The 287,751-nt window shown below is 45.3% G+C and overlaps 5 protein-coding genes, 5 long non-coding RNA genes and 1 pseudogene across 24 annotated transcripts in view; 6 read left to right on the top strand and 5 right to left on the bottom strand.

Moving 5' to 3' along the window:
* Positions 1-23,091, top strand: part of TAPT1 (transmembrane anterior posterior transformation 1) — a 55,148-nt gene extending 32,057 nt beyond the window's left edge. For both annotated transcript variants that reach the window (XM_039838135.1, XM_039838136.1), the window contains exons 4-14: positions 2,051-2,213; positions 4,489-4,624; positions 6,012-6,109; positions 6,291-6,360; positions 7,705-7,785; positions 10,067-10,176; positions 11,537-11,596; positions 11,981-12,049; positions 15,374-15,450; positions 18,714-18,874; positions 20,683-23,091. In XM_039838135.1, the coding sequence (XP_039694069.1) occupies positions 2,051-2,213; positions 4,489-4,624; positions 6,012-6,109; positions 6,291-6,360; positions 7,705-7,785; positions 10,067-10,176; positions 11,537-11,596; positions 11,981-12,049; positions 15,374-15,450; positions 18,714-18,874; positions 20,683-20,900 (1,243 nt within the window). In that variant the 3' untranslated portion in view covers positions 20,901-23,091. The remainder of the gene's footprint in view (positions 1-2,050; positions 2,214-4,488; positions 4,625-6,011; positions 6,110-6,290; positions 6,361-7,704; positions 7,786-10,066; positions 10,177-11,536; positions 11,597-11,980; positions 12,050-15,373; positions 15,451-18,713; positions 18,875-20,682) is intronic.
* LOC120583042 (uncharacterized) lies at positions 1,617-1,732 on the bottom strand (annotated as a pseudogene).
* On the top strand, positions 4,633-5,902 carry LOC120582812 (uncharacterized). Its single transcript, XR_005647649.1, has 2 exons — positions 4,633-5,559; positions 5,810-5,902. It is a non-coding gene; the product is annotated as an uncharacterized LOC120582812 (long non-coding RNA).
* Positions 23,092-64,404: 41,313 nt separating the features above from the next.
* PROM1 (prominin 1) lies at positions 64,405-149,790 on the top strand. Of its 12 annotated transcripts, none has more exons than XM_039838137.1 (25): positions 64,479-64,620; positions 72,975-73,394; positions 103,266-103,321; positions 109,046-109,251; positions 116,305-116,425; positions 118,263-118,326; positions 119,589-119,678; positions 123,212-123,429; positions 124,882-124,956; positions 126,903-126,966; positions 129,746-129,905; positions 132,415-132,567; positions 133,593-133,716; positions 135,114-135,217; positions 136,710-136,794; positions 138,397-138,543; positions 139,157-139,228; positions 140,304-140,396; positions 142,128-142,181; positions 143,829-143,909; positions 144,021-144,089; positions 145,117-145,209; positions 148,337-148,452; positions 148,918-148,941; positions 149,374-149,790. In XM_039838137.1, the coding sequence occupies exons 2-25, from the start codon at positions 73,172-73,174 to the stop codon at positions 149,537-149,539; spliced, it is 2,658 nt and encodes an 885-aa protein (XP_039694071.1). In that variant the 5' UTR covers positions 64,479-64,620; positions 72,975-73,171; the 3' UTR covers positions 149,540-149,790. The 12 variants fall into 12 exon arrangements, with proteins under 12 accessions (XP_039694075.1, XP_039694071.1, XP_039694074.1 ...); XM_039838140.1 differs by having other exon boundaries at positions 149,404-149,790; XM_039838143.1 differs by having other exon boundaries at positions 149,420-149,790.
* LOC120582816 (uncharacterized) lies at positions 83,647-90,096 on the bottom strand. 2 transcript variants are annotated; one of them, XR_005647651.1, is made up of 3 exons: positions 89,851-90,096; positions 89,127-89,273; positions 83,647-84,545 (listed from the first exon to the last, which is right to left on the bottom strand). It is a non-coding gene; the product is annotated as an uncharacterized LOC120582816 (long non-coding RNA). The 2 variants fall into 2 exon arrangements; XR_005647650.1 differs by lacking the exon at positions 83,647-84,545 and adding an exon at positions 87,346-87,925.
* An 18,982-nt stretch (positions 149,791-168,772) lies between the features above and the next one.
* LOC120582817 (fibroblast growth factor-binding protein 1-like) lies at positions 168,773-171,634 on the top strand. The gene is made up of 2 exons (XM_039838149.1): positions 168,773-168,905; positions 170,474-171,634. Exon 2 carries the CDS (start codon positions 170,494-170,496, stop codon positions 171,268-171,270), a length of 777 nt encoding a protein of 258 aa, XP_039694083.1. The 5' UTR covers positions 168,773-168,905; positions 170,474-170,493; the 3' UTR covers positions 171,271-171,634.
* Positions 171,635-181,375: 9,741 nt separating this feature from the next.
* LOC120582818 (uncharacterized) lies at positions 181,376-185,177 on the bottom strand. The gene is made up of 3 exons (XR_005647652.1): positions 185,094-185,177; positions 182,382-182,437; positions 181,376-182,271 (listed from the first exon to the last, which is right to left on the bottom strand). It is a non-coding gene; the product is annotated as an uncharacterized LOC120582818 (long non-coding RNA).
* Positions 185,178-185,468: 291 nt separating this feature from the next.
* LOC120582819 (uncharacterized) lies at positions 185,469-188,720 on the top strand. Its single transcript, XR_005647653.1, has 2 exons — positions 185,469-186,349; positions 188,322-188,720. It is a non-coding gene; the product is annotated as an uncharacterized LOC120582819 (long non-coding RNA).
* A 30,322-nt stretch (positions 188,721-219,042) lies between these two features.
* On the bottom strand, positions 219,043-254,485 carry CD38 (CD38 molecule). The gene is made up of 8 exons (XM_039838150.1): positions 254,034-254,485; positions 231,779-231,908; positions 229,929-230,064; positions 228,021-228,106; positions 225,051-225,124; positions 223,281-223,373; positions 222,840-222,926; positions 219,043-222,314 (listed from the first exon to the last, which is right to left on the bottom strand). Exons 1-8 carry the CDS (start codon positions 254,330-254,332, stop codon positions 222,251-222,253), a joined length of 969 nt encoding a protein of 322 aa, XP_039694084.1. The 5' UTR covers positions 254,333-254,485; the 3' UTR covers positions 219,043-222,250.
* On the top strand, positions 253,099-275,298 carry LOC120582821 (uncharacterized). Of its 2 annotated transcripts, none has more exons than XR_005647655.1 (3): positions 253,099-253,410; positions 258,019-258,145; positions 271,695-275,298. It is a non-coding gene; the product is annotated as an uncharacterized LOC120582821 (long non-coding RNA). The 2 variants fall into 2 exon arrangements; XR_005647654.1 differs by having other exon boundaries at positions 258,023-258,145.
* A 1,885-nt stretch (positions 275,299-277,183) lies between these two features.
* The window catches only part of BST1 (bone marrow stromal cell antigen 1), a 24,763-nt gene continuing 14,195 nt past the window's right edge, over positions 277,184-287,751 (bottom strand). Inside the window, exons 8-9 of the mRNA XM_039837988.1 lie at positions 286,243-286,302; positions 277,184-278,354 (exon numbers count right to left, since the gene is read on the bottom strand). Coding sequence (XP_039693922.1) covers positions 278,249-278,354; positions 286,243-286,302 — 166 coding nt within the window. The 3' untranslated portion in view covers positions 277,184-278,248. The remainder of the gene's footprint in view (positions 278,355-286,242; positions 286,303-287,751) is intronic.

A 287,751-nucleotide genomic window follows, 5' to 3' on the forward strand; every position in this document is an offset into this window, starting at 1 on the left:
TTGGCTTTGTCCTTGATGCAATTTTGCCCCAAACTTCAACTGCTAAGAGTAATTTCACTCAACTTATGAGACACATTCTTATGAGACATGTCATCTGAGACAAATTCTGACCCCTCTGCCTCTCTAGGCTCATTGGTTCAGCCCAGTGTCTCCCCATCTACTTCTAGCCCTGCCGGGACAGTCTTCACAGAACTTGCCCCTTTCTAGGACTTGTGCACTATCCCATATTCTCCCTGAACAGATGAAATTCATTCGTGACTGAAAACCACGTGCAGTGTGCCCCGTAGAAAATCAGAAAGAGCTTCTGTTTGAGCTGCTCTCAGAGTCGGTGGTGCCTGCATTGTCGTTACCTCGTGAAACAATCTTCTGCCAGTCCCTGGAAGACGTACAGATTCCTTGTGGAGCTCCACAAGGACATTTGGAGGGAAAGAGCCTCCTGACCTCACAGTGGACGAGGGTTCAGAAGGGGCTCCAGAGAATAGGTAGCTGGAGACACCGGACCCAGCGAGTACATAGCTCCGACGGTCTCCGAGGGCTGAGCTCACCGTCAGGGAGGTGTCAGCATGTTGTCACTGTGAGTAGAAGGGAGATTCTGCAGCTCCTCAGGAAAGTGTTCGGGGCCTTTGGTCCATGGTGCTGAACGTCGAAGCTGCCACGACGGGGCTGAGCATTTTCTGTCTCGAGGCATCAGCCTGCAGCAGACGTAGAGAAAGCTGCTTTCTCATTCTCAGGAGTTTATATCCGGTGAAAGAAACCCTAAGTTTCTTCTTTCCTAATATATTTTTTGCTGTGTCTCAGTAAGATGTTTCCATTCATAATTTAGGTTTAGCTTTTCATACCCTGACCTCAAGTAAGGCACGATTCTGCTCATATTATTAGGAAAAAAACTATTTTCGACTCCTGTCACAGAGGGCTAATTTCTATAATATAAAAGCTATCCTACAAACCAGTAAGAAAAAGATGTAAGGAGAGTTTTCGCAGAAAACATAAATAGCTTAAATACGTTAAGAAGACATCAGTTCTGCTAATGAGAGAAATTAACATTGAAACTATACCAAATACCATTTTCACCACTGGGATTGGCACAGAGCCAGGAGTTGATCAAACACTGAATCGATGCACAGGGGCTGCCCGCTCTCTCGTGTGCTTCTGGCTGGCGTGTAAGCTGGTACAACCCCCGTGGAGGGCAGTTCCGCTGCTTCCACCAAAATGTCAGGTGAACATAGCCATGAATTCCAGTTTTGGAATTTTTCCTACAAATACACTTTCCCATATGAGGCGTGACATATGCACTGCATCGTGGTTTGTAGTTTCAAAAGACTGGGAATCTGTCCGTGATACATGGTAGTTACTATGAGCTTTAGAACCGATATGGAAAAATACGTTATGCCACTAAGTAAACAGGACAAAGTACAAAACAACGTGCATGAGATGCAAACATTGTGTTAAAAAGACTGATCCGGCCGGCCTCTGGGCTTCACGAGGCGGTTACAGGCTTATGTCACAGTCTTGGATGCCCATTGCTTTAAACTTCTCTGTCCGCAGACATCTGCCCTCTGTGCTCACTTGTCAAGGTTGCCCATTTCTTTCTTTATTATTATTATTATTATTATTTATGTCTACAGCACCTGGTCTTCCTAGGTGGTCTCCCATCCAAGTACTAACCAGGCCCGACCCTGCTTAGCTTCCGAGATCAGACATCGGGCTTGTACAGGGTGGCGTGGCCGTAGACCATGGACCATGACTCCACTGGGGCGCGAACCCAGGACCTTCTGCATGTAAAGCAGACGTGCTAACCGCTACACTATGGAACCACGTCCAGGTTGCCCATTTCTAATAGTAATTCTGGTTTAACATCTTTATATTCTGTACTTGGGCAGAAAATTTCACACCGTTGAGTACTCAGTTATATGACATTTTTTTGTTAGTTTGAAGTTCTTAAAAGATTGACCCAATTTTCATTGCCTTTGTATGCCACCATATGTCTAATAAAGATTATTTCAAGAATTTATAAAGTAAAACTCATATTTTTATTACTTATATGTTGCAGAGACAGACGCTTACTTCAGCCTGCCCAGGTGTGTGACATTTTGAAGGGTGTCATTTTGGTCATGTGCTATTTTATGATGCACTATGTCGACTACTCCATGATGTATCACCTGATCAGGGGGCAGTCAGTCATCAAGCTCTACATCATCTACAACATGCTGGAGGTGAGCAGGACCCCCCTGTACCTGCCCGCTCAGTCCAGCCCCCACCCGCACGGGCTTGCTGTACAGAGTGCTTTCCTGCCAGCTCTAGTCAGGGTGCTTCCGGCCTTCTGTGTCTGCCCAGTCACGTGGGGACCTTGTTAATGCAGATTCTGGTATAGTAGGTCTGGGCTTTCTAACGACCTGGTGCCTGTGCTGCTGGTCCTGGACACTCAGGGTAGCAGGTCAGGGCATGGTCTTCAAGTAGGGAAGAAGGGTTCCTGCTACCGAGGCATCAGTGCCCTTGAGAATGCATGTGAATTGTCAACTGGTAGAGAAGTTTGCTTTGCAAACTCATTGGAAACCCATGTCTACTTTTTGTTAGAACGTTAAAAATTATGAAGAAAATGTTAGAATTATATATATGTTTGCTATAATTTATATTTTAAATTGCTTTGACATTTTTATAGAGAGCAAGTAAAAATGTTTCCTAATTTCTCCAAGTATTTACAGTTTTAATATATCTCACTTTAAAAAAGTCAGGATGTGAAAATCTGTATTTATATATATTAGCAAAGCAAAACAATGTTTTGTTTATAAGAAGAATCTTAAGTTTTTCAAATAGTAAGCTACCCTACGTTATATAATAAATTTTTGAGATTCAAATTGCATTTTTTAATACTACTTTAAAGGAGCATAAGTAAGGACCGCCTATCTTAAATTAGCCAAGAAGGAATTTCTCCTAATGAGTACACAGATAGGGCGATGTGGAGGCTGCTGGCCTTTCTGCTGGAGGCTGCACTCTTGTGGTCCACGAGAGCCTCCCATCACGTCTTGGTTATTCCTAAATTCACTGACTGAGGTGATTTCAAACCGTCCCCAGCTTCCCTGTTCTAGGCTCGATGCCGTGCGTTTGCTCTGCCCCCTCAGGTAGGATGCGGACGGTGGCTGTGGGTGAAGTTTGTGAAGCAGCAGGCCATCCTGCTCTCCCCTCCCTGTCTCAGAGAGAGGGGCCTGGCCATCTCCTCTCCTTCTGCTGGTCAGGTGGCTCTTGGTGCCAGTGCCCTGCCTTCGCTCTGGGCTGTTATAGGTGACAAGGGCTTCTCCCTACTCCCAAACTGGACCTGGATGCCTCCTGATTTGCAAAGCAAAGTAGTTTTAAAGTAGTATTAAAAAATGCACAAAGTGGTATTATTACTATTATTAGGAAATAGGTCAAGAAAAAGGGTTATGAACTGATGATCAAAGGATCAAATGGTATTAATACTTACGTTGTGGACTCACTTTGACAATGTGGTTTAAGCATAGCAGCCAAGACGTGCCCAGGCTCTGGTCCAGAGAGGAACCGCCTCCAGTCCTGGTTACCCCGCACATGGCGCTGGTCATCAGATGTCTCTGATCCTCAACTTCTCGTCTGTACAGTGCAGATTCAAGGGGAATTGTGAGGATTGAGTCAGACAGCCCATGGAGAGGGCTTAGCGCAGCGCCAGGCAGGCATGGGGCCGAGCTCCTGTGTGGTAGCCGCCGCCTCCTCTCAGCAGACCTCGAACTCACATTTCTTGTGTGCCACGCACTGTCTGAGACCTGAGCATGCAGAGGTGAACAAAGCCTGGTCTCACGGAGCTTGTATCCTGCAGGTGGGAGATGTTAGGAAACGGTACACGCCGTGATGAGAAAGAGCAGAGACTGTGGGCGCCACGGGAGACACAGCGCCCGGGACGGCCTTCTCCTGCGCGTGTGCCGTTAAGGCTGGACCCACAGTGATATGGCCTCCTCCTCCTTTTTTATGGGCTTCTCTTTATTTATCAAACTCTATTTGCAGAGATCAGTACCTGAAAATGTCTTTAGGAAGTAACTCTGCACATTGTATTCTATATAATAAACCTCAAACAAGTTACAGCTCCTGTTGTTTACAGTGCTATGAATAGAGTGAGTCAAATGATATAGTTGTTTTAAAGAATTTAAGTTTAAATCCTGAATTTGAATTTAGAGAGTTAAAACCAGAGGGACGATGATTTTGATGTGTCTTCTCCCTTTTATTTTCGCCAGCACGTAAGACTCTTCTTGTTACAAATATAGCTAATTAGACAAAGACTCATCAAATAAAATGAGAATTTGAGCGCTCACTATGTCAGGGAATAAAGACACATCAGGGAATAGGTAAACCAAGACCCTGCTTGGAGCTTACTTTCCAGGGATTTAAAAAGTCAGATCTCTAGCATTTGAGTCGCTTCTGAATTTTAGTAACATATTTAAATGGAATATTAAAAAACACCTTTCCAATAATTTTTCTCTTTAGGTAGCAGATCGTCTCTTTTCATCATTTGGTCAAGATATATTAGACGCTCTCTACTGGACAGCAACGGAGCCTAAAGAAAGAAAAAGAGCCCACATCGGGGTGATCCCTCACTTCCTCATGGCCGTCCTCTACGTCTGTATCCTTTCAGTGTTAACGGAAAATCCGGCAGTCAGTGCACGTTCCACAGCATCTCATGCGGTTCGCTGTCTCTCACATTTAAAGATGTGTGTGCGCGTGTGTCCTGGACACAAACGCGAAATGTCTGCTTCCCTTTGGGAAATGAGTTGTAACGGTAATCGCGAAGCAATTTAAGGAGCCTCGTTTATGCATGTTCCTTTGAACTGCTAAGAAAAACCGTTCTGTGCTCAGTGTAACCGACGATGTGGAAGGATTTTTGATTGAAAGGACAGTGTTTATACATACGTCACATTGATATGGATTTATGTAACTGTTTTATACTTACATAGGAATGTTTTTCAAGGTATCTGTAAGCCTATGAATTAGTCTTCTTCTATATACAGTGCATATAGAAGTAAAATTTAAAATTGGAGGAATTTGGGAGGTTTAATTCTCCTCCTGCACCCCCACCTTAAAGCGTTTCTTTTAGAGAGTAAAGACTTTGTTTTTTATATATGTATATATATATATGTGTTAATATACATAAGTATATATTATATGTAATACATGTGTGTGTACCATTCATTTATAGTTACGCACGCATGCATACCTACACTGAAGTTCCACATGGGTCAGAACTCATTCACAGGAATGTGTCATGTGATTTTTTTCATACTGTCTCTGAAACAGTGATATTTGAAAGAATTGGCTTAATACTTGGAAAGTTAAGGGTCTAAGTGGGAAGATTTCTGTGAGAGTAAAAGCTTATTCCAAGTATAATGGAATAAAACAGTTACTGTTCTGATTTAAATAAGCCATTCTGTATGTAATATGAATATAATTCTGTAACTGTGTCATCTTAAAAAATGACGTTTATCAGACATTTCTTATTGTTTCATATTCCCCATCCCCTGAAGAGCTATAGAAGATCACTTCCGGATGAACTTTTACTTGGTATTCATTTTTATTTTAGAAAGCAAATTATATTAATTCCGAATGTATATTGATAAGTGTCTTCTTTCAATATATACCATAACTTATTCAGTTTATTTAACAAAAATTTTAAGGGCCTGTTTCCCAAGTATTGTGCCAAATGCCAGAAATGCCAAAGACCTAGGAAGACCAAATTGGTCGTGTTCCAAGATTCACCGTCTAAGTAGATGGATGCACAGAGGTTTATTTCTGCTTTGTTTGTTTCATACAGGTAGTGTGCATCTTGATCCTGTCAAATTTATATCCACTAAGGCAACAGAGAAATTACAAAGATAATAAAATACGTAAGACTTGATTTAGAAAACAGTTATCTTTTTTCTGTTACTCATTTTGAAAATTGCATAGTATTATCTGTCAATATAATAATATGAAAACAGACTTAAGTTTTTTTCCTTGACATCACTTACTGCTAGTTTTGCATGCAATTCTTATAATGGTTCAAGCAACAACTCTCAATGTAGCTTTTAATTCACACAACAAGTCACTGCTTACTATCATGATGTCTAATAATGTAAGTATGAGATTTTTATTGTACATTTTTGAGATTATACGGGCACTTTAACAGCAGTAATTCTGGATGGGATAAATTATTTTTTCTAAATGTTATTTATTCTTCAGGTAATTTTATATGTACTATGTTCATTTTTAAAAGCAAACGTTTATAAAGATTCTATTTCTGTTTACTATTTCAGTTTGTTGAAATTAAAGGAAGTGTTTTCAAGAAGTTTGAAAAGAACAATCTTTTTCAAATGTCTAATAGCGGTACGTACAGTTAGATTCTACCTGCAGCTTTGTGCAGTATTATTTCGCAATGTATTCTGAAACTCGATTGTCACATTTTCTGTGGGGCTCTGTTTGGCTTAAGCTGTGCTTTCTCTTACTCTCAACATCTTGACTGAGTTTGCATATCATCCTGGTTAATCCTGGTTATATTGCATTCTCAGAATGTTTAACATAATAAAAAATTGCAAACATTTGTATAGTACCTTACTGTACTTTCCAAAACTTCTCATGAATCCAGAAATTTCTGTGTAGCAGATGATATTATTCCATTTTGTAGATGTGGAAACTAAAACACACAGAAAGTAATTTGACTTTGCCAAGGTCACTAAGCTACTGAGAGCAGCGTTGTGACAGCTCAGACCCCTCATGAAGAAGGGCTGCGAGCTGAGCCACCCTGAAAAAGAAAGCACTGCATCTGACTGGAAAGAGTGTAGGGGTTTAGGGAAGACACGTGGAAGACGCCAGCTCACTAACAGACCACGGTTTAGCTGTCCAGTGAAAGCCCAAGTCATTTGCTGTAGAGTAACAGGGAAAGGTGGGAATAAGAAAAGAGAAGCCAAGACAATTTGAGAAGGGCTTAAAGGTGAAATGGAACTTGCAGAGGGCCCTAGGGGTTCCCACAGTGGGAGGGCAAGGTGGGAAACGATAGCAGAGCACACACAGGCTGTGGGATGACTTCCTGTATGTGATGGCTTCTGGCCCCAGCCCCCAGCGCTGCTCACACACACCCCGATGTGCCAGGCTCCCTGCAGGAACACACTTACTCTGTTTCCTTTCTCGATTCATTCAGAGTAGGCTGAGAGTACTTACTAACTTACGATAAAAATATAATTATGAAACCTATTGTGGGGATTGTTTTTTCTCCCATATGCTATTTTACTAACACTCCCTTAACTAAAGGATTCATCAGGTCGGTGCTTACGCACTTACTGTTTACCAGATTGAAAATAGTCTGGAAGACAGGGGTTTTGTATTATTATGTATTTTACTCTCTGCTTCTATTTTTCCTTCTTCTATAAAATGAAGACAGTTGTCATATATCCCTAAAGACCATCGGGAGACTCTGACTCAATCTGAACAGACTGATGTTTTGAATATTTTTTGAAGTTTGTAGAAAACTGTAATTTCCAAACTAGAATTTATGTCAGCAAAAGAAATGTCTTACAAATGTAGCGCCATTCTGTATATGAAATAGTGTATTATTTTACAGACTTTTGTGCATAACGTAATAGTTTTATCATGTTCTGACTAAAAGAAAATTGTTTTATATATGCACTACATTATTTATACGCACTATAGTATTTATATGTTAATTTTTTTCAGATATTAAGGAACGATTCACAAATTATGTGCTTTTGCTAATAGTGTGTCTGAGAAATATGGAACAGTTTTCTTGGAATCCAGGTAAGTAACTTTTAACAAATACAGTGGCCTCTGATTTTACTTTTGAACCAAAAATCATTCTTCTACATGGAATAAAATGAGTATTGCAGGAAACTTTAAAGCCTTCTAGCCATTCCACTCTTCGGGTGTTAGAAAAACCCATGTCCGTAGAACGGATCGAGTGTATTTCCTGTGGTGCGGCAGGATGTCACACGGTGTGCCCATCACATCCCACGAACCACAGCGTCCCTAGAGCTGTGTACTCTAGGCAAGCAGACGCGGCTCAGCGCGGCAGCTTCTGCGCCTCTGTGTCTTTTAACTGTGGAGGGCTGTGCTTCCCGAAATACAGCCTGATTCTTTTTCATTTTAGGGGTTCACCAGAACTTTCGCTCTTTCCCAACATTGCTCTTTTGCTTATTCACTGCCTGTTAATTATCATTCTAAATAAGGGTAAATTCCAGAAATATAATATAAAGCAGTAAGTGGTTACGTGTCTACGTCTCTGCATTAGGGCTGACAGGAAGTTGTCACTGTTCCATGACTTCACCGTTGGGTGGCCGGCCGTCACTGGGCGTGTGTGCCATGTGGCACGGGAGGGAGGTGCTGGGTCACATTAGGAGCCATAGGCTTCTAGAGGGAATTCCCAGGCGAGTGCAGCCCGGTGTGGCAATGCTGAAGGGAGCTTGCAGGGAACCATCGAGCTCAGGCACCTCAAGTCACATTTGTGTACAACTTTGTCCTTAAGAAACGAGATCACGTTTTGCATTTTATTTGTTACCCCCACGCCATGCATGTCATCGGCATTTAATAACTTCTCGTTAATTTATTTTGTTGCTAGTTTTTAAGTACTTGTGAAAAATCAGATGTAGGTATAAAATGAGAGGTACGAAATATTCTTGAGAAATATATTTCCAGAAGTTACTTTCTTGTAGAAACCATAAAATAAATGGTGTACCTTCCAGTGGCTTGAGTTCTGATCTGAATACACCCAATAGCTGCGTGACCTGTGGAGGCAAAGTCCCTGCTCCACACCACCCAGGTGCTCTGTGGTCTTGGGTTCGCGGTGTATAACTCCGTCAGGTAACAGGGTGGCCACGGGAGGCAGAGTCGTGGCTGGTCCCAGAGGAGCCCACATGGGATCAGTAATTCCGAAGCAGGGTTGTTATCCCAAAGGACACTGTTCCCTAAGCCTGCTGACAACTGGGTGTTTGAAGGCTTACTCTCATTGGTACTTACTTGGCTTTAAACAGGTTATCTTAAGTATTTGTTATCATTATCGTGGTGGAGTATGGTAAAAGGAACATTTCTTGTTGGTGAATTTTTTATTCTTTTATTTTTTTAGTTTTTTTATTTTAACCTTTTTTTTTTTTTTTTTTAATTAAAGTACCGTTTATGGATGCTTGTCCTAAATTCCCAAAATTATGAATAACAAAAATAGTACCAGCTCTTTTGTGTGCCAGGCACACTGCTATACATTTTACATCATTATCTTATTTAATTCTCATAATGGTGAAGTATAGATACTTTTGTAGATAAGAAAACTGGAACTTAGATCATTAAGAAACTTGCCCAAGGTCATATAGCCAGTTAGGGGCAGAGCTTATGTTCAAAGTGGTTCCCTTATTCCCAAAACCTCAACCTGATGTCACACTCACAAAAACTGCGTTGTCAGGTGTCCAGCCCCAGCTGCAGTTTCCCACCCCAGGTCCTGAGCTGCCATAGGTCGTCGTCCACATATCCTTCTCCAAGGTCTTAGGAGGTTATCCGTTTGCGTTTTTTATCAGGCATTTGGTACTGCACTGACGTTTTAATAAAATGTATACAGGTGAGCAAATTTGACAGATTACATCTGTATGATGGAAATAAATGTATCTTTACTGTAGTGATCAAAGAGAGAAAAAAATGTTCAGAAGACTTAAGCAGTTTCCCTACTACTATTTACTGTCACACTGAGGCAGCTGTAGAGTTCAAGGATTTTCTAGCAACCCTGCTTCATTAGTCATTCCACCTGGAGTCCCATGTTGGCTCCAGGAAGAGAGGCACTGTCCACCTCTGTGTCTTCCCCTCAAGTAGAGCGTGTCACAGAGAAAATAGAGGATAAATATTTGTAGAATGAATTATCCTTTAACTTGGTAAAATATGTCTCCTTTGATAATTAATTGAATGCTCGTTCTCTATTATCATTTACTGCAAATGTTATAGTCTTGCCTTGTGGATTTCAGAGTTCTGTGGTACCCTGTGGTATTATGAATTCTGTTTCTATTAAGTGATTTAATTGTCTCTCTTTTCCCATACTTTATAGATCATCTCTGGGTGTTATTTCCAGATGTTTGTATGGTGATCGCATCAGAAATTGCTGTGGATATTGTAAAACATGCCTTTATCACCAAGTTCAATGACATTACTGCAGATGTATGTATTAAAAGCAATTCAGTGTTCGATGTTGACTTACGATACTTAATGTTATAAATCTGTAGAGTAACAAGTTTAGGCTTATTGCATTTATGAAGGTAATAAAAGAGTACTACTTCTTTAAAGTTAGAATTATAATTCTAAATTTCTAAAAATTATTACACTACTGGAAGTATAATATTTCATTATTAAACAGTTCTGGGTCCACACTTTTGGGTGGAGGTATAGATTTGACTAGTAGTTGAGGTCAGAGTTGCACTAACTCACAATTCGTATAAATTGTTAATGCTGTCATTATCTGTTTATGTAAACTTTTAAAAATCACATTGTTTCTATTTAAAACAGACTATCAAAACTTTTCTCTCTGGCTAGATGTTTAAGTACTATAAAGTTAAAATTTGATTTTTCTCTGAGATTATGAAGAGGTCTGATAAGTTTTAGAAGACAGGAGCTTTATTTTTTCTGGTGAGAGTTTGATGAAACTGAGAAATTTGTTTTATATTATAAGCACACATTCTGTAGAATTTCCAGAAATAGACACATGACTACAGGCTCGCGTGTGAGATGTAAGCGAGTTTTCTAGTACATTCCTCATTCCTTCATCAGAACAGTAATTTCAGCAGTTTTCTAGATTTTATTTGGGTTTTGCTTTGTCTTGCTCTTCTACTGATTTAAAATCAAAAGCAGGTTCAACTGCTACAATATGATGATTATGAATTTCTGAATGCTTTAATATACTTGAATAAATTATAATTCTACACTTTTTTGTAAAGCACTGATAAACTAATATCACCATTTAGTCTCTTGGCTTCCTCAATGCAGAATGATTCCTTTGTATGGCATAATTTAATCTGCATTTGAAGTCAAAATTCATATGCACGATTCACGTACCTAGTGCTGTTTTTAGTGAAAATGACAGTTTGCCGTTTTTCTCTAACTCAGTTTTATATTCTTACTCAGCATCCAGTTTTTCTAAGGCATCATGATTAGATATACAGTGATAATTTTAAACTGTTCATTTAATGTAAGACTTCAAAATTACTTTATATATATATATATATATTACACTACTTAAAATAGCCACTGTTCCCAAAATTCTAAACTTTCAGGATTATAATCATTGAGTATTTATTTCTCTTTGAAGAGACACCTTTAAAAGTCCTGTGAACATCACATGTGAGGGAATTGAGGCTGTTTTACCCTGTTGCAGGAAAACAGAGAAACACCACCCACATGTCTGCTTGGGTATTCAGACCTTTCTCTGGTTAATTGTTAAACATTTTCATCTACAAAGTATAAGTCTTTCCACATTATTTATTTGCACTATATTACTTAATATTGCATTCTTATTTGTTTTTAGGTCTACAGTGAATACAGAGCCAGCCTTGCTTTTGACCTCGTTAGCAGTCGGCAGAAAAATGTGAGCATTACATCAAAGGCATAATCTGAAATTAACTGACGGTGGTTTAATTTAGGACAGAGTATTATTTAAGGGAAAGCTACATAAACTTCATACTTATCTCTGTTCTTGACACTAAATGTTTAAAAATTAATAAAAATAATACTAATACTTACCTAAATAGGGTATAATTTTTACGTCATTGTAACAGTTGCACAACTTTGTTTAAAACTTCTTATGACTATTTAGGTTTCCACATCATTTTACTGAATGACGTAATAGGGTGCCAGGCTCTATTCTTGCTCCAGACCTCACCTCTTTAGAAGGTATGCTGATGACGAGTGAATAGTACTATTATAAATGCCGTTTAAATCCCATAAATCTTTTTCTGCTTCCCCTGTCTAGGCCTATACCGATTACAGTGACTCTGTGGCACGGAGGATGGGCTTCATCCCTCTCCCACTAGCTGTTTTAGTAAGTCCGTACTTGCTGCTTTTTTTAATGATTCGATAGCCATCGTTATAGAATCTTAATAAATGGATTATCAATAAGTTTGTTTCAGAAGGACTTGACATAAAAATGAAGAGTAAATGACTTGGAAGGAAATTTTGTTTTAAATTATGGCATTATCCTTTTGGAATCTGAGCCATCCAATAGATAAGTGATATTAAGGAACTTTTTATGTTACGGCTTGTCTAATAATGAGGATACTCTTTTGCTTATTCATTTAGCAAAGATTTTTTTTTTAATGGAAATACCTGGCAGTAAACATTGCCGTGAGCACTGTAACAGACATTGGTACAAGTATAAGTTGATCTAGTTCTAACAAGCAGTATGATAGTATTATGGAGCAATTTTAGTTTTAGGAATTTATCCTGAAGAAATAGTTATAAGAGGCACATGAAGATTTATAGGCCAGGTTATACATTACAGTGACATTTATAGTAGTAAAAATTTGGAAACATGAAGTAGGTTAAAAAAATTATCATATGCTCAAATGAAGAAATATTCTGTATTCGTTTTGCAAAGGTTTTACAATGAAAATTTCTCCGCTTCAGGAAACATATACATATATATTTTAAATAATAGCACCGAAATTTACTAAATCAACTAAAAACAAAGTCATCAACTTTTAAATTCTTAGTGAATCGCTCAGAAGAGCCTTGTAAGCAGTTGCTAGCCGTGTCAGGCTGTACTAGTGTTCATTGAGAGGGCTTGCTGGCTGCACTTGCATTCGATTATATTCCGTACCGGCTGCCTGTTCTCACATCAGCACAGACGCAGCCCTCTCTGTGCCAGAGGTCATCCAGAGTGCTGCTCCCTCAAGCCAAGCCTCGTGGAAGTCAACCAAGAGGCGGATAAAGGAGTCATCAGTCGAACCGACTGTATTTCAGACCAGCTTGCCTGACTTTTTTTGAGGGTAGATGATTAATAGATTTAATGTTATTTAAATTTCAGTGTGACTCCCCAGATAACCACATCCTAAATGTTTTCGGTTATATTAGTAGTTTATTATATAATGTAGCTTTCTTTTGCTTGGGAAAAGGAACTCCTAGAATTTTAAATGGAAGATTCTAAAGAGTAAAATAATTGTTTATTTAAGGTTTAAGAGATTGATAAAATAGAACATTGACTTTTTCTTCGTTTGTTTTCTACAACTGGAATCATGATACACATCATACAGTGTGAGGATAAACCTACATAACCTGATTGTTGTTTAAAAGGATCGGTTAGATGATTGGATTTAAATGTGGCCCTGCTTTGCCAAATAATAAATGTCTAGTAACTTATTTGCCAGAAAACTCTATTTATGATTAGTATGAATTTTTTAATTTAACATTTAAAGATTTTCTTTAAATGAATTTTTATGATTATTATACCAAAAGATTTAAGCTTAATTAATTGATTAACAAAACACTTGTGGAAAACCTCCTGTATTTTCTAAAGGAATATATAGTTATGCAGTGATCTAGTGGGTTGTTTTTATTTTTTTTTTTGCTTTTCTCACAGAGCTCCAAAGTGACGCCATAGCTTTGGCAAACACCTAGGAGCTCTGAGGAGTATACTGAGCCTCAGTAATTAATTCTTTAATTAAGGCCCAAGAATGTCATTGCTTACTTCTAAATGTTACCTTACACCTTAAAATGAATTCATGTACAAAAAGAGTAAAAGAAATCGTGTATTAGGGTCTCATGGAAATTAGGCTTTGGATGTGTGTATCTTAAAGTTACCTAATAATATACCAGATAAAAATGAAGTCACTGACGCCTTAAACGTGATCATCGGCTGGCCTTTCACGTTAGCAGATAAAACCCTAGTGCCACGTTGGTTTCCATCAGAACTGTTTGTGCAACGGGAAGGCGTTGTACAGTGGGGAAATGATGAGGACTCCGTGAGCGTTTTCTCACAGTGACACGTTATTTGACACGTGACAGTCCATTATTCCCTCTGTCGCCTCCTAATTGTTCTTCATTAGCAGCATCTAAAGAAATATTGTTTAAAATGTATCTCATGTTTATTTAAGAGACCCTAAAGAACTCTTCCATCTGATAACATTCCTAGATAAGGTCAGTCATTTTCCCTGATTTTCCATTTCCACGTAGCAGATACCGTAGCCCCTAATATAGGTTCCCCCCGCTATCAGAATGGAGAGCGTTTCTGTGAAACCTCATATGCTGTGGTGGTGTAAGTCGAAGAAGCAGTTACTGTTAATTTATCTGTCTTTACTTCATTCACCACAATCAAAATGCTTAATTACACCCAGTTTTACACTAAACGACAACCTTTGAGTTGTCTTAGGCTTTTCCGATACCACAGGACACAGTCTGGCTAACAGATGCACAGAGTAAATCAGGACAAAGCACAAAGGCCCACAGGCACGGTTCACAGCTCAGGCACGGTGGTGGCTTGAGGCCGAGATGCCGAGTGCGGTGCCCAGGCTGGGAGGTCGGCTCGGCCACTCTTGCTGCTTAGGGCGTGAGCTGCCTCTGTAATGCCTGCTGCAAATCAGGCGCTGGACGCTATTTTCGCGTTTCACCTTTTTTAGTAGAAGCGAACTTCCGAAAAGTGGGGGATACCTGTATATGGGCACATTATTAAGCTGAAGCTATAATATATAAATATTTTCTGGTGACAGATCCCACCAGATTTATTTCGCAAACTTCCAAGGATAATGCTTTTACTGCTATATTTCTGTGAGATAGAAAGAAAATAAGTATTTAACCATAACTGTCCAAAAGAGACAAAATTTCCGATCAGTACATAATTGATTTTGTAGTAGTATTTAGTTTTGTTCATATAGTACAAACCTCTTAAGATTTTCTTTTCTCTGTGCTCTCTGAGGGTCCCTGGGGGTTCTTAAAAAGAATCGAGGAACAAAGGACGATAAAAGCAGGAATAAGGGCAATGCCCGCTCAATGGTTCTAGCTCTGGTAGGGACACATGTAGCACGATGAAATAGTTTGTATTTCCAGAATAATTCCTTATTTTCTAAATCAGCTGATTTGCATCTCCATTAGGTACACGTAAACGTGATTCATGAGCTAGGTGTGTAGTGTCTGACCTCAGCTGCCAGCATTAACATCCTAGATTGACCCGAATAATCCACATCTACCACAAAAAGCTTCATAAGCTGCCACAGTTCAGTACGAATCAGCCAATCTAGAACTGCTTACTTGGATCAGACAGAGGCCACAGATGTGTGCCCAAAGTGTTAAAATCAGCATAGAGAACTTGATTTAAATATTAACTAATAACTCTGTGGTTGTGTGTTTTGTTGTTTTGGTTTGTTTCTGGTAGCTCATCAGAGTTGTAACAAGCTCAATTAAAGTACAAGGAATCCTGTCATATGCCTGCGTCATACTCTTCTATTTTGGGTAAGATGAACTATTCTTGACTATGTTTTTGGTTATACGGTAGAGCATAAATGCAAGATGTAATGGGCATTAATAGCAGCCACGTCACACCGCACCACTCAGACCGTCCCTGGGGCCCCCTCGTCAGCTACCTCCAAGCGTGTGCGTGACTCAGCTCAGCTCCGTCCAGTTGAGCACTCCGCTCTTCGGTGCTGTCAATCGCACTTTAGATTTTATTTTAACCTTTAGTGAAATTGTTTACTTCAAGCCCTTTTTTGCTTAGGATTAAAGCTTCACCTATATTTTCTTTTATAAAATAAGATCTGCCATTGCGTTCAGATAATTTCCTGTGTTCAGAAACTTCTGAATTGCTACTGTGTCGGCACATTGACGGTTTAGCATACTGCAGGCCCGTGACATAAACCCTGCAGAAGACGTAGAAATGGAGAGCTCTGCCTGTGGCTGCTGAACTTTTATCTGCACCTTCGTTGGTCTCATGAAGCTTAGTCTCTGGTCGGGGGAGAGAAATGGTCAGAAAATAACTATAAAATGGTGATTTTGCTGTTGTTAGTTTTCTTAAGAAGTGAATTTATGATAAAGTAGCCCAGCCCAGCTTTAGATGTATTTACTTAAAAAGAAAAAAGGGACCCTGTCCCCACCCTGGCTTCGGTCGTGCCTGAGGGGTTAGGCCCGGAGCGAGGTCTGTGCGATGTCAGGACTGAGTATCTCCAGAGCGGGGAAGTGGGGAGAGCGTAAACGCGGCGGTAGTAACTTCGGCTTTGGAGTCACGCGGCACCTCCCCCTCGACATCAGAGACGCCTGTGTTCACCCGCTTTCCCATTTTGAGTATGTTTCCTGCATTGCTCTCTGCCTGTTGCCTGGCATGTGACAGGTTCTCCGGAAGTTTCTGTGGCAGGAACAGTCACTTCCGCTTGTCGGCACCGAGCACCATGAGTCGGGAGTACGCTTCCCACGCCTTCCGTGCCGAGTTCAGGTGCTGCAGCTAATTTCACCCTCCTCAGTGGGCACGGCCCAGAGCCAGGGGCCGCTCCGGTGCCGGTCTAGGGACCAGCTGAAAAGGAGACAAGTACCTGCCTTGTGTCACTCAAATTCTAATGGGAAAACAGACAATAACCAGAAAAACAAATCGCTAGAACGTGACAGTTGGTAGGAAGCGTCAGGTGTAGGGAGACAGAGTGACGGAAGCGGTGGCCTCAGAACGGGTGGCAGGGCCTCTCTGGTGAGCTGACACTTCAGTGGAGACGGCACGGAGCAAGGGAGAAAGCCATGCAGGTGCCTGGGCAGAGAGCGGGCTCGGCAGGGGGCCCCGGGACAGGCCCTATGCGAGGACCAGTGGGGCATCGGGGCGGCTGGAGCACAGAGGTCCAGGTGGAGTGTGTGGGCGGGGACCTGGCTGTGGGGGCTGGGGGGCCAGGCTCCAGCCCAGAGGGAAGGTGAACCCCCGGAAGGTTCCGAGCAGAAGAAAGCTAGATCCTCTGGCTCCCTGCCAGGCCCACCCTGGCTGCTGTGCAGAGAATGGACTGGAGTGTGGCGAGCAGAGAAGCAAAAGCCAGGCCTGGAAGTGTCACGGCCGTTGCAGGCAAGGTGACTGTGGCTGGAATCGGAGGGGCAGCAGCGGGCGGTGAGGATTTGTCAGCCGCGTGTAAGTTTTGAAAGTGGAGCTGGACAGGACGCGCTCGCTGATGCATTGATTGGACGTGAGGTGTGAGGGAACGAGAAGAATCACAGAGTTCGGGGCTCAGCAGTTGGGGTAATGGGGCGCCATGTGCTGAGCCGAGGGAGCCCGTGAGATATACTCATGGGTTTTGTTTTGATTTGTGGACGGTTGCGGTTGGAATCAGGGTTCTGGTTTGGATCTAGGAAGTGTGAAATCCCAGTAGACATCCCCTAGGCCTGCCAGGAAGCGGAAGGTGTGAGTCAGGCGTTTCCGGCATAGGTGGGGCTGGGGGCAGAGTGCGGGGCAGAGTGCGGGGCATAGTAGGGGGCGTGTGTGCCGGTGGCAGGGCCCCAGTTCTGCGCTGCTGGGAGTGAAGAGCCTGGGGCAGTGACCGCGGCCTGCCAGGCCCCTCCTCACCGTGCCCCCTCCGACCTGTAATGTTACTGCCAGGATTTCATCTCAGAGTGAGAGCCAGCACCCCTGCTGCTTCCCTCACTGAAAACCGGCAGGGACGGCAGGGAGGTCCTTGGTACCGTGTCATTTAAGGGCCCCATTGTGAAGAGATTCCAATGTGAAGGTTTGGGTTTTTTTTCCCCCACAGTTTTTGACAGATTTGTGTCAAATACCTAAAAGTGTTATGTACCTTTGGGCCTGGAAATCCCCCTTCTGAAATTGTAACTATCTAGAAATTCTTTTAAGGAAATACAGATTTAATATAAGTTTTCCTAATCAGAAATTTTTAAATTAAAAAAATATTCAAAATAATCTATTCAAAAACTAAGGGCTTTGGGGGGCTTTGTTTTATGATAACCCATACAGTGAAATATTATAGGTTTATTAAAATAACGTCACTGAAGAATGTTAACTGATGGGAAAAAATATTCATGATATATTGTTTTTTAAAACAACAGTGATGATGATAAAATAACAGAATTGGATGACATTTCTGTGCACTGAGCACTGTTCTGAGCACCTTACCAGAATCTTCTCCTGTATTGATTGACAGGTTAAGAAGCTCACTCAGGTCCACACAGCTTCTGAGCAGTGGAGTCAGGGTTTGACCTCACACACTTGGCCCCCCGAGTCTGTGCCCTGGCTCAGAACTCCAGTCCCCTATTGCCTTGTAAAAGGAGACCCCATTCAGAACAGCAGAGCACAGATGGGTGTGTGCTCAGGGCCGGACGGCCGAAGGCAACACGCCGGGTGTGCTCGTGATGAGCAGCCGGCTGTGGAATCACACGTTATTTTATGTCTTTGTTCATCTGCATTTACTAAATATGTTTGTTTTGTCATAAGAGAATAAATGTTAAATAATTTGGAAGGTAAAACTTCTACGTGATAGAAGAAGAGAATAAATGTTAACTAGTTAGAAGATATAACTTTTAAATGGTATAAGTTCTTATAGTGAGAACTAAGGAATTTATCACAGATTTCCCGGCACCATAAAGAAGCCTCAGGAAAGTCAGGCTTTGCATTTGTGTCTGAGGCCCCGGCCCTGGCCCCGGCCCCACCTCCCTTCACCGCGCCCCGGCCCTCCGGGTACAGGTGGCCTCTTCCTGACCGAGATGAGCCCCAGCGGCGGCCGGCTGTCTCCTTCTGGTTTCAGGTTGATATCCCTGAAAGTGCTCAACAGCGTCGTGCTGCTGGGGAAGTCGTGCCAGTACGTGAGGGGGGCCAAGATGGAGGAGAAGCTGTTCGACCCTCCCCCCAGCAGCGCGCCCGGCAAGCCGTCCGGCAAGTCGCAGAGCAAACGCAAACCCTCCCAAGGTAGGTTGGGGTCTTCCCAGCGCTTCTCGGCTTCATTCTCCGAAGAGTCAGTTGACTGACTCCCTAGTGAAAGAAAATCAGTTGCGTCAGTGTTTAGCAGATACTTTCAAGATTTGATTTCACTTTGCTTAGTTGTTATTTCTGATGTTTCTGTTCGGATCTAATGCGGTTTTTACATTCATTCATTGTTCAATAGATGATCAGTGAGCACCTGTCACGTGGGGATAGACAGTGAAAAAAGGCAGAGCTTATTCTAGGTGGTCAGGGAGAGAGGAAGAAAGCCAGTCCCGAACGTGCGTGTGTCGGGTGGCAGCGAGCGAGGGCTGCGGAGGAGACCAGAGCGGGCTGCGGGAAGGGAAGCCAGGGACGAGCAGCCAGCACCTCCCTGGGAGGGGCGTCCCAGGCAGAGTGCTGGGGCGTGGGGGGACAGCAGGGACCGGGGAGGCCCAAACTGAATCTAGGAGGCTGCAAAAAAGTGGGATCAGAAGATGGGTGGAGAGGGCACCTCAGGGAAGGGACCAGCACGAGCCAAGCCCCAGAGGCCTGAGGAAGCGTTCAGAGAACTGGCAGCTCCGTGCTCCAGGAGTGGGGCTGGCTCTGGCGAGGGCCAGGGGAGGAGACCAGCTGGCCGGAGCCGTCTGAAGGGAGGGCGCGCTCAGGGGAAAGGGAAATAAAAACTCGCGTCATCACTGGAAGTGTTTTTGCATTATAAAGAACACGTAGGTGCTGTTGCTGACGGTCCAGCTAACTGGAAGTTGGCACTGGGTCCCTACGTATCCTGAATGCTAGGCTCCTTCAGAGCGTTAAGAAAGTAATAAGCGTCAGACTTGCTCGCAGGGGCCTCCAGGCTAATGGGAGATTAACCTTTAGGACACTGCATCTCACCCGAGCCTCGTCTAAGAAGTGCACTTCAGATGAGCGAGTGTGTATTGGGGTCTTGGGGGTCAGGGGACCACATGCCAGAAGCCATTCAGGAAGGTATGTCAAGTCAGGCAGCTCAGGCCCGATCGGAGGACGAAAAGAGGGACTGACTCTCAAGACAGCGTCATGTCCATTGTGTTTGAAAAGCAGCTGAAGACAGAAGCCGGGTCAGGGCAGCAGGGCGGCAGGAGGGAGGGGTCGCCAAGGACGGCGAGCGTGCCGTCGCCTCCATCGTGGGAACGGTTTCGGCAGCCGTGTACGTGCGTCAGCACGCATCAGATCGCTCATTTTACGCGTGCACGGTCTGCGGTGCGTCCTTTTTCCCTCACTGATGCTGCTCCTCTAAAGACCGAGTGTCTGATTCCGGGTCCGGTGGGTCCAGGCCCCAGCCCAGCTGTCCCCTAGGCCAGGCTTCAGGACCCCAGTGGCCCAGAGTGAACGTTCGGGTTTTGTTTGTTGGTTTGTGTTTACCTTGGTTTTGAGTGCTCAGTCTGGCTGAAGTGACCACACATGACAGCGACTCCACGCGTTAGCGTCCACCAGCCCTGAGCTCTGACGGTGGGCGCTCCCGTCAGTACTTTCGGTCTGGCAGTCGCCATATAGGACTTCGTCGCGTGGGAGGGGGTTTGCCCTTAGGAGTTCTGATCGTTCCAAAATCGGGGAATGGCATTACTTGTGTGATGTGGTCCACGTCATAGCCCTGCTATAAAAGTTTGATTAAACAAATGGCATCGCCTCTGAGTTTCATCATACGTTACGGCTGCTTTCACAGCGTGCTTCACCGCTGTCGTTTACACTTTCTTCCAGTATCATTTTGTTGGTGAGCTCGTATTTATTATAAATTGCGAGGAAATCCTTTTCTAATTAAAGGATCTATTTTTCCACAGAAGAAAACCTGTCTGCCTCAGTCACCAGCCAGCCTGTCCATCAGAAGGAAAACGTCATACCCTTACTCGTGACGAGCAATTCCGATCAGTTTTTGACAACTCCAGATGGTGATGAGAAGGACATAACGCAAGAAAACTCTGAATTAAAACACAGATCCTCAAAGAAAGATTTGTTGGAGATAGACAGGTTCACAATCTGCGGAAACCGGATTGACTGAATTCTGAGGCTCCCTGTGCCGAGCGCCGAGGCCTGGGGCAGCCAGGCTGTGCTACCGGGACAGACAGATGCTAAAAGTGGCACTTAAATATTTATTTAAAAACTTAAATTATTAACGGAAAGCAAATCTTAATATCTTTCTTCCAGTAACGTGGTCTGGCTGAAGGTCAGGTCACGGGACAGCAGCGACCTCCGGCCTTGACTGTCTGGGAACTTCCTTCCGCTCGGAGAAGCAGTGGTCACTTCCGGGCCTGACGGGGGCAACCTCAGAATCACTTTTGCTCTGTCAGTTCGTGCTTCCAGATCATCGATTTCTGCCTCAAGGTCTCTTGGGTATGAGGATACATACCTGGAAAACTGTGAAGCTTCTACCATGACTTTACCTTCCTGTCTCATACTGTTTTCACAAACAGTTTTCATACTCTACTTCATCTGCCAAAGCGTTAAAAAAAATAATTACACTTAAGTCAAGATAAATGTTCTTACCACCGGAATTATCCTTGAAGATGTATCTGAATTAATCAGAATAAAAGGCTACCTTAAATAAACGATGAGTAATAGTAGCATTTTATAGAAAAAGAAACACCCTAAGCCAGTTTGTCTATTTAAAAAATATTAATTAATGAAGGTTATGCATCCTTGAGAAAATGTTTCATAATTTTCCAGTTTACTCTTTTAAAGTAAAATGTAAGCTGTGTATTGTTTAATTGCAGTGGATAAAGTAAAAATTTCCTGGCAAAAAGGTCCTTTTTATACCGAAAAAGCAGAGCAGTGTTAACTTTAATGTATAGTTAACTGGTTTTACTTTAAAACTAATGGCTTCAGAAATTGTTACAGTTAAAAGGATTTGGTATTGAATAGGCTGAAGAATTGTCAGTGTACAAAATTCAAAGATGTCGTCTGTAACTAGGCTTTTAAGTAACGATTTTAAAGTGAAAATTCTGAGTGGCTTGGGCAGCATCATCTTGCTTGGGCTTATAAAACGCATTATCTTTCTGTCTGGAGTGCCAGGGGGTGTGCCCGTGCCCGGGGCAGGGTCTGTGTCCTGTGGGAGAGTGCCTGTGTGGGGAGGTGTGACTGTCAGGTGTACCTGAGCTGGGGGCGCAGAGAGAAAGTAAATGGAGTGTTTGTGGCGTGTCGGTGGCTGTCTGGGCATGGGAAGGCGTTTGTGTATGGATGTTGGGAACAGCCGTTAAAAGGTGCTTTTTGGTTTCGTTTGAGATCAAGATTCTGTTTCGTCTTAATTACTAGTTTGTGGCCTGTATCATAGGACAGGTTATTTTCCATCACATTTTATCTTGAGAAACCTTTCTGCATTTTTATAAAAATTTTACAACATCTAATTTCAGAGTGTCCAGATGTCACTGGTAACTGTTATTTCTTTTGACGTTTTCATTTTAAAGCTCAGCTCCTGTCCTGATATTGCGGGCACGTGACATGCAGAGGTACATTTTAGGGGATTTGTCTATTTCCTGGGTGAAACAAAAGCAAACTATAATGCACTGGCTGTTTATTTGAACTACGAAAGTGAATTTTAATGTTTTGCATTAACTAAAGGAATCTGAAAATTAATGTTCACATAGGATAAAAGATGAAACTGTATTACAAAAATGCGCTTGTGAGACCGTGAAGTATCTTAAGTTAAAAATGAAAAGACTTAATTGCTTCATGTATGTTTCGATGAAGCCCCATTTTAGAATTTTTTTTTTTTTTACATCTTCTCCACCGAAAGAACAGTGTCCACGGTGAATAGGGATAGTTTTGCTTTGCCAAACGGAGCCCTAATCAGAGCAGGAATGTGATGAGGGTGTATCTTTCGATTCAGCTTGAACCACTCTGTCCTTGTGCTGTCAATTTCAGAAGATGTTCATTTCCTTTGCAGAATATTTTGGGAGTTCGGAATAATGTTCATTTCTTCTGTTAAAATGGCATTTAGTACTAATTTTATAAGTGCATCTTGTGTGAAACTCAATAAATTCAATTTTGTAATCTTTTTTAAAAAGGTCACCATTTATTTTGATAATGTTTACTGTTATATTTGATGGAAAATGAATTTCCCACTCTGTAATAAGAATTTATTTCTCATTTACAAGTGACAGGACTATGTGAAATATTCTTTTGGTCTTAACAGCAACAAAATGTTTGATTTTTGTCTTTGGGGGAAAAAAATAAAAGGCTGGGCATTGATCATAGACCATTCAATATCTCTCAGTAAATGAAAGTACTTGCATTTTACAGATGTTCTGAATGTCACCCCATACGCTTTTCACATCTGGGAGTCAAGTTCAAGACATTACTTTGGTTTTAAAATAAGGCACAGCATAGTTCAGACTCCCGTTAGCTTCTCCTTTGGAGTAGAAGCCCAAACACCAGGAGCCTTCGGGCGCCCGTCCAGGTCCTGTCCGTCCTCTTGGCCTCTGGTTGCACCTGGTCTTCATGCTCTTCACGCACAGCCGTGGAAGGAACTCGTTATAATCGGGTCCTCAAATTTTTTCCTTCCTTTCTTGGTAACTAAACAGAGGAGGACATACATTCACGAAATAATTTAAAACCATGACGTTTCGGTATGTTTCCGTCTCATCTCTCTATTCTTTGAGCAGAGATGTATTTTACACCCGCGAGTGAGGTACTATTTTTAGATGCTGGGATCTAGTGAAGAAAGTCCCTGCTCTTCTCGGGGAGACCGATAGCAAACAGTCAGCTAAATAACATCTGTTGGAGACGCGTCTAATGGCAAAATGATCTCTCTGGTTTATTTCAGTTCTAAAATAAATCTAGTTCTTTAACATTTTTTATGTAAGTCTGATTTTTTTCCTGTTGGAGTTGCTGAAAATGAGATCGCTGTACAGCAGTTTCAAATACTTCTATAAAATAGAAATAAGAAAATGCATTTTCACTAAAGACTGCTAGTTGTCCATCAGCCTCTTTTGTTCCATAAGTACAGAGTCGTAGCTGGGCACATTGCTGCCTAGTCGGGGACGACATTCCCAGGTCCGTCTTGCTGTTCCATGTGGCCAAGTGACTAATTTTCAGCAAGGGAAGGAAGTTGAAGAGGTAGATGCCATGAGTCCCCTCCACCTCTCCCTTTCCCAGCAGCCGGAACCCAGAAAAGGTGCTTCCGCACCCCAACCGTGCAGATAAATGTCCAGCACTCCCAGGATGGCAGAGCCACTGGAGGGAAAGGACCTGGGTTCCTCAAGGCCTCTGCGGAGCAGAGTTGGCCATCACTTTGCCCATCAGTTGAGTCTGCATGAAAGAGAAATAAATGCCTTTGTTTCTAAGCCACTGAACTTGGGGGGTCCGTGTGACAGTTCCCATACACTAGGAAGTCTGGTAGGTCCTATTTAGAGATTTCTACACAAATGGAGTAAGGCATTAGACCAATCTCTAAGGCACATGCTTCTGGAAATACTCTGGATTCTCACATTTATTCTGTTGTTTTTAGGGGAAAAAATAAAGATATGCTCCATTTATTCAGCAGTCAGCCTCCCCTCTTGAACTGATCATTAAACTTGCTCGTAAGTGGCAAAGTCCTGTTTGTCCAGTGCGCCACCAGACAGGCCTTGCCCCTTCTCTCAGCAAATTTGTGTACACAGTCGAAGAGCAGATGATGAGGATAGCCTGACAGCACAGAGATGCGGGAGCAAAAGGAGTTAGTATATCAAAAGAGCAGCCAACACGTCATCGGGGCCAGCTGGGGGCCAACAGTGCCATGCAAGTGACTGCTGAAAACACGCCTGTGCTGTGGCTCAGCAGCAGGTGTGGCATTCCTTGGCGCTCAGACACCTAGGATGTTTTGGGTTATGTTTCGTGAAGGAGGAATGTACAATCGAGAGGGCAAGTTGTTTAAAAAATCGGTGTTCTAAGGGAGTCTTAGTGATGTGGAAGTGTGCTCAGCAAACACAGCCTCGCTCTTCCAACTTTCAGAAAGGAAATTTCAATCATATACAGCAAATCAGAGAAGGGTACGTTTGGGCATAGTGTAGTATTGTATCTGAAGTTTGATATTTAACGAAAAAGACTAAGTAGCTGCATGATGTGTTTTGCTTTTATCTTACAACTTTATTTTTGGCAAGTGAGGAGGAAACTCAGGGTCCTTGAGAGTACACTTGGCACCTTCGTAAGGGGATAGATCAAGAATTACAGAACGCATAAGCTCTTGAAGCGTCAATCACCTGCAAAGTGGGTAGTTATTTTTGAAACTAATTATTTTCGATAAACATATTCTCATTTCAATTTAGATATGTCTACATAAGAAAGTAAATATTGGGAATGGTCAGAAGTAGCTATAATACCAGGGTTCACCAGATAAGTGACATACAGCAAAAGCTGCATCAACATCTTGTTGGGCTTGATTTAACAAAAATTAATTGCGCGGTCACTGCGCAAAGCGCAGAAATGAAGATATGCTCTCTGCTCAAAAGCTTGTCTATATTCTAGTAGAGGGACTGTTAGTTACATCGAGCGGGCAGTCACAGTCCATGAGATAAGCACTACATGGACACAGGTCCTGGGCGTAGCAGAGCACCTGACAGGAGACACAGAAAGGTGTGTGCGTGGGCTGCCTGTGAAAGTGAGTAGGAGTCAAGTGGATAAAAAGGGAAACGGAGGTCAAGCGAAACGTGAACGAAGCACCGCGTGGCTCAAACAGCGTGGCCGCAGCGCGGGCCTCCATCCACTCACTGGACCGTAGCTGAGGCCTAGTGAGCGCCGCCCACCGTGCCGATGTTACAGAATCACCTCCCAGAATTCAGGTGCACGTGCCTGATGGCGCTGGTAACCCAAAACGCTGAGGTGCCGGTGCTTGGAGAGAAGGCCTTATTCAACTTGGCCGAAGGAGAGGATGGGAGAGCGAGACCTCGCAAACCTGTCCTCCTCAGAAAGCGAAAATAGAGAGTCTTTAATGTGACTAGAGAGTCACGGGGAGGGCGGACTTGCAGGGAACGAGAGAAGTCTGTTGTTTCAGTCAGAGCTTTTTTTGCATCAGGCTCCTGGGCGTCAGCAGCTGGTCGCAGTGACCTTGGAGATAGTCTTCTGTAAAATGAACTCATAAATTCTCCTCTCGACCCTGAAGTTATCTTCTCCCAAAGAGACACCACCTTAGCAACTTATTTCTACGTTGGTGAGAACAAAAAAGCCTTGAGCAGGAAGAAGAGTGGACAAAGGCTGCTTTCTCCTCCACCCCTGGCTGGTGTCACCTGGCTGTGGCTTGAAGGAAGAGCTGTAGTGTAGTCATAATGACAGTAATTTTTAAAGCAGTACTTACTAGGCATCAACCACAAATCATCATATAAGGCCCTTTTAATTTATACCTCCTCCGACCTACACGGTGTCCCTGCGAAGTCCCCATTTTACAGATGTGGAAACCGAGCCACAGGAGGCTCTTCACAGTCACCCAGCTAGGGAGGAACAGGACCAAGATTGAAGGCTTGGTCTCTGTGATGGCAGAGCACCCGTCCTCAGCCCAGCTCTGCACAGAGCCCCCATCAACACACGCAAGATTTTTTTCTTTTTTTATAATTCTTTTTCAATGACAGTTGCCGTGCAATATTTACTGGTTTCAGGTGTACAACATAGTGACTAGACATTCATGTAAATCAAGTCATTTTCTAACAAAAACATTGGCAGTTAACAAATTTCCCATTCTTTCTGACCTCCTTTCGGTTGACATTTTCCAGACTCCCATGAAAATCTCCAGAGGTCGGCTTGGCTGAATGATATTTTTAGAATTTCAATTATGAATGGATTGTTCTGGTTTTGCTTCTTATTGTCGAATCACCTTCTTTTCTCCATAAGGAATCGTGCCCGTGTGAGGCATAACAGCGTGGATTGATGGGTGATGACCGGCACTTTCCAAAGAGCCTCTCCCTGGCTTGTCATTCCCCCCGTGAGGCGGGTCCTTGTGCCACGCAGAAAACCGAGGCCCGGGTTGTCCACGAGTTTGGGCGCAGTGCCAGGATGAGAGAGGACGGCTCCCACTGTAGTTTGGGCACGTGCCGTCCCCATGCTAAGGGGAGAGGACAGGGCAGGGAGAGCACCCGACTTCCTGCCTCGAGCAGTGGCCAGTACCACACATTTTAAAAGTTCTTATTAGTTTGAAACCTTAAGTAACACACGTTTATTATAGAAAAGTCGAAATACTATTAAGATAAAGGGGGGAGCGGGGAGAAGAATACCTTTAACTGTGCCATCTAATTTGTATGTTCTTTCCAAATTTCTGATAATGTACACACACACACACACACACACACACACACACAGGTTTCTGCATGTAAATGTGTCTCGACAGGACTCTACACACTGGTTTACAACATGCTTCATTTCCTTTACACATGGTGGGAATTTTTCCATGCAAACAGTTTAAAATATCTTCAATGGCTACGTAGAATATCACATATGGCGGTACCGTAAGTTGTTTAATCAGTTCTCTTTTGTCGGGCATTTGATTATTTCTTTAGGATAAATCCCTGGCGCTGGAATTCTTTGGGCCAAAGAGCCAAATGACTTGATATGTGCATTATGAAATGGCCTTCCAGGGGCATGTGGTGTCCGAGAGCTCCTGGAGCTTCACGCTGTCACCAGCCGCAGGTGGATGACTGTGCTAATCCTTGCCAACCTTATAGGTGTTTTAAAAAGGGCACCTGGTTCTAAGAGTGCGACTAACTATTTTTAATATGTTTATTAGATAGTCTTCATTTCAGTGATATGTGCATTCATCCACATCTTTAATTTTTCTTCTTGGTGTCAGCCGCAAGTGGGGCTGGGAGATGGAGACCCGAAAGCCTCCTGATGCGCCTGGACCAGTGCTGTAAGACGTTTTTGATGGAGACCTCTCCTAGGAAGTACATTTCCATTGTGACCCAATGTACACACACATATGTAACTGAAAGGTAAACTCTCACCAAACAGTACTTACCTATACTCTGAAGGCCGGAAGTCCGAGACGAGGGTGCCAGCAGCTCTGGGTTGATGGGGATCCTCTTCCTGGCTTGCTGTCTTCTTGTGTCCTCACATGGCAGAGAGAGGGGAGAGCGAGCAAGCTCTGCTGTCTCTTCTCAGGAGGGCACTGTGATGCTCATTGTACGCGTGAACTTCACTAGGCTCAGGGATGCCCTGAGAGCTCGTGAAACCTTCCTGGGTGTGTCTGAGGCTGTTTCTGGAAAAGGTGAGCGTATAATCGCGTAGACAGAGAGATCGGTCCTCGGCAACGTGCGTGGGCATCACTCGATGCGTGGCCCTCCACGATGACACAAAAAGATGAAGGAAGGGCGAATTCTCTCTGAGCCAGAACGTCCACCTTCTCCTGCCCTCAGGCCTCAGAGCCCCTGGTTCCAACAGGGCCCTCAGACTCCTGGACTTAAACGAGCAGCCGCTCCAGTTCCCAGGCCTTCGGACTCAGACTGAATTATACGCCCGCCTCTCCTGCTTCTTCAGCTGGCAGGCAGCACAGCTTGGCCTCCATGACTGCATGGGCCAACTCCTATAAGAAATCTCCTCGTATATGGCTATGTATCTCCGATCGGCTCTGTTTCTCTGGACCCTCACAGTATAGGCACGAATCCCACTCATGGGGCCTTCAGGACCTCATCACCTCCCAAAAGCCCCATCTTTCAGGACCCTCACATTAGAGGTTAGGATTTCGTGGGGTAGAGACTGTCCCATCACATCTCTGCCGTCTGGCCTGTGAGCTAGAAGAAGGAAAATATTGCTTCCTGCACCCTCCCCGCCCCCGCCCCGAAGACTGTCTGATGGTAACTGATATTCACTCTGACAGAAACCAGTATGGCTCCCCTACCTCCCACCCAGTGCTGGTTCCTGGAACAGGCCTCTGTCCTGACCTGGACAAGCAGGGAAGTGACGTCCTGGACCTGGTGGCATTCACATACCAAGTGACGTCCTGGACCTGGTGGCATTCACGTACCGTACTTGCGGCCATCCCCCACCCCATACACCCTTCTTTGGCTCTCGGCGAGAGGTGCAGGCATTCGCTCCACCTTGCGGTTGCCTGAGGTCTGCCTTGTATGTAAGTTTCTCTTAATAAACCGGTCATTTCCGGACTGGCCGAGTCAGCCTCTTTCTTTGGTCTTCCCCTGCCCTCTGCTTAGAGGGAGGTAGACTTTCGGGCGGGGACCTTGTCCTGGGTCTGTGTGCACTGACAGATGGCAACGCAGCAATTTGTCGGGGCACAGGGAGGAGAAACAAACGTGATTCAGTCCATCAGAGAAAGAGAGAGAGGTCCGTGGGCAGGAGGAGTTCTCGGGTGCCCAGCGCCCGGCAGCCTTTCTCGCCTGAGTCTGTTTCTTTAACGCGGGCCGAGCCCCCTCGGGGCTGCTCGCCAAGCCTGACCTCTTTCTCCAGTTGTGCTCAGGTAGCAACTATGTCTCTGCTCCCCTTTCCTCCCTGGAATAAGTTTTCCTAACGTCTTTTCAAGTACACAGTCATCGCAAAAGCTCCCCCAGATTCTGTTTAAACTCATCGTCCAGAGACGCGCCCCCGGTGGCTTTGCACACTTGTCAGGCAGCACACGGGTCATTCTCAATGGGGCCCATGTCAGCTGGAGCCGCAGTGCGTAGAGCATCCGAGGTCTCGGATCCAGCCCGTGGGACACGTTGCTCGGCATCCTCTTACTTCCTGCCACGGTCGTTGCCCCAATACAGTAGGCTGAGGACACAGCAATCGGCTGGAATGATCCCCATTCTGTCTACACCGGACACAAAATCCGTCCCAAAAGACGGTTGTGCTCAGGCTCCTTCACGTTCAGAAATAAAGCGGTTTCATTTTCACCAGCGTGTTTCTCCCATTCCGTTGGAAGAGGGCGTCACCAAGTCTTCGATCCTGTCGCATCCTGCTACTGTTTTAATGAAAGTCCCGTCTCCTGTCAGGTTGGAGTGTCAGCTTCCCCGTCATAAAAGTCATGGCCGGCGATGATGGACAGAAAAGCAACCCCAGTCCCGTGAAGTCTCTGTGAGTGGACTACGGTTCGAAGGGAGAGATTATTTAACAGGTTATCACGGATGCTGCGAAAGTATGTGCTCCCTGCACAGAAGAATCTTACGTCAAGAGAATCTCAACTCATTATCTTCTGTTCACTTATTCATTCATTCAGCAAACCAAGCAAGATTCTCAAAGAATCACTTTTACTGGACCACAGCGTCTGTAAGAAATCGCTTCTGAAACTCCCAGTGGTATTTACTGGAACGACGCTGTACTCGATGTGTTTCTACATGTTACCTGCCTCAAGTCGTTGTTGGAAAATGGTGGTCAATAAGGAATTAATGAATGGAGAAACAAAATCTTCATTCTCTGGCAAAGTTGGGCTCCCCTGGCCTGACAGCTGAGAGCAATGATCATGACGTGATGATGATAAGACCTTATATCTTGGTAGGACCTGATACCCTCTGGACCGTGTTTTCATTAGTTATTTAATGGAGGAAATCGGTTTAATTACGCTCATTTTTCCAAGTAGGAAAACAAGACCTGGACAGGTTAGATAACCCACCCCAGGTGACACATCTGGCTAGTGGTGGAGCCGAGACTCACTTAAATGCAGGTCTCTGACTCACGATTCTGGGTCTGTCCCACCAAGCCCCCCGAGGAGGGCACCCTACTGCCATTGCAAATTAAATTCCTATGATTTCCTAATTAAAACGGCATTAATTAGCTCCGTCATCTTAACACAGATGACTGCTATCGATGTAGTCTTTCCTCCACTTCGCAGAGGTCCTTTTGCTTCTGACTATTTAATTAGGTCACAGGATCGCCCCCCTAGCAAACTGCTGACCCGATTTGAAAAGCTGAGGCTGCATCTCAGTGCAGAAGTAGGATTTTAACTGGGAACTGGAATCTTCTCTCTCTGCTGTTTTGCTCAAAGGACAATAAGCTTTTATTTTTAACTAGCCCTTTGGAACTCGCCAAGAGCCTGCGTGCCATTGACTCGTTGGATGTCCAGGGTGGCCCCGTGGGGTTACGACAAATACTACTTACTGGCTTGTGTATGTGACGCGCTTCTTACCACATCTGGGCTCTCTGCTCGCAAAGTGCTCCAGGCGCTCCAGGTGCTTCATTCTGCAAATACACGTTTAAGCCAGGTGCTGTGACTATCTGTAATCTATTTTTATAGATAAGACCCCAAGACTCACGGCAAGCTCACAGGAACACAGTAAGTGGCAGAGGCAGGGTTCAAACCGGGCAGTCTGGCTTTAGACTCAACAGGGAATCGCTGTTCCGTCCAGCTCCTTCTGCAGCCTGGGGCCGTGTTTGCCATTGGTCCCAGAGAGCAGGAGGGGCCAGCAGAGCGGTGGAGGGTCATAGCATTGTCCTCTCCTCTGGTTCAGCACAAGGAGCTGAGCGGGCAGAGAGAGGGACCCACTTCTGTCGATGGCATGTTGGGTGCCGACGAGAGGGCTGGGTGCTTGCCACACAGTCTTAGTTCTCACAGCAAGAAGGACAGTCCTATCTCAGGTTCATAAATGAGGATGCTGTGGCGAGGGAGGCCACATGAACTCACTAAGGTCATGCAGCAGGTGTGGCCATGAGAACCGAACCCCATTTGCTGACGCCAAAGTGCCCTTGAGGCCCAGTGAGGAGTGGCATCAGTGAAAACAGCCCCACTGGGGGCTGGTGCCAATTGTGACAGGGCCTATGGCCGCTGACATGGCCGGCAGTGCAAACCAGGCTCAGGCAGTTAGTCAGCGGCTCCCTTGTGAGAACCTGTCATGCCAGGTCATTTGTTTCCTAAGGATCAGGGGCCAAGACACGTAACAGAACATGCTGTCCTCATGGCAGACCCGAGGAGTTGTTTAAAAAAAAAAAAACAAAACAAAACGCACGCTCACATTGACCGTGGTGCTTCCTTCTGGGTAAGAGTGTGTAATCAGCCTGTCTTTTCCCATGGGGACATGGAACCAGAACAGGACCCACTGATGTGGCCTTGGCATCCAGCAAAGCTGGATGACGACACACACAGAGGAGGAGGGACCTGTTTTCTGCATTTAAGGAGGGTGAAGTCTCGAGATGGGGCTGGAGCCCCGTTTGAAGAGGACTTGAGAAGGGAGACTGGGAAGGTGAGGGGCCCTGGAGGACCCCCTTCCTCCAGATGCGCTCCCACGCAAGGCCTCCCACCATTTCGTTAAGGAAATGAAAGTGGCAGATAAGGCCCCCCCTGCTGTCCAGAGCCACTGCACCCCAGGCCCAGCATGGGACCATGACCTTTCAGCCCCCACGCAGCTGGGCAGGAGAGGGGTGGGGTGAGCGCTCCTGCAGGTCCTCAGGGGGGCGTCCACTGCCCCCTAATTGTTGGGGTGGGAGTGGGGTCAGGGGATGGAGAAAATCCCAGCAGCCCCCTCCTATCCTTGCACGAGAGCTGAGCCCTCTGGCCAGAGGACGGTGGGACGGACCAGGAGGCCGGGCTCCCCAATTCTCCCCTCCTGCCTACCATAGGGTAAGAAAGTAGACCTCGAAAGATCAAATTATTCAAGGCCAGGTGCTGGCTACATTCTTTATGCTCTAGCAGGAGGTTTGAAACTCCTGTGTGGAGCTCAGGGTCTCCCGAGGTATTTCGAGGGCTGCTGCAGAAAGTGGGAAGGGATGGGGAGCCACAGGGAGGTCCAGGGACAAGGAGGTTCAAGTATGGGGGTGGGGACAGAGGGGCTCCGGAGCACGGAGAGCGGGGCGCAGCGGGATTCAGGGGGCAGATTCTCCGCTTCCATCAGTTTGCTTCGTGGCTGTTCTCCAGACGCTGTTGCTGGGGTCGCCGTGCCTGGACACCTTGCCACCTTCCCTCAGTCAAGCCCCGCCTGGCACAGCGAAGGTCTGAGCAGTGCCCAGGCCTTTGGACTGTGAAAATTTTCATATTACCCTTGGTGCTAAATCAAAGGTTATCTGGTAAAAGGTTTCTGCTGTTTTAATAAAACGATTGAAAACTCTTCTACTCCACAAGCTACCTCTCTATGTCCTAGGTTCTACATGGGGCCCATAAGTTGACTTTGACACCCAAGTATTTTCAATTGGGGCCATCAATGGGGGCCAGAAAATCAGAACATTTTGCATAAAAATATAATTTCTGGTTTTTAACTCGCTCTAGTCCCATCCCTCACTTTCCAGCTCAGCCGTAACCTTGAAAAATAAGTCCACATTCCTAGTATTGAACGAGCAGGAGGGAGCTGAAATTCTTTCAAAATGGCATTCGCAAAGAATTACCATTATTTGAGCTGTCTAGGGTTCCCTGGCAGACCTGCTCAGAAGCCTCATCTTTATTTAAGCTGACTCAAACTCACCCGGTGTAAATGTCTCTCCCACTAGGGTGGCCATAACGAAAGTAAATAAATAACTTTTAAAAATAACAGCTGTTGTCAGGGATATGGAGGAATTGGAATCCTCACACATTGCCCGTGGGAATAAGAAATGGTGCAGACACTATGGAAGACAGTTTAGCGGTTCCCCCAAAGTCTACACATAGCATTACCATATGACACAGCAGTTCTGCGTATAAGCAAGAGAAAGAAAAACACGTCCGCATAAAAACGTGTACGTGGATTTTCGTAGCAGCATTGTTCAGGATCAGCAACAAGGAGAAACAGCCAAATGCCCATCAACATCAAACGGATGAACAGAATTCCACAGAACGAAATATTATTCAGCCACAAAAACGAACGACACATGCCACAATATGGACGAACCTTGAAAACATTATGCTGAGTGAAAGAGGCCAGATGCAACGACTACATAATGTAGGATTCCATGTCGAAGAAACACCTGGAATGGGCAAATCCACAGCAACAGAAAGGGTGTTAGTGGCTTCTAGGGCCGGAGGTGGAGAAAGACTGCTTAATGGGAGTGGGGTTCCTTTGGGGGTGATAAAAATGTTCTGAAATCAGATAGGGGGGATGGTTGTACAACCTGAGGAGTATATTAAAAACTACTGAATTTTACACTTCTACATAGTGAATAGTATCTTCATGAAAATTTTTAGTCAATTAGCAAATGTAGAAGGAGGACTTTGCTATGACTTTTGCTACGTTGTAGATCCAGTTTCCCCTCCGGATTGCACGTTGGATAGCGGCCTTTTATAGCTGAGGTATTCTGACGTTTTGAGAGAAAAGAATATGGATATTTGCTCTGGATTTGACTGGAGGAAAAATAAAAGCAGAGGCTGGTTTTAAACCATTTCAGGAACTGGCTCTCTGCTGGCGGTGGTTCGTTCGCTGGTTGTGTAAGCTTCTTGCTACTCCACTTGTGCCTAGAGAAATTGATAAGGGGACAATTTTAAAGTCTAAAACTGAAAATCAATAAACAAATCATGGAAATTGTCGAGTTACAATAAAAAAGCATGAAGCGTGAAGAATATTGGGAAATTATACAACGGCTAGGATATCGCTAAACAAACAATAGGGAAAAAAGACCAATAGAAAAGAACATATGCAAAATCGATTCTTGAGAAAATTAATGCGTAAACCCAATAAACGTAAAAATGTACAATCTCTCAGGTAACTTCAAAATTACAAATTGAAACACTAACAAGAGACCATATTATGCCTACCCAATTAGCATAAAGATTACAAAGATAAGGGTTGTGAGAACTTTTCTGCATTTTCAGCGGGGACAATATATTAGAGTGGATTTTCTGGAGGGCTATTTGACAGATGATACTAAAAAGTGGGAAGATACAGAAACTAAGTATGTTTAGGGGTCAGAAATGATTAGCAACTCAAGTTCTAGAATCAGATAAACCTCCGCCATTTACTAGTTGTTTAACCTGAGGGAAATCATTTAGGAACTCCAAACTTCTATACTGTATCAGCAAAATGGGATTAATCATAGTACCCACTTCCTAACACTTTCTGTGCATTCATTAATCCTGGCAACATTTGTAAAGCACTTGACTCAGTCCCTGGCCCTTACGAAGCACGCAACAAATATTCAGTATTTTATTATCATTAAGAATTTATTCTAAGAACATGTGATGTTTATCACAGTGTTCTTTATACTGTAGGGGTTTGAGATGAGCCACCCCAACGTATGTCTCAGCGATATGCAAATTATTTTGAGCTAAAGGGAGCTGACCCCCGCTTCCCTTAACTACTCCTTCCTTTAACTACCTGGAACTTAAATCGAGGGCCTGGCCGGTAATAAGAGATTATCAGAGATCGTCTTCCAACCTATCTATAGGGCGGGGCAAACTATTAATTACTGAACATCTGCCGTTCTTATTTTCTCGAGAAAGCCCTTCCTCCTCTGAAGCCCCGAGGTGCCTCGCCTCATCCCTGGCTCAGAATGTCACATACAGACTCATTTTCCCTTCTGTCTCTGAACCTCTTGTGTGTGGGGGGTCCCCATATGTTCATATGTAATTAAATTTAGTTATTTTCTCTTTTTAATCTGTCTCATGTACATTTCATTATTAGACCAGCTGGAAGAACCTGGAAGGGTGGAGGAAAGTTTCTCCTCCCACCCCCCACATCACTACCACGAGTTCAGATGAGGTCTGGAAATCTGGAGCGTTCACATAAACCAGAGTTCAACTACAGAACAGGTTCCCATGCAGATATTTTAAAATGTCATAAAATCTTTATTGACACAGAAAAATGTTTATGACATATTGCTAAGTGAAGAAAACCAGGCTAAAAACACTGTAACATGAAACTATGTATATAAAAAGTCTTCGCAAAGATTCCGAGCACATGGGTCCAACCGCTGAGTGACGTGTGTGATCAGACTAAGCGATTCTCTTTCCTTACGTAATTTTTAAAAATATAAGCCTTATTTTGTAAGAAGGGTTTTAGTTTCACATCCAATTGAGTGGCAAGTACAGAGAGTTCCCATGTACTTTTTGACCCCACAAAGGCACAGCCTCCCCCGTTACCAACACCCGTTACTGGAGGGTACGTTTGTTACAGTTGATGATCCTACACTATCACCTCCAAAAGTCCATAGTTTACGTGAGAGTTCATTCTCGGCATTGTACATCCTATGAGTTTGGACATGTGTATGAGGACATTTATCCACCTTTATAACACCTTGCAGAATAGCGAAGCTGTGCTCACAATTCTCTGGACTCCGCTTATTCATCCCTCCCTCCTCCCATCCGTTGGCAACTACGGTTCTTTTCTCCCGGTCTTTATAATGTCGCCCTCTCCAGAATGTTATCTAGTTGGATTTGTGCCATTTGTTGTCTTTTTGGACTGGCTTCTTTCACTTAGCAACATGGATTTCAGGTGGCTCCAGGTCTTTTCCTGGCTTCATCGTTCGTTTCTGCTTAGTGCTGAATAATATCCCCATGCCAGGATGAACCACAGTCGGTTCATTCATTCACCTGCTGAAGGACCTCTTGGTTACTTCTCTGTTTTGGTAATTATTTAAAAAGCTGCTACAAACATCCCTGCGCCAGGTTTTGTGTGGACATAAGCATTCATTATTCTTTTTAAATAATGGCTTTATTGAGAGAGAAGTCACATATCCTACAGTTTGTGCTCAGAACTGGGCTCCTGGGAGTATTGTAGTGATGGTCCCAAACTCCAAATGGCTCAGGGAGAATCAAATGACAGGGACTGTGTTTTTCTTTCTCAAGCGCAAACCCGATGATATGATCATTGCCTGCATCGCCCAAGTTACAGAATTCAAAATAATAATGATAATGATGGTAGCGGTCACCAGGACCTGAGGACTTGGTGCTTTCACTCTGCTAGCGGTTTATTTTTGTCATCTTCACCCTGTGACCCTCAGTAACCTCCTTGTGGCCTCTCATTTCATTGTCTTCCAGAATGCCACAGAAGCCGTTCCTCACCCAGCCAGTTGGTTCTGCGGTAATAAGGAGCTCGCTCTTGAATTAATCATGTCTTCTTACTCTGTTTTTGATGCTTGACATCTGGGGACCTTGCTGACCTTGGAGGGACTGTCTTGTCCAGAACTGGCTAATTCCTAGGGACAGCAAGCAAATCGCTGGCCTGTCGATGTGTCTTTCCCATGCGAACCAACCAAGGCAGGGCCCACACTCCCAGCCCTCTCTTCTCTAGGGTCTCGGTCTCTGGGCCACTGTCTCCCTGTCATATTCACCCCAGGGCCAGCCACCAGACAGCTAGGGACAGCCCCTACACCCCAGAGCCCACCGAGAATGTTCACGCTCGCCCATCCCACATGGAAACCATGATGAAGGCTCTGGACCACGTGCCCGCCTCGTTCCCTCTACCTCCTGGTTGATCTTGGGGCCCCGCGTGTGGCCCTGCGTAGCGTCCTGCATCTCCTGTTTCTAGGGCTCTGTGAGGATAATATGCTTCTTCCTACCTGATCGTCATTTCCATGTCGGCATGTCTTACTGTACCTGATGAAAACAAACCCTGGCTGCTCTTTAGACACTTCTGGAATCCCAGTCTAGAGCCCCCTTGCTCTTCGATATCCTGTGGATAATCTTGTAAGTACCTACTTTCCTACACCATCCTCCTTGGGCCCGTTAACCCTAAAGGGGTTCTGTTTCCTGCAGTTAACCCTGATGCAAAGCCACTTTCCCCAGACTACGCAGCTGGCCAGGAAGAAAGCCCCACAGTGTTTGCCTCTGGCACCCGAGCCTCAACCAGGAAGCCCGGCTCAATGGACACAGGCCCTGGTCTCACAGGTGACAGCCTCCAAAGTGTTCCTCTCTCTGAAGTTTTCCAAACACAGAATGTTCCTCCTGGCCATTACGTGACCTTTCCAGGCAAAGCGGCTGCCTAAACAGGTATTTTGAAATTCCTCGAAGTCTGGATCATTCCCCTGCGGTGACCAGGCTCTGGGCTGGGTTTCAGTCATTGGACAAGAGGATTGCAAGACCTCGGTGCCGCCGAACCACGTGTTCCACCTACGGGAAGGCCCAAGGGATGGCGGGATTTGTTCCGGTCATTTTCAGATAAAAATCTTCTACTCCAATCTCGGCCTGAACTTCCTTTTTCCTTCTTCCTCCTCATGTCTCATTGGAAGCGGTGGCCCTTCCCCCGCTCAGGCAGGACCGCGGTGGGAATGGGGACACGATGTGTCCCTCGGCTCATCTTTTCTCTCCCCTCTGCCCTTGTGCCTGGGTGTCTGGCTCCTCCAGAGTCAGGAGAGACGCGTGGGCAGGAGAGAGGAGATGTGAGCAAGGAAGTCCTGTTGGACTCCTGTTGAAATGCCGGGTCACGGGGACCTGCTACATGCTGGACGCCCCCAAAGTTGGTCCTTACGTTAGTTCCCTAGGGCTGCCATAACTAAGTGCTTACACTAGGTGGCTTGAATCAACAGAAACGTATTCTCTCACGATCTGGAAGCTAGAAGGCCCAAATCAAGGTTTTGGCAGGGCCATGATCCCTTGGAAGTCTCTAGAAGGAAATCCTTCTTTGCTGCGTCTGGCTTCTGTCGGCTCCAGGCACTCCTTGCCTTACGTAGCGTCAATCCACTTTGTCTCTCTGTCTTCACGTCGCCTCCTCCTCTGTGTCCAAGTTTCCCTTTTCTGATAAGGACACCAGTCACAGTGGATTAAAGGCCCAGCTGAGTCCAATATGGCCTCGCCTTAGCTAAGGGCATCATGCGTCACCCCCTTCCCAAATATGGTCGCATTTGCAGGTGTTGGGTGTTAAAACTTCAACATAGCTCTCGGGGGGCGGGGACACAATTCACTTGTAAGGGCCCCCTTTCTCCTCTCTCTTTCGCAGGGTGCTTTTGTGGGTTCTTCAGATGTCACCCTGATGTCACCCTTGTCATCAGCTGGGACCCCCTGGAGTGGGAAACACTCTCTTCGTCTGGCCTCTCACAACTCCTTCTCATCTCTCCGTCTCCTACCCTAGGTCCCCTTGTCAATGGGCTGTAAGTCAGCTCACTCTGAGCCATGTCGTCTGAGCCATGTACTCATCTTCCCTCACCTAGGAGACGAGCCGGGGTCACATGGTTTTGCAGATTTAGGCATTCCCACGGGGGTGTCTCCCACCTCCTCCGTCTTCGGTTAGGGACTCAGGAAACCTCAGAGGACAAGCCACGCCTCATTTAGCATCCTGGAGGATGGATGCAACGCCTGGTTCACGGTGAGTACTTGGTAAATGGCAGCCTCGAAAGTCCGAATTCCAGCGCCTGCAGGTCTAACACTTGACCACTTCCTTTCACGCTACATTTACAGCCACAAGACTTCAGGAAATGCTGCACTCCTCCAAGACGTGCTCTGTAAAACACCAGTACCAAGTGTCTACCCTCTCCAAGGTGCTGTGCTGTTGCTCCCGGGGCCCCAAACTGGGGCAGAGAATTTGCGAATGTGTGAGTGACGCGGGCACCTACGACCTTCTCTCATGCAATTGCATCCTCCAAGAGGGCTTCCTCATGAGGGCGTCCCCCACACAGTCCCTGCCCCTCTGCCCTTCCTAAGTGTGCTTTAGAACAGCTTTCACTGCTGAATGAATGAACGAACGGATGGATGGATGGACGCCTTGTCCACTGCAGCCGGATTCAGCCCTTTTCTGTGGGATCTTGGAAAGTGCACTGCATCTAGCGGTCACCCCTAAAGGAGGAGCAGGTATCAGGACCATGGAGTTTGAGCCCCAGCCCCACTGCCAAGCCTCAGTTTCTGCTTCTGGTCCTCAGTCTCTCCAGTTGGAGGAGATGGTCTCCGAGGTCCCTGGGGTCTCCATGACCCACAGGAGCACCGTAGAAACCAAGACTCTCTAAGCAGCTCTCTCCAGGCAGCCCTGTGTGCCCTGGGCCTGAGGCCTCAGCTGGCAGAGGGCCCCAGGCCTCCCGCCAGAGCAGGGCACAGGCTCTGTGCCCAGCAGTGGCAGCTGCCGTGTATCTGTGTCTGTCCACCCTCGGGGCCTGTGGTTACCTTGACGATCACCATTCTCCCAGGACTCCTGAAAGCAGATGGGACCAGTTGGCAGAAGGGCTGGGTAAATTGTCCCCTGGCTAGGAGACAAGCCTTGTGCATTGCAAAGGACTTTACTTGGAGGTCACGGTGGGGGACTGCGGCTTAGGGCAGTCACCTCGGTGCTAAAGGCTTGTTTCCCATTGAGTGGTTGCAGGAAGCCCCTTGGGGTTGCCATGACTCCTAAGGAGTCTGGCGGGCTCCCCAACAGAGAGAAGGGAAGCTATTTTTGGATACTTGTAAAGATCTATAGAAATTTATCCTCAAACTCTGCCTCTGTATTCTCCTGAGAATACTATTGGATGGCCAAGCCTTGGTTACTTTTCAGCAGGCTTGTATGGGTTTTCAAAGAATTCAGAGCCCCAAATATTTGAATTGAAATTCAGCTGACCTCAATCTTCTGATCTTTTCAATCACTAATTCTTTCTGGGCAGCTGCTGCCCTATGGAGTGATAATTGTCCCTGGCAGCTGGATGGAGCCCAAAGGACCCTGGGATGGGTCCAAGGACATGTGAGCACTAGGACAACCTGTGTGACTTCAGGGAAGTTCCTAGATCTCTCTGGGCCTCAGCCGAATCATTTGGGAAATAGAGCTCACAGCGTCCGATGTCGCTACTGCAGGATAATAAGCGCTGTCCATGACTCCCCTGGGAGAGGAAGACAGGAAGCTTACACGTGGGCCTCTCCTGGACCTTCCCTCTGCCCTCTTCCTGTTGCTGATTATAATCTTTGGGGCGCTTTTGCTTAATAAATAACAACTGTGGGTATGACAGCTTTGCGGGGTTCTTCGAATCCCTCTGATGAACTATTGAACCTGAGGGTGGCCTTGGGGACTCCCCCGAACTTACACTTGGAGAATGGGCAACGTGATGGATAATGCAAAAGCACGTTCGGCGGAGAGGTGGGGTGAGACCTTGCCGTCGGCTTCCACTGGACTCGCCGCCGCTCCTCCTGCACCCTCGCCTCCGCCCCGGCCTCTGGATTCTGCCACCAGCACAGGGAAGTGTCTCTAAGGATCCTGCCTCTTTGCAGCCGCGTTCTTCAGCCGCTCCTGGGAGGGAGCGTCTGATTGGCTGAGCCTGGATCACATGCTTACCCCCCTGGTTGCCCGAAGGCTGGGAGTGGGATTTTGTGATGAAGGCTGTCGTGCCTCCCACTTGGACCGATACAGTGGGGGGAATCCTTCCAGATGGGGGCAGTGTTCCGATGCCGAGCAGCCGAGAAAGCTATCCCCTCCCAATGACTTGGATGGTCAGACAATCTCAAAAACTTCTCTCCAAAATTAAAGCATAGAAGGAAACTGCTTGGAAGGAAGCAGGCTGGCTTTGTGGTCATGCGACCTGTGCAGTCACAAAGGGCCCACACTGGTTTCAATGCTCTGCCGTTACCATTTGAATTTCTCCATAATTTTTGAACAAGGGATCCACATTTGGTTTTGCACCACTCCTTTGCAAATGATGCAGTCTGCCCTGCCTGGAAGGCATCAAGCACCATGCAAACACAAGAGCTGGTTATATAGCCTTTGTTTTACTAGCAAATGATCCATCCATCAAAGTTATTTTCACAACTGCCTCTTATTTTTTTAGTATTTATTTTTATTTAGACTGAATGAAACTACCGTCTGTCCCACTCGTCATGCCCCCCTGGGTAACCCCCTCTGCGGGCACCAAATCCTGAACACCACGCCCACTCGTCTGCTCTGCTGTGGGTCCCACTCGACTTCCAGCTCTTGGCGTTTTCCACCCCATTTCTCCTTCACTCCCTGGACCCGGCTGTGTCCCGAATGACCCTGGTTCACTCCTTTCTCCAGCTGCTTCTTTGCCGTCTCTTCCATTGGCTACATCTGCTCTACTTTTCTGCCCTTTGACCCCGGATGTACCCCCAGGGCGAGTTCCCTTTTTGGTCTGCTCGCCTCTCCAGATGCACTTAGCTTTCTCTCAAACCTTCAAACAGAACTCGTCTGTGAAATCTTCCAAGGTGGTTGCTGGGGCTGGCTGCTGGCATCACCACGTGGGGACCACAATAGTCCAAACCTGATATCACAGCTCAGACCATGTCCTCCTCCCCTTTGCGCCCGCTCGAGTCTGCCCACGTGACCGTCAGCCTTCCAGTTCACTGGTCTCAACTTTCCTGCCTCCATATTGTGATCATATCTAACAAATGTCCACCAGTAACACTGTTTCTACAGTTATTTCCAATAGGATGGTGGGTGTATCAGAATCTCTGGGCAGGGGGCTGGGATGGAAAGGTGTGCGAGTTAGCAAAAGCTCTCTAGAGCTTCTGTTAAGAGCCCAAAAGAGGACATCGATTCCCTCCAATTCCAACCTTCATACTTCCAGTTCAGAATTACTGCCCAGGAGTAGGCGGCCATCTGTGTATTAGTTATGATATTTATTCAGCTGCTGTAACAATGTTCAAAATGATAATCGAGATAGACAATTGTGTCTCTCTCACAATATAGTCTGCGTGGATGCAGAATCAGGTCAGGTATAGCCATCCCATAATTGTCAAAGTCCTAAGTTCCTTCCATCTTGTTTCATATCCTCAGTAAATGGCTTTCACCCCGTAATCCAAAATGACTTCTGAGCTCTAGCAATTTTTTCTACCTTCCAGATAGCAGGAGAGGGAAAGAAAGGTATGTCCCCTTTCTTTGAGGTTGGGCATGACATCCCATGTCCTTTCCATTGGCTAGATATCTGAACTGCAAGAGATAGTCTTTATCCCACACAGATATGACCCCAGCTAAAGATGGGGTGTTCTGTTGCTAGTGTTAGTGGACCAGTAGCATCTCTATCATGGTCATACAAACAAAGGTCTTGTGCGAACTTCCGGGGAGGCTCATTGCAGGGAAGGGCATGCACCCTTTGCTTCTTCCATTGTCTCTCCTTCTGGACTCCAGTTCCGATGTCATATGTTGGAGCTCCGACAGCCTTCTTGGATCAGGTGGTGGCCTTGAGGATATATCAGGATGGGGAATCAAAAAGATAGGAAGAGCCAAGGCCACGATGGCCATGGAGTCATTAACCCAGTTAATATGCACTTTGGGACAGGAAATCCTGGAATATAAACAAAAGAGCTATTTGTGAACCATAGGGTTATTGTCAATATGTTCATGCCTATAGCCTAGTGAGGCTTGGAGTCATTGGGATAACAAGGGTGTGTGTGTGTGTGTGTGTGTGTGTGTGTGTGTGTGTGTGTCTGTTCAAGTTCATGTGCATTCTGGAGGTGCATTCAATATGCACTTGGTCAAATTCTAAATTGGCAGATGGTAAAATCAGTCTTTGGTCAAAGGCAAGGCAATGCTGGATATTTCAGTCACAGAATAAGGTTTTGGGAGAGTGTGACGAGCGGTGCTTTCTACCACGGGCTGCCCCTGGCCCACGGAGAAGCCAATTATCTTCTGACTGGAACAGACTCCACATTCTGGGTGACATTCCCGGAGCCAGGCACACACAGCGGGGCCAACAAATAATTGTCGAGGAACTGAATGAATGAAACGTTTCCTGCTCTCGGGGCCCCTATAAATCTCGTGGAGGAGGTAATGATTAACAGTACAAGCTGTAGGATCAAATAAGAGCTACAAGCATGAGAGTCACATTTTCAGGATCAAGCGCTACAAGAAGAATTCTGATAAACTGCTGTTTTTCTGGTTTTTAAATATATTTAAATGAAAATCTTACAAAAACGTTTGAATTTAAACACATCCAACATTGTTTTCACAACTGCCATGCCTTCCGTCCTCAGGCAAGCCGCGGCGTCTCGTGCCTGGCCATTGTGGTCACTTCGTAACTGTCCTCGCTGTTTTCATTCACGCTCTGTTCGGGAGGTTTCACCTGTGGACACTGGGTGAGGGAAATGCTCCTCTAGGGTCCCACACCAGCGTGACGGGACGGGAGCCTTGGGCGTGCTGGTGGTCAGGTTCTCTGCTACTTTGGAGAAAGGCAGGAAGAATAAAAAGCACAAAGCCCGGCAACATAATTTGAGTCCCTGGATTCAGCTCTGCCCGGGGTGGCCCCTACTCTTTCTGAATATCGAAGTCACCAACTTCCTTTCTGTGTCTAAACTCCTTGGGAGCCAGGCTTCTGTCACTTGCAAACAAAAGGGTTCCGAGAAATGTAATTTTCAAAGTCTTTGGCAAAGTAAGCGACCTCCTAGGCCTGTCGTAGGGATCAAGTGAACTAATTCTGCATCACGGCTTTGGAAGTATAAAGTAAAAATATTCATTGTCACGTATGTACCCTCAGCTAGGGTGATTTTAGTTAAAGGATGCAACCAAAATTAATTTAAGTCGTGGCTATGCGAATGGGGGTCTGCGGACCGGCATCAGCATCATCTGGAAGTTTGCTAGAAATGCAGATTGATGGGCCTCGCTGCAGCCCCGCTGAGTCCGAATCTCTGTTTTAACAAGCTTCCTGAGTGATCCTGACACACTAAAGTCTGGAAATCCATGATCTAACCAGTAAAGGATTTATTACCTCGTATAACAAACAGTACAAAGGTAGCTGGGAGCAGGTTATTTAATTCGATCGCTGCTTCTTGGTTTGCTGCTTTCGTCCTCAGGTTCCTCTCATCGTTGCAAGGTGGCTGCCTCGGCCAGTAGCTGAGCGTACGGCACATCTGCATGGAACCAAGCCCAGGAACAGGAGGGGCGACTTCTCCTCACATATTCTTTTCACCAGGGAGAAAATTCTTTTCCCCAAATCCCCAAAAGACCTCTCTCTCTACCTCAGAAGCTAGGCACGTGTCCCATGCCTGTGCCTACACAGCCACGTACGTGGGGATGAAGTGACCACAAGTGGCTTCGGCTAAGCCGCCTTCGTTGTCTGTGGTGGCAGAGGGGCCAGCTTCCCTGAGCGTGTGAGCGAGTGAACACCCAGCCCTGGTCAGAGCTGTGCCAGCAAGGGAGGGGGTCAGGGACAGCTGTGCGATGCAGCCAGGGGGATCTGCCACACGTAGGAGATTGGTAAAGTCCAAGTACCTGGAACCTTCTCTGTGTCTTGGGAACCTCACCCATGGGTCACAGACGACAGAAATTTTCTGAGGTATATCAGATGGGTTTTGGGTTAGCTCATAAGGGCCAAAGAAAGAGGTTGGGTGGGCAGAGGCCACTTTCGGCATCGTGTGCCCCACAGGTCTGTCAGGCGTGGATGTTCCAAGCCTCCCCCAGTGTCAAGGTCGTATCCATAACACCAATGGTTCCCTCGTCCATGCCACACAGCAGAAGAGGCCTACGCATGCTCAGTCATCTCATCACCTAGTGGGCGCCTGACATTCTCAAGGAATAGGTTCTGAAGCGTTTGTCATTTCCAAATTGAGGAGTAAGGTTTCTCCTGCAGATGCTCCGGGAACTCAGAGTCCAGGCCGAGCCCCAAGCTGGAGGACACCTGGGAACTTCCCTGAGTGGAGCAGCACCCCGCTTCCAGACTCAACTCCTATTTGACCAACATGCAGCCTCACCTACAGGCCGAGCAGCCAGCGGCCCCCAGGTGGGGCCCACTCACTGATGGGCGTCCCTGTGTCCCGGGGGCTGGCGGGACCAAAGCCACTGTGGGGGCCCCGCGCCCCAGGTTTCCCAGTGATTATGGAGCAGCTCTGGCGAGAGGTACTGTCATCTGGGAGGTTTCCAGAAAGACTGAGAACAGCGAGAACAAGTGTGCCCAGAGGGATCTGAGCAGCAGCGTGAGCCCTGGGCCCCTGTAGTCTTCCAAGTTGAATTATTTATGATGCTGTACGGGTCGGGCTGTGGTTTTAATTAGCATCCTGGGAAAAGGCTGCAGCCTCACAGTCCTCCTGCGGCATCTCAGGGAAAGCTCTGTAGGCCCGTTGGATTGTTTTGGTAACAGGATCAAATCCGACCACCGGGAGCTGGCGGCACCTTCGGAGGACGAGTGAGAAGCCAGACCTGAGATGTCTTCTCTGTTTTCTCAGGCCTGAGGCGTCCCCTCTTATTTTGGAGGCTTTCCCCTTCCCCAGGGCAGAGCCGAGATGGCACGTGTAAGGGCAGGCCGGGTGTCTGGCACCGAGCTGGCAGCAGACAGGGTATCCTGGCAAAGCATCGCTCAAGGGCTCTGTACAGTCTCCGATCAGGACCTGAGTGACTCGGTGGCAGAAACGCAAGGACCGACGAGCCTGCTTCCACAGCGGTTTCTCCCTGCTCTGGTTTTGGAAGCGCTACATGAGCCTTTCTAGTTCCAGCCAGGATGTGACCAGAGCGACAAGCCAGGGAGGAAGCAAAACGCATCCCCAGGAAACCAGGAAGGCAGAACCAGATGCTTGGACCATGCAGAGGTGAGGAGCCCTGGCCACGTGATTCTAAACCCCGGCCCGGGGGCCTCTGGTTACGTGAGAGGAGGCAGTGAGGCAGGATGGAGGAACTCACCAAGCCTGCCGAGACCACCAGCCCTGCCCCAGCTACCTGTGTGATCTTGGACACACTTAACTTCTCAATGTCTTAGTATCCTTCTCTGTAAAGTAGAACGATGATGACCTAGCACATACAGGCATCTCCCTCCACCCCCAAATTGCTTTCTTTTGCCTTTGGCAAGTAACTCGAGCTCCCTGACCCTCGGTTCCTTCTTCTGCAACTGTGACAATCCCCACATCACTGAGTTGGGGAAAATAACAGCTGACGTGTATGTGCTGATTGAGCATTTATTCTGTGGCTCAGCTCATTTTTGGTGCTTCACATGTATTATTCACGTACTGATTCTCTTAATAAACCCATGAAGTAGGTACTATTATCATGTCCATTTTACAGGTGAGGAAATGAGACACAGAGAAGATGAGAAATCAACCGAGGGCGCACGGCGGGGCCAGCAGCCTAGACGCTCATCCACGTATTTGCATGGAAGGTTTGTCTCCGAACTATTAGTGTTGTTATTCTAAGGAATGAAACGAGGAGCGATTTTAAATCTCCTCTTTGGGCTTTTCTCAGGCTCAGGTTTTCTGCCATGACATGTGTAACTTTCACTATCACACACCAAAAGGTCTCAACGAAGGTTAAAATTTATCCAAACGGAAACTGCAGTTTAGTCTTTCTCAACCTGATGCTCTGTGGGCTGTTAAGAGCGGGGTGGTCCAGTTCCACGGACGCGGAATATCCAGACGACGTAAACCCACAGGGACGGATGCAGATGGGTAGTTGGCAGGGGCTGGGACGGGGGATGGGGAGCAACAGCTTAACAGAGATGGGGCTTGCGTTGGGGGTGATGAAGGTGTTTCGGAACTAGACACAGACCTGTCAGTGTATTAAATGCTAGTGAACTGCTCACTTTAAAATGCTTAGTTTTATGTTATGGGAATCTACTTCTATTTTTAAAAATTAAAAAAGGAAAATAGAGTCGAACCCATAGCTTACTCCTGTCCAACGGCTCGATCTGCTGGAAGGACCCCGGCTCCTCTCCTCCTCAGGCAGGAAGGAGCTCCAGTGGAAAACTCCTCCTGAAGCTTTGTCTGACCCCTCGGGGAGAGGCCAGCTGCCTAGTGTGGGCCTCAGGGCTTCCTAGAGGGGAAAGAGGAGGAGAGTGTTTCAGGCCCGCAGAGCCTTGAGGGACTTTTCTGGATGAGCAGCTTTCCTCACTCCCCCCAACTCCCCATCCATTGCTGTCCAGACGCCTTCTGGCACAGCCCCCCGGGGCCCAGCAGAGTCAGGGAGTGTGACAGGAACGTGGGCGTTCGCCCTTTTCTAGGCTCACGATGTGATGTGGTCATTCAAGGTGAATTCTTTTCCCCTTTAAGCCACCTCCATCCACTCAGTGCCACTCCGGGTAACGTCTACGAGAGACACCAAATCTCAGTTCTGCCGATAACTAGCTGGGGGACTCTGGGCTACTTTCTCTGCTTCCTTGAGCTTGGGCTTCCTTGGCTGGAAAAGGGGGAAATGACAGCGGCCCCTGCCTCCCGGGGAGAGGCTGGCATGGCCGAACTAGCTTAGGCCGGCACGCGGCCACTTACCCCAGAGCCATGATGTGATTGACACCAGCCAGGGAAACGGGACAACCCCCGAGAGCCAAGCACTTTGACCTCCAGAACTTTGATGCGGTCACCGTATTTAATTATTTCTTTAAAGAGCTTGGGCCTCCCAGCAAGTCTTTTGTGGGCTTTCTGAGGTAAATAAGAAAATGAGTTCCTGGTCTTTTCTTCCTCCTGGCTGCCAGGAATGGGATCAAAGAAGAAGGGAAAGGAGGTGTGTTGTCCCATGCGGGCACCCAGAGACATAATTGGCACCTTGTACCAGTTGCTCCCTAATTGCTTAGAAAGGCAGCCAGTGACCATAATTACAGAAAGAACCTTCTCTGCTTACAGCATGAGGGTGCGGCTTTTTCCGGGTACGGGGAAAGCCCAGAGCTCCTGAACCTCCCCCTGCTTTGAGAGAAGCAGCTGGGTGCACCGAGAAACGGCTTGGAAGCCAAAACCTCTCCTCTCAGTGGATCGGTGTGGGGTGAGGGGGTCATGCAAACTCTCTGAGCCTCAGCTCCCTCATCTGTAAAACAGAGACAGTGACCCAGCCCTTTTGGAGGGAGGATTCGTTTGCTAGAGCTGCTGTAATAAAGTGCCACAAACCGTGTGGCTTAGACAACAGAAATGTACCGTCTCGCAGTTCTGGGGGCTGGAAGTCCAAGGTCAAGGTGTTGGCAGCGCTGGTTCCTTCCAAGGACCGTGAGGGGAAAATCTGTCCCAGACCTCTGTCCTTGGCTTGTAGACGGCTGCCTTCTCCCTGTGTCTTTTCACATCATCTTCCCTCTACGTGTCGGCCGCTGTGTCCAAATGTCCCCTTTTTATAAGGACAACAGTCAGACTGGGTGAGGGCTGACCTTAATGGCCTCATCTTATCTTAATACCTCAGTAAAGACCCTATGACCAAATAAGGTACATTACTAGGGGTTAAGCCTTCAAAATAAAAAAAAATTTTGGCACGATTCAATTCATAACGAGGTGGCCGTGACGGTGACAGGAGATCAGGGAGCCTTCCTCTTGGGGACATTTCTATTATCCTCATTTTGCCTGGGCAGTGACAGCAACTCTTGTCGAACTCTTGTTGGTGGTTCCCTAACATGTTCCAGATGATTCCACTGTATGCTCTGTGATGGACAGGGGCGTGGCATGTCATAGGGGCCCAGACGCCTGGTTCGGTGAATTCTTCCACATCTGTTCCTTCTTCCCCAAGAAGCTTTGGCCTCTTCTCTTCCCAAGCAGTCTGATGTGGCAGCCAAAGTCCCAGGCCCAGAGCCAGGACAATCTGCCTCCAACACCTCGGCCCCGTTCCTCAGTGACAGCACTTTGCCAAGCCCCTTCGCCTCTGGAATCAAGAAAATGAATCCCATACTGTGTGTCTGGGATATAGTATGATCTTGACTCAAACCTACCAAGTTCACACGTGTTCAATATCTGTCGTCTGTCCACGGCGTGTCCTCTCGCGGCCTCCGTCCCGCTCCTGGCCGCTCATCTAGGTTCCGTGTCTTTTGTGTCCCTTTCGAGTTTGGAGAACCGCTCTGCACCATCTGCTTTAGCATTTGTTTTGTGACCAGAGAGTTCCTCACTCCAGTCATGCTGGGTGTAAAGAGCCAGGTCCCCAGCCTGAGACTAGTAGGTCTTTGGGGCACCCCCAGTGAGCCCACTGTGCCCCTCGAGCCAAAGACCCAGCTCCAGCCCAGGGGGGCTCAGCAGCACAGGCAGAGTGTGGGGCGGGGGGGCCAGCCTTGCCAGGCTCCCAGCCCCGGTGCTGGGGCTGGTGAGCAGAGATGAGCTTCAGGACCAGGGACCGGGGCTGTCCCTGCCCCCAGCAGCTCAGGGCAGGGACACAACTAGTCCAGAGGTGTCAGCTGAGGCTGAGGAACCTTCCCACAGGAATATCTGTGACCTCCGAATGGCAGTGAGGGAATGGCGATCCTAAGTGACTGAGCTTGGGCTCCGAGATGCCGGCATGCTGGGTAAGGTCTCCCAGGGGAGACTGGACGGTCCCAACGTCAATCAGGCGGGAAAAGGGGGCTGCTGGGACGGGAAGTGATTCGGAAGGCAGGCCCTACACTGGTGAGGAGCTGACGCCTTCTCTGGGGGCCCCTGCATGCGGGCCTGGACCCCGGAGGTTAGGGCAGGGGATGCCAAGTGTCACTGCCCAGGAGGAAGCTAAGCCAGGTGAGGGACAGTCATGGATGGGCAGAACCTTGAGGGTCTGAGACCAGCCATGTTGATAGCAGTTGTCAGTTACTCTGTTTATGTTCCTTTGGTGGTTCCAAGGCCTCCTGTGAAAACTCGCTCACAGTCCAGCCGGTCTCAGCTGGGCTGGGGAGAATGGAGGGAGGGGTCTGCATTCGGGGGTAGGTCAGAGAGCGTAAAGAACAAACAGGGCCTTGTGACACCAAAGGCGTGATGGCACCAGGAAGGCCCTCTGGCCCCCCAGGGAAGGGGAAATCTCAAGGCAAGCCTGCCACAGGCCCGCAAGGCGGAGAAGCCCTTCCCCACTGCCAGCTCTGGAGATTCGAGGTGAGAATTTAATGAGGACCTGGTGGAGGAGGCACAGCCACCAAAGTGACTTAATTCCTTCTCTGTGGTTTTCCTGCCCAACGACCGGTGTCTAGAACATGCCCTGTGGGTGCACCCGTGTCAGGGGTTCCGATCAGGGCAGAGGGAGCCAGTCGGGGGCTGAGAGAAGCTGTCCAGGAAATCCCAAGTTCAAACACCAGGAAGACCCAGCTGGGAGGGTCACAGCGGAACTGGGGCGTCAGTTCCAGAGTGTGGGATTTAGAAACCTTCATCTGTGTCTTCAGCTCTCCCTGACCTCACTTCCCAGCACCGCCCCGAAGCACCCAGGCTCCCCGAGGATCCCCCAGCAGGGCCTCTGCTCCTGCCTCCTCCTCCCCAGAACCCGCCTCCCACAGAGTCACTGCATCCAGGCCTGTGCTCAGGTGTCACCTCAGAGAGGCGTCACGGAGCAGCCGTGGGAAACAGCAACTGCTGACCACCCCTGACGCTTTCGTTTACTTCACAGCGCTGGTTCCCTGAAATGATCTTCCCCAGGACGTGTCTTTGTTTATCTGATTGCCGTCTGTTTGCCCCAGTAGAATGTCAGCCGCATGAAGGCAGAAACTGTTCTGCTGACTCTCGGCTCCCAAGGGCTGCGAGCAGGGTCTGCACACAGCGGAGACTCAGCAAACGTTTGTCGCGCTAATGATTAAAGGCGACAGGTGTCTCCGAGCTTCTGCCGGAGTCCTGAGACTTGGCGTATCAGGTGGCTGAAAGGGGCGGGAACGTGGCGGAGGCCGTACTGACGGGGACAATTCTTGCCACCGGGTTAAGGACTCTGTCACCCGCTTCCCCCGAGGAGACCCAGCCCTCCCCTCGACCCTCGGCCTTGTCGCCTCTCAATGCCCTTCCCTCCTCCTCTGCTTTCCAAAATCTGTTCCCCTTTTCAGGCTAGAACGAGCCACCCTTCGAGGGCTAGCCTGAGCTCTCAAACCTTTTCGTAAAAATCCTTTTGTATTGAACAAAACTAATATTCCTTTCCCTTGGAACCCAGAGAACTTTTTTTTTTTTCCCCATAAGGCAACTAAAAGCAGTTTTCACAATTAAGGCGGTTTTCGCAAACAGGGCTCTGTCCACCTTAGGGGGTGGTGAGGTTCTTACAGGCGTGAATGGAGAGGGCTGGCATCTCCAGGATTTCACATATACTAAGTGCTCAGGGAATGTTTGCGTCAAGGAATAAAGCTGACATTAGTCTCTGAGAATTAGCTGGGAAAAAAGAAATGAATTACCAGCATTGGGCTAGTAATGCTGTCACACGCTTTATCTCTCCAAATACACATTTCTGCCCCTCCTCCCCCCCAAAAAAAACCAACAAAAAAACCAGTCATCTTACAGGGCGTGTATTATCAACCTCGTTTTATAAATGAGAAGTCGGGTGAGCTTCCCAGTCACGCAGCTAGTTAGATACAGAACCAGGGTTTAAAGTCAGACTCACGTATTTAAAAACAAAAGTGGCTTATATTCAGTTAGTGATTTCACCCCTATAAATTCAGTATGGAATTCTAAAGATGACACAGCTAGATTTAAGCAGGCGTGGATTTGTAAAGCTGATTCTGATACGCCAAAGGGTAAACAAGTAAAAACAGTATGTCCCTTTCCCACAGGAGGAGAATAACTTTAATATCGTCTTTTTGTTTGAGGAGTCTCTGAACTATATAGACATCTGCCCCCAGATGAATCAAAACAATTGGCCACAATGAGTTCCCATAAATTGGTGATGGCCGATTAATGTTTTCTGGAGGCCAGGGCAGCTCGCAATCAACTACCCAGAGCTTAAAAAGGCGAGAGAATTATTTATAGCAACAATAACGGCTGATTGCAAGTATTCGTATGCCAATTAAAGTGATTCTAGAAAACCTCAAAATTACTGAGTTCAGTAGCTATACATCAGGCTCGTCAGCTAAAGCTACAGTTTAAAATTTACATGTTTAAAACCTCCACTGAAGCTAAGAATAGAAAAAGTAAGAGGATTGCCCTGGAGTGATATCTTGGCACAAATTTAGCTCACTGAATGTAGCTGGGTCCCTAAAGAAATAAAGCTTTGCAATAGTTTAAATGAAATAAAAAAAGCTACCCATAAAAAAGCATCTTTCAAAATAAGGCACTCTGCCATTTAGTGGTACTTAGGAAACGCAAAAATTGTTCTCTGAAGCATTTCCGTGCACTCCTTAAACTACCCGCTTCCAGAGTGAAAACTAACGCATTCTCAAACTGGCATGCTTCTTTGCAGAAAATCAGGTGAACAAAGTGTATCACTTATAAACCCAAACAATAGAAAACCTTTCAGAACCTAAAAAATATATAAAAGAGGGGTTAGATGTAGATATTTTACACAAGTACAGTGTTTTTACTTCTTTTAATGACAAAAGACAAATGCTTTTTAAATAGAAATTTTGAAAATATAAAAAAATAAAATAAAAAGAACAGAAAAGAAAGACTTTTGCCTCACTGATCCTAGTGATAGTTGTTGCTAACATGCTGGTGTATTTCCTTTTGCTTTGTTTTGTTTCTTTTAAGTTTGGTTTTTATTGTTTCTGTGTTTGCCGTTAGTTATTTGCTCCCTTTTTTTTTTTTGTTCTAAACAGTGCTGGGGACCTGGCAAATGGCGGTCAAGGGATGGGCAGGAGGCTGAGCTGTCACTCACGCTGTGATCATAGGTGGGTAATTTCTCATCTCCAGGCCGAACATTTACCCAGATTGCTTCTGAGAATTTGAAAAAAAGCAACAAACCCTCTGTCTACAAAACTGCACAGAGACCCACACCACCCAGCTTAAAAGTTCAGGAGGGCCCATGTCCAAACCGCTTAGTCAGCCGAGAGCCTCGGGCTCAACACCCTGAACTAGGTAATGCAGAGTATGGATAAGTTTTAGTTCTTTTGTCAACTTATGCCAGAGAGAGCCCTTTCTGCCAGATAGGGTCAATGGGACACCAGACAAATTCCAGAAGTCCAAATATTGAGTCCTCAGTTCTGCATTCTCTGCATGTTAAGCACCTTTTTAATGTAATTTTTTTAAATGAATATCACAAAGTTCCTTAATCTGACAACGCTCCAACGTGCAGTGGCCAAAACCACACTGCCATGACAATCCCTGCATCCCTTTATCTCTCCTTCTTGATTCCTGATTCCTCCCGATCCTCAGGCCACTTTTCACTCCCTCCCGACAGTCACTGTCGGGGTGACGTGCCACAGCCAGCAGGGAGCCTCAGGTTCAGCACTCTGAACTGGGGGATTTTAAAGACCCCCTGGTAGCTTACAGCTCTGCCTGCTCAGGGCGGCTCTCCAATGACCCCATGAACTGTGAGTCACAGGTGGGGAGGACAGAGCCTTCCCAGGACACTGCCTGTGCCCCGCACAGCAGACTGGCTCTGCCCTCGCACACCCTGCAGCTGGGCTGCGGGGAGAGGGAGGTCAGCAGGCTTGGTGCACGTGATCTCGAGTCCACGCCGCTGGGGACACTCAGATTAAAACAATCTATAGCCATGCACCGCATGACGACGTTTTGGTCAACGACAGACCACATATGTGACCGTGGTCCCATAGCGCTATCACGGAGCTGTTTGCGGAGCAGCACTGGCAGCTTCCAGGCTCTGTTTCTGACCCTCCTGGGAAGACGCAGGGGACGGGCTCGTGGGACGGTGTGCATCAGGTCCCCAGTGGGGCACAGTCACAGCCTCGCCCGCTCACCCGCCTGGCGCAGCTTTCTGGTAAATGTACCGCTTTTTACCTTTTATGTTGTATTTTTACTGTACCTTTTCTATGCTTAGATATATTTAGATACACCGAGGCCATGGTGTTACGGCTGCCGATAGTGTCGGTACAGTAACCTATCCTACAGGTGTGTAGCGTAGGAGAGGCGGGCTGCGCCGTACGGCCTAGGTGTGCGGTGGGCTCACCATCTAGGTGTGTTTAGTGCACTCCAGGATGTGTGCACAGCAAAAGCACCTAAAGACAAAATCACCTGTTTCTCGGAACATCTCCCCATTGTTACGCAGCAGATGCCTATATATGATGCCTATATATTTGTGTCGGGTCAGGATAAAAGAAGCCATCAGTCAAGGCTTGAGGAAGGTTTTGTTTTTTCTGCCCGTGCAAAATGGTCCCGATTCATTATATGCCTTGGTGGGCATTCCATGCCACCTGGGTGTGACGGCCACACCCAGGCTCTGACTACACAAGGTCCAGGGACAGCGGGACAATGACTAGATCCAAGAGCTGCCAACCTCCAAACCCCTCAGACACAACGCGTGGTAACCGCATCACACCCCATCTCCTGCACCAGGGCGGTGAGGAGCGGGCAGGCCAGTCAGGGACAGCTGGGTGATGGTAGGCGGGACGGAGGGCCTCGTGGGGCCTTTGGGGACCCCGGGATGAACGGTGCCCCGGGAAGGACTTCCAATTGGGGGTCTAGGAGAATGGGGACTGGGGTAGAAAAGGAGCTTCCACTTACTAAGTACTTACTGTGACCATGACTATGAAAACTGAAGCCTATCATTCGACCTGCTCAGTACACACGTGTAATATTTACGCACCGTGTATTATGGCCTGGTGGCTCTGCACCAGACCCTGGAGAGACAGCAGCGAACAAACCTCCAGCCCCTACTCCCATGGAGCTCACCTTTCAGTCGGGGAGCAGACAAGAAAGAACCGGACGAATGAGTATGAGGTGACAGGTGAAAGAGCCCCCCAAAGGAAAACTGAGCTACTTCATGGGGCAGCGCGGAGTGTGGTCAGGGAAGGCTGCTGGCTGGGGCTGTGTCCCATCTGGGCTGAGGGCCCAGGAACAGCCAGGAACAGCCGAGGGGACATGTGCTTGGCTGTCTGGGGGCCGCAGGGAGGCCCAGGGAGGAGAGCCAGATTATTACAGGCCACTCTGGGTACTTTGGACATTGTTCTGAGTAGGGGTCCACTGGGGACTAGCAAAGCTTTTAAGCAAAAGAGTGACAGTCTCTGGCTTCCATAGCTCTGGCCTCTGGGTAGAAAATCAGACCACAAGTGGGCAAGAGAGAGCAGGGGGCGCATCTGACCCCTTGTTGATAGATGACGATTTGGAGACTCAGGAATGTGCCTTGGAAATCTGAAGTCACCCTGACTGTCCCGAATCTCCGCATCACTTCCCTGGCTGTTCAGGTCGAGCACGTGCTTGTGCATGAGAGCCCGCATTTCTGCCGCGGCCCCCCTCCCCACGTCCCCAGCCCCCCACTGCCTTTGGGCCTCCGTTTTGACTCCTCGAGAGTCCCACACTTAAGACCTCTGATCCCAACGTCCTTGGTGCCTCAGAACTTGAACTCAAGTGTTGGGTCAGTCCCAGCTCGTGGCGGCTCATGAACGAACCATTTTGTTCCGAATTTCAGTTTTCCCAGCTCTAAAAGGGATGGTCGAACACTGAATGTCTATCCAGAGTCACGTGCCCTGCAGGAGCCCCCCAAGTTCATCTGACCACAAGAAACCTGCAGGCCCTGGGCTTCTTAAGGATACTTATTCCTGGCCTCACTCCAACCTGCAGAATCACAGCTCCAGAAAATCGTCTTGGGGGTCCCGATTCTGTTTGTTAGTCTAATCAAGAGCCCCAATTGTCATCACCAAATAAGTGTTGAAAACACATTTCAGTGGGACTTTTTCTCAGAGGAGGGTCTCAAAAGAGAAGGTCAGGCAGGAGGTAAAGATATGATTGCAATACTATTTCGACAACAGCTTCTTCTCAAATGTCTCCTCTCTTTACATGCGCACACACACACACACACACACACACACACACACACACACGACTCTGCAACTGAAACCTGATATTATTTATGGGGCCTAATCGCAGGTTCCTGAATGTCCACCAAGGGTACAATTTCCTGGACAACTCTACAGAGCACTGCCCTGACAGGTGTGAAGTCTGAAGGGAGGAACACTCACAGGGAGCACAGTCAAAGGCAGGGGAGCACTCGACAGCTCTGAAAGGAGACGCAGAAGCCCAGAGAGGTAGAACCAGCTTACCCAAAGGTACGCAGCTGCCGGGCGGTAGAGGCCGAATCGGACCCAGCTTACTGCGTCCCTGGCTGGTCTTTTTCCTTCTGGACCACAAGAATGCGCCAAGGCGACGTGGGCTCTGCCCAGACACTCTGAGGCTCACGCTTCAGAGCAGAAGGTGCCCCAGAAACACCACCTCAGTGAACCGTGCATGGCGCCCAATAGGTAGGGGTTTTCACTGGTTAACAAACCCCACTGCCTTACCAGCCTGACCTGGGATCAGGGCACTTTCCATACTATTTCATTTTCTGTCTTGTTAGAGTAAGTCTGTGGAACGCCTAAAGCAAGTTCCCACTCACTGGTGAAACAGAAGTGTGTTTGATGATTAAAAAAAATAATCAATGCAGGATCAAGGGAGGCAGATGGATTCCCACTCTGCTACTTTCTCACCTGTTAGAACCTCAGCTTCCTCATCTGGAAAATGGGGATGGCGCCTCCACCATCATGCGGCTGGTGAGGATTAGGTGAGAAACCGCATGGTACCGGGCACAGGGTCAGCCGGTGTCGGTTAGAGAAAAAGAACAGGCAGATGAACGACTGGGAGGAAGTGGTTTGTCCTGCCCTGGGTTTGGATCTTGCCCTCCACCCTCCCAGCGTCTGACGCTCTCTTATCAAGTGTGCAGCACCCGTCCCTGTGTCTTTCCTAAATGAAGGGTCTGTGGTTGAGGCGAGAGCGTGAGCCCAGACATACCCTACTAACAACGGCAAAAATGGACGGCAAAGAAGTCCCCACGGAATCCACCGTCTTTTGTTGAATGTGACGTGTTGGCATTTTGTCAGCTGCTCATGAGGCAAGTCGGCTGCGAGTGACAGAAAAACCGGGAGGAAGCGTCTCTGAGCACGAGCCGGGCCCGTTCGTAGAAGCCTCCCCACAGCTGAACCGAGCGCTGTCATTCTCATTCTGTCCCGGGCAGCCGCCGCGGCCAGATCACACGGCGCGCTGCAGGTGTGGGCTCTGAGCCTAGGTCTGCTTGGGCCCCAAGACCACGTTCTTCTTTTCATGCCTGCACCCACATTTTTACCAGGAACCGAGCCTGCACGCACTTGTCATAACAACAACAAAAAAAGGGGGGTGGGTGGCTTCTAGAACCTGCCACTGCAGAGCAATGCCTCCTGGAGTGCACGATTACTGCAAAGTTGTTTGAAACAGCTCGGTCAAGGTCATCTCTTGGGTTGTTCCACGGGGCATCCAGAAAGCCCGAGCAGAATGAGAGCTGACTCAAGAGAGAGAGGAGCTGGGAAGCTTAGCCTAAGCTCTTCTAAAGCTCTTAACCACAGCCAGACATGAACGCTGAGTGACACCGCGGGTCTCCTGCCTTTCATTAAGACTCAGGGTGGCCTGACTAACGAAGCTGCCCAGCAACCGACAGTGTGTCTATTAACAAGTAACTTGATGATTGTTTCCTAAAGTAAAATATTAAGCTCTCTATTAATCACAAACTTGCTTAGACACGATGACGCCTTTGGGGGGAAAAATGAATCACAGACGGTGAGACTGTCAGAAGATGCTCAGAGATTCCACTCGTCAGGGAGGAAGCTGAGGCCGGGGGCGGGGGGAATTAGCTCCCTAAGTCCCTGCATCTCGACAGAGCAGAGACAGGCCTAAAATGGCCAGCTCTTGACCCCCGGTGGCCTTGTAACATCGGCCCACGGGCTGAGAGCAAAAATTGATTTCCACTTAAATTTAATCTGCGCGTGGCCTCGGAAACACTCCCCACTGGTCTTTACTTTCTCCAGTTCGATTTTCCGCATAGATCTTAGTACTACCGAAAGGGATCTGCTTGGCTGGTTTGTTTACAGATTTTTCTGCCTGTCCCCCAAACCAGACAGCAAGTTCTGGACCCCCCCTGCCTTGGTCCCTGCTGTGTCCTGAACACTTGGGGTGATGCCTGGCACATATAGAAGGCGGTCGATAAATATTTGTAGATGAAAAGGTGAGAGAGAGAAAGAGAGAGAAGAAAGAAGGAGAAGAAATGAGCATCTTCTATGTGTTAAGGATTCTGTATATGGTGACATTTAATTTTCTCTGTGCTTTACACTTTATTCCTAAAATACCTGGAGGCAGCTATAAGCACTGTTGTAAGTAAGGCCAGTTTCCAAGGAGGAGACTTAGGTCCAGAGACATAAAGTGATTAGTGTAAAGTGACTCAAACATGCAGCAGAGCAGGATTCGAACCCAGGTGAGGGTGCTTATACCATAGTCATTCATTCCATGTGCACTTACCGAGCTCCCACTCTGTGCCAGGCACAGTTCTAGGCTTACGGGATAGTTTAGGGAACAAAGCAGATCACGACCCCCACCTTTGCGGAACTTACCGTTCGTGGGACTCGGAAATTTCAGTGACGTGTAAGGGACGGAAGGGTGGCGGGCCCTGCCCTGAAACTCGTGGGAGGCACACCTAACAGGGCTGAGCCGCACAGTGTCTCCACTCACGCTTCACCGTATGGGGCAGGGAACGGAGGGCCTGGAGGACAGTGGCACAAAGCCTCTTCCCTGTCCCCTCGCAGGGGAGGTTTGAGGGTTTGAGCCCTTCCGATCAGACCTGGAAGCTGTTCACAAGACTCTTATCAATCTCTAGGAACAGTCATAGCCGTTTTGAGTTTCAGACTGAGGTCCAGATTTGAGAAGGAGGCTGTTCTCCCCAGATCTGAGTGGCACCCCCGGAGCTGCATGTTTTGAGGCGCTGTAAGAATCTGGAGGTGGCGGGGGCAAGGACATTGGAGTCTCGTGGTGGGCTCTGTCAGCCCAGGCACAGAAAGTCTTCCTCAGGTGGTTTTGTCGGCCATGGGTGCCAGAGCAGGGGCTGAAGTACATGCTGGGTTCTGGGGGATGCAGATGACAGACTGTTCAGGAAGCACATCTCTGGGGAAATGCCCCATAGGCACTTTAGGAGGCATCTGACTTCCTGCTTCAGGAAGTGGAGGTGTGACAGGGCCTGGAGTCGTTCTGACTGGGACACAGTGTAAATGAGGCCTTATTTTGTAGACACAGGATGTGACGACCAGCAGACATTTGCTGCATATAATAATTGCACTTTTATTGACAGCAGTTGGGAAGAGAGAGGCCACACAGAGAGAGGTTAGATCTAAGGGACTGTTCCGAAGTCCAGAACCCTTCAACCTATAGGAAAAGGCCAGACTCCTTAATAGGACACCAAGGCCTCACGGACCAGCCCCCGAGCACCCCCCCTGGGTTGTCCCTTGTCCAGGTCCTCTCTCCACACACCTGTCTCCTCCCCAACCCTCCTTCCGAGGCGACCTTCCTAAAACTGGCCTCACACTGTGACTCCTCGTCGCTACAATCTCCGATGGCTCCCACGCTGCCCTCAGACGGTCCAAACGCCTTACGTGGCGTTCGGCCCCCGTCGCATCCGGACCCCTGCCAACCTCCTGCTCTAGGGCCATCCCTCGTTACTCATCTTCTGCGGTGCTATGTTCCAGGCACATTATGACCCAGCCCCACGGTACCGGTGACTGAATCCGAACACCGCGTAGTGTGCCGACTCCTCCCCTCCGAACGTCCTCCTCAGCCCCCGGGAGGCGTTGGCTCACCCGCCCGCCCGTGGCGAACTGAGCATCCCATCCGGTCTTCACGCTCACATTTAACCTCGTCCTCTGCGGACTCTGCCGGTGCACCTAGAATTCAGAGTGGCCTTTGTTTCCCCCACGGGCTGGTGACGTTCTTGAGGGCTGAACTCGGAGTCAGTCATCTCTGCATGCTCAGAGCCGCGTATAGTCGGGTGCAGAGCGACGCCCCCAAGAACTTGTTGAGTGAACGAAGGGAAATGCGTGGATGAGCTCTGGGCTTGGCCAGCATGACACAGAGCCAGGCAAGGGCCAGCACGGCATTTAAGGGGGGTGTCCCAAAAGCTCATTAATTAAAAAGAAATACGATTGTAATGCGATATGTACATAAGTTCATATCTATGCCTCAAAGTACGTGATGAACAAATCTCAGAATGTTAAATAAAGACAGAATCCATGCTACATTGCACGGCTCTCTTCCCCAACCTCCCCCAAGCCCCAGCCCTAAGCAGTTTGCTCAGAGGGTGCAACTCCCAACAGTACATGCAGAGTAGCTGAGTGAACGCTGCTCCCATGAGACCGGAGAGGAGGGCATGGGTTAGAAAGTCAAGTGAAGCTGAGGGGGACGGTGAAGGTGGAGCATTTACACGTCAGGCATCATATGACAGAAAGCAACGCTGGCTCAACCTTAGTCAGAAAAAGAACATACCGGAAGGGCATTTGGATGGCTCTCGGCTTTGACAGGAGCAGTGGGCCTGGTTAGAACGCGGCTGCTGGCACCTGGTCCTGCCCAGGCCGCCATCACTGTTGCCCGCTCTGAAAGTCTGATCGGCCCCATTTACTGCATCACACATTCCAGGGTCAAAGTCATGGGCAGAGCGACCAGCTGGCCAGTGCGGGTGGGTTCATGACAGGTGAGTGGGAGGATCGTCTTTTGCCTTTTGTGGTGGAAGGTGCTGGACTATAAGCCACTGCTTCCCACAAACGGGAGTTTGTCCCAGCTAGAAAAAGGGGTTGCCCGTGGGACGACAAAACACGTGACAGACACATAATATAGACAAGGTTGAATTTCTCTCTCGGGAGACCGCATAGAGCTATTTATTAAGTAAGATGGGGAACCCTGGAGGCGCAACAGTCCTGCATTTTTTTGGAAACTGGCAAGAGGAAAACTGTAAAATTGGTGCCACTTTCCGACACGTGTGCTGGTTCTTTCGGTGCATCTGAAGGCCACGTCGGATGGTGTTCTCTGGTCGTGATAAGTCATGGAGATGACATGGCCCTTACACTTTCCAGCACAGTTTTACTGAGGAGATGTCTTCTTGGGGTGGGAGTGAGGGGTGGGTTAGGGTATCAGAGCCATTCTATAACCTGTAGCTTCGGTGACTTTATGTCACTTGATCCTGCTTATCCAACGGCCACAGACCTGCGGGATGGGAGGGAAAAAAGCAGGAATTTACAGTAGGATCACGGTCCTGCCCTGTTGGCAGGATTGTCCTGCAAACGGTGGAGGAGTGGTCAGGAGGAGAACCAGCTCCTCCTAGAACCCTCCAAAGTGCAGGCACCGTGTTTGCCTCACCTTGCTGAATGCTCTCAACACCCATCGGCACTGCCAGGGTTAATTCCATTTCGCAGATGAGGAAACTGAGGCTCACGGGAGTTAGGTAACTCATCCAAGGTGACACGTGGCGTCAAACGTGCCAGAGTCAGATTCAAATCCAGGTTGGTCTATTTCAGAGTCTCTGTTACTGTCTGGCCCATAACCAAGAGAGATGTAACTTTACATCCGTCACTGGCCCTTATTTACTAAACTTTTGAGGAATTTGACATTTTCCCTCCACGAGAACTACTGTGATAAATGTCGCCAGACAGACTGACCTCAGACAGAATCTCTCTCCTCCCTTGGTGATTTGCTGTTTTGGCCCACGTTCACCTCAGCCCTAGCAGCCACCAAGCCGTCACTGCAGCTCGAGCACAGGCCCAGGGGCACCTCCCATGTCCCAATATTCCAGCCAAATCAAACTCTTGATTGAACATTTTCGGGTGTCGCAGCTTGCACGGGGGCGCCGTTCACATGCGGCGGGTGGAAGTCAGGGGTGCCGTTGAACATCCCCCTGAGAATGCTCCAGCCCCAAATGATGGGAGTGCTAAAGCTAAAAGGCCCTGACCTGGAAGAGTCGTCTCACTTTGTTCGAAAAAGTTTTTTTCCTTCCATAATGAAAACTGTTTCGGAAATCTCCTTCAGGTCCGACCCAGATCATTGGAAGGGATGAGGCCGTCTCGCTCTTCTGTCCTGTCTCCAAGCACCGTTGGTGCATATACCCCACCCTGCCAGTCCTTCCTCGATGTCCCCCGACACTTCCTGCTAAAGTCATTCCCCTAGAATTCTGAAGATGAAGGGGAGAACCGCAGTTTGGAAATATCTAATCCGCATCTCGGCCACTTTCCTTGATCTTTAAAAACCTGTTAACTAAAAAACAACACATTATTGTGTGTTCTCAGCAGTCAAAAGGACTTTATTGTAACCTAACTTTTAAAACGTCTCCCTCTGTGCCTAGCAGTTCCTTGGAGCCTCCAGTCATAGATTGTTCCAAATGGGATTGCCGTTGGAAGAAAAGCTGGCAGGAATCTTTGGCGTGAGGCTTGCAGCTTCTCTGTCCCAGCGAAGGGGCTGTCATTACAATATTAGAGTCTATTCAGAGGTTCAGAGGTAAGTATGTGTTTCTCATTGCCAGCCCTTATTCACATTTTAATTAAACGATTAATGTTTAAAATTTGCTTTTTGCCTCCCTAGAGACCGTAAGCTTCATTAGGGCTTCTACATTATAATTTTCAAGGAATTAAAAACACCATTGCCATGCAAATATATGTGAACACATGTCAAAGATTTCGCTCGACTCATTAATTAATGAGAGAACCAGTAAGATGTTACGACTGGTTCAAAGGATCCTCTGAAGAACAGACATCTATATAGTCAATCAGCGATTGCCGACATGAATGTTTGCTAATAGTCGCAAAACTTGTCACTATCCTATAGGGCAACAAAATGTTATGTTTGGGATCATCTTTTCTACAGAGTAGAAATCAAATGATCTCTACTGGAGAACATTCATTTGCCTCGCCATCGGTTTTCTACAGTTTAACTTGTACCCTTGCGACGTTGTAATATAGCCTCGTCAATAGAAATACAGTGAAAGGAGCCCGCTTCTGTAGAAACCAATAGCTCCTAAAAGGTCCGTTCGGTTTCGCCCCTTGCTCCACCACGAGAATCCCCAGGCTTCCGCTTTGTCTATTTCGAGTCCTGGACAATGTCTTCCGCAGGGCAGAGGTCAGAATACGTCCAGCTCTTTCAGCCTTTCTGGCCTGGAGCCTTGCAAATCCTGGGGATGGATTCTGTCAATGTTTGTGGGATGAAATTAAAAAAGGTGGAGGTAGGGCTGAGAGAGAGTTTGATAGAGAAGTGGAACAGAAATAATAGCTCCATTTAATCTATTGCCTACTGTGTGCCAGGTATGTTGTTTATATCATTTCAAAAAAAAAAAGATGTTTTAATTAGCAGAAAGTTTCCTGGGTTTAAAATAAATATCTGATTACAGCTTAGGTAGCAGATAAAGTATGAAGCAAAAGAGAATTTTGCAGAGAATTCTTTTCAAAATAATCTCCCAGTGAGGGAAATACGAAGGAGAAAATAAGAGGAAAGGTGGTGTTTGACACAAGTTTTGTGTTTTTCATAAGTAAGTTCTGATCAGAGTCCCTGGAGACTAGTAGGTGCTGAGTAAATATTACTGACTGACTGACTAACAGATGCCCGAGAAGTCCTTTCAGATGGTAAGAAGGCAAAGTGCAAACTAGTAGTTCTTCAGAAGAAACTAATACTAGCGATTATTCCCAGAGGGGTAAAACACGGCTTAGCAAAGATGTAAGCTTTGCAGTTCTATCCAGTTCAAGTTTCTAAGTGGACCTTTTATGAAATACGATTTTAAAAAACCCTGAAAACCGTGGAATCATAAATTGTGGAACTTTCCTGTCTACCTCCGTCTACAATCTTTCCACAGCATTTAGATAAGAACCTCACCTTCTTTGAGAACATGAGACGGAGTATCCGAATGCTTTATAATTCTCTCACTTCTGCTGCCCTCGTGTTTTCCACATAGTTTCTAAAGGCAAATTATAAAGTCCCGTTTGAGTTAATGCATGTTAAGAACAATGTCAGCAGGAAAGGCACAGGTGAAAGCCAGCCCCGGGGAGGAGGCATCTATTTGAAACGCTCACCAGAAGACAGATTCAGCACTGAAATGTAAAACTACCCCACAGCGACCCCCACTAAACGGTGACTGAGTTTTCCAACTTCTCCCCAAGTTTCACGTTAGAATGCAAGCTCTGAGGCACTGGCCTTGGGCTGGCCTCTTCTCTCTCTTTCCTTCCTTTTGTCCAAACTGGACTGAAGTACCCTTCCTCTACCTTTGGAGTGTGTGTGTGTGTGTGAATGGGGAGTTGGGTCAGTCCAGGCAGGTCTGAGTTGGAGCCTGAGAGAGGAGAAGGTGTTTGCAGAAGGGCAGCGGCGTTTCAAGCAAAGGGCGCCTCTGGGTGGAGGAGGCGTGGGCGCTGGAGAAGGGCGTGCTCCGGCGAGCGGCACTCGCAGCGCCGCAGGAAATGAATGCAGTCCAAGTCCTGGGGGTGCCCGGGGGGCATCGTAGCGAAATTGCCTTGCTGGTCCATTGGGAGCGCGTCCAGAACCCCAGGCTTAGCTCTCTTTGCAACACCGAGCCAGGTCCCCACCGGGCACCTGGCCGCGCTCGGCTGTCCGGTCGCGGGTGAGTACGTTCAAGGAAGCATCGCCACGCGGGCAGCTCCGTCCGCGGGTCCCGGCCAGCGGGCAGGGGAGGCCCCTGCTGGCTCCACGGGGCCCTGGGCCTCGCTCGCGCCCCTCGAGGGCAGGCGCCGTTCCCGGCCCGCGGCGTCCCGGAGCCCCTCCGGAGGCCTTCCTGGTGGTCCGCAGAGCCGGCTCATAAATCATTCATGAGCCGAGGCCGGCCGAGCGGGGCTGCGAGGGGAGGGGGCGGAGGCGGCGAGGACCCCAGCGGGAGCTGGACCCCGCGCGCGGTGAGTGGCGCCGTCCTTCCCGCCAGCGCGGCCGGCAGCTGCGGACTCTGCGCGGGGCCGAGCGCCCTCCCGGCCAGAACTCGGGGGGCGGGAACGGGGAACAGAGGGGCTCTTTCTGCGCCCCCGCCCCACGGCAGGTGGCGAGCCCCGAGAGGGGCTGGGGAGCCAGAGGGCTGCGGGGCGGGAGAGGAGGTCCGGGCGCGCGGCCAGCGGTAGTTCCCGGCAGGGGAAAACTTTGTGGGCGGCCTGGTGGGTCCTCTTCCCACCCACTGGCGGCGGCGCGCTGGGTCCCCGGCGCGAGCGGCCGGTGGGAAGGCGAGCAGCGACCAGGACCCCCGAGGCCGCGGGCTTGCTCTCGGGAGGGCGGCGGACCGAGGCGACGGTCGTGAGGGCCTTCGGGACAGTCCTGCAGCCACGGAGCGCGCGGTGGCACCAGGCCGCGAGGCAGAGTCCCCGGGGCGGCGTGGAAAGCGGGCACCGTCCTCTGGTTTACCAAATGGAGTGCGCGGCGCCGGCGACCACAGCAGGAGGGGGGTCTGGGGGTGCAGCGGGAGGCCACCTCCCCGCGTCCGTGACGGAGCGCACGCAGCCCTGACCTGAAGCATCCCCCCTGCCCTCTCTGGGTGCCCGGCGCGGGGACCTTCGGCCGCGGCGGGGCTGAGAACTGGGTGTTCAGGGCGGCCCCGGCCGCACGGCGCCAGCCAGGACAACAAAGCGCAGCGAGGACGCAGGAAGGGAAGAGCTTTGCGTGGCCAGAGGGTCTGGGGCCCCAGGTCAGTTTCCCCGAAAGCCGGCGCCGAGCGGGGCCGGGGATCCGATCCCGGGGGCGCTGCAGCGCTCCAGACCCCCTTCTCCCTGGCAACCCCCATCCTTGCCAACCCGGGCCGCGGCAGAGGACCAGCGCCAGGCGACCAGCGCAGGCACCCCCGCCGCGGGCGCCGCGGATTCCGCCAGCCGCCCCTCTCCCCCGCCCCGCCCCGCCGCTCTTTCTTTTGTGTCCCGCAGCCCGGGAGAGGCTCCTGCCGCGGTGGGAGAGAGTGGGGGTGGGGGGACAGCCTGGCCGCCCCTTGGAGCAGAAAGTCGAGGAAGCCGGCGCCCCACGCTTCGCTTCCTGCAGCAACAGGTTGCGCCTGCGGGTTGCAGAGGCTGCTGGCTTTGCAACTGCTCGTCTGGAGCAAGGTTTTCCCGGGGCCCTGTGGGCAGAGGCTGACCTTGTTAAGATAAGGCGTGTGATTGGGGGCCTTGAACGTACCTCTCCCCTCTCCACCCCGCACCCCGCACCCCAACATAGACCCACTGGAGAGGCAAACAACTGCAGTTAATGTTAGGTTGAACCATATGAAACTGCCGTTTTTGTGGCTCAAGACTTGCCTATCGGCAACTTCCTATGATTCATCTTGCGTGAAGGTATTACTTATTTTTCTTTTTTCACTCGCATGTGGGTTTCCTCTTTCAATACTCTCGGAGCTGCCCTGTCCTGTCAGGGTGACAGTATCGGTGTTCTGCATGGGCAGTTCGAACCCTTTATGGACTGCCAGCCGTGTGCTAGGCGCTGCCCCTGTCCCATCTCTAACCGTCCAACGCTATTCCAAACCCCATTTTAGAGATGAGCGAGGGAAAGCGTGGGGAAGGTATGCAGCGGCTCGCTCTCTAATAGGTGGGGCTGGAGAGAACCCGGCCCCGCCGTCTCTTCGGCAATGCCCTTGAGTTTTGTTTTGCTTTCTTAGTGTGTCCCATGTTTTCACGAACTTCCTTAGAAGTCCACGCTGGACTGTTTCTGTGCCTCTAGAACAGTGACGCAAACAACTGCATCGGGGGACGGGTTGAAAATAATAAAACTTTAAACCAAATACTGTTTTGTTAGTGCTGTTTAAAATATGAAAGAAATAGATTTTGCAGGGGGTGGGGGGATGTCAAGAGCTGCCTCTGAGATTTGTTAAAGGTCAGGATGCTTCGTTACAAATGACAGAAGCCAACTCTGGGTAATTTTAGGAGAAAAAGGACCGGGTACTGGTGGCTTAGAGAAGTGACAGGAAGGCTGGCTATCCACGCCCAGAATCCCAGGGGAGGACAACTCAAGACGTGTAACGGGCCCCCTGATTGGTGTGTGGCCATGGATGCGGCTGCTGACACGGCTCCCGTCTCTGCAAGAATGAATTAGAAGCAGCCTCTGCCTGAGCGTGTGTCTCCACGCACAAGCCCAGGAGCAAGCATCTGATTGGCTGAGCTAGAGTCACCCCCCAAGGGCACAGTTTGGGCACCTCAGCTGGCCTCACAATGAGAGGCAGGGCTGTCACCCACAGAGTCACAAAGGCGGGCTCAGAACTTGGGCAGCTCCCATCACGCCCCGCCACAAACCCCGGATGACAAACGTCCAGTACGAAGCTCCTCTTAAAAGAAGTTCCACCAAAAGAAGAGAAGCAGCGAAGCTGGATGGTCACCATGTTTGCTTTTAAGCCAGGATTCGTGGGAGTGCTGAGCTCTGGGCTCCAGGCTCCGAGTCATGCGAGGTATTTGCTTCACATTCACGTTCTCGGGCCCCCTTCCCCAGTTTGAAATCAGTGCCTTTGAAATAGGAACCGGGAATCTACGCCCCCAGAAACCAGAAACATGGTGACATGACTCTACTGATTAGTCTGGCGACTGTGTAAGGAGATAGCCCCTGAGGGAGCAGTTTCCCAAACCTGCAAAGTTGAGGGGCCCGGCAGAAAGCGAGGCCCCCAGACGGGAAGACCAGCCGATCTGCCGTCAGTGCCTCCGGTGAGGAGGCAGTCTGCTGTGGGTGGGCACCTCTCTGCCAGAGACCACAGCACTGCGCCTACACAAACGCTTGATACGATTTCAAAACAGGTAAAAATGACCATTTTGTCAGTCCACCCTCCTCCCTCCATCGTTTGGTTTCAGCAGCCCGTACTGAGTGCCTACTGTGCGCCTGACTCTGGGGGCACAGAGGTAAGTCAGGGGCCCCACACAGCAGGTGGGCTGCTAGGTCCGTCCAGTGCACTATGAGAAGGGCGATTCGGGAGGCTTTGCCTTAGTTCTTGTGTCCTGCGGTCCGGTTTGGGAAGCCTGAGATGTCGTTGGGATGTGTCGTGAATGAGCCAGGTGGCAACTCAGGAACGGTGCTGTTTCTCAAACTTCAGGATGTCTTAAGGATCAGTCACCAGGGGAGTGTGTTAAAAAGGCGTACTGGAGGGGGCGGAAAAATGGCGTAGATGATAGAGGCTCTGTTCATCCCTCTGGCCACCAAATCAAAGCTGTGACGGAAACGAGGAGCAGCAGCAACAAAAAAATCTCCTGGGATCTAGAAGAACAAGCCATACGACTAAGGAGACATCCAAGGAACGGCAGAAGGTAGGACGAGGTGAGGACTCGGGGCTGCCCGGTCTGAGCAGCTGAGTGAGACAGAGGCTGCAGCGGCAGCCTCATCTTCAAGGGGCTGCGTCCACGAGTGGATTTTCAGTGATGGACCTGCTTGCTCTGAGCACCAGTGCCGATTCAGCTGCACACAGGGAGCACCAGGGACTTACAAGGAGACATTGCCAGAGTGAGGGCCGAGGCGAGACTCGCTCTGTACAGAAGTGCGGGTGGTATCCATTGTTCCCTGTTGAGCCCTGCCCCCTCCTAGTGCATGGACACAGTGCCGCCATAGCCATGAGGCCATCAGACTGGATAACAGAGGTCGCTCTGCCCAGAGGATTCCCTGAAACCCCGCCTCCCCCAACTCGCGGCCCCACCCAAGCCACCTCCAGGTGTATCCTCAGCGAATCAGGTGCTCCTTGCTGAGACTCACACTGGTGGCAGCTGGCCTCGGTTTCTGGTGTGGCCCTCTGAGGCAACTCTAAGCACAGCATCTGTGGATTGTTCACTGAATCTTAACAGGTGGCCCCGGAGAGCTAGAGGCTTAGGCTAAGTGTGCCCTGCAGCTGAACCCCTCTCATGACTGTGCCACCAGACACCTACTTCACAAATCCACACTAATAAGACCGGGAGACTTAGGAGCTTTGCTTAGTACATAGAAACAGACGCGGAAAGGCAGCCAAAATGAGAAGACAAAGAAGCAGAAACCATATGAGAGAACAGAACAGAGATCCAGATAGAGCGGAGTCAAGTCATCTAACAGACGCAGAGTTCAAAACCCTGGTTATAAAGATGCTCAATGAACTTTTAGGAGGTGTAGATAAATTCAGTGAGAACTTCATAAAAAACGTAAAAATGGAAATGGAAATTATAAAAGGGAATCAGTCTGAAATGAAGAACACATTATCTGAGATGAGAAGTATATTAAATGGAATAAATAAAGGAATAAACAAAGTAAATAAAGAAGAGGATCAAATGCCCTATCTAGAGGACGGGAAAGCCAAGGACGCACAATCAGAATGGCGAGAGATGAGATGCCAAGATTATAAAAATAATTTAAGGAGCATATGGGACACTATTAAGGGTCCAAATATTCATTTGATTGGCGTAACTGAAGAAAATCAAGATGCTGAACGGCTGTTTGAAGAAATAATGATGGAAAACTTCCCTAACCTGGTGAAGGAAATGGACATAAAACCCCAGGAAGCTCAGAGAATTCCAAAAATCAGGGATCCAAAGAGGCCCACACCAAGACACATCATAATTAAAATGCCAATGGTTAAATACAAAGAAAGAATATTAAAAGCAGCAAGAGAAAAACAGATAGTTCCTTATAAGGGAACACCCATAAGAGTGGCAGCTGATTTCTCAAAAGAAACTATGCAGGACAGAAAGGCTTGGCAAAAAAATTATTCGACAGGATGAAGGCCCAGAATCTACAACCAAGAATAATTTATCCAGCAAAGCTATCATTTGGAGTCGAAGGACAGGTAAAGAGCTTCTCTGACAAAAATAAGCTAAAGGAATGTATCACCACCAAGCCGGTATTATAGGAAACATTGGAGGGACTTAAGAAGAAAAAACATGTATCAGAAACAGGAATAAAGAATGGTAACAGCTATATTCTTATCAATAAGTACCTCAAATAGAAAAGAATTAAGTGCTCCCACTAAAAGACAGAGTGGATGAATGGATAAGAAAACAAGACCCCTACATGTTGCCTATAAGAGACTCGCTTCCGTTTAAGAGACACACACAGACTAAAGGGAGGGGGGTGGAAAAACATATTGCTTTGATGGACCCAGAAGATATTTAAATCAGAGAAAGATAAACACTGTATGATTTCACTTATATGTGGAATCTAAGGAATAAAAAGAACAAACTGATCAAAAACAGACTCACAGACATAGTGGACAATTTGGTGATGGACAGGGGAGAGGTTTGGGGTGGGAAGAATGGGTGAAAAGTTAAAGTACAAATGGTAGCATGAGAGGGACGGGGATGGGAAGCAGCAGAGAGATCAGGGCATGGGAGGGAGATAGGAGAGAGGAGCAGAGGGGGATTTTTGAACATATAGATGTCTAACCAATGAACTGTATACTCGAAACTAATTAAATAAATGTTTTAAAAAGCAGATTAATCGGCCTCACCTCTAGCAATTAGGTTCGATAATCCGCGTGTTAAATAAACGCCTCATGCTAGGCCGATGCAGCTGTTGGCCCATGAGCGTTTTCCTGGGTTCTGTGCTGCCGGTACGTGAGCTGCTCGCTCCCCGTGTGCGGTTTCGTAAGTGGCGCCCAGACCTTCCGTTTTGGCATAGTCAATGAAAAACCGAGATGGAAAACTCTTGCTTTTTGACCTGACTTTTATCAATTGTCTCACTAGTAAAATCAAGTGAGATTTTGATGTTCTCTTAAAATTTACACTGAATTTCAAGAGGGACAACACTGTGGAGCAGGATGTAAAGACATCTGTATGGCCATGTAAAGACATCTGTCTGGCCGTGGGGCTCCAGGTGCTAACTCAGCTGACACTTCTCCCTTCACAGAGGTGAGAAGTAGCATCTCCTCTGGGATTTCCCCTCCCCTGCTGTTTCACGGAGTGAGTTTGAAAGGCTATTTATTCATAGCTCTCCCAAGGGCCCTCTGCCACATCTCTCCTGCTTTCTCTCTGTCCCTGGCTGAGGCGTGGTGGCATTAGCGGGAAGTCGGCCTTTCTTAGTAGCTGAGACTTTAATCCTTCCAGCTGCTGTGCTCCCTGCCTGTCCTTTAGCAGAAAACAGGACAAGATGCTGTGTGGTGTGCATGCGTACGTGTGTGTATACATGCATAATGACGCGTGTGTGCATACCTGCCTCCTGCTCAGAGCAGCCCTGTCCTACCTGCATGCATCTGTCCTTTCATGCTTTCCTCCTACCCTGTGCAGCCCGGAGACCTGCAGAGAGGGCTTCGTAAGAGCTGACAGGCTTTGTTTTCTTCCTATTTGTTTTCTACGGAAATGACCTGCAGACGGAGCAGAGCACTGGTTTCCTGTGAGAACCAGTGAAGAGCTGGAGCACTTCAGAGCCTGAGGCCAGTCGTTCGCAGCAGCTGTGCCTGGCAGGGACATTGAATCTGGGAACAGTTACCAGGGGCCTGGTGTGTCTATGGGTGAGACCTAGAGCCGACACAGAAGCTTGGGCTTAGTGAGGTTGGTACTGGGAGCCACTGGGGAATCTAAAAAAAAAAAACCAAAAAAACAGAAAAACCATGATTTGAAAAAGGGAGAGTTTCGGGTCATTCTCTTGTTAGCTGTGCCCTCTCGTACAGTATGTCACTGAAGTGGAGAGGACTTAGCAGACGAGGCCACATGCAAGGGAATTCAATATGAATTCACATCTTCATTCAAATAGCCCATGAAGTCCTCCCTCCTCCTTTGACTTGGAGGAAAGTAGGCAGTGGGGTCCACTGCCCTCTTGTACAGTGTGTCACTTTTTTGATGGTCCCTCTCCCCCAATCTCACGGTGTGTGTTTCAGGAGCACCCATGTCCTTATTTTGAAAGTTATTGTGTGTCTACCGTATAAATAAAATCCGGTATACCTCGATGCCAGCACAGACGGGACGAGCAGAGCACCTCAGTCCCTCTGGGAGGCTCTGTTTCGGCTCACGTAGCCTCGTGTGCCGGCCTGAGCGAGTCAGCTATTTTGGCTTATTTGCTTTTATATTCAGCAGCACTTACGGAGCCCCGACCGTGTGCCCTGCCTGTGTTCAGTTCTGGAGACAGACACATGGAAGAACAGGGTGCACACTGGGCATTCTCAGTGGACGCTGGACTGGTAGCTCCTTTTAGGATTCCTGTTTCTGCCTCTCCCCAGGGCTAAGTGAGAGCCCCCCTCTGCCCTGCCTTTCATCGCCTGGACCCCTAGTTGTCCAGGTGGTTGGTTACCTGGGGTGAAGGTTTCCATCATGGCTACCTTGTGAGCATGTGAGAAAGACAGATTCCAGTGTGACCTGACCTTAAAGAGTTTGATCCGTGCCCTGGAGGCCATGCTCTTCTAAGTTTGACTTGCAGACGAGTGGAGGGGGCATGTTTGAAATGAGATCAGTAAGCAAATGAGTAGAACAAAGGCAGAGTAAGATACAGCTCCAGAGACAGGGCCAGCCACACAAACGAGGGGAAAAGGAAACCTGCCATCTCTCTGTCGCTGGGCACGTCTGAGTCTCTGCCCAGAGCCTGACGGGGTTCCACACAGAGAGTGGCCTGGTGCCTCCAGCGTGGGCTCTGGAGGCAAATGGCTGGGTGCCGAGTCTGGCCTCATCATTAATCAGCTGTGACCTCGAGCAAGCCTCCGAAATCCTCTCTGCGTCGCTTTTTTCATGGGATAATGCCTCAGACAAGGTCCCGCCTGTAAAACAGGTACAGCGCCGTCTGGACTATAGTAAGTGCTCAATAAATGTTGGTTTCCAAGACCTCGCAGCCGTCTCTGTACCAGCCGGTGTTTCCTGAACCGGTAAGAGTCCGCGTTCTGAGTGTGGCCCCATGTGGAGGGGATCATCTCTCTCTCTCACGTCCCTGTGGCTCCAGGCAGCCTGAGTGCTTGCTTCCCCGCCCCCCATCGGCTTAGGCTGCAGGGCTTGCTCTGACGCTTTGCAGCCTCCCGGGGACAGCTCCTGGTGCAGGCAGCCTGCTGTGTTAGTGACCGCTTGCATCTTCTCTCCCCGCCAGGCATGCTGCCTTGAGCCGCTGACCCCGCTGGAGACCCTGCATGCCAGCCTGGCCTGAAAACGGAGGACTCCACAGACCCGGTCCTCCCCACACCTCTTCTGCACAGAAGCAAACCCTCCTGACTTAGCCACGGCTTCCAGAACCTCTGAGACGGGAGGCCCCCAGGTCTACCTCATGTTTGGGGCATCTTGCTAGCTATGGCCCTGATACTAGGCTTCTTGCTGCTGCTGGGGCTGGGCGGGAATACCATTTCAGAGGAGCCGCTGTCATCCAAAAGGACTACTTCTGATGTTCTGGAGTTTAAACTCCGGGAAGTGAAGTATGAGACCGAAGACTCTTATAAACTTGGACCCATTGGCATTCTCTTTCAAGTAGTGCACGTCTTTCTCCACGTGGTGCAGCCCAATGCTTTCCCCGAGGGTAAGTGCCAACCGCGGGAAAAGATAGAGTTTGCCTCCAGACACCCTCACGGGCACACGCGCAACATTGTCTGTTAATGACAACACGGTCAGTGCAGAGAATACTCAGTATTCTAAGGTATGAGGGTCAAAGCGATTGAATTGCACCAGAGCAGAACGTCTTTAGATAGAAGTTAAGAAAACTCGTACCGGATTAAACAGGTTGTCAGAAATGTGATTGTAAGAAATGAAATCAAACTATGTTGCGATGTCGGTTTTCTAATTCTTTATCCTCCTCTCCCTCCCTTCTTCTTTTTTTTTTTTTTTTTTTTAGCTAGAGCCATACATTTATTCTCAAGTGCATACCAAAGATAAAAATTAGGATAAAAATGCAAATTCTCTCCATCGTCCAAATAAGAAGTTAATCATTGCCTCCTGGCTTCAGAATTTAACTCTCCTCCACCCACCGCAAAGTGCAGTTTTCACATTGCTTAGGGCAAGGACAAGCCTGACCAAACCGACTTGCCTGAGTAACTGGTCGTTTCAGTCCCCAGTGTCTGTGAGGAAAGGGGAGATGGCCGTTTGTCAGAACCTCCGTGCTGTTATTCTTCCTGCGTTCGACTCCTGACTTGGCTTTTATGCCATTGTTTACCCCCTCTTCTGTACTTGGATCCCTCGGGGTGTGTGTTTCCAGGAACAAGAGTATGTAAGTGAACATGGTTTGTGAGAAGTGTCTGCTACTAGGGTTTGGCGGTCTAAATTTGTACTGGTTTAATGTTAGAGCTATCCTAAGCTTGTTCTTTAAACTACAAAGACTGAGCGCTATGACGATTACTAACGATTATAAAATTTGTGACCATCTGTATTATCTTCCATAGCTGCTCAGCTACTGTTAATAAGAGGTGTGTGTGTGTGTGTGTGTGTGTGTGAGAGAGAGAGAGAGAGGAGAGAGAATTTAGTGGACTTCAGCATTTGTTTATATTATGGGCAGTTTATACATTTTCATCAAAATATATTTATACTGAAGTTTTTTATATTCATTTGTCTGAGGTTAAGCGATTGAAACAGTTTGAAGTGTAGTTCTCAATTTTTTGTGAAGTTTAAATTTTCATTTCATGAAATAAATCACTCTGGGCCCTATTGTCATTGAAAAAAATCCTGAAAACTACTGCTTTTTTCAAAGACTAAATTTGCAACTCCAAGAGACAGAAATAGAAAGTAAGCACTTTTATTTACATTGAATATAAATTCAGTTTTCAATAGATACCTCTTTATTTATTTGTGGTCTTGATACAAATATTATTGAATAAACAAATACCTACTAGTATTTCTACTTGCATTTTTTTTTTTGGTAAAGCATAGAATTCAGTTGTTTAATATGAATTTACAATGACTTCTTCAAAAACTTTGTGAGGCATCCAGGTGTCAATCTAAGACATTTCATGTAATTAGTTAATCCTATAATCTCTTTCCATATGTTGTTTTATTTCTCTTTCTCTGGATTTCAGAGGAAGGCATCCTCAGACTCATTATATAAGGGAAAGTAGTATTTTAAAAAGTTTTCATTCAAATGGTCAGGTTAAAAGATATCTTGCTCCCAGTGCATTCTAAGATGTTGAACTCCAACATCATTATTAGTCTAGAAGGAGATGTCAGCAGAATTTAAACCCTAATGTAACCTGAGAGAATTAGCCTTGCATGTCCCTTGACCTTATTCAATACTTATTACCTAAGAGAAAGAAATTCTCAAAAGTTTCAGCAGTAGGCCACAGCAGACCAGCACTACCCCTTTCGAAATACAATTATTAGGTTGCTTAAAAAATATAATATTGAATTTAGCGAGTGACGTCTTAGGGTGTTGTTTCCTTCCACCATCCTATTATTTATATTCTTTCACCCAAAGTAACTATTAGGTGCTTTGCAACATAAAGGAAACATAGGAGATAAGCATGGTTTTTCCATTTGAGGCCAGTGCCTTTCATGAGCATCAAATCATAGGTAGGTGTCTGCATAGTTAAAGATGGGGTGGGGGGTGGAGAGAGAGAGGAGGAGGGAGAGAGAGATGGATTCCTTAACTAAATTAATGCATTAACCCAAACAGAAGACTTTGGGACGAGTCTTCCCTGGAGTAACACAGGGTATATCTTCCATTTGGAAGACTAGAAGTGTTTTGAACGCAAAGTCTCAGTGCCATCAGACTGGGGAGTTTTCCACTTTTGCATCCTGTGTTCAATTAAAATGGTATACCGAAGTTTTTTCTGCACTTGGAACTCGCTAAAGAGAAGCACATGTTGTATCCTTATAAATACAAGATGGAAAGGTCTCGTTTAGCTGGGACTTGAGACAAAGGCCTAACCTAACTTCCTGGGAGAAGAAAAGATTAGCTTAGAAAAGACCAGGGAGACAATCGGCTGTGACAGAATGTGCTCTAGAGCCTGGTGTGGGTGTTTCATAAAGACCCACCCTGGTCTGAAGCTGCAAGGGTGATACAGTGTCTGGGGGCCTAGGATCGCCGGGAAGAGAGCGATGGCTTCCATTTGGGGGGAGTCATTTGTCCATTCATTCGGTTTAGGAAGGGCATTGATGGCAAGTCAACCGGAGGGAATCAAGGAGAGGGTCTTCTGGGCAGAGGGAACAGCATGTCTAGAGAGTGGAGGAGATGGTGGTCCCCTGTGGCCCCCTGAGGTGGGTGTTCGTGGAAGAACACTGCCAAAGTCGGGGGAGCAGAGCTGGAGGACCCTGACTGACAGTTTTGCAGAGAGAAGGAAGCTCAGGCGGTACGAGCAGAGGTTTCATTCACTTAATGAGCATTTACTGAAAGCCTCTGCCTTGTGTGGTGCACCTTGCTGGTGCGGTGAGCCAGGATGGAAACAAAATTGGGTTTTAGGAAAAGAATCTGTCAGTAGCTGGTAGGATAGGTCACGGGGCTGGAGGCTCCTGCAGTGGTCCCGAGGGAGGTGGAAACGAACGAACTTGGAACGAGACAATGGTAATGGGCGAGGTGGAGGCAGGATCTGTTTTACATCCAAAGGACTTGGTTCAAGTCTTAGCTTTTGCCTATTACGTACTTGGCGATTTGGCCAAATCGTTTAATTTTCAGAGCCTCTGTTCTTGTAGTTATAATATGATTGTAATCATAACGTACTTTATAGCTTTTATCTGTGATGCTTAAATGAGACAATGTGTGTAAAGCCAGTGTTTAAAACCATGCCCGAAAGGCACAGAGAAAAATCTTCAGTAAATGTGGCTGCTATTGATATTATCTGAGAAGAAGAATTGGCCAGCTTTCATGCCAAGAATGGTGTCAAGAGGGGACGCGGGGAAAAGGAGGTGTCTCCGGGAGGGATGGTTAAAATGTCCTCGCTGCTGCTCCCTAGAGAACATCCCACATGCAATTGCCTCATAAGAGGCTGTTCCATTACTTTGGAAGTGAAGTGGGCTGCGTCTCCCGGCAAGCCCCACATAGCAGGACTGGGTCCAGAAGCACAGGGCTCGGGTGTAATGCCAGCGTTCTGAGCCGTCTTTCCTCCTCCACCAGAATATCTGCATCTCATGAGCTCTCACGTTTCTCCGCCTCTTCCTATCCCCCTGCCGTCCCCCCCGAGTACCTGTTGTAAGGGGTACTTTGCTACGTGTTAGCTCTTTGGATCTCCCAGCACCTTTGAGAGGTAGATGATGGCGGTGGTTGGTGGTCTTGTTTCTATTTGTTGTTTCCCCCTTTACAGATTGGAACACTAAGTCAGATAAGATTACATGTTCAAGGTCACAACTAGCCAGTGGCAGATTGAGAACCTGTCTCTAGGACTGGCTGTCTCTCTTATATTCCACAGCTTGGTTTTTTCCCCCCGAGCTTACTTTGTAGATAATTTATTTCCCTTATAGTGCTTTCAAAATGACTATGGGTTACTACGAAAATAGTAACTTTTGCAGCATTAAAAGTGTGCATGGCAGAGTATTACTTGGTCTGGACGGTACATAGTATCTTTTTGAGTCTGCGGTATCTGTGTTGCATTTGGTAGAAATCATGACCCAGATCAGAGTCATCCTAACAGAAGCAGCAAAAAAAAAAAAGTCTCTTCTGCTTTTATTTTTATAGAAATTCTCTAAGATTATCCTCTTCTCTGTTGTGGTATGTTTTTAAATTAGATATTAGGATGCTTGACCCACTTGTAACAGCGTTGGAAGCTAATCTGGTTTGCCCCTTGGGTTTGTGGATGCAGGAGAGAAGAGTTAGTAACGTGGGGAAAAGGAATTTGGGGTGCCATCGGAATGTTCCATCTTGCAGGCGTTCCCTCTGGTGCAGCTAACAGAAACCTATTAGCTAAGACAATGAAAAAAAAAAGACTTCTCATCAGAACTCTAGGTTATCTGAGGGGTTGGCCACCAGGGTCTGGACCTTGCTCTCTGCAGCCTGCACCTTGCACTTGGCTCCTGTCTGCACAGAACCCCATTGTTCCTCCTCCTAGCTCTGCCCGCCCCGCACCCCGGCACCTCCGCTCCTGCCGTCTTCGGGGTGGAGAACCAGGCTGCCGGCGTTATAGGTTTTGGTCCGGTTCCCTAGAGAGCGGCTGGGCATTCTTTCTCTTTTAGGGCGCAGTCCCAACTCCAGTCCTGCCTGGGCCAGTCACCAAACATGGGCCCATTGAGTCACGGGCCGGGGTCACGACCTGTGGGCCTGACGCTGCGGGTCCACGTCTGTCCACATGGCATCACAGGCCGGGAGGGGGGTTCCCAGGGAAAAGGTGGCTGGGCAGACAGCCCGATAAGTGTGTCTGTGCCAATGTCCACGTCGAATCAGGATGTGATGTCGTGTCCAACGCCGGCGTGTTCTTAGTTCGAACAAAGCCAGCACTGTTCTTCAGATCATGTAACTGATGCTGGCAATGGGCCTGGCCATATAAGGTCATGGAGGGAAATAACTAGCATCTACTGTTCCTCTCTCCCAGGTGTCACTCACACGGGGCAGGCCACGACTAGCATCTCTTTTTCATCCTAATGGCTATAACAGCAAACATGTTATATAACAGCTATTATGTGCTCGTGTGCAAGGATTTGAGCAGCTTACCCTGTGTGGGCTGGGTGCTATTATTCTCATTTTATAGGAGAGGAAGCGCAGGCTCAGAGGGCCAGCTGACCTGGCCGGGCTGGTCAGTGGCAGAGGCAGGGTGTGAGTCCAGGCAGGCTGGCCTTAGGGTCCAGGCTCACAATTGCTGCTTTTATTTTGCTAGTAAGAAAAGCGAGACTCAGGGTGGTTAAGGGACTGTTCCAAGGTCACACACACTGATGGCTAAGTAAGTGGCTAAGCTGGGGTTTGGCCCAGAGCCCCATGGCACCCAAGCCTGGGCTCACCCCCAGTGTTCCACGCGCCTCCGTGGATATCTGCTGTACTGAGTGCGGGGTGGGGTCAGCCGGCTGGTGAGACGCACACGGATTGTAACGGGCACCTCTAATTCTCCGTGCTTGTCTTCCGCTTCATGGTACAGTTTTTTCAGCTGACCGAAAAACTGGTCCTGTCAACTATATCCCCATAAGCTTGTCTACAAAGTCTTGCTGAAAAGCGCTTCTGTCTTTCTATAAGAACAATAGAGGCGGGCTGCGTACTTCTAGGAAGGGTGCACCTGACCCGCTCTGGAAAGACACAAGAAGAAAAGCTTCCTGTTCTCCTGGTCTCCAGCGATGACATCCTTTTAGGAGGCCTTCCAATACTGCAGGAAATGAGAGATTAAGTATAAATATAAGTGAAGGGAGAGACTGCCCCAGCAGCTGCTGGACGAAGCCAATGGTTATTAAACATCCCTTGTCCACTGGGGCCAAGTGGAATGGAAGTCCTAAAATTTGCACTTGGAGAAGCAGCTATAAAGTGTGGTCTGTGAGGGCAGTGCTGGGTCATGACCACAGAGCAGGATGGACATTGCCGGGGGAGATGGCCCTAGGTGGGCCTGGCACGCACCCTCTGCTTGGCTGGGGTCCAGATTCGGAAATGCGCCCAACACCTGAGCAGCGGAGAAGGGCTCGCATTCTGGAGCTGACGCCTGCGTCTGAATCCCGGCTCTGATGGTTACTAGCTCTGCAAGCTTGGGCAAGTTACTTAAATTTTCCATTCCTTAGTTTTCCTTCTGTAAAATGGAAATGACATTAATATTACTTTTGGAGTCATCATAATACTTAAATACACTAGGTGGTTTAAAACAACAGAAATTTATCCTATCATAGTACTGGGGGCCAGGAGTTCCAGGCTCAAGGTACTGACAAGGCCATGCTCACTCTGAAGGCCCTAGGGGACCATTCTTTCTTCTTCCAGCTTCTGGGCTCAGGTGTCCCCTGGCTTGTGACTGCATTACTCCAACCTCTGCCTGTCTTCACATGGCCACTGTCTGTGTGTCTGGCTCACATCTCCCTCTGCTTTTCTCTTGTAAGGACCCCTGTCACTGGATTTAGGGCCTTCCCTACATCCAGGATCATCTCAAAATCCTTAACTTAATCACATCTGCAAAGCTCCTTTTCCCAAATAAGGTCATAGTCACAGGGTCCCAGGGTCAGGACTTAAACTCATCTTTTGGGGAGTCACCATTCACCCCACTATACTTACTACATAGTTCTTTAATCTTCCCCAACAGCTCAGAGATATTAAGTAATGTGCCCAAGGTCCTATTTCTGAAAAGCGATGGGACTAGACTAAAACCTGACTGTTAGATTCCAAGGGCGCACATTTCAATCAGTATAAATATGTAGTGACCTACTGAGCATGAAGCCCAGTATTGTTTGGCAGAAATGGCATTGACTGCATTTCCCTGTTCTCAAAAGGCTGACGTTGAGTGAGGAGACCTCACCTCCACGGTGGGCTGTGATGCAGGGCAGGCTGGTCCATGCTCACTGCCAGGTGTGAAAGTTTGCTCACAGCTGTCCAGAGGAGAGATTAATCACGAGGGGGCAATCAAAGAGGGCTTCGTGGAGGAAGTCGCATTTGAACTGAGCCCTAAGGGTGTGGAAGCATTCAGGAAGCAGAGGAGCGTGTTCCAGGTAGCTCGTTCCAGGTGCACAAGGCAGAGGCCTGAGCGATGCAGATTGAGACAGGGGCTCATGGATACAGCAGTCTGGCTGGAGCTGCACATCGGGGAGGTTGTCTGGCCATGAGCCGGGGAGGAGGTCAGAGACAGATGGGAGGCAGGCTCTGGAATGTCATGCCCACAGGTCTGCATGGAATTCCGCAGGAAGTGGAGTGTGGGCACCACTCGGTAAACGTACAGCCCTGACCAAAGCCACAGGAAGGAGGTCATGGGGGTTATGCATTGTCCCCTGAGCCTGTTCCCGGAAATTCTCGATCCTACTCCAGGTGTGGCTGCTGGACCAACAGCATCAGCATCACCTGGGAGCTTGTTAGAAATGCAGATACTTAAGTCCCACCCCGTATCTACTAAATTTTTTTAATTTAAAAAATATTTAACATTTTTTGTCGAAGAATCATATGCATGCAGAAGAACGTACCCAAACCTACAACTTGGTGACTTTTCACAAACAGCACACACCTGTGTAACTAGCTCTCAGAACAAGTCCACAGAAGATTCTCTTATTTCCTTAGAACCTTCTATTACTGCTCTTTGGTTTCTGGCTTCTTTCGCTCAACATTTTATTTGTGAGATTTATCCATATTGTTGCCTGTAGTGGAAATATTCATTCCCCTTGTTGTATACTATTCTACCCTAGGAATATACTCTAATTTTTTGTATCCAACTTTCCAGACTGGCATTTGAGAGGTTTTCAGTCAGGGCCTGTTTTAGTCAACTTGGGCTGCTATAACAAAAATACTATGGACTCTGCGGCTTATACGACAGACATTTATTTTTCACAGTCTTGCAGGCTGGAAGCCCAAGATCAAGGTAGAGGACTCTCACCAGACACCGGATTCGGTGTCTGGTGAGAGTCCTCTACTGGCTTGCAGATGGCTGCCTTCTTCCTTGGCAGACAGAGAGGGGGTGCACTCTGGTCTGTTTCTGGTTTTCCAGGAGTCCTAACCCCATCGTGGGGGACCCACCCTCATGATCTCATCTAAACCTAATTACCTCCCAAAGGCCCCACCTCCAAACGCCACTGCTGGTGATCAGGCCTTTGGGATAGGCATTTGGTGGGGAGCACAAACATTCACTCGATAGTAGGACGATGAGGTATAGCGCTTCTACGAAGATTTTTATATATGTCCCTTGGTGACTATATATAACAACAAAATCCTTTAAAAAAATTCTTTTATTGTCCAGAATTTCAAATAGCTTCAAAAGTAGAAGTGTCTGAGGATCCCTTATTCACCCATCCTCAAGCTTCAGCAGCCTTGTTCTATTTCTACCTCTACCTACTCCTTCGACTCAACCTCTACATTTTGAACTAAATCACAGTCTTTCTGTTAATTTCCTCTGTAAGGATTCTAGTACATGTCTCTAAAAATAAAGACAGAATACTATTAAACTATAGGAAGTTAATAAGAGTTCTTCAATATAATCAAATATTCAGGAAGTGTTCAGAGTTCTTGATTGTCTCATAAATGCAATTTTTTAAACGGTTTATTTGACTCAGGATCCACATAATGCCCACATGCTGCAATTAGTCGGTAAGTCTCTTTACGTCTCTTTTTAATTTATAGGATGCCCCTCTGTGTATTTTTTTCCCTTTGAAATTTATTCGTTGAAGAACCTCCTTTTCCTATAGCGCATCCCATAGGCCGAACTTTGCTGGTTGCATCATCGTGATATTCTTAACATGTTCCTTTGTGCTCTGCATTTCCTGTAAACTAGTACTTAAAAGATCAGATGCAGGTTCATTTGGGGGGCAAAAGCAATTTGTAGACGGTATTGTACATTTGCATCAAGCAGATGTACGTCTGGTTGTCTCTCTCCGTGATGTTAACAGTACTGATGATCACTGTTTGTATTTATTTATTCATAACGGGTCCAGTCCTTTCAAAATTGTTCGCAAACATGCTCTCGACTATATTGCAACTCTTAAGAAAAAAATGGGGTACTTTGCATGTTTTGTAACTTGAATTTTTCCCTTAACATTACATTGTGAGCTTCTCTCCATGTCTGTTCCTAAGAGGGTGTTGACTGAAACAAAAAGGTTTTTAAAGCAAAGAACCTACAATATCCTTTTACTGATCTTTTGATGTAGGGCCAAGGCTTAGGACTGTTTTTATTATGAGTTAATTGTTTGAAGTTTCACTGTTAGCGTTTCTGATATAAACAGCACCCAAAATTCATCCTCTCTCTTTTTGGTTCCTTTTGTTCATTTCTTTGAAGTGGAGCGAAACACTTGGAGCTCAGTGTTCTAGACTTGCAGTTTGTTGTTTTCCCCCTAGACTCTTACAGTTCACCCACGTGTAATTTCATCTGACTGACTGGCTTTTATTAAGTCTTTACAGAACTTTCGACTTAGTTTTCAATGCGCGTTCTTTTTATGTTCCTATTTCCTCAGTTCGTGTAATATTTAATTACACATTTCACTTATTATACATAGAGGCAGAAAGAGCAAACACAGAGGCAGAAAGAGCAAACACAGTGTTATGAGTCATGTCTCTCCCAAACTTCATATGTTGAGGTCCTAATCCCCAGTACTACCGCATGTGACCTTATTTGTAGATAGGATTGTGGCCGATGCAATTATTTAAGATGAGGTCATCCTGGAGGAGAGTGGGCCCCTAATCCATTATGACTAGTGTCCTTACAAAAGGGGGGATTTGGAGACCAATACAGACAGGAATGATGGCCATGAGAAGGTTGGAGTCATGCAGCCACAAGCTCAGGAACCTACCAGAAGCTAGCAGAGATCTGGAACAGATCCTGCCCTGAAGCCTTCAGAGAGAGCTTGTCCCTTCGACACCGTGATCTGGACTTCCACCTCCAGAACTCTAAGACCATACGTTCCTGTTGTTTAAGCCGCTCCACTTGTGGTCCCTTGTTACAACAGATCCAGCAAACTAACCCACCCCAGAAAGCAGATGAATGAGCAGAGGACAAGTACGCAGGGCCAAGGACGCCCTACCGAGGTGGTCCCCGCGCCTTGCGAGGGACGGTGTGCTGCCATGTTTTCGGAGGGAAGGGACTTATGGCTGGGTAAGCTGCTCAGCTGGAAAGTGGGGTTTAGCTCCCCGAGTCTGTACTGTATGTACCTGGATACGTGCGTCAGTCTCATCACCCATTTGTTTAATTCATGGATTCAACTCTATGTGCCAAAGAGTAAAAAAAAGAGAGAGAGAAATCAATACTACCAATGGTTTTCTCCACCTTTCTGCCTGACTCAGCACCCAACTCCTCACCAGACACCTCATTCCGCTGCCGCCTGCCCTCGCTCAGTGCTTCCCGGCAAACTTCTGTTTTTTCTTTACAACTCTCCTCTTATGATCCGTAATCTCGAAATCTGGTTCCTCTTCCCTCCTCGTTTTGTCCCTACTATTTCTGTCTCATTCATACAATTTTACTTTTGCAGGTTTAACACCATCTTTTAATAGTTTGCAGTCGCGGATTATACACTTACTGATGCCAGCCACGCCTGCACTTCGGAGATCTTCAGAATTGCTGGCTTTTGTTTTAGTGTGTTTGAACTTTTAAGGAGGTTATACTCCCCCATGCCACCAAATTTCTTTCTCTGAGCAAAGGCTGACTATTTTGCTATCTGTACTTTCCTGAAATGCCGTCGAGTCACCGATACCACTGAGCTATCGAGCAGTTCTACCCTCAGGGCCTGCTGCTCTGCCTTTAAGTTTTCTTCTAGAGCTCATCCCTTTATTGTCAGGTTTTCCATTTTTTCCCCCTCTTTTTGTTCCTCTGTCGTCAGTTGTTAATGAATCCCTGCTTTCTTCCAACCCTAACGTTCCGCGCTACACACTTCACTTTACATGACTCTCTAGGTGAGTTGCAGTAGGCCGCTCCATTTTTTTTCTGTAGAAATCAAAGCGCATGGACTTTGCGGTCACTGTTTATATTTCAGAGACATGAAACTTCACTTCCAAGATTATCCTCTTTTACTCTCATGGCAAAATTCAAGTTTATAGTTTTTTAGCCAACAAGATCTCCAAACTTAACAATAATTAAAGATCTGTGAATGGTTCAAGGACAAGGGACAGCTGTGATGTGAAGACCGCTTGTACGATTCACACCAAAGACGTCAGGGGCCCCTGGGGACACCGGACCTGGGAAAGAAGAGTTTTGAATTAAATCCGAATCATCAAATGAGTCCATTTATAAACATCGCTTTCATGCTCAATATTTATTAAAATAATTAAAACTAAGTGTATTTTTACTTTTAAATTTAAAAGCGGTATAGGTGCATAAAAGGCAAATAACATTCAAAGGCAATGATGGCTAATGAGTGTTTTGTTTTATTTACTCATTCATTCAGTGGGTACTCAGTGAGTGCTTTCTAAGTGCCAGGCTCTGTTCCAGGCTTTGGGAAATAGACATCCACAAAACGTTTCACACACACACACACCACGCACACACAACACACACACAACATGCACACACACACACCACACGCACACACAATAATAATACCACATGCAACACTCACACACACATTTTTCTTTTTTTGAAAGGAATTATTTAACACTCTCTTCTGCTCCTTGCTTCGAAAACTTAACGTGTCTGATAGATTATTCTAGATATCCATTTCATTTCTCTTTAATTTCACAAAATGCAGAGAAGTGCAGAGAACAATTTCATAAAACATCCAGAGTGTATTTATTCTCCCAGAATGAACATGTAGTCAGATTGTTTTAAATAAAAGAAAGAAAACATGTTGACAAAATTGGAATTATATACTACCCGATCCTATTCTCTCCTACCTCCCTCCTCCCTTTCACCTCAGAAACTATTACTCTCTCAATGCACGTGTTTCTGCACTCACTATATATCAAGAGTGTATTGTTTTGTGCGTGAGTATTGTTTTATGTCTGCTTTAAAAAAAAAACACACTGTTATGTTTTTGTTTTCTAGCCATATTGAAACCCATGGATTCTAACCATTAATTTGAGCTGCACTCTGATGTCCCGTTGTGCACGTAAACCACATTGTGTTCATCCCTTTCCCTAGCGATGGTTTTTAGGTCTTTTTCCTCGTTTTGGTAACTACTACTCAGTGTTCCGTTGATGAGACAATGCATTTCACTGTTATTGATAAATATTTGGGTTTCCAGCTTTTTGCTATTTTAAGCACTGCTACAGAGACCCATTCTTGAATGTATAGCTTTGAGTCCTTGGACAAGTAAAACCAACGGGAGGAATCCTAGAAAAAGAATTCTGTGGCAAATGGTATGTGCACTCAGAATTTTGGTTGATTTACCAAATTGTTCTCTAATTCGCTAACCAATTTGTACTGCCAGTGTTAGGACATGGAAACGCTTGTTTTCCCACACTTTTTTAAACCCCGTTTATTAAGACTTTTATCATTGCCAATCAGACGATAATAGAAAAAAAAATCATGTTTTCGTTCGTGTATCTTTAATCATGAGCGAGTCATACTCTTTTATCCATTTGTCTTCTTTATTTCAAAGAAACTTCCCGTTCTTGCCTTTGCTCATTTTTCAGTCCAATTATTGATATGTTCCATTTTGGTCTATTAAACAGTAGTATCTCGCCAAATTTAAACTACTTAATTCCTGAGTAGATAATATATTTACAGCACTCTGAATCTGAAGGTGAGAAAGGATATGTAGTGCGAAGCTGTCTCATTCTCGATTCTCGGCTACGCGGCCGGCTTCTTCACAGGCAAACACAGTTGTCATGTTTCCAGGTTTTGCATGTGCATTTGTGTGTCAGTGTCTTTTCAGACACATTTTCTCCAAGCAAATATATGTATACAAACGATGACATACTGTATATGTGACTTGGCACCTGGCTTTCTTTTTAAACAACCTGGTCGTTATTTTATCCTAGTACATAAAGAGCTTCCTCGTTCTATTTTTGTCGCTGCAAAGTAGTTTATTACTTATTAACTTCTTTGCACCATTTTGCTGTTATAAACAATGTGGTAGATAACTTTAGTTATTTCACAAATGTGCAAGTATGTGTGTGGGAAAAAGTCCTAGAAATAGAATCGCCAGGTCTATTTATAATTTTGTAGATTTGCACTTTTAACGGGTGTTACCTAGCTGTGTTCCGTAAAGGTCGAATCGATTTAATCCTGCAGTAGCAGTGCAGAAATGTCTCACTGAATTTTGTCCAGTATCTTCGGAGTTGGATATTATCTCTATATTACATTCGTGGACATAGAGGCTCAGAGAGAGGAGCTCACTGAGCCAGGCTCACACAGCTTGTGAGTGGACACGGCAGGAACGTGAACTCAAATCGGTCTGATTTCAGTATCTTTCTCTTTGCATTATGTTCATTGATGAGGCTATTAATGGCACAATACTTTTTAGTGGGATTGAACAATGCGCCTCATAGAAAATGCTATGTAAGTCTAGAAAGAAAAACAAGTAGAATAATTGTAAAGGTTTCATATAAAGGTTAACTCCAGTTATTACTCAGTGGGTCCTAGATCATTTCCAAGGTAGCTTTCTGGATACCGTTACTGCTTGTTTTATAAGTAAGTCTTCCGCACTCTAATAGGAACGGGTTCCAGAATTAAGGCCTGGATGGCCTATACAGGCTCCTAATGTGCCTTTAAATGGAAAATTACGTTCATTTTGTTCCATCTATTATTCATAATTCTTCCATCTATACCTGGAAGTCTATTTGATGTTCTTTCTTAACTTTTTGGTTAAACATTTGCTTATCTCGTTTTTATTCTTATTTCCTAATAAATTCATTTAAGTCTATCAAATTTCTTCTGAGAACAATTTCGGCTTTATCCTGTAGATTTTGAAATGCGGTGTTCTCATTTTTAATTTCTAACAGTTTATCATTTCAATTTTGATTTCCCCTTCTACCCGGTTTGGCTAATGTCAATCAATTTCACCTTTTTGAGAAGGACTGAATGACAAAGACTAAATATGAGTCGTTATCATGTTTATTGAAAAATTTCATGTCTTCAGCTGTCTATTCTGCCACCCACCTGAGCTGTGTCCTGAGCCCCGAGCCGTGTACCCACGGGACTGCTAATGAGCCCCTCACGTGCCTCTCCTCCCTACTTCCTAAAACTGTGCAAGGACACATGTTCCTTTGGCGACTGTTGGGATGTTGTTGAAACAGTTGTTGATTATGTTTCAGAATTTCCTTTTGGAGAGAGCACACAGACAAAAACCTACCCAGTCTTAAGTTTTTCCTGGACAATTGGCCTAAGCAATTCTAGGTGGCTTCTGGGGAACTTTAGAAACATGGCTCCCCCGTTAAGCCACAGGCAGAGGTCTCTGGGGTGCCACAGGCAGAGGTCTCTGGGGTGCCCCTTGCTTCACATGTTCCACTCCTGCAGATGCGTGTGGGTGCAGGCTGTGGAGACGGAACCAGGGGTCGGTTCACGTCTGCCTGTACAGTTTGAGGATTTTCACCTATGTCCCTGGGCTTGGCTTGCTTTTCTTTTTTCTTTCTTTTTTCACTGATGTTATGTTAATTTTATATATCATCTCATTAACCTAGGTAGAACAGGAATAAAAATAAAAATCCTGAAGGCCAAATTTTTATTGAGTAGGATTAAAAAAAAAAAAAAAAAACGAAAATAATTTAAAACTGGAAGAGAGAAACGGAGAACACTCCGGGGCAGCAGTCTGGGTGAAAGCTGTCTCTTTAGCCTTGAGGGCAGAGGGGTGATTAGTTTACAGAAAGCAGCTTGAGACACAAGTCTTTTATTTAGTCATTCTGCTGGGAGGGACAGAATTACTGTTCAACCCTGGCAGCCAAAAGTTGGTGACATAACCGTTTATTCGTGTTCGATATTTCTTTAGCATTTATAATCTCATACAGGAACCTATAAGTGTCTGAATTATCATTTTAAAATATTTTAATTTGATGGTGTCACTGATTCAATAGGACATGTTTATGAATTGAGAGGAAGGCTCTCTTTAAACCTGATTGAAAGTAAATAGCCTTGTATCCGGGGCAAGAGGAGGTTGTATATGTTTTAATATCCTCCTGGAAATTGGCTGACCCAGAAACTCAGCCTAATGAGATTTGGACAGCAAGCTTCTAAGAGTGTGATTGATTGTGACATGCCACGTTTAATACGGCCAAATCTACTATGGTGTAAAATGAATGGCTGCCCGGGATGTCTGTGCTGCAAGGAATTGCATTTCTTTAAAGAGCCATTCTAAACGTAACTTGTGCGATAGACATAAAGCCCAGTGAAAAATGAATAGCTACTCTGAAATGCAGTTAATAGCTGACTTCAGAAATGAGTGCTTCCCAAGTATTGCGTTGCAGTAATGGGGAGCAGACGCGTCTTCCCAAAGACCAGGTGGCTCTCAGGTACCTCCAGATGTCCTACTGTGAGTGTGTATGTCAAATGTGTCCGCTTCTCTTGGTCAGGACTGTCCTCCCCGTAGCTGAGGCTGCCCATCGCAGTGACCTCTTAACTTCTACAGACCACGGGGAAGGGTAGACATGGAATCTCCTATAGATCGTGATAGTCACACCAGCTGGCCTCCCTGCTCTTCCTGAAGCATGCCGCGTGATGTCCTGACTCAGACCCTGAGCATCTGACCGTTCTCTTTGCTTGGACCATTCTTCCGGCTGGTTTGTTTCTCATGTCACTCGGGTCTTTGCTCAAGTGTCATCTGCTCAGAGAGATTGTCTCTGACCACACTGTCTAATTTAAGACCCCTCTCCCCACCCCCTTACCTTGCTTCATTTTTCTTTGTAGCATATATCTTGGTATTATAGTAAATATTTGTTTGTCTTGCTTATTAGACTCTAAACGTCTTGAGGGGTGGCACTGTATTTTGTTCGCCTCTTCAATACTGTGTCCCCAAGAGCCCGGAACGGTGCCTAGAATGTAGCAAGTGCTCAATAAACATTTGTCGTGTGCGTTAATGACACGGCCTTGTACCCCCCGCCTGCTCACTGTGCCGCGGTCCCATTGGCCTTTCGGTTCTTAGGAACCGCCTTCGCCCTCAACCAGTTTTCCTTCCAGCCAGATGCTCGGCTTCCTCCCCATCTCTGTTCTACTTCCTCTTAGCGGGCGGGTGTTTCCTTTGTATCTTCCAAATCTCTTCCCATGTTTGCTTCCTCAGACGGTGGCCTTCGCTGACCAAATGTAGCAAGCTGCCTCCTCGCATTTTCATCTCCAGCTCGGCACCCCCTGATCGCACTCTCAGAGCCCCCCTCAGCTTCGCTTTGTCAGCACCCGCAGTCTGGCCCTCATCCCCACTGTGATTCTCTGCGGCCAAATCCCAAATCCGCTTGCACCGTGTTCTGGTGATTCTATTGTCTCATCTCCATGCCGGAGCAACTGACCGCTCCTCCTGGCCTCCCTTTAAATATGTATTCATGGATCTCCAGGACGTTCACAGTCCTGGCGGTTCTGACCCGTTTTTCTCAATAAATCCCCTTTCCCACTTCTTACCTACATACTTTGTCTTCTCAGATTTCTACCCTGAATCTTCCTCCACCAGCCAGCAACCTCATACTTCACAGAGCGAACGGATGGGACCACACGGAAACTGACTCATACCTCCCTATTTTGATTTACGGTTTTTCACTAGGGTTATTCATGCATTTAGAATTCTTTTCTCTGGGTAGAGTCATTAACCACAAGATAAGATCGTTTTCAATGGTTTTAAAAGAATTATCAACTTACTAGAAGGTCTTGTAATGGTTTATGCCACCACTAGTAATGTGTTGGGGATTTTAAAAAATGCATTAATTGCAAAGAACATAACATCTCGTTATCTTAACATATATTTTTGATTACTAGTGAGTTTGTTTTCCCATCTGTTTCCTTGTTGAGGAGCCTGTGAAACAGCTTTTGCCTAGTTATGTAGCGGAGTCTTAGTTCATTTAATATTGATTCTGTGACATCAGCTTTTTACACAGAGACCCTTGGCTGACCTGTTTACTGTGAATTGACATTAGGCCATTTTGTTTTAGGCCAACTGTCATTTAGGGAAGATCGTCTGGTCAGAAATAGCCATTCAATTTTATACCTCCATTTTATAGATTTCGTAGAACACCAAGGCCCAGAAATAGGAAGCTGCTCATTCAAGACCATACAGCCAAATGAGAGCTGGTAGGAATGGAACCAGGAAAAAGGAAGAGAAGGTAGGTGCTCCCTGAGAGCTTTCTCAGCACTCAGGGAGGCCTCCTTTGTTGTTCAAAATTGGATTCCTGCTGCTTGGAGCATAGTAAGAGCTTTTGTTGGATAAATATGTTCTTGTTGACTAAGTAAGCACACTCCTCGTTTTTTGTAATGTCGTTCATTACAAACACAACAGATATCCCTTTATTTCCATTTTACAAGTAGTGTGTGTTGATACAAAATACACAGAAACAGAAATTTTTTAAAAAGGGTCCATTTTTCATCCAAAGATAACCTGTATTTACGTTTTGGTCTGTTGCTTTTCACATTTTTTTTTTTTCTAGGCCAAGGGTTATTTTTGCTATTGATTTTATGTAGTTAAAATTACATTCTGTCCCTACATAGAATGTAATCATAAAAGTATGACCTAGGGCAAAAGCAGAAGGATGTTTAGATTATCTGGTTTCAAACCATTTACCCACTGGTCTATGTATGCAGATTATCTAGGACGAATGTGCTTGAGGGTTTAATAATATTTCATTATGATAAATGTGACAAAAAGAATTCAAAGGTTGCCCATTTAAAAACCAGACTGAATTAAGGACTTAGAGCTGTAAGAAAATCAGATTTTGTCTGATGTTTATTGTACCATTAGAATAGCTGGAGTTTTAAAGTTCAACAATAATGATGATTTGGGATTTTATTTTACTTTGTAAGAAGTCTAATTTCTCTGCCTCAGCCACTCTGAGGCTTGATAATGAAGCTGAGGTGAAGGATGTGCAGGAACTTCTTAAAATAAGACCAGACAAAAGTTCTTAAGAATAGTACCGTGTTTGATTTCTAGATTTTTTTTTTTTCAAGGAAAATATTGTTGCCTAGAAGAACGTTAGCTTCTGAGATCTCATTTAGCTGTCTCGTTTAGAGCATGCAATTTTACTGAACTTTTGCCACAGGTGCATAGCACTGAGTTAGAGATTGTGAGATTGACGTGGGAGAGAGAACATCTCCTACTTTAAGGAATGGACAGTCTCTAGTTGAGGAGACAAAATGTATTTACAGAGAATAAATAGTCCAGGGAACATGCAAGCCAGTGGATCATTTAATGTCATAAGTGAGTGATGAGTTAGTTGTAAGGTTTAGCAATGAGGGAAGTCAGCTGAAGATCTCAAGTTTTAACTTAAAAGGATAGAGTGAGGGTTTTGATAGGTGCCGGAATAGCATCAGCGAGTCTCAGAGGGATCATGGGCAAGTCAGGTTTTGTTGTGGGTTTGGGGGGCCAGGAAAGAGATCTGGTTGGATTGGAGGGGTCTTGTTTGGAGGGAAATATAATTATAGCAACTGTCTATTTATTGCTTAGTATGTGCTGGGCATCTTAATGATGTGTATTATTACCTTCATTTTAAAGATGAGAAAATTGAGGCCCAGGGATGTTAAACGTATTGCCAAGGTCACAGCATAAAGTATCAGATCTAGAATCCAGTACTCAATTTACCATCTAAACCAAGACATTTTAAGAGTAAAAAAGGGAACACAGTAATAATTAGGCCAGAACAGCAGGTTCTGTCTGGGCAACCAGGACTGTCTGGGCAATCTAAAATATATGTTTGGTCACTCTTACTCCAAAGCCTGTGCCTGTTTTGGTTTCAATCGGAAGGATAGGGTTATATTACAGATAGTTTAAAAGATAATCAGTGGATAATCAGTGGAGAATAAAAGAGATTGTAGGCTAATTAATCTGACAGCTCTGAATAGAATGTAATGGAGTAGAAGAGAGATGGAATGCCAAGCAAATCGTCAGTGACTTCATTAAAAGTATGTTAAACGTGATGAAGATCTGAGCTGGATGATGGAGTGTGAGGAATGTAAGGTTATTTATCATGAAAAATTTCAAGCCTACCCCCCAATTGGAAAAAAATCATGGAATGAATCCCCATATGCCAGCTGCCCAGGTGAAAAAATTATCTGATAGTGTCTTACTTCATCTATTCTTTCTTTTTACTTGACATTTTTCTTTGCTACAACATTTAAAGCAAATTCATCCATAACATCATTTCATTTTCCACCTCAGTGTGTATTTCTAAAGAACATGGACATTTCTTGCTACCCAAAATGTCATTACCAACCTACCAAAATTAGTAAGAATTCTAATTTTTTTTACTGTTAATTCTCATCATTAAATTTAATATCCACGTTTCCCCAATTATCTTTTTACTGATTCCCTTCTTTCCTTGAATCAGAATCTCAAAAAAGAAGAAAGAAACCATAAAACACTGTGACTCTTTAAGACAGAATCTAAAAGTTTTGAGCTCAATATGCAGGAAAATAGGTTTACTGGCTAACTGGGTATTGAAAGCACAGTTTGGAAAAATGAGTTTGGAAAAGTTTACAGAGAAAGGTGAGAAGAAATCCAGGAATTTTTTTCCTTCCAGATTTTTATTTTGAGTATTTTAAAATCTTTAGAAATGTTATAAGAATAGTATAAATGAACACCTGTCTATCCTTTACCTAGATTCATCCATTATTAATATGTTGCCACACGTCTAAATACTTCAATATGCATCTCGTCAGAGTAAAGTCATTCTCCTACATAACCACATGCAAGGATGACACTGAGGACATTCAATGTTAAGATAGCACTTTAGTAGATAGCCCATATTTATATTTCTCAAAATTTTCTCAGAATGTTCTTTATACTTTTTATTCTCTAGATCTAGTCAAGAATCCTGCCTCTCTTGTGTAGATTTAGTCTCCTCTGATCTAGAATCATTTCCTAACCTTTTTTGTTTGTTTGTTTTTATAACATGTAAAAACTTTTTTGAAGAGCTTAAGCCGTTTTTCCCAAAAAATATCTCTCGATTTTGAAATTACCTTGATTTCTAAAGATGAGAGTCAAATCAAATATTTTGCCAGGGGCACCACACCAAAGCTGTACCTAGTTAGTGGATCACATCAGGCCGTTGTCGATGTCAACTTTTCCCGTTGTTGGTGAAATTAAGTTTGATGATTTGGTTAAGGTGGTGTCTTCCAGACTTTTCCATATCCTATTCTGTTTCCCAGCAATCATTTGCCTAGTGTTTTTAGCATCTACAGATTACTCTTGCCTTAATAAATCATCACTATTGGTTATAAAATGGTAATTTCTATCGCTATTTTCCCATTCATTAGGAGGCTTCCTGCTGTATTCCGGTACCGTTACAGGAATGGGGAAAATCCATATAGTCTAGTGTTTCCCAAGGATTTAGTGGTGATTTTGTGAGTGGCCTGAACAGAGCAGAAGGATTTGGATTGCGTGAATATATGTTTCTACATACAGTTATAGAAACAATGGGGGAGGAAGGCTCTGTGTTTCTTTCATTACTGAGAAGGCTTTTTTGAGTGGGGTTCTCAGTGGGGGCCCACAAGGGCTCAGGCTGAGCTATCACAAAGCATCTTCAACTGGCTGTAGGGTTTCTGATCCCACAGCCAATAAATAGGCAGAGATGGAGATCCGACAGAGAAGCTGGTTTGTTTTGTGTTTAAATTCAAAGAAGGTGGCCTTTGGGCATTTCATCCCTTTTTTCTTTGTTTGAGATTTTGACACTTAGGAAGTTTATTTAGGAGAGATTTGAAGCTAATAAGCAGGTGTGTTTGCATTGGGTTTGAGAAGTTGTCTTTGGGGGTCACTGGGCTCTTATTAATCCTGGTCTCATTCTGAGTTTCATGTCATCTCTCATCCCTGCCACGAGGAACAACCGGAGGGCTATGTTCAAAGGCTGGGCTCACTAAACCAGAGCCAGGAGTCAGGTCCCAGCTTACGTGGCTTAGAAAAAAAATCCTTTTGTGACCAAAATTAGCCCTGAGCCTTGGCCACCTGACCAGTCAGCCAGTGTGGGTCTACTATTGATCACAAAGGGCAAGGAATGACCAAAGCACATCCCGTGAGGTCTTGCACCCCACGTGACCCATGGCCAAGCCAGTGCCTCCCACTCAGCATCTTGTAACATAAAATCAGCTCATTTGGGGCTCAGTAGGGGCTTGACACACAGTAGGTGCATCCTTTACTTAGCAGAGTGGTGGATATTTAGAGCTTTTAGGGAGCTCAGAGTTAATCATTTGTTAATGGCCCCCCAGTTTTCAATAGGATCTTACTAATAAGGTTGCTTAACATTTACAGTTGCGGGAACTGAGGCACAGAGTGGTTAAGCAACTTGCAAAAGCCCACTGATGCGGAACTTTGCATGACCTCGATTTCCCACATAGCGCACCTGCTTCATTTTACTTACGCACCTGTCATCCCGGTAGACAATGGGTGCACTGATGGCATGGATTTTATCTTTTCATCTCTGTATCCTTAGCACCCAGTCCCGGGTCTGGGACGTATTCGTACCTATCAAATACCTTTCTGAATGTAGTCTGACCATGTCATTATACATATGAGAAAACTTGGCCTCGAGAAAGTAAGGGAACAGAATATAATGGAGCCAACAAATGAAGAACCAAGACAAAGACCAACGTCTCTTGTCTCCCAGTCTTATCCTCTTATTTGCCATCGATAGATGTTTTGCCAATATTTACCTTGGATTAAAAAGCCCAGAGATCTATCTTTTCATAAACTATCATTACAGCCACCACCACCTCCACCATCGGCACCACCAGCACTTGCCACCTCATCCTCCACCACTTGGGGACATTTATTTTGTGTCGGGTACTGCAGAACTGTGGAAACTGGGGGGAATCGTCTTCATACCTATATGTGGACATGCCTCCTCTCCTATAGGCTGTTAGTGTGGGAGCTTGAGTCCCTCTGTTAGGACTTGAGCTGGATCGATCGATCAGTGTGTTGCCATCGTCACCTTCAATGTACCACAGCTGTAAATTTCTCTGCCAATAGACTTGCGTGCAGTGTGGGGCCTGGCAGGCAAGGGGGCAAAGGGGGTTTGACTCAGTGTTTCTGTTCCATCCTCAGCTTTTAGCAGTTCTTACTCGCCTGTGCCACAGAAGACCCCCTCACCTGCTCTTGCTACTTCCTTCATGGCGAGATGCTTGTCACTTGGTGCCAGGCACATGGTGGGAGGCATCAGGGGGTCTCTGTAATCCTGATCCAGCCTCAGGCTTAGGCGGACCCTGTGCCACTGAGCTTGGGAGAGAAATGGGGCTTTCTCAATGCTCTTATACTTCCTCCTGTGGCAGCTAAACTCTCACCTGGAATCTCTGTTGGTTTTGGGGAGGAGTTTTCTGCCCTGATCCCAGTGACAGCATGACTATCAGTATTTTCCTTCCCCAGAAGCAGAAGGGTTTTGCTTTCTCTCTGTCCCCTGAGGCAGTGGGCCTTTCCCTGTGTCCTACAAGCAGGAGGGTTTCCAATCTCTTCCCTCCAGGCAGCCAGCTTTTGCGTGTACTCTCACCATAAAAACAATGGCGTTTTGCCTTGGCCGTGGACAGAGAGGGTCCACTGCCTCTCTTCCAGTGATCTTACACTTATGCTTCATCTGAGAGAAGGGTCTAAGGATGTAGGCAGGGCTTCGTGCCTGTCCCCCAGCTGCAGCCCTTATAACTTTGCCACTCAGGGGACTTTCTCCAGGCTCCTGTCCTGCCCTAGTCTCTCTCGTGGGTGTGGATTGGGGCTTGCAAGCAAATGCAAATTCCTCATTGTTTCTGGGACTTCCAGAACCTTCCACAGGGACATGCTAGCCAGCATAAGGCCTTTAAGAGCCTGTGAACATTTTCAGTGATTTCTTCTCACCTGCTTCAAAGGGAAAACTGTGTCCCTTGTCTCTCCTCCAAGGGACTTAGCACTCTTTGAAATTGACTGATTTGCAGCCTCAGCTCTCGGGTGGGTCCAGGAAAAGCAATAATGTCATCTGTCATTTGGCTAGTTCCGCTTGCTGGTGCAAGCGATGTTGTTTTTGCAGATTCCTACCTCCTGATTCCCCAGGTGCCTCTCCTGATAGGAATTTCCCCCAGCAGCACGACTTTTGTGATTTCCAGTTTGAGTTTTATTCCAGTAACAAGAATTTATGGTGTAAACTTAGGCTGATTTTTTTTTTTTTTACTGGTTTTCTCTCAGCTTTTCGAGTTGCCTCCCCTACACTGAACCCAAGAACTCCTTCTCTTCTTAAAATGATGCCTCTTTACAGGGTTTTAAAAAACATTCAACTTAGAATTTATGTAAACGACAACTTTTTGCTTTCTGTAGTCATATTTTATCTGTTTACACAATATTTAATTAAATCATGTAATCGCATCAACAAGTACAAGTAGCAGAAGGAAAAGTTTGGGGACAAACACGCGAGACTCTCGGAGAGCACACAGCTCAGCTGGTTCAAGCGGGAGGGATACAAACACGACCACAGGAAACAATATCATTAACGATATTTTATATTTCGCCTGAACCAAACACTTGCTGGGACAAAACCGGGCTTTTCTAGATCTTGAATATTTAATTATTTCTTTACTGGGCAGCATCTACATTTTTCAGATTTCAGCCTTATTTCTTTTCAGGTTTTTTTTTTTGGTTTGTTTTTTAAATGACAAATACGACATGCCGAAATACTGTAAAAACGGCTTCAGGTTACATGTGCTACACAGGATACTGTAAAATCTGTGTTATATTTACAGGAAATACCATTTTTAAGTTGACAGTGTTAAGAACTATGTCTTTTTGTTTGTGCATGGGGGGCAGGGAGAAGAGGTTCAAAAGCATTTATAAAAGTATCTTGTTTAACATATTTTGTAAATTCTTTAAAATTGTTCAATGAGCTCAAAGGATACACAGGGGAAAAGAAAGTCCCCTCTTCATTCCGCTCCTAGCCCCACTTTCTGTCCCCACTTGGAGGGAGGCGATGGTCAATAGCCGAGCCTTCCGTCACTCAACGTGAGGAACCGGGGTTTAGCTGATGCGCATTTTCACAGGAGCGTGTGCGAGATCACGTGGGCCTCCGGCACAGACCCCAAAATGTGACTTGAACCGCATTCCTTCAGAGGTGCTCGAGGCAAACCTTCCCCCACGAATAGCAGAGACAAAGGCTGTAAATGGAATTACACTCTCCGGGAATGTCTGAGGCGAGGAAGCAGACCAAATGCCTCAGGAATCCACAGATATGTGGGCGGTGTTCCCTGCCCCCTCTCCCTGAATTCGTCAGTAGTGGTGATGGGGCCGCCCTACTCATCCAGGGGCCCCTTGCCAGGCCCGCCCATCACTAGGGAAGCCTCCGGGCCCTGATCCCCTATTGGACACGCAGCCGTGTCAATGATTCTATGCTCCAGGGGACCCCAGAAGCCTCTTTTCGCCTGTGCAACCCGAGGGCCTGCTTCCTCTGAAGGAATCTGAGATGATTTAAGGGCCAGCCGGGCCAGTGACAGGTTTGGCTGCCTGCTGCTTCACTGTGAAATGAAATCCCCATGCATGGGGTTGCTGTGAGCCCCGCCTGGGAGAAAGCTACACCGGTCCCACGTGTTTTCACGAGCACAGCTTCCCGTGCAGTGTTTTTTCTCACAGGGAGAGTGTCAGCGGTACCATTAACTCTTGATAGTTCCCGTCAGTTGAAGGAGAACCGCACAGTCACATGTCGACAGCTGTAACGAGGGAATGGACCTCGGCGAGGGTGCCCGGGTTGTATTTTAAATACACGAACGGGGGGCTCGCCTTCCAGAACACCTGATTGTATACTTGGAGGCACGGAGGGTACATTCGATAAGTTCTAATAAACCGGCCTGATCTCTGAGGGTCCGAGGCATCAATTCCTTCATTAAAAAAATTAAACCAAAGCATTTAGCCATGTTGACGGAGGCCCAGAGGGTAGAAGCAAATGCTCCGTGAGGGAAGACTGCAGGGCGGTCGCTGCGTGAAGTCATTGTGAAAACGGGTGCCACCCGAGTTCTAGATTCAGATGGGCACGGGGCAGCCCTTCCAGCAGGAAACACGCTCTTCAAGGGGTTTGCGCAGTTCCAGGACCCAAGGCAGTTGCATCATCTGGGTCCCCAAAATCACTTCTTTGCGCTCAGCCCCAGCCCCAGCAGCCACAGGAAGATGTGAGCCACGGAGTGGGCAGAGGGTGTTCTCCCCAGCACAGGCAACCAGCCAGGGCAGCTGGGAGATGAGCTTCCTCAGTGAGTTGTCCGGAGACGCGACACTTAACCTGGCAAGTCACGAACTCGTTTAGTTCTGTCATTTTCAATGAAACTCTTTTCCGAAGGCATTTATTTGCCTGCCTTTTAATCCAGCGCAGACCAAACATAAGTCAGTTTCGGGGAGTGGTTCAAGGCCATCCTCCAAGGTTAGCTATCTTCAGAGACTGCTTGTGGTCCCTGACATTGTACTAACTGGGCCCCTATTGGACCCTTTGCTTGGCAGGGGCTCACGTCGTCAGACGCGGCCATTAATGGTGGCGAGTCTGCCCTATCTGTGTGTGACAAGGATGCTCAGATGTGCTCTGCGCCAGCATGCTTACGGGGTGTCACCATTTCGTGGGCAGCAGAGCCAGCTTGGGCAGAGCAGTGACGAATCCTCTGTGTCCGCTTGGCCAGGCTGCAGTTCCCAGTGACTTAATGAAACGCTAATCTGGGTGGTGGTGTGAAAGTCTTTTGTAAATGTGGTTAACACCTCCAATTAGGTGACTTCAAGTGAAGGAGATTAGTTGCATTAGTGTAGGTGGGCATCGTCCAATTGGCTGAAGGTCTTAAGAACAAAAACTGAGCTCTCTGGAGGAAGAAGAATGTCTGCCTCCACACTGAAGCATCGGCGCCTGCCTGGGGGCCCAGCCGGCCGGCCGGCCTGCCCTTAAGATTTCATCCCTAACAATTCTTTAAAAGAAATCTTTCTATATGTATCTCTGTCTTAGCTCTAGCTCTAGCTCTAACCCTCGCTTTATCTCCATCTCTGTTTCTTATAGCTCCTGTTTCTTTGGAGAACCTGACTGGCACAGTCATCCCAATGTTTGGGGTCTGGGGTGGGGAGGAGTGTGTAGTTATAGGAAAGCCTATCCCTCTCCCCTCCGAATTACTGCAGAATAAGTAAGCCAAGCTCTCTCCTATCTTGAGGCAGAGTCTATGATCACTGAGTGTCTTCTCTGAAATACCTGTGCTATGTGTAGACGGTGTGACTTAGTGAGCCAATGACGCCATTTTCTTCGATCCTAAGTGTGTGGCTTAGAGATAGGGTGGTCGGCACAAGTCGACCTTTAAACAAGGGAGGAGCTTTATTTTACCATAGGTGCTATCTTAACTCGCCTCCATTCCAGGCAGAGGACTCATGCTTAAAAAAGGACCCCAGCTGCTCATCAAATGATGGGCAAGTGCATATTTCTATGCCTTAAGTTAAAATAAAATGTCTAAGTCACGATTCCCTGCATTTTCTTTTTTAATTACTCTCTCAGGTATCAGAACTGATCACACCTACTATGCTGATTTCAACGTAGATCTAAACATTTTCATGCAATGAGATGGCTCCTTAAACATTTTTCTCGATAAAAGGCAAACCACATCCAATGATCCAAATAACGAGAAATTTCTGAATCTGTTTGAATTAATGAGATATATTTCTGTTGAGAAGAAGAGGCAAGTTTTCATTTTGGAAATCTGAATCAGGAATGTCTCAAGCATAAAAACAAAACCCAGTAAGTCTAGACTGATGAGGGCGGCTGGGTTTGACTGCGCTAATTACCTCCGGTAGTAATCTAAGACCCCTGCCACTTGGGGGCTCAAGGAAAAGTGCGGGCGACCACATACAAACCACACGGGTGTTTATAAGTCCACCTACACTCTGTGCATCTTGATTTAAATCTTCATCCTCCTCCAGAAAGAGCAGCCTGGGCCTGAAGGCTGGTGCTCCCAAGCCATCTTAACAGCCATTCTATGCACGTAACTCTTGGAGAGGGTACCAAGGTCTCAAGCCAGCGGAGTCCTAATTCCTTTTTGATGCTCATTTTCCAGCAGGACACTGCAACCTGAGAGGGTTTTCTTTCAATATTTTGGCAGTAGAGACATGCTTGAATTTGCGGTTTAAACTGGTTATGAACATGTGTTTTGTAGTTTAGGAAAACTCAGTTGGTGCTGAAGCTTTTGAAAGGCTTGTGGACCTTTAAGACAGGCCTGTGAATGACTCCCCAAGCTTTGCAGAGCCATGAATGAGAGCGGGCAAGAAGAATGTTTTATCCTAGCTGTACTGCATTGCGTTTGCCAGTGGTTTTTTCCTGGGTTCAAATGCATTCTCTTGTATGAAGACAGAAATTTCAATCTTTTAAGAAGACACCTTTTAAAGTCTCAGTTTACGTCGGTGCCAAACTATTGGCTTCACCGGGTCTCAGTCTGCTGTGTATGTGTATACCCCCTCTCATGAAAAATGAATTAATCTTTGTTTGATCAAAGCTGGAAGGACAGGCTACAGGTAGAGGATGCATAGAACAGAAAAATGTTGGGGGTCTCAGTTAGCTAAGGCTTTTTCAGTTATGGTAAGTGACGCCACGTGCTATAACAAGCAAGCCCCAATTTCAGTGAAAAATGCTGATCTCTCATGGCTCATCCGATGTAGAAGTTATGGAGCGGGGACCCCATCACTGCATTCTTTCTGTCAGATGGTTCTGCCACCCCCTGGGGCTTAAGAATTCACCACTGGATCCTCTGTATTTGGGTGAGAGATGGGGAAAGAGGCCAGGCACAAAGGATCTTGCGGGAGGTTTTAGAGGCCGGGCCTGGAAATGGAGTGCACGCACATCTGCCCACATGCCACTGGCCGGAACTCGAGTCACATGGTCCCACCTAACTGCAAGTGTCTGGAGAATCAAGCAGCGAGCCAAGGAGAATGAGGTGACACATAGGTTCTGCTGAGCCCTCAGATTCTGTGTCGCAAGCTGAAGGACTGGAAAGGGCAGAGCATTGAAGGGCATGCGGTCCCGGGGCGGAGCTGAAACGGGATAATGTCTTCATGTTAGTTTATTATATACCAAGCACAGCCCTAAACACTTTCATTAGGGCAAAATGCCACTTGCTCTTCCGCACCCTGTGTAATGCCGGCACGTCCAAGGAGTTAACGCTTCTGGAACTGTCTAGGGTCGTGTTTTATATGGATTTGCCTACCTGCCCTCGTCCCCTCAGGAATTTGTTTGGTCTAGACAGGGACGGGTTGTCAAATTGATTTTTAAGATCAGTGGAAAGTCTTTGATGCCTGGGGGGAAAAAAAATGTAATTTGAGTTGTGATCTAATTAATAATTTACTAAAGTTATACATTTACAAAACTCGTTTTTCTAAGACTCCAAATTGAACTTGAATATCATTTTAATCTACTGAGAAAACTAATACTTTTGGCAAAAATCTGAATCATCTCTTTCACTTTGGTCAGTGTTGATTTAAGGCAGAAATTAGCAGATTAAGTTGTTCTCAGTAAGGAGACCCTCCGCACCCTGTGAGTTTAAGATGTCCTTGAAGGTTAAAGAGGGTTACTATGGGTGTCTTCTCAGAGTGACACTTAGCGCTGTTTATGCTGTTGGTTAATCACATGTCCACACCAACACTCTAAGTGCCTGAGAAGGCTAACCGTGCGTGTATGTGTGTTTAGTTTTTATTAGTAAGAGCTCTGAGTACAAGTGACAAATTGAAGAAATGCCTGACACTTGAAAAAATGCTTCACTCTCTGAAGGAAAATCTGTTCTGTACATTTTAATCCCTCGTTTTAATGCTTAACGCCACAATGCTTCTATAACTTAATTTTAGGCTTCATTTGAATAATTCTGTCCTGTTACAGAGACTGGAAAACATCAGAGAGAAAAAAGCAACAGACTAATTAAAATGACTGGCATATAAAATTTCACTAAGATTTTTTAAAAAGCTTTTAAAACAAAACAATATAAAATTAGAACACTTTCAGCAGAAAAGATTAACAGCGATGAACAAAATTAACCTTTACCTTATAAATTTAGACAAGTCGCTCTTACTGTCTGGGCACCAATTGTGTCATACTATTACTAGGTTAAAGGATTGGAATAAGAGGTGGCTCTCAACCAATGTGAGAATTCAAAAATGCCCGGAATGAACGGGCCCGAAAACAGTTCAGTTTCGTATGGCATTTCAGGGTTTTCAATGCAGTGTTTAGAGGTGGGAAGGGAGGGAGGTCTCGTGTGATTGAGAGCTCTTAGGTTAGGTTAATTGTAAGATTCATTTGTAAAACATTATATAAATGTGAAATTCTTAAAGAATAAATCAGATTTCTGGTTTCAAATAAATAAAAATGATCTATTTCAGTGTAGTTTTTATCAGTGCTTATTAATACAGTACATGTGGTTTGCTGGTGTATATTAAGGTGTATTGTGAGAAACTGAAAACTTATAAAAGTGGTAACCTTCTAATCCTGCCACTGGCAAAACAGTACATCGAAAATATTTGTCTTCTAGTCTTTGCTTTAGAGCAGAGATCCGCAACCCGCCCTGGCCGCGGACCTGTACCCGTCTGTGTCCTGTTAGGAACCAGGCCGCACAGCAGGAGGTGAGGGGCGGGCCTGTGAGCGAAGCTCCATCTATATTTGCAGCCGCTCCCCAGCGCTAGCATCACCGCCTCAGCTCCACCTCAGTGGTGCCAAAAAGGTTGGGGACCGTTGCTTTTAAGCCTCATTAGCTCAATTATTTGCCTACGGTAAGAAATGGGAATAATTCTAAGAATACTATGTAGAGGTACAGTAATTTGTGAACATATACAGACTTTATTTTCTAAATACGCATTTTATGTTTTTACGGAATAAGTAATCTTGCTATTGTTTTGTGGCTTTTTTCCCCAGATATTCTCAAGAATGTATTACGAAACAAGTTTGACCTCTCAGCTGATTATAAGAAGGTAATTTTTATTGATGTATTTATTATTAAAATAAGTATGAGCAGAATTTTGGCTGACTTGAAAGTAGATCTTTAAATGACCAGTTGGTTATTTAATCTGTGAATTTAGTAACGTTTTTTGACGAAGAACTTCTATGGAATATTGAAACACCTTATAAATCCCATGTGAACTGCAGCAAAATTTCCAAAGGTAGCATTTGAAGAAACATTCACCTTTCAAGTTGTATGTTATTTAAAAATGAAAATTTTCTTGAAGGAAGTATTATGCTACTTTTTTTAGCTAAGCGGGGAGAACCATCTAAGCACAGCTGACCCTTGGACTGTGAGGGTTTGGGGCACCAACCCCCCACACGATTGAAAATTTGTGTATAACTTTAGGCTCCCCAAAAACTTAACCTACTGATAGCGCTCAGAATGTGTCTAGAGGCTTTGCTAGAAATAAATGACAAAGATTTATGCGTGGGTCTTCGAGTTTGCAGACTGGAACACAGCTAGGCAAAACTCGGCGGTGTTCCAAAGAAGAAAGAAAAGCTTAGAGTCGTTTAATACTAAAGTTGCATTCTTGAGACTCCTAAGTCCTGCGTTCTTAACTTCTGGATCGGTTCGAGACAGCTGGCCTCTAGATGATCGATGGTCTGAGTGTTGGCCATCAGGTGGCCTGTAAACGTGAACACAGTCCTTCCTTAGCCCTTCAGGGGGTAATGAGAGGTTTACCTAGAGGTTTGATGTATATCCGGGCGTTGACGCTGAATTTGCAAGTTTAAAAATTTCAGTTCCGAGCTCATTAAAACAAGAATTCAGTTGTTTCCCCAGGCCTTAACCTACTCGATTTTAGTAATTTAGCAGCTTGACTGTACTGACTCCATTTTATTTCTTCACTGCATTACTCAAGGGCCCCTGGGGGTTAGGGACAGTGTTCATCTCTAGGCATTTCCAACCTCCTGTGGTTCCAGAAAATGCCTCTGAACACAGAGTTCGAGAACCAGAAGTTAGACATCTGAGGAGAAACACCAAGATGGCTAAGGCCTGAGGGACCTGGGCAGGCACCAACAGCATCTTCTATGCTGGCCAGTGCTCACTGGCTTTTTAATTAGTGCAGTCACACAGGTAAGATCTGTGTAGGTGAGTGGCCCGGGGCAGTTGTTTTAGCTCTCAAGGTCCCGAGCTCAGAGTTTCATCTGGTGAACGCTAAGATGGCCGAAGAGCCTGGGCAGCCCGGCCAGCATCTTCCGGTTGGGGCTCTACTCGTGAACTTTCTTCATCAGGAAGCTCGGAAGCCTTCCGAAGTGCAGGCCTTTTGTGCCCTGGGTGGGGTGGGGGCAGGGTGGGGCCCTGACTTTGGAAGGAAAATTACTCCTTTTCACGGAACTGCCTCCTTTCTGGACATCAGCTGAAAGTTAAAAATAGCGCATTTAGATTCTTGGGCCCCCTCTTCTCGCCGATGTTTTTCTTTACACTTTCTCTCTTTTGTTTAATGTATTCACTTAATCGATATTTGCAGAGTACTCTCTAGGAGCAAGGCACGGTGGCGGTATAGACATGAGAAAGTATGGCCTTGACTCCCAGATCTCACAGTTGGTGGAGGGGGGTGCTGCGGGATAAGGTACAGGCACGGATGCTATGGACAGAACGAGGTCCGAAATTCGTACGTTGAAGTCCTAATCCCCAATATCCCAGAATGGTTTTGTACTTAGAGATAAAGGCTTTCTAGGGGTAATCAAGTTCAAATGGGATCGTTGGGGTAGGTTCTAATCCAGTATGACTAGTGTCTGATAAGAAAAGGAGGTTAGGACGCAGACAGAGAGGAAAGACCACGTGAAGGCACAGGGAGGCGACAGCCAAGGAGAGAAGCGTTAGAAGAAACCAAACCTACCGACACCTTGATATTGGACTCTCCCGCCTCCAGAACTCTGAGAAAATACATTCACGTTTCTTAAGACACCCCAGCCTACGGCACGTTGTTATGGCAGCCCTCGCTGGCTGATATACTCAACACCTAGAATGCAAGACGAAGAGGGAGATACGACGTATAAGAAGTCGTGAGATGAGGCTATGAACGTTCAGGTGAGGGAAAGTGTACTTGCACTCGGGGAAATCAGAAAGATTCCATGGTAGAGCTGGCATTGAAACTAAGACTTGAAGGCAAGTAGAGTACATCAGAAATAAAGTCTTGCTTCCATTCGTAAACACTTGGCTCAAAGCACAAGGCTTCTCCAGTGCTTCTGAAAGCGTGTTCTTAAAACGCCATCATCTTCCTCTGTGTGATAATGAGAGACATTATTTCTTGGCTGCTATCTGCCACCCACTGGATTGGGAGCTTCCCATTGTCTCTAAAGTCCACAATGACACTTTCCAAGGCAGAAGTATTTTTGCCCTGTAGATGCAAGAAAACCTATAGTCAGAGAGGCCAGGGAACTTGCCCAAGGTCACCCAGTGACTACATAGCAAAGCAGGGATTTATACCCAGACCAGTCTAACTCCAAACCAACAAATACACTACCAACAAAAAGTGGGCTCATTCTAGGAGACTGTGCTGTAGTCCCATAGTGACTAATTTAAAAGAAACAATTCTCACGTATCTTGAACTGTGGGCAGAGTGTGACAGCCTCAGAGCTGTCCCTCTTATCTGTTAAACCATAAAATATGAGAGCAGGTGATTATCTCTGGGAGAAAAAAGTTCAGGCAGAAGTGAAAGTCCAACAGGGAAATAAGATTTGGAATTATGGAGTCAGAAGGAAAAACGGGGACCAGACAGAGGAAACTGTAGAAATCCAAGAAACAACTCTAATAATCCTACTTTCCTAGTGTTTGTATTGCACATACTATGGCGCAGGCACCCTTGCACATGGCTTTCAAATATTAACTCATTTAGTCTTCACAGGAATAGTCTTTTTGCCAGAGGTGTTAAGGCGGAGAGTTCATGGGCAACTTATTTATCTATTCAGTTTATAGGGCATTCCTTGTGCCCAGGGTTTATAAGCCCTTAGTTCAAGATTCAAAAATGAGCCATGCCAAACAAGCCAGTATTACAGAGCACCCGAATACATCCCCTTGGGGGTCAGAGAGTGTGGGTCACCCCTGTCCAGACTCTCCACATGCTGGCTGACTATAAACACAGGGGTGAGTGCTCAGAAAGGGCAAGCGTAGGACTCCAAGGCAGCATGAACCTAGAGTGGGTTATCAAGGCAGACTTCCTGGAAGAAGCAACGTCCAAGTGGAGACTTGAGTTTCCGTAGAGGAAGAGTGATGGGAATGTTTGAGCAAGGACGCAGCACAATCCAGAATGAGGAATGGGAGAGAGAATAAGATGCTTTTCGTAGACTGAAATGGCCAGGACGAATGGGGACAGGAAGCCGGGATTAAATAATATGGGACCACGTTTCAGTTAAATATGGTGGGAACCTGTGGAATGCTGTTAAGCAAGGCAGAGTGCCACCACATTCATTTTAGGAAGCTGTCGCCTTTGGTTCTGGCGCTCTGGGCAGCTGCTGACTCTCGATTTTACGAAGACCACACAGTTAGTGTGTTAAGTACGTGTGCCTTTCCCTCTCTTTGCCTTCTTCATAACCGATCAGCATCCTGGTTCAAAACCTTTTAAGAAATCCTAAGTTCCAGAACTCGCTTCTATCCCAAACATGGCTCCTCTATTACAAAGCACTCAAGTTCTATATTCCTGTCTCACGTCGCTCCTTCTCTCACTGGGTTTTCTCTGTGTGGGATGTTAATGTTCTCGCTCATCGCTCACGTCACTTTTTTTCTGTTTTCTTGCTGCACGCTGCCTTTGCTTTGCACAAACTCCTCAACTGCTCTGACTCCCACAGCCAGAAAGCATAGTCCTGATTCTGAAGGTAAGGTCTTTGTCTGCCGTCTCACATTGCTCTGTCTCCCGCCAGTGAGTTGTGTCACGCTTTTTGCCAAAATTTTCTATGGTTCGCTGTCCTCTCCACCGTAATGGTCTTTAAATGATGTGTCGCATTTTTGTTTCTGCTATCGTCTTTAGTCTTCTCTTTCGGCTTTAGTAGTTCACAGAAGAATAGCAGCCCATCTCAGCAGATTTAACTTTCAATCTCCCCTTCCGCGTAATCCCCAGAGCGCTCCTGAGATCTTGGTGTTCCAGAAAATAATTGAGGTCTCTGCCAGCAGGCCTCAGCGAGACGTGAGCCTAGAAGTGAACCCTTAAAATGACATACCTTGTTTCTGACGCCGTCTGCCGTAATATTTAGTAACATTAGAAAGGTTGCGTATAAAATATAAAAAGTTGTATTTGGAGCTAAGGGGGCAGCGTGTTTGAATCATTTCACTACACCTTCTGGATTTGGGTTTAGTGTTTCCTAAGATTCAAAAAGGGTCTTAAATTCCTTTAAAAATAGTAATTCAGAATAGTTGCTGAGAAACGATAGCAAAATATATGATTTTAGAGTGTCTGGGGCTAGTTTCTCAGTTGGCCAACGATGTGGGTCCTCTAGGGAGTGTGAAAAGTGCCAGCAAGTCACGACTCTTCCTGGCCATCGGGCGGACCAGATAACAAAGTGCCATGTGCCCCCGACTTAATACTCTTAAGTATTCTTACTCTTTAGCACTGAGTTAACTAATATTCATTGGAGGATTTTTGCTGTGTACTGGGCATTTAACTAGTTGTTTCCACATTAAATCACTTCATGGTACGTCCCTTACAATATGCTTATGCGGTTAGTGCTACTGTCAGATTTTGTCGGTTTAGGGCTCAGATTTAAAGCAAGCCTTCCGACTCCAAGCTCAGCGTTCTCTCCCTAAACAACACGCTTGCTCCTGGGAACAACACCTGTGTTTTGCTGTACCTTTCTCGGCTTGGCTTCAGAATCCATTGCAAACTAGCTGGTTCATTAGTCGGGAACCGCCAACCTATAATTTTCTGCCGTTCTTTAAAAAGATCATGCTTCGCAGAGATGTGAGTAACTGCACACACGAATCGGAACGAGGTCAAATTTCGTCCATTTTTATTTGTCCCAGGCTAAAGCCAGGCATGATTATGAAAATATGTTTAGGCCACATGATTGTACCTAGACGGTGTCTGAGGATCAGGCTGCCGAGCCCAGCCTCCCTGGCACTGTGTGAGAACTGTCACTCATTAAATGTCTCCTTGGTGCCAGGTACTTTCCTTGGCACATTATCGCTAATCATACATTATCTGTGTTGTTCACAGTGACCTTACAAGGTATGTATGTTATTATTCCCAGTATATGGATGGGGAAACTGAGTGGCCCTGTCTGACTGAAAAAGTCTGAACCTTTTTTCTACATTTAGATATATTCCAGATTCTATTATAACTGTCTATGAACTTGCCACTAATTGATCCAGTCCAAACCGCTTTGAATCCTTAATAACTTCTACGGGCTTACGTTTCTGGTGAAAAGCACCCTACATACGGGTTCTTCATCATGTAGTACTTCTGCCAATACCTGGGACGCTGCTTGAAAACAGAATACCTCGGAGGTGGACATGAAACATTTGCAACTCGACCCGGGGAGCTGAGAGAGAACAGTAACCACTTGGTCCCATGTTCTGATCACTTATCTCTCTCCTTCCTCTGCTCCAAGAAGGAGCTTCAAAATGGAAACTACAGGCACACACACGCACACTCACGGTGACAAGTAGGTTAAAGAAAACGGAACGGGCGCACCGCGTGGTGGCCCACTTGTCACCGTGTGTGTCACAGCGTCCGCTCTTTCTTCTGCTTGCTTTACAGATCATCCAGTATGAGCTGGGGATCATTATCTGCGCCGTCCTTGGCCTGCTCTTCATTATTCTGATGCCTCTGGTGGGGTTTTGCTTTGGTTTGTGTCGTTCCTGTAACAAGTGCGGTGGAGAAATGCACCAGCGACAGAAGAGAAACGGGACCTGTCTGAGGAAATACTTTGCAGTCTCTCTCTTGGTGATTTGTATGTTTATAAGGCAAGTAGACTCGTGGGCAACAGTTAATTGGGTTTACGCTCGAGGAAGAATGTCTCACGTTTTAACTGTTAAGCCCCTGAGTTTAAAACAAAACAACAGTAATAACTCTGCCCCTTCCCCCCTCCACCCCCCCCCCAAACCAGAAAAAAGAACAAAAATGCTTTTCCAGGGTGGCTTAAAAAGAAACCACCGGAACTGAAGTTATCGTCGTAATCAAGCTGCCCTAACTTAGGTGCCAAGCCAGCCTTTGGTATTTTTCATCTTGGAGACATCTTGATAAAGCTTAGACTGTGGGAAGCACTTACCTCCTGGAACAGCAGCTCCTTCTCTAAGAGCTGCGTGGAGACCAGCAGCCTGCAGGAAGGCAGAGCCGCATCTGCTAGTTGATTTGCAAGTCCAAAGGGATCGCAGGGGATGGACGTGGTCCCTGATTTGGGACATTTGCAAGTACTGCAGAATGGAATTAAATTTCTAATCGCATACCCGGTTTTCTTGAATTAGCAATTAAGCCGCTACCCTCTCCTGACGTCTGGAGCACACGTCACAGTTTAGGGTGTCAGAAATGATACGGATAATGCTAGACCTCAAAGAGTCACGGGGGCGACAGGGATCAGCGGTCAGCATGCTCCTTGCCATTTCCCCGAGCACTGCATTTGCTCATTAGCCATGAGTAAGATTTTTCAAGTTTTGCTAAGTAACTGATATTTGGGGATTTAAGCAGAGAACAGAATTAAACAGAAACGAAGCAAAATTAAACAGAATAATGTCGGCTCGCCTGCCAGGTGAAGTTCTAGCTGCAAATACAAGAAAAGTTCTTTACGCGTGGGCATCGGTAGGGGCCAGGGAGATGTATACTTTGAGCCGTCCATCCATTGAAATGAAATATACCCGTTGGAAAGGGCTGGGCAGCTCTAGACAGGCTGATGCAACATGGTCCCCAAATGAGATGAAGTGAGAAAAACAGGTTGCACACCATGTACAGAACGTGCACCGATGATGAAAACGAGACGAGGAGGGAGACTCGACACTTGGTCCCATTGTCATAGAGCGTATGCGAAGGGATTGCCAAGACCCTGGCAGCAGTGGTGGCCCGTGGGAAGGAAACTGGTGGTCGTGGAGTCGGGAGGAAGCGAACTCGCTTCTTACTGCACAGAGACGTTTTGTCTCTGAATTACCTACCATGCTCAGGCATTGCCTGCCTGAAGTAATTACCCTAAAGATTAGACTCAAACAACCCAATCGTCCCCACAACACCCGAAAGCCAACGCATTACCACTTATTCCAGAGCAGTGATATATATATGTTTTTAAACAAAGACATACTTTTGCTGAACATAGTGAAATAATAGACTTTAACAGTATGCTTGTCCACAAGATCCAAGCGAATATGTTAGCTAATTTCATGCACCCTGTCTGACCTCCAGGGTCATTTTGGGTTCTCTCTGAGAAATGGGGGTGTGGGCATCTCTCTCCTCCTCTTCTGTGTGTGTGTGTGTGTGTGTGTGTGTGTGTGTGTGTGTGTCAAGAATCTGTTTCTTCACGCTGAACTCTGAAAGGTAACAGGATTGAGTCAATGGTATTTCCAGATGTCCCTCTCTGCTTTGCGTTTGAAGTGTTTTCGGGAACGCACAGACCTTACAGCTGTTCCCTCCTCCCCAGCTACCCGAAAAATGTCACTTTTAGTCCAAAGACCTGTCAGATCCCTGTGCATGTCCTGTAAGGCTGAAACTTACATCCTTTATTCATGCAAAAACTTGGACAGCCAAGCTTCTCTCTCTTGATATACCTTGGACAGCAAAAAATGAGGCTCAGATGAGAAAGTGTTTTTTGAAAATATTTGCCCTTACGGCTTCTTTTTAGCGTGATCACTAACTGAACAATTTACTAGTTTTCTCTTGATATAAATACAAATGATATAATTTCAGGAAAATTCTTTATTGCATGTAGTTCTTCATTTACCCAAATAAATAATTTTGTTTTGTTTTGCTAGGGTTAGGGTTAAGGTTAGGGTTCGGGTTAAGTTTTCTGAATAAATATTTCATGTGTAATAATGGGCCTTCAATTTTGGGGGAAATGAAAAATATATCTTGTATTTTTTTTAATTAAGCTTTTATTTGCATTACATATATATTATGGTTTACCATGAACTAATTGAATTATTTATATTTAAAATACCAAAATACATAAGAGATAAAGCTACAAAGTCAGAAATAAACTTGGCTTTCATTTATATATAAAATAAATGCTATAATTATTTTTATTCTTGAGAACTCAGACCCATCAAATTTAGATAATATTTTTTCTCCTGAGTATACTCCTACACGTTTAGTTAAGGTATTTTTCCTCGCCCAGGTAAGACTTATTAATTTGAAAGATCGCAATTTTAAATTTTAATATAATTAAATCAAAGTCGATCAATCATTTGAAGCTAAGTGACAAATTTAAAACAAATTTATTCCACATAATACACTGAATTTATGTATGAATTATAAAGAGGTCTGCATAAGAATAGTATTTGAGATTCTTTTGTTTACTTTAGATTTAGACTAGAAGTTTAAACTTCTTTGCCTTTAATTTTAAAATTTAGAAGAGCTATTTTGATATCTTCTTTTTAAAACCCCTCATGGTTTGCAAGTGTCTTCAGCATCATAGGGTTAATAATAGCTATGTATTGTTGGCAAGTAATCACAATTAGCCCAGAAGCGTAAATCCTAGGGGAACGCACAGATTTTATATTATGATTAGAGAGAAAGGAGGAGAAAGTATGTGTACAAACCCAGAAGGCAGAAAGAGAGAGAGCAGTTGCTGTTAGCCTCTGGCTTAAGCGACCTCAGCAGAGATTGGATACTGTTGATAAATAATCTTTGTATTTGATATTTTTTTAAAAAAAATTTTAGAAACCTAGAGGGGTCCACTTGCCTTTCAGGGTCAGAGTTAGGTCTCATTTCATTCTGTGGCTCTGTACGAAGTATTACAATTACAATTACAAATGAAGTCGGTGCTTAAATTAGTCTTATTTTTCATTTGCTCTTTTCTTATTTAAAAATGTTTCAATCTTTTGTTTTTAATTGAGAAAGACAGGGGCATTAAGGAGAAGGGCCCTCTAGCACGTGTGGAATGTATGTGGTCACGTTCTTTCTCCGTTCGAGCTTTTCCAGCGGCAGCTGTGAAGCTTAGAATCCTCCAGACGCTGACATATGTTTACGTAACTCTGACCATCGGTAGGAGATCGAATTCCCACCTCTCACTGTAGACAGTTTAAGCAGACGTGTCTCACTCCAGAGAAAGCCAAATTTTCTCCTCCTTTTCCTTCGCAGTTGTCATCGCTGCATTTTTCAGAATTTTGAAAAGATTAGAAGCAATAACAACAACAACAAGAAAAAGGAACAGCCAAGCCTTGATTTATCCATATATGTCTAAGTTTCTGCGTATGATAAGTTTTTGCCAATTACCATGGTGAACATTGAATCCCAGCAATTCTCAGGAAGATGACTATTTTTCAAAGTTCATTTTTTATTAGATGTGATTGTCATTTCCTGGCTTGGAAGACACAGGTTTCCAGAAGAGAAATCGAGCTCGCATGCCTGAAAATCACGAGACCTTCTTAATGTAAACGAGAGGACTGGTTATTTAAAATTTAAATTTAAATTTAAAAATTATCTTTAAAAAATAAGAGATCAGTTACAGACTGAAAATATTTATCTGACTTTATTTCATTAAATTAGTAGAAATTGGTAGCAGAAAATTGCTACAAATTTTAAAGGTTTAGCCTTATCCTTTAATAGCTTTAAGTATTTACTTTTAAGAGTATATGTAAGAAAATTAAGCTGTCCGTAATAAAATATAGAAGATGTAGTGCTAATATGCCATAAAATTTTAAATTCTTATCTTCTGCTAAAAATTTCAGGAGATTCTGTAGAGCTGTATAAAAGTACATTGTTTTTGATAGCTTTTGTGTTTATATACGAGTTTTAAAGTAGAGATTGCAAATGGAGGCCCATTGGTTTGCATGGCATTTAAAGTTCTTTTTTTCCTATGATTAGTTGCTAATATTTGTAAATGGGAGATTTTACGTAAGAATCCAGATTTCCACATTTTTGTGACTGTCTTGTATACTGGTCTGCCATCATGGTGTCACTTGCTAGAATTGCAGAGTAGCTGACCACACCCCCATCTCTGATCTCCCACCTGTCATCCGTCCTGGACACACCCGGTGCCCCTCGTGCTTTCTGCCTGCCCATGTAGGCATTTGAATTTTCCATCCTTAATTTAAATATAAAATTTAAAATTTGTTATGGTTTTGAAAATCAGCTTTGACAGTTGCTGAATTGCATTCCAGAATTCTGTTTAGAACAGTTTTTTTTTTTTAATGATCAATGCTTTCATTTTAATTGGATCCATAATCGATTAGCAGAAATGTGGGTCTTTTTAAATACGTTGCATCGAAATTCAGTGTCATGTTCCAGTTCACTTTACTGATTGATGAACTTGTGAGTAAAGGCACTTATTCAATAAAGGAACAAAGACAGTTTCTGACTTGGACACGCCAAACATATGACTAATTTTCTAAATGGACCAAATGAAACAAAGCCCAGTCCTTAAAACCACCTTCACTGAGCGCCCAGCGTGGATAAGAGATCCCGCATAATGCAAAGTTGAAAAAGGAACAATTTCCACCTCTTTTTCGAGAAATTAAGCACAGGTAAAAATAAAGACAAAATAGAGTACAAAGTGAGTAATAGGCCACCAGAATTTCAGGGAGAGCCCCCTGGGAGTTCAAGGCAAGGAAGTTTTTCTCCCAAAGTGGGGGAGGCTGGTTGGAGGCAGGGTCAGCAAAGCCCACGTGAACTTGCACTTGCTGTTTGTTTCTCAAGTTCACTTTGACTTTCTGTATGTTGAAATGGGTCTGAAGCATGATAAATGACAAGTAATTTGGACATGATGGAGAGAGAAAGGAAGGGCCCCCAGTGAGAAATCTTTTGTGCAGGGGTTTTCGGGTGGCGATCCTGACTTGTCATGAATGTTTGAAACTTGGCATGGTACATAAAGCTCCAGATGCATTGTTATGACTCAGCATTTTTTCCTTCTGTTCACACTGCTCCAAAGTCATTATTTTGGGTCGTTTGGCCTTATTTGGATGAGTGCATCGCTTAATAACTGCTATTGCTATGGTACAAGGTCTGTCTCGCAAATACCAGTGCAGACTTAGACTGACAAAAAATAGACCATAAGGTGTTTATTCAGAATGGCACAGAGCAGTGTTAATATTCATTTTTTTTTTAAAGATTACCGTCAACATGAACTCAAACTTAAAAAAAAAATGTCAGAGAAGCTGTGCAATCCTCTCTTTTGTAGCTGGAGAAGCACTACCTAACCTAATTTTCAGTTTGGTGACACTAGCTGAAGCTCTCAAAAGGAAAGTGACTTGGTTTACACAGTATGAGTTCGTGGCATAGTGGCCAAATCTTACGTTTCTACCCCAGCACACGTTCCACTGGAACTTGTTAAACATAAGGAATATCGTACAACACCTTGTGTTATGGTCTTTTTTGGATTGATTTGAAAACCCTACTGCACCTGATGTAATATTGCTGTGGGTCTAAATGTTTTTAGACACCAGTGATGAACCGGTGCTCCTCAGAATGAGTCATAACTGTAAATGGGATGAACGATTGTCCCTGTTTACCCAAGACTGAGCCATTTCCTGGGAACATGGGACTTTTGGTGCACAAGTGGATACTCGGCCACCGTACCTGTAAATATAAGAATGCATAAAGCCTAAGATGTTGCTTTTGGTGCAAAGCAGTGATATTCTGCATCAGAATTATTTTTCTCAAAGTTTGCCTATTATTTGCAAAAAAAAGTTGTCCTATCAAAACCTTGTTCTATCCACACTTTTCATTGAATGAATGGTTACAAACTAACAATTTTGTTATGGACTTCATTGGTAAAATAGTGTGTTGTTAGGAGTTTATGTGATTCCTTACTGCCATCTAGTGGCTAAATCCAACAAAGCCTTGGTAATTAGCAATTTTAAATTTAACATTTTAATGTTTGAAGGCTTTGACACACACAGAAAATCAATCGGTTGAATTAATTTAAGACAGGAGATTCTTAGTAACTAGTCACTAAACCCTGAGAATGATTAAATGTAGACTTTTTTGGGCTTGAAAAATGTGTTTTTTGCTTTCACATAGAGGAGCCTTTCATGCAAGATGACTTTCATATAGTGTTTTTGAAACTCTTCATTGAAATGTGTTTTCCATGGAGAAAAATGTCCTTGTCATAAATACATACGCATGAGTTTCCATGAGGTGAACACACCGATTACATCATTGGCTACTCCTTCCCCAAATATAACCACTGACTTTTATCAGCGTCATTTTGCATGATTTTGTGCTTTACATAAAATGGAAGGATACAGTGTGCACGCTGTTGTTTGCAGCTTTGCACATAGCGTTTCCACGTTAAAGTAACTCATGTTTCTTTTCCACCCAGACCATACAGAAACTGACAGAGGCCATTAGGGAAACCAAAAACGTTAGAAAGCCCAAACCAGTCTTACCGTTTTGATGTTTTCCCTGATCGTTTTCTTTGGGGAGGGAGGCGGCGGGGGTACGCGTAGGGGATGTGTTTGTGTGTGCGCTGCGGGGGATGGCGTGTGCCTGCATCCACTGTCCAGCACATAGCACCTGGTGACTTTCGTTAGTTACTGTTCCCTCCACACTTTATCAAGAACTTTGACCCCTTTATAAGATTCGGTATTTAACAGAACAATGTATCTTTAGTGGATATGTGTCTTCTCTGAGAGGACTGAGTCCTGTTCCCTGACCCCTGGGTTGGTGGTGGGTGGATTATGGGGTCTCTGAAGGCTGCAGCGGTGGAGAGGGCAGGTGAGGAAGAGAGTCTGCCCCCCCCTGCCACCCCCCCCCCCCCCCCCACCCCGGGCTCTTCTCAGAAGCCCTGCTCCAACCCTTCTGTGGTGCTGCCCTGTACCCAGCCAGTCCCCCAAGGTCACACGGTAAACGCTCTTCTTTCTTTGCTTTTCCTGCAGCGTTGGTATCATCTATGGTTTTCTGGCAAACCACTACCTGAGGACCCATATCGAAAAGACTCAAAAACTGGTAGACAGCAACTTCAGAGACTTGAGGACTCTCCTGGACGAAACTCCAATGGTAAAAACCACGACCCGTGTATCCCATGATGCTTTGTGTTTGGGGCCTTTCAGAGTTCCTGTATATTTCCTTAGGACCTTCTAGAAACCCATCAATGTAGATGGGTGCTATCTTTTAATTTCATAGATGAAGGAATAAAGGCCCAGCAAGCGATTTCCAAAAGAGCACAAAATTGCTGTTATTTTATTTTATTGAGGTGTAACATAAAATTATCGTACATATTATAAAAGCACTTAACCATTTTAATGGTCTCATGAGTTTTTCAAAAGGAAAAATCTCTGGGTGCCATTATCCTTTCTTTTTGGCAATATAGTTCACTCCCCGTTGTTTGCATGAAGTTACCTTTGTAATGAAGTCTTTCTCCTTTATAAACATCCATGTGCTAATAACTGTAGAGACTGGAAAGGGGACGCACACATGCATGTGCACAGATGCGTGCGCGCGCACACACACACACACACATACACAGTGTCTTTGAGACAGGAGAACCGGATGGCCTGAAGGCACCTTTTTACTATGTTCCAGAAGCAAGTTGATATCTTGCCTATTCAGAATATCGTTTTTTAAGATGTCTGAGTGGAAACCAGCCCAAACACATGTTGCTGAGCTCATGGGCACCACCGTGGAGGGAAGGGCAGCCTCCACGGATACGAGCCCACCGGGACCCACGGGCCTCCTCGCACGACGTGTTCTTCTAAGTTTATCACGGTCTGAAAAACGCTGTCACGTTAAATACTGGACTACTTTTTAAAAATGTGGTTAGAACTAAAAGAGCAAAGAATGCAGGCATTTTTTAATATTGAGATTAGAAAAGCTAATTTTATCCATAGTTTTATAGCCATTGAGAGAGGGAAATGTTTCATGTTTCCCAATCTGTGAATAAAAATTGATAACAGTTTTATCTATCATTCCGAAGACTCCAAAGGGAAACCCTTCCCCCCCCCAAAAAAAAAATGTTGGCAAAATTAAATTCATAGCAATCGTGGCTGGTGAACTTTGGGATTGTTCTCATAAACTCAGGAAGATAGTAGATTGTGATGACTTTAGGGGAAACTTATCTACTTGAAAATATATGAAGAGCTCTTAACAAATCAGTAAACAACTAGGCAGAGGATGCGAATAGTCATTTTACAGAGGAAATGTAACTGGCTCCAAACATAGCAATATATTTAACCTTACTCTAGTAATTGGAGAAATGAAAAAATTAAATAACGACACGTTTTCACGGAGACGCTTGGCGATAGTTATTGAAAAATGATAGCACCAGTGTTGTGACGGGCACGGGAAAGCTGCCAAGACACAGCAGACGGAAGAGCAGACAGCCTCTGGGACAGCCAGCTCAGTGACAGCCACTGAGTAAATGGTCCTAGTGTGGCAGGTTCCAAATGGCCTCAGACAGAGTCTTTGTAGTTCTGCCTTTCACGAAGCGGATCTGTTTCCGGCCCTTTAAATCTGCGCTGGCCCTGCGCCTCGCTTTGACCGAAAGACTGCAGCAGACATGACCTTGCACTAGTTTTGAGCTTAGGCATCCAGAGACCTTACAGCGTCCACTCTTGTCTCCTGCTGCCAGCACCCCACGTGAAAACACCCAGGCTGGCCGCTTAGAAGATGAGAGGCCATGTGGAGGCAGGGGTCCATTTGTCCCCAGCCAAGCTGGCCCCAACCAATCCACGTGGCCACTTCACAGAAGCTGAGAAGTAATGCATCATGCTTCTTAAGCCAACAAGCTTTGAAGTATTATTGAGCAGTCTGGGTGTCAGCAAATATAAACATCTCTAAGAACCTGCTTTCTTTTAAAAATGTTCTAATTTGAGATATATATTTTTTTTTTCCCCAGCAAATCGACTATGTACTGGACCAGTATAACACCACTAAGGAAAAGGCATTTTCAGATCTGGACAGTGAGTAAAATTTAAAGCTGCTTCAAATTTTTTGTATGTTTTGGCGGGAAGATGCTACGGCCGCCTCCCATAAAATGGGGACTAAGAAACGAAGTGTACTGTTTCTGCAGTTCCATGTGAATTGTAGGGGAAAAACAGAAACGTAGTTCCCTAGAGTTATTGACGATTTATAGTTCCTTACTCGACAATTAAAACCTAGCGTTTAGCGTGAGAATGCTTTTGCCTCCTTGCAGTCACAAGCGTTTGTTCTTCGTGCCCCACGTGGGGGAGGAAATCGGTCTCTGTCAGGTTCACTGTTAAGACAGAAACAGGCCACGAGAGACCAGTGGGCTTCGGAAATAGCGGGGCGGGCTTGAATGTCAGCTGTCACTGGGGCGGGGAAGACATCCTGAGGTTGGTGTGAGGGCTCAAGGAATATTATATGTAGTTAAAACCTTTGTGGATTTTAAATTAGAATGCTGATGATAAAAAGAAAAGAAATGGAGGGCGGGCAGTGCTCATCCTCGAGCGCTCGCCCCCGCGTGTTCATGGCTGCGTGCTCGTCCCCGCGTGCTCGCCCCCGCGTGCTCATGGCTGCGTGCTCGTCCCCGTGCGCTCGCCCCCGCGTGCTCGCCCCCGCGTGCTCATGGCTGCGTGCTCGTCCCCGCGGGCTCGTCCTCGTGTGCTCGTCCCCGCATGCTCGTGCCCTGCGTGCAGGGAGCTCACGCACAGCCGAGCTCCGTGATTCTCACACCGGGATGCTCCGCCCTCGAGGCAGCATTTGGCAGCATCCGGAGATCTTTTTGATTGTCCCGGCCTGGCGAAGATGGGAAGGCAGAGATGCTGCATCTGTGGGTGGAGACCAGGGACGCAGCTAAAACTTGTATACTGCATAGAACAGCCCCATAACAAAGAATTACCCAGCCCCGAACATCAGTCGCCCCCTGGTTTGGGAGACCCGGGTCGAGCTGAAGCGATCAGGGCCACAGCGGTCATGGCCCAAGGTGAATGACACCGTACAGTACAATTAAATACTGAGTCCCTGGTGATTGATCTTTCACGGGGGCACAGCCGGTGTGGGGACTTTGACGAGCAGGAAGAAATCTCCACACGAGAGCCAATGCCTCCACGGGGTCTAGAATAAAAATGGGATTTCGTGGCAGGAGAGACGAAAGATAACTTTTCCAGGCGGCGGCGTCCCGAACGGGGAAGGGCATGAGTGGTAAGAGGCAAAGAAATACATGGAACGACCCTCACGCTTCCTTATGCTTCTTTGAATTTAGATGTTAAATCATTGCTGGGAGGCAGAATTCGCGATCAGCTAAGACCTAAAGTGATCCCTGTTCTTGATAACATCAAGGCCATGGTTGAAGGTAAGTGCTGTGACAGACAGGAATGACCGAGAGAATGTTCCGCCCAGAAGTCTCCGGCTTCCTGGGTCCACTCTCCCTTTTCTTGGTTTTCCAGAGCGTTGGCTGGGGTGACAGCCACAATCTGTGGTCATGCAAACAGGCCAGGTAAAGGCACACTGTGTCCCAATAGCTTTATTTTTTAAAAAAAGCTTGTGTTAGAGCTGTCATACCAATGGTCATAATGGCAGGGTTTGGCAGGGGCCCACTACCTGTGTTTGTACACACAGGTTATTGGAATACAGACATACTCATCTGTTGAGATGTCATATATGGCTGCTTCTGGGCTTTGACGATACAGTTGGTTACAGCCGGGGCCCTGTGGCCTAAAATGTTTAACGTCTGGCCCTTTACAGAAAAAGCTTGTTGACTTCTACTATAGAAGACGAGTAACCTATAGAATTTTAGGCTTTGGGATCTATTGATTATTCTTTCCTCTTCCCCTGAAAGAATAGCTTCTGGAAAGTAGAAATACACATACTATATTTGAAGCCACCATAAGATATACTGATCTTAATAAACTTCATATATAACTTCAATGAAAGAAAGATCTCCCAGGCCCTTCCAAATGTTGAGAAAATGTCTGTGCTATGAACCGGGGGCTTCTCCTGCTCACATTCGCCATTGCTCACAGCAGCTCTGTGGGTGGGTGTGGTCACCTGCATTTTACCAGCTCGAGACAGTAGGGCTCAGAGATTGTGTAACTTGTCCAAGCTTAGGCTGCTGGGAAGTGGCGGAGCTGAGGTTCAGATCCCGGTCTGACTATCAGGCCTGTACTGCCCGGACCGTCCTAGAGGATATTGGGGTATATTCGAGAGTGTGAAGATGCAGGGTGCGTCCATGCCACGGCAAGACGGCACAGTTAACTCTGGAGGGAGAGTGAGGATCGCGGGGTCCAAGTGCTGGCCCCTCACCGGCCAGTGCGTTGGGAATACTGGTCCACCGCAATCTCCTCCAGCTCCGATACTGTGTAAAGGAAAAGGCCGTGAAAAAGTAAATGAATGATGCAGCGCGGTCGGCACGGACCTGTGCTTTTTGCCCCGTGGTTTGCCCAAGTTTTAATGTTGGAATTAAAATTGTCTTTGGATTAAAGGCAATTAAAATCCATTTTGTTTTTCTCTTTAATCCTTCACATACTAGTGTTAAAGTTCTTTTTTTTTTTTTTTAAGTCAACCTGAGTTGTCAGGGCTTCTTAAATGTACTTACTAAACTGCTTTGGTGAATTTTTTTTTTTTGCTTAAACTTCTTTGCATTTAAATTCTTATGTGTTTAGTGGCCTTTGGAGATAACAAAAACATGTAAATTTGTTTGTGCAAATCATGGTTGAGCTGCAGGCCAGGACCTATAAAGGAAATGTGTTATGAACTGGTAAAATGTTAATTAACTAAAATTGAGAATCTTAAATGTCTTTCCACTGACTTCAGATACATAATATATATGCTCTTGGCAGGCCTGGAATGACTCCCAGAGTTATAGCTCGGTACATATTTCATAGACATAAAACACTTTGAAGCCTTTGGGAAAATGCGTTTACCACCTCCCGGTCTTCGAGACTTGACAGATTGGTACCCATAACCTGCAATGTCTCTAGACAGTGCCTAATTGCACATACAGTTTTCTAGGCCATCAGTTTATTTCATCATCCATCATTCTTTTGTCGTTGTTGTTCGTCTGTTGCCTTAAAATAACTTATCTTGAAGTCAGAGTGGACTGCGAGAGGAAATCCACGCAGCACGAAGGTGTGAGGTGTGTGTTGAGAGACGCAAAGTGCATTTCGGCACATGTTCCTTTGCGTTCTCTTGTGTGTTTCTAGTTGCAGCTCTGTTCTTTGTTTCTGGTTTTGCCATGGTAGATATTTATTGAGGCTCCAGTATGAATGGAGCACCAGCTCCATTCTTTGTTGATAATTCTGGTACACAGGTGGAAGAGTGAGAAACTGAGGCCCAGAGGGACTCTTGAGTAAAGTCTTAAATATTATTATAATCTCAAAGATTGTTAAGGTATAACCGGACCAAAATTCAGGAGAAGAGATCGTTTGAAGCAGACTTTAAGGTTTTCTGTTCAGAAAAGGTGATAGAATTGGGGACCAACAGTCATACCGTCCAATCCTGGAAGCCTCCCCAGGTGTCATCAAAGCTGGGGTGCTGAGGTGCCATCTTGGATGACATCGACAATGCCATCGGCAATGCCATCTCCTAAGAGCAAACCTGCCGGGACACGGTCTAGAATTACAGACCCTCCTGGTAACCAGGAGATGACCCAACCAGCTTCCTAATTTACAGAGGAAGAAACTGAGGTCCCCAGAGGTGAAGGAGTTTGCCAAGGGCGCTGTTTCAAAGCAGTAGCCAAACTGAGATGAGACAGCAAACGGCTTTTGACAAGATTTCACAATACAGAAGCATTAAAGTGTGTGTGTGTAGGAGGGAAAGATGTTGTTGTTGTTGTTGTTTGTTGTTGTAGCACTGCAGTTGTATGTGGTTGCCCAGGAAAGGTGAGGAAACCAGTTTTTAAATGCATTCACACTTTTCCTGGCCACACCCAAATGCGGTTCTCCCATCTGTTTTGGGAGCCTAGAAGACTTATTTGCTTAACAAAAAAAAAAGCAAATGCCCTCTAATTTCAATTTTACATTGCTTTCTGCTGTGGCTTTAAGTCACCATAGAAAAGAGTTGTAACCTGCTACCTCCTTCGTCATGAATACAGAGCTCTGCACCCCCAAGAAATCAGGATAGCGAACAATTATTAGGGATTTTCTAATATAAGAATGCGTTCTAGACTGTGGGGCTCCCAGAATAAAACAGATGGGCTCACCGTCACTGAGGAGTTACGATGCCCACATTTCATGACCAACGTGGTGGTGGTGGTTTCGCCATTTTCAGATGAGGAAATTGCTGAAGAACGTTCAGGAATCAGCTTCCGGTGGCAATGCCGTCGGCACGGCACGTAGGGAAACTTGGGTCTGCACGTAGACTGGCCCGAATCCAAAACTGTGCTCGTCACCATTGCTCTGTGTTTAAATCCAGCTCTTTGAGTATCCATAGCAGAAGTATGTCTGGGTGTGATCAGTTCTCAGTGTGGATTAAAACTGCTTGGGGTCGAAGATGCTAGCTTGTTTGGACCGACCTCTTCAAAGCTGGGCAATTCTAGGGTGGTGGCACATTTTCCTGAGGCTGTTGGTCCAATGCCGGCCAGTTCCTGCCATGCCCAGGTGTCCACACGTGTTCCCGGGTTGGTGCCTGCCCCAGCTTCTTGTTTGAAAGGGCTCCCAAGTAGAATAGGTGAGCTGGTCGGAGTGGAGTAGCTGGCAGTGGAGGCCAGCAAATGTCCCTGTATTTCCCTCTCAGACTGTCCCTCACAGCAGGCTCCTCTGGTTGACTTCCCGTGACATTTAGAAGTTCACCTCAAGTTCATTTAGGGTACTTCCGTAGATGAGAAGGGGTTTTGCCTCTGGCAGTCTAGCAGGTGCCGTGGTTCTGAAGCGGACTGTGTTCCTACAGTAATCAAAGAGACCAAAGAAGCCCTGTCGAACACGAACAATGCCTTAAAGGACCTGAAAAAATCAATTGCACAACTCGACACCAGCCTGAGTGACGTTAAAACGGACCTGGAGCAGGCACTCAGTGACCCCCTGTGCTCTATACCTCCAATAACCACCACTTGCAACGAGATCTCAATGACTCTAAACCAGCTGGATAACAACACTGACATGGGAAAGGTGAGGAGGCGGACCTTGCTGTGGGGGTGGGTGGTGTCATTGGGACAGCTGGGTACCCCGATCGGGGGCACAGGGGCCTGGGTCTCTGCCCGCCTTCCTGATTACCCAATCGCAGCAGGAGAGAAGGAATAATGAGAAACCCTTTCTCGAGAGTTCTCTGTGATTGACTGGGCAAAACATATCAGAACAAATTCACCTTTAAAAAAGAAAAAAGGAAGCAGAATGCATGTTTGCAGACCTTTAACAGTTAAAATATATTTTGAAATGATGTGCCCGGTTGATTAACCACATACGCCCTTAAATTGTTTGAGATCAAGTTCTTTTGGGAGTAACATTTGATTCTGATGTACTTTTAAACATGCAGAAAATTTGCAAGATTTTACAAGGAATCCCTGTCTGTATTCTTCACCCGAATCTACCCATTATCAGCATCTTGCTCCATATGCTTAAACCATATCATTTTGTCCATTTTTCCATCTATGTATATCTATCGTCTATGTATTTATATTATCACCTATATGCATAAAATAATACGCATTTTCCTCTTTTCTCAATCATTTGGAGGTAAGTTGCAGACATTATATCCTTTACTCCTAAATATTTCCTAACTTTACATAACCACTATACGATTACCAAAATTAGAACATATATCATTGACCTAATACTATCATCTAAACCGCAGTTTATATTCATTTGCCAATTTTTCTAAAAATTCCCTTATAACTTTTTTTTTTTTTCTCTTTCCAGTCTAAGATCGAGTCCAGGATTATACATGGTCTTTAGTTGTCATGTCTTTTTAGTGTCTTGAATCTGAAACAGTTTCTCAGTCTGTCTTTTTCTTATGACATGGACATTTTTGAAGACCACAGGCCATTTATTTTATAGAACGACCTTCGATTTACGTTTGTCTGATATCCCCTCACGATTAGATTTGAGTTGTTCATATACATCAGGGGTATCACAAAAGTGTTGTTCTCAGTACAGCGTATCAGGAGACCATGATATTTGTCCCAGCATTGGTAAGACATGGAACACTTTAAATCATTCTATAATATAAAATGAAAAATTTATTTTAGAGCACTCACCGATATAACCACTGACCATATTACTTTTAAATGTGTTTTTAAAAAGGTTGTTTACAACTTTATTCGACAATATTCGGTACCTGAAATTGTGAGGTCACACATAATCCATCTGTGTCTAATTCCTTTCCCTCATTTTGACCTAACTGTAGCAGGAGACCGCCAAACATCTAAAAATTAGTGCTTTTAGAGGCCATTCTGAAACTAAATGTATTTTCCCCAAACAATACTCTATTGTTCAAAAGAAATTTAGATCATACCCTATAATATACAGGCCTTGGAACTTGGATATAAGATAACTCTCATTTTTATGACAAATTATTTTGGGCATAACTACCTTGCCTTATATTTTGTTTTTATAAATTTTCAGATTCCATTGTTGGATAATCAACTTGATAATGTTAATCATGTTCTTCAAACAGATTTGTCTAGCCTGGTCCAGAAGGTATGTTTTTTTTTGGAAAAAATACAGTAGCTTTTACATCATTTTCAAGAGTAGACTAGTGCATAAGAAAATTGGTAACAGCCAAAAAAAAAAAAAAAAGCAAATTCTGGAGAGGGATGCCAAGAAAGGTAATAACTGTTAACTTCCAAGTAACTTTGTCCGTCATTTCGATTCAAGATATTTTATTAAGCATCTTTTATGTGCCAAACACCATGCTAGAACCAAAAGAGATTTAAAAAAGAAAGCATGATCTTGTCTTCCTGGGGCTTGGACCTTGATGGGCGTGGTGCCGGGCCCCAGACTGATCCTGATGTAAGCTGCTCTCCCTCTCTGCCTGGGAGTCGGCCATGTTGGTTTTGTTTCTTCCTACTTGCCCGCATTCGCACATGCTGTGTGGGGTACCCAGCCCACTTATCTCTCTCCTCTCTTGCCTAGGTTTAGGCTACTAGGTGCTAGCTCTTTAAGCTTTGCAATTTACAACATAGCAAGTATTTTTTTGTTGTTGTTAAGTTCCTCATAACGGTAATTACTGCTTTAATGTCTGGGTTGTTCCACTGACTTCCTGATAACCTACTAATTATTGCTATTTATTCAACCAGGATATTGAGTGCACAGTAAATATTTCTTTGTAGATTGCGATTCAGGAAGGGAGTGAATATTTTTAATTCTGGATCCTGTGTCTTTTAGCACGGATATAAAAATCATCAAATGTCTATTAAACTCATTTACATAGAGGCAAAGCACATATCCCCTTGAACAAACTCTTAGTTTTTTAGACTCTGATGTCACCAGGTTTGCTAAATAAAGGAATTGAATTAAGAGATCTGTGAGGCTCCTTCCAGCCATAAAACCTTTTTCGAGGGGTGACCTCCACAAGTCCTAACACAGGTAAAGGTAGAGGGATCAGGTGTACAGAAAACCAACACGAGCTCCAGTGTCCTGGGTGGCTTAGTCACCTTTGAAAAAAAAAACAGAAGTTGAGGATGTTCTTTATAGAGCATCACTCTTGCCAGGCTAAAATGGAACTTGCCTGGGACCATAAACATTATGAAGTTTGCAGCTCGGATTGGGCTGCTAGAAAAGACTATCGTAGGCTGGATGGCTTATGAACAACAGAAATTTATTTCTCAAAACTCTGGCAGCGAAGAGTCTGAGCGAGATCAGAGAGCCAGCACAGTCAGGTTCGGGCAAGGGACCCCTTCCAGGTTGCAGACTGCCATTTCCTCGCTGACAACTTGCATGGCAGAGAGAGCTTCCTGGGAACTCTTTCATCAGGGCCCTAATCCCGCTCACGAGGCTTCACTCTCAAGACATAACCGCCTCCCAAAGACCCAGCCTTCTAACAGCATCACTTTGAGGGTTAAGATTTCAACACGTGCGTTTTGGGGGGACACAGACATTCAGTTCAGAACAGGTTATAATTGCTACCGTGTTCCCTCACAGATGGCTGAACACACCAGCTGGCAGTGAAGAAACAGACATTAAACCCGTTCCAGAGGAAAGGCTGGATGTGTAGTTGAGTCACTTGGCAATGATGACACTTGCCTGTCATGTGGTCTAGCCTGGCATGGCTACTTTGTTTTCATTGCAGCCTCCACAATTTGTATCTTCTATAAGCTGCATTTTAGGACATTATTGTTTTCTGTGAGACTAGATCCCCCAGTTTATTTTGTAATTGCATTGGAAAATAAGATTCTGTCTTTAGAAATTCATGTATAGGAGTTAGATATGAATTTATATGTGCACGTGGTACATCGTACTGATCAGGGTTTCTTAACCTCAGCACTACGGACACCTCGAGTTTGGTGAATTCTTTGTGGTGGGGGCTGTCCTGTGCATTGTTAAGATATTTATTAGCATCCCTGGCCCCTGTCCACACACATGAGTGCTGGTTAACTGCTCTTCTACTTACTATATACATCCATTTATTTTGAACTATTTTTTAGGGCTATCAAGCCTTTGATGACATACCTGAGATGGTGCAAAACCAAACCACGAACATAGTATTAGGTAAGATTCACAGTTTGAAATGATCTTGTATTTCTCTTTGTTAAGAATTAGCATGGTTAGAGCAAAGAAATGTATGACTAAGAATACATTTTCTTCTTAAAAATTCTCTCACCAAAACCTAGAACACTAAACAAATATCAGAACTTTTCAATTGTGCCGCCTCCATACAGTGATGTAAATTTAAAAAAGTAATAATCTTCCTGTTGAACACAGATTAATGTCACCCTGCTGGCCGGAAGCTGTGAGGCCGAGGGCCGTACTGTGGTGGCCTCGCTGTGGTGGCCTCACTGTGGTGGCTGGCCCTCATCGCAGGCTTTCAGAGCTAACAGCAGCCATAGTTTGGAAAGTCATGCTCTGATTGTTTCCACTGGGGGCGGGGTGGGGGTGGGGGTGGTAGGAACCGTAGATTATTACATTTTCTAAAAAGAAACTTAAAATTATTTTTTTAAGGAATGCTATGTGTACAGTTTTATTTTGTCATTTGTCCTCTGATGCTGACGTAACAGTATTTTAGGCTCTTAAGGACGCTTACAATTTTGGAGACAGAACTGATGCTGAGTGAGTTCTGTGGGTCCAAAATGATCGAATCACGTATTTAGGTTACGTTCCCCGGGCTGAATGTACAGAGGAAGAATGCAGTATAAACAGTCCTTTGTGGAGGAATGGGGATGAATTGGGGTTGTTTACTAAGGAGGAGAAATCTCTGAAGCTATGTAAGATTGTCTTCTCTTTTTAAAAAAAAAAATCATCATCTCAGTTATTTTTTGTATTGACCAAGTGGTTTTAAAATATCGTATCAGAGGTATTTGCTTTTCTTCCCTTAATTAGGGATCTTTCGATCTATTAAGACTTTGGGTGAAAAGTATTTTGTCCTACTACATAATGCTTTAGAAGTGTTATGGGTCCCCTTTTGTTTAAGGTTCTTCTGGAAAATAGTAAGGTATTAAAGACAGAGTCCATGTTTCCCTATGCTAGTGTCTGAAGGCTAACACGTGCGGTATGTCTGGTAGCCTCCTGCTTACTAATCTCTGTGTTTACTTTCTCTGTCTCCCCTTCCTGAACCTCTTCTGCCGGTACGTGCAGCCCTCCCCCGTAAGTCTAGCCAAGCGAGGTGTCCGGTCTGCGTGAGCGGGGCCCGCTGCACACCGTGTCACTGCCTAAACACAAGCCAGAGTTTTCCCAGGTCTGGCCGAGTGCCACTCCGTCAGCCAGACTATCGCTTATTTTCATGTCCTTCCAAAATGAACAGAAACACTTAGCTCTCATGATTTGATCATTCGTCCTACTCTGCACACGTACTTTGAGTGCCTACTGTGTGCCAGGTTCTGCTGGGCTCTGGGGATGGGAGATGAACAAGTCACAACCCCTGCCTGCCCTTCGGCCGGGCGTGTACATAGATGTAATTTATCCCGCTCTGGTGCCATGATGAGGTTCGTGCCGGGGATCGAGGTGGGGCAGGGGTCGTGGAAGGCTTCCCGGAGGAAGCAGCATCTAAACTGAAGCCTGAAGAAGGTATTTGCTGGGAGAGGGCGCCAGGCGCCAGGCACGTATGGAGTCCCCAGAGCTGGCGACGCCGGGGAGTCGTGCTGTGTGGGAAGGCAGGACAGCCTGAAAAGCAGAAGGGCCCGATTCCGAGTTTAGGGAACTGTATCTAGGAGAGGGGGAGAGTCTCAAACTTCCAGAGATCCCAGAGTTAAAACACAGGCCCCTCGAGTCACCTCCTCCGGCACATAAGCTATTTGGAGGGGGCATAGAGCCGCTGGGTAAAAACAGCCGCCTCTTGTAAGCTCTCAAGATTTCATATCTCAAAAATGACCCACTCCGCGGAAGAGTCCCTCCTTTCTACGTAGTTCCATTTTGGACCACGCTGTGGGTAATGCCGACTTCAGACCTTGTGTCAGTGTTGGGCCAGGTGACCCCCCTGCACCCTGGGTAGCTTTGATCCCAGGACCTGTCATGATAGGCATGCACTTTCCAGAAAACTAGAACTTATTTCCTCTCTGAAAGATCAGGATGAATATTCATGGATCAGTCTGACCCCTGGGAACAGCGTCGCTTTTTGCATGTAAGAGACACGTATGTACTTCACCACGCGTCAGTTTGTACGAGCCAACAAAAATCGAACAGAAATGTCACCCGGAGTCGCTGGTGCAAACACTTCGGTCCTGGAGAATTACTGTGCTCCTGAATGCCATTTCTTAGATGGAGGAATAATTCATTATGTTATAAAATTATTTTTCCAAAGTCACTTAATGGATGACTTTTAACTTTAGAGTTAGAGAAACCCGAGTTTCAATCCCATTTCTAGTGCTTTCTGAAAAGGAGACATATGGGCAAGCATTTAACCACTGTGAGCCTCAAGGTCACGGCTAGTCAAATGGGAGTAAGAATATCTACCTCAGTGGAGTAAACGAGTCAATACTGATAAAAGTGCCCGGCCCAGGGTAGGTACACAGTCCATTTTAATCAACTGATTTTTTTTTTCTTTCTTTCTTTCTTCTTCTTTTTTTTTTTAAGTGAAATAAGCAAAAGAAAACTCTGGCTTGATTTCAGTACCATATCATTAAAATCAGCACTCATAGCTTACTGTTTTGTTAAGTAATTGCCTTTTGGTGGTCTTGGCTACATTCATGTTTGTCACAGAACCTTTTCATATTTTAAACACATACATTATGTGGGAAAAACGAAAAGCGGTTCAAGTTTTTCAGATTGAGTCCAAAACCAAGTGTCTGTGTCCTGTCTGTTTGAAAATGCATGACTGAGGTATCTTTGTTTTCAGATATCAAAAGTACCTTGAATTCCATTGGTTTAGATATCAAACAAAAAAATGAACAGATTTCTATTCAGAATAAGCTGTCACGTTTCATGGATCCCATTAATTACGTTGAAAGTTATATCTACAACAAATTACGCAAGTTGAAAGAATATGACTCATACAGGTGAGTGCCTCCTTTGGGCTGGCAAACTCTGAGAGAGAACCATGCTATGGGATTCGGGTAAAAATTTGACCTTATGACTAAGATAATCTTATGAGAGCAAATTGTACAAAGAGGCCATAACCCGATGCGTGTTCGACCGTAGTTTATGTTCATTAAAAAAGTTGTAGTGTTCGCTTCGTTAAGACACAGACTAAATTTGAAACTATATGAAAAAGGGTAGTATACCACTACACAGGGATGACGTGCAAATTTTTGAATTTTTCTAAATATGAAGATTGAAAGTTCTCAAGCCAAATTTTCAATAATTTGTCATTTCAATGACCTTGGTGGCTTCTAGAAACTGTTATTTTTATCTAAAGCACGTAACAGGATTTTAAAACTTAAAAGTGATTACGGAAGGGCAAGGGCATTTGGGTGAAAATATTCTTTTCATCATCGGTTTATTCAATAAAGGTGGAGAGGTTGGTTCCTACAGAAAGAGCATCTTTGAAACCAGTAAATTATTCAAAGAGCTCAGTGAGCGGCTGCTGTTTGCCCTACAGAAAATGGTAATGGTGGGGTTTGGCCGTGGGAGGTGCTAGTGGATGTTTTGGACTGAGTCCTAGGGAGGGAGGATGTAGGGACTTGAAGTATTTAGAGGATCATGTAAGAGTCACTCTTCTCTTTGAAGGGCTCAGCCCCGTGACCTGCCAATGGAACTGTTCTCACTCCACAAACCCATGGAGATTTGGAGACTTTCATTCCTATCTGGGTTATTTACTATGCAAGAGCGCAAGATAAATAATAACAATAATCACTAGCATTTAGGGGACAGTTGCAGTGTGCCCACCAAGCACTGCATGCTCATTTAAGAGTCACACAAATCCCCTGGGTTGTATTCTATTTATAGCTCCGTTTTATAGGAAACAGGCCCTGGGCAATGAAGTGACTCACGTAAGGCCAGCAACAACATGGCAGAGGTGGGTTTTCAACCTCCATCTGCCTATGCCCTTAATTATTGCCTTGTAATCAACAAGCCACTTTTCTACCACGGGACTAGGCCACCCCAGTGGATATTGGGACAAACATAAGATAGACCCTTTCTCAATGAATTTACAATCTCATTAGAGGTCAGAGTTTCACAAATGGAAAGAATGGTACAGTCATCTGTCACATGTCAGCTTCTTCTTCCTTTCACCTGTCCCTGCCTGGAGCTCATCGGCTTATTTTAAAAAGAAATTTCACTAAGCAGAGGAGGCATGCATTAACTGTAAACGATTTCTGAGGCGGGTTCCATGGCTTATTTAATTGTAAGTATCTGGAACAAAATGCCACAGTGGGTGCAGGTGGCTATTCTTATAATGATCAAGATTGCTCTTAATTGAATGAAAAGTTTTAGTGGAAGCTTTTGTCCCAGAAGTAAATTCTTTCTTTCTTTCTTTCTTTCTTTCTTTCTTTCTTTCTTTCTTTCTTTCTTTCTTTCTTTCTTTCTTTTCTTTCTTTCTTTCTTTTCTTTTCTTTCTTTTCTTTCTTTCTTCTTCTTCTTTCCTTCCTTCCTTCCTTCCTTCCTTTTCCTTCCTTCCTTCCTTCCTTCCTTCCTTCCTTCCTTCTTCCTTCCTTCCTTCCTTCCTTCCTTCCTTCCTTCCTTCCTTCCTTCCTTCCTTCCTTCCTTCCTTCCTTCCTTCCTTCCTTCCTTCCTTCCTTCCTTCCTTTTCTTTTCTTTTTTTTTTTTTTTTTTTTTTTTTTTTTCTTTTTTCTTTTTCTTTTTTTTTTTTTTTTCTTTTTCTTTTTCTTTTTTTTCTTTTTTTCTTTTCTTTCTTTTCTTTCTTTCTTTCCTTTTCTTTCCTTTTCTTTCTTTCTTTTTTAGCGTTTTGAAGGTTAGGAAGCATTTCAGGAATGCCAGGAAGACTAACTGAGGATCCATTATCCTCGAATGTCACACGGGACCATTACAAATTGAGATTTGCATTCTGCAGGCATTTGATCGAGGATGCTCGTAAAATTCTAAAACATTCAACACACTCACCACGTAGAGAGTTTCTGTTTCCGTAAAGAACACAGTGTCCCCCAAATACTCCTGCAACCACAAAATATTTCAGAGAAAGACCAGGGAAAAGAGCCCACTGTTTCCTTCCCCGTTGGCTAATTGTGATCTGTTCCCATCTCATCATCATTATCATAAGCAGTGACAGCATCAGGAACCTTGAAAGAACATGAGTCTTAAGGCTCATGGTTACTAGTGGCCTTGAAGTTGAATAAACCATGCTTGTGAGCCCCAGGGGAGTAAAGCAAAGGCAGGAAGACATAATCCCATGTCCGTGGAGTGACCGCACTTCAAAACCAAGATAAAAATGGCTGGCGGGTTGGGAGACTTGGGGTGCAAAGGCATCTTTTCACAACAATAGCACCCTCCGAGGAATTAACAGAGGAATCTAATATTTCACTGCCAAGTATCATTTCACTGCTCCAGCCCTAGTATGACAGCTTTTGAGTTATAATGTCACCTCTTTCATGTATAACCTTTCACCAGGTGGCTGAGTAGCTTGGTTGTCTGCTGTTTCCTGACGCTCGTCACGACTTTTTATTCCTTGGGCATATTATGTGGCATTTTTGGCTATGACCCGAATGCCTCCCCAACGAGAAGAGGTTGCATCTCCAACACCGGGGGCATCTTCCTCATGACGTGAGTTTCTCTCTTTCTTGCCATGTTGGGGAAGGGGCGGGGGGTGGAAATTCAGGTGACTCTGGCGGTACACGGATCCTGTGGCCTCTGGGCTGGGCACTCTGGGTTCCAGTGGAGTTGGTGTGTTGATGTGACTATACTTTTGTCGGTTTGGGAAATTTCATCACGTGTAAAAAAATAAAAACTCTAAATTGGTTGCACTTTGACTGACAAGTTTAAACACACTGTTTATCTTTAAAGCAGCTATCACAGGAAATTACTTCCAAGTCGGCTTTCTCGATTCCCATTGTTTTTTTTTTTCCTATATCCATCCATCCATCCATCCATCCATCCATCCACCCTCTCTCTCTCCCTCCCTCCCTCACCCATCCACCCAACTATTCATTCACCAGATACTTGTTGAAGACTGACCTGGTGTCAGACACGTTTCTATATGCATTTCTAGCTTGTCCACTTTGAAACTCTATAAGCTTGATGCGGAGCAGAAGTTGACTATCCATGCCAGACATCAGGCGCTGCCAAGAGCGCTCTTCAGAGAGAAACTGGGTTTTGTTCTCGCTGTGCTCACAGCCCCTCAGTAGCTTCCCTTCCCTGAACCCACCGGGCCCCAACTGGTACGTCGGCGCCTACCTGCCTCTTGAGCTGCTGCTCACCCCGCTCTCCACCCTCTATCTGGATGCAGAGCCACGTTGGCCCCTTTCAGACTCTCAAGGGTACAGAACCTTCCCCGTCACTGTGTCCTCTGCAGAAAGCCTTGGATCACTCACCTGACTCAGAGCCCTGTCCGAACCGCAGTTCTGGGCTGCAAGTAGGCCAGGGACTAAGCCATGCCCATTCCCTAACTATGTGCTAGGGACAGAAGGCCACAGTGCTTACCACTTTCTGTCTTCACTCCCCAGGAGCTGACCCTTTTAACCCACAGACATCTGAAGACCGCAGGTCCATTTTTTTACATTAAATAGGTGGAATCAGTAAGTATTGGCTCGTAGTATTCTTAACTTTATTTCTACTTTTTTTTTTCCTAGTGGGGTTGGAATCAGTTTCCTCTTTTGTTGGCTATTGATGATCATTGTGGTTCTTACTTTTGTTATTGGCGGAAATGTGGAAAAATTGGTCTGCGAACCTTACCAGAACAGGAAGTTATTCCAGGTAAATGTGTTATTTTGTGAATATTGTTGGAGGGCTTGAGCCAAACCTTTCATTTCCCCGTAACGTGTGGGTTTCTTCAAGAGCAATGCAAAAAGTGGAGCATTTTGGTTTTTATTCAGTAAGTTGAGATTCCTTCTATCTGTGAGAACAAAAACATGTAGGGGTATAGAATTCTTTTATCCTTTTTTTTAATGTAACCGAAATCAGTAACCACGAATTAAGACCTGCATGTCAGTGGAGGTGGTCATATTTGGGGAGGATAAAATTCTCCTGAGCAGTAGTCCTCAAATGTGGCCGGAGACGTCGGAACATAAATTCCTGGGTTCATCCATACTCCAGGAGGTTTCTGACGTTTTAAAGAGTTTCCCAGATGGCAGCCGCCGCCACAGTTGGTCTGAGGCCCTAAATCTGAAGTGAAAGAGACCGATGAATCACGCAGCTCGTCTGCCACGGCTGCTGTCCCCTGCAGACGTCTGACGAGGTGGTCAGAAACTGAACTCAAGCCTCACGTTCTCTCTCTAAAACCGACTACTGCAGACTCCAGGGGACCACTTTGCAGTTCAGCTCCATTAGTGAAGGAGGACATTTCGGTCAACGTGTCTGTCTTCTCACTTTGTCTTTCCAGTGTTTTTCTCCAGATTCTGTTTTTTTTTTTTAAATATATTTCTGTTTTCCTGTCTTACTTACATATTTTCCACTCAAAACTGTTATAAAATCAAGGGAATGACTTTTAAAGTAACCATTTGCCGTCATGGGATTTTAATTATTCAGTTGGTCGAGGAAAATTAAATGGGAGCATCTGTTTGTCAACTTCTCTCCATTTGGCCTCTTGATAAAAATAATAATAATAATAATAATAATAATAATAATAATAATAATGATGATGATAATATAATAAGCCGGACTTCATTCATACTGCGTTAAATCGTTAAAAGGAAATACTTTAAAAGTAGGGCATATTTAGAAACCATTTACACTCCTCAGATACATGTGCAGTCATGTAATTAGCCCATCTTAAATACATATGATGCGAAGTCAGAGGATGTGTGAGTTTTGATTCATTTTGTCTAGGGGGAAGTAGGAAGGAACTGGGTCAACTGCCTCCTGGCTTTCTGTCGGCTATTCTGAGTCAAATTCTCCCATTTCTAATGTGTTCGTTTGACTAAAAAGTACTGTTCTCCAAAAAAAAAAAAATTTTTGCAGTAATTTCTACTGATGCTACCCAGTGGTCAATGGATTAATCCAATTACATTATTATTTTCTAGTTTAAAACTGAAAATCAATGAGGAAAATCATGATATATAAATCTCCAAAATATATTTAACAGAGCATTCATTTTATTATATGTATGCCTATTAGTGTAAAACTGTCTTTAAAAGTTTTTAAATTTGTTCTAGGTTTTGGACACACCGTATTTACTAAATGAGAATTGGAAATACTACCTCTCAGGCATAATATTTAACAAACCGGATATCAATCTTACTTTTGGACAAATATACAGGTATAAATAATTGCATTACACTTTTTATGCTACTTCAAATGTTGGTTTTCCAGAATGAGAATTTTGCTCTCCAAGTGTCTTTAACCTTAATGATAAGACTTTCCAATTTCAGAGTTAAGCTGTTCTCTAGTCTTAGCAAAGAATTAGTAGAAATAAGACCTAAAAGATAATCCTTCTGAAAGCCTTCCAGACCTTGAAATGATGATGTCTCAAGGTCCCTCTGTCCAATGATCCCCTAGGACTCACTGGTTAAGGTGACCCTAAGGTGCCTTAATGGGATCCTATGAAAACTCTTGCTCAGTAATCACCCTACTGCCAAGTAAATGCCACGTAACAAGAATTCAGTGGGTGGGTCCAAGCCACAGATGTGCCAAAGGCTGGGCTGTGCGGCCAGGCTGCCTGGGCTCCAGTCCTGGCTTGGCCACCAGGGGCTCTGTGATCCGGGGCTAGTCCACTTCCTCTTTGTTTCGATGGCTCCCCATCTCTTCTGGTGGAGACAGCAAATGAGTGGCACATGCACCCACCCTTCTCGCGCCTCGCTGTCACGGCGGGCATTGGTGATCAGCTGTGGTCTTCTGCTCAGCCCGGAGAGTCTCCAGATTCTTCTCAACGTGTTCTAGGCAGACATTATCAGTCCGTTGGAGTGTCTGTGCATGATTAAACCGTCCTAGCTCTTGGTGATTCTGGCTCCTGTACCGTCCACTGTTCCCCGCAACGGTTCGTGCATCGAGCCCTCTGTTGCTACAACACTAGCCTGCTCGGGTTCCCTAGAGAGGAGTGTCACACCTCCTAGGGGTGCGGGAAAGCTGCTTCTCCCAGGCATCCCTCAGGGCTGGAGGGCTCTGGCTGCAGGACAAGGAGGGGACACTCCCAAGAAGTGGTAGGGATGTGCATCAGATGACACCTCCCCTTCTTAGCTCAGGAAAGGAGGCCTTGTCCCCGTTTTAGGAAAGGACAAAGAGCTGAGGCCAAGTTAGATTTCTAGCCAAGGGGTCCTGACCAGCTGGATGTCCATAGCCCCTTCCCCGCCTCCATCCTGCCATCAGAATGCACATCCGACTGTCTGTCGAGCTCAGCCCTGGAACCACGGAGGGAGATGGTCTGAAAGAGGCTTGACAGAATCTCTTAATAAAGCCCATGGTGTGCCTTGCAACACACCCCTTTTTAGCAAGTTTTGTTATGGGTTTTTTTTAAAATGGGGATTTATTTCTTCCCAATTTGTAAACGTGTCATCCCCCACAGCACTGGAAAGAACACAAAGTGGACAGAGAGAACATATTTACTCAACTTACTGGATCTATTCCCTAAATTGGACTTTTAGTAAAGTGGGGAACGAAGTGGGGTGGCCACTGGTGACTGCCTAGTACCCGGTTGCACTATGTTCACAGATTAAACAAAGATGGACAGTTAACTTTTCTCTTCATACTTAGCAATGGGCAGAGGTAGCCACAGCTGCCTGTCTGGGTCATGATCATTCCATTTATTCCCATAGCGATTGCAAAGAAAATAAAGGCATATATGCCACACTGAAGCTGGAAAACCGCTACAATATCAGTGAATATCTCAACATTCAGGAGGTAAGTAATTAGAACCGGTCATGAAACTGATGTATTTCTTTATAAAATCCAGTGTGTGTGTGGTTTTAAACTGAGGTGAAATTCACACAAAATTAACCCTTTTAAAGTGATATTTTCTACATCCACGAGGTAGTGCAACCCTCACCTCTGTCTAATTCCAAAACACGTTCATCGCCACCACCCCCAAACAGTTGTCTTTCCTAAGTCAGGAGCTTCTTTGGTACGTCATGCAAGATGCCCAAAAGGGGTCTCTGAGGACACTCACAGGGAAAGACTCTCTCTCACTGAGAGTCAGCGTTCCTAGAGGAACAGACCCTACTTGTTTCCCAGGGACGCTGGGTCCCAAGCCCGGCCCCCTTTTTCTGCCAGGTCCCTGAAGAGGGGAAGAGGCAACGAGAACTGTGGCCCACGCCATCATGATCCTTACGAATGGTGGTGGTGGCCCCAGGACTCCGGGGTGGGCGCTTCTGAGCTCCGCTGGTCCTCGGCGAGAGATGGAGGTAGAGGGAACGGAGTGACCTCCCCTGCCCCTTTGCCCAAGCCCACGCCCAAGTCTTGAGTCTTAAGACTCTGAGGAGAGGCTCCTGCAGAGCCTGAAGCCTGGAAGAGGGAGCGAGAGAGTTTCAGCTGCCCAGGTCTCGGGTGCCAGTAGCCCAGGCTGTCCCCACAGCCTCCTTCCTGGAGGCCAGCTGGCCTTCTCAGCCACGTCGGAAAGAATCGAAGGAAGCTGCTTTCTTCTGGGCTTTCACGGTGGAAGCAGATGACAAGGGAGACCGAGGGAGGAAGTCGTTCCCCAAACCCAACAACTTTCCCACGGAGGTGTCGCGAAAGTCTCCCGGAGGTACCGTGACTTCGCGGTGGCCTGATGATTTTCATATACGAAGAGGTTTATCTGGAAGTGGCTTACGAATTTCGTGTCGATAGTCTCACTTAAATGGTCCTTGCACGTGGCATAAAGAAAATGTAATTTGGTGACCAGGCCCCAAATCGATGCCCTCTACACATTCGTCCGTCACGCCACGTGTCATTTTCTCTGTCCACCCTGGAGAGTAGGGCTGCCGAGCGCCGCGCAAGCTCTGCAGGACTGGCTCTCAGTCCAGCCCCAGCCAGCGACCCGGAATCTCGTGTCTCCCGACCTCCTTTCCTGGGATGCAGACGACCGAGTCCCTTTCTGCCTCTCTGTTTCTCAAGACTCACGCAAAAGCCATTTCCTCTCTGTTGCCCTCCCCCAGTTTCCTGCCTTGGAGGGTTCTCCCTGACCCCCCACCCCGTGTCCTGATGCCGTTCCTGTGCCTTCATCATGGCACTGCCTCTTCTCTTCCTTTTGAGGTCTTTGGGGGCAGAGGCGCAATGTTATTTTGCTTTGCACCCCACCTCCTCACATAGTGCTTGGCGCAGGGCGTGAAGGAGGAGGCAGGGAGATGGGGAAAGAGTTATGGCGGGGGAGGCGGAGGGGAGAAAAGAACGCAGGAAAAGCATGGTCAGGTGCCGCGATGCTTTTTTTTTGGTCCTGTGTCATTTCATTGCTCTTTAAAAACATTAAGTGTGTGACATTACGGGAGAAGACTGGACATATTCATAACTCTTCTTTTAATCCTGCAGTACACCGAGAACATAAACAGTTATTTTGACAATCTCAACATAAAGATTGATAACATTGTTCTGCTGGACGACGCGGGAAGAAGAAGTCTCATGGATTTCGTTTCTTCAGGCGTAGATAGAATAAATTATGACGCTTACTTGGCTGAGGTAGGACTTCTGTGCTTCCGCTTGAACTTTTGGGGACAATTAGAGCATGGATATGTGTTTCTCTTTCTGTTTTTATTGAGATGAAATTCACATAACGTAAAAGTAACCATTTTAAAGGGAGCAGTTCACTAGCATTTAGTACATTGACGGTGTCGGGAAACCGCCACCTCTGCCTCGTCCCGAAGCATCTCGTCCCCCCAGAACAAAGCCCCGTCCCCGGGAAGCAGTCGCCCCTCATTTCCCCGCTTCGACCACCAGAGTGTGTTCCGTTTCTATGAATGTGCCCATTCTGGATATTTCATCCGAGAGGAATGATCCAGTACATGACATTTTGTGTTTAACGGCGTGAACTGGTCCCTCTCACTGCAGCCTACAGTTTTTGAGATCCGTAAACATTATAGCACGTATCCATCGGTTCTTCCTTTATTGTTATGGTTGAATAATATGGTTTTACGTGTATAAATCAGAACGCAGATGTTGTCACCCATCTCCGAGTTTCTCCCACCTTGCTTTGTGGACCCGCGTTCACTCTGTTGCCTGTTAGGTGTTATTAAGGTTTACAAATCCCATATCCGTGACACGTTGTTTTTTTTTTTCCCCATCTCTTTTCTAGACAACTAAAGCACCCACAAAAGTGAATCTTTTATTATTTGCAGATGTCCTACAAGAGAAAGCCAATCAATTGGTGAGTTCGAACACTGGTTAAACGTGGGAGTTGTTGCAGATGGCAAATGTCAATCCGATTCTTAGGGAGGCTGCTGAAGAGATTCCTTATGCCACGAGGAGCCTCTCCTTTAAAACCGCCTCTCTTGTGCCTGTTTAAAGTTCGCGCCACAGCCCCGTGCCACGTGGCCCATTCACTGGTCTGCGACGGTTTCCGGGGTGGCTTAAGGATGCACGCAGCCCTCCCCGCCCTGCCCAAGGGGCTCACGCTCCGGTCCACCCCTTCTCCCTGTGGGATGGGGAGTGGTGACCGCGGGCAGGAGAGGGGAACCCCACGCGGCGCTCTGCGTCACCAGTGAGAAGTGGGGAAGGAAAGGCAGAGGCACCATCCCAGCCCCGGAAACTGCCCCTTCACCAGCTGCTCTGCCGGATGGTGACTAAATGGCCGCAGCTGGTCCCTTCTGAGAAGCAGCAGAGCACGGTGAGGAAGACCCTGGGCTCCAGAGGAAGAACAGGATTTAAACCCTGACTTAGCCCCTTCCTCCCTGTGGGACTCGGGCCAGACGTGTCACCCCTCTGGGCCCTCGTTTCCTCATATGTAAGGTGTGGGCAGAGGGCTTGCTATGCATTCAGGTACCAAACACTACTGAAGTGTGCATTAAATAAAAATTGTGCAGTTAAGCCTTGGTTTCCTCGATGTAAAGTGGGGGTACTGCTATGGTAAGGTGGCTTTACGGTGGCTAGAGTCTGGTCAGGCGAGGAGGAGGAGGGAGCAGCCTCAGGAAGGGAGAGAGAGAGAGAGAAAACTAGTTCAAGTGGGCATATTAGCCCACTTGACTCCAACTTCAGCGGCCTCAGGAAGGAGCTCAGGAAGGGCCAGCGAGTCCCCGTGGGCTCTTGCGGACAGTTCGTGGTTCTGTGACTTGGGGTCTTGGCGCAGCCCCTCCCCGCGGCTCCCAAGCCCACCGCCGACCCTGTACCAGGCGGGCTGCGTGCTCACGTCGTGACTGCCCTGCCCTGCCCAGAGACCCGGGGCTCAGAGAGGGTGCTCCCGGGCCCGGAAGAGTGGTGTTGACTTTATTCGATTCCCTTTGCAGCCCCCAGGAAACTTGAGATCGTCCCTGATAAGAAACGAACAGATGATTAGAAGGATTTACCATGACCAAGTCGTACCTCTGGAACTATCGATGGTAACTATCAACCACCTCTGGCATTTCCCCCGTGAGCTGCACACAGTCCATTACACCTGGCGGGCTTTCATTAAGCCTAAGGCTGCAGGTGCATCTCGCGTAGCTCACATCCCATGGGCCTCAGGTTCAGATATTGAGCTCTTTTTAAAATAAACGATAATAGCTGGCTGGGCTTTAAAGAAGACAAAGTTTTCAGCTTCACCCCTCCTTTTCTGCTTGTTTCCCTGCTCTTTGTTCACCCGAGTGTGAACACGTAGATGAACTCTGGGGTGGCCTCCCGGGTTCATAGCCCCCCACGCCACGCGCCTGGCTGCGGCGCTGAGGTTTCCGTTCCGGACTCGCTCCGACTCATGCTTAAATTCTTTTCCTCCAAACCCTGACAAGAAATACGTGCAGGCCAGGGGAAGCCCTTTCAGCTCGGCCTCCGCGTCGCTCTGTTCACTGTCCTCGAAGGGCGTGTCCTCTCGCCTCTCTTCCCTCCCGTATTGTCTGACTTTGCTTCTCCTGTTCTCCTGCCCGCTTTCCGGCTTCCTCCCTGAATGCCTGAAAGGCAGTTCGTAGCAAAGAGAGAACAGGGGCTCTAGACTCAGGCAGGCCTGGTCTCCAACCCTGTTTCCACCGCTCCAAAGTCAGCGTCCTCATCAAGAAGTGGCGGGACCGGTTCCTGCCTTGCTGCTGCCTGGCGCCTGGAGATGCAGGATCTCGCATGCCAGAGGGACTCCGTAGACAGGGGGAGTTGTCATTATGCTTATAGGGGTCACGTTTGCAGCTGTCAAGGGGAAGACTGAGAAACAGGGTTACAGGTCAGCTTGCTCAGGTTCGGAGAAGCATATTAGCCCACTTGACTCCAACTTCAGAACCTTCCAGAACTAGTTTTCTCTCTCTCTCTCTCTCTCTGTCTCTCTGTTTCTATCTCTCTTGTTTTCTTCCGACTTTCTACTTTATTATTGACAAAGTCCTATCGAATTTTCTTAATCTGTACGCAATGCTCACCACAATTCTCTGCTACACTTATTTATGCCCAGCACAAATTTGTTAACATTCTAAGCTGTTTTCTGCATGTTCCTTAAATGCCTTCCTTCAAGTAGACACAGGACCCTTTGGCCTTTTCAGAGCTGGGCAGCCTGTCTACAAATAGGCAAGTTGTGACCTGCCATCTAAACCAGGGGTTAATGCACTATGGCCCTGAAAACTGCGGCCTCTGGGCCAAATCTGGCCTTCTTGTCTGTTTTTTATGCATAAAGTTCATTAGAACACGGCCACGCCCATTTATTCACGGGTGAGCTGTGGCTGCCTTTGGCTTCAAGATCAAAGTTTAGTGGTTGTAACAGGGTAGGGCCCACGGAGCCTGAAATCTTTACTACCTAACTTTTAACTGGTCCACTTGGTCAATCCCTGATCTAAACCATGCAAATTAAGCCACTCTCGTTGGGCAGGCTTTATTTTAAATAACGTGCAAGGTTCGCCATTTTGAGCGAACCTTGCACGTGACGTGCCACCCTTCAGAGCTCTAGAATACGCGTCCCGAGTTCTTCCGGGGTTCTTACACCCGGGGTCTGTGAGGTGCACACTGTTACTGTGTCTGTTGTTTTTTCTGGAATGACATCATTGCAGAGTAAAGTCGGATTTGATGGCTGACTTGGTGGGGGAGACTGGTAGAGGGACACAAGGCCTGTGATCTTGCTGCTTTATATAATAAGTTGGAAAATATTATCTATGTTTGCTCACCAGAAAGGTATATACCGAAGCATCCAGGAGCTTCAATACAAAAGCAGTGGATTGGGGGTAAGGATTTATTTCCTCTTTCTGTCCTTTTTCCTTTTTCTCTGTGTTGTAAAAGCACACGCAGACTTTCAGAGACGCTGGTGTTGCAGGCACTTTAGGTAAAACGAAACGAGCGTCAGTTATCCACCCACTTGCATGCCAGGCTGGGCTTTCCTACCATTATCTTTCTACGAGGGCTTCTATCAATGCAGACCTCATCTCGGCTCGCTGCTAGGCACAGAGGGGAAAGCTGCATTTTGATGTGTGGGACGCAGGCCTAGAGGTGCACCAGTCACTTTTGCTGAGAGAACACTGCCTAACAGCCTCCAGATCTCAGCGCCCGCCGACCACAAACTCCCACTCTCACGACTGGGCCCGCGGCGGGCTTCTCGCCATGTCGCTCCTCCTAGAGACCCTGCCCGAAGGAGCGGTTCTCTTCCGGGCATCCCAGGTCCTCAGAGTGGAGGACAGGAATCCAGAGGATGCACGGACACACAGGTGGCCTTTGAAGCCACCGCTTAGAACCAGCACACTGCCACTTCATTTATGTCCCGTCGGCCAAAGCAGGTCACAGGGCCAAGACCCACACCTTCGGGTGGGGAAGTGTGTGCCCCTGGGCAGGTTCCCACGATCACAGAGCAGCCAGCACAGCCGACGGCAGGGGGCGCCCTCAGGCCGCGGCCCGGGCCACAGGAACTGAGCGCTGAGGCTGCGTTGCGTTCAGCTCGCGCCCACGGTGCCAACAGGCGACTCAGGGAGGACTTCCTCAGGCCTGCAGTAGGCCGCCCATGGGAGGGTTTGGCTGTCAGCCCTGCAGCGGGAAACCCCGTGTTCCTCCCTGCGCTTCCCTCAGAGCCCGCGGGCTCACCTGTGTGCTCTCCCCGCCCCCGTTTACCGTGAGCTCCTCACGTGGTGGCTGGCACTCTCCCTGGCCGGCGCTGAGACATCCTGACGCAGTTCCTCTGAAGACCGTTAGGCTTCCTCCGCTCCAGGGCTGTCCCCGTGCCTTGAGTCACGGTTGCCATTTCACAAGTGTGCGCCCCATGCCGGGGGAACCTGGTGATAGATGGGTAACTGCGTGCAGGTCCCGTGCCACCCCGGCACAACTCGGCGCTCGGGCAACAGCGTGCAACTATGCACTGACCTTTACGGGGAGGGCGAGTGGGGGCAGAAATCAGCCCTTGACCCACTGGCCGGGCTGTGTGCCCTGAGGTCTGTGGGCGCCTTTTCCAACTTGCACCAGGCTGCCTTGTGGGTTGACAGTGGCCTTGTCCATATTTGTGTGATAGTGCAAAGAGCGTGGACTTTGGAGTGAATAAAGGAGTAGGTGCAAACCCCAGGTCTTTCCGCGTCCCAGCTTGGGGACCGTGGGCAGGGCCAGGTCCCTCATCTGAGAAGGGGCCTGACAATACCTCCCCTTCGGCCTTGTGACTGTTCAGTGCTGTGATTCAGGCACAGGAGCCAGCCCAGTGTCTGGCACAAAGTAAGTGCTTGCTAGTACTGGTCTCCTCCTCCCTGCTCTCAGAGGCGAGGGCCGATTCTGTCCTCCTGAACCATCAAGCTGGGGCGGTACGGGGCTGAGGCAACTGCATGCATGTCGCTAGGCAGACTTGCCAGCGAAGGCCTTTTATCACTTGATACCTTGCGGGTTGTTGCTGTGTCTTCCAGGCGAGTGTGAGCGATATCATTTCCTCTTTGGATTCAGCTCAGAAATTCATCGTCAAGAATATTTCCTCTATTATCATTAAGGTAAGTTAAAAAAAAAAAAATCAGTATACCAGTAAGTGGGTATGTGACGATTCAATAGAGTAAGGTGTAGTCGTTGTAATGATTTTACTACTCTGATTTTTCTTTTCCCAGGCAAGTAAGAAGTATGGGAATACGATAATTGGATATTTTAAACTTTATCTGCAGTGGGTCAAGGTCTCAGTAAGTAGTTTATCTTCTATGAACAGAAGGGAGCCTTATGTTAGTGTAGACATATGTGGGAATAAAATCGGGAGGAAATAAGATTAAATCCCTGTTCACTTGGTGGGAGATGAGTAAAAGGACCTTGAATGTGGGAACCATGACCAGAGGTGTCAGGAGACTCAGCACAAGTGTCGTCCACACCGGGCGGCTCATCAGGCCTGCCCGTCAGCGGGGAGAACACGCCCCTCGCGGGCTCCCCCAGCCACCTGTGCTCGCCTTTGTCACAGGGATCCTTGCCACACCTGACTGTGTCTCCCTGAGTGAACCATGAGCTTCTTAAAGAGTCCATCTGAAACTGTGGTTTGCACCCTCCCTGGGCTGCACTCAGCCTACTACACTGTCGGTGTGTTAGTATGTAGGTGTGGCTTCACGCACAGACATTTCACAGTCCAGAGGCTGAAAGTCCAAGATCGAGGTGTTGGCAGGATTGGTTTCTTCTGAGGCCTCTCTCCTTGGCTTGCAGATGGCCGCCTTCTCCCTGTGTCTTCCCATGGCCTTCCCTCTGTGCATGTCTGTGTCCTGACTTCCTCTCCTTTTACAAGGACACCGGTCATACTGCATTAGAGTCTGCCCTGGTCACCTCATTTGATCTGAATTGCCTCTTCCAAGATTCTCTCTTCAAATACCGTTACATTCTGAAGACTTTGACATAGGAACTTTTGGGGGGCACAATTAAGTCCGTAATGTTTGGGTCTCCGTGAATGTATCAGAAAAGTTGAGGAGCAAAGATTCCAGTGGTTTTAAGGTGGCGCCTTGTCCCCAGCACCCGGCTTTTGTGGAATTGTCTTAGAAAATGCCTTTTGTCGTTGGGCAACATCCCACCTCCCCTTTTTGGGTTATTCCATACAAATCAGCTGTCAGGTCCATATCTCGGAGGACAGGGAGACCCTTCTCGTGAAAACAGGCCAAAGGTAAACCCCATGGTGAATTCTTGTGGATTTTTTGGCCGTTGCTCAGAGTTCCCCTGTGTCTCTTTCCCCCTTAGATCACTGAGCAAATCGCGGCCTGCAAACCTGTGGCCACCGCTTTAGATTCTGCTGTGGACGTCTTTCTGTGCAACTACATTGTCGAACCCATGGTAAGAATTTCATCTTTCAAAATAAGAGACACAATAAACTCATCATCTTTATTTTCTCCCCGACCCCCCCCTGCACTACACACTATAATATAATATAGTTTTTCTGTTTGAGCTGTTACATTCAGACCTAAAATCTAAGTTGTAGATGAATATGTTCTGATACAACAGACTGGAAAAGTCAAAGACCTTGCTGCGTCTTCATTCCTTCTTAGAATTATATTAACAGAAGTCAGGAGACCCTCATGAAAACTATTTGTCTAGAATAATGGGAAAGGGACAGTCACCGGTGTGCAGGTTGCCAGTATTCAAAAGGATTCTTAGTGCGACTCTATATAGAAGCCAAAGCTACGACACACTTGATATTTGATTTGCAGTCCCCTTGAATTGTTACTATTGGGACGATACGTTCCAATTAATCAAGTTTATTCTTCAGCTCGATTCCATCTGCCATATGCACTGACGGTCTCCACAAGCCAGTCTTCTCACCGCCTCCTCTTAAAGCACCTCATGGGCTTCCGTGGCTATCAAAATAAACATCGGGGTCCTTAACAGAATGCACTAGGCCCTGCGTGATTAGGTCCCTGCCCACTGAGGCCACATTTTGCACTATTTGATCACCTGTCTCACTGTGCTGGAGACATACTTGTTTTCTTTCACTGCTTTAAATATATCTCGATGTCCTCCACCTCAGGGCCTTTGCATGTGCCATTTCCTGTCCTTGGACTAGAGACTGGACACAGGCTTTTTATCCTCCTCTTATGCTTCCCTTCCGCACCCACACCCCACCCAGCCAACTCCTCCTGCAATACAGTGGTTGAGAACACAGACTCTGAATTCCAATTCTGCTTCTACATTTTTCTGTGAACCCTGTGACTTTGAAAAATTGTTGAACTTTTCAGAGCTTCCTCACCTACATGGGGTTGTTTAGATGGTTCAGTGACAGGTCACCTCTTAAGAGCCCTCAACACCGTTCCTGGTACGTTAACACCCCCAGGGAACATTCGCTAGTATCGGCTGCTGTGCAGCGGCCAGGTCTTAGCGCAAAGGTGCCTTTCTTCCCAGGAAGCCTTTCCTGATCTTCCCAACTAGACCAGGTTCCCTTTTCTACACTCCCGTGGGACACTTTACTTCTTCCTCAAAGATGTTATTGCTGTTTTAATTGTGCATTTGTGTGGCTCTTTGGTTAGGACCTGTCCCTCGCAATGCACAAAGTAGCCTCTAAACTCTGTGAGCACAGGGCCCGTGTGTTCCCTGTTGTGTCCCTGTCATCTGGCATACTGCCTGGCACCGGCTGTTGAATGCGTAAAGGATGATCAGATAGCTGTTTGTCACAGTGCGTTCGTATTGTTCCCTCTGTCCGTCTCCCTGTCTCATGCCCACATGTCCATCTGTCTGTAGCCTGGACTTTTAAACCTGCACTTTCCCAGCCATGCAGACCCCAATCCTCAGCTTCCTGGCTGCTTTTCTCTTTCAACTTCTTACCCTTTTTGCCTTGCTGCTTGGAGCCCCTGATGATTGCTTTGGTTGAAGCCCTCATGAGCCAGGAAGGTAGGGGTCCCAGGTTAGCCTGGTTGATTCAGAATCGATCTCCTTGCATGCAGTGGTTACTGCTCCACCCCAGACCAATCAAATGGCCCAACCACCAGATGCCTCTCCACAAATTATAGAGGAACCAATGGAAAGGGAAGCCTGGAGGCTATTCAGGAAGTTTGGGGGCTGGAGCTTAATAGCAGGTGGTATAAATAATAAGGAACAGCTCTGGGCTTCTGGCTTCACTAGCAAGACAGACACCAGGCTAACATATTTCTTTTATGTCGTGATTGTTCTCAAAAGGATCGAGGCAGCTTCCAGTACACACATACAGTTGTCACAAAGCTCTAAAGCCTCTCGAAACAAGGTTGAAAGCATAGAAATCCAACAGTAAAAGAATGTAAGGGGAAAAGAGAACAAATTAACTGGAGATTTTAGGCCAACAGGTGCCACTGCCATTCAGCCCTAAATATGGCCAGGAGCAAAGCAGAAATGCGTGGCTGAGCAGAAAGGGTCTGGGTCCGTTGCCTTTTGCTTCAGGGTGGTCTGGGGAGAGCTGTTCTGGTGTTAATATAGCATTATCCTAAGGCAGAGGACACAGACTCGACCCTCTACAGGGACCTGGCAGGTTGCAGGTTTAAAATCACTATGTCATACACCTGAAACTGATATAATACTGTATGCCAACTGAAATGGAAAAATAAAATATATATACATTATTTTAAAAAATCATGAAAAAGAAGCAGGCCAAGTGTAAGACACAGGATGATGCTGGTTGCTCACAGCCACATCTGTGCTGATCGGTGAATACGGTTGGATAATGTTGGACATCACCCCTGCCAAAGTCAGCGGTGTGGCCGGGGCAAACTGAGGACAAATAACCCTCTTGAGGGAAGAAGCAACAGTCACCCACAACTGATGCTGCCTTGTGGGACAAGGACTCAGTGTTCCATCAAACTTCTGACTTGTGAAGACTGGCAACTATTTAAAAAATATTTTAACAGTGCTTTTTAGACAAAACAAGATTAAATTTAGCCTAAGATCTCCCTTAAAGATTGGATAAATTAAACGTGGAACATGTGTTGAGAGCCTGCTATCACTAAGCATTGCTCCGTCGTCTTCACACAATCACAGCGGGGTGAGGATGCGGCTGTGTCACGCTCAGATGCGGAACACAGCCACAAAGGTTTATTAGTCACCCTATCATCACAACGACTCGTAAAAGGGATTTGAGCTCAGGCCTGCCAGCCATTCATGCTCTCATCAGCAGCAGCAAAAAGAGACCATTTATGGGGATGGCCGACAAGTGTTTCGGAGTGTCCTAGAAGCAAACCTGGGCTACTTCTGTTCCTATTTATAAAATAAATAGAATAACAGGATTTAGTCAGGTTTTTTAAAAAAGGGTTAACGAATTATAATAATATGTACCACTTCACACGGTGGCTGGTTTGTATTAAGTTCACGAATGGTTTCAATGAACAAAATTAGAAGTCCTTTAAAAAAAACTGCAAAATAAAATTATTTTTCCCAGGCAACTGTTGTTTTCCATTTCCCATCTTCGAACACTTAATTCTCCTGATTTTCCTTTTTCCCCTAGAATCTGTTTTGGTTCGGCATAGGAAAAGCGACCATATTTTTACTTCCAGCAATCATTTTTGCTGTAAAGCTGGCCAAGTACTATCGTCGAATGGATTCAGAAGATGTGTACGATGAGTAAGTAGGTGTCTTTCCACAGAGGCCCGGGGTTCATCTTCTAAGTGGGCTGCCCACAGAGCGCTTGCTAAAGACCTCTGATGAGATAAAACTTGATTTTTCTTTTTAAAGTAGTGGGTCCTCCCTGTTCAGGGGTTTTCTTTGTCTCCATTTCCTGAGGCTTGTTTTAAACTCTTTGTTTTTCTCTGGCTTAATCTCCTCAGCTTCCTTAATCAGACTTATTTCTCGTTTGCAGTTCTTCTGTCTCGGGGACGTGGCGCTTGACTTTATGACTGTTTTTGCTAGTTTGTGTGTTGACTCTGTAGTCTGCCCGTCACTCTTGTCTGGTGGACTGGTAGGCTTCACTTTTACTTCACACATCTCCTTCTCGACCTGTGTTTCTCCTGATTTGCTGTCAGCGCGTGTAGGAGAGCTGTGATCATAATTTAAAAAGTAATTGTATTTTCTTTTTTTTGTATTTTGTAGTGTTGAAACTGTCCCCATGAAAAAGTAAGCCTTTTCTTTTTTAAACCGTATTCATAAGCTCAGATAGGGGGGAGGCTCTTTATTATTATATGATGGACTTTTTAAATTAAATTAAGAACATCTTAAAATGAGGTAACAACAGTAGGCGTGCCCAGATTAAAATAAATGCTGATGTCTGTTGAAATAAGGACTGGTAAATAAGGACTGGGCGTTGAAGAAGTATTTGTCGAATTAATGAAAATTTTGTGTGTTAAATTTATGAATATACAAAAGGGTTGTTTTGATATTTGATCTTTAAAGGGAGCAACATGTAAATATGCCCTTTTGCCTTTTTTTGTGTATTTGACAAGGCGTCAGATATTTTTCATGACTCTTACATTGTCTTTGTAATCCACGATATCAATACTTTGTCTTAGCAATAACATGGTGTTTGTGATGTATTTGTTTTTGTCACAGTATGCAAAAGGGTAATGTTGATTTTAATAGCCATCAAACCAATCAGACTGTTCCAACAGAGTTTTTAAACCCACCCGACTACCCGAGCTCTTCCTCTTCAGCGTCTCTAAATATTGAAAAAGAGACCAGCCCTCCAGGAGATGACAGACTTGGCGACACCGTCTAGGACACTCACCGATGGGTCCGAGAGGGAAAAGTGTACCCACCTATCTTCCATCTGTAGAAGTCTGGCTTGATCATCTGAGCCTTCTATGAAAGTTGAAACATGTAACACGTTCACTAATTTTCAGCTTTGCCTTTGGAAGCAGAAATGAATTTTGTCACATTTCATTGCATGGGAACTTAGACTTGTAGTTAGAGAAAGTTCAGCAAGTAGCAGATATGTATATAAGCAATAAAAGAATGATTTCAGAAATATGACTCCAATATCTCATTGAAAAATATGTCTGTACTGTAGTTATCATTTAAGTCATTGTATTGTTTTCTTAGGGTTCATATAACAAAGCACACAAACTGAATGGCTTAATGCAACAGAAATGTGTTCTGTCACAGTTACAGAGACTAGATGTCCAAAATTAACATGTTTTAAGAGTTGGCTTAGAGATTTACCACTCCGATCTCTGCCTCTGTCTTCACGTGGGATTTGGCATTTTCCTTCGTGTGTCTGTGCCCAAATTTCCCCCCTCTTATAAGGAGTCATTGGAGCAGGCTCATCCTCATCAAAAATGAGCCGACCTTAGTTTCATCACATCTGCAAACGATCTATTTCCAAACATTCACAGGTGCTAGGTGGACCTGAATATTGGGGCGGGGGCGGAGGGGACATAATTTAACCCCAAAGAGTCACCCAACAGCAATAACAGCCAAAAAGATAGAGAGGACATGAAAGGGAGAGCAAAACCCTCTACACGCGGAAATTAAACTGCGTCACCGAAATCAGAAACGATAGAAAGTAAAACATTTTATTGGACATATGCAAAGTAGTGACTCCCTCCCTTCTTAATTTTATGTGTCTTTATCTAAAAACACTTTAAGAATCCACTGATCGGGGATATAAATTGTCTCTCCATCGAACCCAGTGATGCCCAGCCTGATACAAAGTGGATTCACCTAGGGGAACTTTTTAAAAGTACTGATGCCTGGCTCACGCCACACGAGATTCTGATGTAGTTGCTTAGGGATGTGGCCTAAGCATGTGGATTTTTAAATCGGCCCAGGTGATTCTAATGTATAGCCAAGGTTGAGAATTACTGCCCTAGATTAATTAAATCAGAATTTCTGGGTGATATCTCAGGTAATTCTCATGGGCAGCCTAGGTTGAGAACAACTAATACAGCTTCTCTATGTTTTTTATTCAATTAATATATGTTTACTTATCATCTACTATGTCCCCATCACTATGTAAGACACTAGATGGGGGAGGGGTGAGCTAAGAGCCGAGATCCGACCTCCTAGGAGCTCTGCGTCAACGGTGAAAACCACAACCTCACATTTGACGAGTGTCTGAGAGGCACAGAAGCTGTGGGGTGGGGGGAGCAGGGAACAGGGGCAATTTGCTGCCGTGGAGTTTCTAAAAAATATATACATCAAGCCTCCACTATGACACACTTATCCAATCTGTTTCTTATGAAGGCTCCATGCCTTGTCCCCTCCTATAATCCTCGCCACGTCCCTTTGAGGTCATTCTATGCTAATCATATGCAAAGTGACCTGAAGCCCACAGAGGCCAGTGATCCAACATCACACAGCTCATAAGTCTTCCAGCCAGAAGACTCCCCCCACCCTGCCCCCCATTCTACAGCTCCTGGTTGTCAGTACATGCACCTTAGAGGCCAGGGAGGGTTTGGGCACTGGCCATTTGCCAAAACCTTTTCAAGCTAAAATCACCATAGAGCTGTCCAGTGTTTTCTAATGATGAAACGCAACGTGAATCAGCACCACACGAAGCATCACCTGAGGACCAGGAGCATCTGGACCACCTGGGGAGCCTTAGAAGTGCTCATTTTCAGACTCCAATCCAGACAGACTGAATCAATCTCTGAGAGTGAGGTGAGGCCAAGAAGTGTGTATTTTGACAAGCTTTCCAGACAAAGTCTCAAACACGGTAAAGCTGGCCAAGCAATCTTTCAAAACACCACAAAGGAAAAGTTCTCGGTCCATTTAGAAAATAGCTTTTGTCCAAGAAATGTGGCTAAGCCCCATCACAAACAACACACTATCGGCAAAGCGGTCTGTGCCGATGTCACCTCTGCAGGAGGAAAGAGAGAAAGAAGGTGGAGCCAGTCCTGAGCGCGTGTCCATGGCGGGTCTTATGGGGCGGCCCTCCGTCAGTCTGAAACGCCACCTCCACACCCGTCTTCCCCGCGTGGCGCTCCACGCCATAGCACCCCTCCTGGCTGCTCTTGCTCCCTAGGTCACGTCGGTGACCCTACCACACCTCTGTTCTCTTCCACATGAGCGTTTGCTCCATCGCTCTCTCCCAACGAGATCTCAAACATTCGTGCACAAAGCCCATGTCTTAACTTCCTTTGATTGCCCACCACACTTTAGAGCAGGGGTCCCCAGTCCCTGGTCCACATGCTGGTACTGGTCCACGGCCTATTAGAAACCGGGCCACACAGCAGGAGATGAGTGGCAGGCGAGTGAGCGAAGCCTCATCTGTATCTGCAGCCGCTCCCCGGCGCTAGCATCATCGCCTCAGCAACACTCAGATCATCAGGCAATAGATGCTCATAGCAGCACTGGTCTCTGGTGCCAAAAAGGTTGGGACCGCTGCTTTAGAGGCAGAATGGACTGTTATCAAACTCAGAAAACCTTGGTTCGGATGTGGCTCTACCTTGAGAAGAAATGCAGGCTCCCTTAGTCTCATTGCCCCCTCTGTTTACGTGGGAAAGGGGTTGTGCCCACCTCGCTGGGTGGACGTGATGAGCAGCGTACCTGACACTGAGCAGATCAATGTCACTCACCCATTGTAGGCTTTATATAAATAGCAGATCCAGTTTCTTTGGGAGGTAGCAAACTCCTTGTCATTGGGGGATTCAAGCAAAGGCTAGTCAGCCCATCTGTGAGATGTCATGAAGTGTCTCCATGCAGCTCAAAAAGGAAAGGAAAGGGAAGATGGCAGTAAAAAGCCTCAAGAACTGTCTACACACTTGAATAAGAATTGCACTGTAGAATCTGTCTGATGTAACTATTTTGGAGCTCTGGTGTCTTCTGAGGGCTTGAAAATTCCAAGAGAAGGCTTGGGGTGGTGAACGGGTCATTTTGGTCAATTTTGACTCTTAGCTCTGCAGTGTCTACCCATCCCCCACCCCAGTCATGCGTTCCTGGAGTAGCTTGTACATAGATTTGAGTGCCAGGATGGACAACAAAGACCCTATGCTTTATATATTATCTATCTGTGTTCTGATCACTGTTTGCTGCTTCGAATCACAGAGATGCAGACGCAGAAGTGGACAGCCATTGTCACACCCCCTCTGAAGACCAGCTGCATTAATGTTCTCGTCTGGCTGTAGAGAGTCCACAATGCGGGTAACATGGTCTATCCAGCAAGTAGATGAGCAACATGATCTATTCCAGCCAAGTCTTTTAAAGTCCTTCCCATCTCTTGATGAAGTTACCAGCTGAGAATGAGAAGGAACATGAAATATTCATTGAATGTCATGGTCATTAGCCCTTCGCTGTGAATGATGTGGCATCATAGGACTACGAGCGATCCAGATACCCCCAAATATGGCAGAGCTTGGTCTCAAATGCTAGTATGGCATGACCAAAATCTGCCACACATACTACCAAGGCAAATTTGGCAGAAAATTTCAGCCCTGAAAAGGAAAGGCTGTGCCATCACATTGCCATCCACTAGAGGCAAATAGTAGGAGAATTCAGGCGTCCCTCTGGAAGGACAGTAAATGTGTGAGAGAGATCCAGGTGATCTTCCAGGCAAACTGATCTTTCTTTCTTTTTCAATACCAGTTGGCATTCATTATTATTTTATATTAGTTTTAGGTGTACAGTGATCAGATATCGATACGATTTACGAAATGATCCCCAATAATCTAGCACCCACCTGGCACCATACATAGTTATTACAATATTATCGACTGTATTCCCTGTGCTGTGCTTCACATCCCCATGACTATTTTGTAACTACCAATTTGTACTTCTTCATCCCCTCAACTTTTACACCCGGCCCCCCAACCCCCCTCCTATCTGGCAATCACTAGTTAGTTCTCTGTATCTGTGAGTCTGTTTTCATTTTGTGTGTTCTTTAGATTCCACATATAAGTGAAATCATATGGCATTTGTCTTTCTCTAACTTATTTCACTTTGCGTAATACCCTCGAGGTCCATCCATGTCATTGCAAATGGTAAGATTTCATTTTTTATGGCTGAGTAATATTCCATTGTCTATATGTACCACAACTTCTTTATCTGATCATCTATTGATGGTCACTTAGGTTTCTTCCATATCTTGGCTACTGTAAATAGTGCTGCAGTGAACATAGGGGTGCATAGATCTTTTCTGATTAGTATTTTGGATTTCTTCGGATAGATACCCAAAAGTGCAATTGCTGGATCATAAGGTAGTTCTATTTTTAATGTTTCGAGGCCCCTCTAAACTGTTTTTCATAGTGACTGTACCAGTTTGCAGTCTCACCAACAGTGCAAAGAGTTCCCGTTTCTCCACATCCTCGCCAACACTTGTTTTTTGATTTCTTGATGATAATCCTTCTGACCGGTGTGAGATATTACATTGTAGTTTTAATTTGCATTGCTCTGACGATTAGTGACATTGAGCATCTTTTCACATGTCTATTGGCCATCTGTATGTCCTTTTTGGAGAAATATTTATTCACGTCCTCTTAGGCAAACTGATCTTTGATAGGTTGTGCCAAAGAAATTGAGAAAAAAGCACTATCTTTGTCCAGGACAGAATATTGCCAAAATGTGTAATCGATTTAGTTGCAGTCGCAAAGTCTAACAAGGCTGGAGCTACAGAGGCAACAACCGAATTTCACTGTGAGAATTCACTGTGGAAACATCCATTTTGGACTTCAGGTGAGGCAGAAATGACTTTCCAGTGCATTTCCATAAGTTAGGGCTTTCTTGTTATAGCAACTGGCATTACACAGCTGATGCACTCTGCTACTTTATAGTCCCAAGGACCTCGTCAGTGACACATACCCGGTCTGAGCTTCATTTAGGCCCTCAGTAAATATTTGTTCAATTAATTGTGAATTGATAAATTTAAACTAATGACATTAAACGATATCATCTCTAATACATACGCCTCCTCTTACATGCAAAGACCAAAAGATTATTTGCACGGTGGGCCAATTTGGGCATTTGGGCCAATTATTGACCTTTTCAATAACCATCCTGCTGTCTGGCCAGAAGGGTTTAAGAAATACCTGAGAGATGTATAAATTGTGGTCGGGGTCAAACTGCTTTCAATAAATTGGTTAAGAAAAATGGAGGCACGAACATTTTCTTGCTGTGTGTCTAGTCACAAGTATATCCAAGTCTCTGAGCTCCAGAATGATTGCAGTTCATAATCAGCATAAAGAAATTTTTTAAAGGACTTTCTTCTGCCTGTAGAGCTTAAGTGTGATGCCATCCTGGAGGCTACTGGGAGGTTAAAGGCTGTTCCTTTAACGACATATTTTTATGTTCCCTGAAGTCATGATATACGTATACACTGACGATGAGTAATTAGAGTTGGAAAAGACTTCAGACCTATTAAAGAGAGTGACCAGTTTTATAGTTTTATGCAAATGCACAGTCCCCATCAGTCTCTCTTGATTTCTCACACTACACCACACACCTGCTCCCAGGGAGCACCTGCTCCCTTTCTTCCTGGCCCACGGTCTCAGCATGCGCTCTCCACACTCCTAGAGGTCAAGCCAGGCCAGGCTGAGCTGAATGAAGCCTTACCAGAGCTTTTCTTTCTGGAGTCTTCCCAGAATCCTGGACTCTGCTGCCGTCAGGCTTAGTTTTGAGTTGTGGTGTCCGTTTCATCTGTTCTATCAGTGGGGAAGGAATACTGGCCTGGAGTAGGAGATCTGAGTGCAGCGAAAGAATGAGTTCTGTGACGTCAGGAAAGTCACTCAAGTCGGTTTTTCATCTTTATTTCGGGCTTAGATAACTGTCACTTTTTGTTGTTAAAAAGGTCTAACGTCATAATATACATTAAAGGCTTTATCAATAAAATTGTGCTATGCGGATGTACAGTATGTTTACCAGATAGAAAAGAGACGGAAATATTCAAAGACGGAAAAAACGTCATATCCCCATCAGGTCTCCCAAGACAAGTCACCACATAGTGGCGATATAGAGTCACCGATGCTCCTGAAAACTGGGAGCGCAAATTTCCTGGTCACACTGAGAAGGACATAGGACTAAACCAGCCCGAACACAACCCTTAACCGTGAAAATACATTGTAAAAGTTAGTACAAGTTTAAGTCTAAGACAAACGAAATCATTGAATTCATTCAGAGGATTGTTTTAAAGAGAAGCTAAGACAAGATGACGGACGCTTTTTCTGCTTTAGACCATTTGAAGTTGAAAGAAAAAGGGAACAACTTACTGAACCAAAACTTGCCCCTCTAGGGGCTTTTGGGGAGTGAGAGGTCCCCAAGGAGAGGTCACAGAGGCATGGGGCCGATTGGTGAAGGAAGGTTTCCTGAAGAGGGTGGGAAGCTGGACATGATTCCCCTCACAGTGCTTTGCTGGCGCCCAGACAGATCATGTCACCTGCAGCACCATTAGAGCACCAGCAAGGCCACCATGGAGGGCATGGAGCTGGGCAGTGGGCCCCAGGTGTGCTCTCTGACGAATGAGGTCCCTCTTCAACGGTCCCTCGGAGGCTGACGTTGACTGTCAGTCCCCTGCGCATTGCCACCTCCTGGAGACGCCTACGTATTTCTAAGTTTGGACCGGCCCATCAGTCCTGGTTGGTAGCTAGGTGCAGGGCGCCTTCCCTATGGAAAGCCATGACTGCCCAAGTTGCTTGAAGAGCAAATCTCTTTGCTGTTGCCTGCCTTGCTGACCTCATGATTCACTGCCAGATCTGGTGGGACAGGAGGGGTCACATCCTTAAAGATCGGTGACCCAATGCTTAATGAAGAAGGAAAAGAAGAAAAAGCTTTAGGCTCCTGCTCCTCCTTGAACGCCTGAATGTATGCGTGGCTGTACATCTCCGGCCAGTGTGCTCGCCTGGGCGGCCCTGCTCATCGACTTGCTGAGAGCCACCTCTTAATGCAAAATCGTGGAAAAATCAGGATGCTGTGGCTGTAGCTTTCCTGGATGTCAACCCCAGGCCCTCTGGGGTTGACTGGGATGCCCTAGAAAGGGAGGCTGCCACTCACAGCAGATGCCACTCAGGGCCACCAAGAGCTTATCAGGACAATAGCCAAAGGGGGAAAAAAAAAAGTCAGGTGCTGACAGGAGTCCTGGGGATACATATTCTAAAAGATCTTCTTTAAGAGAAAAAATGGGTGGAGGGCGGAAGGAGCTGATTATGCCACAGACGGAGGCTTCCACAGAAGCTTTTCTCTCCTTTCTTTTCCTCTTGTCGGCCAGGTACTGAAACTAAAAAAACTCTGACCATAGGCAACTAAAAGCCTAAAACAGAAATAAATACAGAAAAAAATTCTTAAATACAGGAGGAGAAAATAAAGGTCATTAAATAAGTTATATATATTATGAATTTTATATATATGCGTGTATATATAACTAAATTAAAACTCCATAATTTGATTTAATTAGACATCCAAAATTTATATACTAAACATTTATATAAAAGTTGTACACATAATTATATATACAAAAATGTATATACTAAGAGAATTTAAATAACAGGGACCAATTTGGTCTTTGTCCCCAGTTCCATGTGATTAGAGGATTGGAACTTCCAGCCCCAATCTCTCACATCCTGGAAGGGGAGGCGGGCTGATGATTGAGTTAATCACCAAAGACAAACGAGTTAATGCAACCCGCCTACATTAATGAAACGTCCACGAAAACCTCTAAACGGTGGGGATTGGAGAGCTTCCGGGTGAGCACGTGGATGCCGGCAGGATGATGCACCCACAGAGCTCATGGAAGCTCTACCTCGCCCTCCGCTCCTCTTCCATTTGGCCATTTCCTAGCTGGACCCTCGATGATAAAGGGGTAATAGTAAGTAAAGCACTCTCCTTAGTTCTGTGACTCCTGCTAGCAAATGATCACACACGAAGGGCTCGTGGGAACCCCAGAATTTGTGGTCCTCCCAGCGCCCGTGTAGGCAGCCTTGGCACCCCATTCGAAGCTGACATCTAAAAGGAGGGCAGTGTGGGACTGAGCCCTCAACCTGTGGGGTCTGCCCAAACTTCAGGTAACGTCGGAAATGAATTGAACTATGAACACCTAATCCACGTGGGAGAGTCAGAGAAGTGGTATTTGGTGTGTGGGAGGAGGAAGCTCTCGATGACAAAAAATAAAAATTTAAAAGGAGCTCGTTGGCTTTTGGCATTGGCTAAAATTCACCAGTTGGCAAAAATCCGTGGATTTAATCAATACTGGGGCTCAAATTATAGTTCCGTCTGGAGTTCTACTATATCCAACCATTGTACCCCCTGTAATCTAAAAAAGTAACTAAACATAAAACCGAAGCAAAACAGACACGCCTCTCTTTAACTGTAGACCCTAAATGTCCCATGGTCAGAGCGCCATTGCCCTACAGTAGCCTAATTGGATGCAGATGCTCCCCGACCTCCGGGCCGTGGTACCGGTCCGTGGCCTGTTAGGAACCGGGCCGCATAGCAGCTGTGTTTCCACCGCGGGGGCCCCCATACCCGATAGCCAGTATGATTAAAATTACCGACTATTCAACGACTGGTATTTCGCTCTTATAGATGTTGACGTAAAAATTGTCCAAACCTGTAAAGAATTTTTATAAGTGTTTTTCTGAGCCAAAACGAATGACATATGCCAGGAAGCAAGATCTCAAATGCCTCGGAGAACAGCAGTTTGCAGTTTCTTTCATGCTGTTGAGATTAAGGAGCAAACGTGGGGGGCGATGACATTAAGGTGGGAAAAAGCGAGGCGGGGGTCGGATCTCGGGGGAGTTAGCAGGATTCCGTGCTCTTTTGAGGGTGGTTCCGCTTTAGAAGAGGGGTGTGAAAAGAGGCATTTCAGAGGTGTGTTAGCCTAGATGCACAGAAACAATGGACGCGGCTTGCTTAAGGCAAAGAGAAGCCTCTTACTGAGGATGCTGTAAGCCTGGGAGGTGAATACCCGCCATGCCCTGCCAGCTAGGAGTTTATGATCAGATCACTCTGTGAGGTTACTGCCCAGAGAACCTCTTTTTCCTCCACGTAGATTTGACTAACATGTTCTGTTCAGAGCCTCTCTCAACAGCATCTCAGCTGCAGTTCACCTTCACCTCTGAAGGGACAAATGTATCCTTCCCAGACCACCCTCGGAGTACCAAACAGCCTTGTCATCACACACAGTCTTAGCAGACAAGATCTCCACTTCATCCACATTTCTCCAGGAGCACAGGTACAATGTTACGTGGATGACATCCTCCTCCAAGGAAATTCTTTTGACGCACTCATTAGAGACATACGAGTCCAACACCTTTTCATCCTTTCTGAATTCTGGTGGCAATATTCATTTACAAATTCTACTTCCAAATTAAAATCCACAGGCACCTCTGTTAGTGACCTCAGAGCCTCCTTCACTTAGAGGCTTTGGCAACTTCCTCTCATGCCCCCCGGAGTCTCTGGACCATTTATGAAGGCCGTAAGTCAATCGAGGATGCAAGAAACCGCCCCACTCAGCCTCACGCTCTACACCACTAAAACAACAAGTGACTGACTACCTACTGGGAGCTTCTGGAAATAGAGGCTTTCACAGACTCTGAACCTGTGACTCTCCACATCCACCTGCTTATTATGGTTTGGGTCATGGAAACAGCACCCCCAAGCTCAACCCAGCTACCAAGACTTCCTTAAGACAGAGTGGAGCCAAACCGGATCCCTGGTACATTCCACCTGCGGGAGGAACTGCTTCTCCCCTCTCCGGTCCCTTGCAAGATGCCTTGGTGCTGGAGGCCACCCCTCCCCCAGACTTCTTAGCTACTTGAGAAGCCCCTTGAGATCAACTGAGTGAGTAGAAATGGACACTCGTAGACTATGCATAGGGTACACACTGTGGAACTCGATGGAATGTTGTTGCTCTCCATCCCTTAGCCAGGATGTCCCTGATAAAAGACTGAACCCAAGAGACAGCACAGTTGGCCAAACCTCAGGCGGTCCTCTCAGCACTGGACACCCCTCCTTCACATGACTATAAACTGTTTGTCACCTAAAATTGTCCCCTTCGGGGTAAAGAACTCTGGCAATCTCTTGCCTTGCAGATACCCATAGTGTCAGTCAAAATCACACTCTCTGTATACTAAGGTCACATTACAAGAAGGTCATGCCAAGGCACGCTGTAGTCCCTCCAGAGGTACGCACACTACACTGACAGTGACCAAGACACATATTCACTTCTCAAAACACAATGCCGGGCTCTTGGAAGAGTTTTCAACAGAACCATCAAAAGTTGAATAATTCCCCGGTATCCAATATAATCAAGAGGCAAAATACTGGTGTCCTCAAACAGCTTGCTTTGATATTCTAGTCAGGCAAATCAAGCTCCGTTTTGCCCTAGGCCTTAATCTATTTTTATAAACTTCTTATCTTGTTCCATCCCGTAAGGTTTGGAGGCCAGATCGAAGGCACATGTCTTTCTGAAACCCAGTAATCGTGTACTGTCCCAGAGCCAGGCAGTTGCTCGTGTGACATGGTACTGAGTCAAACCCACACTTTCATCAAAAGCAAGAACCGGTTAGTGTGGTTGCACACTATTCTGTGTCCTGTGGGTCTTGTTACTCCTGGTCTAGGCGCTTTCTTTGGTTTATAACCCAAAGGCTCAATCCCTCCAAATCAGCCATTGTTTCAACCAGTGGCAAATGCTTAGAGCCACATTGATTCGAGGTGGTGCCCACTTGGGAAGAATACCTCCGTCCCACACCCCAGGCGACATCACATGGCCCAGGAGCTCACCACCAGAGATGACATCGCCCCAGATGACATCGCAGCTGCCCAAGACCTCACCTTGGACTTCGACCCCCTCTGCTAGAGACAACTTCACCCTGATCGAAAATCTCTGCACCCATGACACCCGTGGACTGCCTCTCCTCAGGTACATACAGATTGAACGTGGGACATTTGTTGCTTTTCTTCCGTGGATACTAGAAATTCTATTGTGTTTCTGAGCTCTCTGCCTGCTTAGCCCGTGATCCTGGTGTACTCCTTGCTCTCTGTGAAAACATCTCTACCCTCCCATGCCTACAAGGAAGTCTGGTAGGAGTGACCCCTGTCCGTGCCTCTCCAGAAATTAACAGAGTATTGCTTTCCCCAGGGGACCCCTGGCTGCCGCCACAAACTCCCACCTCGCGTCTCTGATCCCAGCCGCCACAACCAGTCCTTCAATTAGTTACACACAGTACCACCAACCTTTACATATACTTTGCTGACTTCAGCTCACGCCCTCAACGACATAACCGCAGGACCTGCCCCCTTCACCCAAGGAACACCCCAAGGCTTTATCGTCAGACTCACACTTTTAATTGTTTCCAGTAATTGTTAGAGCCCTTCCAAAATTCCAGCTCGATTTTCTTGGATGATGCCTTATGAATAAAAAACCTGTTTACAGTGTCTACGGCCATGCCACCCCAAACGAGTGTGATCTGGTCTGATCTCGGAAGCTAAGCAGGGTTGTCCTGGTTAGTATACTTGGATGGGAGACCACCTAGGAAGACCAGTTGTGTAGGCATAAAAAATAAAGGATTGAAAGCTGACAAGGTCCTTGCAATCTCTGAGGTCAACCAAGGGTTGCCTCGCCTAAAAATATATATATAAAAAACTTTTAAAAAGCTGTTTACAGGCTGGCCTACAAGGACTCCGCACACTTCTACTTATGTTCCTCCGTGTTACTTTCAGAAGAAAATGTTTTCTTTCCTGTTTGGGGTAACTCACGCCCTGCTCCCTAAAAGTTTCTGTGATCATCACACCAACTATTCATCACGTGACATCCAAACATCAGAGGGCAAATTGAAATGATCACGTTTTTAATATTCTGTATTTTATGATGTTTTGACTTCTTGGGGAGCCTCACAAACCCAAGTGAGACTGCCTCTCTCAGGGCTAATTAGTTAATCGTCGATAATAGTAAATAACTTCATTGGGACCATACCTCTCACATGCATATTAAGCCCCTCCTTTATCCAACTCTCACACGTCAAGCCAATATGCCTTGTACCCTAAATCTACCCAAGGCAGAGACCAGACAGCTAGGGCACCTCTATGCTCCAAAGCCCACTGCAATTATTCAAACTGGTCAGTCCAAGACCGTTTACTCTGCCTCCCCTCGCCTCTCCCTCGGGAACTCCAATAAGGGCTCTGGCCTAGGCTCACCTCTGCCTTGTGATTCTGCCTCCTGACCAAACCAGATGCTTCCTCTGTGGCTCTGTATGAAGTGACATGCCCCCTTCTCTTGGGAAACGTAAGTTATAAGTTCTTCTTTCAATGGCATCAGCCTCTCCTCTAGTCACTCAGTCACCTGTACAAAGTAAAATCCCACAGGTTCATTGTGAGACAGTGATCCTACACAATCTTTGGCTTACACGAGTTAGTCTAAAAAAAAAAAAAGGCCTTTCGAAGTGAGAGGTAAACAAGCATTTATTTGAAAGCAGTAAGAATAGCTATTTGGGCAGAAGCCCAGATAATGTTTTGATTAGGAGACAAAGGCAATGGGCATTTATGAGAAAAGGTAGGGGAACAATTGCATCAACAGAAGAAAGGCATTTCTATTGGTGCAGATAACATAGTGATGTTAATAATTCTAAAGATCGTTTTGAATTTTCAGTCCAGTAGCCTTAATATCTGCTTTCTTGATATCTTTGAAAACAGCTTTTTTTAAAACACGATGTTGCATAGACCCAGTCTAAAGTTTACTTTACTTTGTTGTTAACCTTCCAAAGGTTTGAGGCATAAGCAGTTCTTCTGGGATGGCAGCTCCAGCTACATTTTAGAGCGTCTTCATTTATATTATTGCTTACACGTAAGTTATAATAAACTTCCAATAAATTCCCAATTTCGTTTCCTTTGTTTTCAGCTTTCTTTCTCCTATTCCAATCAGAATAATCTTGATAAATACAAAAACTAATTCAATACAATAAATATTTGCTAAGTACTTTCTAATAAGCTTCATACTTGAGCTCTGGGGTATAGATGTCAGTACCCAGGACGATGGTGGTAGTGAATACACGAATGAGCCACGACAAAGTGACAAATCAGCTGTGATAATGGTGAAGTCCGTACAAATGTGTGAGAACCCAGTGCAGGAACAATGAATATTGCCATGGGCACAGGGAGTCCGGTAGATAGAGAATTTGTCACACAGATAAAAGTGGAATGGAGTCTTAAGCAAAGGGGACAGTTTGTCAGAGGCAAAGCGTTCTGCCACAACCTGACATGCGGGGGAAAAATGGAAAGTAAGATATAGTTGGAGCCCAAGGATATGTGTGTAGGGGTGTTGAGTGTCGACTTTGAGGTTGGCTGAGATCAAGAGGAGAAAGTCCTCATCTGTCACTCAGAAATGTGGACTTTATTCTGGAAGCAGATGAAAATCATCAGAAGATTGAGGCTGGGAAGTGACGAATGTCACCACTACGGCAAACATCAGATAGCGAGCCAGAGTCAAACTGGCTGTCTGGAGGGCAGGAAACAAAGCACTTGCACCTCCTCATTTCCGACGGTGACTAATATCATTCTTTGCTCAGTCGTTACTGAGTAATGACTGAAAACATACTGCTCTTTTTTTTCTCCAGCTGTTAAGTTGTCTCTTAACCAGTTGCAGCCTCTTGAGAAATCCTCTCCGCCTCTGGCTAGGTCACATATCCCTGCCTCGCGTGCCCCAGCCTTTCCTCCAACACAGCAATTGCTCCTACTTTCTCGTGACCAATACCCTCGTCTCTCCTCCACTAGCCCTTGGGACATGCTAGTTGTTTCTCGAGTGCTCTTTGGATGAATGAAAGAATGAATGGATGATAACAGGATGATGGGCAGGATGAATGAGGTCTTGTGAGTGGCCGGCCTCGTTCTTCCTAGAGCCAAGCTGTGTCTTATTCTCCTGTCTTTCCCCAAACAGCACATCGCATGGAGTCTCTCTCCTCTCTGAGCCTGGGAGCTGTTATCCCCAGGGTCCCTTATAGGCAACTTCTGGTGCCTTTCATCAACACATCTTCTTCATCTCTTTATGTGACAAAAGAAGCAATTCATATGCTCACGTGCTTGGTGACTTGTGACACTAACACAGAGAAAGGGCAGCTTGTCTTCCTTTTTCAGTTTTCTGGGCGGCAACGGGCGTTCTTTGCAACAAACATGGGTTAGAGACTGAAAATTCTAAAGGGAGACTTTAGGGCCTTCTTCTGCCCTAAATATGGAAGTGGTGGGCACGTATATGTGTGCATACCCCTGCGTGATGTACCCGCATGAGCGTGTGTCTGTAAGGGCCTGTGTGTGTGTGTGCGTGTGTGCGCGCGTGCACGCGCATGTGTGTGTAGAGGTGCACAGTCATCTGTGAGCTTTGGGGGTTTTATCCAAAAGGAGCAGGTATGTTTAAAGCACGTTTAACCTCTTTTATGATGATTTCTTCGGAAAAAAAAAAAAGTGAAAAACTCAGAGATGACGAATGAACTTACTTCGTGTGGAGTTTGTTATAAAACACTTTTAAATTTTTAAAGAATATATGAGGCTTTAAAACAGCTCTATTACTTGAGAAAAATAACCTTAACTATTATTATTAGGTCAATCCATACAAAATTGCTGATATCCCACCATTGCTAACTGCCACGAGTAGCAAATTCTTTGGTTTAATTTAATATAAAACTGTGAGTTATTTTTTAGGTGGATTCAGAATCAGAACCATGTTGCACATGGCATCGAAGAAAATGAGATCCATATTATGGGGTTCGACACAGGGCATTCCTTTCAAATAAATGAACTTCAGTAGATTATAATTTGCATTCATGCTGAGTGCTGTAATATTAACCTTTTGATGTACTAAACAGGAATTCTGAAGTTTCATGACTAATGAGCCCTTTAAATTTGGAATGCCAATTCTGTTCAGTAGGTTAAAGATGAATGCTTTGGCCATCTAAATAGATTTTAGCTGATGATCACTTAGACAATTTCCTCATTTTCTGACAAGGAATAAATTTTTGATGCACATATCTTGACCCAATAAATTAATATTGTTTTGATGCAGCGACTCTGTATTTTGTCTGTATATTGACCAAATTTGACCTTGTAGAGTGTAGTTAGGACTCAGTTTAGAACAAAATTATATCCACTGAGACCATCTCTGGTGAATACACCCACAGATGCCAGCCCTCTAGGTCAACGAATCATATGGTAGTAACACATATGAGAGTAAAATCAGCTTTTGAACTTGAAGTCACCTTCCAGTGACCAGATTGCATATGCAACATGCATTCACCTACCAGCCCTAATGTGTGAGTGGTTACCAGATGTGTTCAGACTTTCTTTGAAACCCCAAAAAGGAAATTTGCTCTCTGTCATTTAAATCTTTGATAAAGAAAACAATGACATAACCCCAATCTAATCATGAGAAAAATACTAGACATATTCCAAATGGCAGACATTCCCCAAACACCTAGTCAGTACCACTGAAAACTCTCAAGGTCATCGAAAGCAGGGAACATCTGAAAAACTGTCACAGCCAAGAAGAGGCTAAGGTGTTATGACTATTAAATGTCATGTGGTATCCTGGATGGAGTCCTGGGCAGAAGAGACCATTAGGAATTGAAAACTCATGTCCACACCAAAAGCTGCACAGGAATGTTTGTAGCAGCTTTATTCATAATGACCAAAGCTTGAAACAACCGAGATGTCCTTTAGGAGGTGCATGGATAAGGAAGTGATGTTTCATCGAGACAGTGAACCATTATCCAGTGCTAAAAAGAAATGAGCTATCAAAGCACAAAAAGACATGAAAGAACCTTAAAATCATATACTGTGTGAAAGAAGCCAATCTTCAATGACTACATACCGTATGAGTCCAACCATATGACCTTCCAGAAAAGGCAAAACTATGGAGACAAGAAAAAGATGAGTGATTACCAGGGATCAGGGAAGAGGGAGGGCTGAAAGGTGGAGAGCAGAAGATCTTTGGGAAAATGAACATACTCTGTATGAGACCTTAGTGAGGGGTATATGTCACTAGACACTTGTGAAGACCACAGATGGTACAACACCAAGAGTGAGCTATTAGAAAAACGATGGACTTTGTGTATTTATAAGGCATCAAGGAAGGCTCACCGACTGTGAGAACTGTACCACTCTGGTGGAGGGTGGTGACAGTGAGCAACAGGGCACGTATGGGAGTTCTCTGTACTTTCCACTCAATTTTTACAGGAACCGAAAACTACTCTTAAAAGTCAAGTCTGTTAATGATTTTAAAAAGAACACAAGGTCAAAAGCAAGGAGGTCTAAACAAAGTGTGGACTTCAGTAATACTATACTGACATTGGTGCCACTATTTTAAATGTGGTGTGTTATAACGTCAGAGGTTAGTAATAATGGGTCCAATATTTCAATTCTAATGTTGTTTAGTATCTAAATATAAACAAAAGAATGAGAAGGTAAGAGGGGGAAAGAGCAGTTTGTAATTTAACAAAAACAGGTACCTTACCTTGTTTTTAATAAAAATATTAGAAGCGGCCTTCATTTAATTCTGCTCTAATTGTGTGTCAGGCAGGTGCTTCGGTCACCCAAGCTCAGCGCCACATCTGTACCACGAGGATCCAGGCTGGACTCTCCTCTAGGGATTCTTGTGATAAAAGGGGTGAGTCTGTATTCAGTCAGTTCTGGGAGTCAGTGACGCCCTTGACCCTGGGGCAGGGGGTTGGTAGAAGCCTGCTGCGAACCGTCGTGCAGGGGCCCCAAACCCGCTCCAGTTCTCCAGGGCCCTGGAACCAAAGTCAAGCATTTTCTCAGTATAGCGAGATGTGAAATAGCGGGGGGAAACCACCTCAGCATACGCTGGGACAATGTAAGCACTTGGTGGGGATGACAGTCTATCGCTCTCCGTGAACATCCATGAAAGGGCTAGAGGCATAGAGAGAAGATGACATTTGACCTGGGTGCCGAAGGATGAGCCAGCATGTGCTTGGCAAAGCAGGACTAGAAGAGCTTTCCAAGTAAGGGGAACAGCAGGAGCAAAGGCAGGAAGTGGGCAGGTGCACCAAGTATTCAGGAAATGCCCACTGATGTGGTAAGCCCAGATCAGAGATGTGTGTGTGTGTGTGTGTGTGTGTGTGTGTGTGTGTGTGTGTGGAAATGAGTTTGGAATGACACGCTGAGCCAACAGTGAAAGGTGTAAATAGCCTGACCTAATACTATGTATGCCCCACTGCTTGGACTAGAAAGATCAGGAAAGAAGTTGGGATGAGATCTCATGGGATCCATGTTTCCTGCCGAAGCTTAGAGAAACACTTCACAGAAAAGATCCTGGAGCCTACATGTTTCCTTTAAATATGCTTTGTGTTCAGACCTACGTTCTTCCTCCAGAGAAAAAAATCTGGCTGTGTCCTGAGGATCAAGATGAATTTCTCATTTTTTTAGAGACGATCTTGATCTATATCTCCCCATGGAACAGAACTGCTTTATCTTGCCTATGTCCAAATAATTTCCTGAAATACCACACTGTGAGTGCCTGTTCATGGAGGTTATGGTTCCCTAAGGCAGGGGTCAGGACGATGGGGATATATCTCTTTATGAGCCAGTTTTATATGATGCCTAGAGTTTGGGGAAATGGCCATCTCCGATGGAATTCATGAGAGATCCTTTGAACCTTTGAGTGAACCAGTCAACGTCCATAGCTCTGTCACCTTGAAACAGATGGATCTTGAATGGAATCCAACCACAGCTATGACTTTTAGTGTCTTTCCTGTGGGCTGGGACAGAATTTCTAGAAAATTTAAATTAGATGCCAGCCCAATTCCATATATACACATCTGGATACTGGGGCATCTCTTAAGAGTTCCAGAACTCTCCACTTCCCCTTTTTTTTTTTTAATGTATATACAAAAGAATCATGAAGTCTGAAAATACTGACCCCTGTGTCAACATAGTCTCAGTCGGACAGAGTTGAATGTTGACTCTTGCGTGGCAGAGTCTACCCAGATTGCCACCGTCCCCACTGCTTCCTGACTTTCCCAAAGGTGAGAGTCAGTTGCCATTTATTACCATTCTGGTATTATTGTTTTCTTTATGGCCGAGTTAGGAAGAAAATAACAATTTCTCGTGCCCAGATATGAAAAGTGAGGTGATAAAACATAGTGAGGTTCACATCTTCTTTGTGGAAATGAGTCTCCTTTTATATGCTTAATATGAATATACACACACACGCACACACACAAAATGACTGTTTTTAAAGAAGACAACTTAAGTTCACATTATGAACCAAATCCGTTCTGTTTCACTCTGTTAATAGCTCAGCCGCATGAATAATTTAGTATAAAACCCTAAATGAGGGACTGTTATTGTCAGCAATCTGCAGATGGACAAATAGAGGTTCAGAGTGGTTAGGTGACAGAGTGAGGGTCCCACATGTGACCGGAAGGTGAAGATTTTCAGCAGAAATCCCCAGATCAGGAGCTTCTTCTCTACCAGCCTTTCGGAGCCCATGGGTTCCTCTGCCCACACAGTAACTTCATGTGCCTCAGTGAAAACAAGGACTCGAAAACTGAGCTGGCTTCCTCAGCTCATTCTCTCATTCGCCAAAGGCTTACTGAGAGTGGCAGACAGGAAAAGATCAGACAGTGGATCTGGGGAGTCCTGGGCTTAAACTCTGGGCTCCTCACCTTCCTAGCCCTGTGACCTCGGACAAACTCAATATCTCCATGATCCAATTTTCCATCTGCAGAATGGGCTGGATCCCAGCTTACTGTATCATGGAGCATGAAGAGAGAGCTTTAGGTAAAATGGACCTAGCACAGTCTTTGGCAGCTATGATTATTTTTGTTTTTGTTTTTTACTTCCCCCACAGATGTTCCTGCTGGGGTCCGCAACCCATTAAGGAGAGTCTTTGCAAGGCTGAGCTGCCCTCCCAAACTGGCTGTGGGGTGGGCTGGAGGGGGAGGGAAAAGCTTGAAGGAAGCAAGTCTAATGCTTCCCCCCACCCACAGGATCATACCAAACACTTTCCCTGCAGGAACTGGCTCCCTCCGAAAGGGCGGGGCTGGGAGGAGTGGGAACAGAGCCACACAGACTGGTATGTGCATTGTAAAAACCCTATTGGCATGGGCTCCTATAAAAAGGGCATTTCCTGCTTTGCACTGCAGACGAGACAGCGGAAAGCCTGCGAGCGAGCTCTGGCATCTGAGATCGTGCTGGACCTGCATATTCAGGACAAGGTAAGAGCCCGGCTCTCCTGACGGTGTCCTTGTCTGGCCCACTTCCAGCTCCCCTAAGGACCTCAGGTTCCTGGGGCCTGGATCCTATCAGGGACACTTGGAGGCTGAGTCCCAATGCCGTGAGGAATGAGTGGGTCTCCATCTGGTATACCCCGCCTCCTGTCTCATCTTCATTCAGAAGCCCACATGCCTGTGACTGTCTTCCCCGTCCTCGGTCTTAATAAAAAGTCAAACGCCCAGCGTGGAAATGAGATCAGGGCCGTTTCTTAGGCCTGCCTCTTTTTAGACGAAATTCAATATTTTCTTTTAAAATGGAGCGCTGATAATATGAATTCCTTTATCACGAATTAAGCTAAACCAAATCCTCAATCGTTCATAATGCTTTTTTATTTCTTGCCAATATTTTTGAAAGGCAGAGTAAGGTGAAGGCAAGAAGTGACCCATAGGGTGTGGCATCAAGGACCAGAGAGAGAAGTTCTGGCTGCCTAGCCCAGCTAAGTCACTTGCCCATTGTGGGATCTTGAGCAATTTATTTACGGGTCTGAACCATAACTGTCACATCTGTTACCTGGGAGAGATTTATTATTACCCACCAGGCAGGGCTCTTGCGTGGATTAGTAAGATGAGAATCAAATATTGATCAAGTGTGCTTTTGTTGTCCACACGATGAAATATGGGCAGTTTAGTGTAGCATTTAAGGTCATCGTATTTATTCAATGATTTATTTTTAAAAACACTGATTGAGGGCATTCTATATGCCCAGCACTGTGCCATGACGCTCTAAATGCTCTGGTGGGAATTAGCCCCTATTCACCCAGTCCACTTTGCCCAGTCAGATTGGATGTTCACGCCTTTCCTTAGGCTCTTAGTGCATCCCAAATGACCCTTCTCACAAACCCATCCATCTTACAGTGTGCACATCCCACGCATGTTTCACCTTGAGTCACACACCACTTTTCTTGTAGTGTGGTTCTCTGAGTCCGTGTAGAACTGTGCTATAGAAATCCAGCACGCTGGAGCCGGAGGAGAGTGAGCGATTGTCTTTTTCAACACCTTGATTTTCAGATAAAGGAAGTGAGACCCAGAGCGGGGATAATGACTTGTTCAAGATCAAGTTGGGGACACAATTGGGACAGATTTCTGGGCAATACTATTTAGAATCCCCAAAGAGTTGCCTCTAATTTTCAAGATATAGGACTTATTTACCTTGATAAATTCAACATTTAGTCTAGTGCATGGCCTGTAGCAGGTGCTCCACAGATGCTCGTCGAATGAGCAAATGAATGAGTGAGTGAGTGAGCAAATGCAGGAGTAAATAAGCGAGTGAATGAGGAAGTCAGAGGGTGGCGAAGGGATGAATAAAGAGTAGAGAGTTTTTGACATTGAAGACTCGAGTCAGACAGAAATGTGAAGACAGGCTGCTCGTGAGTAATTCAGGAAGCAGAAGGGTTCCCGACCCCGCCCCTGAGCAGGCGGGCATGTGCCAGGGCGGAGGGAGGATCAGCCCGCAGCCCTGCGCTGCTGAACCGCTGCCCGGTGTTGACTCACCTGCCTTTTTTGTCAAACAGGTTCCAACCAATTTGAAGACATGAGAATCCATAGCCTCACCCTGCTGTCCTTCCTCCTCCTGGCTGCTCAGGCGCTCTTGGTGGGGGGCAAAAAGGAAGTAAAGAATAGACATGTCAGCAAAGCCACCACAGATAAAATGCATGCTCTGGGCAAGGCCCACATTGAGGAAAAAAGCCAGCCGCCCAAGCACCTGACCAAAGGCAAGTTTGTCACCCAAGACCAGGCCAGCTGCAGATGGGTGGTGACGGAGAAGGAGGAGGGCGTGGTCCTGAAGGTCGAGTGCACCCGACAGGATGAGAAGTTTTCCTGCTTCTTTACGGGCAATCCGACCTCATGCCTGGAGTCGACCCAAAAGAGCGTCTATTGGAAACAAATTGGCCGGAACCTGCGCTCTCAGAAGGTCATCTGTGGGGACTCCAAGAGCATCCTGATGACCAGGGTGTGCAGAAAGAAGTTTCCGGAATCTAATCTCAAGCTGGTGAACTCCACTCTGATTAGGAAGAAACCCAACCAGGAGTCAATGGAGCCCTCTCCCACAGAGCAGAGCACGGCCAATGAGGCCTCCATCACGGAGCCTAACAAAGTCAAAAAGTTTGCCCCCGAAGAGAAGGTCACGGTCAAAGACAACGCCCTCTCTGGCCCAGCAGAGGCCAAAACCGTGGCCACCAATGATCCCAAGTGTGTGGAGGACCCAGACATGGTAAACCAGAGTAAAGTAGCACTGGAGTTCTGTGGGGAATCCTGGAGCGCTCTCTGCAAATTCTTCATCACCCTGGTTCAGGGCATTTCATGCTAATGAGGTGAAAAGGGAACAGAGTCCATTAGACGGGGTCATGTCAAAGCCCTTCATTGTGCTAGAAAACCCTCCAAGTTCCCTGTAAGATGGACGTTTGTGCTACGGGCACGTGACAGAGTATTTAAACAGATTTTGTAATTTTTGCTTTTGTGTTTTGGAATTTCCTTTATATTCATTCCCCTAGGTGTGATGTTCAGAGGTCGTTTGCCTCAGTGTCTCCACGGCCCGCAAAACTGTGTGTATCTGAGCAGTAACAACCAGTCTTTGGGCTGAATGAGCCAGAGGGGTGATTTCAGTGCGAATCACTTTCTGCCGAATTAACAAGAATAATAAAGCTCTGTGCAATTTTCATAAATATATTCAACCATTGTTTGGTTTCTCTAGGTCTAGTTCCAATGAAATCATAAACAAGTCCCATATGTCAGTGCAAAAAAAAAAAAATCTAAAGAATGGCTTCTTGTGCCCCACCCATCCCAAGTCATCCCATAAGGTGACCCACTCCAGACTCCTATCTTCATACCTTCATCCATTGGTCCGTGGCGTTTGGAGATTACCGAGGTGATTTCAAGTGAGACGCGTGGGGCATGGTGTCATTCAGACACCTGTTGGTGTCATTCAGACACCTGTTAGCGTCTCACAGATAGCAGGAGGGGAGGCAGGATTTGAACTTAGGACGTCTGTAAGCCAAGTCCACAGGTGAAATGAACACCTACCATTGACTCAAGTCAGAGCTGGCATTTATCAGCCACCGTATGCAGGAGCCCTGACCTTGAGGAGCTCATTTCTGGCCTGGACGAGAGGGGCTTGAGTGAGCATAGTGCCCTGTGATAAAGACTCCAATGGAAAGGATGGGAGGAGGGCAGCATGAAAAATCAGGGAGAGGAGGCAGAAACTGCTGGAAGATCTGAGGATGAATTTCAGGAAGGAAGTGACCTTGAAGCTGGAATATGGAGAGAGTACCTTTAGGTAGGAAATGGGGAAGAATGAAGGAACATCGGGCAGATAACAGCATGTATAAAAGCAAAGATATGAGAAAATCAGAGAAGATGGGAGAGACCGTGTGGCTGGAATGTGGTGAGACGCAGGGGGACACCGCTGTTAGTCATTTACATGTTAGTACGAAAGACCTGAAAGTGTTTTAATGAATAAAGATGCCTTGGCACAATTCCACAAGGAACAAACCATGAGGTGCTAAAGTTGGTAAAAGCACTGTTCTTAGAGTCTCTTTAGAGCTGGCAGCAGGGAGGAAAGGGCAGTGGGGTGGAAGAACAGAATTTTGCAATTGCCATTCTACCAGCGCCTACACTGAGCATTGTCAGTGGCCAGTTTAGAACATGACGACCTCAGAGTACCTTCGAATATCACCACTAACATCATCAGCACACTACCTCTCACTTGTTATGTCCAGATACTGTGCTCGCCTTTCCCCATGGAGTACACACATGTATTCATTCATTCACTCATACATTCAGCACATCATTTATTGAGCACAGACCCGGCCAGACTCTGTTCTAGGAGCTGGGGGTACAGCAATCCACAAGAGATGGATGCTTTGCCTCCGTGGGACTGCCGGCAGGGAAAGTGACGATAAACTCACAAATACACAAGTGTAAACGAGAGAAAGTAAAGGACGAGAAGCGGGTAGAAGTGATGGAGGATTCTCGGTCTTAGATGAGATGGTTCCGGTGGCCTCTCTATGGAGGTGACTTTTGAGTCTAGACCTAAATGAAGTGAGGAACCAAGCCAGGTGACTCTCTGGGGTAAGGATGTTCTAAACAGCGGGAACATTCGATGCACCTGCCCTGAAATTAATTAATAAGCTTTGAACTCCTACTATGTGCCAGGCATGGATTTAGGGGATGGAAATAATGGCAAACAAAAAAGGGGGGAAAAATCCCTCTTTTCATGGTGCGTACTTGGCATGTCCAGAAGTATCAGCGATCACAGTGTCATTGCAGGACGGGGCCCAGGACCTGATCTGTGAACCCTGCCCCAACCTCAGGAAAACAGAACCAACATCCCAGACCCTCCCGCGGTCCCCCTGGCCACACCAAGGGAACGACATTTTCCTTTAAAGTCTGCAGAGATTGTCAGCCCTCTGCTCCCCTCCCCGACTCAGACATCTCCACTCTACATAGTCCTGGAAATAGGAAAACATTTCCAGGGTCCATTAAATAATAAACCTGCTCTGGTCTGGATGGTGTTAATGTTGGAGAACTGACCAGACCTGACCCAATGGGAAGTCTTCTCAGGATCTCTTCCATGGAGCTGATGGTTCTTCTAGGTCACTCACAGCCTCTGGCCGCTGGCAGAACACTGGAGGAGACTTGTGTCCTACATGGCAGAGTCAGCTGGAACGGGACCAGGGGTTTGTCTGTCACTTCTCAGCCAAGGTCTCCGGCTCAATTATTTAACTCTTCTGAATTCCAATGGGCTCATCCTGACAATGGGGGAAATGAAAGCATGTTTAAGAGTTGTCATAAGACACACATTGGTCATTAAATCTAGAACACCTAGAGCTCCACCTAGTGCTTATATAGTAGGTGTCCGACACAAAGTCCAGAGCACCAGACCGGTTGTGGAAACTCAAAAATCTCTTACGTAAACTCAAAGTGTGAGGTTTCTCTCTCTCTCTCTCTAATACAATAAGCAAAGAGGGACAAGAGCATTATTGATCACCTATTATGCACCAGTGGCTTTGCCCCTCTCTCCTATTTACTCCTGACTGATAGATGTCATTGTCCTCATTTTCTAGATAAGAAAACTGAGGCTCTGAGAAGCTGATCCACTTGCCAGGGTCACGAAGACACAACAGGCACAGCCTGTAACTGAGAAACCCAGGCCTGGAGGTCTGCAAGCTCTTTCTGCCTCTGAAGCTCATAATTTTCTCCACTCGATGAGAAGAAAGTGGCATGTGTGGTTTTTGGACATGAAGCAAACCATAAGTGAACGGGACCTTCTTTAAAAGTTCCAGACGCTAAACCTGCCATTCCTGCTCAGTCTTCTGTCAGAGTCACAACCTAAGAGGATGTTTTAAGAACAAAGTAAAAATATATGTAAAGACAAAACTGACTATACATTAGTCATTCTCCAGTTTGGCGCTCCATATTTTATCTCTCCATATTTTATCAAAATGGAAGCGCCAGTGTGTGTGTGTGTGTGTGTGTGTGTGTGTGTTCTTGAGATACAATCCTCCCTCGATAGCAAGAGACAAGAAGCTTTCAGGTAGGTAAGAGGTCCTGTAGGATGGCAAGTCTGCATCCGTGAGAGCCACTCAGGAGTGGGAATGTCTCGTGTTCCTTATACAACTACATCTCAGCAGAAAGAGGGCCCCTTCCCTCCCACGGCCGGGCTCTGTGTTGTAACTCCCACCCACGCCAGTGCTGGCTTGAATCCCTGGAGTCCAACACATCTCACCTGGCCTCCTTCCCATCCGTCTCCTTCCCCAGCCTCCCTCCTAAATTGTTTTTGGCAGAACAAGCAAAGGAGGCATAAGTTTCTAGGGCTGAAGCATCCGACTCAAACATGAGGCCCGCCATCCTCCGGGGTGTTGACCTTCATGTCACCATAATGCTCACCTTGAAATCTCTCACTCGAAAATAGTTCATCGACAATATGAAAGAAAACCTCGAGAAGCCCTGAGAAGTGAGGGATCCGGATGTAGTGTGGGGAGGAATATCTACAGAAAGGCTGTTTTGGGAACTGGTGAGTTTGAGGTGGGTTATGAGGGAGAGTTTTCATCAGATAGTTGGTATGTGGTTAATAATACAGCAAAAACGGTCTCCATTGTGTCTATCATGATAGCCTCGGCCCTTAGGGCACAGTCTAGCACGTAATCGATCCTCGATAAATATCGATGGAGTAAATAAAAGAGGAGAGAAATTATGGTAAAGGTTAGGAGCTTCAGAGTAAAAGAAAACTCGGCTTGAGTTTCTACTTGTGTTACCTGAGACAAGTTAATTTTCTGTCAAAGCCTCAGGTTTCCCTTCTTAAAATGTGCCTAAGAGTGTCCATCCAATAAAAATTAGACATGATTTAATTAAAGTCTGAAGCATAGTCCTTACACAGTGGATTCTCATCAAGATTTTGTTATAAGTGAATGAATGAATGGATGAGCTAAGCAGTTGAGAGAGGAATAAGAAGATGAGTTTCTAGAAAGGGTACATGAGGCTCTAGACATACAGTGCCAAGGGTCTGAGTGGCAGATGGAGTCTGGCTGTTCCCAGCCACCTCCTGAAGACCACCCTCCGCCTGGTAACCCTGAACCCATCCCACACTTACAGCCCGAACAGAAGCACATTCCACACACTAGGAGGAAACTGAGGACAAAGCTGGTTCTTTAGGGCAACCTTCAAGGTTTCCTTAACTCGCCTTCCAGTTTACTTCCCGTGGCTCCTCCTCCTCCTCTTCCTCGCATCTACAGTGAGGGCTCCAGGGCTGAGGTTGTCAAAAGCAAGCCTCTGCGAACCCAGACGAGCTGCCCAGAATAGACACCACTGTCGTCGGGGATGCTCGAGGCTGCGGCCTCGGACTCTGGGAACCAGGCGAGGCAAGGGGTCAGCTCCAGAGGAGGAGCCGGTGTGAGGGCCAGATGCGACAAAATGGCCACTTATGGGATGCTTCCTGTGTGCTAAGGACACTGATTCCCAGCCCTGGCTGCGGGCTAGAATCAGCTGGGGGACTCTAGGAACCCAGTGCCCAGGCTGCTCCCAGACCAGTAACATCAGAACCACACAGGTGGCCAGCTTGGGGATTTCTTACGTTTCGCAGGTGATTGTAATGTGCAGCCAAGGTCGGGATCCACTCCACTGGGCACTGTTCAGAGTGCTTTCCCGGAATGGTCTCATTTCATGTTCATGACCGTCCTCTTGCCAAGACTGTCCTACAGATAAGAAAACAGGGGTGCGGGGAGGTTTGGCATTTGCTAGAGTCGGAGTTAACAAGAGGCAGGCTCCCCAGGCAGCCCGCCTGCAGAGCTCACACCCCAGGCATAAATACGGACGTGACCACGTAGCAGAAAGAACAGAGACCTGGGTTTGAAACCACCGGCCCCCATTGTCTGGGGGGCCCTGGGCAAGTTCGTTCAGTCCCTTGTCTGCGGAATGAGGGGATGTTATCATTTTTGCAGGGAGTTGGGAGGACTGAACGTGATGGTGTTTACGAAGCTCCTTATGGCGTTTCTGACCCACAGTTTGGTGCTTGGTTATTTATCTTTATGTTTTAACCACATGGTCAAAAGTGGGTCAGCATGTGGGTGGCAGATGTTGATAAGGGAGCATCACTCGATACGGAGACATTGCTGTGCTGAAGGGCAGGTGTCGGGAATGGAGTGTGAAGGCAAACAGAGGCTGGTTCCAGGAGGGAGGACTAGTGTCCCATAGACAGAGAACATGTCTGAGGGGACAAGGCCAGGACAGCTGGAGCACGTGAAGGGGCCAGTAACAGGCAGCACCTCTCTCTGCCATCAGCATCCCCTCACCTCTGCAGCCCTGATCCCGCATAAACATGGCATCAACCAAGTGTGGAAGNAAACCTGTGCTCATTTTCTCATAAGTCCTGCCTGGCACTGGTTAACAGATAACTGGCATTTGCTAGAAAGAAGCTAAAGCGTGACCCCTCCTCCCTCCATAACTCAATGCACACACACATTCGACAAGAGGAGTGTCAATTTAAAAAGGGGCATTAAATGAAGGAAGAGAGGGATAAGGAAGAAAGAACGTGCCATTCATTTTTGATAATTCAAAAGTAATGTATTCAAAAGTATTTGAATTTCAGTAATTCAAAATATATAAAATAGCAAGACCAGCAACAAACTAACTGGAAAATACAAATACAAGAAAAGAACACAACTGCATCTACTGAGAGAGAACACTTTCCACCTGCGTGTACAGCCCTCGCATCCTCCTCTAGATGCAAATAAAAATATTTGAATTGGATTATAATATCACATGCTTATATAACTTGTTTTTTCACTTAAATCGTCATGTACAAAGAAATCATGAATACTTTTTATGATATGCTCGTTCGCGACATCTTTTTAAGCCTAAATAGGATGCAGAGGATGAATTATTATAAATTACGGTAGGACCATCCACTATTGGCAAATTAGAGTGTTGCTGATTGCTCGTTATTATAAACAATGTTGTTAGAAACCATCCTTACAGAGAAATCTTTTTTTTTTAACATTAGAAATTTTTTTCTTTAGGATAAATTCCCAGAAAGTGGACTGAAAGGTCCAACATTTTACTTGTGAAAAAAACATTTTATTTTTTTTTAATTCAAACATTCATAAGAGACAAGTACAGTGAATGCCTAAGTATCCTTCACCCAGTTTAAACAATCAGCTCGTGGCCAATCTTGTTTCATCTATAAAAGGTCACAATTATCCTCTTCCCTGGACCGCTTTGAAGCAAATCCCAGACACACATCATTTCATTCATAAATAGTTCCACTTGTATCTCTAAAAGATAAGGCAAGAACACACTTTTTTAAAAAAGATCCTGCAAAATATTGCCAAACTGCCTGCCAAAAAAAATTTTTTGGCAACCATTTTCGTTCCCATGAACAGTATAAGAATGTAGCCACGTCCCCTCACTTTTGTCAAGCCCAAGTGTACCAGTCCAGTGTCCGGTTCAGGCGGTAGGGGTGGGGATGGGAATTAAACACACAGAGCTAACGCAGAGAGTCCGAAAGAGGTGATTAAAGATGGAGAACCAGTTACGACGATGTCGGAGAAGCCAGAAGGGCCAGCACGGCACAGCGAGGCAGCCCACGGCCCGAAGCTGGCAGGTGCCCCACGATATGTCGCCCTCCGGTCTCAGGGTGACTTCGTGTCTGGATAATTTCGTGTCCTTCTGGCTTTTAGCCTAGAAGAGCCAGTGTGACATCCACACACTCGATTCTTTCAGAACCGTTTATAAAAATGGCAAGGATGGCTTCTCGATTCTCAAGGCGATATCGACTTTTAAAGAGGCCTAAAACGAAGGCGAGATAAGGGGCACCTTGGGGCTGTGTGTGCGTCTCTGCCAGCTCCACGTGCTGCCGATGAACCCAACTAGGAAGTAAATCATCCCTCTGCCACTGTCTGGGGAGCTGTGTGGCTCCCTGTTCCCAGAGCGTACGCACAGATTTCTTCATTTTGAAAGATAAAAAGAAACTTAAGCAATCTTGACAGTTTCTGGTGAAAAACAGCCCAGGGTCTTTCACACTCCAGAGCCTGGATGTGGAGGTTCTCCCCAATGACTGGGCTTGTTTTGATTCACCAGGAGCATTTCTTGGGGTGAAAGGTGTGGTGGCCTGGGCATAGAGCACACAGCAGGGGGTGATAATAACACCAGGAGAAGCAGGGGACTCTGCTGGAGCACCAAGAGCCTGACACATCCTCCAGCCCCCCGCCCTGCCCCTGCGGGAACATGGGTTCCCCTGTGTCCATCTTCAGGTGAGGAACATGAGGCTTCGAGAGGTCAAATAACCTAGAACCTAGGTCTGTCTTTCTCCAAAGCTTATTCTCCCAGTGGTCACCCTGGGTGTGACAAATGTTGAAGGTAACAGCTGGTGGCAAACGATGCCAACTAGGAAAGGCTGGTACTGGACAGGTGTCATTGTTCGGGCACACGCTGCTCTGAGGATGAGAAGGGGTGGTCGGCAGCACACCTGGTCAGGCCATTCTCCTGCTTCACGCCCTTCGCTGGCCCCCATGGCCTTCAGAATACAACCCCAGTTTGTCATTGAGTACAGGAGCTTCTCTGGGCTCTGCCTGCCTCGCCAGTCTCCCCTCTTTCCATCATCTCTAGTTCCTGCCAGACGCCATTGCCCAGCAGAACCCGACCACCCGCCCTTTCCGGAGTGCGCCCTGGGCCCTCCCGAGCCTCCTGCCTTTGCCCTCTGCACTGTGCATTTCCCGCCTGGATGGCCCCTCCCCCACCCTGCGCCGGGGCCATGGCCCCTGCTCCTTCCCCATCCCCCACCCCTTCCCACCCCCTTCCGAGCAGGACTCCTTCCCTCTGTCTCTCTTTCCTTATTCCCTCCTTCTCCCTTCTTCCTTCCATCGTTTACTCCTTCTTTCTTTCAAGACCTTTTCATGGAGCGTCTACTCCAGCAGTTATTAAACTGCTTTCAGGGAATAGAAGTTGAATAAGAAAAGGTTCTTTTCTTCATGGAGTTCGTTGTCGAGAGACTAAAAGGTCACAGCTACCTAATGTTGCTGCACGTCCAGCGCCGTTTTAGGCATTCGGCACACACTACTTCACGTAACTCATGCTTCACGTAACTCGTCCTGTAAAACAGGGACTTCTGCTTCTCAGAGGGGAAAAATGAGGCAGGACCAGGGTTTGAACCCAAGCCATGTGTCATCAAATTCTATGCTCCTAAGCGCCAAGATCAATAAAGAGTTTGATAAGAATACAATAAATGCAATGAACGTCCGCAGAATCCTAAACTTAGCTTGGGACACACAGAGACCTTGTAGGTGAGGTGATGCCTCAGAGGATGCAGACGGAGGGTAAGCATGGGAAAGGAGGGGCGGGGAGGGAAGCGCAGTTCCTACAGAGAACCCTGGGCAGCGAGAGATGCTGAGATGCAATGCCCGAGGTTGGCGTGGGGAGGGTGGAGCAGTGGCCGGGCTGCAGAAAGCCTCATCTGTCAGCACTTGAATGCTGGCAGGAACCCGGTGGGAGATGCAGGGTGATTGAACAGAGTTTAGTGAAAGGGCTGTTAAGAGGGTGTAGGCAAGGTCAAGGGAAGCCGTTAAGCAGCGTTGAGACACCGGGGCTAGAGACTGAGCCAAGGAGCTACCATCTCGCATAGGCCAGAAGGAGCAAAGGAGGAGACCATCACCCAAAGCCAAAAAGAAACGATGGCCGTGACGTCAACACTAGAGACGATGCCCCAGCACCACTGGAGCTGGAGCAGGTAGAAGAAGCTGTGTCCAGGCCCAGAGGGAGGCAGGGGAGTAAACATTCCAGCCTCTTTCCTCCTCCTCCCCTCGGACACGCTTCCGGTGCCTCCCAATGGCCCAACCCCACCAGCAGCCCGAGTGCAAAGGAGCAGCGGAGCCAGTGCATGAGCCCAGTGTTCTCGGTCAGAGGAGGGTGGAGAAAGGGGGCAGGTGGGTCTGGAAAGGGAGACTAAGACCTCCCAGCACTTCCAGGTTAAGGAATTGATATTCTATCCCATTGGTGACGGGTGCCCCTGGAGGGTTTTAGGTAGGGAGGCGACATGGTCAGATATAGGTGTTCATAAAGACCTGTCTGGCAGTAGTCTAGTGGACAGAGCTGCAGGCAGCGAGGCATGAGCCAGGAAGACCAGCTGGACCAGAGAAAAGAAGGGCCAAGGTGAGAGATGGTGAGAAGCAGAAAAGGGGCACAGATCAAAAGGAAAGGAGGTGAGTTTGATGTTTGTTTGTTTGTTTTTTCTTATTTATTATTATTTGTGCCTGCAGCACCTGGTCTTCCTAGGTGGTCTCTCATCCAAGTACTAACCAGGCCCGACTCTGCTTAGCTTCCGAGATCAGACATCGGGCTTGTTCAGGGTGGCACGGCTGTGGACCATGGACCATGGCTCCACTGGGGCGCGAACCCAGGACCTTCTGCGTATAAAGCAGACGTGCTAATCGCTACACTATGAAACCACATTCGGCTTTGATTTTTTTTAAAAAAGGAAGGAAGGAAGGAAAGAAGGAAGGAAGGCTGAAGGAAGGAAGGAAGGAAGGAAGGGAAGGAAGGAAGGAAGGAAGGAAGGAAGGAAGGAAGGAAGGAAGGAAGGAAGCCGAAGGAAGGAAGGAAGGAGGGAAGGAAGGAAGAGGAGGGAAGGAGGGAGGAGGAAGGAGGGAAGGAGGGAAGGAGGGAAGGAAGGAAAGGACAACAGTATTTGCTGGTTGGAACTTAGGAGGTCATAGGTGACTTTAAAAAGAGCAGGTGTGACTGAAGTTGGTGGATGGCCTGCTGAGGGTTGGGAAACAAAAGGAAGATAAAATGGACACTGAAGTAGACAGTCTCTGTAGACGACTCTGCTTACACATTGACATGAGACGAGAGACAGGTAGAATGATACCTCAAAAGACCACCAGGTAAGTGGAGTTTTATGACATGGAAGAGGCTTTGGGGGAAGAGCTGGTAGAGAAGGAGAAGCAAAAGAGAGGGAGAAGCTGATGATACTTCACAACAGAGAAGATCCCTGATGGAGCCCAGACCTGGAGGGACCAGGAAGGGACAGGGCCAAGCATCCTCTGTACTCCAATTGCCTGGTCACTGGCCCATCTCCCAATACCCTCCTACCAGGCTAGGAGCTTTGTATCTGCTGTGCCAAGCACCTTGCCTGGCACATGGTCATACTCAGTCAGCGCTTGCTGAGTGAATGAATGAGTGGGCGGCTGGGTGGATAATCCGTTCTATAAGGTCAGAGCAGAAGAAAAGATGTTTTTCATTACGACTTGCATGAGAAGACTAAGGTTGAAAACATGAACTTATCCAACAGAGCTCCAGACATCTCAAGCAAGATAATGGTCTGCAGTGAGGAAATCTTCAAGATTTACATGGAGATGCGCGCCAAAAACAAAATTCCCAACCGCATCAGGCTGGACGAAGGCGTCTATGGTGAGAGTTGCTAGGTTAGAATCAGGGAGGTTGGAAGCCAACCATCTCTGTGTTTCGATGAATCGGATGTATTCACAGCACTGATTTTTATTAGCTCATTTAATTTGGCTTGTAAGAGGCTACTGCGGTAGTGCTGTCTCACGCTTTATCCTGCGGGTAGAGCAGGAATGCCGGGCTCTTTCTCAAGGTGTTTCCTCAGGTTTTCAGTCGAAGTTCTTTACCAGAGAAACTAAAAGTTTGGCCACAGGCATAGGGAGCCGAGGACGGGGTTCTCATTCCCCCTGATGAGGGTCTCCAAGGACCGTGGTCCCCATTGCTCATCCCTCTACACATGATAGGAATATCTTGGGCCTGCGGTTGGCTAGATCAACCGGGGAAGTCACCTGCATGGTGGGTGGCTGAGAAGGCACTGAAAAACAAGAAATGTGCTTATTTTGGCGAGGGGGTGAGGGTACATGGGAAACGCAAAATGCTGGTGTCTTTTGAGAAGTAACATGGAAAAGCAAAACGCACTCTTACCTTGGGTCCCAGCTTCACATCTCCCACTGGTACGGGCAAGCCCCTGGGTGCCTCATCTATAAAATGAAAATTCATGCGATTAAAACTTAATTGCCACCATAGTGTGTCACGCACTATGCCGGGCACATCAGTGAACAATAATAATACCTCTTCTTCCCAATGAAGGCGTCGATGAGATAATGTGCGTAGACTCACCTGGTGACCATCCATGAAAGGTGCGGGATTACAGGTAACCGCCAGGATGATGGTGCTTCTCATACATGGAATATAATGGTACGAGAATGAGATGCCAGGAGAGGGTTCACAGAACGATTGTCGGATATCTCCCTCGTCAGCTGGGCTGTGAGCTCTCCGAAGCCAGGGAACAGATGTGCCTTATTTCTGGATCCCTAGCACCGTCCCTCACACATAAATATTTGACGATTAATTGGAAATCATTCTCAGCCAGCTTTGCCAAATAAGCTCCCGAATCCCTCCAAAGTCTGTGTTCTTCCTCTGTAAACACGCCACGTCCTAGGGTCCTTCTGACAGCTGGAGAAACAGCTGGGCGCTGCATACCATGTTTGGAGCACAGAGGTGCTGAGGAAAGCCGATCTCTTCTCACAGGACCCTTGGGTCGCTTCCTATTTGCAGACTCGGTCCACTTGTGACACTCGCCTAGTGTTTGTGAGTGGGAGAGCACCCGGAGCTCCTCCGGTGACTCTGCCAGTGCCTAGGGGAGGAATTGGGCACAGTGATGTAAAAGGATGTGCCCCAAGTCACTCACTCAATAAGAGAGAGACAGAACAAGGCCAGGCCAAGCTCAGGGAAGGACACGAGAGGCATGAGGCCGGTCAGCGACCTCCAGGTATGTCTAGGGTGATTGGAGAGAGAAGTACTTGCCAGAGAAACAGTTAAAAACGGGTGGCCGTTTTCACTTACGAGACACACTGTTGTTCATTGTTGCTGTTTGTTGTCGTTACCATTTTCTAGATGGAGAAACTGAGAGTCCCTGGTATACAGCAAAGCTGGCGTTTGAACCGCATCTGATAATAAAGCTTTCGTGCTTTTCACTCTGCCTAGGTGTCTTCTTGGAGGAAGCAATGGGGCTGCACTGGTGACAAGGTCTTTCTCTGGAACCAGAGGGATCCTGGTTCCACCCTTGAACAGCCAAATGACCCGGGCAAGTGATTTAGGCTCCCGCCCTCCTTCCCTCCTCTGTTTCATAATGAGAACAGCAGTTGCTACCACATGCCTGTCTGAGTCAGCCAAGGGGGTTTCCTCTGTGGGGTTCTCGCCTCAGGAGATGTGTCGATAGAGTGTCGTTGCCACGTCAGTCCTGCAGAAAGAGGAGGATGACAAACCATCGTAAGCTTCCATCCAGGGACACATTCATTTGTACGTCTTTGGCCAGTGCAAATCCAGTGCCTGCACTGAAGCTCAGGGGGGGCGGGAAAGTGCCCTCTGATTGTGTATTGGGTGGCGGGAGGGGGCGGTCATGACTACAACCCTGGCTAGCAAACTGCATCACTGCAAACGGTCTGCGAGAGCTTTCTACACACTTGAGTCCTTGTCATCTTTTTAGAAATTATTGTGGCTTTGAACCTCAAGATGAAGAACGTAGACGTGATTCTAGGCAACGGGGACCCCTTTAAGACTTCCAAGAAGGGACGAACAGACATCGGTGCAAGCTCCAGTCAAAGCGGTGCTGGAGATCAGGGATGAAGGTGATCGAATGCAGGGTGCATTTGCAATGGGAAAACTTGAAAAGTTAGGAGCCACGGAGAAGATGCTGGAACAGCCCAGGTACAATCTGGACTTAGGATGGTGGCGAGGGAAAAATAAGGCAAATCTACAGAGACACTTTTACGCGATATACTCTAGTTGAGTACCCTATCTGTGCCAAACACGGTGCAGGGACTAGCGGCATCGAGACGTTTAAGAACCAACTGACTTGGAGGTGCTTCCAGTCCTGGAAGCTGAGATAGGTGTGAATAACTCTCCTCTTAGGAGACAAATAGAATTCATGGATCTTGGATATGGCCACTGGAGCTGCTCTGGCCAGAGGAGTAGAAAGGAGCGTGTCACAGGGCAGTCTCTGTGCTCACCCCTGTGTCCACCTCAAAGTAAGACTCCATACTTAGCTGCATCCCTGAAAAAGTAAATCTGAAACATCCCATTAATGAGGGTCTACGTTTTACCGAAGATGTCACCGAGAGTCACGACGTCCCACACCACACAGAAGAATGTGTTACCGGTCCCCATTCAAGGACAGTCTCTTCCCTCCACCTCACGTTGGACCATAGCCAACTGGCCTCGTTCTTTTTTTCATGACTCTCACCCCCCGCCCCCCGTATTACTGATGCTCTTCCTTTTCTTTTTGCAAAGGAGTTTAGCTGTCTCTCTTAGCCTCTCAGAGTTCACAGTCTGGCACACATCGCAGTTCCAGGAAGATAGATGATCAACCTTCTCTCCCCTTAGAAATCACCCTCTTTAAAAGAGGGAGCAGGCGGTGAAAGTAACCATCAGCGTCTTCTGTCTCAGCCTGGCGTCTTCCTGACACTCTTCACAGAGCTTCGGCCAGTCTATTCCTAACTTTCTCTCCGAAGGCTCTGGGAGCACAAAGCAGGTCATTCACTTCCTGCCTGGCCTCTTCTTATCAGACACTCTCCCCTCTTCCTGTTGGCTCCGCCCTGTCATTTAGAGCAGAGACACATTTACCTGCTCTCTTACCTGGGCCAGGCCAGCGTTTCCAAGGTCCCATGGGGTGTCCAGTGAACTTGTCGGCCTCGAGGATTTGTGACTCTCTGCTTCTACACACCAATGCTAGGAGTCCAGGGGGCTGGGGGAAGTGGACAGAGGCTCCTATTGGGGCTTGTACTGACTTTTCTCCCCGACAGATGCTCTGTAGAAAATCAGCTTATGTTGCCATAACTATATAAATGAAATGAATATTCTAAATAAAAATGAAATGATAGGTATTTAGAAATACTTTCTAGCAATGGTGATGCAACTATTAAATATTGTTATTATTTTCAGCTATATAAATGAACAGAGAAAGCAATGCTGAATGAGTGAGTTACCATACTAATGGATAATGTCCGTTCACCAAATGAGGCTGGGAAGATCGTCTACCACTCGTCCCAGACACAAAACTGCTGGCTGGTTCCTGCCTCACTGCAGCATCCCCTGGGGCAGGAGCAGGTCTGCATGCCTCCTGCCTGGAACGGGGCTCCTGTCCTCGCTTCATTCAGGCCTCAAAGTCCCCCCGGACCCTAGAGAAGGGCCGGTGACAAAGCCCTTCCCATCAGAAAGAGGTGTGTGTAAGCAAGGTTCTCTCCACCTCTCCTCACCCCAGCCGGGGTCAGAGCTCGGTTTAGAACGGGGGCAGGGGGAACGGGGATGGGTTATGGTGGTGGGGACGGTGCCCAGAACGAGGCCAGCGATGGCACTGGTGACAGCTCCTCCTCTTAGGAAACAAATAGAATTAATGAGCCTTGAAAGCAAGTCCATCAATCTCGGTGCTTTTTTTCTGGAAAGTGAAAGAACAAACAAAAATGACTATAAGGCAGGAGGAAATGCACCACCTAAAGACATTCTTACAGAAGCCTTCACATTCCGCAGACGGCATTGTCTGGGAGCTATGTTTCTGTTTGAGAATAGAAAGTTAACCGCCAGCCCTGCTGCTCTGTACTGCAAATGATGTAGGCCAATGGGGACAGGTCCAAGGAAGGCAGACAGGACTCAGGACATCTTGCACCTTTGAAGCAGAGTCACCTGACGGAGGCACAGAGCTCGGCCGTGCATGGCAGACTAACTGCCCTGAGCCCATCACAGGGACAAGGCTGCTGCCCCTACTGGATTAATCACACTTTTTTATTTTCTGTATTTTCTGGTGCTTTGACATCTTGGGGCCTTGCTGACCTCAGAAGAGACTGCCCCTCCCAGGGATAGCCACTTGCTCCAGATAGGAAGAGATCTACCTGCAAGTAAGTGTTCCTTTCGCATGCAGACCAAGCCACGCGGAGCCCACACCCCACTCACCTCCTTCGTTGGGCTCTCACAGGACGCTCACCCTCCAGGCCAGTATTCCCCGACCCTAATCACCCCAGGGCCAGGTCCCAGACAGCCCTACACCCCAGAGTCTGCTGAGATTATCCAGACAAGTCTATTCTAAGCCTCTTGCCCTGCCTTATCCTTGCCTCCTGCAGAAACCACAATCCAGGCTCTTGCCATGTTTTCCTCCCACGCTCTTTGCCTCCTGACTCTGGTGCTTCCCCGTGTGGCCCTGCACAGTGCAATGCGCCCTCTTCCCTGAGAAATGCAAGTAACCAGCCATTATTTCAATGGCAAATGGCAGTCATCTCCTGGTCTGTGTGTCTCGCCATACCTGAATAATAATGAAATCTACATTTTAATTCACGTGTCTTGGGCAGAGGGCTGGAAGTGGTATGGGCAATATGTGAATATCACTTAGCTTTGTCCTCAATAGAGACAAAGAGTCTCTGACCAGTCTCAGTCTTTGGGTGCCCAGGACAGAGCGGTGAGTCACAGACAATTTGACAGGTCCTAAACGAAGAGACTTAATAAGCGTTTCTCATGTGTTCTTTGGCAGTGAACTTGGTCAGAATCCAAAGCTTATGCACATTCTCTCCCTAGAATCCCACAGCCTTCTTAAATTATAGTGTCTGTCACACAGGTCGAAGGGCATGAAGACCTGGGTTGGAAAGCCCCAGGGTTCCTCCTGTTTCTCCCCGCCTCCCACAGCACCCCCACACTCACAACTCTTCTTACACCAGGCTCGTGGGTGTTCTCCACATCGAGCAGTTCTGCGACACCAGCTAGGGGTCTGTCTGTCCTACCGTTTAGCTTGGTGGACATAGCGTCAGACCCCACAGGTTAAGGGCTCAGTCCCAGGAGACTGCTCCCCACTTCAGATGCCAATGGCAAGTAGGAAGTCCCCACGTTACTCACAACTCCTGTTCGACTTTTCCCACGACCCCGTCCTCAGGTTTGATTAATTCGATAGCACATCTCACAGAGCTCAAGGAAACACTTATTTACGTTTGCCAGCTTATTAAAGGACATCTTAAATGACACCGATGAACAGCCAGATGAAGAGACATTTGAGGCAAGGTCTGGGAGGGGCTCTAGTGCAAGAGCGTCTACCCCATGACGTTGGGGTGTGTCCCCCTCCCTGTGTGGATGTGTTCACCAACCTGGGAGCTCTCCAGACCCCATATTTTGGGGATTTTATGGAGGCTTCCTCATGATCGATCATTAACTCCATTTCCAACCTCTCTCCCCTCTCTGGAGAATGGCAGGGGGAGGGAGGGTACAGAGTGAGGCTGAAAAGTCCAAGTTTCTAATCACGTCTTGGTCTTTCTGGCAACTGGTCCCCATCCAGGAGTCACCTCACTAGAACAAAAGACACTCCTAACACCCGGGAAATTCCAAGGGATTTAGGAGCCCAGTGTCAGAAACCGGGGTCAAAGACCAAATACCAGAACAAAAGATGTTCCTAGTGCTCCTAACACTTAGGGATTTCCAAAGTTTTTCAGAACTCTGTGCCAGGAACTGGGGCGGAGACCAGTATGTGTCTTTTCAATTCTCTCATGAGATCCAACCTATAAAATCTGAATCTGTTTGAATAAATGTATTTGAAAATAGATTACACGCACCCCTGCTTTCTTAAGTGAAGTTAATTCAAAGGGGGCATGTGAGCTATAGGCTAAGAAACCAAAATAAGAATATTGAAATTTTCAGTGAAGGCCAGAAGCATGTGCTCATCTATCGTAGAACATACAAGCTTTGGTGTCCAGATGATACCTATTTTAGTGGTTTAAGAGACATGTATTGTATTCCTTTCCAGCTTTTTGGAAACTTACAGTGATGCTAATTTTTTTTAGTAAAATTAAGAGTTAGACGTCTTTATTGATTCTCTCTTTCCTTTTTTTACAGATGGGGCAACTAAAGTTTAAAGAAGCTAAATGCCCAAAGATCGATGGCTAGAAACTAATGGAGCTGGAGTTTGCAACTAGATCTGTCAGGCTCCAGAAGCCTGATTTTGTAACCTCGTGTTTGTACTGAACAACTGACATTCTCAGGCTAGTGGCGTGTGGTGACTGGTGAGCTACTGAGTCAGCTCAGCAGCAATGCCATTGGAATGAAGCGCAATGCCCTGAAACTTACAGAGACGCACAGGGTCACACTCCAGCTGGTCGACTCTATGATACGCTTCCCGGAGAGATGCAACACCACATCGCAGCTCGCTTAGAGAGAAATTATCCCACAGATATTTCTGTGCATGAGCCTCGGGAACCCCAGAGATTCTCCAACATCGAGAACGTTTTATCCTGCTTTTTGTTGGTTTATTTTTATTTTCCCAAATGTCGTGAATACCAGTTCTTGCTGGCACTACCTAAGTAAGAGTTTGTCAATTCAGGTGACTCGCTTAAAAACCATTCGTTGAGGTGCTACTAAGTACCAGGCCCCAGGCGAGGTCACACGGCGTAGGTGTTAAGAACACAGATTTTGGAGCCAGACAGAATTGGGTTCATATTCCGGTCCACTACCTTCCTAATCATGTGGCCTTGAGACAGTCATGTCCGTTTTCTAATCAAAGATCATCCAGTGTGCTGGGACTGCATGCCTTCTCCATCACCCCACTAGAATGGATTAAACATATATCATACATCCAGCGTCCAGCCCCGGGTGAACCACAAATTTAGCAAACCCGGCCAGATGACAATGCAAACACTGTTAATGTCTGTAACACAAATCAGCCCAGTTAACCCTCACTACAGCCTATGAGGTAGGTAACCTCATTATCCCCGCCCTGCAGCCAGGAAGTTGGGGCAAAGAGAAGTTAAACAACTGGCCTGAGGTCACACAGCTACTCAGTGGCCAAGCCGAGATTCAAACCCGGGCAGTCTAGATCCGAATTCCCTGCCCATCACCTGACACAAGTTCAAGCTCTCAGTGACACTCCTGGAACTTTAGGAATGGATTCCTGTCTGGTGTCTGCCTCCTGTGATGAGTTAACTACTCCTGTTCCCTTCAGGGGCCATTCCACACAATAATCAGCCCATGTCTCTCCCTGCATAAAACCCCCCAACAGGTCCCCACCACCTTCAAGATCAAGACCAGATTCCCCGCCAGAACCTAGAGGCCCACAGGGCCCGCCCTTGAACAACTCCCGCAGGCTCGGATCTCATTAAGGCAACTCTCCTCCAACCACCGCCCACCACACGAGGTGCCAGGACCTTCCACTTCTGTGCTTCTCCCTACTCTGCCCGCTTTGCCCTCCACCCCGCCCACCCTCACCAGGCCAAGCCCAATTCATTCTTTAACATAACACATGGTTTGTTTTTTTTTTAATACAAAAATGTTAAAACAAAAACAAAACAAAACAAAAAAACACCTCCGCTGAAGTTTATATAAATATATTCACATGGTCTATTAGTCTGCTAGGGCTGCCATATCAAATTACCACAGACTGGGTGGCTTAAACAATGGAAATTCATGTTTTTTCACAGTTCTTTAGGCCAGAAGTCCAAGATCAAGATGTTGGCAGTGTCGGCTTCTCTTCCGGGGCCTCTCTCCTTGGCCACCTTCTCCCCATGTCCAAACCTCGTCTTATAAAGAAGACAGTCACATTGGATCAGGCCCACCTCAATGGAAACCCATAGTCTTTTACAAAAATATATAGGAGGATAGTGGTTCAGTCCCTTTAGACACAAAGTACTGTGGATCAGAAGTTTGACTTTGCCACTTGTAGTGGGCGGGCAGTTCTTAACCTCTCCGGTCCTCAGCCCCTACTTCTTACAGTTGTGAGAATGGGGCAAGGGGCAGGGGTTCGGGGTCCCCTTGGAGGCGGCCATCTCTGTCAAGAAACATTTATCATTCCTTCTAAATTCACTTTCTCTCTCCCGCCCCCGGCTGACTTGGTCACCCACTTGGCTGCGGCCGGGACCTGGTGCTTCCCAGGCTTGCCTAAAGCATCTGGCAAAGGGAGGGCCGGGCCCCGCCCATCATGCCCCTCCCACCCCCCAGGGGCCCGCTCCACTGTGGCCTGATGTCGCCCCATTCTTCAGGGCCAATCAGAGCAGCCGCGGCCCTCTCCAGGTACCAGGTTCACACCTGCTCCAGAGAAGGGCGCAGGCAGCGGCAGGCAGCGCGCAGGCGCTCACGCGCCCAGCCCTCCTCTCCCTGCTCTTCGCCAGCCTTGCTGAGCCTTGACCCCTCACCTTTGCCCATCCCATTCCTTCGGACAGCCCCCTCCCCTTTAAAGGCAGGTACCTTAATTCCTAAGAAGCGGGGAAGGGGGAACGGGAGCCAATCGCAGGAGGGCATTTCTCACAAGGTCGGCCTTGGGCCAGCTTTTTATTTTTTTATTTTTTTCCTAGGCTTTTTCTGCTTCGCTGGCAAAGATTGTCACAGGGAGGCAACAGCACAGAAGAGGAGATGGAAACCGTGGCGGGGAGACAGGGGGGTAGGATAATCTGCTGGTTTGGTGTGGGGACAGTGGCAGGGAGGTGGCAAGGGCCTGAGGTGTGTCTGCCAGTCCACCCGGACCGATTTCACCATGAGAGTCCTCAGGGCCAGGCGCTTCATCTGACCTTGAGACCCTCCCTTAAGCTGACTTTGGGGGAAGTCGTTATGTCTCTGCGAAATATCAGTAATTAAGCAAGCTCTCTTTCCTTACAAAATGGCAAGCTTCCTGCTAAAATGCTTTTTGCATTATTATTCTGTTTAATCTCTCCTGGGAGGTTTGTATCATTACCCCCAGTTTCCAGAGGAGGACATTTAGGTCCACGGAGGGTGATTCACAAATGCTAAGGAGCCGGGGCAGGGAGACCAGCTCTCGCTATGACCACTCTACTCTTCCACTTGCCTCCCGCCACAGTGGATGGATCAGCTGGCATGAGCTGAGGGTCTGAACAGGATATTCTAGCTTCCCTGGCAGAAGACAAAAATAAGATGAGGGAAAATACCCATTCTGATGCTAACTGTGCCGCTCATCTCATCTTCATAGAAACTCATCAGAATATCCCACGATTTCTTTATTCATTCATTCAACAAATATGTGGTCAGCCCTTCTATGCGCTGGGCACCGTATTAAGGCAATGCAGCAATCGGATATAAATCCCCGCCCTCATGGAGCCGACATTCTAGTGGGGTGGGGGGCCGAGGGGAGATAGACAAGAAACAATAAATGAAAGAAAATAATTTAATTATAGAGCAAAATAAGTGCTGTGAGAAAAAGCGGAGCATAATAGGGATCGAGAACGTCTAAAAGACGGAGCGTTGGCAGTTATGAACAGTGTTTTCAGGGTACGAGTCATTGGCAAGGCGGCCAGGGGGTATGAGCTTGCTGCTATCTTAGGAAAGACATTTTCTAGGAAGAGGGAATGGTCATTGCAATGGTTCTGAGGCTGGAATGTAACGGAAGCAGCTAGGAAGCTAGTGGGCTGGAGAGGAGGGAGGGCGGGAGCACAGGGGAAAAATGATAAGATATAAGGGCTGACGGCGGGCAGGTCATGTCCTACAAGAGCTTGTAGGTCATTATAAAGACCGGCTTTCACTCTGGGTAGCATGGGAGGCCATGGGAAGAGTGACATGATCGAACTTGCATTTTATCAGGGTCACTCTACCCCGTGCTGAATACAGCACGCAGGGGGCATATAATGTAGAAGCAGGATACCAGGTAAGAGGCATTCACGGCAACCTGGTTGACCGCTGGTAGTGGCCAAGGACCAAGGTGGGAGCAGGGAAGATGAGGAGAAGGACTTGGATTTTGGATCTCCTTTGGAGATAGAGTCAATAGGATTCGGTGATGGACTGGACTTGGGTCATGAACAAGGGGATTCAAGGCCACTTGAAGGTGTGATCAAACCGAAAGAATGAGACGGGGCAAGGTCTGCAAGAAGCGGTGGTGGTGAGGGTGAGTTCGCTTCTGTTTCGCAGCCATTGTGCAAACCACATGCGACGTGGGGTCTTTTCCCACGTGCCGTTTCATTACGTTAGCTGGACTTTTTCAACACCAGATGCCCCCAACTTCCTTTCTACCAGCTGGTACATTTCTACTAATCTTTCAAATCTTAGAGAAATGGCACCTTTTTATAAATCCTCTGATGACCCTAAGTGTCAGGCCTCCCCACTCTGAACAATCTTAGCCCCTACAGTCTATGCCTCTAGGTGTGACCCTTGACTATATGCTGTCACTTGTGGTTCGCTGCCCCTTGAGGTTTGCTAGCTATCATTCTTAAAAGTCAAGGCGAACATGTTATCCTTTGTACTTGACACACAGAGCTTGGCTCTTAATGGGACTTGATCAGAGCTTATTGATTGAGCCACCCTCGGGCATTGTGGTGAATGATCAGGTCATGTCAGATGGGAATCACATACCGGGGACCATGGAGGCAGCACTTCTCTAGTTCAAAGTTCTTGTCACCAGATGAGAAATTTGGGTCTCAGAGAGAGGAAGTGACTGGCCCAAGGTCTTTTAGGGAGCTAGAGAGCCAGGGCTAGGATATAGTCACTCCGATTTTTAGACTGGTGCTGTTTCTCGCACATTCATAAACTGGACTTTAGGCAACTGACATCTCCTAAAACAGGCTCCGAAATGATATTCTAATTGCTCAAAAGTGAGTATAAAAGAGATGTTTTGAAACAGACATTCTCACACTCTGCTGGTGATAGTGCCATTGCCGTCGCCTCTTTGAAAAGCAATTTGGCAATATCTAATCTAACTTGCAAATGAATAAACCCTTTAACTCAGCAAATCCATTTCTAGATATTTACTTTATAATAGACTCAGAAGTGTGGGAAATGACATCTATCCAAGATTAGTCATTTCATCAAGGTAATGAGTAATCATCGTAGCAGCAAAATCGAGAAACAGCCTGAAAGTACGTTAATAAGGAAAAGGCGAGATAAATCATAGTTATCCTTGTAAGGTGTGTAATTGTGAGAAGGAATGCGACAGATCTTACCTGCTGACACAAAATCAGGCCCAAGGGGAAAGGCGACTGTAGAACAGTGTGTGTACCAGATGGTCTCATTTGTTGAAGAAAAATATGAGCAGGTCCACATAAATGTTTGCACGTACATAATATGTTTCCACGTACATAATGTTTCTGGAAGGATACACAGGAAGTTGATAACAGCAACGGTTTCTGAGGAGAACTGTGGAGGGAGGCTTATCTGTTATATATATTCGAATTTTTCAGTTTTTCTATTACCCTTTTAATTAATAAAATTGGTTAACAAAATCTATTCATATAATTTAAATACTAAATGTCGGCCCCCCCCACCCCCAAATCCTAAGCCCCTTTTGTTTCTAGTGGATAACCCAGATGATAAGTCCACTGTCCCTCAAGAAAGGAAATGTATCATGAACCGTTTGCCTAAGGAAGCTCAGCCATTTTGACTGTTACTTGCATGTTCATTCTTGCTGATGACGGTTGAGAAATTGGGAAATGACTCCGACGCCTAGGTGTCCTTGAGAAGACAGAGGGGAAGCAAGAAAACAAGCTTCCACCTATTATCTCTCACCTGGAAGGCTGGGCCCCAGCCTTGGGCAAGGGTGATTCACTCACTTCTGCATGAGGAAAGAGGACCTAATATGGCAGCCACTGGCTGTGACCTAATCAATCGGAATCTCTGGGCTGAGGCGCTGGCAGCTATATTTTTCATCTCCTCCACCCCCACCTCATGACACAGCTTTACGAACTGCTTCTCTCTCCAATTCACATTTAAATCCCCTGGAATTTAGCTTCACTATTTCAGGAACGGTTTCCTAATGGGACTCTTCATATGATGACAAAGTATCACCTATGAAGTTCTGGTAAGCAGGATACCGGCCCCCTAAAGATGTCCATGTTCTAATTCCTAGATTCTTGGTGTAAGTTTTCTTACATGGCAAAAGGAATTTTGCAGATTAAGGTAAGGAATTTGAGGTGGGGAGGGTACCCTGAATATCCAGGTGGGCGTAATCTGATCACGTGACCCCTTAAAAGAGGAGAAACTTCAAAGGAAGAGATGACTCAGGAGACTGGTCAGAGAGATGCAGTCCTGCTGGTTTTCAAGATGGAGGAGGGGGCTACAGCCAAGGAAAGGAGGTGTCCTCTACAAGATGAAGAAAGAAACACATTCTGTTTTGGAGTTTCCAAAAAGGAATGCGGCCTTGCCGACACCTTGATTTGAGACCAGCGAGACCTGTGTTAGAATTCTGACCTCCAGAACTGTAAGATAATAGATTTGTGTTGTTCTAAGCCACTCCATATGTAATAAGTTGTCAGGGAAGCAAAAAGAAACTAAATCATGAGTATTCTGGGGAAAAGTGTTTAATGTGACTCTAACCGAGTATCTGTTCTTCATCCAGATCGCAGGAAATACAGGGACAAAAGGAACAACTTAAATAATACCAGGAGGAAGCACAAGACATACCAAGAATATAGCATGTTCTTGAAGACCACTGGCCTAGGTTATTAAAAAGCAATGCTAAAGATAAAATATCCAGTAGAGGCAGCTTTGCATTAAAATAGAAGAAAAAGATGTACACAAAAGTAAGTGTAATATTTAATGAGATCTTGATTCAAAAAAGAGGTGGGAAAAAGGTATAAAAGATATTTTTGAGACAAATGGAGTTTTATTATAGTCCATATAGTAGATTATTATTCGTAATAGTCTTAAGTGACAATGGAATTGCGGCTAGTAAGATAATATTATTGCTAAGAAATAGTTGCCAGAATATTTAGAGGTAAAGTATCATACTGTCTACAGCTTAATTTCAAATAGTTCTGGGAAAAAAAAAAATGAGTGAGGGAGTAAGGAAAGGGAGAAAAGTAGAGTAAGGAAAGAGAGAAAGAAAGAATGTAAATATGACAAAATGTTAACGCTTGATCAGTCTAGGTGGAGGGTTTCTATATACAATGAGTTAATTGTATATTTTTCCAATTTTTCATATGTCAGATGAACTGTTGAGTTTTGCAGTGTTTTCCGTTCATGTGCTCATTTATCTGTTTATTTTTTTCCATTTACATATCTATCAAGTATGCCTTAAGGATCTCCTCTTTCTAGCTCCTAATTTAAGGCACAAGAGATCACAGGGAGGGGACTCTTCCCAGGAGAAGGGAATGTCCAGCGAGCTCTGGGCAGTTGGCTAATCTGCAGTGAGAAAGATCCACTTCTGGGTGAGACAAAGAGAGGCCGTTGCAGCTCTGCCTTTCGTTGCAAGAGAGAGAGAGAGAGAGAGAGAGAGAGAGAGAGGAGAGAGGAAGGCCTCCCTCTTCACCCTGTCCCCTCCTCTGTGAAATGCAAAGTAGGAAAGTTGCACTTTGCCTCAACCGCAGCCCTCATCAAGCAGGGCACATAACTCAAAGACTCGTCTGTCAAAGCTGAGGAAATCATTTACTCTTTAATTTAACTAATGTTTCTTGATCCCCGACCATGTGTCAGGAGCCGATCTTGATGCTGTTGGGTTCACAGTGGCAAAAACATAGCTCCTACCTTCGTGGAATTTGTATACTTCTTGAGCATGGAGATGAGAAATAAAATAAAAAAGTAACTGTAATAATGCCGCTCAGTGATAATTGCTATGGAGACAGAGTAGAGCGAGGAGGGCAGAGAGCCTGGCTGGTCAGAACGTCCTCCTGGGAAGTCCTCTGAGCGGAGACCAGAGTGAAGTGAGGGAACCCCCTATGTGGACTCTGGGGAAGAGCAAAGAGCCTGAGCAGAGTCCCTGCTGGAGAGTGTCCCCTGGTGTGTTCAAGCAAAGGACAATGTGGCCGCAGGAAGAGATGGTAGAAAAAGGTTGCGATGATGATGATGATGATGATGATGATGATGATGATGAATATATTAAATTTGATCTTTGTCCTTGGCTCCTGTCACAAAGCTCCCAAAGATTTTAGAATTTCCTGAGCATAAGAGTTGATAGGAATGTCTTTTATTACTCACAAGAAGTTGCTCCCTTTGTCTATATCTGAGTTTATGCTAATGAGGTCACACTTGGAGGGTCCCTAGATAGCTTCAGGGTGGGGGTTGTTTGATGGGGAATTGGGGGATGAAATGCTGTATGCTCTTTATGTTCCTAAGAACCTCTCAGCAAAATCTACTTTGGATGCTAATGCAATCAACTCCTTACAAATGTAAAAAAGCGCTGTGTGATACTTCGAAGTTCCTGTCCAGCAAAAACAAAATCTGTAGTCAGAGACAGCCAACATATGGATTATAAACATCATTTCATTCAAACGATTGTCGGACATCTCTCAGACCCAGGCACTGAACCAAACCCCGGAATGTGGAGATGAAGACATGGCCCCTCCCTCTGTGGAGCTCCTACTTCTCTGCTCTTGTGGCATGAGGACAAGTGACAAAATGGCAGAAAGCAGGGCGTAATCTCAAACTGCAGCTGTCCCAACCAAGAAGCCAGCTTAAATACATCAGCTCTCTTTCGAACCGAGTGTGGGTTACGCTTAGACTTTACAAACAATTGGACGTCACTGTGGTCACTTCCCACACGTTATTGAATCAGGAATGGCACTGGGAAAGGAGGAAAAAGGAAGAGTAGCTATATTGACATTTTGGCAGTAGTCCCTCTATTAAAAAAAAAAAATGGCTCGGAGGAAACTGGGAGGCTTTGTGCTTTTGCTAATTTGCATTTTGATTATCTACCATTTTGATTACCTTTGTCCTATCGTCATTGTTGGGGACAGTGCCCTACAATACGAAGGGCAGAGATTCATGTGTTGCGTTGCCTGAATACAAATCATGGTTCTGCCACTTGCTAGATACGGTCCTTGTGCAAATTATAAACTTCGCTACTATGCCTCAGTTTCCTCATCTGAGTATTAATACTCATGAGAGTATTAGTATCTACCTCATAAAAATATTTTTAGGATTAAATGAGATAACATATAGAAAGCACTTTTGATACAGATTGGGCCTTAGCAAGCTGAACTGTGAGCACTATGGCAAAGTGAAAAGTTCAAGTACATTGGAGATGAGTAGGATTCAATACTTTCAATATTTACTACTGGGAGTACAGTTGATAGCACAGGCAGTTGGCTTCATTTATCCACTCAACCAAGGCTTACCAAGCACCTACCATGTGCCCTGTCCTGTTCCAGAAGTTGGGGTACATTACAGAACTAAACAGACAAGAGTCATAGCCTGCAAAGAACTTGCATTCCAATGGGGCGAGGGCTGATAATAAATAATAGACATAAAATGTAAGTAAATTATACTGTCCTGCCAACTACATTAAAAAATGAAGAATAGGGTAAGGGAGGTAAAGACTTGAGTCAAATTCTACGAAGAGTTATCAGGGTATGCCTCATTGAGGAAAAACTTGAGGGCAGGGAGAGACTCGACTGGGCAAGAGGATTTTAGTCAGAGGGAAGAGCTGGTGCCAATGTTCTGAGGCAGAGGTGGGGCTGGTGTCTAGGGACCAGCAAGGAAGACGGTGAGGTTGGAGGAGGCACCAAGGAGGAGCAGAAGTAGGAGACGAAGTCCAAGAGAACATTAGGGCCTTGAGACCCACGGTAAGAATTTCAGCTTTTACTGGAGAGAGATGAGGAGTCATTGGAGAGTTTTGAGCAGAGGCGTGTCCCACTCTGATTTATGTTTTAAGAGGACATCTTTCGCCACTTTGTGGAAAATATATGATAAGCATCAAGAGCAAAAGTGGAGACCAGGTAGGAGATGGTCGTCAGAACCCAAAGAAGGGGTGAGAGTACCTTGGATCACAAGGACAACAGGGAAAAAGACGATCTGCGTCTTTGATATGTTTTGAAAGCATAACTGATTGGACTGCCTGGTGTGGGGTGTGGCATACAAAGGGAAAGCCTGCCAAGGTCATGACCTACTGGGAGGAGAAAGCTGCCAACGATTGAGATGGGCGAAGCCTGAGGATCGAGGAGTGTTTTTTTGAGGGGCGGCGTAGATGGGGACTAGTCCTTTTGGAATACGTTAAAGTTTGAAATAGCTCTTAAATAGCCAAGTGAAAATGTCAAGAAACAGTTGCATTTTTGAGTCCGAAGTTCAGGAAAGAGGTCTGGAAAGGAGATATAATTGTGGGCATCATCAGTATGAGGATGGTATTCAAAGCCATGAGGTTAGAGGCAAAGAAGGGAGCAGATGGAGTCCAAGGACTGAGACTTGGGCCCCCAACCTAAAGAGGTCTGGGTGAAAAATAGGAAGAAGCAAAGGAGACAGAGAAGGAGTGGGCCATAAGGTAGGACATAAACCAAGAGAGTGTGGAGCCCTGGAAGGCACGGGACTAAGATGTAGTCCTGAGCAGGCAGCGATTGACTGTGTCGTAATGCCCAGGGAAGCAACATTGATGAAGGAGCAGTAGAATTAGCAACATGGATGTTATCATGACCCTGGCAGGTGCTCTCTTGGCAGAGTGGTGGACCAAAAGGCAGACGGGGTGAGTTCAAGAGAGAACGGGAGGAAAGGAATAGGGATTAGTAAGTGTAGTCAACCCTTCCATGGAATTGTGCCGCAAAGGGCAGCTAAGAAGTCAGGTCACCAATGCAAGACTCCAGAGAAGTATTTTTCTGTTTATGTGTCAGTTTTGGGTTAAATGGAAATATTGACTATGTGTGTATGTGCTAGTAAGAATAATCTAGCAAAAAGGAAACATTGAGTGTTTTAGAGAATAGAGAGGCATTTCTGGAAAACGTTCTTGAAAAGAAGAGGAATAAGATCTGGTCCACAAACTAATTGGTTTTCAATATTATCTGTGGTCGTAGTTGAGAAAATAGAACATGTAAGGACAGATGCTGGTAGATGGACAACCTCTCTGGGTCTCAGTTTCCTTATCTGTAACTAGAGCTTATAATGCTCATCTCACCTAGATTTTGTAGAGGCTAAATAAATTAATATAGACGAGCGCCTAGATCCCACCTGTGACAACCCTGACTTGTCTCCTTGTTCCTTAGTCACAATTTCCAGCTCTGAAAACCTCTCTATTGAGAAGTCGTGCTTCTATTAGATAAATCTGAGGAGCTAGTGAGGTCAGGTTTATCTATAAATACTCATCAGATTCTTAAAACATTCCATTTTTAATAAAATGCCTCAGGCACTGCATGAAATGCCTTCTATTAAAATATTACATCAAAGCCAATAACAAAATCTGGCAGAATAGCATATTTTATATCTTTACTATCCTGTTTGGAAAAACTAATTTGAAACCTAAATATTTATTTAACTGTTCCATAGCCTTTAAAACACAATTAAGGTGCAGGAGCTCTTTCAGGCTGTGGGTCAGAATCTATGAGAAACCATCTCCTTCTCTACTTGATTTCTTAGCACAGATCAGCCAAATGAATAAGTTTGAAATCAGCCAAGTTACCTCCACAGAAACTGAAGTAGGGGTCAATTCCCTAGGGATCAGGAGCCTTGGGCTCAACCTTGAGGTTAAGTCCTTTTGGACTTGACCTTGACCATTGGAAAGACCTTGAACTCTCCGAGCCTCTGTTTCCTAATCTATAAAATCAAGGGCTTGGACTTGATGACATTATTTCAGCTTTCAGGGTCTGTGATTCTGAGAGTCTGAGATTGTGTGAGGCTTTCTGGGCAGTAGAAAGAGATTGGTTGGGGACACCACAATCCCACAGTATAATTTGAGCAGATCGTTCAACTCTTTGAGTCTGAGTTTCTTCATCTTTCACCTGTGTTGCAAGAACCCAATGCAATTCTATAAGAGAACCACTTTATTAAGGCTATTCTGCTATTCCAAGCTAAGGAGAAGGCAGGGGACATCGGGGTCAACCTGTGGGGTGTATTCAAAATATTCACATCTCCCCTCAGAATTGAGCCTGTGTGGTCAATAGCTTTCTTCTCTTTTTTTTTCAACTATGAGACTGGCAATGGTTGCCTAGAGCCTCGTCTTGCAATGACTGGTGAGGACACATATGACGTCGTTAGAAAGTCTGGGGGTTGATTAATGCTATCTGCAATGGGTATAGGATTAGCGAGTGGTTTGCAATCCCAGATTTAAATGTGTACAAATCTGTCAGAACGATTTTTCAGTTCCATTTCATTCTTTTCTCTCTTACTGTATCCTCTTTCTCCCCTTCGAGACCTTGTCCTCCCCCTCCCCAGTAGGCCTTGACGGCCCTTTAATTTTTAACTTGGACTAACACTGAGAAAAGTCAAGTTGGTAGAGAAGAGTGGAAAAGGCTGACTTTCCTCATTGGTTTCTGTAGCAGATTGTCTCGCGAAGATGATTGTTATGCTCCTCTTCCCATAGGACGGGAGTCAGTTTCCCCAACCCTGAAATCCGACTGGCCTTGTGACTTGATTTGATCAATAAAATACAGCCAATGTGATGTTCTGGGTCTTCTGAGCCTAAACCCTAAGAAGCCACATTGATTCTTCTTTCTCTCAGAGGGGAATCCAGCCCACCATGGAAAAAAATCCAAGCTATTCCTGTGGACAGAAGAGACCACATGGAGGAGACTCTAGGATCCAGACATATGAATGATTCTAACCGACACCACAGGAGAGGTCCAGTCATGCTAGAAGTCCCCAGCCATTCAAACCATTCCAGCTAAGGCACTAGACATGTGAATGAGGCCATCCTGAATCCTTCAGCCCCAGACGAGCCTCGTGGGAGCAGTCATAAGCTGTTCCAGCTGGACCCTACTCAGAGTCCCAGCCCACAGAATCGTGCCCAATAAAATAGTTATTTTTCTAAGCCATTAAATTTGGGGGGGGGGCGGGGATCAGATGAATTAATTATCTTACCCTAAGTCCCAAAAAGGGTGAATAGCAGAGCTGAGATTAGAACGCAAGTCCAGGCTCTCCCATGTTAATGACGAAATTCTTATTCTTCTTCCTCGTGCTCCACTCTAGTTGCATAAAAAAACTTGAATTTCAAGATTTTAATTACAGAATTGTGGGCATCGAAGCACAAATATGTTGAACTGGTACCACACAATTCGGCTCTCAATGACATACCAATTTACTCTGCTCTCTAATTACTTGATCAGACATATTTCAATTTGTAATTTCTCACAAGTCGGCAAAAAGGAAAGTCTTCCTGACAGTATTTTGAAGGATATTCATTGGATTTATTATAGGTGGGCCTCACTTTTCACAATCGAGCCAGTCTATTAAAAGTTTTATGTAAGCAAAACCCGGGGAAACCGAATCATGTTTTAATAAAATAGAAGCCTCCACTTAAAGAAAATCAGCAGTAAACTTTTTATAGGGCTTGAATCATTCGTAAGATGATGAATCACTACAAAGTCATTTTCTGTCCCAGAAGCTGAGATATTTATGTTATTAATAGCTCATGTTATTATATTATTAAGTTACTAACATAGATATTTATGTTAAATTTTGGCATAACTTTAAAAGATAAAATATGTACAGTGCATAGAAAGTTTTTGACCCAAAGTAAGCATTAGGGAAAAATGGTAACTATTACATGCGTATTATGGGTTGAATTGCATTCCCCTCAAAATGCTGAAGTCTTCACACCACCACCAGTACCTATGAATGTGACTTTATGTGGAAATAAAGTCTTTTCAGATGTTATCAAATTAAAATGTGGCCATTAGTGTAAGCCTTAATCCAATATGACTGATGGACTTATAAGAGGAAAATACCATGTGATGGCAAAGACAGGATTGGAATACTAAAGCTGCATGCTGAGAATGCCAAGGATCAACAGCCATCACCAGAAACTGGGTAGAAGCAAGAAAGTATTCTATCTATAGTTTCAGAGGGAGCATGGCCCTGCTGACACCAATTTTCGACTTCAAGCCTCCAGAACTGTGAGAGAACAGATTTCTGTTATTTCAAACCACCCAGTTTATGGTAATTTGTTACAGAGGCTCTAAAAAGTTTTTGAAAGAATACTTAGAGGGAGAAAGATAAGTGAGGAAATAGGACAGATGATTTTTTTTTTTTTTTGGCCAAATCATTAGATATTCCCAATCCCCTTCTCTCATGCCACTTTTACTGTAGAGTCTGGAAAAAAATTGAATATTTTCTCAAGCTCCATTGTAGCTGGGGTTACTCGTCTGACACATCTTTAGCCAAAGAAACATAAGGAGAACTCTGCTAGAAGATTCCGGGAAGGCTTTTTTGTTTTATTTGTTTGACTAACAGTAAAGGCTTGGCCAGGCCAGCCTGCCTTGTTCTTCCACCTTCAATTCAAATATGCTATCTTGGTATCACCTCACACCTGTCAGGATGGCTGTCATCAATAAATCAAAGAACAGCGAGTGTTGGCGGGGATGCGGACAAAAGGGAATCCTCATACAGTGTTGGTAGAATTGCAAATTGGTACAGCCACTATGGAAAACACTCTGGAGATGCCTCAAAAATTAAAAATACAACTACCTTTTGACCCAGCAATCATACTTCTGGGTATTTATCCAAAGAAAACCAAAACAATAATTCATAAAGATCTACACACTCCTATGTTCACGGCAGCACAATTTACAGTAGCCAAGCTATGGAAGCAACCTAAATGCCCATCAAGAGATGATTGAATAAAAAAATTATGGTTCATAAATACAGTGGAATATTACTCAGCCATAAAAAATGGAATCCTACCATTCACGACCTCATGGATGGACCTAAAGGTTATCACGCTGAGTGAAATAAGTCAGACAGAGAAAGATAAATACCATATGATTTCACTTGTATGCGGAATCTAAGGAACAAAAAGAATAAACTAATCGAAAACAGACTCACAAATACAGAGGACAATCTATGTGTATCTGTTGGGAGGGCTGAGAGAATGGGGTGAAGGGTTAAAGAAGTACAAATTAGTAGTGGATAGATGGTCACGGGGACGGGGAGCACGGCATAGAGAATGCAGTCAGCATTAATGTAATGGCTAGATGGGCAGCCAGAGGGAAGAGTAATCAGGGGGATCATTTCATAAACTATATAAATGTCTAACCGATGTATTATATACTTGAAACTAATAATAAATTTTTTTAAAATGTGCTATTTGGGGTAGAGCAGCCATCTTGCCACAAATAGGAGGCCAGTGTGAGGGAAAGACCAAGAGATTGTAGTGTACTGTGTGCACATAGTGACACAACACGACCACTGTTCCCAGTGGGAGGCCCCTCCCCAGTGACCATGACTGTCCCCAGGTCCCAGTAACACTCACACCTAGGGGCGATGACAGCGCCCCACTGTTGCTACCCTCTGGGCTCGGCACCATCCTTTATTGGCTCCACTAACCCTGCCCACCATATGAAAATGACCCCTCTTTAAACCCCCTTAATCCTCCTTTGAGTGTGCCATCTGTTTTCTGCTGAGAAGCTGATTTACACAGGATTAGGAGTGGGGTTTAAAGAGAAGGTCTGCAGGAGGATCTCCTCTGAGAGTGCTGAACTGGTGATCCTGGGTGCCCAGGGAAGGTAATGAATTAAGTTCAAAGCATCGATTAGAAGTCCTGAGCCCGAGGGACAGGAGCAGAGGTGCTTATGGAAAGTGGGCTTCACCATAGGGTGGTCTGGCTGGGCTGTTTCATTGAGGAAACCCCTGATGTCTTGGGCGGGTCAAACTCTCTAGAGGAGATGCTTCAAATTTCTTCTGAATGGCGAAGCCATACTTCAGTTTTATAGAGATTAAGTGGGGCAAAGGGTAGGAGCAATGTCTCAGCATTCAGAATGTAAATTTTACTTAATCCTTCATTTTGTTTTTGGATTATACCACCACTCTCATTGCCAGCAGATCTAGAGATCCTCTCTAGTGTATCCTCTTAAGGAAATAAACTCCCAGTCGTCTTCCAGGGTGGAGAGGGGTAAACTCAAGGAGGAGATATAGACAGTTCAACTACTTCAATACCTTTGAGGAATCCACCCTCTGGCCTGACACACCACTGTCCCTTCATTTCCAGAGGTATCTGTTTCCATCAGTTCTTTTCAAGGGATTCCATAGAAATAATAGTACAGCAAAATCTGGGTCAAGAATGTTAACTCTGTAAGGCTTTCTTGATATATACCTCAATTCACCAAATCTAAGACACCATCACAAATTGTAACATAAAGTAAAAGAGTGAAATACGTTTGCTTCTGGAGAAGAGGAAATGGGGTTGGCGAAGTCAAGAGACCAGTTTTTACAAGTCTTTTAAAACATTTTGACTGTAAATATGTGTATCTATAAAATCTGATCAAAATAAAAACAAAGGAAAAATGAAGGCAGAAAATAATGTCTTCGATGTGACTTTAATTATTTAAAACCAATTTAAAAATTCGGAGAAAAAATACTAAGGATTGCAACAAGGATGAGTTCATAAGTGAGTTTTATTTTTATTGTTATCTATTTCTGGATTTTAAAAAATTGTTTGAAGTGAGTAGGTAGCATTTTAAAAAAAGATTCACTTTTTTTCTTTATTTTAAAAAGAAAAATGAGCAGAAAGAAATATACCAAACCGTAGCCCTTTTGTGGTGAAATTATGGATATTATTTCTTCTCTGCATTTCTCTGAAATTCCCAAATCTCTAATAAACACATTTTGGGGCTTTAAGGGCCCAAGAAATAACACCCTAGTTGAGAAATAGACAAGGAATTAAGACAGATGAAGAATAAAATATCACCCTTATAACTGGTAAACACTAGGCTGGAAGACTTAGTTAAAAATCTGACTTCTGTGTTGGCTAACTAATTAATCACATTAACTGAAAGTCTACCAAAATGTACACTCCACTTTGCTCTATGAGGACTGTCCGAATGCTTACTTAGAATCACTTGCTGAAGCATGACACAGCCTTTGAGATCTTCTTTCATTCAAAATATCCGGGGAATCGCCAAAGAAATGTCAGTTATCCTCTTTAGTGTCAACAAAGGATTATTGCACTTCTGTTGCTAATCGGCAAGTCACAATATTTAGCATTGGGACAGCCGGGACGAGGAAAGGAAACTTGCTAATGTAGCTGATGGGTAAGTTTCACAAATGATTGTCAGTGTGCGAGAGTGGAAATGAAATTAAGGAATAAAAGTGTACACGCGTGTAAAGGAACCGGGTCATTTCTAGAATACACTCCAAGGGACAACCAGAATTTTCTCCACGTTTCCGGAATCATGTAGATCTGGCGTTGTCCAGTGGGTGGGTGGGTGCCTCTCAGTGTGGTCCCAGAACTCTGCTCAGCCAAGGGCTAAAAGAGAAGCCTCTCCACGTGGGGCCAGGCTTTGCCTTCTCAATCCTGCTCGACCATCTGTTGTAGTTTGGCCGGACATGAAGCCCTCTTTGTACCTTCTCATTTAAGTGAGTTCCCTTTAAACGTAATAGTTTTCCTTGAACGTGCTCCTATTTACTATTTACTAAAACAACATCCGTATCTGAAGAGACACTGGAAAACAAATACTTGGTAATCTATAGAGCCAAGTAGCCTCTGGACGAGTGGACCAAAAAGCGTTCGCTTAGCCACAGGTGGTGAAATGGATGCAACATCTCACCTTTACCTGTTCAAATCATGACTATCCATTTAAAGCAAATAGAATGACCGTGGGACCGTGCCCACTGTATCAGTGGTGCCTTATAATTCTAGAACGATTTCTAGAAGTTCTTTCTCAGAATTTCATCAGGATCCAGATTTTTGGCCATTATAGTCAGCCATTTATAGGCCTATAGAGTCTTGTCTCACTTTTCTGTTTCTTTGAGCCCAATATGATCACCTTTTTTCAGCAAACTGGGAATGAAACTTACAAAAGTGAAGTTCATAAAGTATATTCAAAAGAATGAGCCAGTAGCATTTGGACTATAGTAACATATAGAAGAAAATAATTTGAAGAGAAAAAAAACGTACTAACCAATTCACACCCCACTTGCTGACATATATTGACAGAATCCAACAGTGTTAACAAATAGAAAGTCCTAAGAAATAAAAGCTAAGATGGACCCACAGCTTCTCTGGCACATGTGACACGGCACAGTGGGTGCTACAGCGGGGTTCTCAGATGCCCTGCCAGCCCCAGACGCTCATTACTCATCCCCCAGCTGCTGGGAGCGCTGGCAGCTAATGATTCTCAGCTGAGTCCCCCCAGAATTGCTCTTGACTGAGGAGATCCAGCTCTCCCGAAGTCAAAACAACTCACATCTAATCACTAGTCAATATTCTGGCCCTTGTCTCAAGAGCACCCAAAGGGCCATCCCAGCTCCCTTTGGGATTAGCTGAGACCTTTGCTGAGACTACACAGCAACCTAATTTCTCTTTTTGCCCAATCCTGATTCTTTTGCCTCCTTCCCATTGAAATGTTGACCTTAAGAGCACCCCAATAAACTTCTCTGTTCTCAAATCTCCTTCTCAAAGTCTGTTTCCCAGAGAATCTGACCTACAACACACTTAGGCCTTAGGCTGTTTCGAAGGAGATTATCTACCAACTTGTTTGAAGTCTTGAAAGCATTTCACTGTTTTGAAACAGAAAACTCATTTCGGCTTGTAATTTTGAGGTATATATCAATAAGCTGGTTACAAAACTTTGCACGCTATGATTGCGATTAGAAACATATTTATAAGTACATACATTTCATAATAATAAGGACTTGAGGACATAGTCAGTGAACTAATACTTTGTGGATGTCTACTTTTTGCCAGGCACTAAGTTTGGCATTATACCAAAAATATGAAAATGACAATTATCTCTGGGTGATGGAATTAGAAGTGATTTTTGTTTTCTTTTTATTATTTTTGGCATATTTCCCAAATTTCGTTTTGTGATTCTATATACAAAGTTATAAAAAGTATTTTATAAGTTGACCTTACATAAATAAATTTTCACTATATCAAGTATTTTAATAAACATTGGCTCAATTTTTGTGTTACATATAACTCAAAGTTCTTTCTGCTTGAAAAGCCCAAAGTAAGATGTGCTAAACCAGCCGAAGTTGGAAAGCAAATTTTAAATGTCAAGATTTGGGATATGCAGAATTGTCATTAATTCTCCAGTACTGAAAAAATAGCTTAAGTATTTTCTGAATAATTTGCATTTTAAAGCTGAAAAAGGGTAATTTTGAGGTACTTTCTGCTGACTTCAGATAGATTACATGACAAAAAGAACAAAGTTTCCCAGAATTGAGTCTTTGACAAAAATAACACCGTAGACATCAAGAAAAACAAAGTCTGGACTTGAGAGTTTGGGACCAAATCCTAAACACCCTGATATTCTTTATTACTCCAATCTAGACTCTGTCATCCTAAGATTACATCCTTTTTTTTTTTTTTTTTTTTTTTTGCCACATGCTTATTTAGAATACATTCTTAACTAACTACATTTGGTCTTCAATTCAGAGAGAAAAATCAATATATTGTCGCTCTCAGGCTAAAAGGACAAAATATAGGTCAAATATTTTAGAATATTACTCCTTCCTTCAAAACATTTGTTCTGCTTTTTTTTTTTTTTCTCCCTTGGCTCAAATAAGTACATTTTATTACCTCTGGCAAAAACATTTGACTGAACTCAAACATGGGTACCTGAAGGTTAACTGCAATGTGGATATATTTTTATATAAACTTTTCCAGTTTCTAATGAATTTCTGCCAAGCCGAGATCAAGGGTGAGTTGTAAAGATAAATTGAGATCTTGTAAATAATGAGTCTGGCCACTGTGGTGAGTGCACACCAAATCACATCCAGAGTGGCCCTGACTGATCCAATTGAACAAGGAGTAACTAAAGAGATGGGTCATGAGAAGCCAGGAGACTTAATCCCTTTAAATGGTGTTCCCAATTTTCTCTGCTCTTGGAACAAACAAAAAAATAGCAAGGACTTCCGGGAATTAGCAGTGTCCATTATTTTCAAGGAAATCATAGAGTATTTATTAGAAAATTGCTTAAGTTGTATTGCTGTTATTAAAAGTGGGAATCATTGCTATGAATTTCTGGAAGCTAGCTGGGTATCGGATGGCATGTGATAGGGAAGGGGAGGCATTGGGTGCTTTTGTCCCTCAGATTGTGAAGACAAGGAGAGGTCACCTTCTTTGATTCTAATGGGTATCTACATGGTTCTTCCTTTTATAGGGTCTACAAGATTCCCCAGTCTATCCTATAGGCTACTGCTAGGCTAATATTCCTAAAACAACATTCCTTTTCACACTTATTTGCTGATGGGTGACTTATTGACTCTATGGTTTGAGATTATAGAATTTTGGAGCGAGAATGATCTTAGCAATCATCTTATTTAGCTCCCTCATTATAGAGGTGAGAAAATCGAAGCCTAGAGAAGAGAAGTAACTTACCCAAGGCAACAGAGCACTTTCCCCATCACATCTCAATGCCTTTCTGAAGGCAATCTCCACTTATCTACCTCCCCGTAAAGATGTCTAAGGCATCAGACTCATTTTCCCTATGGGTTGGAAATATTCCTACCACTGAAGAAATAGTATGTGGAAAAAAAAAAAAAAAAAACCTGGGCCAGAAGGGTCCTGATGTCCCACTAGGAGGGCTGGGAAGTAGTTATAGCGAGTTGGCCTTTTCAAAATAGAACTAACTTGGCTGATCTCTTAATGAAACGTGCTTCTGGCAGACGTCTAGAGAGGCAACGCCTGCCTGTGCAGGGGGTAGGAAGGCTGCTCTGTGTCTGCTCTCTCTCTTCAAGCTCTGAAGAATGCCCTACTTTCTCATTCGCTCTGGACTCACCTCGAGATGGGACTAACTTAGGGACCAGGTGAAAATTAACAAGGAAAAGGATCACTGAGAGTTCGCTGGATCTGCACCCTCTCCACACCAAACCTCCATATTCCACTGCCCCGGTCTCTTAGGTTTCAAGGGCTAGCAAGGCCCCCGAGGGAGACATAACCATGAGACAAGATGAAACAACCCAGAGGGGAGAAGAAAGGGCGAGTCTGCCCATCGCCCTTCCCCCACGAGCCCAAGATTCATTCATTCATTCATTCACCCATTCATTGCCCATGATTGCTTAGTAAGTCCTGCTGGGTTCTAGGAAGACAGAAGTTAATGATGACTGTCATGATGTAATGGTTACTGTTTTCAGAGCACTTACTCTTTTGGAGGCTCTACTGAGCTCTTTCATTTTATGGTCTCCTTTGTCCTCACAGGGACTCCATGGTAAGTGCTATTAGGGCCATTTCACAGTTGAAGACACTGAGCCTTGGCGAGATGATACCCCACAGCCAGAAAGAGGGGTGGCTGGACTTTAAAAGTCACAAAGTCTAAGTTAGGAGGCCACATTTTTAGCTACTGTCCCTGCCCTTAAGGAAATCATGTAGTAATGGGTACAGATGTGTAAATAAATAATTCACACTTACTCCCTCATCCATGCAGACGTTCAGTGGGCACTAATTGAACATCTACTATATGCTAGGCAGTGTATTAGCCTCCACGGATACAAAATCCAGGGAGAGGCCACGACTCCAGAGTTACAGGGGCCAGAGACAAGGTTTGTCCTCTCTGGTTACCTGAAGGGCTCCATTCCCAGCACTGCATTTGCCTTTCTCCCTGACTTGACTCAGCTACGTGATGCCAAGGATGTGTCTCACACCCCTCTGTCCACAGCCCCCAAGCACCATGCCTGGCATACAGAAAATGCCTGGTAAATATTTGTTGGACACAGTGCAGCAGAGCTCGAAATGGTATAGGATAACAATGCCCTGGTTCAGCAGGCTGCTGCCTTGCCTGACCCGAGGACAGAGCATTCGCGACGTAGTCTGTGTAGAGACAATTTGCGTGACAATATCTCCTTGTGGACCTGCCTGGGCGTTTGCTTGGGAACTCTGGGTTCTACAGTTGGCTCCCTTGATCCTGGAATCTATCACAAAGGTGGGTCTTACCTTTTTCAAATAGTAGCATTAATATCAAGAACCATGAAATATCAGAACTGGGTAAAGAGATGAATTTTGGAGTCAGACTTGGGTTTGAATGTCAGCTCTGCCTCTAATCATTTTCTATATAAGTCGTTTAACTTCTCAGAGCTTCAGTTTCCTCATCTGTAAAGTAGAGATAGTAACCAACTTCACTGGATCATTGTGACGATTAAATGGTGTGATGGTTAATTTTATGTGTCAACTTGGCTTGGCCACAGTGCCCAGATATTTGAGCCAAACACTATTTTGGAGATTTTGAGAGGACGTTTTCTTGGAAATTTGATTAACATTTAAATTAGTGGACTTAGAGTAAAGCAGATTGCTTTCCAGAATGTGGTCGAGCTTCATCTAATCAGCTGAAGGCCTGAAAAGAACAAAGACTGACCTCCCTGAGCAGGAAGGAATTTTGCCAGCAGATGACCTTCGGCCTTGAACTGCATCGTCAGCAACCTTGGGTCTCAAGCTTTCTGGCCCACCCTGCAGATTTTAGGCTTGCCAGCCTACACAATCACATAAGCTCAGAATACAACCAAAAGGATTTGTATATATATCCTATTGGTTTTGTTTCTCTGGAGAATCCCAACTAATATGACCAGTACATTTGATATGATTCGTGATAAGTCCCTGACATATCACGGGTGCTCAGTAGATATTAGCTTCATTCCCTGTTCCCCAAAGCTCACTTCATTTTATAGGTAGGAAGGTGGTAGCCTAAAAGGTACCAGGACTTGTTCACTATACCAATGTAACCTTAAAAAGTTCTGAGAAGATGAACCAGATCATCGACTTTGAGCATCACAATTTAAGGGACCATTTGGTTTTCTACATATAATCCTTTAAGGGACTTCAGAGTTCATCTGATCCAAAAATCACAAGGTGTTGGCCTAAGGGCCACATACTGGTATGTTGTGTTTTTTTTTTTTTTAATTTAACTTAAGATTTGGAAAATGTCACATAAGTCTGGATTCTTGGCTTTTTTGAGGACTGGACAATCAGATGACCTCAAGCCTACACACCTGCCCCCCAACATGGGACTGGAGGTGAGGTATCGCTACCATCACAGACAGGACACAGGCCATTGTGTTACCCGTTGACCCCTGTAGACATTTGAGTCTGTGATTCCCTGTGTTATTCACCTCCTTCAATTCTGAGAAGTGGAAACAAAGACCCAGAGCATACTTATGCAAGGTCATGTAGCTGGGATTGGCAGAATTGGGTCTAACACTGGGATTGCTTGCTTCCCAGGCGACTTAGAATATGCTCTACGCCAAATGAGTGCAAATATCTCTATTGGCAAATTAGATGACTCCAAAGAGTCTTTTGTGTTCTCATAGGTTCATTTAGTTTAGTGGTCAGATCAAGTTCAGTGTCACAAATGAACACAGTGCTTTAAGATGGAACCAAAAGGTTTTGTATGGACTTGTCTTATTTATCCCTGTGATTTTAAGCACAATTCTGGGGTCAGACCAAACCTGGCTCTGCCATCACCTTGGGCAAGTTCTCAACTTTTTAAAAACAATTATACATATCACACAGTGTGATGGCAAGGGTTAAATGAAAAATTCATGTGATGTGCTCAATACAGTGTCTGGAATATGCCAAGCATTCGACAAATGTTGTTGAATTAGAACACCAGAGGAATTAAAATAAATATGGCAAAATAGCTATGTAGCTAAATGATTTTGCTTCTGCAAATATGGATGAGTTCATGGTGATCTTACCGACTCAAATCCTACGTCTTCTTTCCTCATATTCTCCCGCATGTGCTCCATGTACTCATTTGGTCTAACCTACAAAACATGAAATATGTCGATACAAACTATAAATTAAAGTTCCAGATTTACTTTTGTTTATTTTCGCCCTTAGAGTACACCGCAATAATAGTGCATAATCAGAGTATTTTGTTCAAACAAGATTTGAATTAATTCCTTTTGTCCGGATGGTCAAGTTATCGATATGATATACAATTGGGTTAATTTGCTGCTGTTTGTATTGATTTTAAGACCTGCTTTATTTCATCCTTTATGCTTTAATTTTGTTCTTAAATATGTTATACTTAAGTTTCAACCAATAAGCCCTATGTTATTGGAATTAAAGTAATGAAAAAGACAGAACGCTCATCTTCTAAAAGCTTAGAGACAGTAGATGACAGAGACGTGTGAACAGACCCTGACTGTAAACTGTGTCTTGAAGGCGTGGACTGGGAGCTGACAAAGTCCCCGCCCTCTTAGAGCTTACATTCTAGTGAGGGAGACAGAAAATAAATAAGAATATCCTTAAATACTGCGTCACGTGGTGCTAACTGCAACGAGAGGCAGCCAGGTGGAAGTAGAAGTGGGGAGAGCACAGCCAGACTCCGCCCTGCTCTAACTCTGACACTTTGGCCAACTGACCCTTAGGTTCCTCATCTATAAAATGCAAATAACGATATGGCCTGCCTCGTTCGGATTTTCGTGAGAACGGAGTGGGATAGTTTGGAAGTGCTTAGGCTCGCATTCAGCACACAGGAAGCACCATGAAAGGTTTAGATGAATAAATGTGGGGGGAAATAATGCAAAGCAGGGGCAGAAAGCTCTAAGAAGCATGGAGGGGTCCGAGCTAAGGTGGTCAAGGAAGACTCCACAGAAAAGGAGACACGTAAGGCAAGCCGTGAGGAGGCACGCGAACTCATCACGCAGATGTCCAGGGAGGGCACAAGGCCCCGGATGGGAAAAGTCGAGCTGCGAGGAGGTCCGTGTGGCCGAAGCTGATGAACGAAGGAGGGAGAGGAGACGATAAGGGCGGAAAGGCGTGGATCGGGGCGGACCTAGTGGCCTGTCATCTGTTTTTGGCTTTTGCTCGGAGTGCACAGAGGATCCACTGGAGAGTGCTGACCTGGGGGGTGACATGGTCTGTTTTGTGTTCCAGAAACACCGTTCTGGCTGCTCTGGGGAGGATGTACCACGTGGGGGCGGAAGCAGGAAACCGGTCCAGGAGGCTTGTGTAAGATGAGGGAAGTTAGGGCTTTGCCCAGGGTGGTGAGATGTGATCGGATTCTGGATACATTTTGGAGGTTGAGCCGATGGGGATTTCTGTTGGATGTGGGGTTGAGAGAGGGGTCGAGGAGTGCGATAAAGAAGAAGTCTCGGATGCTACGAAGGCAAGAAAGCGTTCTGGAGAAAGCGGACAGACGGGGAGACCCTCAGGGCAGGAATCGGTAAGGAAAAGCAGTTGAAATGTGGGGTCTGAGCTAGATGACAATTCCATTGAAATAGCGGCCCCTGGATTCAGAGTTCCTAACCCCGTTTTACATGTGCAAGCTCTGCAGAGAAGGCAGGGAATGACTTGCCCACGCTTCCCGAGCGCCTCGGTAAATGCCAGAGATGGGATTCGAACCTAGTCCCAGCGTCCACACCATGTTCCCCCACCCCTCCCCACACTGCCTTCTCTTTCTATCTGGACAGCTGGGCTACGACCTCTCTGACCGCTATAGAACATGACTCACATCCCCTTCTCGAGTTTGAAACTTGGCCTTGCTTCTCCTTTCTAGTGAACCAGATGACATCCATGTTGTAACTCAAAAACATGTCTTTCTACAAATAGATTTAAACATCGATAGCTTTGCTTATAAATCCCCCTGATATGACATTGGATACATTAAAAACCCAAAGATATACTACAGCCTCGTAACCAAAAACAAGCTACATTTATCCGCATAATCAGATGCCAGGCCTCACGTTGGTTAATGCCTCAAGCTACCAAGGCTCAGAATTTTCTTTTGGTAAACAAGGAAAAGAAGTCCTTGAGTTACAAATATCTGAGTCACAAACACTTTATACATACAAGTAGGCCAGGTGTGCACTGGGGTGAAGGGTCCCTTCTCACTGAGTGGCAGACCATTACAGTGACTGCCTGGCAGGGAGCGGTGCCTTGATACCTGAAGCCAAGGATGAGGCAGGATCTTCACAACACACCTGGAAGCCAGGCATCATTCCTTCTATTTTACCGCTGAGAAACAAACTCTGAGAAACAAAGCAACGTGCTCAAAGTCACACAACTAGTTAATGGCAGAGCTGGGACTCTGACTCCAAGTTAGGATGTCCAACGGTCCCATTTGCCTGGGACTTAAGGGGTTCCTGGGATGTAGGACTGGAATGTAGTGCTCACACTAAGACAGTCCTGGGCAGACCGGGACAAGACAGCTACCTGTGTCCCAGTCCAGTGCTGTTTTCTACCAGAGTGTTCCAGTTAAGGGTTACACAGCCTGCTGTGAAGTGCTGTGGTCATCCAACACGTGTTAACAGTGTGAGAATGTCAAACAGCTAGTTAAAAGCCATCCTGTTTGCTCCTCCTTAGACAGTTCTATGGCGGCCCACAGTCCTGGGTGACGATCAGTGATGTTGAACCAGATAATGACCTAGATTTATTTTGCATGTCTGATCATTAACCGAGGGTTTAGAAAAGGTGTTTATCCCTCGTCAACTAATCGTGAACGGGACAAAACGGTTTATTATTAAAATTCTGTGAAGGAGATGGTAGCCGTCCGTGTGCTCCAGGAGTCTATAAAACTTCTGTTGATTTGCTGGATTATAGCAAAGCACCGAACAGTAACAGTGACAGATCCATCCAACGGCTGCAGGTTTGATCAGACCGAAGATCTACTGTAATAACCAATCAACTGGGACCGTAAAAGTAATTTATGGAGATGATTTTGCAACTTTAACTGGAAAGAATGTCTTGATTGCTAAAGATGAATTGGCATTGGCAAAACAATGAAAATTTTGGGTTTTTTGGTCAAGCAGCAAAAATGATGAGCACCACAAGTTTGCTGGTGAAAGCGACCTCTCAAACCATCGAATGTAGACCAGCCCGTGTTAGATTTGAAATTCATTATATGGGAGAATCGCCCTTGACTCATTAATACATCAAGGATTCAAATTATGTTTGTGTCATTAGAAAACTGAAAAATCAAAATACAAAGCCTAAAATGAGAGTTTCAGTTGAGTAGTGGAGTTTGCGAACATCTGGAGCCCCGTTGACATCACCAGTAAAACTGTCGAATGTTCCAGTCCCGTGGCCATCTGCATAGTAGAGCTTTTTGCTTTACTTCTGAGAATGTCAATTATTTTGTATTTTAAAAAAAGTAATTGCATCCTGAACTTTTTTGCTCTGAGCCAGTTAGCTGTCAGTTCTCTTCGAAGGAGTTATTTAATTTATGAATGAAAAAAACTCTAGAAAAACAAAGCAAAACACCTCTATAACAAATATTTAAAGAGAAGACATTTTAGGTAATTGCTATATTAATTTTCACATATTTATGAATTCATAAAAAAACAAGTATTGTTAATTATTATACCACTTAAAAAAGTAGTAAGCAATCAATTTTCTTATCTGATGTTATCTAAGAGGTTTTATCGTATCGTATAAACCATGTTCCCTGGAATTATTTTAGTGCCATTTCAATAGTATTAACTAAATTTTCCATTTGCTCAGATCTCTCTGGTGATCCTTCTTCTATGGTTCCTGTAAATATTAATCAGTATATTCTAACACATGTACACATTTTAACTTCTTCAATACTAAACCCTTAAAGATTGCCTCTTAAAAAATAAATGAAAAATTCACTACTTAAAAAATTGATAAGCTACACATTGAATGGCAGGGACAAGGGACAGGACTATGGTGCGGGGTGAATGAGACACCTCTTCTGTCTGCAGAGCCCTGACAGTGGTGTCTCTGTAAATTTTGTGCCCTCTGTGACTTTTACTTACGCTAATTCTGAATAGAACGGATGTGGGAAACAGTCTTTACCTGGCTCTGAAGTGTTATATTTGCATTCAAGTTTCTGATTCAAAACATACGTGAAAATGCCCAATTTGGCGATATCTCATCAATTTAATGTCTTATTTGAGTTAAATTAAGTCAAGAAGAAAGCTCCCTGTTAATCTACATTTTCAAACACTGCCATTTATGCACCTTCTCACCTAATTCTACCAACTTTTTTTCTTTCATACCTAATTTATTCAGATACAATATATTTCTATTATGTATTTTTTAAAACTACACATTGCCCTTTCTCTTCAACCCAAATCTGGACTCTGTCAAAGAAAGGTATCGACTAATACTGGTGAGTGAATGAATAATCAATAAATTTATTACTTTATAGCGAGGCTGAAGCGACCAGCAAAGCTAAGTCAGGAGGAGAGAATTGAGATACAGAGGCAAGAATCCAGCAGGATGTCAGGAAGACAGGAACTCCAAGAACAGATACTTTTTGGGTTTCTAATACGAGCCCAACATTGAGGATAAAGCAATGAACAAAACAGACCGAATCTTGCCATCATGGAACTGAGATTCTAGGTGAAAATGACTCAGGGCAGGAGAAGGGAGGGAGAAGTCTCCTCTGTGACTGGTCAGATTGCCATCTTCTGGCTGTGGCTTCATCTCCAGGTCTAAGGCTGCTACTGGAGTTTCATCATCATTCAGCAAAGGGAAGCATGGAGGAGCTGAGTCACTGCTCTGCAGCCATAATGTTCCCGATCCTTTCATGATTCTGTAATAAATCATTACAGAAATGTCTATTTTGTTGGTTATCTTCGTGAAAGTGTTTGACATCTTAATGGTCATAGGTGACACTGTGCTTCCTTCCTCCCGCCTCACCGGTCCAAATGAGTTGCACACGGAGTTGCTCGTGACTTCTACGGACCAGGGCAAGACGAACTCGTTAACTTGGAGCAGCTAAGAGTGATCTGAGACCTCGTGGCTCCCCAAGAGGTCTCTCTTCCCTTCAGGAGTCAGCTTGGATCTGATTATTCTACTCCTTTGGGGAGGCAACTCTGGGGAAACTGACTGATGAATAAGTAGCTTTGACAAAGGGAGATTTGTTCTCAAGCTGAAGGCTCGGGTTAGCCACCCCATTTCTTCTCGGTCTTGCCCATCTCCAAAGTTCTTCCAGTTTGCCGATGACAAGGGAAAGGACTTGTTCTTCCAGCCGTTCCGTCTTCTGATTTCATTCTACTGAGGAGACCTGCACACTTTGACTGACAAGGTGGTGGGCCCTGTCCAGAGAGCAGGGGCTCGGATTGGCAATGCCGGTTGTTGAACTCATGGTGGGCTGAAGAATGACAGTTACAAATTAAATCCTTAGATTTGGTGGGGGGTGGGGCTTCCATGGATACCATTTGTCAACATCCAGCTTGAGGTGGGAGCCAGCTCTGACTGAAAGGTCTTAGGAGGATGCCTGGCCCAGCCCTCTCAGGCGGGCAAGTACTCACCACCCGGGATGAATCACAGCTTGTGTGGAGAGTGTGGCTGACCCTGCTGGTTGACAATAGGGCCATTCTCGACATTCTTCCATCATCCCTGGGTCTCAGCTTCTAAACTAAGTAGGCTTGTCAAGGAATCTCCTCCACAATAAAAACAGGTTCTAACATTTGTTTGAACTTTAAAAACTAACCTCAAAAGAGCTCTTACTATGTGTCAAGCACTATGCTATGTGTCAAGCACTATGCTAAGAATTAGACATCTATCATTTGCTTAATGCTCAAAACAACCCAAAAGAGGTAAGCACTGTTATCACCCTCATTTTACAGGTAGAAAAACCGAGCTCTGTTCTAAGTGCTCTACATCTACCGGGCTCTATATATCAGAAGTATCTGTGTGACTGTGAACCTGCAGCGTGCACCGTATGCCATCCGCTTTGATTACTTCTGTTCCCAGAAACATCAGTGGCCGTGTCTCGCACTTACAAAGTAATGGCCAAGTGTCCTCAGGGCAAGAACAACTTCTCTGCCTGTCCAACTGTGGAATTGTGGGTGTTGGCTCTTGACTAAGAAGCTTTCAAACTTTTCTTGCCCTTTGGGAGAACCTATGAGCTCCTGATATTGTCTAGAAAATTTATTTCTATCCAGAGTTGTGTTGTTGCAGCTGAGCTCATTGGCTGACACGATATGTGAAGTACCTGGTACAATGTACGGTGGTTTTCTGTTCTCTGCATGATGCGTTTTGCATCAAGCTTTTAAATGTTATTGCGCATTTATGTACCTTATTAAGAATCACACATTTCACTGTGTCATCAAGGCTCTTGATAGGTTCAGGGTAAGTTTTCTTAATAGAGAACAAAGGTGTGTCATTGTCTGATTCTCAAAACTGAGCTTCCTAAAAAGCAAACAGCACTATTCCTTCTTTATGATGACTCAAAGGATGAAGAGGAGTGAGTGAGGATTTGGGGGTCTTCGACAGACTGTAAGTTTGGGCTCTTTGGGGGCCGCCTCCCCCACCTGCAACACATACCCAGGACAATGACCCATTGTCCTGGGTCATTGTCTCTCCAGCATCTTTGGCCAGCATCTCTCCCACACTCCCCAAAGTCCTGGTAACCACCAGTCTACTCTATTACTATGAGTTTGACTTCTTTAGATTCCACATATAAGTGAGATCATGGGATATTTGCAGAGGCAACTGTTTTTTTCCAAAAAATGACTCCACAAAGTCCTTTTTATTATTCTTTTATTGTTTATATGATTCACTATGTCTATTCTAAATATATTCCAAACTGGTTATTCACAGATGTTAATGAACTTGCCCAGTGGGTCACCTGTCTCTTAATTCCATGGTTTTCAGGACCTCGTGCCGCTTGTATTTCAACCAGAGGACGAGAATGGCAATGTGCACTGATGTGATTCAAGTTCAAGGACAAGGGTCAGTTCAAAGCTTTCTGTGCTTCGCGAGTGCGAGAACCAACTAACCACTACCTCTTAGGGAGACACCCAGCATTGAGTCCCTGTAGATTCATTTAAAAAAAAAAAATATATATATAGATAGATAGATAGATAGATAGATAGATAGATAGATATAGATATAGATTTATATAGATTTAAATAACTCAATAGTACAAATAGTTAATTGCTTTATTTTAAAAAACTGTAGAAAATGTCTGGGTTAACACTACATTCATAAAATGACTTTTATAGTTACATCACACTCTGTGTTTACTTTAACATTCTACTTTATACAATTTTCATTTGCCATATATAACATTTATCCAGTTCATATGATTACTTGCCTTTTCAAAAAGCCACAAAAACAGAGTCCCTCTGTACAGCATGGATTCTACCTGACACTCAAATCACAGACTTAGGAATTGTTTTAGGGAAAAACGGGATGCCAGGAGGTCAGCGCTGCCCCTGCTACATCTGCTGCAGCAGGGAGTATGCAGATGTGGGTTGAGCTTGTTCCCAACAAGAGCTAAAGGCATAGAAAGCTGTCAAGCCAAAGAAAGAATGTGTTTTGCCAAAATATTTTATATATACCTGGCTTTGTTTGCCAGGTACATAGAAGATAAAAGACACAGAAACAGCACTAAACAGGTCGACACAAAGAATGACTTAGGGCTCAAGAAAGACCCATCGGATACAGAATCGCTGTCTATTGAGAGACATGGTTTTGCATCATGCAAGTGTGTGTGTGCGCGTATATATATATATATATGTATATGTATGTGTGTATATATATACATATATATATACATCTTTTCAAGTATTCAGCCTCAAATTTCAGAACTATACTTGAAAGCATGATGTAAATAGTATAAGAACCATTACAGAAGGAAAACGGTGAGCTTTCAGGAGTTAGAAAAGGGAGACAGTGCCCTGGGTCGCTCCCGCAGCCTCTGGGTAAGTGTGATGGCGGATGCGAGTTGGGATGGTAAGAAGCGTCTCTAGAGCACACAGGAATGCAGTGGGGAGACAGGGGTAGCAGGTCAATGAGTGAAGGATGAGGTCGATGAGTGATCAGTAATTCAGTAGAGTCACTTATATGAAGATGGATATGGAGGATCTATTTATACACGTAGGCCAGAAAGGCCTTCAGGCTAAAGATGGCCGTGTGGCTAATGGCAGAGATACCCGAGTTGGAACGGCAGAGGGAGAGGACGCAAGGGTGGGGTGGCATGGTAATATACAGAGGTGGCGCAAGGAGAAAAGAGCACCCCAGCCCCCAACCACCTCCAGGGCTCCCAGAGTCCTCTGTGGCACAGTGTGAAAACCGTGGGACCAGCCCCCTCTTAGTCTCCACTGGCTTTGAACTTGAACACTCAAATGAGTCTTCTTGGGAGAAGCCTCTTGCAAATTGGAAGGTAATATAAAGAATGAAATTTTTCTGACACAGGCAGCCACTTCCGGGGGTATCCTGATGAACAAGGAAGGTACATTTAGAGAGTCCAGAAATCAGCACGCAAGCCTGACAATCGGCAGAAATTGTCCTGAGTGGAGAACAGCCAGGTCACTCAGCAGATTAGCAGGGACCTATTGCTGAAGACATTCTGCAGAGGGAGCTCATTAAAACGTGGCACAAGTCTGACTCTTAATCAGAACTGATCCCACGCACCTGGCCTCATGTCTCGCCAAGACTAACTCTTGTGATGATGAGCCTGAGTGGAGAAAGAGCTAGTGAAGAACTCACGAACTGACTGCAGTGGCTGTGGCTGAAAGGGCTCCTGAAGGACACTGGGTCACCAACCGGTGGCAGGCAGAAAGGAGCCAACACTAGTTAAATACTTGTTTTCATCTAAGGCGCTATGCCTCGTCAATTTCTGTCACCTTCTTTAGTTCTAACCACACTTTTGTGGGGGTGAGTTTATAATGCTTATGTGAGTGGCGAGAAAACTGAAGTTCAGGGAGGTCAGGTATTTCATGTGAGATCACAGTGATGCCAAAATATGAACCCATAACTGCCTGACTCCACAATATATGCTGTTTTCAACAAACCCTGTAGGTTCCCTCGAGGAGTCTCAAATTAATGTATTAATTTTTCATTCAATGCATTTATATTAAAAAAAAAACCTAGAAAATCACCAGATGTTTGAAAATTAAGCAACACATTTCTAAACAACAATTTTAGAAAATATTTTTCACTGAATGATAATGAAAAGAGACATATCAAAACTTAAGAGCCACAGCTAAAGAAGCACTCAGAAGAAAATTGACAGTACTAAATATAAGAAAAGGAAATGGGCTGAAAAATCAATGATCTAAGTTTCCAGTTCAAGAAGATGAATTTAAAAATCCAAAGAAATTATAAGGAATTTCTATATCTCTAATAATAAAGAGAACAAAAAGCAATTAGAGAAAATCAACAAAGCTAAAAGATGGTTCCTTGAAAGAGTATCAGAAATAATAATCCCCAAGGAAAAAAGGAGAAAATGAACCAACTGAACTGCCAGTATCAGGAACAAACACATATTGTAACTGCCCACTACGTATGTAAGACACCGAACACGAGAAGCAAGAGGAAGGGGAAGAGGAGAAAAAATTGTGTCTGCTTCGAAGCCATCCAGAAAAATCACATTCCAAATTCTACTGTATTCAACTAAATCCAACATGCATTTATTGGAAGAGAACATAAGGCACTGTTAGTTTGGCATTACAGGCCTAGAAAGAGTCAGACAGAGCTGAATTCAAATTGAGCCTCTACCTTGAACTAAATGTATGACTTTAGGCGAATTATGAAACACCTCTAAACTTCCACTTTCTCATCTAACAAATGGGAGATACTGATATCGACCTCACAGAACTGTTAGAAGGTTTAGAGGTAAAGCACCAAGTACCTGAGTAGCTTATATCTACAGAATACTTTTCCCAACATGACCCATAACCATGGCATTACAGTTTATCTATAGGAAGGGTACAAAATTACATCCTGAGGTCAGGTTATTCATTTGAAAATGTGACGTTTTCTGAAAAGCTTGGGCATCTGCCATTTTCTTTACTTGCCTGTTCCAATAAGAGAGGTTTGGTGTGATCCTTCTTCAACAGAAAGTATGTTACCAACATAAAAACACCATATGAAAATTAAAATGAAATAATATAAAATTTTCATTTTACATAATAATTTTTTCTTGACTATTAGGAGATCAAAATAAAAACTATGCCAATAACGTATTATTTTAAGACTTTAGGAGAAAAACTTCCATTTTTGGCATTGACATGGTGACAGAGAATCAGTCAAATCCTCGGCTTCCCACTGGTATGTCTCCTGAGTCATGCACAGCAATCCAATCTGTATGAGAAGGGCTCAGAGTTCAAAAACCACCATGCTGATTGGTTCATATTAGAGAATTGCAAGATGAATGCTCAGGATTTTTCACACACTGAAGAAACTTAATAGGCCTATGACAAGAAAGCAAAAAGAGATTTAACCATACATTACACCTATGGTTAAATTCACCAATGAAAGAAGACCCTTTGTTAGCAAGCCAAGTATGTGTGGACCACTTAGCATCCACACAAGTTCCTCTTCTGCGGTGGTGACAACATGAAGGAAGGTCAAGTCCAGGAGTGAATGACTTAAAGCGGGGCCCAGTTTAGTTTCACTTCACGTGTAAAGCCATAAGAAGGAATATTGAGAAGGGACGTTTGATGATATTGTGGGCAGATGAAAATGAATATTTGACTCTAACATGGCACAGATATGGGCTCTAAGTGTCAGTTTGGTGATCAAGAAATAGCAGAAGCAGCAACTTGGGATGAGGGACCCCCAGATTTTCTGCAGAAGACTGGGAACACCTCTAGGTTAGGCTAAGGGGAGGAACAGAGATCACCATAGGTCACCACCCCAGATCAGCATCCAGGCCCTAGGGAAAATGCCAGCACAGGGCAGGATGGCTGTTTCTTTTTCAAGAACAAATCTATTACCTGTAGTTACTCTGGCAGGTAAATTTAATATTCCTGTTGCTTAAAATCGATTTCAGATCATTTATGGAGGAAGCTGAGCATGAGTCACTGGGGAAGAAAGAAGAAAGTGTTAAAATAACAAGATCTCGCAAGGATTTCCTGAGGCCCTGAGTTTCTCTTAGGTAGCAGGCCTTGCGCAAGGCCCCGAGGTAAAGAGGTGAAGCACAGATCACCTCTGAGAGTTCACAGGTCAGCTGGGATGCCGAAGCTGTAAGCTGGGGACATGCTCATCGTGGAGATAAAATTGAGATTCCATTGGGATGTGCTGAATGTAGGTAGAGTGAGGTCCCACTCACCACCCAAGCCGGTCTTCCCTCAGCGCGGTCTTGTGCCTGCGGATTATTTTGTGGACGGATTCCTAAAATAGCCCTTTGTACATGGGTACAAAGCAGCGACACATACCTGTGAACGTCTTCAATGTTATCCATCACCCAGGCTTGTAGTGTAGAAACCTTATCTGGATGCAAATTATAGATTTCCACACGTCCAAAGGTGCTAAGGTAGAAGAGACAAAGAATATTATTAACCCCAAATTCAATCGTTGGGACACCCAGAGCCCCTGTGAGAAGCTAGCAGGTAGGGTGCCATTAGTAGGAACCCACCCTTTTAAACTGAGCCATGATTTGCATTCAGAACAGCCAAGTTTCCCCTTGCGGCATGAGCCAAGATGAATAAGAGCATCAAAACAAGAGTCTCGATCTGTACATTGACGTTCATTCTTTTTTAAATTAATTGATTTTAATTAGTTTCAAGTATACAGTACATTGGTTAGACATCTATATAGTTCATAAAATGATCCCTCCCTCCCCCGGCCCTCCACCTAGCCATCATATCAATGCTGACCGCATTCCCTCTGCCATGCTCCCCATCCCCGTGACCATCTATCTATCAACTACTAATTTGTACTTCTTTAACTCTTCACCCCATTCTCCCAGTCCCCTAACCCCCCTTCTCTCTGTCCATCACCAAATTGTCCACTATATTTGTGAATCTGTTTTTGATTAGTCTGTTCTTTGTGTTCCTTAGATTGACATTAATTCTTTAAGTACCTGCTATTGCAAGAGTGGGCCTTAGACCAACATAATGACACCACCCCAGTCCTGAATTCTTCCCCAATATCTCCGCCAGCTGCTGTTCCTATTGCAAGGGATTAGATCCCTAATATCAGATTAGAAAACCCTGGCATGTTACTGCTTTCACTCCGAAGCCCATAAGGTTGAGATCAGAAGACAAAAGGACAAATGCTTCGTAGAATTAAACACTGAAACAGGAGAGAGGAAATTTAATTTGGGGCACCTAGGGCACATGAATATATGCTCCCTCCTCTCCATCCAGCCTTGTCCAGGGAAAGATTGGAGAACAAAGAACCGAAAAGATAATCCGCGCTGTAAACACGGTGAGTATGGAAGGCAACTGTGAGGGACGGGAGGCATCGATGTGGCCGGATCCGGTGCTGTGCATTAAATGAGAGATCACAGCTGAGAGCCATCGAGCACGTTCCCCGTCAGGCGCAGCGCTCAGCATCTTTCATGCATTATCTCAGTTCACCTTCATGTCACCATCGCCTCTGCAGGCACAGCCTACAGGGGCTCCAAGAGGCCAGGTGTCCTGCCTAAGGTCACGCACGTCATAGGTCATGACCTCCCATTCGTCACGTTTAAGCTCGACACTAAATTGCTGACGATGCTTGCAGAGAGATGATGAAGGTCAAGAGCACGGCACAGCTCCCGATGCTCCCAGTAGTAGTTTTACTGCTGAACTGGGACTCGTTGTTTACGGAGGACAGAGGAGTCCGGACAGATCTCCGTGATGGTGAGGGTGCAGGGAGGCAGAAGGAGGAGGGCTCCGGCCATGTGGGGGAACAGCGTGAACATGGCAGGAAATGGGCGGGATGGAGAGTAATGAGAGACAGAGCCTCAGAAAGTCAAGAGGGGGTGCTGGAGACCGCATGGGGCCGTCAGCACCTTTACAGGTTTCTACGCCACAGAGAAACCAGACAAAAGCACTGACTTAGAAAAAAAAAAATCTGTCCATGAAATACAAAAATGTTACCGTTTTTAGCCCAAATCTTCAGTACCGACTTTAAACATGAGAAGTATATTTTTCGATAGATGAAATATCTCCTAGAAGGCCACGCTAACACTTGCAAATAGAATGCAAAGAAATAAGTACCTGTTTTTATTAAAGGCGTTGCTGAAGGACCCATTGAGCACCACCTGGACTACACCGCAGGCATTTTCTGCAAACTAAAAAAAAAAAAAGAAGCCCACAATTCCTCCGCATGCGAACTTAATTGCCACACCCCAGCAGCTCCACCCCAAACAGCTCTGAGCATTAGCTGGTTAAGGGAGAAATAGCCTGTATGGTTCTAGCTTGGTAATGCCAGGTTCTATATAATTTTCATCCCAAACTCCTGGAGGGATTATGCTTCACATGGGAGTTCTGGAAGCAGTTGCCACAACCTGTGTTTGAACAATGACCTTCAACATCATTGCTGCTACCGTGGTGGCTCAGAAGTCAGAAGTCCAGACGCATAAGAGAAACGCTTCTGGCGGGGAAGATGAAAGGGCTTCCTTGGTGCCACGGCATTGTAGACACAGCACATTTCATTTAGGGAGCAGGGTAGATGACTCAGGGGAAGGGACATGGGGACACCAAGAAAGGGGAAACTGGGAGAGAAGGTGACACCAAGACTTGCACAGACACAAAGAGAAATGGGGGATGGATGGATGGATGGATGGATGGATATTATTGTGCAAAGTTCTACTTCCTCGTGTAACAAACATTCAGCTGAACTCTTTGCTAGAAAGTGGGGAGAACATAGTGAACAAAAAAAGCCATCTATCTGTTTCCTCCAGAAGGTCCATCCACTGGGACCACCTCCAGACCCCTTCTCACTTTATCCAGCTATCTCATACAGTGATGATGAGCTTAATGTGGATTTAGTGTTGATACCGAAAGCTCTTTGAGAGCTGTGAGCCTGGCTGTCCTGCTTGTCACTCAGCCCTGGAGGCTCAAAGCTAGTGCATGGCACAGAGTGGGTGCTCAGTGAAAATCTGTGGAAGGAGTGGGGGAGGGCAAGAAGAAGTAAGAAGTCCAAGGACTTGGTGATGGAGATTCGGAAAGAAATAGAAAAGGCATTGAGCCCAGGCAATAAAAAGCTTAGTCTTGAAAGATGAATAGGATTTCACCTGGTAAAGGCTGAGGCCGCTACGAACAGAAAGGCCAAGGGTCTTGAGAGAACAGTGGTGTTTTGGGGAAAACTTCGGTGGCTTCTGGACTTAAGATAGATTAGTTCATGGAGGGCCACGAATGCTTTGCCAAGAAATCTGGCCTTTAGTCTGTAGGTGATAAAACACCACTGAACAATCTGAAACGGAACTGTGAGAATCCAGTGCAGCTTCTGTCTTTCTACTGGGGGTGATGAGCAGAAGGCAGAGGCCCAATTATTACCGATCACAAGTGCTAACTCAATGGCATGCTTACAGGGTGACAGGCTCTGACCTGGCGATATTATATAATGCTTGAGAGCCCCCACAAAGTAAGTATTGGGTCAACTTGCCCAATGCTCGCCTCACTTGGAAGCGAGCAAGTGAGATAGAGACTCAAACACTGTCTCTATTGTCAGAAAAAGAAAGAACGTAGGCTGATTAAAGAAGACTGTCTACATACATACACCCGTGAGAGTTTGGCCAATGTCAGTCCCAGCGTAGCTCACAAGACAGAGCGCCTTCGATCACGTACACTCCTATCGGCAAGGACGGTATGAGGAACATATAAAACGTGACGTGGCTTTAAAAGGTTTTAGCAACAGCACTGCCCAGAACATATCATAGAGTGATAAGGCAAAATAGAAACTTTTTTTCAGAAAACGCAGACAAACAAAAAACGACGATAACTAATTATATAGTGCCTCTGATTTTTCAAAGCACAGAGTAGCTACTCAACAGTGTGTGAAAGGGTTGCTTTCTGAGTTAGTTGATGGGAGAGTGGCGTCTTGTTTAAACGCTGCAGTAACCCTGCGGGGCAGGCCTTGTTTGTCCACATTTGGCAGAGGAAGAACCTGAAGGTCAAGAGGGACGCTTAGAGAATCTGTCTACGTTTAAACAGTCCCCTTTCTTCCAATCCCAGGCTATTGCCTTGTCTCTTTGACGGTTTACCTGAATCTCCTTAAAGTGGGTTGTGGTCTCCCTCCCTACTAGCCCACTGCCCTTGAATGAGTCACCTAACCTCTCAGTCTTTGTTTCCTCACCTGGAACCTGGGGATTTGTACTGTCTCACAAGGCCCACTGTGAAGACTAAAGGGGGATGATGTAGGTAAGGAATCTGGCCCAGGACTTGTCATAAATATGAACTTAAATGTGACTGTCCACTGGATCCAGCTCCTCAGATGTCGAAGTGTAATTTTGGAGAACCACAAGTACTCTAGTTTTACTTTCTCCCTCTTTTCCTTTCCTTCATTTCTTTCTTCCTTCTTTTCTTTCTTTTTTCCACGTCCACTTACAAAGAAGCAACTTACTAGAAACATAAATAAGCACAAAGGCAGCTTAGAGTCAAGTCAGAAATAACAGAGAGAAGGAGCTTGGTGGAGGGAGTGGGGAAGGAGAGTATTTCCCAGCCTGGATTCTGGACCTGGAATCAGACAACTGAGGTCAAACTCCCAGATCTGCCACTTACTTACTGTGTACATTTAGCAGAATGCTTATTTACCTGTGCCTCGATTTTGTCATCTGTAAAATGGGTGTGACACTCATGGTACCTACTTCATAGGGTTCTTGTAAGGACGAAGGTTTTAACCCGTATGAAAACCTGAAGACCATGCCTAGCACACAGGAAGTGGTCTGTAAATGCAGATTATTAAGACCATTCCAGGAATCAGACTGGTCAATACCTGGATCCGAGGATTCGACCAAGCCAGAGATTTCCAGCAGCCAAAGCCCACGGACCCTCCTTGAATGTCCTAAAATTATACATAAAAATCTTCTTGGCATGTGCTTAGAACTACTTTTCTCAGGAAAGATGACTAAACTCTTGCTCCTAAACGGATCTGTGATCCAAAGAGAATTAAAGCCGACCGCTGACTGGATGACCTCTTAAGTTCTCTGATCTCCGAAGCTCTGGAATGTCACGTGTGGTGCTCACCCTTTTAGACACGGTGTCCCAGAAGACGGACATGGTGTTATTGGCGCAGTCTCCCCTCCAATCTGGGCAAGACTGATAGTTCAATTCTAAAAGACATAGTTTATAGACAATCATCAAAGTGGAAAACAAAGGGTCCAATTAAGCTCTGTTCTTCCCTGGTTGTTCCATCTCCACGGAGCCATTTTCCGATGGCACCGCCGCCAAGTCGGAGGGTGGAGAAGGGACACATCTCGACCTAATTTAACTAAGTGCCCCCTGAACCTCATCCAGGTCCTTACCTTACCCTCCAAAGCCCAGACAGGAACACAGTGACCAGCTCTGAGTCATCATTCTGGGAAACTGCAGCAAAAGCTCATCTGACAGAGACGAGCCGCCGTCATTATCCCCACGTCCAGGAAAAATCGGAGATAAACCTGGGTCCTCTGGGACCACTGTCCCCAACCACCCCTCTGCTTCCTGCCAGCTCTCTTCTGCTGACGGCTTTCCTCACGTCCTCCCTCAGTCCTCACACCCATCGGCTCTGAGTCTTTCTACGCTCTCTCCATCAAAGCAGACTCAGGCATTCATGAGAGACAACAGAATACATACTTTCGGTGTCACTTCTTTCAAGGATATCCGCCTTCATGCGCGAATATTTTTGCAATTAAACTGACGTACATTTAACAAGTAAGATCGTAAGATATTTAAAGTGCTCGATGCGATGATTCGATATGCATATATACATGGCGAGAAGATTCTCCTACGTGGAGTTAATTAACATACCCATCACCTCACATATTTATCTTTGTGTGCTTCTGTGAGAGAACATACAGGTTCTACTCCCAACACATTTCAATTACACAATACCGTGTTATCAACTACAGTCACCATGTTGTATTAGATTCATGCTATAACTGAAATTTGTGCCCTTTACCTACCTCTCCCTATTTGCTCCACCCCTGGCAACCCCTTTTCTACAGTTTCTATGAGTTCATTTTTTTTTTTAGATTCCACATATAAGTGACATCATGCGGTGACTGTCTCTCCCTGCCTAGCTTATTTTACTTAGCATAATGCCCTTGAGATTCATTGGCATCGTTGAAAATGACAGGGTTTCCTTTTTCAAGGCTGAGTAATATTCTTCTGCATGTATACGTGTGTATGCATGTGTGTTTATGCCACATTTCCTTTATCCATTGCATTTGACTGCGCAAACATTTGAGTGTTAGGTAAAGAGATAAATTAGAAGCCCTACCTTCAGAGACCACATAACCAAACATAATTAAGTAAATCACAGAAAGATCAACTTTGGCAGGGGGCTGGCGTGCAGCGCCATTATGAAAGGTTGATGTTGAACTTGATTTTGAAGGGTGAATAGGAGTCGTCAGACAGAAGGAAGGTGCTCCATGCAGAGAGACCAAGTGCAAACACACAGAGCTGTGAAACAGCTTCCTGAGTTTAGACTAGTCCCACTAGAGCAGAAGCCATGAGGAAGGGAGTGATGGAGGATGAGGCGTATGAAGGACAGAGGCCAGGCCGTGCTAAGGAATTTAGACTTTGTCCTAGAGGCACAAGAGAGCTATTTGGGTTTTAGGTCTGAGGCAGAAAGGATCCCAATGTGCTGGCCAGAGGGCTGCTGGTCTAAAGAGGGGAGGAGTGATCAGCAAGACCTTTACAGCAGTCTGGGCAAGAAGGAGGGTGAGCTAGCGTGCTGGGCTCAGGTGGAAGTAATGTCTTAGAAAACAAAGCAGGGAAACATGAGTTGATCTAAAGAATGCTATTTTACATCAGCCTGAGTTGTTGGTGGGACAACTCAGCGACAGGTGGCACCTGGGGCTCCTCCTTCTACACTGACCTGTTTCTTAGCAGAGCTCAGGGCTCCTGCACCCCACACACCCCTGGACAGTCCCGAACAGCCCAGACCCTCACCGGAGGAGCCTGCATCTCCACACCACTTGAGACCGTCAGCCATGTAACCCAGCAGCGTGTTCTCCAGGGTAAACATCTCCTGCTGGACCTCGGTGTACAGATGCGCCAGCTCCCTGGACTTGCTCCAAAAGAGAGTCTAAGGAAGAGTAAACACAACTATTAAGTGAAAACAACAACAACAACAACAACAAAAATCCACATATTCTTAAATGAAAGACAAACATGGAAAATATTAGAGTGAATCACACAAAGTCAGTGTGCTGAATGCCTCGCTGCTTTCTGTGTGTCAGTGAGAGAGGATGCACATGCATGCGTGCATGTGCGTGCGTGCGTGTGCATGTGTGTAGATGTGCGGCGTGTGTGTGTGTGTGTGTGTGTGTGTGTTCTAGGTCACAATGTAAAATGAGCTTATTATTCTGGTGTGCAGTAAAAAAAAAAAGTCTGAAAGCCACTGATTAGAATCTTATACTAAACATAGGTCGGACCACGTCTGGAGAACGCATTAGGAAGTTACGAGATTCTGAAAGCTATCTGCAAAATAATTTCGTCTATGTGCTATTTTGGGGGAGAAGTGTTTCTTTGATTCTTAAAGAGCTCCTTAACTTCCTTTCCCAAATCTCCCCCTAGCCCCACAAAAGTAAAAATAGGAAAAAAAAAAAAAGAAAGAAAAGAACAAATACAGTGAGTTTTTCTAAGGTCTCTTGTAAAGGTCAAAAAGTCAAGTTTCAGAACATTCTTCTGCCCCACGGGTCTATTAATTCTGCAGCGGAGGAGACAGAGGGTGTGGTTGGCAGCCCGGGCCTAGAGTCACCCCGTTTTACGAAGCCCAGCATCACTACTTATTAGGCACTGACTTAGGACAGCCAAAGCATCACTGAGCCTCACTTTCCCCATCTGTAAAATGGTAACAAGAACAACCGTGAGGAACTCCTCCGATGCTACGGAGATCAAATGAGACAATGCAAATATAGTGCTTAGTCGCCTGGCAGGGACATAGGCCCTCATTCAACAAGTGTCACCTTGGTGTTAATTTACCAAGCGGTCCTTCTGTGTAGGGCCTTGTGCTTGGTGCACCAAGAAGGAGCTCAAAATAACCCTAGCTCTCACGGGCGGGATGAGAGGCTGGAACATGGCTTAAAGGGCTGCACGAAGGTGATTGGAGGCACAGGGAATCTTCACCTTAGATGCTGACTTTAGAGAAGATGTACTCCATTACAGGCTTCTCCCAGTACCATCAATGTATGAAAACCCAGACTTCTCAGGTTCCACAGCTTGTGCCATTAACATTTCAACCGGTCACTTTCAAGACTTGAGCGATCACGGGCCGCCCGAACTCGCCTCACCCCAGCTTTCTCAATTGGGAAATGGAGATTCTGACACCAGCCTGCCTATTCCACAGGATGGCGGAGAACGCCTAACAGATAAGGTGAAGAGAGCCCCTTGTAGGCAGACAAAGGCGCTCTGCGAATGCGAATTGTTGCCGTTGTAGTTGTTGCCGTCATCAGCGACAGCAGACAGAGAGAGGGCTCTTCCGCGATGATGTGAGGTCCGGGCATCTTTGTTTGGCTTGGACTGGGTTTTACGTTAGGCTTGTTTCGCCTGATTTTTGACCACGTGTCCTTTCCTCTTTCCGCATCCCCATCTCTCTCTTCTCCCTCCCCAGATGTCCTAAGTCCTAACGACATCCTGGTCTCCCCGGCAGCCCCACGGACTCCATCTCCACCAACACACGCCTCCATCCTAAAGTCCAGAGTTTTCCTCTTCCCTCATCCTGGTTAACGTCTGGCCCTGCGACCTCTTCCCTCCGGCTTTCAGCCTCCGTTTTAAAATCAGTGACTCGACCCCGTTACCTTGTCGCAAGGTACAGTTTGATTTGTCAACTTGATCAGAGGTTGATAGTCTTCTTCTGTGAAGCCGCAAGGGTCCTTCGAAAGCACTGCACCCATGAACGCCCCCACTATCTTTTGGCAATCTTTGACCCTGTGTGATAAAACATGAAAAATAAAATAAAAGGAGGATAATTAGATTTCAAACCTATTTTCGAAGCATAATTATCCCCCCCCAAAAAATCTCATGTAGGAAGAATTTCCTGAATGCCGAGTAGTTCATATACATCATCTCATCTAAACTTCACGACGTTTAAACGAGTGAGCATCCACTCCGTGCCCTCATGGAGCTCACTCTCTAGTTAAAGAGACAGACGAGACACAAACAAGAAAATAAGGTAACAAAATAAGAGCGGACGATGATCGGTATGCCGGAAACCGACGGGGATCCTAGATACAGTGCCGGGTCAAGAGCTGCACCTGGAGATGTGAAGACGAGGCCCCTCTTCATTCCCTTCCTAGCCTGTCCCCCTGTCCCCTGCAGAGCATAAGCAAAATAGGTCTTTCCAAAGGGTCTTCTGCCTTCCTGGCTCAGACCTGCTTCCCCCATAAGCCAAGGAATCCGAGAACACTAGCATGGCCCGGGTCCTTCCACAGAAGCCACCTGCTCACCTGCTCTTTTTGGGGACAGGAAACAGGGGAAAGCCCCTCTGTTTAGGGTAGGGACGAAGGCCCTGAGTTGGGCTGCCTGTCTGACTTGTCGCTCTACCAGTTATGCTCTGTGTCCTTGGGAAAGTCACTCAACCTCTCTCTGCTTCGGTTTCCTCATCTGCAAAGCATCACGACACAGATGTTCTGGGACTGACCATGTTAAGATCCTTTGGAACATTGCCCAGCACAAAATAGGGGCTCCATCAATACTGGCATCATACTTTCTTCCTTCGTTTTGTGCCCCTTGTTCGGGCCTTCCTGGCTGTGAGTGTCACGCACAGGCAGCAGAGGTGGGTGCGACCCATGCCTCAGGGGCTAACTTAGGAATGTGGCTCCTCCCAGCAGTGTCCTGAAGGAGACGTATAGTCAGTAATCACCACACCTGGGGCGGTGAGACACACGGGCGCTCAGGGTGGGATCCAGGGCACAAACCTGGGCTGGACAGTGACACCCCCGCTTCTTCCCTTGGCCACAGGCAATACGAGTTTCTCCTTGCTCTCGGTTTTAGATGGGCACACACCCTCACCTTAGTAAGAATCAGCCTAGAAAATGTAACAGCTTTGATATAAAGCAGCCATGGAACAAAATTCCAGACCAGTCGCCCACTAGCTAGGTGGGTCAACTAATAATAACAACAATAATTATAACAACAATGACAGGTAGCAGTTATTGAGAGCTTAATATGTGCTTCACATTCATGTCTCATTTACCCTCATAACGCTTCCATAAATAAGTATATCAGGATTGGAGTTAATAAGACCTAAAATAGTAGAGACTTAAATAAGATAGAATCACTTCCTGCTCATACATCCATCCGGAGAAGCCAGTATGTGGGACTGGTGTGACATTCCACATGTCAAGGTGGCTGCTCCAGTTCCAGCCATCGCGACTACATTCTCGTCTGCAGCAAACAGTAGAGAAAAGAAAAATGAAGAGAAAGAAGAAGGAAGAGGAGGGAGGAATAGCAGCAGCAAAGGGCTGTCTTTAAATGACAGGCAGTAGAGGATGTTCTTACTATTTGCTGTTATCTCATTTGCTGAAATGTAGTCACATGGCCACACCTAGCTGCAAAGGCAAGATGAGAAACACAGTCTTTCATCCTGACGGCCATTGCACATAGGAAGTTGAGGTTTGAATTCTAGGGAAGAAGGGGCCACCCTGCAGGTAGGTGCCACCATTTTCTCGTTTTACCCATGAGGGGGAAACTTTAAGGCTAGGCATTTAAGCCACTTGCATGGGGCGACACAATCTGTAAGTGGTAAAGCAGGACTGGACCCGAGTCTGTGAGGCTGAGGTCAGGCTCCCAACACACTGCTATAGTATCGCCTTACGAGGCAGGCTATTCGACGCCTCCAGCCTCAGTTTCCCCATCTCTATAAGGGAGGTAATACCACTTCACTCATGGCAGGTTTGTGAGGATAAAATGGGGTAACACATGACATGCACCTGGCTCCCCGGAGGTTTCTCTTCATGGATGCCCCTCCCTTCCCCAGTTGGCACAGGATTGACTTCAAAAGCTGTGCCAGAAAACCACTGTCCACCTGGCTTTCTTCAAACATTAAATTTTTTTTTTATTATTATTACATTATGTACTCTGCTATCAGTCAAAATTTATGGGGCACCATCATGGGAGGTTCAGAGAAAAGGGTTTGGTGGCTATTTCACTTTAGGGAGTCAGGTTTTAATTCCAGTCATTTCATGCAGCGGCTTTCACAGGAAGTTCCTGCTCCGGACTCCAACTCTCTCTGATAAGGCTTCTTCCTCGGCCCTCAACAGCCTCGGCAGGACTCGAGGTGGACAAAGTGTGGAGGGAAGACATCTCTCTGAGATGGAAGAACGAGAGAAATTTCCAGAACAAAAGATCTGGCCTTAGTTGTGATGCTTCTGCGGGACGTGCGGCTTGGGATGGGAACTGTGAGGTGGTGACTATGAGCCCAGGGGCTCTGCCCCAGAGCTCTGTCTGCACTCCTGGCCCCTCCTCAGGGACCTCCTGAACCACGAGGGCTGTTGAATGTCACCTGGTCCTGCGGGTCACAGTTCTGGCCACACTTGACGGCCACCTGGGGAGCTTTGGAAAAGATACAACATCTGGACACCAGACACAGCAGGTTAGGATGGGGACAGTGGAAAGAGAGCAGAACCTGGAATTTTCCAAAGCTTCTGTCCCCACCCCTCCTCCCAGGCCCCAGACACTGTCTTTTTCCTTTCTGTCTCAGCGAAGGTGAGTATCGTAGGCATCTCAAGTAATTTTCTTTTGGTGACTGGCTTCTTTGGCTTAGCATAACGTCCTCTGGGTTCTTTCATGCTGTGGCATGTGCCAGAATGCCCTTCCTTTTTCAGGCTGAATTATCGTCCATTGTAGGTGCGGACCACATTTACATATCCATTCATCCCTCATGATGGGGATGGGGACAGTGGAAAGAGAGCAGAACCTGGGTCGCTTCCTCCACCTACTCTTTCTTTGCACAAATACCTACCCAGGACCTGCTAGAGCCTGACAATAGGCACAGGGCTCTAAAGATAAGTATGTACCGTGTCTATCCTGAAGGCACTCATATCAGAATACGGGGCAGAGAGAGAACAAAATTAATTACAATTAGAGTGCTGGTGACCTGCCCAAGGCACCAAAACTTGAAAACAAATAGATGAACGTTTTCTAATTTTATACTATGGAGGAAACAGCATTAAAACAAAACAAAACAAAACAAAACAGACAAAAAAAAAAAAAAACACCTTGACTAAATGTTCATCAGTGTTCTCGTTTGGAAAATGATTTTTTTGTTTGTTTGTTTGTTTGCATCCCCAGTTGTTGTGACATGTAAAATCTATTTGTATAATTACTATGGGTTTCTATCTGACCACTTTCTGGCTTTGCTTCCTCCTTCGGTGGGTTCCAGAACAATTAGAAATGTGTAGCCAATGAGAAAAGGGTGCCTCCGCCCAGTGGGATATAAAACAGCCCTTGGACAATGTTTGTATAGAGCTCAAAATAGCTTGGGGAATGTTTTTTTTTACAATAAGTGAAAAAAATAGACCTCAACTGACAGGAAATTAAAAAAAGGATGAGCATCAGTTGTCTCTGGGAGGAGGAATAAAGGGAAATCGTCCTATATCTTTCTATATCTGCATCATTCTGTTTACAACAAAAATGGATTCGTATATTATCTAAGTAATCTAAAAAAGGGGAGGTAAAGTTTTTAATTAAAGATATAGTATGATCACAACCAATTTTTTAAAACTGAAAAAAAAAAAACCCACAGTAATCAAACCATGTTATAAAAATAGTTCTATCTGGTTGCCAGGAGTATAAGATTGCTTTGTGAGCTTCTCTTCCATATATTTTGAATTTTTCTATAATAATCGGGATCATAACAAAAATTTTTTTCTTATTAAGTTGCTTGAGCAATTAGACCAAATGTTTGAGAATCGTGGACAGTCTCAGCATGGGAACACCTCAGGCCCAAGCTCCCTTATTTGTCGCCTGTTATTTTCGTGCCTTCCCCCACCTCTGTCGGCTAAAAGTGCCTATTCTCATCCCTCATCCTGGACGATAACCAGGCAAGACTTAGCGTCGGTGCCTCCACCCCACGTCTCAAGGCCTAATGATGTGAAATAAGGGGTGAATTGGGGGTGAGTGGGGGTAGGGCTGCAGACTTCTTCCATGGGGCTCTGTTCCCACTTTGAAGGCTTCCTTGCATCCCTGAGCAAGACTGCATTGTCGAATCACACTGCAGGCATCACAGATGGTACCTGGAATCAAACTTTATGAGAAATGTCAAGGAGATGGGTAACAAGGAGGCTCGGCCAAAGCAAAGAAAGGACAGCACATCCTCCGTGGCCCCCTCGGTCCTTCCTGCCTGCCTGTATGGAACACACTCTTTCTGGCCCAGAGTAATAGATAAGATCCCTAAGTGATCCCTGGTAGGGTTCCTCATACAGCTGGAGGGAAAGAAGCCATGAAATGTCTTCATTTTATTCCCCAGAGAGCACTGCAGTTTGCATGATTTTCCAGAGACTCGTGTCTCACAGATTCCAAATTTATTTTCTATAAGTAACCCTTTAACCAAAGACTTCCTGCTAAGGGTACTTGAGAGATATGTGTTTTGCTTCTAGCAAATATGATTAGTCAATCTATGCAGAGGTCAAGTTGACTAGGAAACTAGACCAGCTCACTTGCCTTCTTTTCCTTCCCCAGGATTGTCCCTCTTCCCAAATTAAGTAAAGGCATCACAATGGTCCAGCTGCTTTCGCTCCTTCCCCTCTGGGACCTGGAGCGCACAGGTGACATTTGAGCAACAAATGGAAGGAAGCAAAGGACTTAGTCAAAGAGACGACCAAGGGAACAGCATTCTGGGCAGAAGGAACAGCCACAAAGGCCCTAATGCCTGATATGTTCAAGAAACAACAAAGAAGCCGATGTGATTGGAACAGACGAAAACGAGGTCAGAAAGACGACGTCAGACTGGGCAGGGCTTCATAAGCCATCGTGAGGACATTGGCTTCTACTCATGCGCTGAGGAGCTATAGAGGATTCTGAGCACAGGAGGTACATGATATTACTTAAGGTTCCAAGGATTTCTCTGGTTGCTTCGTTGTATATAGTCCGAAAGGGGAAAAGGATAAGGGCAGGTAGACCGGTAACCTAGGCAAGTGCTGCTAATGACCTGGACCAGAGTAGTGGCAGTGGAGATGGTGAAAAGTGACAGATTTTGGATTCACTGTAAATTTCTGAATGTGCTGAGTGTGGGGTGTTAGAGAAATAGGGCGTCCATAATCACTTCGAGGTTTGGAGTCTGGGACACTAGAAGGATCTGAGATGCAGAAGGCTTTGGGTGGACATGCCATTTGGTCTGGAAGGCCAGTTTTGGGCATATTGAGATAATGTCTATGAAACATGCCAGTGAAGCTGTGGAACAAACAGATGGGTACATGACTTTGAAGTTCAGGAGAAATAAAGTCATGAGATTATATGAGGTCAGCACCCAAAAGACAAAGAAGAGAAGGTGACCAAGGACTGAGCTCCGAGACATTTGAACGTAAGAGGTTGGGAGGAAGAACCAGCAAAGGCTGGAATGGTATAACCAGGGACGTAGGACCAAAAGCAGAAGAACAGGTTATGCTGGCGGCCAACCGAAGAAAGCAGATGACGCAGGAGGAAGGGGTCAACTGTGTCACATGCTCTTGATCGATCAAGGAATATGAAGGCTGAGAACTGGCATCTGAATTATCGCTGAGAAAGTCACGTCAAGAGCGGTATTCATTTCCGAGTGAAACGGGGAGGGGAAGGTTGCCTATCTTTTTTGTTATTGATTCTTGGTTGTTTTTTTCTTTCACGTCCAATAGTGTATTTTGTGAATTTACTTAGAGAAAGATCTTGAAACGATATGTTTAAACAATATGTTTAAATAGAGGCAGTATTTAAACAATATGTAAATGTATTTAAACCTATTGTAAATGTATCGTTAAGAAAGAAATGCCCCTGAATTTGTCCTTTCATGCTCTCACTCGGCATCTCCATTTCAAGCCTGAGCGTGTCTTCTCCTGTAATAGTAAGCCAGCCAGTTCCTTAATAATTATCAATTAAAATGAAAATTGTCCCAAAACTGTAAAGCAAAACAAATGGGCAAAAGAAAGTTAAGGTCGAGGTTTGAATCATTCTGCGACAGTTTCTTGTAAGGCTTTACTTCAACTTCTTGTACTCATTAAAATCTATCGATCATTATCATCATATCCAAATGTTATAAGCATGAACTTGTAAAGTATGTTTATGTTAATAAAATACGACTTTATATTTTATGTTTTCATTCTTTTTCTCGAGAAATACAGAATGCTTCCTATGTGCCAGGCAGAGTATTAGGTATATTCTAAGGCTACAGCAGTTAACAAGAAACACACGGGCCCCGGCCTAAGCTTTCAGTCCACGGGGAATGAGTTACTCACTAAGCAATAACGATAAAATGAATTGTGAGATCGCTAAGGGAATGCATCACACTGGGACCCACTCCTGTGTAAGGTTGGATCTTTTTGGAGTTACATCTAAGAAAAACATGCAAATGCCTGTCATGTGATGACCATGCGATCTCTGGCTGTCTCTTACCTCAAATTGTTCTCTTCCGCCTTTGACCGGCTATGTGCAGAAACTATCCTTCTCTCCATTCCACAAACACAGTGAGCTTGTTTCTCTCTAAAACTCGTGGATACCATATCAGCATTCAAAACTGAAAACATTTCCCGTACACTGGCGACAGTTAGAAAATATTTTTTCAATTTTTTAGAAATTATATATATGTGTAAGATGAGGATAAAGATGGGCTCTGATCCAATATCACTGGGGTCCAAGTGCCTATAAACAGAGACATTCGGATGCAGATAAGACACACGCAGAAGGAAGGCAAAGAATGCCAGAGGCATTCCAGAACGAGGAGGGAGGCACGGAACAGATTGTTCCTCATGGCCCTCAGAAAGAACCAATTCTTCTGACACCTAAATTCCACAATTCGGGACTGCAGAACTGTAGAACTGTAGGACAATAAATGCCATTGTTTAAGCCACCCAGGGTGTGATGCTTCGTTATGGCAGCCATGGCAAACTAGTAAGTCCAGTAAAGGTAAAGATAGCATATTCCATGACTTAGTAATTCTACCTCTAGCTAAATACCTTAGGAAGAAAACATATTCACAAGTTTATACTTATGTTTTTAGCATCATTGATGCCAGCAAAAACTGACGAGGGTGTAGACCAGTAAGTGTAGGGTGTGGCCATTCAGTAGGATACTAGACAACAGTTAAACTTAATAAACTAGAGCTTATATATCAACATGGTAAATCTCTTATATAATTTCAATCACCAAACAATACTGTTAACTGGCAAAAGCAAAGTTAACAGTACAGTAGGGCGAAAACACAAAAGGAAGACAAATTAAACTGCAATCACATCTTCCTTATCAGATCGATACAAATCAGACAGTTAAAAAATCCAAAAAAAAAAAAGAAAGAAAACCTGTGTAGTGAAGGTATGGAGAAACAGAAACTCTTTGCCTCCAGAAAGAGGAACACCTCGGGAAAAAATTGGCTATGTTTTCAAAATTAAAAGTGATATATCTTTTAACTTAGCGATTCGACTTATAGAATTCGATCTAAATGTTCGCCAGGACAAGTCTAGAAGATGGTAAATCCATAGAATAGAATACTACGTAATCATTAGAATGAGAAATACACTGATAATCAAGATATATTAAGTGTGTGTGGGGGTGAGTGACACAGAGGAGAGAGCGCATGTGGAAAAAATATATATAAATACGTGCCTATATATTCAAAGAAAATTTCTGGAAAGATACGGAAGAAACAAGTGGCATTATTTGCCTCTGAGAAGGAAGAAAAAGAAATTGGGGGGAAGAGGTATTTTGATTTTTTTCTGTGACATATTATTCCTTTAAAAAAAGAAAAAGAATCTGAAGCAAAGATGGCGAAAATGGATTGTCTGTTAATGTTACAACATGATGAATAAATAGATATTTGTAATATCATTCCATGGGCATTTCAGCGTGTTTAACATTTTCGCAATCGAATATTTTTAATTTAAAAAAAAAAATGAGAGGAAATATTGACCGAGGAATAAGGACCATGGAAGAAGGAAAATGAGGTCCCTTCAGTGAGAAGAATGGAGACAACTAGACCTGGCAAAAACAGAAGTACAGGTCTCAGCTATAAAGTGATCTGTGTGTATCCTAGGGTTCAAAGCACCCTAAACCATGCCTGCCCACTTCTAACCTTTCAAAAAGTTTCACCCAAACGCATTAAAACACAAAAACTAGTCTACGAAATGGGATCAATCGACCAATTGGTCTTTAACCTAGGTCTCAAACATTCTTCTGGAGTTTTAAATCTCTCCCAGTTTCGATGGCATGTTTTCAGTCTTTCTTTGCTCTCGAAGAATTCCCAGGAGATTGAATTACGCCAAAATTGACACTGCTCTAGAGAAGTTAATTCATAAATAAACTCTTACTCCTAGGAACCAAGATAACGAAGAAACCAATTTTATTATGAATTTTGCAATATTGAAACTGTGAGTTGCCAAAGACAGAAATGCCTTTATATTTGTTTTTAGTCATAATCAGAGAAAAGAAACATTTAAATAATATCGAAGCAAATGCAGGTCAGGGACAAGTAAAATATGCTTTGGGAGAATTTCTAATGTCCTTTTAAATCAAGCTTTATAAACTGCTTCAAAACCTCTCAACTAAATATGTAAGTAACTTTCTTACATATTTAAATATGTAATTTCTTACATATTTAAATCAAGCTTTATAAACTGCTTCAAAACCTCTCAACTAAATATGTAAGTAACTTTCTACCATGTGGATGTATCATATTTGATACATTCTAGTAAGAACTGCAAAACTGAGCTTAGCAATATTTTTAAAGGTCAGATTATAGAAGCAATTTGAATTATGCCTATAAAACTATGGTGAGGCCATCACTTTAAGCAGGTATATATCTTTCTTTTGTGGATACCCTTACTATTTTTTTTTTTATTGCGACATTCTCCACTATTTAGAATTCCACTTTGGAGTTAAGTGATTTTGTATTTTTTCTGTATTTTTGTATTTTTCCCCTGGTGTTCTATAATGAGCATGCTTCACTTTTATAATTAGAAAAAAATAAGAGTCATTGAAAGGAAAAAGAATGTTATTCTCTTGCTCTATTTATTCTTCAAATTTACAACCTCCGTTTTCATTTTCTTATCTTCAAAAGGAAGATTCTTATTATACCCTTATTCCAGAGTGGATATTTACCAGTGATATTTTTCTGAAAAAGGTAATCTCTATCTCCACTCAGATCAACTACAAAAATATGAGAATATAATTACTCCTCCCCTTCTAAACCGAGTCTTTAAAACGCATGCACACAAGCAGAGAGAGAGAAAGAGAGAGAGAGAGAGAGAGAGAGAGAGAGAGAATCAATTCTTGATTTCATCTATCATTCAGTTTCCTGTCGTGTTCTCAGCATCCTGTATCTATTCTTTCTACCATCTTTTATTTAAAGAAAACTTTGTCTTGGTGATTTTCTGACATTTCTAAGGGATTCCTTTAATGACAAGAAAAAAAAATGCCTGCATTTACTTCTAAACTCATTTATTGCAAAAAAAAAAAAAAATCTCTCACCAGATCCCTGCTTAACTGAGTCACTGTGTGTCAATCAGCACTCTGCAGTCTCTGTGCATCTGCCTGTCTTCTACATAGTGAACAGGCTATGCTCTAGTATACCCAGAATCTCTCATTTCTACTAACTTGGTTACTGATCATATTTACAAATATGTTTATGCTTTTTAAAAATTATATTATTTAATTAAATTGTACATAAACAACTTGGATACATGGAAAAAGAAAAACTATTTTTACTAAGTTGCATGTCTTATAATAATGATCACAGGTAGATTACTTAAAAAAATGTTACTAAATTTGATACTGGTAAACCAATTGTAGAAGACCACAAGAAACTGTAGAAATCTACAAGTATCCTTTACGTGGATGACTTCTCAGTTGACTTTAAAGAAGTTGCCTCTCAAACAAGCCCCAATTTCTTCCATCTTAAACCCCATCTTATCCATCCAGCCATTTCTGTTCTCCTTTCCAGCAAAACTCTTTGTAAGAGTTGTCTACGTACACAGTCTCCAATTCCTCTCTTCTAATTTTTTTTCTTGAATCCATTTCGGACAGACTTTCATTACTAGCAGTCCTCTAAAACTGATCTTGTCAAAGACATCAATCCTTCGGTCAATTTTTCAGTCTTCGTCTTCCTGGACTAGTCGAAATCACTTGAAAGAGCTGGTTACACTTCTTCCTTGTGAACCATCTTCCCTGGAATTTCTACACGCTATCAACTTCCACCTTTTTATCTCCAGCCCATACCTCTCCCTGGTATTCTAGACTGCCATGAGCCAATTTCCTATTCAACGTCTCGATGGCAGTAGACATTGCAAAACTAATACAAACAAAACCAGACTACCGATGCATTTCCCAACTTGCTTCACCCCAGTCTTTCCATTTTTCGTAAATGGCAATTCATTTTTCCGGTAGCTCAGCCCCAAATTCTTGGAATCCTTGTTATTACTTCTTTTCTCTTTCACACTGCATTTACAAGTCCATAGCAAGTCATATGGGATCTGCCTTCCAAATGTATCCAGCATCCATCCACTTCTCAGCACCATCCATCACTATCCAAATCACAATCAGCTCTCTTCTGAATTACTACAAGAGCCTCTAAATTGCCCCCGTGCTTCTTTCCTTGCCCCATTTTTAAGAATATCATGGAAAATTGAACGCAGGGTAACTATTGGACAATATTAAAGAATTACTCTTAATTCTGTTAAGTATGATAACGGTATCCTAGCTATGCTTTATTTATTTATTTTTATTTTTTTTTAATTATTTTTTTTTTTGGTAGGAGATACAGACCGAAGCATTCACAGACCAAATGATATGAAATCTGGAATTAGCTTTAAAATAGGGGGGACAAAAGTGAAGACGTAGATGAAGTAAGGATAGCAGAATCATTATCATTATCGAGGTCGGCTCATACATAAATGGGGTCGATTTATTTTCTCTAGTTTCACATACGTTTGAAAATATCTATGACGTAAGTTCTGACCCCACTGGCATTCTTGCTGTTTTTCCATTGCCTTTTTCCTAGAGTGCTCTTCTCCAGACGTCTCTAAGTTTCACTCTTCTCCTTGCTTTAGGTCTTGGCTAAAAGGGCAGCTTTCAGTGAAGCCTCCCTGATCTTATTGCCATACTTAAAACTCTAAACGCTCGCCAGCCCTCAACGTCCTTGCCAGCACTTCCCAGCACTTCCCAGCATCTGCCACACCATATACATTTTCCTCCTTCCCTTGTATTGTCCGCGCCCTCCCTCATCGGAATAGCAGTTCCGAATGAGCAAGAACTTCGTCTGTTTTGTTCACTCCTGGTTCCCCAGGATCGAGAGGAGTTTGTGGGACATAATAGAAGTTCAATGATAATTACTAAATAAACATGTTCCAAAAATATTTAAAACTTGAGAATAAGGCAAAAATGTGGGCAGCATGTCCTTTTGATGTCATACCGGGGCATTATTTGGTTTATCCAAGAATTAATTATCTAGCCGATCGTATCTTTGTTTGTCTTTGCTATTTACTATCAAACCTTTCAAAGTTAGATGGTAATATGTAGACCTTGTCTGTTAGAGCTGCAAATAATATCTGTCTGATGGAAAGACATCCCGAAGGTATGGCTTTTTACTGCCTTGTAGATATTGACCAGTTTTATATCTAACCAATCAATATAATTCTAATGTTCCTTTTTAAATACTTATACACAGTGCCTCCAAATGTTCTTTGAACCAATCATTTATTGACTCGTAAATCTTTGCCATGTGTTGATTCTCTATGTTTTGAAAGTCATGCTCTTAACTTCCTGACAAATGAATTCAAATTGTGATGAGCTGTGTAAATCTGCCTGTTATTCTTGACTCTGAGGCTCTGATATTGTATGCACAGCTACACAACACACGTCTGATCTCCTTGCGACGAGACTGTTCTTTAACCAGTGGCGGACACCTGGACACCTATGCCATCTCCCATCAGATTTCTCCAAGCCAAGCCCCTGAATTTCATCCAGCTTCTCATCCTGTCACCCTCTACCTTAGGACCCACTCCTGACAAGCATCGTGATTCTGAAGTAGAGTCACAAATCGGTGTCATCTCTTAGGACAACCCCAACCAACTGGTGGCATCTACGCCGTGTGATTTTGAGGCTGGGCCATGGCTCACACACACGGGGCTGTGACGAATCTTCAGTGCCTCCCACGGGCACAGGATTAGGGATACAGCGTGTGTGCTACATCCTCCCTGACTCAGCCCTAAGAGGTGATGGTTCAAAAGGTAAGATAAACTACAAAGACTATCTCCTGGCAACTAGGGCACGACATGGCATTCTGCTGCTTTGTCAGGGGAGACATCTAATGTTTCCCTAAGTACTAAGACAAAACACTGAACTCTTGGGCCTTGCTCTCCTAAAATGAGGGGCAAAATTCACCTTTGAGACAGACAGAAAAAGTACCAGATGCCTCCTAGAGACGACAGAAATGCTAGTACACCTGGGATAGGTTGGCCCAGGCCCTGACGGCTGTTTGGTGTGCTCTTTTGAAAGCCATATAACGTGGCGGCTCTAGGCTATGCAGTCAGTCCAAAAACCTGCCCTCCCACTGACACGGTCTGGACCTTGGGGAAATCACTCTGTGCCTCAGTTTTCTCATCAGCCTAATGGGGCTGATGAGTCCAAGGATAGAAAGAGATGAGTTTCAGTCCCCACTCTGCCACGTACTAACCACAAGACTGGCTTCATGGACAGGTGACCGATGCAGTCGCACGGGGCCCTGGGCCCAGAGAGGTCGTGCGCCTGGAGCTTAACGCTCTGCAGCTCCTGTCTAGAATTCCTTACTTTATCTTTGCTTTGTGTTTTGTGAGAAAAGTCCAGTGGGACCCTGGAGGGTGCACCGGGGCTGAAGCCTTGGCTCCCTCATGGTCCCACCTGCAGACTTTCCTCTACCGCCCTGAGAAAGGTTCCCAGCCACCTAACGACCACTGCCACCAGCAGGAGCTCGAGGGCAGAGGGATTGGGGTCAGGTGCACCCTCCCCATGTGCCAAGTTGTGGGGTGCAGCCCTGTGCCCATGGGAACTGGACACCACATGGCCAGGAAAAACCATCTGGCAGGTGGAACCAAAGACTTCGGAAGGAAGGAAAAGCTTTCTCCTGCTTTTTAAACAACGAGTCCTGCATTTTCATTCTGCACGGGGTCCCGGAAATCACCTCACCGGCCTTACCTCACGGTAGGATATCGCCAAATATTTTAACCCCTCCCAGGCTCCATTTCCCCATCCATATGATGTGTGTCCCGAGACTTTCTTGACAGGAGTCTGATAAAGTTTTGAAAGAACCAACTATATAAAATGCCCGCACATGTGGACAAGCCATGAATGTTGATTCCCAGCCTCTCACCCTTCAAAATTTCTCAACGAACATCGGCAGTTATTTTCCAAGGGTTTTCCCTCGAAAGAGGAAGCAGTGCTCATTTTTGATAAAGAACGAAAATTTTATCTGGGGAAAACCTCACTACTTCCTTCGGCTGTTAATAATGATACCAGAGCAAGGGGCGGGGGCTGGACTTCAGGATGTAACGGCGCCAACCTTTCCAGGAAAAACATCTGAAACGAAACGCTAGGCCAATGAGCACAGAAGCAGCATAGCATCCCTCCCCCCTCTCCTCGCCTCTCAGCCGTGGCTCGCTCCGCCATTTAATGTCCCCTCTGTTGGGGCTTCCAACTATCCCCTCCTTCTAGAAGATTCTATTCCCAGAACTACATTCTCCCAGATGTCCTGGTAGCACCCCAAGCCCCAGAGGCCCCAAACTCAGTCAATGTGCATATACACTCCACCCCACCTGTCCTTCCACAGGTAACTAAGCTCCGGGGCTGAGTCTCCTGTTTGTACCCACAGCGGCACCCAGGCCCCACATCCTGAAGCCCTGTTTCATTTTCCTTATTTCACCTTCCATATTCGGTCATCTAAGACTCTCTGGACACTGTCTTTGAGCCCTCGAATGAAAGGCAAGACTGAAGGAAGCTGGCGATCACACGACTGAGCATTGAGAATATGCAGGTGAACGTGAGGCCTTGCCATGCTCTAACCAGAAACAGATGTCAAGGAGGTGGCCATTCCACGTCCCCAAAGAGAAAACATGCTAGAATTCCGTCTCGTGCGAGTCTGGTCACCCTCGTCCTCCCGTGTGTGCCGAGACAGTCCAGGTTGTGAACGGGCCAACGCGAGGTCCAGGCCCCCTCACTGATGGGACTGTCCCAAGGTACCCCAACCCTGAAAGAGTGTTGGTCTGTCAAGTGGCTGACCTTCCCCCAGGAATAGCACCTCATCCGTCTGCCGGGCTTCGTTTGACAGAACACCTGTTGGCTGAAATTCCGTCCTAACAGGGAGGCCTCCCATGCTGCTTCTTTCCCGACTCTGCCTTACCAGCTGGTAACCTCGTTTATGAATTTCTGTGGGATTGAGCTGGCACATAGCTCATAGCAGTGAGTGCATCTGATATAGCCCTGGGGACTCCAGCAAAGGGCTAACAGCGCTGAAGCACCCCCTCCCTCAGGCCCCCCTCGTCCATGTGCAAGGCCCTTTGCTTGTTAGGGATCACGCTGCCTTGCAGTGCTCTTTCAGGCCAGTACCTCCGACCCTGCCCTGAAGGGCCCTGGAGAACAGGGCCTGTGTTTCTTTCCTCTTCAAACCGCCCCTGCCCAGCCCGGCACCAGGCACCCAGCAAGTCTTCACGAAGTGTGTGCTGTTTTGCACATTTTGTACTAATAAATGCCACTAAGTGGAAGTTAAAATGCTAAAGTCATTAAAATGGGAGGCACAGGGAAGTAAAAATGAAGAACCGGCCCCAAGAAATCTCCCTGGAAACTTTGGAAAGAGAAGCAAAAAGAAATTCTGTATCGAATATAAAAGAATCAGAAAAGATAGTCAATGTGGACACAGGACTGATCGTTAGAAGACAGAGTTAAGACGGGTGGAGAATCTTCTCTGATTAAGTGTCTCGCTCGATATTTGTTTCACCCGATGGTGTGAACTTGGGTTCAACTGAGCAGCTATCTATTAAGAGACTTTCATGTGATGAGCAATGTGCCACACAAAAGGGGACACGGAGGTGAATAAAACAGTCTCTGCCCTCCAGGGACCTAGCTTGCCTTGGCCGAGAGATGAAGAACTGTCACAGAACAGCCTGCTCCTCCCCAGACAGCCAGCAGCTGTCATGCACCCCTGAAGCTCAGGGGGAGGGCTGCTTTTCCCCTAGGTGAGGAGATTTGTGGAAACAGAACCACACCATCTATTCCTGGAGGCCCACTTTACTCTGGGTGCTGGCTCTCTGTCTCTCCCTGCAGGCTCGGCCCCGCCCTTCCACAGCCCCTGGGTCCTGATTGTGGGTTGGACACCTGACTCCCTCCCACACTGTCAACATCCCTAACTGTCAGTGCTGGCAACTTGCTAACACTTAGGTGAATCTTAGCCAGGAATCTCTCGCATATGCCCAGAGCCTTCTTGGTCAGAAGGCAGCTCCTGTGTGTGAACCTTGAAACAAGACAGCCAGCTGTGACCTGTTCAGGAGTTTTTTGCATTTAATGCTCCAGATTCGATTCAAAAAAGGCCCAGCTGGATAACCAGAGACAAGTTTCAAAACTAAAAGGCTGGCGGCAAGTGAGTTCCGTGAGAGTAAGAGATTTTGTAAAAGGAAAACCAAGAAAAAGAAGATAAAGTCATACAACCCATAAAAAAAACAAAACAAACAAACAAACAAAAAAAAAACAAGAAGCTATTAACACAAAAGAAAAAAACAATCCAAATTCCAAAAATACAGATTGACGAATCTGGGGAGTAATGGTATCGAAAAGTTCATTGGGGAGATATACTAATTATGACTTTGTTTATTTCTATTATTTATAATATACTAGCCTGTATACATTCATTTAATTCGACTAAACATTTCTGCTTATTATATTCCAGGCACTATTTTAGGTCCTCAAGATATAGCACTCAACAAAAATTCCCTAGACTCAAGGAGCTTATACTCCAGGAGGCGCATATTAGATTTTTGTCATTTTTAAATCTAGTTAATAAAGGATAATAAAGTAGAAAGAGTAATAGATGTTAACAGGAAAAAAACGAACCAAAAAAAAGATGAGAAGGAAATAAGAATACAAACATAAGGATATATGAAGGGTTAAAGCTGTCCTCCAAATGCTTGTCAATCCTCCGTCCAGGGTTGAGATGGCGTCTCCTGAATCTGGGCCGAACCGGTGACTGTTTTAACCAGTAGAATGCGGTGGAAAAGATGCTGTGCCTGTGATGGGTCTAACCCTCTAAGAAGGCCTGCCAGGATCCACTTTTGAGGGTTTAGAAACTCTGAAGAGATCCAGCAACACCATGGAGAGATCATGTGGAGAGGTCACAAGGAGGAGAGGCCTCAAGATGTCACGGGGAGAGAGGTCTGACCACCCCAGCTGAGACCCGGCTCCATCCTGTAAGAGCGATCTTTTGGATGTTCCAGGCAAGTCCATCCCCCAGATGTCCACAGCCCCAGCTGACATCACATGAAGCAAGCCATCCAGCTGATCTCAATCAACCCACAGAATCATGAAAGAGAATAAATGACCGCTGTTTAATTCACTACATTTTAGGGTGGTTCTCAATGCAGCAATAGACAACCAGAACAGGAAGTAGTTCCTGGAAGCGAGGTGCTGTCTAACAAAAACCCAAAACACACGTACGATGGTTCGTTTTATGTGCCAACTTGGCAAGGCCATGGTACCCAGATATTTGCTCAAACACATCTAGATGTCTCTGTCAAGGTATTTTTTAGATGAGATTGACTTTTAAATCAACAGAGTTTAAGTAAAGAAGGTTACTGTCCATAATGTGGATAGGCTTCATTCAATCAACTAAAGGCTCTTTAAGAAAGACTGAAATCCCAAAGAAAAGGGAATTCTGCAAGCAGATGGCCTTCAGACTTGAGCTGCAACATCAGTTCTCCCGTGGATCTCCAGCCTGCTTGCCTTCCCTGCAGGTTTTGGATTCGTCAGCCTCCACAAGCACGTGAGGCAATTCCTTAAAATCAATCAATCTCTCTCTCTCTCTCTCTAGAGAACCCTGGCTACTGCAATGTGGCATCAGCATTGGGAAGCAAGTGTAAATAAGGCCTCAAGGACACTGTTTGTGAAGGCTGGACGGACACAAAGGAAATTGTTATTGGAGGCTATGAAAAAGGTGACCCATGTTACATAATAATACTGTTGTCTGCACTAAAGGAGCTAATAGAAATAGACCAAAGAACTTCCAAATATGGCTAAGATTTCCAGGCGGAATGTGGAAAGCGCCAACTCATTTCTTTGGCTGTGTACAATAAGGCACAAAAGAAAGAAAAAAAGTGACTTAAAAAAAACCTGTCCCTTTTTAAGCAAAATCGAGAGCAAATGTTTCCAAGTCAAGTATCTTTCCTGGTAAAAGAACGTCAAAGTAAGAAATGGCCTCGAGGCACTGATCATGTGCAGGGTACTGACAGTAAAACCCGTTCAGAGTCGAGATTTTAAGAGTGTGACTGTAAGACTCTAAGACGTCATGGAGAAAAAGAGAGACACAGCCTTTCCAGCATCCCCAGTGACATCAGGCTTTCGGCTGACCCCTCCAACGTGTCATCCATGAGTGATATCTGATCCACCGTGGACAGTCCAGTTTAGTTGAGCACCCAGATGACTTCAGCCCCAGTCAGCATCGCGAGAAGCAAAAGAGCCATCTAGCCAAGCTCAATCAATCCACAAAGTCGTGTACAATAATAAAATCATTTATGTTTTAAGCCACTAAGTTTTAAGGTGGTGTATTATGTAGTAATATGAAGAAAAAATCTGAATACAACTAGTGTTTGTGTGGCCAAAATCTCTTTTGTGACAAATGCCAGACATGATTGGGCATGTTATGTTTTAAATCGGTCTTGCGAATCCTATGACATTTACCTTTATTAATATTTTTAACCCAATATGTACTGAATAAACATCATGAGGCTGAAAAATTATGCAGGCAATATTCCAATGGCAAATGACGGCACGAAGATTGTTTAAGGATTTCAGAATTCAAGGGAATAAACTATGATTCGTTTAACTCAGACTGTAATCAGCCAATGTCAATACATTGAAACTGTGTTTAGCTTTTCATCGATGAATGAAGAGAAATATTTATTGATGTGTTAAACCAGTAGGTTCATTCCACTCCAGAATACAAGAAAAGGACCTGGTTCTCATGAATTTAATAGCCTACTGAGGCTGGAGAGGGGAGTCGTCGGATATGGCTGGACACTGTTTTAAACAAGAACACGAGAAATAAAATATCTCTTCTAATATCTTCCTAGACAGCAATTCCCACATTTAGACCATAATTGTATTTAAAATTTCTTTCCATTCATTTACTTATTCCTAACACACTAATATTTGAGATCAAAATATAGTCTTTTTAAAAGAAAATCGCACTGGTTTTTAAATGTCTAAACATGTGACATTTCGCCAGGCTTGTCAGCTAGCTCTCAGCAAACACACAAACATCAATTATCTAGCCAATTGTTCTTCCTCTCTACCAACACAGTATACCACTTCCTGGAGAGTAATCTTTCTTTCATAATTCAAGTTTAGAAGGTTGGGGAAAATTACTGGTATAGGCTATATCATCTTTACACTGAATTTTTGTAAACATTCCTGGGATCATTCAGAATAAGAAAACATGCATGAATCGTGCTATTCGGATAAGCATTGTGACCCTATAAAACAGTAGCTGCTGGAGGGTAACAGAAACCAACAGGCAAAGATGTTTTCCTGAGGTAAAAACAGAGAGAATGGAGCATCCCACCATCCTTCTGCTGTTATGTCTGCCAGTCTGCTCCGTTTATCCCCTGAATGGAGCATCCCCTGAATGGATCTCCTTCAGGTACTTACTTAAAGGTGGCTGCCATTCCAGCCGCTGGCCAGCCCGAGCGGGAAAACAAATGTGCCTGTTAGTTTTGCAACACAGAGCGGAATGATTTGATCGAAGGTTACTGTGTTGCTATAACTTAGAATTAGACAATACTAAAGTGCTGGAGGTGGAAAGTTCCTTCATTTTCACAGAGGAGGAAAGAAAGGCACAGAAAGGGGATAGAATAACTCAAAGCTAGACAATAAAATAGCAGCTGCGCTTTAGGGGCTAACCAAAAAGAACCAATGGAAGGAAAATGCATAAAACATCTCTTGCTTTAGAATTTCTTTAGTAAAATAATTAAGGAGGAAGAATTGCTGATTTTGATCTTCAAATAATATCAGGTTGATGAGAGTGGGAACTTTGTCATTCACCTCTGTATTGTCAGTAGCAACATCAGTGCCTGGAACATTGTAGATGCTCAGCAAATATTTGTCGAATGAATGAATGAATGAATGGGACTTAAAATTAGAAATTAATTTTCTGTCACTAGGGAATGTTCACATCGACTTTATGGAATACTATGAGCTGTTGAAAAAAATGAGGTCAATCTAAATCTACCAAAAAAGAATAATAGGAGAAAATTAAAAACAATATAAATCCCGTCGTTAGAGGACCGATTAACTGAATTGTAATTTAAATAAATCTAATACTAGGCATCTATTTCAATGTTGGCCTTGATCTACATTTATTATTGTCGAAAGATGTCTATGATACTGCATTTCCAAAAAATTAGCATTTTCCGCATGTAGTCTACATCAGGACTAGTCCCCTTAATCTGCATAATGTCCCCATGTGGTACTATAATTCCTTTTTACATTTAAGAACACCGTAACAGGGAGAAAATAAGTAGATGACCCATTTCACTGTGGTAGAGTCCTATTTAAACCCAAGCATTTTGTATCCAGAATTCATGCTCTAAACCAGGGGTCCCCAATCCCCTGGCTGTGGACCAGTACTTGTCTGTGGCCTGTTAGGAACCAGGCCACACAGCAGGAGGCGAGCAAAGCTTCATCAGCCGCTCCCCAGTGCCAGCATCACCACCACCTCAGCTCCACCTCAGATCATCAGATTTACATAGGAACACCAGTCCCTGGTGCCAAAAGGTTGGGGACAGCTGCCCTAAACCACACAAGGATAAAATGACCTTATGTTCTGGTGTAAGCCTACTGACTCAGCATAATTATGAATAGCATCTTTTTCTTGTCAAAAATTATCCAGACATGGTCAGTAAGTTTTATGGTCTCTCTACCTACGCTGGCAACACACACAGGCAGGGCAGTGTAGCAGCTGAGTTCCCTCTGCGGAGCAAACTTTTGGCAGTGCGCTCACACTCTCTACTTCGGTTTGCTTACGTGTAAATTGGAATAGCAATAACAGCAGTAAGTGCCTCAGACTGTTGTTGAAGGACTAAACGATTTGATTTAAGTGCCTGGCGCATAGCAAGTACCATATTACTAACTTATATGTGTGTACGTGTGTGTACATGTATTGCGAGATCTGGATATTCAAAAAATATTAACAGAAGATATCCCCTTTTAATATTTTAAATATGCATGTACATGCATACACATGTATAGGTTGAACATATGTGTATATACACATACACGTATACAGACGAGTATTTAATACTGAGCAGGTGTCCCACAAACACTGAAAAGCCATGTGATTTCTACGTGCATCCCGCTTACTATAAGGATGTGCTAATGTAACCAACAGTGTGACCTTAGCAAAGATGACTGAACAACAATCATCGAAAAACGATTAAAATCATCTTCAAACGGTTAAATTAAGGTGAAAATAAAAAGACTCCTTTTATCCTTACCAACTGGAAATCACCTGACATAATCCATACGAAGAGTAACAACCTGGAGCAACACCGCCACTTCCAGTTTCTCTGTCAATGAACTAGTTAATTGGCAAAAGTTAAAGGGCTCTGACCATCTTTGTTTGCACTTGAACGATCTGTGCTGAAGGCCTCGGGTGTCCGCATCAGAAGCGAACCCCTGAGCGCGGGCGGGACGCAGGGAGGGCGGGGTCATGGAGGCGGAACGATGCGATCTCAAACTCACCGGATCGCATAAAATCCATAAAATCGCCGCTGCGCCTGCCGCCTCCCGCACCGAAGACAGCTTTCTACTTCCCAGCATATTCTACTTTATGCCCAATTTCAAAAACGAGTTCTCCGGGGGAAACCAAGCCTCGGGAATAGCGGTCAAGAAAGCGGGGAGACATGAGTAGCGAGCTGCGAGCGAGCCCCAGGAAGCTCCTGGAAAGGTCCCGTAGCCTGACGTGGGTGGTGTTTCCAGTGTCTGCGCAGATTCATTGAGCTGCAGATGCACCTTACCTACCGTATGTGTCATATCTCAGTTTTTAAAGTTGTTCTTGGTGGGTTTTGCCTTGTTAACGAGCTCACTCGCATAACTCGTTCACGGCGCTCTGCAGGAATCGGGGAGCTGTTTTCCATGAACGAATGAAACTCATTTCAGAGGTCTGGCCCTTCTGACACCACTCCGCCACCCCCTTAAGCAGGTGTCATCTGTAACCGTCCGGTCATTTTCGGGTCACAGACAGCGAACGGAAACCCCATGCAAAGTAGAAAATGCCACCGACACCTCCCCACCCCCACCCCCGTGCGAGCGCCCTCGTTTTCGGTCCCCGAGGGGGCTGCGACTGGGCACCGCCGGGGCCCGGGGCGCCCTGCCCCGGGGGCGCGCATCCCTGCCCGGGGCCCGCAGCGCGCTCTCCCCGGCACGCTCGGCGCCATCACCCGCGGCTCCTGCGAGGGGCGAGCGGAATCGCAGGGCTGGGACTCCTGGGCACTGCGCAGCGGGCTCTCAGCCGGCCAGGAACAGAAGATGCTTTGTTTCGGGCCATCCCGGCCGCTCCTCCGCGCGCGCCGCCCCGCGGGGCCCCGGGCCGCGCGCCACAAGCCCTGCGCGGTGCCTAGCGGTGCACCGCAGAGGCCAGCTCACCTCAGCTCCGGCTTCATCAGTTGAGTGTAGGCGTAGCATCGCCCTAGGACGATCTCGCGAAAATGGAGAGTGGTGCCCGCCCCTTGCCACTTCTTGAGCTGGGGCGCCTGGTGCAGCTTCAGGACTCCGAACACCACCCCGAGGATCGCGGACAAGACCAGGACAAATAGAAGGATGCCCCAGATCTTGGCTTTCTTGGAGATGTTGCAACAGGGATCTTCCTCCTCCTCCTCCTCGTCCTCCACCTGGGACACGGGGCCGTCCTCCACCTGGGACACGGGGCCGAGTCTGTGGTCCATTGCGGGGGTCGGCGGGACGAAGTCGGAGGCCCACCGGCGCTAGGCAGGAAGCGCAGAGAGAGCTGCCTGCCGGGTTCAGAAACTGCACCCTGCCCTTTTATCTTGCATTTGCTTCTTCTTGGCTTCCTTTCCCACCCCCGCCCCCTCCTTGGAAGTTCCCTGGTCAGCTGGACCAATAAGGACTTAAAGGACCTCTTCACCAATAGGGCAGAAGCAGCCACCTTAACCTTATCCTCCAGGTGCCTGAATAATACACAGTATATTCTTGCACTTTTCAGCCACCTCCCTTTATCAACTTTGCAACTTAACACGGCTTCCTGGAGGATATGAAGGCCGGCGGCTCGCCTCCACCTGTGCAAAGGAATGCTCTACTTCAATTTCTTAGTGTTGACACATACCTGCTCAGTCCCCCTTCGAGGCTCCACTTAAGCCTTACCCCGTCTCTCAGGTGGCATCCTGGTTAAGCTCTAGATCCAAATCCAGCTCTGCCGCCAGGGCGATGCGGTGGGGTAAGTCACCCGAGCTCTGTGCTTCAGATATAAAGTGGGGGCAAAGTCGAAACCACTTCACGGAGCCGTGAGGATTAAGTGAGTTCCTATGTACAGTGTGTTTGGCACACAGCCTGGCGCATGGTGAACACTCAGGGCATGTAAATGTCCGCTCTCGCTGCCTGCTCTGACCTCGAGGAGGGGGTGTCTTCTGTAACCCAACGGTGCTGCTTAGAAAAGTGTCTGCCATGCAGTAAACGCAACAAGAGGCAGAGAGAGCTGCCTGCCCGGTGCAGAAACTGACCCTCTCCTTTCATCTTTCACTTGCTTCTCCTTGGCTTCCTTTCCTTCCTCCTCCCCTTCTCTCAAGGTTCCTTAGCACCGGGAGCCCCGGACGGACGGGGCGTGGGGTGCCGGGCGTGGGGCGGGGGGTTGGGGATGGTAGGAGCTCTGCCTAGTCACAGAGGGAAAGTGGAGAACATGGCTTTAGGGGCTGGAAGGTGAGCGGCTATGCTGACAGTGCCATGCGGACATTGTCTTTTGATTGCTTCTCAGTGAAATGAGGTCACCTCCTGAGAGTGAGTGAGGTGCCGGTAGAGGAGCCGAAGGAGTGGGAAATGAGAGAGGTCCTCCGGGTGTCCTTAAACAGCAGGAGCCCGCAGAGTTGAGTTTGCCGGGGTTGGGGTCTGCCTGTGTATGAGTTTGCCAGGGTCCCCATAATAAAGCCACAAAGTCTATTATGACTTAAGCAACAGTCGAGTTCCTCCGAGGCTCCTGCCTCCTCTGCTTAGAGTTGGCTGCCTTCTTGCTGTCCTGACATGGTTTTTCCATCGTGTATCCACACATTTGTGTTCAAATTGCCTCTTCTTATAATGATACTAGTCATATTGGATTAGAGCCCACCCTAATGACCTCATTCAACTTATTTACCTCTTTAAAGGCCCTGTCTCCAAATCCAGTCACATTCTGAGGTCCCGGGAATTAGGCCTTCAACATGTGAATTTAGGGATGGGAATATCATTCAACCAATAACCCCGGAGAAGAGAAAGGCAAGGAGGTTGAAAGCTTAAGCAAAGATGGGATGTCAATAATGGAAAATAGCATCGAAATCCCACAGAAGCTGACGTGAAGACAAAAGGAGAGTGGGCGCCCCCACGGTCTCCCTCGTGGCTGGGAGGTCCTGATGGCGTCAGAGCTGATAGAGGAAGGAACAGCTCCACTTGCAAATTACTCCCTCCAAAACGAAACTCTTCACGTTCTCCTTCGAACCGGAGCTTTTTCTGGTCTTTCGAACTGCAGTGAAAATAACCCCCATCTTCCAGTTGCTCATGCTGGAAACTTCCAAGTCTCTGACCCTTCTCCGTCATCCCATACATTTACCTAGAAGTTGCTTCCTTCTGCCTGAACATTATTTAATACTCACTTTACTCGTCTATACCGCCACCAGCTAGTCCAAGAGAAAACTCACTCTCTTTCTTACCCAGGAAGAGCTTCCCCAACCTTTTCCCCTGAATCCACTTTGCCCAGCCTCCTCCCTCCATCCTCCCCCACCCCCCACAGCCAGGGGGGAGGCATTCTTTTAAGCCACACTCTGTACCAATGTATCTTTTGTAAACTGACTCTGATTCCTCATCCATCCACTTGTTCTAGACACGGCAAGCAGGCACGGAAGCCTCCTCCTCCAGTCTCCACAGATACCTCTCTCCTCAACCGTCCAAGCTAGTCCAGTCCTGGTGGCCTTATTTCTGTCCCCAGCCAGACCAAGCTCTTCCCTGGTGCTGGGCCTGCCTGCACAGGTGCCACTCTCCCTACCTGCCATCTTCCTGATCCTTCAAGTCTCCTTCACTGAGACTTTTTCAGGATGCCTTTCTTGATCCCACGTAGCTCCCAAACTGGGTTAGGTCTCCAAGTTTGACAATTTCTAGCTTCATATCGTAGATGCCAGTAGATCTCCTGGGACAGTACAAATCTCAAAGGTGCTGGTCTGAACCACGTGCCCAGAAATGCATCCTCTGAGAATTTCTTGGAGGTTCCTTTCTCAGCAAGACCGGGACTTTGCTTAAGGGTTGGGTGGGCAGCAATTGAAGTTTAATCACTTCGTATCTCGGGACTCACGTTGGCACACACAAGTGCTTGTTGCACAAATAAGTGAATGAATGAATGAATGAATGACCGACCGGAACTGGATTCATAGGGCTGTCCTCACAGTCTCAGATCTAAACAAAATAATATGAAAAATGGGATTAGAAATGGTTTTTCCTTGGGGTCCATTCCCTGATCTCTGACCTTGCTGTGTTCTCTGCCTTCCTCGCCCCTTTGCCTGAACTTTGTTTTATGTTGAAAAATGAGCAAGGTCCAAAAGCAGTTACTGTGTAACAAATTTTGCCACTTGCTCCTTATCGAACTGAACCATCTGATATTAATAGTTTCCTGGTTTATGAAATGAAACATTTAAGACCTGCCCCCCAAAAAATCCTTTAAAAAGGGTATTTGTTTTTGATAATAAATGTAATAAATACACATGGAGTAAAAGTCAAACAGAATGCGGTGAGTATGTACACCATCAGCCTTACCATATTCGAGTACGGCAGCAGCCATACATGTACTCACAAACAGAGAAATAAGCTTTCATTGTTTTGCGAAAATTATTGCGTATTGCCTATCCTCTTGGGCACCTGGCTTTCTTCACATCGTGGTATACTTCGAAATAATTTCCTATCGGCACATATTTCTCAACCTATTTTTTAAAAAATGATCCCTCGTATTCTATTCATTATATATAACACAGTTTATTTAACTAGACCCATATTGATGGGCACTAAGGTTTTCCTCTCCTTTTTTGGAATAAATATTCTTGTGTCGGTATATTTTTTCCGATGTCCAAGTACATGCACTCTTAAAAGTGGACTTCCTGCATCAAAGGGCATGAACTTTTAAAAATTTGCAAAATAGTACAAACTGAAGAGGTTCTGGCAATACCGATTGCCACATCCACGCTTTCAGATTACGCTTTCAGATTTCTTTTGTCTTAATTTCTGGTTATGAATCAGGAGTGATTTGGGAACGCTTCTGCTTTTAGTTTCTCTTTCTGTTCAGTGTGACGAAGATGAGACAATAAACCCTCAACCCTGTAACCTTTTGCTCTGGAGAAGTCACTTGGTCGATGAACCTTCTCACTTTGTGTTCTCTTTCTCCAAGGTAGATGTTCAGCACAAATGTCAAGCATCCTGGTATGCCCTTGGTGAAGAAGATGAGAAATGCACAAAAAAGAAACCACCCTCCCTGCACACCCTCTGGCTGTGGCATGATTTGGGGCAAGTTACAGGTTTGAATTTGTTTTCTCATCTGTCACATGAGTACAGTATCATGCTTCCTCAACAGGTTACGGTGGAGATTAACTGGGATAATATACATGCCTAGGACAAGACAGGCATTCAACAAATGGTAATATTGTTATCGCAAGCTTCCTTGCACACAGCTGCAATGCACCGAGGCTTTAAAATGACATATTCTGTCATTCATTTATTCAACACATGTTAAGGAGCCACCATGTGCCAGGCACTATGGCACCTTGCTGAGGGCACAGAATTAAACTGGTCTTGTAGAGTAGTTAAGAACATGGGCTTTCCGGTAAGGTAGACTTGAGTGGGCTACCTCTGTCTCTTGGGCAAGGAACAAAACTTCTCTGAATGACAAGTTCCTCTTTTGTAGAGTAGGCTTAAAAATATCTGCAGGTGTCACTGAATTATTTTGAGGATGGAATCAGGTAACATACAGAGAGAACTTCGCTGAGTGTCTGATGCCTAGCGAGTATTCAACATACGGGCACCAATATTCGGACAGCTGTGTGCGGACAGGAGTGACAGCAGTAAGTCAGAACGGGTTTCAGGAAGGCTTGGCAAAGACTGTGACAGTAGATATGGCTGTTGAGGGGAAAACAAGGTTTGCAAAAAGTGGGAAAGGCATTTAGACGGAAGCGTAGGGAAAATTTCAGGGTGGCCGCTGGGACCACAGAGAAGCGACTTCCTCCCAACCACACTGCCAGGGAGTGGAAACGCTGATCCTAAGTGCTTTTCCCTTTGTCAACTTCGTTAGTCATTTTTAAATCATTCGAGTGATGCAATCACATTTTAAAAACTGGAAATGGAGAAAGGGAGAAAAATGTCCCCCTGGTCCAAAACCCTCACCCAACTACCATGAGCACTTTGGTGTTGATCCCTCCAGACGTTTTTACCATCTCGAGAGCTTTAAAGGTAGTAATAACACATACCATATGTGCGCACGCGCGTGCGTGTGTGTAATTAATCTTTTTCCTCCTTCAGCAATAGTTGCCAAGAGTGTCAAATACTGTGTGTACAGTACAACATGGCCATCATACAAACACTTTATCATTTCTACATTACAGGCAAGGAATCAGAGACTCAGAAAGGTAAGCAATTTGGCCAGAGTTAGTTAATCAAAAAGGATTTTGAACCTAATCTTAATTTCAGACCTGTCCAACTAACCCACCTCTGTGCCGTTAGGCAGCAGATAGTTTATGCGCACCCACTATGTGCTGGCCCAGATTTTGCAAACTCAAACGGTTCCTGCAGAGTATTTATGGTCTAAAGTGGCAACTTTTGGAAACATGTTCTTGTGCATGGGTTCATGGCAGCCAGCCAGACTCTGAGCACCTCTAGGAAGCTGGGGGTGGACTTATTTTCTCAGGAACGTGTTTGTCTCTCAACATGTTTTTACGTCCTCACATCCTCAGAGTACCATCACCAGAGGGAGGGGGAATAGGTGTCAAATGTACAAAACAATAGAGAAACACACTCATTGATGTCAAATAGATCACAGCCTGTGATCTGGCTTTTTTGCTAGCAGTCTTGTGGAAAGAAAGGTTGCATGATTTCTCCTCCCACATCCTGAAACTGAGCAGGGCTGAATGGTGTTTTCACTCCTTATTCTGTATTTTCAATGAAAGAAGACTTAGAACCTGGCAGAATGCCTCGAAGCACTCTGAGTGCCCTTGGGCTGCCTGCTCGTCCCTGAGGTGTACTGCTGGCTTGTTTACCAGCCTGGGGAGAGAGCTGAGTATCTGAGACCTTCTCAACCACTTCCTGTTATGGCTAACCTCAGCATCACAGAGTTGGTGACTTTGAAGCTCTCCCCACCCTTCACCCCCGTGACCTAATTACCTTCGCTTCTTAAACTTTTAGGTGACAGCTGAAACACCCTAAGTCCAGGACCTCTTTCACAAGCCTTCATCTGGGTTACAAGCTCCTATCATGGGCTCCCATATGTATCCCATACTTCCCGACTGGGGAGCATACTTCTATGCCCCACACTATACTAAATGGACACCGACACGATCCTTTTCTCGTGTATGATCCCTGTGACCAGCAAGCCCCTGGTACCTACTGGGCACTGCAAAACTATTAGTTGACGAATATCACACTATAATGCAAATCTCTTTCTTTCATTCATTTATTCGTCCATTCATGCACTAAATATTTACTGAGCACCTACTATGTTCTATGAACTGTTTAGGTACTAGATATATAGCATTTTAAAAAAATTGGTATTTATGGAGCTCATATTCTAATGGGGGGCAGACATGTAATAGATGAATAAGTAAACCATAGCCTATATAGGTGACGATGAAGCCTAAGAAACAAACTAAGCAAGAAATGGGATAAGAACTGGGGAGAAGGTTGCAACATCAGAATGAGGGCCGAGAAAGATCTCACTGAGAAGGTGGCATCTGAGCAAGGATTTGAAGAAGGTGAGGTAGCCACGTGAAATTCGGGGAACATCTGGTGTGTTGCAAGGAGAGCAGAGAGAATGAGTGACTTACCCAAGGAGTCCTAGCTGGTAGGTGATGAAACTGGGAACCGGCCTCAAACCCAAGCAACAAGATTCAGAATAGCTGCTCTTCTAAACCATGCGAGCTCTTGGCTGAGCAAACACACACACGCAGATACCCCGTGGAATTTCAGTCTCTTAAGGAAATCCCTGCCATTAGCTCTGAGCCCTTCGCCGTGGCCCGGGGCAGGCTGGCTCTGATTGGATTGGGTCTCAGGCTCTTGCTGACTGAACTGGGGAGTAGAGGCTCACATGGGCTGAATGTGGAGCAGAGGAAGTTCTCCAGAGGAAAATCAGGATATTGTCACCAAAAGAAGGGTGAATAGATGATGAATTTCAAAAAAAAACGACCACCACCACAACAACAGAAAAGCATACTCATTAACGTCAAATTTACCCCAACTCATAGCAACTCGGGCAAAGTTTATATATCAGTTATTTCATGTATACATTTCAAATCACTCAGAACACCCTGAAATTCATGCCAAAAATTTCTGAAGAGCTTTTCCTATGTTTACTTGATTCCCCGGGGCCCTTGTGCTTTCCATTCTTATATTCCAACACAAAGAGGCTGAAAGTCCAATATCTCAGCCGAGGGGAGGAGCACATACTTGAGTATCTAAGAGGCGTCTGTGCTATGTGTTTTCAGCCCAGTGTTCTTTGGAGCAGGCTCAAAACAAAACTAACCAACAGAAAACTCAAAAGAAAACTTCACATAGAATGCATTGAAAAGAAGCGTACTAAATATAGTTCACTGATTTTATTTTGTTTGTTTGTTTTTTAATAAACTTATGCTTGTAGTGCAGTTTTCGGTTCACAGCAATACCAGGCAGAAAGTAGAGAGTTCCCATATAACCCCTTTCCCACACACGGGAACCGCCTCCCTCACGAGAGTGACACCTTCGTTATAACTGAAGAAACTATATCGACACAACTGAAGTCCATCGTTTCCATTGGGGTTCGCCGTCGTCTTTGTACATTGTGCAGGCTTGGACGAATATGTAATAACGTATATTCACCATCACAGTGTCATCCAGGATAGTTTGACTGCCCTAAATATTCTCTGTGCTCCCCCTTTTCATCACTCCTTTCTCCCTAACTTCTAGCAATAACCGATCTTTCTACTCCCCACCTAGTTTTGCTTTTCCGGAATGTCATATAATTAGAATCATGCCATATGCCGCCTTCGGATTGGCTTCTTTCACTTAGTCATATGCATTTAAGTCCCCTCCATGCCTTTTCATGGCTTGATAGTTCATTTCAGCACTGAATAATATTCCATTATCTTAATGTACTACAGCTTACTTATCCATTCACTTACTAAAAGACCCCTTGGTTATTTGGTTTTGTTTTCTGAGACTACATTTTCTTCAACCCAATAAATTTTAAATTTCTCCTTACTTGGCTAATTAATTTGTAGTCAAAGCAAAGTTCGAATTTATATTTTAGAAAGATATCTTTCTTGCAAAGTAACAGTTCTACAGATAATTTTTCAAATTATAATGGTAATTTTGTGCTCATGTGCAATTTTGAAAATTAAGAAGCATACAAAGAAGAAAATAAAATTACTCATAACTTCATCACTCAGAAATAAATGTCAATATTTAAAATTTGGTGTAATATATATTATATGTATATGTGATTTTCCCAGAACTTACATCCCAGGATTTTAATTTATATTATATGATAGATATTTTACCTTCTTTTAAATATTCTTTAAAAATATCATTTGTAATAATGCATAATTCTCTATAGGATTGTCATACCATAGTTATTTGATCATTATTCTGAATTCAAAGATTTCCAATCTTTTGCTGTGCTATGATAGCATTCTAAAAAAAATCCCTTATGTTTCCTTATAATAAATTTCTAAAATTTGAATGAAAATATCATTATTAATGTTAGAAGAAAAAAAACAAAATCAAAGGAAATCAGAAATTAAAACATATGCTAAAGCTATAATCACTAAAATTCAGGCAGAAAAAAAGTAGCTCAGCTCTCCAAGTTACATTAGTTGTAAAGAATCTAGAAATAAGTTATTCTTTTTTCTTTTTAAAAATTGCATTTAGCACATTTTTTCTTGATCGAAATTGTGATACATGTGTTTTGCAAAACAACTTGAAAATATACAAAATTACAAATATCCAAAATGTAGGAAATTTACAAACCTGTATTATACTGATCCTTCCAATCACATATATATATATATATACACATATATACATATCATATGTATATAGCTGTATACATGCACTATATAAATGCATAGTTTGGAATTAAGTTCTTAAAATTATCTGCAAAAAAACCCAAAATGGCTTATAAGCACCAAAACAATGTCACAGAAGTTTATTCATTCATTCACATACACATTCCAAAACTATGCATTGAGCCTGCGCTATGCACCCGGCTCTGGGCTGGATTCCAGAAATATAAAAGGCATTCAAGACAAGGCGTCTGCCCCGTACAAGTTGATAGTCTGTTCTGGAGAAGGAGTTCTTGTCAATTAAGGATAACTAATGGTTGTGCATGCCACGATACGAGCTTATCAGCAGAAGTGCTCTAACAGGAGTGAAGGAATGGTGAATGAGCTAAAATTAGAACTTCACTCAGGTCCTCGCTCATGAATTATTTTCTCATAGTTTACATACAGTCCCAAAGCTTGGAAGATAAGAGTGAAGAAACAACTTCCTTTTTTTTAGCAACCGAATTCGAACCCATATTTCCCTGTCCATGGATTATCATATGCGATATTATCTCATTTGAATTTCACATTCAGTTCATTGCTTTTCCATTCCAAGTGAGAGTGTGGGACACAGGACACCACAGAAATATCTTTTTTTCCCAGAATTACACAAGCCAGAGGAGAATTTCAAAATCTCATCTTGAATAAACATCAATTACCAATAAAAGAAATATTTAATGTTCAAACATCATATTTAATGTTTAAACAAAAAATATTTGATGCATGTTTACATATGTGAGGAAAAATTATGTATTCACCAGACAACTATATTTATTTATTCAATTTGTTTAATTAACATTTATATTGAGTTCACCATACGCCAGCATTGTATCAGCATTGAACAAACCAGATGAAAATCCTGCCTGAACTTCTTTGGAAAACAGTCTGTCAGTTCTTCAAAATGCTAAACGGAGTTGACATATGACTAGAAATTCCAATTCTATGCATTCGCCCAAGAGAGAAGAAAACATACATCTACACAAAAATGTACATGAATGTTCATAGCAGCATTACCATAATAACCAAAACATGGAAACAACCCAAATGTCCATCGATGAATGAATGGATAAACTGTGGTCTACCCACACCGTGGAATATTATTCAGCCATGAAAAGGAATGAAGTACTAACACACGCTGGAACACGGATGAACCCTGAAAATATTATGCTAAGTGAAGGAAGCCAGCCACAAAAGGCCATGTATTGTATTATTCTGTTTATATGAAATGTCCAGAACAGGAACATCTATGGAGGTAAAGAGGGTGTTACTGGTCGCCTAAGTCTGCACGAAGGGGAATGAGACATGACTGCCGGTGGGTAATGGGGTTCCTTTTGGGGTTGATGAAAACGTTCTAAACTTAAATGACGTGGTGGTTGCAAAATTGTAAATGTACTAAAAACCACTGAATTGTGCACTTCAAAAGGATGAGTGTTATGGTATGTGAATTATACAGATGTACATGATGTATGTATATAGATGTGTGGTATATGAACTTATGGTATGTAAATTATACAGAGTTAAACAACAAAGATTTTTTTTAAAAAAATCCTACGTTTCTAGGGTGACTCATGTGGCTCTGTACCCCACTGACCCCTCCCGGCCCCAGTAACAAGGAAACTTATTTCCATTGGCAGAACTGTTCGTATGCTGCTTCTTATCACTTAAGAGGAGGAAGGAAAGGAGAAGAGAAAGAGAGGAAAGGAGAGAAAAAGAAAGAAGTGGCAAAGCAAAGGAAGGAGGAAGAGGAGGCAATGAAGAGGGAATATTTAGTGAGCGTGTACTATGTGCCAAACACTATACTGGCCTCTCTCTGTAAGATGTTATTAAATCTTCAGAGTAACTCTATGAGATAGGTGTTATTACTGTACCCATTTGATAGATTTGGAAACTGAATAAGGTGGGCTTCCAATTTTAAGAAGTAGAGAAATATTGTACAATTTTGAGGCTCTAGATGAATTTTTAGACACTGCCTTTGGAACCTTAGTGTCATTCTGTCAACTGATGCAGTACTTGCCCTGATGGAGAGATTCAGACCTCTCAGATTGCCCTGGCACGGTTCCTGCAAGCCTTTGAACCTCTGGAATTAAAAGCTGCCATTTTGAAATAATTAAGAAACTCGTTTCTTTGGAAGTGGGGTGGAGTGTACATCTGCAGTAATAATCAGATGGCTAGAGTGTCTCGAACTTGATTTTCAGAGTCCCCCTGCAAGCACACACTAAGGCACACATCAAACACTCAGATGTTCCCTAGTGAGGACCAGCACTCCGCATTGACAGATGGTTCTATCTGGACTCTGAGTTTATTTTTCTCTTTAGAGCTTTTTACCCAGATACTACGTGATGGCTAGACTGTCATGGCTAGACTGCAGAGGTCCAGCAAAGAATCAATATCTCAATACATCAATGTGACAAATGTATTTACTCTTTGACCCACTGACCCCGTTTCTAGGAACTTATCCTACAAACATCCCTGCCCACATACTAAATGATAGATACATCAGATTACTCATTGCAACATTGTTTATGAGAAAAAAAATCATTGCAAACCAACCAAATGATGTTCCGACAGGCGACAGGTTAAACAAATTATGAAACATCTCTGTAAAAAAAAAAGTGAGGAATCTCTCTAGGATGTATTAGTAACCAGGAAAACACAAGTATTCGATACAAAGTATTGTATATGTAATGCTCCCTTTTGTATAAGAAAAGTTAAGGGGTAATTATATTTATTCATAAGTGTTTGTGCTGTCACAAAGGAAAAAAGTGGTTATTAGGGTTGAGGGGGACAGGAAGTTTGACAGCCATGGGAGTGAGGCTTTTTATATTGCTTTGACTTTGACCCATATGTATATATTGCCTTTTCAGAAATAACATAAAAATCACCAAATGTAATCTAAAACAAAAATGAGTACGTATATTACAAAAAAAAGGACCATTGGGGTCAGCACGTGTGTTGCCTCGTATCAGGCACGCTTATCAAAATTACCCTCCAGCTGTGAAATAACAAAATTAAGTGTGTGTGCAGATGCTTCCTTTGTTGCTTCTTCACATGTTCTAAAACCACAGAGAACGGATGACAACATCCTTCCTCTCAGCGAGGGCCCTTCTGCGGCCCGCCCAGGGGTCCTGAGGACAGAGCCAGCAGACAGGAGGTACATACATTTACATTTATTATACAGCCCTTAGAGAGAAGCACTTTGTAGCTATGTGCAAGCCTAAGAGAAGATATTTAGAAATTCAGAAATATTTCCAAGCTAAAGATGTTCACTTCCTTGAGTACTTTTCGGCCAGAGTTCACGACGGGGGCCACCATAACCCCAACAAGCCCTGTTTCGGTGGTTTCTGAAGCCTTTACTCAGGGAGTATTTCATCTCTGGTCTCAAAGGCTGCCCACAGCCCTGTGGCTTCTCTCAGGATTTTTCTTTCTTGCTCAATCCCTGCTAATGACGTGTCAGCGGCTGCGGGCTATGCATTCCCCCACGCGGCCCTCTGGAATCTACGTTCTTCTCCATCCCCTCTCTGGCCCGGATCCTGTCCCGTCAGGTCCCCAGAGGGAGGGGCGCCGGCGAGGCCTGGTTAGTTATTTCCTGTCTTTTTCCACTTGGGCTGCTATAACAAAATACCAGACATTGGGTAGCTTATAAACAACAGAAGCTTCTTTCTCATAGTTCTAGAGGCACGAAAGTCCCAGAGCAAGGCACCAACCAGCGTGGTCGCTTTCAGTGAGACGCTTCTTCCTGGTTCATAGCCGGCACCTTCTTGCCGTGTCTTCACTCACAGGGTAGAAGGGGTGAGGAAGATCTGTGGGGTCTCTTTCTTAAGAACGGGAATCCTATTCATAGGGATTAAGTCATCCGCCTTGATGACTAAGCTCCTCCCATAGGCCCCCACGGCCTACTACCCCGTCTTGGGGGAGTTAGGATTTCAACATATGAATTTTGGGGACACACAAACATTCAGATGATGGCATTTCCTCAGCTGGTTCCCTCCTTGCAGGGTTGCCTCATGCCTGCTGGAGCCGTGGATGAAGGTCACTGTGCCTCTGCAGGTGGCCTGTCCATGATCTTCCCTCCTTCCGACTCCTGCAGCTGCTCTGCCCACTTGGCCCTTCAGGCCCTGGTGTGTCCAGCACACTGTCAGCACCTTTGTAAATGATCCTTTGTTAAACCCTCCTCAGATTATCCTGAGTTGACTGTGTCATCTATATCTTTCTAGAACCCTGACCAATATAGACTGGCCCTACCTACAGAACAATTTGATTTTGTCCTGTAGAAATTAATAAAGATAGCAACCCGCTCACCCCACCCCTGCCCCCGCATCTAAGAAATTATGGAGCCAGGACTCAAACTTGCACAAGTGACTTTAGAACTTACACTCTTAACCAGCATATTGGACCATCTGTGCGGTTACTATTTACTAGAATCATTATTATCATCACCATCATCAAACATCATCATCATCATCATTATCATCTTCTATATGCAAGGTCTAATTAATGTGTCTTCTTTCGTTACAGAAAGTTAAGAAATATATTAAGAGAAATATTTTATTCCCTAGAGGTAACAGATGTGCACGTGGTACATATTCTTCTAGACTTTTTTCTATTTACACATAGTGTATATCTGAGTGGTTACTAGGTGCGGAGCAGAGTTCTAAGTGTTTTACACGTATAAACTCATTCAAACCCCACAACATATGTTGATTGCGGGGACGAAAGCCAGAGATTTTCATAAGTCAGCATTAATCCTGGCCAGAAACCTATGCTGGGGTTCAAGTGTGCACTGCAGCCCTGGCGGACTCCCTCTTGCTGTGGGCTCACAGTCCCATAGCCCCTGCAGTCCCTCTCAGAACCCCAAGGAGACCTAGCAGCCGCGTGTCCTCAGCCTCAGGTCCTCAATTTCAGGAGCTTCCTTCCACGCAGTGAAGACTGCCTCAAACCAGGTGAATAACTCACCTGAGAAACCACATGGCTTATTTCCTTGTGCTGACCCTGGCCAGAGACTGTGAGAGAAGCATCTGACCAGCGACAAAGATGTCCTCCTTGACCTTACTCTATTCAGGATCCTTTGAGCCCTCCAGGACCCAACCTTGGGCTCTGTCCTTTTTTTGCTTTGTCCAGTTTTAGCAAAAATTCTTGCAAAGCAGAATCCTGTTGGGTCCATTAAAAAAAATCCCCATCCTTGAGAAATGATCAAGTTCCTCAGCCACCCCTCCCCAATATCTTGTCACCCTGGCCTGTGATGGGGAGCAGAATGTCACCCCCAAATATGCCTCTTTGGCATAGGGATTACTTTGAGTCGATCATTTTTGAGAAACAGCAGACACTGGAGAAGCTTTGAAAACTGAAGATGAGTTATCTTTTCTAAAGGGAAAGTTACATCTATAAAAGAAACCTCCACTTATGAGGGTATCTGCTTCTCTGTACCAGAAAAAGGATTATAGGTTTACACTTGGTGTAAGAGAAAAAGCATAAATTTTCTTTTTAAAAAAAGAGTTTAGTACTGCCAAGAATATTTGCTATTTGCCCTGCTGAAATCTGATATTTGAAAAGATTTTTTTTTTAAAAGAAGAGCTCTACAGTTAGAAGCTGGACTAATTGGAAGCTGATTTTTTTTTTTTTTTGACACCAATAACATCTTCTAAGACCCGGCTGACCATCTCTTTTCCTCCTGGAATTACTCTCTGAACTCCTTTTATTTCCAGCTGTGATGTTTTCCTACTATTCTGCCGTTTGTTTGATTTTTTTTTTTTTTCCATTTAGAAGAAGAGAATCACAAGAATGGAGATTCTCACAAGAATGGACATGCTGGTCCGGGAAGGGAGGGATGCCAAACAGAAAAAATAATGCACATACACGACATTTACTGTTTCCTTAGTTTACATGTAGGCTATAATTTTACATGTAGGATGTAATTTAAAAGCAAAATAACAGGTACTATTAATTTAAAAATTTTTTATTATTTAATTACAATTAATATTCAACATTATATTAGTTTCAAGTGTATAGCATAGTGGTTAGACATTTATATGATTTACAATTGATCCTCCCAATAGGTCTTGCACCCACTTGATACCATATATAGTTATTATAATATTACTGACTATATTCTCTATGCTGTACTTTACATTCCCACGACTACTTACTAATTGCCAATTGATACCTCTTAATCTCTTCATCTTTTACACCCATCCTCCCAAATCCCTACCCATCTAGTGACCATCACTTTGTTTTCTATATCCATGAGTTTCTTTCAGTTTTGTTTGTTCATTTATTTTGTTTTTTGGATTCTACATATGAGTGAAATCATATGGTATTTGTCTTTCTCTGTCTGACTGATCTCACTTAGCATAATATACCCTCTAGGTCCATCCGTGTAGTCACAAATAAGATTTCATTCCTTTTTATGACTGAGTAATATTCCGCTGTGTATATATACTATATCTCCTTTATCCATTCATCTTTCGATTAGATCATTTAATCCATTTACATTTAAAGTAATTATTGATAGGTATGTACTTATTGCCATTTTATTAATTACTTTCTGATTGCTTTCCTATATCTTCTCTGTACCTTTCTTATTCTCGTGCTCTCATCTCTTGTATGTTGATGACTTTCTGTTGTGTTGTGTTTGGATTCCTTTCTCTTTATTTCTTGTATATCTCTTATAGATTTTTGGGTTGTGTTTGCCATGTGCTTCATGTATACAGAGCTATGTTTATAGCAGTATATTTTAAGTTAATGGTCACTTCATTTCAAATATATTCCAAAATCACCACCAATTTTACTCATCCCCTCCGCATTTGTTTTTGTCATTACTTTTTACTTCTTTTTGTGTGTGTGTGTGTGTGTGTGTGTATCCATTAATTTACTGTTATAATTACACATGATCTTCTACTTTTGCCTTTTAACTTTTACACTAGCTTTAGTGTTGATTGATCCACTGCTTTTGTTATGTGTTTGCCTTTGTCAGTGAGAATTTTTTTCTTTACAATATTTTCTTATTCATATTTTTTTCTGTCTTCTTCTTTAAAAAGTCCTTTTAACATTTCCTGTAATACTAGTTTAGTGGTGATAAAGTCCTTCAGCTTTTCGTTGTCTGGGAAGCTCTTTATCTGTCCTTCAATTCTGGATGATAGCTTTGCTGGGTAATCTTGGTTGTAGGTCCTTGCCTTTCATCACTTTGAATATTTTTTGCCAATCTCTTCTGCTCTGCAAAGTATCTGTTGAGAAATCAGCTGGCAGTCATGGGAACTCCCTTGTAGGTAACTAACTGCTTTTCTCTTGCCACTTTTAAGATTCTCTCTTTGTCTTTAACCTTTGGCATTTTAATTATGATGTGTCTTAATGTGGGCCTGTTCGAGTTCATCTTGTTTGGGACTTTCTGTGCTTCCTGGGCTTGTACGTCTATTTCCTTGACCAGGTTAAGGAAGTTTTCAGTCATTATTTCTTCAAATAGGTTTTCAGTTCCTCTCTTCTCCTTCTGGTAGCTCTATGACGCAAATGTTGGTACGCTTGATATTGTCCCAGAGGCTCCTTAAACTATCCTCAACTTTTTTGGATTCTTTTTTATTGTGGCTATTCTGATTGGGTGTTTTCTGCTGCCTTTGCTTCTAAATCGCCGATTCAATCATCTGCTTTGTCTAATCTACTATCGATTCCTCCTACGGTATTCTCCATTTCACTTATTGCATTCTTCATTTCTGACTGGTTCTCTTCTGTTTCTACCTCCATTTCATGTTTCTACCTCACTGAGTTCATCAACTCTTCCCCTCAGTTCATTGAGCGTCTGTTTTGAACTCTGCATCTGGTAGATTGCTTGTCTCCATTTTATTTAGTTTTTTTTCTGGAGTTTTGTTGTTTTTTCATTTGGGACATGTTTCTTTGTCTCATTTTAGCTGGCTTCCTGTGTTTGTTTCTATGTATTACGTAGAACTGCTATGTGGCCTTATGTGCTAAGTATCTTGTGTGGCTCGCTGACTACGGGCCTGACATTTTTCTGGGTTCTTTATGCACATGAATTCCCTTCATTAAAATCAGATTTAGGGTTGATTCTTTCACATCTCAAATGCTCACTGGGTCATGGTTGGTTGGGGTGAAGCCCTGTGACAGACACAAAGGCAAATAGATAAAGTCACTGTCCTCAAGGGAGACATAAAAAATAAATGCATTCAAAACTGCAACAAAGTGAGGCTTCAAGGAGGAAGTGAGCAAAGTATCAAATATGGAAGCTTATGTTGAGCATGGAGAACTAAGAGGAGGTACCTGAGAACATGGAAGGTCTCTGGGGACACAAGACTAAGAAGGCAGTGTGGGGCAAGTGGAAAGATCTTGAACGCTAGATTTAAAATTATGAATTCTCTTTTGCATCGATGATTTTGAACTGGGTGAGGGACTGTTGCAATCAAGACCTTGGTGTAGGATGTTTACTCAAACGGTGTTGTAGGCTTGCGGGGCTAAGAAGCAGGAGCCCAGTTAGGAGCCAAGTCTGTGTTGAAACCAGCATCTAACGTGTAAAAAGCCTAGCACCTGCATGTGAATGATTCTGTTCTAGATTGCATTCCCGATGTCAAACACAGCCTCATGTGTTTAAAATTATGACTATGTGTTTGAATACACATGGAGAAAAGTCTGCTACTTTGCACGTAGCACGACAGAGGGTGCGTGTTGCCTTCTTCTTAGTTTTTCTGTATTGCTGAAAGTTTTTCAAGTGAGCGGGTATTATTTTTATATTCAGAAAAAAAGTGATCTTTATTGCTTTAAAAAGAATGCCTTTTTTCCCCCACAGAACTCAAATGTCAGCATCTAATTAAGTCTCAGGCCAGCACTCTGTCAGTGGCTGTGTAAGCCAACTGGTAACCCAGCAACCTGAAGGCAGTGGACACTGTGTTCTCCAGGCCTGGCCTGCGAGACGCCCTTGGCTGGATCTTCTGCGGCATCAGCCTGAGGAGGTGGCTGCCTTGAGACAAACTGTGAACTGCAAGTCAGTTGGGGCCTTTTCTGTTCCTTTCTAGGTATCCCAAGCTCTTAGACCACTTGCCATCCTCCCTCCCTCTCTCCTCACCCGCACTAGTAATATATCACCCATGTCAAGCATTTTCTTGAAATATGCATAAATAGAGAACGTATGACACGTGATGGTTTTAGTCTTCCCTCATACCATCCCTGACCTCCTCCAGCAACACTTACATTAAAAGGAAATTAAAGAATCATCCACCCTGTGCTTTCTTTTCTGCACCCGGTCCACTGGCACATCCATTCTCTCAAAACTACGTGTGGAATGTCCACTCTCTCCAGGCATGGCCGGGCCGGATATGCAAAGACGAGTAAGTCTTCAAAGAAGCCACAGTCCCAAATGATGACAAGACATGGTAAGGGAATTCACAGGTGGCTCGGGAGCAGAGGAGCAGTGAACAGCGAAGGCTCTTGTGGGAGAAGGTGCCAGAAGACTCGATAAGGAAGAGATGCTTAAGGTGGGCCTTAAGGTCTGCCGGATGGATGGTGGAGCAAGAAGGGAAGTCGATGCAGAGAGACCAGCACGTTCAAGACCTCGAGGACTGAGAAGTTAAGTCCCGTCTAGGTTACGGCAAGATGCTTTGTTTGATGGTGCCCAGCCGGCTGTGGCTTCTCTAAGAAGCTCAGCCCACTTTTACAATTCACTCCAGTGGCTACACCAGTGAACATTCCACCGCATGCCAGGTCTTCTTGGATTTTGTTCCTCTACAGTCTTTTGTTCCAGAGTCTGTTTATTTAACCCGTTCTGAGCTTGACCTGGTTCCAAACAATACCCACTCTCTGCGTAGGCAGTATCTTACTGTACCCTGGCTCCAGAGTGTCCTGGCTTTGAATGAGGAATCCACTGTTCCTTCAGGTGTCTGAGTGTGTGCAGGGCATGAAAGCTGAAGACGTGACAAGTAGCTTCAGGAGGCAATGCTAACTAGCATCCATATCCTGGGTAAGGGCACACGAGGAAGTCTCGGAAGGTAACACATTTAGTCCAAAGAAATTGTGGAGCAAGTCTAAGATCTAAAGAACAGGTCAACGAACAATCGTTTATTCACTAATATTGATTGAGAATCTTTTACGTGCCGAGTGCTGGGCCAGGAGCTGGAGTTGCAACAATGAACACCCCCGCTACAGCTGCTCTTGGTACCCGCCATGTCTGGCCGGTTGCTAAGGCTAGTGGCTTTCCTGATGAGGCCATTGGGTGTCTGCTGTGATTGGTCAGGCCTGTGCCACAGTGATGGTTAAATATTTTTAATGAGACCTTTGGTCCCTGGCCTTGTTTTTAGTGGGTAAATATACAGAGTAATCAATATTCACATTAACGAATGTATAGTTACAAACTGAAATAAGGAAAAGAACTTCGAAGCTGACGTAGACAGGGGGTTGGTGGTCAGGGAAAGGTTTAAGGAGGAAGAGACTCTTAAGCTGATGAGGAGACCTGCGATGGACAGGCAGTGACTGGAGGAGACAGGAATGCAGCAAGTCAGAGCCTTCTGAGCCCATAGGGAGAGCCAGAGGATTCTGTGGACAGGATGAAGTTGAATCCAGTGAGACACAGGGGCGGAGTGGAGAACTGAAGAGCTGTGAAGAGTTCTCAGTTGGTTCGGGTGACAGTGGCTGCTGTGGTCTGAATGTTTGTGTTCCCTGCAACATTCATATGTTGAAATCCGAATGCCTGACGGATGATGATGTAGGTGGGGCCTGTGGGAGATGCTTAAGCCGTGAAGGCAGAGCCCTCATGAATGAGACTAGCGCCTCATAAAAGAGAGTCCAGGGAGACCCTTAGCCCCTTCCACCAGATGAGAACACAGCGAGAAGGCACTGGCTTACGAACCAGGAAGGGGCCTCCCCAGAACACAGCCATGCTGGGGTCTTGATCTTGAAATCTCCGGGCTCTAGAACGCTTTTTATAAATGACCCAGTCTGTTGTATTTCGTTGCAGTAGCCCAAACGGACTAAGACTGGCTCTTTTGGGGGAGAAGTGGGAGGGTTGGTGAGATTTCTATAAGAGGCGGTGATCGACACCGCCACTGCGGGTTAGAAAAAAATGTGCACAGCAAGGGTGCGCGGCCCCGTGGAGGCCGACCAGCCCGAGACCGCCGGGCCAGCCAGCCCCGTCCGCGCTAGCAGAAGCTGCCGTCACGTGGCGATGACCCCCTTCATCAATGCAGAACCCCATAAGCTACCAAAACAAGCCAAATCATCTCCTCCCATCACCTTTGGCCGGGGAGGGCTTCCGTCCGAATTGGAAGTTCATCAGTCAGGAGTGCCCGCGGCAAACGGCGGAAGCCACCGCAGCCAGTCCAAGCAGAAGGCTCTCAGAGAGAGCCAGGGATGAAGCTCCAAGGCTGTGCAACCTGAAACCGCACCCCAACTACAATGTCTGACCGCTCAGCAGAGACCCTGAGCCCGCCACTGGGCTCAGTCACCTCAGCCTGTGCCACCCGCACCACTGCTAGGACCCTGCCTCTGCTGCCTTTTCCACTCAGGGCAGGCTACGTCCTGGCTGCATCGCCATCGCCACCCCCTCTCTGCCCTGAAGTCTCAGGCACGTGCACCTGACTGGTCAAGCTTAGGCCACGTGTCTGCATCCTGGCTCCGAGGGAGACTGAGAAAGCTAGCTTCTTTCTTGGGGAAGTGACCTTCTAGTAAGAAATTCCCCAGGCATATAAGTTATGTTCCAGAGGAGAAAACGGGAGTGTTTTCAGCTCCCACGAAGCACTGAAGGACTAGAGTTAAGCCTGAATCGTTTTCCAAGATTGGATGGAGTTAGAGCCTCACCCCCACCCCCACCCCCACCGGCTCCATCGTCCTGTTTCTTATATATTAAACGGGGCTGCCTAAGACAAAACAAAACCCCCTTTGTCTTGGAATGTTTTACTTCCACTCGGGACCGGCTACATAATTTTCAAGGCTCAGTAAAAAGTGAAAATGCTGAGTTCCACGTTTGAAAATTCAGAATTTAAAGACAGAGACAGAAGAGGTTCAGACCGAGCAGGGCCCTCTGAGCCCAAGCCTGCGAGTCTGCACAGATCGCTCGTCACCGAAGCTGGCTCTGCGTCCTCTTTCCTCTTGTTGGCCGGCAGCATTTATTTGGTTCAGACACCTGTCTAATCTACTGTTGTCTGATATGGCGAGAAGAGGTGAGAATTCAAGTAATATCCTCGATAACAAGATATCTGATCAGGTCTGGATCTACCTGGAAACCTCTCAGAGCTAGTACCCACACAGAGAGGAAGAAATGTTGAAACTCCAAGGCTGAATGAAGAACAAAAGTTGCTTTGGCAAGCTCCTTCATCCTGCCTCTCCTTGCAATGCCCGACTGTTTGGCATGGGATACCGGTCGTAATGGTGAGTAAACTGGCACAGGACTGTGAAATGTTACAGAGCAGGTCTGTCTGTCTTTCTTTTATTTTTTCTTTCTTTCTTTCTCTTTCTTTTTCGTTCTTTTTTTCTTTCTTTCTTTCTTTCTTTCTTTCTTTCTTTCTTTCTTTCTTTCTTTCTCTCTTTCTTTCTCTCTTTCTTTTTCTCTTTCTTTCTCTTTCTTTCTTCTTTCTTTTTCTTTCGTTTTGCTTGCTTGCTTTCCTTTCTTGTATAAACCTTGGTCAGATGTATTCTTTGAAGGGGGAGTAAGGCGTCCATAGCCTGATTTGGCATGCCAAAGGGTACACATGTCCAACATTTCTATAAAAAGAACATCCCAAGATTCAACCATCTATTCGAGGCTTCTCCAAAGATCAATGGGGCCTCAGCTACAAAAAGAAATCTCGGAACTGGTAATATCTCATGCTCGTCCCCACAACCTGGAAGGATTCAAGTTGCCCATGTCACTGGAGGCCTGACGCCCACCTACGGTGGTCTGGTGGTTTGGGTAGGACTATGACAGTGTCAACCCTTGGAAGGTGAGATAGAAAGCACGTTACCCCGACAGGTGGCCTTAAATGTGCCGGGGCAAGGAGGAAGGATGCAGTGCAGACACCAGGAAAGTCCAGCCTGGGAACAAGAGAGACTCTTCCTTGCGTCACAGTGCAGGGGAGAAGCAAAAACGCAAACGGTACGTGGATGACGGAGTTGCAAATCTAAGAAGACTGACGAAATGGAAAGAGGAACGAGTGAGGGTTCAGGTGGTTCTGGAACCGAACCCAGAGGCTTTTAACATGCCTGTGTCTAGTTCGGCAGAGGCCAGCGCGCCCCAGCCCTGGACTTAGTCAAATGTCTCCTCCATTTACTAGCTCCATTTTCTCATCTGCCAAATGAAGATAGTGATGGTAACTGTATGGATGATTCAATTGTTTATTTATCATCTTTAACAGGGCCTGGTTCACGGTTAGAACTCAATACTAGCCATGGTCACGACAGCGGTAAAGATGGCGATGATGGTGGAGCTGGCTTCTCTCCAGAGCATAGAACCCTGGAATAGGCTCCCTGGGGAGGGCCGACGAGCGTGTGGGTCCCACGAGAGAGGGGTAACCGTGGGAAGTGAAGAGGAACCAGGAGAGGAAGAGACAGAAGGCACAGAACCAGTCGGGAGGCCTTTGTGTCATTCCCAGTGAGACAAACTGATGCCTGCCCAGGGCGGTGTCTGGAATGGTCTCTAGATAGTCATGAGATTGAATTGTAAACACGTTATACACAGTGATCATCAGAATGTACCGTTCCCCAGCTTTACAGTGAATATTTGGTCGAGTGTCCAAGCAAGCCACGTGGAGGCACCAGCAGGAGGACCCCACCTGGAGAAGGAGAGCAGCGGGCTCAGGGAGAAAGAGCTTGATGCTCAGAGCCACACCTTTGGGGAGCAGCTCTGCTGATGGAAAAATCTCTTCCCTTCACAGATAGGCAGGCCCCACGGGATGCTGGTGCACTCCCACCGCCCACTCGCTGGCCCCCGAGGGATCAGAGTCTGAGATCGCTCGTTTCCAAACGACCCACACTGGCTTTAGGTAAGAAAAGGGGTAAAGAGAAAAGGGAAGCATCTGTGAAGAGCTTTTGGTTTTGTTTTTCTTTTCCGGAAATGTGTTGTGCTGGGGGCAAATTGCCACACATGTATGATATGTGTATGTGTGTAAATGGGTCTGTATTGCTCTTTTGCTGACTGTAAAAGTAATGCATACTCATTAGAGAAAAATTGCAAAATACAAAAAGTCGAAAGTTGAAGATAGAAATCAGTGATTAGACCACTATCCAGAAATAATTGCTCTGCCTTTTGATTTGTTACCTTTCCTTTGATTGATTTACGATGTGTAGATCATACAAACGCACATATATAATAGATCTGTTAAATTTATATTTTATTTAGACAATTGGATCATATGACAAACTGTTTTATATCCTATCTATTGCAGTTATTGTTGATGTTTTTCTGTGATTAAATGTTCTTTGGAAACATTTCATTTACATATAATGAAATTTACTCTTTGTGATGTATCTGAGTGTTGATGAATACGTAGATTTACATTACCACCACCACAGTCAAGATACAGATCCGTTCCGTCACTGCCCCCCAAATGCCCTCCCGCTGTTCCTTCTTAGTCCCTCTCCCAAGTCCTGACCCCTGGCAACTACGGATCTGTTCTCCACTCCTATAATTGTGTCATTTCCAGACTGTCACGTAGATAGAATCATACAGTATGCAGCCTTTGGATCTGGCTTCTTCCACTTAGCACAATGCACGTGTGTTTCATCCATGTTGTTGCATGTATCAAGGGCCAGCTGTGCTTTATCGCTGCCTAGTACTCTGCCGCACAGATGCACCGCTATTAGCTCATCTAGTCCCCAGGTGAGGGACATTTGGGTTGGTAAACATGACTTTTACTATTTGAATGGTATTCCATCCTGCACATCTACCAAACCATACGTAAACAGTTCTGTGTTGAGTATGACCCTGTTATACCCATGTTAAATGAACATCCTCATACATAAATCTTTGCCTTCCCAATATATATGTATACCTTCTTACAGTGTACATATATCTTAAGCTGTCAACGAATATACAGTATGCCCTGCTGGGGATCTAGAAAAATATGGAAAAAATAAAAAATACAGTTCTATTAGAACTTTCTGAAAATCTTTGATTATATAATAAACGGTGGGGTCTCAGTGCTTTGTACCATCACGAAAATAGAAAATAATAACTCACTTTAATTCTCATGCAGCAGTTTTAACTTGTCTCTCGGTTCTGAAATCCTAAGCACATATATCTTTAAAAGCCCATTTTGGGATACTGTTTTCCCAGCAGGAAAATGAAACCTTGACGCACACAGGACGAGAAAGATGACTGTGGGAGAGCTGGTCTCAGGGCCGGTGGGGGCAGGTAGGGCAGCATAGCTTAGTTTTTAGTTACATTTGAGCACCTGCAGCCAAAGCCACTAAGAGAGGAACGACAAGGCTGGCACTCTGTTCTGCGTAAAGGAAAGGGACTTCTCTTAGAGTAGATGCTGCTGCCCTGGGAATTAAAACAGAAGTAGAAAAAAATGTCAGTATTGCTATGTGACACCTGCTTTCAAAAATATACATGCACATTGCAGAAAAATTTAAATGGTATGGAAAGTTATCGAGTGAAAGCAAATGTCCCATAGTCTCTCCATTCCCACTTTCCACAGAGAATCGTCCTTGATAGTTTGAGTTGTCCTTCTGGGAATGTGATACACACACACACACACACACACACATATTCTTTACCTAAGCACAAATGAAATCTGCGACTTGCTCTCCTCACCTGACATCATGTTTTAGACATACTTCCATACCATAAGTATAGAGTTACTTCATTCTTCCTCATGGATGAATTTTTATTGCAGGGATGCACCGTAAAACTAGTCGGGTTCCCTATCAATAGACATTACATCATCAGAGTTTAACTAGTGAGGAAAAACTTGTCTCAACACCGATTGAGAACCTGGACAAAACATGGACCCTAGTGATAACGAATGGGGTCTGACCACTGGATTTTTAAAAATAAAAATTACTGATTTTTTTTAAATGAGTTAAAAGACAAATTTTAAAAATCTGTCTATTAACCAATCTGATGTTGGCTTAAAAATTTACCTTTGGCTCTCCACTAGCATCCAGGGTTCTTAAAGTTCTTTATTTGATTTGAGTACTGGTCACCCCTTTTTTGCAAAAGGAATGAATCTCCAGAGTCCATAAATCTATACTAGGGCTCCACCCGCTGGACATTTTCTGCAATTGTACTTCTGATTCAATTAATGTACCAAACTTGATTCACTCAAAATTAAGGGGTTGGGTTTTTGTTTTGTTTTGTTTTGTTTTGGCTTTTAGATAATTAATTTATACAATAATACATTTATTTTTACTTTTAAGAAAATAAATAATACAAAACTAAATACAGTAATAACGAGAGTCTCTTTTCATATTTTTCTAGTTCTCACTTCCTTCCCTACAAGTAACCACTGTTAGCAATTGGAGTTTATCTTCTCAGTCATATTTCTATCATTTACACCCATTATCGTGCACAAATAGAAACATGGTTTCATTTTTCATGTCTGGGTCCACGTTCTCTGAACCTCACTGGGAATCAAATTGCCCACCTTCCAGGCATGTGGTTGAAATGAAACGTGTTGAGACCTCCAGAGTAGGGGGTTGGAAGCCCGACACATCCAGTGTGTTCAGAAGCACCTGAGGACAGGTGAGGAGAGCCGCCCTCGTTCACTTTACACATCCTGCAGCGGAGTAGGTAAACAGGCGCGGTGCCGGAGTGGTACCACTTGCCCGTTTCAGAAACAGCAGCGTATGGTGCAATGGGTTTTGCAAAAAGGAAGTTTACATGATCTATATCCGCATAAAGTTTACAGTCTGCTCAAGGAGACGAGGCGTAAAGCCATAAAGACTTAACTTACACCGTGAGTTAGTAGGACCAGCCCTCCCATTAAATCCTCCCAATCACCCTATTCCCCGTTTTTCCACCTATGAGAGCCAGACACGAACCCAGACATGGTCTCAGTTTTTTGCAATCAAAACCTGGAATTTATGGTTATGCTGCCATTGGACACTTCTCCAGCTTTGTAGGACATAGTCATTTCTTTTGGCTGCCTAGCACCTCTATGCCTCCCCAGGGGAAAAACCAATCATTTGTTCATTCATTCATTCCTAAGTGCCCATCAGGTTGAAGGTTCTGTTCTAGGTTCTTGGGACACTTCCACCAGTGAACAAAACAGGTAAAAGTCCCTGCCTGCCTGGAGCTTGTGTTCTAACAGGTGGGAGATGGGCAATAAAGGATAAACTGAAAAAGTCAGATAATGATAAACACTATACAAAAGATTGAAAAAAAAAAAAGAGCAACACAAAGACTTTGAAGAGCCAGTTGATGGTGCAGGCAGTAATTTTTTTAAGTACTGGAGTGAAGGCAACTTCATGGAGGTGACATAGGAGCAAATACTTACAGTAGTAAGAGAGGTAGCCACATGGCCAGCTAGGGGGAGGGCTTCCAGGCAGAGGGAACGGCAAGGGAAAAGTCCCCGAGGTGGGGATGTGCCCAGCATGTTCCAGGAGGCCACCGTGGCTGAGGCTCGGTGACAGGAAGGGGCGTAAGAAAACACACCAGAGAAGCGAAGGCAGGGCAGGATACTGGCTTCTTACTCTGAGCGACATGGGAGCGACTCCAGGCCTGTGAGCACATGGGCGACATGGCTGAATTTTTCAAGGAATATTCTCTGTACTTTGTGTATGTTCGGACATGTCTCTAATAAAAAAGTAAAAATAAAAAAGCTAACTCTAATCTAAGAAAAAAGAAAGAGTCTGGAGGCATCACTCTGCCCAACTTCAAATTATATTACGAAGCGACAGTAATCAAAACGGCATGGTATTGGCAGCAAAACAGACACACAGACCAGTGGAACAGAATCGAGAGTCCAGAAGTAAACCCATATTTATACAGGCAAATAATTTTCAACGAAAAAGCAAAAAACGTACAGCGAAGAAAAGAAAGCCTCTTCAATAAATGGTGCTGGGAAAACTGGAAAGTCACCTGCAAAAGAATGAAACTAGACTGTTGTCTATCACCACACACCAAAATTAGCTCAAAGTGGATTAAGGACCTGAATATAAGACCTGAAACAATAAAATGCATAGAAGAAAATATAGGAAACTCAAGGACCTTGGACTTAAAGAGGATTTTCTGAATTTGACCTCGAAAGCAAGGGAAGTAAAAGCAAAAATAAATGAATGGGACTACATCAAACTAAAAAGCTTCTGTTCAGCAAAAGAAATCATCAACAAGGTAAAGAGACAACTGAATGGGAAAATATATTTGTAAGCAACACCTCCGATAAGGGCCTAATATCCAAAATATACAAAGAACTCATATGACTCAATAACAACAAAAAAACAAATGATTCAATCAAAAAATGGGCAGAGGACCTGAACAGACACTCCTTCCCAGAGGACATACAAATGGCCAACAAACATAAGAAAAAATGCTCAACATCGCTAGTTATTAGAGAAATGCAAATCAAAACTACAATGAGATACCATCTCGCACCTGTTAGAATGGCTATAATCAACAGGACAAGTAATAACAAATGCTGGAGAGGATGCGGAGAAAAAGGAACCCTCATACACTGCTGGTGGGACTGCAGATTGGTACAGCCACTATGGAAAACAGTATGGAGGTTCCTCAAAAAACTAAAAATTGATCTATCATATGATCCAGCAATCCCTCTACTGGGTATTTACCCCAAAGACTTAAAAAATCATATCCATAAAGATATTTGCAGATCAATGTTCATAGCAGCATTATTCACAGTGGCCAGAAGCAATCAAAGTATCCTACGATAGGTGATTGGCTAAAGAAGCTGTGGTACATATATACAATGGAATATTAGCCATAAGAAGAGGTGAAATACTGCCATTTGCAACAACATGGATGGAACTCGAGGTAATCATGCTAAGCAAAATAAGCCAGATAGAAAAAGTTGAAAATCACATGATATCACTTATATGTGGGATATAAACCTAAAAGCAACAAAGGAACAGGACAAACAGAGACTCATGGACATGGACTATAGACTAGTGGTTACTAGTGGGGTGGGGGAGAGGGGGGAGGTAAATGGGGTAAAGGGGGTCAAATATAGGGTTTAGGGGGAAGGTGAAGTGGGTAAAGGGGATCAAATATATGGTAGCTGAAGGAAACTGGACTTTCGGTGGTAAACACGCAATAGAATATACAGATGTTAAATTATAATGTACACCTGAAAATTATATAATTGCATTAACCAATGTTACCCCAATAAACTTAATTTTTAAATAATAAAAATAAAATAAAAAAATAAAAATCTAACTCTAGTAGCTGAGTTTCAAAGAGGACTGGGGCTGGTGGCAAGGTGAGGTATGGGGCAAAGTGGAAGCAGGTCTATGGCCATAATCCAGGTGACAGAGGATAGTGGCTCAGCCCAGACTGGTCACAGTAGATGACCAGATTTTTCATCAGCTTTGTAAGTCAAACCAACAGAATTTTCTGATGAGGGGTGAGAGAAGGGGAGGAGTCAAGGACGGCTCAAGGACGGCATTTGGGGATGTTTGGGAAGGCTGCGGGTAGACGAAGTTTAGGGATGTGTTAGCTCCTATTGCTGTTGTAATAAATTTAGTGACTTAAAACAACACCAATTCATCTCTTATGGTTCTGGAGGTCATAAGTAGGAAACCAGTTTCACCGAGCTAAAGTCAAGGTGTCCGTGCGGCTGGCTCCTTCGGGGAGTCTCCAGAGGGAAGAATCTGTCCTTGCCTTTTCTCTCCCTTCAAAGGGCAACACCCCGATTCCTGCTCCCATCTTCATGCTCCCGTCTCCTCCTTGCCCGCATCCGTCTCCCCCAGCCTCCTTCTTATGAGGACCCTTAGGGTTACATTTAGGGTCTACCTGGACAATCCAGGACCAACCCTCATCTCAAGATCCTTAACGTAGTCGCATCTGCAGAGTCTCTTTTGTAATATAAAATTCACTGGTTTCAGGAATTAGGACCTGGATATCTTTTGATGCCACGACTCAGCTTACTGCAGTGGGTAAATTCAATTCAGTTTGGGATGTGCTGAGTTTGAAATGTCTATTAAGCATCCAAAGGGAAACATTGAGTAGACTGCTATTCAGAGGACTTAGACTAAGGATATTCATTTTGGAGTCACCAGGATACAGATGAGATTTAAATGCATGAGACTGAATTTGAACCAGATACTCAATTTCCTATATCTGTCAACCAGATGTACAGATCTGGGTGCATCTGCGAGCACAGTGGATTCAAACAGCAAGTGCCACCCAGGGTCCATTCTAGCCACGGGGACGCCCAAGGCACCAGATTTCGGAGGCAGCAGTGGCAGAGATTCTAGAAGCATCCGGGTGTGAGCATCACAGGTACTCTCTGAGGTGTCCGTGTCCTGACAGGCTGCAGTGGGGTCTCCTCTGGGGTAGTTCTGGGTGCATTTTGGCATGGCCTCTAGCCCTGCCTCTCTGGCTCTCCCAGGAAGAGTCTGTGAGTGATCTAAAATCCTTTCATGCACCCCGTTTCTGCTGAACTACCTGGAGCTGCTGTGTGACACTTGCAATTAAGAGTTTCGACCGATGCACTTCCAACTTGAACTATGAGAACCAGAATCCTGTACCCGGCCCAGGCTCTGGGGACTCTCTCCAGTGTCCCGTCTGGAGAGGAGCTCAGTCGGTTCCACACACACTGTTTTATTCAATCTTCACGACAGACCTGTGAGGCAGTTTCCATTATTTTTAGTTTGTAGATGAGAAAACGGCCAAATCAGATCATCGGACTCCAAGTACAGTGCTCTCACCACCGCCCGAAGGGTCAGTGTCCCCAGGCTGCAGGCCAGAGAGCACAGATGTCCTCAGGGAACTGGATCAAAACTAGCCTGAAATGGCAGTTCCCAGTGAAGATGACCCGAATGGCTGGGTTAGAAGCCTGCTGTTGGTGGCAGGGGAATCGTGAAGGTCTTGGAGCTGCAGAGTTGAGATGGTGGGTTTCACTGCCAGGTGAGGACTATTCTTTACCTTCTGTGAGTGGATTCCAAAAAAAATGCGCGTCGAATTCACCGAAAATGAGCAGCAGAGCATGGGAGAGGATGTAAACTCGCCAGCCAGCCCTGGGACAGCAGCTCCGAGTCCACGTGCTGCTGATGGTGGATCTGTCATCCCCGTTCCCAGTCACGAGAGCAGGACAGCTGCCAGAGTGAATTCTGGAAACCGCACGGATTTGCTTTGGACCCGCCCCTGCTAGGTGGTCTCGGGCGAGTCCTTCGTTAGCTTCTCCGAGCCAGAGTTTCTTGACCTCTGAAGAGAGGACCACAGAGCCTACCCAAGTGGGTACAGATACAGGTTTGGCTGCTGTCGAAATGGCCCAAAGCCTCAGTGGCTTAGACAATATAGATGTTTGTTTCTCTCTCAGTAACTGTCCAGGCTGGTATGGTGGCTCCAGCCCCATCCAGGGGGACACCCAGCCTCCCTCTGTTGTGTTCCTCTGCCACACCCAGCTAGAGAAAGGTTTTTTACTCATGGGGCCTGGAAATTAGCCCCAGCTCACCTGGGGCCACACAGTGAAGTTGTGGGGAGAGCGAGCGAGCACATATAAGCCTGGGGTTCTGCTTTTATTGGGGGTCAAGGGCGGGGGGCCTAGGGTGTTAGAGGCTCACTCTTTATTGGCGAATTTAAAACATAAGAGCGGGAATTTGAAGCTGAAGGAGAGAAAAAACAAAGGGCCCGAAGGGTCAGTTACTGAAATCGACCCACGTCTCTGAAACAAAGGCGCCTCGGTGTGGGGAGGTGGCCCAGCTCTTCAGTCTGTTTATTGGAGATAGCAGATTCCTCCGCAATCGAAGCTTAGGTCTGCCTCTCACATTACAAAAAAGAAAAAGAAAAAACCAAAGGTCAGGGCTCGCTCTACATCGGTGTTGGCAAAGGAGGGAAGAAAGGGGTACCCACCATAGACTTTGGCGGGAGCAGACACTGCTGCAGCCCTTTAGAAGCATCTGGAAGTTCAAAGGACACACATCCTTTGACCCGGCAGCCCCACTGCTGGCCATCTATCCCACAGAAATACTGGCAAAAGAGCTCAAAGGGTATAATCAAGGATTATAGCTCAGGATCGTTTATGATAACAAACCAGCAACAAGCACAACCTACAGCTAAGTCAGCTTCTGATTAGAAAACGGTGATGTAATCGGCAGAGTGGCCAGCCTACAGCACACCCTGCAGCCCCTGGAGGACGGAGTCAGGAAGTGTGGACCAACTTAAAAGGATGCCCTTATACCGTTGGGTGGAAAAAGCCCACAGCAAAACCATACGTCTAGCATGATCACTTTTTGTTCAGAACGAAGGCAAATAAATAAAGGGAAAAAAAGACCAAACCAAAACCAAACAAATAAACTTACATCTGTGCCTGGTAAGATATCTGTACGCTTGAGCACTGAGGACGCATGGGAGGAGAGGGACCAAAACGTTAAAAGAAATTACTTGGAGGAAAGGGAAGTAGAGGGAAAAGAAACCCTCTTCTTCCTTGTTGATGATGGATACATATTGGGAACAATCTACATGTTCACCGTGTAATGGGTTAAATAAATCATGATACGTATATATGACGGAATGCCACGAAGCTGTTCAAAAGAACGGGGTGGCTTTATTTATAGATATGGAAATAGTACTAAAGCACAGCGTTATGTGAAAAAGAGAGCTGTAGAATCCTATGTATACCATCATTTATATGAATAGTATAAGAGAACTATGCCTCTGCGTGTGTGTGTGTGTGTGTGTGTGTGTGTGTGTGTGTGTGTGTGTGTTGTTACAGGCACAGAATATTCTAAAAGAATACGCAAGAAACCAGAAATCATTGTAACCTCTGGGGAAGGAAATTGGGTGACTAGGACCAGAGGAAGAAAGATTGTTCAATTTCTTAACCCTTTTGTAACTCTTAAACGCATCCCATGCATATATGGCCTAGCTCTTCAGTCTGTGTATTGGAGATGGCTGTCACTGAAGCGGATTCAAAAATATATATATAATTTAAAATATAATATATATATATATATATATATATATAATTTTTAAAAATATCAGGATTAAGAAATTCACTTTAAAAGGTCCCCCCGCCACCCCACTCCTAGAGTGTCTGCTGAGCAAGTCCGGCTGGAGCAGAGGGCCACATCAGGGCGGGTATGATGCTCGCCAGACCGGCACCAACCCAGCCACTCGGACTGAGAGAAGCAAGTGCAGAAGGACAGACGTCACCCCGTAGCCGGGCATTTTTCAATTCCCCATCGTCTGTCACTAGGAAGGACCGGTTATCGTGGGGAAGCAACGTGGTCCGGTTAAGATATTTACTCACGAGTTTAGGGCGCAGTCAGCGTGAGTGCTGTGGTCCACACACTTTAAGAGCTTCACCGGTCTGTAGAGTGAAAAGAAATTATATTTTAGAGATTCTTTAAATGGCTTTCATTCCTCAGACATTTATGGTGTGCCTCTACAGTCCTGGGGACAGTCTCTAACCGGGGGACAGTCTCAAAGAACAGAGTTTCTATTTTTAAAAAAAATTAGCCAGTGTTTATTATACGCTATGTATCAAGGATCGATTATGTATTTTACCTAAATTATGTCATTTATTTCTCACAACAACCACATGGAATGAGTACTATTATTATTTCCAATTCACGGTTGAGGACGTTGCCCAAGTTCTCAGAGTAGCAAGTTGTGAAGCTGAACTTGAACCCTGCAGGCTCATGCTAGAACCCGAGCATGGTTTTGCTTCAGTGTAGATGTATGAGTTTGCTTGGGAAAATCTCTTGGTAATTACTTTGGGCAGAAGGTTGGACTCAAAGCACATAGGTGACAGCTGCTGCTCAGGGACTTCGGAAGAACAGGAAATACATTGTTCACTCTGTGACATGCTATGTGACCCCTTCCTAGGACTCATCTACCTTTCAGTAAATCTACGCTACACGGCCATTCTTTATGAGAGTGGTTTGCGATTGTGTTATATCCTGCCCCCCACCCCACCCCCCCCCAAAAAAAAACGCATTGAGTTTCACTGAGTCTGGTTGAATACGGTGCTAAGCAGAAACCAACCAGGAGGCAAGAGAGGCTAAGGACAAATGAGACCTGGCCAAAATTTACAAGAATCTTGGGTAGAACTTCCAAATGCCACACCACAGAAGCCAGTGTCACCTGAGTTTTTGAGAGACAGGAGGTTCTCACTTACATCTGGCTCGGAGTTTGATTCGTTAACCTTTGTGCTCGCCCACGTTAAACCTATTATCACTTCCTCTATGCTCCCAGGAGGAGTACAAAACTCCGCTTTAACACACAAAGAGCAAGAAACGGAAGCCAGGGGAGCTGGACCAGCTTGCAAGGGAACAGCCCCGAGGCCAGCTTAGGTGGGGACAACACGGGAGCACTAAAAGCAGGCTGAGACACTGGGCCCCGTGACTTCAAAAAAGACAGCCTCAGGGGAGCTCCTGGACCAAAGGGAAGTGATTACAAATATGAAAGTTTAAGCCACAATTTTCTCCATCATTGAGCTGTTTTAGAGCAAAACTTAACTTTCTTAGGATCTACTAAAATCTGGTGCTTCGAAAAAGGAAGGGTCCTCTAGTAGAAAGAAATGCGCATGCTTCAAGGCCACACAGCACAGGGGTCAAAACTCAGGTCTGTTGTTATGTCTGTTTCTCATTCTAGCGGCTGGTTGTATGTTATGCTGAACTCGTGAAAATTCATTCTACTGGATGCTTATGGTACGTGCATTTTTCTGTACATAGGTTATATTTCCAAGAGTATTAGCTTTCTTTTGTCTTTAAAAGAGGGTGATGACGACACCAGACTTCTGAGTTTCCTGAGAGCA

Source organism: Pteropus medius, unplaced genomic scaffold, assembly GCF_902729225.1.
Source record: "Pteropus medius unplaced genomic scaffold, Ma_sr-lr_union100, whole genome shotgun sequence".
NCBI lineage: Eukaryota > Metazoa > Chordata > Mammalia > Chiroptera > Pteropodidae > Pteropus > Pteropus medius.

What these genes read in the sequence shown, in the direction of transcription:
- LOC120582817 (XM_039838149.1), top strand. Translation starts at nt 170,494, where the DNA reads ATGAGAATCCATAGCCTCACCCTGCTGTCCTTCCTCCTCCTGGCTGCT.
- CD38 (XM_039838150.1), bottom strand. Translation starts at nt 254,332, where the DNA reads ATGGACCACAGACTCGGCCCCGTGTCCCAGGTGGAGGACGGCCCCGTG. An exon ending in TGGAGATGCAGGCTCCTCCG is followed by an intron (nt 228,107 to 229,928) that starts GTGAGGGTCTGG and finishes TATGTCTTTTAG; the next exon opens with AATTGAACTATCAGTCTTGC. An exon ending in ACCTGCCAGAGTAACTACAG is followed by an intron (nt 222,315 to 222,839) that starts GTAATAGATTTG and finishes TTCTTGTCATAG; the next exon opens with GCCTATTAAGTTTCTTCAGT.
- PROM1 (XM_039838137.1), top strand. Translation starts at nt 73,172, where the DNA reads ATGGCCCTGATACTAGGCTTCTTGCTGCTGCTGGGGCTGGGCGGGAAT. An exon ending in ACAAAAGCAGTGGATTGGGG is followed by an intron (nt 142,182 to 143,828) that starts GTAAGGATTTAT and finishes TGTGTCTTCCAG; the next exon opens with GCGAGTGTGAGCGATATCAT. An exon ending in TCAGAAGATGTGTACGATGA is followed by an intron (nt 148,453 to 148,917) that starts GTAAGTAGGTGT and finishes TGTATTTTGTAG; the next exon opens with TGTTGAAACTGTCCCCATGA.